Source organism: Dasypus novemcinctus, chromosome 3 (genome assembly GCF_030445035.2).
Source record: "Dasypus novemcinctus isolate mDasNov1 chromosome 3, mDasNov1.1.hap2, whole genome shotgun sequence".
Lineage (NCBI taxonomy): Eukaryota > Metazoa > Chordata > Mammalia > Cingulata > Dasypodidae > Dasypus > Dasypus novemcinctus.
This window is the reverse complement of record NC_080675.1, coordinates 59,747,414-60,035,771: the sequence shown is the minus strand read 5'-3', so window position 1 is coordinate 60,035,771 and position 288,358 is coordinate 59,747,414. Positions and strand designations below refer to the sequence as shown.

General features: G+C 40.6%; 2 protein-coding genes and 3 pseudogenes across 4 annotated transcripts; 3 read left to right on the top strand and 2 right to left on the bottom strand.

The window, feature by feature from the left end:
- Positions 1-107,700: 107,700 nt before the first annotated feature.
- On the bottom strand, positions 107,701-111,142 carry LOC101430018 (cholinephosphotransferase 1 pseudogene; annotated as a pseudogene).
- Positions 111,143-129,273: 18,131 nt separating this feature from the next.
- RTRAF (RNA transcription, translation and transport factor) lies at positions 129,274-148,946 on the top strand. Its single transcript, XM_004454081.4, has 8 exons — positions 129,274-129,472; positions 130,905-131,029; positions 132,145-132,244; positions 135,089-135,175; positions 136,069-136,157; positions 145,321-145,389; positions 148,463-148,511; positions 148,617-148,946. Exons 1-8 carry the CDS (start codon positions 129,412-129,414, stop codon positions 148,769-148,771), a joined length of 735 nt encoding a protein of 244 aa, XP_004454138.1. The 5' UTR covers positions 129,274-129,411; the 3' UTR covers positions 148,772-148,946.
- On the top strand, positions 138,162-139,115 carry LOC139438153 (BTB/POZ domain-containing protein 1 pseudogene; annotated as a pseudogene).
- Positions 148,947-149,055: 109 nt separating the features above from the next.
- On the bottom strand, positions 149,056-246,597 carry NID2 (nidogen 2). Of its 3 annotated transcripts, none has more exons than XM_004454082.5 (21): positions 246,280-246,597; positions 245,309-245,617; positions 236,117-236,349; positions 231,093-231,829; positions 219,849-219,998; positions 219,245-219,490; positions 217,415-217,615; positions 215,821-216,051; positions 192,386-192,529; positions 191,532-191,660; positions 189,664-189,807; positions 179,952-180,071; positions 178,943-179,170; positions 159,403-159,624; positions 158,475-158,644; positions 156,108-156,237; positions 155,466-155,637; positions 152,649-152,806; positions 150,959-151,082; positions 150,079-150,191; positions 149,056-149,777 (listed from the first exon to the last, which is right to left on the bottom strand). In XM_004454082.5, exons 1-21 carry the CDS (start codon positions 246,502-246,504, stop codon positions 149,767-149,769), a joined length of 4,197 nt encoding a protein of 1,398 aa, XP_004454139.2. In that variant the 5' UTR covers positions 246,505-246,597; the 3' UTR covers positions 149,056-149,766. The 3 variants fall into 3 exon arrangements, with proteins under 3 accessions (XP_004454139.2, XP_004454140.2, XP_012378990.2); XM_004454083.4 differs by having other exon boundaries at positions 178,943-179,167; positions 246,280-246,582; XM_012523536.4 differs by lacking the exon at positions 149,056-149,777 and having other exon boundaries at positions 150,071-150,191; positions 246,280-246,577.
- Positions 184,514-184,610, top strand: LOC111763133 (U6 spliceosomal RNA; annotated as a pseudogene).
- Positions 246,598-288,358: the final 41,761 nt, after the last annotated feature.

Below are 288,358 nucleotides of genomic sequence, written 5' to 3'. Positions count from 1 at the left end.
TTTGCTTTTTAAGGTTAACAATTAAAACCCTGGACTTTCTTCATCTATCAGGGGATTGAAATTGTATCAGCTTGGTTGGGAAGTTTTTTAATAGCCTATAGTAGGGGGCTGCAATTGGAAATGATAAAGTAGGAAGTGTCCTGATGTGATAACTTTGATGAAATGTGAGCAGATTAATGTATTTCATACATAAATGTCTTTTCTTAAAATATTTCCTTACATATCCCCAAGGGCTATCACCTGATCAAAGTCTGATGAAGACTTGTCAAGGGATGACTGCCTATGGGTTAGCATAATCCCTGGTTTACTTATGAAAGTTTAGGGCTTTAAATTCCTTCTATGGAATTTTAGAGACAACCATTCTGACCTTTCTACAGAGATGTAACTAGGCAACCAGTATTGCACTTAGCTGGCATAGCATCCAATTTTCATTGCTATTGCATCATATTTTTTTTGGGTACTGTTTGTTAGATTTGGCATAAGCTGCCATAAAACCTTTAATTTCTTAGAAAATATCATGTAAACCCCCAGCTGTAAAGTGGAATGGTTCCTAGAAGCCTAGCATCCTCTGATGTCAATAAGGAGAAATGCTTATAAGAGGAGCAATAATAATAGCGTTGAGAGGCATCTGCATGAACTGTGTTTTATAATTGGGAATTAAGAAGGTAGGTTTCATTTTTGATGTGTGAAGGTGTAAGAGTTTAAACCAATATCCTTAGCTGGTGGTAAAGAGCATTCCTTCCATATAATTAATAGAAAACAAGTACATTGACAGAGAGGAAAGTTAGCTTTTATTCTACAGAAGCTGATTTTCCTTTGCTGACCAGGTAATAACAAGAAATTCTTACTTTAACAAATGAGCAAGAACTTATCAGGGAAGCGGACTTGGCCCAGTGGTTAGGGCGTTCGTCTACCCCATGGGAGTTCCGTGGTTCAAACCCCAGGCCTCCTTGACCAGTGTGCAGCTGGCCCATGTGCAGTGCTGAAGCTTGCAAGGAGTGCCATGCCACACAGCGGTGTCCCCAGCGTAGGGGAGCCCCATGCGCAAGGAGTGTGCCCCGTAAGGAGAGCTGCCCAGCACGAAAGAAAGTGCAGCCTGCCCAAGAATGGCACCACCCACACGGAGAGCTGACACAAGATGACACAACAAAGAGACACAGATTCCCGTGCTGCTGACAACAACAGAAGCAGACAAAGAAACAAGATGCAACAAATAGACACAGAGAACAGACACCAGGCTGGGGGAGGGAGGGAGGGAGAGGAAGAAAGAAAGAAAGGAAGGGAGGGAGGAAGGGAGGGAGGGAGGGAAAAAAAAAGAACTTATCAAAAACTTTGTGTCAGACACCATGCTAGGCATATACTATATTCCTTTTTATGTGATATTGTTTCTTTTAATTTAAAAAAGTAAGTTATGAAAGGAACATAGGTGAAAGGTTTTACAAATACAAGTATTAAAGACAGGTGTACATGAAAAAGAAAATGTTCTTTTCTAGCAACTTCTAGCCCTACTCCTTGGAGGTAACCTCTGTCAATAGTACCTTATGTGTCTTCCCAAAATTGTCCATCTCCTGGTTTATCCATATTGCAAAGGTGAGTGTGATAAGTTCCATTAAACCATCTGTTCATAAGCTTCTCTTCTGAATTTCTAAGTCTTTGAATTTTGAGGCACCATTTGGTGCTGCTTTTAGAAATGTGCCTTTTAAAACTGAAAGAGTGAAAATGCCAGAACCAAAGGGATGTTAATAGAGAAAGTAGGTGGTTGGGAGAACTACAACCAAAGACTGTTAGTATGTAATTTTAGCCTTAGTAAAACTTAAGTATAGAACTTGAGCGATAAACCTTAGTCATTCATTTGTAATTTTCAAAGTCATTTGGAGTGGAGTATGTTATCTCCCTTCATCCTTTTGATGACCCTGGGAAGTAGGATTTGTTTACTTTCTTTTACAGAGGAGGAAGCTGTGGTTTACAGAGGTTAAGTAATTTGCCCATGGGCACACAGCTGGTGAGTGACAGGATCAGGACTAAAACTCAAGTGTTTTTCAAATTTTAGTCTTGAACCAGACCCAATTGGTAACTGAGGAAGAGAGAACCGCAGTAACATCTTTGTGGCTTCCGCCGTGAAAGGTTGTGAAATGAAGCAGGATGGATACATACTAGTTAAGACACAGATCTGATTCTGCCCCTTGTAGTAGTACAAATTAGGGTGGCTGGCTCTCTTCTCCCAGTTTCCTCAGTGGCTTTGTCTTTTCCCATTTTGTTTGTTTGTTTTAGTAATATTGGCCTTGGGAGAGATCTTGACCCAAGCAGTATGAGCCCTGGTATTTCATCCCCAGACAACAGGGCTTGGTTCAAAGGGTGGGCATACCCAGCCTGGGCCAATAGGTTCTTCCTCTGAAATTTTCCAACTCAAGCTGAAGGAGGAGAGGTCTCATCCTTTCTGGTCTCATTGTGGTAAGAATCATGAAGGATCACATTTTAGTCTGCTGAGAGAATGAAGTCCAGTGTACAGAGGGGAAAGGAAGCAGAGAAAGAGAGAGAGAGAGAGAGAGAGAGAGAGAGAGACAGGGAGAGAGAGAGAGAGAGAGAGACTGGGAGAGAGAGAGAGACAGGGAGAGAGAGAGAGAGAGACAGGCAAAAGAAAAGAAAAACAAAAAAGAAGAAGAAAGAGCTCCCAATAACAACTTGAGTCCATGGATAGAGTTGACGAATCAAGATTTTTCTATTTTTTTGTTGTTGGTTTTGTGAGACAGTACATTTCTATTTTTTGACCTAAGCTAATTCAAGTTGCAAATTTCAAAATCTGCCCATTGTTTTAACCAGTTTTTGCATTTTCATTAATTTTGCTTAATTAAGGTCATGGCCCATGTTCAAATGGGGGCAAATACAACAGTAGCATTTAGACAGAGTTCAGCTGTTCGAGTGGTGAAAGATTATCTGAAGGAGATAAGAGTGAGGAAACTACCCTCTTGTGCTATTCAGATATGGAATGGCACCCCAGCTGAAAGTTCAAGATTCGTGGAAGGAGCTGTAAGAAATAGCCGGATCCCTCAAAGCAACTTTGACTATTAAACATTCTCAGATCTCCCACAGTCAAAGGAGTGACTGTTATCCTAAAGAAGCGTGATGCTCAGCTAGTGGGCTGAATGGGCAATTTTTGTTTTTGTCCAGCTTGCTTTATTTATATATATTTGATTGTGGTAAAATTTATATAACATAAACTCTTCCATTTTAACCATTTTTAAGTGTATAATTCACTGGCCTTAATTATATTCCAAAACTTTTTCAGATCCAGCTTGCTTTCAGTCTCATATGGAGTATTTTCACCCCTTTGATTCAGGGACCAGGATTATTTGCTTTGACTGAATTCAGGTTAACCACTCTGAATCAGTGAAAATCAAAATATCAACTGAATCAGATAAACCCTTGTAATTGGAGAGGTATTTGTGACAGCTTGAAGTGATAGGCAAAAGCAAACAAGACAGGAAAACCACCTTAAAGCATTTTCTGTGAACCAGACTTAGGAAATGATGGGACCTAGGGATTCCAGAAAGAAAAAGAGTTGGGTCTATGATAGGAACAGTGAAAGACCATGTGGTGTACAGACTTTGGGGTTAGGAAGAAGATCTCAGCTTAATGCTGACTGGGACCACCTTGGCAAATTACTGTGCTCTCTCATTCTCAAATTTCCTCATGTGTACAATGAATAATTTTCATTTCTCTGGCTTGTTATAAAAATTAATAAAACCATATATGCAAACTGAAGGCAGTGTTTCCACATAGTCTTTCAAATATATTTTTCTTGTATGTTCACTTTAAAACAGCTTTATTGAGGTAAAATTGACTTCCAATAAATAAAACATTTAAAGTGTGCAATTTGATGAGTTTTGACTATATACACCCATGAAACCATCATCACAATCAAGATAATGAACATAACCATCTAAGAGTTTCCTCTTGCCTCTTGGTAGCCCCTTCCCCATTCATGTCCCCAGGCAACCACTGATCTGCTTTCTGTCAGTCTAGAAGTATTCGCATTTTTTAGAATTCTCTATAAATGTAATCATACAATATATACATTTTTGTCTGCCTTTTTTTGCTCAGCATAATTACATTGTGATATATCCATGTTATTGTACGTATCAATAGTTCCTTTTATTGTTGAGTAGTATTCTACTGTATTGATATTCCACAATTTGCTTATCTGATCACCTGTTGGTGGACATAACTATATTGTAATTCTATTCTTCTTTTGTTTTTAATAGTATAAGAAAAAAATTCATATATTCCATCATTTTTAATAATATAAGGAAAAAATTCGTATATTCCATGTTACTGTAGTTGACATCTCCATTAACATCCTCCAGGAGTTGTGTGATTTACAAGAATTGGGTATAAATGCAGATATAACAGTGATTATGTGTCTTTTTTAAATTAAATTAAATTTACTTCTTTGTCTGCTTCTGTTGTCGTCAGCGGCACGGGAATCTGTGTTTTTTTTCCTTGCATCATCTTGTTGTTTCAGCTCTCCGTGTGCGGCTCCATTCCTGGCAGGCTGCACTTTCTTTCGCGCTGGGCGGCTCTCCTTACGGGGCACACTCCTTGTGCGTGGGGCTCCCCTACGCAGGGGACACCCCTGCGTGGCAGGGCACTCCTTGCGCACATCAACACTGTGCATGGGCCAGCTGCACACAGGTCAAGGAGGCCCGGGTTTTTTTTTTTGTTTTTTTTTTTTAATTTTTTTATTTTTTATTGACTTTGTAATAATATTACATTAAAAATATATATGTGAGGTCCCATTCAACCCCACCCCCCCACCCCCCCTCTCCCCCCCCCCCAACAACACTCGTTCCCATCATCATGACACATCCATTGGATTTGGTAAGTACATCTTTGGGCACCTCTGCACCTCATATACATTGGTTCACATCATGGCCCATACTCTCCTCTATTCCATCAAGTGGGCCCTGTGAGGATTTACAATGTCCGGTGATTACCTCTGAAGCACCATCCAGGGCAGCTCCATGTCCCGAAGACGCCTCCACCTCTCATCTCTTCCTGCCTTTCCCCATACCCTTTGTCCATTATGTCCACTTTTCCCAATCCAATGCCACCTCTTCTATGTGGACATTGGATTGGTTGTGTCCATTGCACCTCTATGTCAAGAGGAGGGTCAGATTCCACCTGGATGCTGGATGCAATCCTCCCATTTTCAGTTGTAATCACTCTAGGCTCCATGGTGTGGTGGTTGTCCTTCTTCACCTCCATCTTAGCTGAGTGTGGTAAGTCCAATAAATCAGATTGTAGGTGCTGGAGTCTGTTGAGGCTCAGGATCTGAGGCCCGGGGTTTGAACCGCAGACCTCCCATGTGGTAGACGGACACCCTAACCACTGGGCCAAGTCCGCCACCCATGATTATGTTTCTTAATCCCAGGTTTAAGTTGTTTTCTGAACTGCATTGTGGTCCCTTCTGCATCCTAGGCTTCCTTTTTTTTTAATAAATTTTTTAAAGATACATGGATCATATAAAATGTTACATTAAAAAGTATAAGAGGTTCCCATGTACCCCACTCTCCACATGCTCACATCGACAATTTCTTTCCTTAGTGTGGTACATTCATTGCATTTGATGAGTACATTTTGGAGCATTGCTACACAGTATGGATTATAGTCTATGCTGTAGTTTACCCTCTCTCCCAGTCCATTTAGTGGGATATGGCAGGATATATAGTGTCTTGTTTCTGTCCCTACAATATCATTGAGGACAACTCCAAGTCCCGAAAATGCCCGAATATCACACGTCTTTTTCCTTCTCCCTGCTAGGCTTCCTTTTGTTCTTTACCATAGATCAGCAACTTGGAGGAAAGAATCAAAATGCCCAACAACTGATGAATGGATAAACAAAATGTCATGTATCTATTCAGAGGAATATTGTCTGGCCATAAAAATGGCCAAAAGAAAAGTACTGACTCCTACTACAGCATGGATGAATCTTAATACACTATGCCAAGTGAAAGACGTCAGACACATTAGGCCACATCACATACTCTATAATTCAATTTATATGAAATGTCCAGAAAAGGCAAATCTATAGAGACAGAAAGTAGATTAATAGAATGGGGAGTGACTGCCATTGGGTATGGGGTTTATTTTTGGATGATGAAAGTATTTCGGAAATTGATAGTGGTGATGCACGTTCTTGTGAACAGACAAAAACCCAATGAATTGTATGCTTTTAAAAGGATAAACTTTATGGTATGTGAATTATGTCTCAATAAAGGTGTTATTTTAAAAAAATGTAATCTGGAAAAATTTTGCTTTGGGAAAACATTCAAGAGCAGCAATTGATTTAATTTCTCTTTTTGCATTTGCTAAAGGGAAAACTGTTTACCTCTTTGGCTGTGCTGCATCTGTTCCAGGTCTTGAGCACAAAGTGGAAACTTTCTAGCTATAGGAAGTAGACATATCACATCTTCAAATAAATTGTATTTGGGGAGGTAGTGCAGCATCACCTTGTTTTAGTTTATTTGAGATGATAAAAGGCTATAGGTACTTTGACATTTTGGTCTTTTCCTTTTCTTTAAAAAAATAACATAGATTGTTTCATTACCTTTCCTCTAGCATTAGTTAACTAGATACAGGATATCCTGTCAGTAAAGCGTTTTAGCTAAATCAGATTGTTTGCCAAACTTCTAAGAGGAGTACGTCTAGGTGGAACAGAGAATCCAAATACTCAAAGTAATCCTTGGAGAGAAAAAGTAGATAAGAATTAATAGCTATTCAGTCGGGTGGGGTGGGGTGCAACTTTGGTTTCAAACAGCTGGGGATTGAAGCCGGACCTCATACATGGGAAGCAGGCGCTCAACCAGTGAGCTACATCCTCTCTCTCTCCCTTTCTAATTGTCTTCTTTCACATGGTGAAACACTGCGTTATTTAGAATCCTTACAGCTGCTCAGCTGCTGTGAAGCAGGACCAGCATTTTTGTTGTTGTTTTAAAAAAAATTTTTTTTGTCTTTTTTTTTTTTTTAAAGATCCATCGATCACACAAAATGTTACATTAAAAAATATAAGAAGTTCCCACATACCCCACTCCCCCACCCACCTAGGACATTTTAATATCTGGAAATTGTGCTCTACCTGGCCTACACCTAATAAACTAGTGCTTCCTATGTACTCACAATTTCTGGTAAAAACAAACAAAAAAACAGCATCTTTTCCTACTCTTAAAACTCTTACTAGCTAGGGACTGAATTTGGGTGTCATTTAGTTTAAATCTTGAAATGGGTGAAACATATTAACCCGAGGTGAAAGTAAAACAAATGCACCTCTATTCAGAAATGTTGCCTTTGATTTTTAAAAAATGTATTGTGGTAACATATATACAACACAAAATTTCCCATTTTTTTTTTTTTTAATTTTTTAATTTTTTATTGACTTTGTAATAATATTACATTAAAAATATATATGTGAGGTCCCATTCAACCCCACCCCCCCACCCCCCCCTCTCCCCCCCCCCCAACAACACTCGTTCCCATCATCATGACACATCCATTGGATTTGGTAAGTACATCTTTGGGCACCTCTGCACCTCATATACATTGGTTCACATCATGGCCCATACTCTCCTCTATTCCATCATGTAGGCCCTGTGAGGATTTACAATGTCCGGTGATTACCTCTGAAGCACCATCCAGGGCAGCTCCATGTCCCGAAGACGCCTCCACCTCTCATCTCTTCCTGCCTTTCCCCATGCCCTTTGTCCATTATGTCCACTTTTCCCAATCCAATGCCACCTCTTCTATGTGGACACTGGATTGGTTGTGTCCATTGCACCTTTATGTCAAGAGGAGGCTCAGATTCCACCTGGATGCTGGATGCAATCCTCCCATTTTCAGTTGTAATCACTCTAGGCTCCATGGTGTGGTGGTTGTCCTTCTTCACCTCCATCTTAGCTGAGTGTGGTAAGTCCAATAAATCAGATTGTAGGTGCTGGAGTCTGTTGAGGCTCAGGATCTGGCTATCACATTGTCAGTCCAGAGATTCAAATCCCCTAAATATATCTTAAACCCCAACATTAACTGCACCTCCAGCACATTAGCATGAAAGTCTTATGAAGGGAGATCCCATCTGAGTCCAGATTCATCACACATAAACACCATTTCCAAAGAGGGGCCATCTGCCCTGGTAGTTAACCCCATCGGCCATGACCATAACTCCCATGGGTCTCTTTAGCCCTCAAAGGAACCAATATCTGGGGGTTGTATCTGCTTTATCTGTCTCTCTGACTCTGCTCAGTTGTGCATGAGGGCAAACCTTCTGCCAGCCTCCAGACTCTTTTTTAGAAACTCGTAGCCATATAAACTCATTTCTCCTTTCCATTTCCCCCTTACTTTAGGTCAAACAGCATTTTAAAGTCATGGTATTTTATGTAGACATGGATATTCTGCTGATCCGCATTGAACCTTCCGTATAAGGTCATTTTCCAGTTGCATCATCAGTTGGTAGTTGATAGTGGTCCCTCGTTGCCAGGGAGGCTCATCCCCGGGTGTCATGTCCCACGCTGGGGGGAAGGCATTGCATTTACATGCTGAGTTTGGCTTCGAGACTGGCCACATTTGAGTAACATGAAGGCTGACAGAAGGAAATTCCCAGGCACAAAGTTGCTCTAGGCCTTGTTATTATTTTGGGTTTATCAGCTCACAAGCATAGTCATTAGTATCAGGGGCTCACTGTTGAACCCTCACTCCCTCCCGGTCCCCACCACTGTATCTGGGAGACTGTCGCTGCTCCCCTAGGGACCACGACAGAGCACCACTGGCCAGGAACCCAGTACCCCCCCTACTGTGGTTTTTAATTGTTGCCACTATGAGTATATCCAAACATTGCCATGCACCCTGGACATATGTTCTGTACCGCTCCCTGTCAGTCATATATCACCTGTCATTGGTATCCCATACCAGTATCCCTCCATTGCCATTGTTGAAACACTCTGTGATCCAGAACTACCCGAAAAATTTCCCATTTTAACCACTTATATATGTACAAGTCAGTGATATCAGTTATATTCACAATATTGTTCTATTGTCACTACCATCCATTACCGAAATTTTTCATTAGCCCAAAGAGAAACTGTATCCAGTAAACAGAAACTCCCCATTCCCTGTCTACCAACCTCTGGTGGTAGTTTATTTTCTGCCTTTATGAATTTGCTTATTTTAGGCATTAAGTATTAGTGAAATCACAGGATATTTGTCCTTTTGTATCTGGCTTATTTCATTCAACATGAAACCTTCAGGATTTATCCAGGTTATAGCATATATCAGATTTTCATTCCTTTTTATGGCAGAATAATATCCCATTGGGTGTTGCTTTTTTTTATGCTACTTGGTAAATAAAGTTTTCTCAAAGTGACTTGAAAACTTTTATGCCATTGTGTGCATTTATCTTGGGTGTATGGTTATATTCTTTCCTGCTTTCAGTGCACTACGAAAAAAATGCATAAGATGGGAAATGGATATGGCTCAAGTGATTGGGCTCCCATCTACCATATGGGAGGCCCCAGGTTCAATTCTGGGGGCCTCCTAGTGAAAGTGAGCTGGCCCGCATAGTGAGCTGACACAACAAAATGATGTAACAAAAAAGAGACACAACAAACCAGGGCGCTGAGGTGGCCCAAGTGATTAAGTGCATCTCTCCCATGTTGGAAGGTCCCAGGATAAATCCCTGGTGCCTCCTAAAGAGAAGATGAGAAGAGAAAACAAGCAGACACAGAAAACCATGCAGTAAATGGGCATAGCAGACATTGATTGCAAGCTGCATGGGGATAGTGGGGGGGGGGGGAAGTAAATAAATAAAATGAATATGGCCCCAGGGATGTTCCTTTGAATATTATTTTAGAAAGATATTCATTCACTTATACACTAAATATCTATGATACACAAAACATGTCTGAAAGGTGGTTAAGTGGCTTTACCAGTAAGAGGATGGGTTTTGAAGGTGTGACAAACATAAACATAAACAAATTCCTTCTTTCTATGTATACGTATGTATGTGTGCATGGAACATATTGTATCTTTAAAGATTATTTGAATGTTCATGCACATATATTCAAGACCTTTAATAAAACAAATGTGAATATATTCCCCATCTTTAAATAATACCTTAAAGACCCCTGTGTGCCTCTCTCTGATACCTTCCCCTTCCTAGAAAGCCATAATCCAGAGTTTATTATTTCCCTGCCCTTTCTTACATTGTTTAGTTGTGCCTTTTTTGAGTTTTGAACAAATGGAATCATTCTTTTTCTCTAGCTTGGCTTTTTACCCACATTATGTTTAGAGATTCTTTCAGGTGAATGTATATAGCTGGGGTTCACTCGTCTTCACTGCTATCTAGTATTAATTAGTATATCAGTATTTTTTTTCCAGTATGTGGAATATAATACACTGTATTTATCATTGCTACCCTTTCGGGACATTTGGGTTACTTCTAACTTTTCCCTGAACAATGTTGCACAGTATTTTCTGTATATGTCTCCTAGTTCACATCTAGTAGTGTTTCTAGGACATAGTTCAGTTGCTGGGTCATATGTAATTTTAATATTCAATTTTATTAGGGAATGCCAAATTGTTTTAAAATGGTTACACCAATGTACTCTCCCATTAACAATGTAAAGCGTTCCTAATGCTCCACTTTTCAGCACTTTCTTCTCTAAATTTTAGTTCTGGTGCAGATCTACTGTGTAATATTTTTTTTTAGTCACAAAGTTGGTTGGGTTTTGTTTGTTTTTGAACTATCTTGGTGAAAGACACAAGGAAATAAATCAGTTTTTGTTTATTGTATTTGATAAAGTCAAATGGACAATTGCTGTGGATTTTGCCCCTACATGTATGTTTTCAAGTAATAGCCTGAGAGTCTTGTTTCTTTACTTTTTTTCTTCAGTTTTTCCATTTTGGATACTTTTAATTTATAAAAGTAATATGTACTTGTTTTAATAGTGCAAAGATGTATGAAAGTTCATTTACCTTTTTCTTTATCTCCCCCTCCCCTGGGTAGCCAAGATTATTAATGTGCTGGATTTGTATCATTCCACATTTTTCTTAATGCACTTGAATAGGTAATAAACATATATTAGGTTGAAACCTAAGAGATTGCCATTTTATTAACTCAAAAGGAGTTGGATATCAGTGATTTCGTATAGTTCAGTCACACACATGCTTATCATATGTTTCTCTCAGGATGAAAAAAATACAAACATTACCGCACAACTACATTTTTTTTTTAAATGTAAAGTGTCCTGGACATTCATAGGCTTGGATCTAGCACATTCATGTAATTGATTGTTGTTGTTTTTTTAAAGATTTATTTATTTATTATTTTTATTTCTCTCTCTCCCCTTCCCCACCCTCCCTACCCCCCAGTTGTCTGCTCTCTGTGTCCATTTGTTGTGTGTTCTTCTGTGTCCGCTTGTATTCTTGTCAGCGGCACAGGGAATCTGTGTTTCTTTTTGTTGCATCATCTTTCTGCATCAGCTCTCCATGTGTGCAGTGTCACTCCCGGGCAGGCTTTTTTTCACACTGGGCGGCTCTCCTTACGGGGTACACTCCTTGCGTGTGGGGCTTCCTTACGCAGGGGACACCCCTACATCAGCACTACGCAAGGGCCAGCTTATCACACAGGTTAAGGAGGCCCTGGGTTTGAACCCTGGACCTCCCGGGTAGTAGGAGGATGCTCTATCTGTTGAGCCAAATCTGCTTCCCTGTAATTAATTGTTTGATATTCACTCCGCTGTCTCCAGTGGAGAGATATTAACATTTCCCTGTTGGCTGTTCTTGTTTGTCCCTACCTACAGTTCTTCTGTGAACATTCTTATTCACCTTATTTATATGCTGGTGCATATAAAGACACTTTGATTGAATCCCAAAAGAGATATTGCTGAGGATATTTTACATTTTAAATTATATTGCCAGTGTTCTTTCCAGGAAAGTAGCAATTCAGGCTCCCATTAACAAGTGTGAGACTGTTTTCTATATCATAGTGATCAAGTATTATCACTCAGCTGGGTGAAGAATGGTGTTCTATTTTAATTTGCATTCCCCTGAATTCTGGTGATGTTGAGCATGTTTTCAAATGTTTTAATAGATCGTTTGCTTGTCTCTCTCTGAATTGTCATTTCATATTATTTGCCTGTGTTTCTACAAGGTTAGGGAGCTCTTAGTTTATTAGTGATAGCTGTACTTTTCTCTACTGATACACTTTTTCCCTAGTCTATCAGTTGTCTAGGCTTTTGTTTATGGTATCTTTGCCATACAATTTTTTTTTTGGTGCTTAGTCACATATATCTATCTTTTTCTTAATGGTTTTTTGGTTTCTTTATTTTGTTTAGGAAGGGCCTGTCTATCCAAGGTAATATAAAGCTCCTCCTAACTCTTCTTCAGATATTTTTAAATTTTTTCTCTTCCCCTCCCCAACCACTCCTCCCCCACCCCTTCCCCACTCTGCTGTTTTTGCTGTCTGTGTCCATTCACTGTGTGATCTTCTGTGTCTCTTTCTCTTTTTGTCTTCTCTTCTCCTCTTTCTCCACTAGGATTCACTGGGATTTGATCCTGGGGACCTCTGATGTGCAGAGAGATTCCCTGTCAATTGCACCACCTCAGTTCCTGGTCTCTGCTCCACTTCACCTTGATTCTCTCCTTTGTCTCTCTGGTTGCGTCATCATCTTGCTGCGTGACTCACTTGTGTGGACACTGGCTTACCACGTGGGCACTCGGCTTGCTGCATGGGCACTTGGCTCGCTATGTGGGCACTCACCTCACTGCACGGGCAGTTGCCATGTGGACACCCACATGGGCACTTGCCTCGCCACATGGGCACTCAGCTTACCACGTGAGCACTGGCTTGCCGTGCAGGCATGCTTTCTCTTCTTCTTTTTCACCAGGAGGCCCCAGGGATCAAACCTGGGTCCTTCCATATGGTAGGTGGAGACCTTATCACTTGAGCCACATCTGCTTCCCCTGATATTTTTATCACTTTATTTTTTACATATATATGCTAACTACCTATGGAATGTATTTTACATATGGTTAGATGTAGGAATATAACTTTTTCTTTCAGATGTGTAGCCAGTTCTGATGACACCATTCACTTTAAAAACCATCCTTTATCTACTGAATAGAGGGGCCACTTTGTCATGTATTGTTTCCACATACAAATTTCTGTACTTTGTATTCTGTTTATTGGATTTATTCTCTATTCAAAATACCATCTTGAGTATTTTAGGTTTTACTGTCTAGAAAAGCAAATAAGTCCTATTTCACTCTTCTTTTTAAATATTCCTCGATATTATTTGTCATTTATTTTTCTATTTAACTTTATTTATTTATTTTTATCCGCCCCCCCCCCCCCCGTTGTCTGCTCTCTGTGTTCATTCGCCGTGTGTTCTTCTGTGACTGCTTCTATCCTTAACAGCGGCACCAGGAATTTGGGTTTCTTTTTGTTGCATCATCTTGTTGTGTCAGCTCTCTGTGTGTGCGGTGCCATTCCTGTGCAAGCTGCACTTTCTTTCGTGCTGGGCAGCTCCCCTTACGGTGTGCACTCCCTGTATGTGGGGCTCCCCTACGTGGGGGACACCCCTGCATGGCACGGCACTCCTTGCGCGCATCAGCACTGCGCATGGGCCAGCTCCACACAGGTCAAGGAGGCCTGGGGTTTGAACCACGGACCTCCAATGTGGTAGGTGGACGCCCCATCCATTGGGCCAAGTCTGCTTCCCAATTTTTCTATATAACTTTAAACTCATTTTGTTCCAGAAGGGAGACATAAGCCTTGGCGATTCATTTAAAATTTCATTGAAATTATTATACATGTTAATTTGGAAAAGAACAATTTTTTTTATTTTCAGTTTTTTCCATTTGGGAAACATACCTTTTTGTTGTTTTATATCCTTTAGTAATAATTTATAATGGTTTTCAAATAGGTAGTGTAGTTTGCCTTTTAAATATATTCCTCAGTATTTACGAGTCTTGTTTCTTTTGGAATTGGAGGTGTGGTAAAATAGCTGGAGGTAAGATAAATATAAAAAGAAACCGCTTTTCTTCCCTTAGTGCTAAAACTTGTTCTCGGACTAAAATACAGAGGAGTCCCTAGTTCAGGTCACTAGGCACAGAGAGATAAGCTGGATTTAAAGAACATTAAAGAAGAGCTTTGTGCTACTTGACCTCATTCCAACTTTAATACTATGGGTCACTGATTCTAGATGAAGGCGGCACACTGAGCTCTATGTGAACTTGCATGTCATTTCTTCTTTCAGTTCTAGATCAACCAATACTACTAAAACTGGGATTCTAATAGAGTAAACTAATTATATTTAAATCTCAATTTTCTTTGAAGTATAATTTTATTTGTTGGACAGAGGCTCATTTGAAGATAAAACCTCAAGATAAAAGCTATTAGCAGATCAGGAATATCATTTGCTGGAGGAATTTTATCCTCAGTTTTAAAAAAATGTCCTACAGTACTTCTGTACTTCTAAAGACAAGACTTTTCAAGTAGAAATATTTTTACCTCTGAGGAAGGTAAAGGCCTGAATAGCTGTATAGACATCCTTCTTCATATTAAAACCTTTAAAATGGCAATGAAAATGTATCAAACAAAATTTGTCAGTAGTATAACCTCAATATCCACAAAGTAAGTCAAGGCAGAATTTTTTAAAATAACCCAACTAATTTTGAAATATTGTAATTCCAAACACAAAAACTATAAAGGAATAGAAAAAAATAAAAATAAACTTTAAAATGATCTCATATGAAACATCCAAGAAGTCTCAAGCAGAATTGAAAAGAAAATAACTCAAATATATTCTAAATGAGAGGAAAGAAGATACAAAGCTGTGAAACAAAGACCGTGTAGTGAAAATTGCAGTAGCACAATGAGAAGGGCATTTCTAGAAGTAGTAAAGAGAAGAATTTACATTAAGAAGCATGTTTATTAACTACAGAGTAAATTTAAAATTAGATGGCTTAAATGAAAATGTGTAAATAAATAATGCTGGAACAAAATGATCTGCTTCTAGAATTAAGCACAGTATTTTAACTTAAAAATAATAGAAGTAAATACTTGAGCCAATAGAAGAAATTAAATTTAAAGAACCAACATCTTAAGGTATAAAACATTTGCAGAATTGATTGAAGCCTTGGCCTGTAAATGTAAATTAGCAACCAAAAAAGATACCAAGATATTTACTTATCAATGTTTTCAAGCTTCAGTGAAGAAGAAATCTGAAAACATCTGAAAAAAAAAAAAAAGATCAGATAACATTCAGAATACTAATTTCAGATGCAGCCACACTGAGCCCATAAACTCCCCAAAGAAATGAAACATCTGTAGCTCTCTTTATGGAAAAATTATCCAGATGTCATTCATTTGGGAAAATGAAAGATTTTCACATATCCCCCCCAACCCTAAATAGTCACTCTCCTTACACTTAGGGTCCATAACAGAAATTCTTTAACATTATGACTGTCTTACCAAGTTCTACTCTCAAGATGGGAGACTAAAGACACTAAGTAGGAGGGAGCAGTGCTTTTGATTGCATTCTCATTGCAGAAGAAAATCGTGACCTAAAATGTAAAAGAAAGGAAGAGAGGAAAAGAACTAATATTTGGGAACATGTACTATGTTCTAAGCTCTTTACAATACATTATTTCATTTAGTCTTCAAAAACTCTGGTACTATTATCCTTTTTTTCAGATAAGAAATGTCTCAGAGATTAAGTAACTTGCTGTTAAGTAGTAGAATCAGAATTTGAATACATGTCTTTTTTACCACCAATAAAAATAGGAGTTCCAGAATAAAAGTCCAAAGAATTGAGAATAAGGTAAGATAGGGAAAGGCTGAAGCCAATAATACAAACATTCTTTTTCACTCATAGAAGAAAGTCTAGTCTAGAAATCAACAGAAAAATGAATTTGGTGACTGTCATAGTTTGTGTGTGTGTGTGCAGATTTGGTTTGAGTAGAAATAGTTTTAATCAATGCTTTCTTCCTAACATATTTCAAAAAAAGGAGAAGAAAGTATATGTTTTAGTTTGCTAAAGGCTGCCAAAGCAATATACCAGAAATGGATTGACTTTTACAGTGGTTTGTTAAGTTGTAAGCTTACATTTCTGAGGCGGTGAAAGTGTCTGAATCACAGCATCATCAGGAGATGTTTTCTTCTCAAGCTGCAGCTCTCTCTCCTCTCTCCTCAGGCCACCTAGCTCTTAGCTTCTGGCTTCAGTGGCCCCCTCTCAGCTTCTGTGTTCCATTGATTGCAGCTTCTGGGGGTTTCTCTCTGTTTCTTCAGCTATGCTGATTCCAGTTCATAAAGGAGTCCATTTCAAGGATTAAACACACCTTGGGCTACACCTTACTGAAGTAATTAATCACATGCTTTTAACTGAATCTAATGTAATCAAAGGTTCACAATAGGTTCATACTCACAAGAATGGACCAATTTAAGAACGTAATTTTCTGGGTCCACAAAAGACTCAAACTACCAGAGTACATGTATGTAGTGTTTAGTTAGTACGAAAATGGCATGTATAAAGTTAAGGAAAAAAGAATGATAGGTAATGGTCCAAATATAACAATCATAATAGATATAAACATGCCACATAAAACAGATGAATTTAAAAAGGTCATAAATTAATGAGAATGTAAAATGCTGCAGTCACTGTGGAAAGCAGTATATAGGTTCCTTAAAATGGCAAATACAGAATTTCCATATGAGCAGCAGTTTCACTCCTAGGTAAATATGTAAAGAAATTGAAAACAAGGTCTCAAACAGATATTTATACACCAATGTTCATGCAACATAATTCACAATAGCCAAAAGGTGGAAACAGCCCAAGTGTTCATTAAAAGTTGAATGGATAAATAAAACCTAGTACATTCACACAATGGAATATTATTTGACTGTAAAGAAGGTGTGACGTTTTGAGACATGCTGTGACATGGATGAACATTAAAAACATGCTGAGTGAAATAAGCAAGACACATAAGGAAAAATATGTATGATTTCACTTATGTAAGATATCTAGAAATAGGAAATTTGAAGAGTCAGAAAGTAGGTGAGAGGTTACCTTAGGATGTGGGGAAGAAAAATGGGGAGTTGTTGCTTGCTGAGTAGAGAGTACTTATAAATTTTGGGGAAAAATTTTTTAACTCATTAAAATACAAGACCAGGGCAAAGATAATTAAACAAATAATAAAGAAATTGAGAATAAAAATATGAAAAAAAAAAGATGAATCTATGAATTATATAATGATTAAGGCCATCACAAATAATAAAATGGGTAAAGGGGGAAATGGTTAGAATAAAAATAACAAGCAAATAATTTATAAATGCACAGGAGTTAAGATTAGAGAAGGGTCTTTTTTGGGTGGCATCCATTTTGTCACATTCAAAGAAAGAAATTTGACTTATCATCAGGTATATTCAAAGAGCTCTTTGGACCACATAAGAACTTCAGCCTTTTAAGGTTTAAGAATATATGATGTAGGGGAAGCAGATTTGGCTCAACTAATAGAGTATCTGCCTACCATATGTGGTGAGCTGGCCCATATGCAGTGCTGATGCATGCAAGGAGTGCCGTGCCATGCAGGGGTGTCCCCCGCATAGGGAAGCCCCACGTGCAAGGAGTGTGCTTCCTCAAGGAGAGCCGCCCCATGTGAGAAAAAGCGTAGCCTGCCCAGGAGGGGCATTGCACACACACAGAGCTGACGCAACAAGATGCCGTGACAAAAAGAGACACAGATTCCTGGGGCCACTGACAAGAATGCAAGAGGGCACAGAAGAGCACACAGCAAATGGACACAGAGAGCAGATAACTGGGGGGATGGGGCAGAAGAGGAGAGAAATAAATAAAAAATAAAAATCTTAAAAAAAGAGGAAAGAAAAGATTGTATTTTAGTAACCTATATACAAAAAAAAAAATGTGGAATGCAGATGTGGCTCAACCAGTTGGGCACCCACCACCACATGGGAGGTCCTGGGTTTGGGTCCTGGTGCCTCCTAAAGAAGACAAACAGACTCTGCACCCACCACCATGAGCTAGATGCTGCACCTGCTGCAACGAGTAGATGCCTAAACGAGCAGTACATGCCACAGCCCCTAGGAAGTAGATGTGGCTCAGGCCATTGGGCACTCGCCTCCCATGTGGGAGATCCTGTGTTCACTTCCTAGTGCCTTGTGGAGAAGGCAAGCAAACAATGAGCAGACAGACAAGAGAACCATCTGGGGGAGGTGGGGGAGAGGGATAAAAAAAAGGTAAATCTTTAAAATATATATATATATATGTTGTATACCTTCTGATTTACTAAAAGTGACCAGGGTTGAACAGTCCAGTTTCATCTGGACAAGGACAGAGTAGAGTTAAGCTATTCACTTATAGTTAGGAAATGTATGAGTTTCCTTGGCTTGATCACCTGGAGAAGAAAGAGTCAGGCAGCTGTAAAAGTATGGCTTCTAGAGCTAACAAGAGTAGAAATAGATGCAGGGAGGCAATGTTTTCTCACTGTACAACTCCAGGGAAAGTTGTGGTAATAACCATAATATGTATGGAAGATAAATGTTAGAATTAAGAGGTGTCAGTTGGACAGGTTATAAAGATGGAACCAAATTTCCATTTATGCTAGCACTCTATTGGTGATTTCACAAAGGGAAGATGGATTGAGAAGTTTAATAGGATGATGAAAAAGATGGTGAGTGAGTGAATTAGTGCTAAGGCTTAAAGACAGACCAAATTTCCTTTCCAAGAACATATGCCTATCTTTAATATCACCTATATTTCCCTGTAGATTACCAAATAGTTTGGGGGTCCTGTTTCACCTGATTCTGGGAGGGCAGGTAATTCTGCTGGTGTAAAGCTAGATGGAGCTGAATGTGGTTAGGTAGAGAAGATTTTTGGCCTTGTCTTGTTTGAAGCCAGGGTCTGAACATGATTATAACAACCCTATGGCCCTCAACTCTCTGAATATGGAATAATGTTTTTAAGGAAGGCAGCTGGAGACATCTGCATTGTGGCATTCTTTTCAAGACCACCTTGAAATGAGGTGGTTGAGAGGCAAGCTGGTATGAAAGGGACTCTTATCAGCAGAAGACCCTTTGACAGCTGTTCTCTAGAATGAGTGAAGACGCTCTATAGAAGAGCTCTCTCTTGGTATTGTTTTCCATTTATTTTATTTTATGTCTTGGTGTGTGGGCTTTTCAAGCAAATTATCAATATTTCTGTGTTCCATGGTTATGTATGAGAGACCACAGATTCTAGTTTACAGATTTTGTAGTCTGAAAATTTTTTTGTGGTGTTATTTAATCCACTTCCCCAAGCTGCCTTTGAGACTAATGTGATTCCTGAAAAATTATTATGAAATATTTAAAAGACAGAGAATGCATGTTTTCCTTGGTGGGAAAGATGGAGCATGTGGTTCTTCTAAATAATTTGCAATGAGCAATTTTTAAGGTAGAAAGAGACCTTGCACTTAGGTTTCACTGTGTCTGAAATAGAAGTTAAGTAGACATGGAACAACACAGACCTGGCCACCAGAAAAGACTGCTCTCCTAGCTCATCCCTGACTTTCCAGTGTCCACTTAATTAAAAAGTAAAAGACAGAAATAAGTAGTGTGTGGGGAGGGGGGGGAGCTAAAAGGATTACTTATTGAAGAAAGAAAGAGAAAATTGTCAAAATAACAGCTCCAACAAAATCCAATGGAACAAATAAAACTGCCACAAAGGACAAGGGAAAGTTCTTTGTCTGAGTTAAAAATAACTAAAAATGGCAGGCTGTCCACTGAATACAAATGGGTATTTCGTTGACAAGCTCTCATGTTCTGCAGCACTGCATCCTCTAAGATGGCGGCTGCCTTTACCACCTGCAAACAGGAGTTTCCCAGCCAACCATTCCTAGGGCCCAGTCACTCTCCCTTCAGTATTCCTACTGAAATATCATGTGGATTTGGTGGAGGTGAAATAGGTACGATGATTCAAGCAGACTACTAATTAATTAAACCTTGAAAAAAGGGGGAAAGACAGGCAGCTGTGCTAAAATTTGTTTATGTGATAGTGCCTTGACTGGTTTTCTGGAAAGCCCATCTCTATTCTGGAATTGACCTTTAAGGACTTGTGCCCCAGGTTATGTGTGGACCTTTCCTTTTGAATACTACCACATCTCTACAATATCTCTATACGTCTAACCCTGACCTCTTTCTGCAAATAGTTTGTTTTTGGTCTTATTTGGGTAACTCCATTCTTTTACCATTTCCTGGCCTATTTCCCACAATCAGCTCTTGTTTGACCTTATCTCAGTCAAATTCCAGCCGTTCTCTGACTGAGACACAGATATGAACGAATCTCTTCCTTGGGCTTCTACCATCCCCAGCTTAGCCTTAGCTGGAACTGAAGCAAGGATGATATAGATAGTAAGGCACAGATTGATTATTTATGTTAAAATTAAGGGTAAAGAAAAGAAACACAAAGGAAGTGTTTATAAAAATGTATCTTCTACTTGAACACCTGGAAACTTTCAATAAGAACTAAGAAATCAGAAATTGTCATATGTTACATTTCCTGACCATAATACAACTCACCCTAAAATAGTGGTAATAAAAATACTACATTTAAAATAATTAGGTCATAGGCAAAGTAGTACAAAGAGAGGAATGCATTGCTTTAAAAATTGTTTCATTTTTCATTTCTTCCCTAGAATAAAGAACAATGTTAATGGGATAGAGAAGAGTTTAGCAATGTTTGAGAATTAGAAGGAAATGGGCAGTAACTTTTTGAGTACCTGCAATCTGTCAGGTGATTTCATATGTTACTTTATTAATAAGTTTTTACTTCAGGCCTGCAAAGGAGGCATTGCTGTGCAGCAGAACTGGATTGGGAACCATAGCCTGTTGTGTTTTTTTTCCTAATCCATTATCAATAGTTCATTAATATTAACAAGAGTTAACAATTTTAACTGAAATGTTGCCAGGAGATTTTATGGAACTTATCAAAATTGTTCTAAAACTAATTGAGGGAAACAGATGTGGCTCAAGCAACTGGGCTCCTTCCTGTCTATCACAAAGGAGGTCCAGGATTCGATGCCCAGGGCCTCCTGGTGAAGGCAAGCTGACCCGTGTGGTGAGCTGGCCCATGTGGAGTAATGCCCTGCATGGGGTGCTGTCCCATGCAGAGAGCTGGCCCACACAAAGAGCTGGCACAGCAAGATGACGCAATAAAAAGAGACACAGAGGAGAGATAATAAGAGATGCCGCAGATGAGGGAGCTGATGTGATGCAAGAGAATGATCGCCTCTCTCCCTCTCCAGAAGGTCCCAGGATCGGTTCCCAGAGCCACCAAATGAGAATATAAGCAGACACAGAAGAACACATAACAAATGGACACAGTAGACAATGGAGAGAGGGGGGATGGATGGATGGATGGATGGATAGATAAACAAACAAACAAATAAATAAATAAATAAATAAATCTTTTTAAAAAACTAATTGAAAAGAATTAGTTTTCAATCTATCAAAGAAAAAGAAATAATCAAGGAGAATAAGCACTACTAGATATTAAAAATATTATAATGTCTCACAATTCAGAATGGTGTGATATAGAATGAAAAAGAGAAACATTATTGTGAGAGAGTAAAGAGGTCAGGAATAGACATGGATACTTTCAAGTCTGAGATTCCAATACTCAGTATTAGAAAAAGTAATAACCAAGCAAAAAAAAAGTTTTGTTGGGCCAGCAGGGTGTATATGTATGTGTGTATCCAGCTTTGAATGCCTCTTGATGGGACACCCAGGCTACATTTTGCCAAGGATTCTACCATCTTCCATTATCCTCATCTTGTCAAAGTCACTTCTCTGTATTTGCCTGGTCCCTTCGGCATTTATGATTGTGAGTCCTGATTTAAAATCCCTCTAGGTCAATGCTGTGGATTGAATTATGTCCTTCAAAAGACATGTTCAAGTCCAACTCCCAGTCCTGTGAATGTGACCTTGCATGTAAATAGGGTCTTTGAATATGCTATTTAGTTAAGATGAGGTCAAACCGGAATAGGGTAGGTCTTATAAGAACAGGTAAATTGGACACAGACACACTGGGAAACACGATGTTACAACTGAGGGAGAGATTAAAGCCGAAAGATTGCCAGCAAACCATCAGAAGCTACAAAGAGACAAGGAAGAAGTTTGCCCTGTAGATTTCAGACTTCCATCCCTAGAACAGTGAGACAATAAATTTCTACTATTTTAAGCCATCTGGTTTGTGATACTTAGGAAGCTAAGACAGTAGGTGATTCTCCAAATGGAGCAGGCATCAGAAGGAGGGCTTGTTAAAACACAGAGCAACAGGCCCCACCCAGAGTTTCTGGTTCAGTAGGTCTGAGATAGGGCCTGAGAATTTGCATTTCCAACAATTTCCCAGATAAAGTGTAGTTCCCTGGACCTGAGATAGATGTATAAATTGAGAATAATCATTTATGTACTTTCATACTTTTAAAAGAAGCATCTTTATTACACAAGTTGGGGTCTGTTAAATCTAATAATAATAAAAATTGCGCTTACATTTTCTACATCTTTTCATTATTCCAGTAATATATACTTATTGGATTTTACAAAAGTATTGGTCCACAAGGGATTGGAAATGAAAAACTAACAAAAGGAAAAAAAAAAAAAAACCTTGTCCACAACAAGCAGTGTTACTAAGGTTCTGACCAGCTCCTATTTCCTTTGGTGTATTCACATGATCTGGCATAGGCCAGAGCCTGCAGGCCCAGAAACTTGATCTAGTAGAAGAACCAGGGTTGATTTAAATCACAACACAGACACACACTGTCAGGGCCCACAAAGAACTGGAATGTAAAATCGGCTGCCAATGCCAATTTATTTATTTACAGTGGAAAATGAGACTACCAACTGGATGGGTTAGGCCTGACCAGTGAATCATTTCCCTACCTGAGAAACCAGTTTATGACCTAAAGGTTACTTCATGAGCTTGGAATTGGAAAAAAAGAGGGCTAGTTATATGGTTTGGCTGTATAGTGACATCAGGCTGGTTATATACTAAAGACATAGAGTATACCTGCCAATTCTCCACATCAAGACTTAGATGAGGGGATATTTGCCTATGCAGCTTCCATTGGAGATCTACCAACCTCCACTTCCTGACACATGATGAAATTAATTCAGTCCAGTTACTGCCATCTACCAAGTCATCCCTGTCTGGAAGTAATTCCGTCTTTTTGACAATGTCTTTGTAAACCTCCTCCTCGGCCCATTGGGTTGTGACTTGTTAAAGTCAGTTTTTAAAAAGTTAACACTAATAAAAATATATAGTGAGCATGTGCCAAAGATTTAATAAACTCATTAAAGGAAACTACAAGCGAAAAACCTTGTTTAAATGAGAATATGAGAGACTGAAATATATATAAGTAATGAAAGAAAGCTGAAATAAGGCTAAATTTCACACCAAACCAGTTAATGTCCTACAAGGCAATAAAGCCATATAACCTTTGGTGTTACTTTTATCTATTGAATAATTTTCATTTCTTTCAGACAAAAATAATTTTTAAATTTTCAGTCTTCTACAGAGCTAAATCTAACTTGACAAAGTCTGAGTCCTAATCAGTAGTAAATCAAGCAAAACTTTCTCCTCCAGTGAAGAAGTTGATGAACATAGGCAAGCTTGTTAGACAGTGTGCTAGTGTGACACTGAAAAGACACACAGTAACCTTTCTGCCTTAATTTCTGACTTTTGGAAATTTTTTCTTAGCAGACTTAATAGTTTACTCTGAAAGCAGCCCTGTTTCCTTTTTTTTCCCAAGTTCTCTGGAAGAAGGGAGAGATGGGTCTGGGAGCCAAGTAGAGAGAATCTTGTCACAGTCACTTAACGTTCACTTAAATTCTTCCCAGCTAAGAGTGCCTTGGCCGTAAAGGGATTGTGGATCTATTGGTTGTCCACTTGCCAGAAGGAGTAGCTCAGTATGAGAGAATGGCATAAAAGTCATTGTCTAAATGTACCCACCAGCATTTAAATGCTCTCACCAGCTATCTTTGGATTTTGTTTAAGTTAGATGCTCAGCCAGTACATGCACAGTTTAAATGTGGAGTGTTTAAGGGTGATTCCAGTGTATTCCCACAACCTACCAATTTGATCTAAAATATTTGTAAATGCCAAGGACCTCCTGTCTAAGCAGGTGTCAGATTTGCAGGATTTAGTTTTCTGAATAATCATTTTATGTAAAGCATTTATTATGGGCTAGCCAGGGCTAATAGTCAGTTGCTATGCTCCAGTAGAGCTGCACTGGGTATTAAAATACTGAAATGCTTTTATATCAGTTGGTAAAGAGAAATTATCTCTTCATTGAGATCATATGGTATCTAATGATGTCACCCACCACTGGTCATGGAGGCGGTCACGGGCCTGGAAGTAGTGCCAGCACAAGATGCTGACAGTCCCCAGCAGCCCCTGCAAGGCCTAGGAGGAAGGGCGAAGGCGTGTGGGGTGACTTCTCTGTCTAGGAGTGGCCCAGTGTTGGCAGGGGCAGCAGAGCAAGTAATGGGGCAAGCAGCGTTGGTGGCAGCAATTTCACAGTTAAGGGCATGGAGGTGAGGGGGAAGTCACTGAGAGACAGGAATTCAGCTATATACCTGTTGTGAAGAACCTGCAGGATGCTCAGCAGTCCTCTACCTGCAACTAAGATACTGGAGATTTAATGACCATCATTATGATGGTGAAGTCCCTGATGTGGTTCTTATATGGTAAACAGGGGCATCACTTAGCTAGGTGAGAGCTGCATCACATAAGATCATAACAATTTCTAAAAATCAACAAATGGTATGGAACTTTCTAGAATATTTCTATGAACCATTTTATCCATAAGGTATCCACTTAGTAAACAGTTTAACAACATAGATAATTCAGCAAATAAAAGAAATGTTAAATATTTTTGGCTTATGTATTGCGTTACCTATTAATATTTTTCTCATGACAATGTTCGATACATTTCATTTTGAATATGACTCTTATTTGCAGCTGTATCAACATTAAAATAAAATAATTTAGCCAAACCATCAAAACTAAAAAAAAAAAAAAAGAACTGGGAAGTTATCGGTAATATAATAGGTAATGATTTATTGTCTAAATTTAAATAAAGTGCTTCATCAAAGCTTTGATAGATAACACAAGTCTCAGTAGGCAGACAGTTGAATTTTTTTTTTAAGATTTATTTATTTATTTCCCCCCCTTCTCCTCCTCCCGCCCTGCTGTTTTTGCTGTCTGTGTTGTCTTTTCTTCTCATTTTCTCTCCTCTAGGATTCACCAGGATTCGATCCTGGAGACCCCTGATGTGAAGAGAAGTTCCCTGTCAACTGTGCCACCTCAGTTCCTGGTTTCTGCTGTGCTTCACCTTGACTCTCCCCTTGTTTCTCTCTTTGATGTGTTGTCACCTTGCTGCATGACTCACTTGCACAGGCACTGGCTCACCACGTGGATGCTCGCCCATCACATGGGCACTTGCACTCACCACAGGGGTACTTGTTTACCACGTGGGTACTCATGGGCACTGGCTCACCATGCAGGCACGCTTTCTCTTCTTCTTTTTCACCAGGAGGCCTCAGGGATTGAACCTGGGTCCTCCCATATGGATGGCAGAAGCTCTAGCACTTGAGCCACATCCACTTCCCCAGACAGTTGAATTTTAATAGAAAGTTTATATAAAAGAGAGATAAGTGGTTCCCCGAAGGCAAGGGCATCATCTGCTGTAGGACCTGGCCTACCTAGTAGGCTCAGTAAATGTTAACTGAACAAACGAATGACTGAATCATTATGTGAAAACCTCTTTATCCTCACTATAACTATACCTCATTATTTCACACCTATTTAGCAAAAATAAAGCCATAAAACCCAATGCTGGAGAGCCATGTGGAAACAGGAAAACATTTGCAGTTTTTGAAAGGATTCCTAGTTCATTTATTGCTAACGATAAGGGATGCTCATTTTTTTTCAACTCATTTTTGGGATTAATCCTCAGGAAACAATGTTAAAGAAAATGAAAACTTGCTTAAAAGTTGTTTATAGTAGAGCTATTTATAATAACAAAAGTTGGAAACAATCTAAATATCCAACAGCTCGGTAGAATGTTATGTACTCATTTGAAATGATAAAATGTGAAGGTTATATGAAGAAAAACATACTAAGTTTACAACCATGCTGAAAACAACACAACATCTATCTATTGAATGAAATGAAAGGGGGAATGGAGAGATATAGATCAAGTATCTAGGTGAAAATTACTGTTGGGGTGTAATTTTCATTAAGGTGCTTTGCTAATAAGTGAAAATTATCTCCCCTACAGATTGCTTTGGGAAGTCACTACAGCATACTAGCACTTTAAAATTGAACCCCAGATTTATTTTCCCCAAACTGAAGATTGTTTCCTCCTGGCAATTCACATTGCTTCTCATAGATTTTTGATACATAAATTCAAAGTGATGGTATGTAATAACCATAACCAAAATTCAAAAGTAGTTCATAGTTTCCCATAGGATTTCTGTGAACAAAATGTGTGGTTTTGTGGAAGCACAATCTTATGTGTTCACATCTGGTCCTATATAATTGATGACATTTACAACCTTGGACAGGGCAGAAAAAGACATCTGTTTTTAGGTTATTGTATTTTTTTTTTTTTTTTACTCCTCCATGGCAGTGAGCACACATGACTAGATAATTCCAAACCTCCATGATATTCAATCCTATTCTCTTTTTTCCTGAGATCAACAGGAATATTGTTATTAGAATGATGTATACTTGCACAGTAAGCTCGTAGAAGATGGCAGGAACCTTAGTAGAATTATTCAATATTTTTCTTTCTTTCCTTATGAGCACAGTAAATAACAACTACTACCAATTCTGTGAGCTGGGAGGAACCCAGACATTCACAGGGATGACTGTGATCCAAATCGTAACTAGGTAGCCTATGTTGGATATAATAAAGAATCGAACCTCAAAGAACAACTATGTTCTGTTCCTTAGCTCTGTGTCCTTTGGGTATTCTTCGTTACAAGCAGTAGTAACCAACTTTGGCAATTTTACCATAGAAGAAATTTATCAGAAGCATGTGGGATACTCACAAAATATCTGGGAGGGTTGGAAACCTTCAAACTTCTAGGCTAGTCAGAAATAACACCCAAATCACACTGAAGAGCTGGTCCAAAGAAGATACCATTACTGCTCCTGTTGGACACAGACACCATAGCTTGCACAGCCACACCTGATGCTGAGCACTTGAAAGCTGCCATTGGAACTGCTGCCACAGCTGTCTCTGAAAACCCAAATTGGCTGCCATCACCCCACATTCACTGTCCTTAATTCTCCACATCACTAGCTTCCAATTCTCAGTCTGGGCAAGAGCCTACCTGAATGATGTGCTGCACCTTAGCTGCAAGGGAGCTAGGGAAATGAATTTTTAGCCTCTACCTCAGGATGTAGGAAGAAGGTCAGAAACCTGGGAGGAAGAAAATGCCTTACCATCTTAGGCAGGCTATGTGAGGCCTTTACTGAGAGGGGTTCATTTGTGATGACTCAGGCCACCATAGGGATGTGTTGTTGGGATGATTAAGTGCCATGATTCACCCTTCCAGAAGGGAGGCTTACCATGCTTGGAGAGGACAAACTCCCACCTAAAGCAGCTGGAGCTGGACCTACATGGGTGCCTGGGCTTCCTAGGCTTTTGTAACTGCTCTGCATACTAATAGCCACCCTCCCCTTCCCCCCCTCCCCCTTTTTTAAATGCCAGTATTAGGAGAAAGAAAAATATATATATTCAGAGATTAAAAAAACAATTTTAGTGAAGTACCACACTTCAAGTCTTTTGGCTCACTGGTGTTCCAAAATCACGCATCTATTGTGGAATTCAAACAGGATTTTCAGTGTCATATTTGCGTCCTGGCAAGTGTCTGATCACCCTCATTTCCTAAAAACCATCTTGCTGAAAGCACTTTGTGTTCATAGGTTAGTAAGACATCTTCAAACAGTTCCTATGTCTGCCTGCCTGTCCAGTGAACTGGGGACTCACAAACCATTACGATTTATATCTGATGGGGTTTGACAGACCTGACAGCTAGTACATCTATATTTTAAAAAGCCTGCCTTTTGCTATTTTATTTAGTATTTTTCATGGTAAATTCCTTATTACGTGAGTATTTCTATGAGGGTAGGGTGTGCTAGGGGAGGCTGTGCTTACCCCACAACTTCTGGCACTACTAACTCACTGCATCCAGACTGCTGAATCTCCCCATAAATGACTGGAAATAGTTGGTCCAAAATAATTATTTACCTCTTACTGTATTCTCAATCTTTTAGAAAACTCTGGTCCTGTCCCCAGAGACTCGGGTTAAACTAATTGTTATTGTTATAATTAATTATTATTAAACTAATATTTAATTTGAGAGAGTTTTGTGTGCCAAACTTTTTAACTACTTAAAATTTTTATTGTGAAACAGCTGTGCTTTTCAATCTTTGGGGTTTTTTGTAATTTCTGATTATTTACCACACAATTTGATATGCTTATTGTAGGTAGGGAGATTAAAAATAAAAATGATAGTCAGCTGGGTTAAAATTGCAATAAAATTTTCATCCTAAATGCCTGGCCTACATGGTTTAACTGAACTTTTCTGAACACACCTTTCGACTAATAGTGAAAAAATGAAATAAAATACATTTAGGGAGATTGGATTGATTTTAATTAACTTTATATTCTCACTTTGAACTATAGACAAGGCCCCCAAAATGGAACCAAAATATGCCATAGATGTGGGTCACTCAAAGTGACAGAAGGGGGTTTTCTTTGGCAGGGAGAAATGAAATATGACAGAGGCCAAAGACAGCATTTTCCTTCTAAGCTGGTAACCTGAGAAGGGACCATTTCACTTTATTTCACTAAAGTTACTAGTATCTGGACTTCCCACATGAGGCAGGAGTTTCTGCTCCCGGACTTTGTACCGTCTGGCCTCAAAGCTCCCCTCCTTTATTCCTCCTTTCTTCTTTATTTTATATTAAAATTTTGATCTACTAGGAATTAAGACTTAATGGAATTTTTATATACCATATTTAATAATGTATAATGAGGCTGCTCTTCCTTTTTTGTTTAAAATGAGTATACTGTATGTCAAAAATATGCATGAACTTTGGTCTGGTTTAATCAATGTACTGAATTTTCATGTTTAGGGAGTGGGGGACACTAGGTTAGAATGCAGTCACATTTTAGTGAAAAATGTGCTTTTTAAAATATACCTATAGCATCTCTAGAACGATGATTCCCAACATTTCAAATAGGAAGAGTATTTTTTAAAATAACTTCACAGTCTCTGTTTATTACATGATGGGAACTATACTTTTAATAAGAACACTTTAAATGAATTTGCATTTTATTTATCACATTGTCATCTATCTATATTTGGGGAACTGGTAGAACACGTGTTTAGAAAATAATTCACATCCAGCTTATAGAAAATACTTTGTGAGCCTGTGTGTTTGAAAGGCCTGTGCAGTGACTCTATAACTTTTTTACTAAGCCATGCTGGAGGCACAGGCTTGTTAGCTTTTTTTCAGGCTGGTGGCCACTGCCAAGTCTCCTTGGACCAAGCCGGCAGCAAATCAATGGTGCCTTGGGATGGCTTGGTCTCCCATTGAACATGCTGGGTATGCTTCCCTGACCTCTCATTGAAATCTTAGGTACTGATTCATGCACACATTTTTTTCAGTTATACAAAAATGTACAATACATGTGCAAACCATTTTAAAATGGGAAATAAAAGCCTTGAACAGATGTTTATGGCTGGGTTCACCATTGAAAACAGAGGCCTTGAGTGGAAATACACCAACAATAATAGCAGAAAAGACTTACACAATGATAAATGCTCATTTCCCTCTCTGCACTTGGTGTTAAGCAAAATTAAGCCTCCATGTGAAAGGAATCCATTTCTTCTTTCATCAGTGATTCCGTTTAGCAAGGATGTAATGGACAGCTTTTCAGCTGTCCTGTCCTTTTCTCTTTGTTAAAGGTGTTCTTGTACGACATTTAATTTGCACCACTGCCTTTTTCAATAATGTAACAGTTTGATTGGGTCAGATAGAACGTCAGAAGTCTTTTAAAAAGCACAGGATTTTAATTTGAAGGTTTGATACCAAACCAGCTCCTCATCATTAGTGGTGTCCTTCCAGGGGACAGAAAAAAATATCCTGTACCAACTTTAGTTGTTGGTCTTTACCAATTTGAAGTTGGTGTAAAGTGGGAACTTCTGTGAGACTAAGTTCAAAGTATAAAGATGGTAACTTTAAAAGGCTAAATATGCAAGTAGGAAATGGGCACTAAAATTTGAATATTTCTTTGGGTCCTGTATTCGTTATCTATGCCTATAAAACAAATAACCCCACATTTAGTGGCTTAAAATACAAACATGTTATTTTACAGTTTCTATGAGTCAGGAATCCAGGAGTGGTTTAGCTGATTGGCTCTGGTCCAGTATCTCATGAAGCTGTAGTTAAGGTGTTGGCCTCTTGTCATGACTTCCCCATTAGCAGATGATCAGAGAGAGAGAGCCCAAGTTGGAAGCCAAGTCCCTTATAACCTGATCTCAGAAGTAACGTACCATCGTATCTGCCACATTCTGTGATCATGCAAACATGGGAATATCAGGAGGTGGGAGTTTTGGGGGGTACTCTTGGAGACTGGCTATCCCAGATCCAAATGACAGGCTTTTCTAGAAACCACGATAGCTGCCTTCCTTGTCAGTCTGGTGCTGAGTCTACGGACGGTCTCTTGATCAAGTTATTTACAGTGTTCTATCATATTTTGAAAGCAATTTTTATACTTTTGCTTAAAAAATGTAACCTTTATGAATGTTATATTTAAGTAAAATATGCTTATAAAGCCTATAAATAATAAATATTAGTGTACAAGTTAGAAACAAAGTTCTAGTAAACCCCTTATAATATAACCACAGTTAATCTTTTAGAAGGTAGACTCAGAGACGTTTCCTAGCCATTTAAGAGCATGCATTTGTATATCATTCTAAAAATATATTCATATATTTATATGCTTATTAATGTTATGTTTATTCTGTTTCTTTTTTCACTTTTCAGTATATTGTGTATTTATACTATATATACTTCCAATATCAGTATATAAAATTGATTTCTTTTTACTAACTGTGTAGTGTTCTGTTACGATTGTAGTAAAATAGAATGACCATACAAGAATTATTTTGCCAGTCCCTATTGATGGACAGTTGGGTTTTTCACCCTATTTTAAAAATAAAATAGATGTTTTTGTACATATATCTTGACAGGCTGTACGGGTAAATTTTCAGAAGGTGAATTATTGAAAGAGTATATACAATAAGATTTTAATAGATAATTGCTGAATTGTCTGCTAAAATATAAGTAATGACAACCTTGTCAATGATGAACAAAAGTGCCAAAACACCCTCCTTCAAAGTCAGCATTACTTCACTTTTTTATATATCTTGATGTGATTTTGAGGTGCTGTACTTGGCAGAGGTACTCAAGACAAAGGAGGGGAAACAAGGCCTGTGGTAAGAGCAGAGCAACTAATTCCTAGGTCCCAGCTCCTCCTCCAGAGTTCTTCATGGAGCTCCAGGGCCTGAGTTCGGCTTTTCCACCTCAAGTGTGTTCATGTGGCTGTCTTTTCTGGGCATTGGTGAAGGCAGTAATAGACTAGAAGTGAAGATAAATGGGCCATGAAAAGCCAGCCTCCCTTGGTTCTTTCCAACAACCTGCCACCATTCCTTCCTGAAAATCTCACTGTGGTTTTGGCTCTAATTTGGACTGAAGATCCTTTAAACAGCACACAAATTGCTTAAGAAAAGTAATGCACTCATATCAGTCACTAAGGAGGGAAATTAGGTTGTCCGGGAAGCTCTGCCACCTAATTCCATGTAGACAGGTGACCCATATTATGTCAATTAAGGGCTGCTTTAGAGGCATGCTGCCGGGCTTTTTAAAACATTGAACATTTTAGGGTAATGTGGAGATGGATTAAGGTTTGCCGAATGCACCAGGGCCTTTTCTCTATAATTCAATTAATAGAACTGGGCATGGACTTTTGTTGATATCCTCCCAGGTGGCTGAAAGGCAAAGTGGGGCACAGACTTTAAAGTCTGGGAGGGGAGAAAGGCCCTGGAGTGTATGCCATGTGCAATCAAGGGTCCCAGCCCCACAGCACATTGCTCATGAAGCCCAACAGTGAACGGGGTTAATATTTTACATTAGTTCACGAGACCAGGACTCTGAAGTAATGGAATTCATTCATTGAACAAATAATAAATATTGACTGCCTATGGTAGGTAAAAAGTCATAATGGGCTCTAGGGGTATAATCATGAGCCCAAACAGGCACCAACATGCAACTTTAGTGGGAGAGATGGACAGTAATGAAATAATCATAAATATGTAGTTACAAACTGTAACAATGTTTAGGAACAAGTAGTAGTTTAGGAAGGTGGAATCTAAAGGATGAGTATGAGGTCAGTAGGTGAGATGCAGGGAAGAACACACCAGGTGGAACATAAACTAACAGCATGTGTGCAAAGACTCTGAAGTGGGAAGAATTTGGGGTCTTTAAGAAACTGAAAGAGGGCAAGGTATGCAGAGGGGGTCACAGCAAGAGAGATGAGGCTGGAGAATGAGCCAGGAGCCCAGAGCATGCAGGGCCTACTAATTTTTCTGGAAGGAACAGTTTAAAAGAAGCATAGTTAGTAGTCATATTTTGATGATGCTATTTCATAGTTTGTAACCAAAGTCCCCCAACACTGCAAAGTGGTGTTGGTGGAATGATGTATGGGACCCCTGTATGATGTTATGCTTGTTTGTTTTGTCAGTTCACAACTTTTACTATGTGCTTATTGTTTAGGTATGTTCATGTATGAAAGATGTATTTCAATTTTATTTAAAAATACATTTTATTTTAAAACATTCAACCAATGTCAGTGTGTTTCACTAAAAATTCTTTGTGAACTTTTTTTTTTGCTCCACAATCTCCTTAAAAATTTTTTATCATGTATTTTTATGTTGGCTTACCATGATAGTTGATAAATTATGAGTAATGAAGACTTGAATCACTTCTGTTAATAATTATGGTTCTAATAAATATATGGCATATTTTTAAAATGGATATGGAAATGTTCAAAAAAGGGCATATGGGGAGAGGCAGGAAAGTGATGGGCATCAGTCAGGCAGGAAGGGCGGGATCTCAGCTGGGTAAGATGCCCCGGGACTCTAGGAGCTGTATACCTCCTGCCCCCGTTCACTGTTGGGCTTCATGAGCAATGTGCTGTGGGGCTGGGACCCTTGATTGCACATGGCATACACTCCAGGGCCTTTCTCCCCTCCCAGACTTTAAAGTCTGTGCCTCACTTTGCCTTTCAGCCACCTGGGAGGATATCAACAAAAGTCCATGCCCAGTTCTATTAATTGAATTATAGAGAAAAGGCCCTGGTGCATTCGGCAAACCTTAATCCATCTCCACATTACCCTAAAATGTTCAATGTTTTAAAAAGCCCGGCAGCATGCCTCTAAAGCAGCCCTTAATTGACATAATATGGGTCACCTGTCTACATGGAATTAGGTGGCAGAGCTTCCCGGACAACCTAATTTCCCTCCTTTTTGCCTTTAGTTTTTGAACTTCTGAAATGCATCACCACTGCTCAAGCAGTTTTTGAGCCATTATTTAACAAAGAGGGGTTCAGTGGAGAGCTGTGCTCCCAGATTCAGAATTTGTTTAGCAGAGCAATTGGGGGGTGAGAAGAGAATGTGGTCAGAGCCCTGGGACCTGGGTCGGAGGCTTGTCAGTGCTGCTTACCAAGCTGGTCAGCTTCACTGCTAAAATAAAAAGTATGACATCACTTGTGCTGTGCTTTAATGGGATAGGCTTTATACAATGCTGTGCATTCATGCATCTGCATGTGTGTTTGTGGGGGGAGGGGATAAGGAAAATCAATGAATACATGAATAAATTTTGTTCTGGGGCAGGGAAGGGAATGACTTATGTACAGGCCGTTCCTTATGTACAGGCCTGAGTATGAAATAGACCCTGAGTGTTGACTTGTGCTCTTGTGTCCTGAGTTAGAAAGAACAGGATAGAATGGCCATGTATGTGGCCTCGGAGTTCTATTGCCCATGGTCAAGTCCAGGCACTGCCACTTAAGCAAGCTGGGAAATCGTTGGAAGTTTAACTTACCTGAGCTTCATTTTTGTCATCTATAAAATGGGGATGAGAATAGCCTTCTTTAATGGGGTTTTTGGTAGGATTTAGTCATGGAAAGGCCTTTGTATAAAGCAATTGCTTGGTAAATTAAAACTATAGCCAACAGTGTCTGCCACTGCTCTAAATGCTCTGCAAAGCAAAGATCCCAGGAGGCGTAAACTGTTGTTATCATCGTCCACACTGATCAGGTGAGCAGTGGAGGCATTGAGGCTAAGTAACTTGAAAAGATCATATAGCTAGTAGATGAGATGTGTCAAACTCAGGCAGTTGGGCTCTGAGTCTGAGCTTTTTAACTGCTTTGCAGCACTGCCTCTCAACACATTTATAAATGTTAGCTTTTATTATTATTGAGAGAGGGGGAAGAAAGAATGGGGGAAATATGCTACGAATGGCCAGAAAGAAAACGACAAAGTGCTAGGACTATCCCTATCTTAGGCGGGACCGTGAGCCCCTCTGCCCCCCAACTACACAATCCCTGAATTTCAGGTCCCCAGACTGTTGAGTGTATCCTGAAAATGTTACACCTCCCCAAAACCCCCTGATCCCAGCAAGGTGAGGGAGAGATTGTCACTTCTGCCTGTTGCTCTGGCTGCCTGAGGTTAGTGAAAAGCTGGCCAGGGGTCTTTCAAGGGAAACCTGCCAACACCCCCAAGGTAAACCCTCATGGGTCCACTTTCATTACTCCTGGGCTTCTTCACCCAAACCAGAAGTGCCCAGGGGTGAGATTTCCCAAATACCATTGATGATTGACCAATTCTGACATTCTAGAGAGAGTTATTCCCTGCAGGGTAACCAGCCTGGATTCTTCCTTGTACTAAGTCAGTGATTCTAACGTGAGGCCAAAGTCAGCACCCTGGAACAGCAGCCAATGGGCAGTCCTTAACAAAAACCTCAGATCAGATGCTATGCTAGAACCCGTATTTCACGTGCCTGGCTTGGTTTTGTTTTGTGTGTGTGTATATTGTTTCCTAGAAGTGGGAGACTGACCAGGAAAAGTTAGGATAAATATTTAGGTAAAATTCCTGGAGTTCATTTACTTTGCTGGGAGTTTACCTTAATCTTGTGGTTCTGCTTTAAAAGTGATGCTGCTGCTGAAATATTGAGGGATGAAGTGTAGTGATTCTGCTATCTCGATTCAAATGGTGGGGAGAGAGAGAACAGAAGTGAAAATTGTTAAATCTAGATTGGGGGAAGTGTACATGGGCATCAGTGTTTTATCCCTTCAGCTTTTTGTATGTGAAATTTTTAAAAATAGTAAGTTGGGGAAAAATAAAGGCATTTAAAAAATAAAGTTTATGGAGAGAAAGTTAAAAAAAACTAAGCAGTTGTCACTGCTGATGTTCTGTACAAGGGGAAGGCAGTACAGGATTAGAGGTCCTCTTGCATAGAATTAGGTGGACCAGCAGAGGCCTAGAGAAGGTGGGTGCTAGAGAAGGAATGGATGGATGGTATATTAGTCAGCCAAAGGGGTGCTGAAGCAAAATACCAGAAATCTGTTGGCTTTTATGAAGGGTATTTATTTGGGCTAGGAGCTTACAGATACCAGGCCATAAAGCATAAGTTACATCCCTTACCAAAGTCTATTGCCATGTGTTGGAGCAAGATGGCTGCTGATGTCTGCCAAGAGTTCAGGCTTCTTGGGTTCCTTTCTTCCTGGGCCTCTATTTCTCTCTGCGCTCAGTTGCTATGCTCTCTCTCAAGGCCAGCTGTCGACTATCAGGTGAATGGTTCTGTCTCTCTCCTTGGGGCTTCTGCTATGTCTAAGGAGCCATCTCTGTTCCTCTGTGTTCTTCTCCTGTGCATTCACTTCCAGGGCTCCAGCTCAAAACTCCACATCAAAATTCCCACGTCAAAACTCCAACTGACTCCTCTGCTCTGTTGTGTAGTTTTATCTGTGAGTACCCACCCACAAAGGGGGTGGGGACTCAACATCCTACTGAAGTGACCCAATCAAAGCCCTGATCACTATTTAATCATGCCCAGGTACACACCAGTTTACAAACATAATCCAATACCTATTTTTGGAATTCATAGACCATATCAAACTTCTATAGATGGAGAAGGTGTGCTCCAGATAAAGAGTCGGCGTTGTGGCTGTTAGTATTGCTGCAGAACTGGAAGTTCTAGTCTAGGAAAGTACACCTTCAAATTACATATATAAGTCTAATATCAGTACTGAGATACTTTGGGTTATCCTATTTACTTTTTACTTCATATTTGCCCTTGAAACTGATCCAACAGTAATAAAAAAGGAATGTGTATATATGTGTGTATTTATATATATATATATTTATGAAAATTAATAGAAAGATATCACTAAAATGTCTCTAGGTCGTGCGATTACCAGTGATTTTTATATTTTTCGTTTTACTTTTCTGAATTTTCCAAATGTTTCTTTTTTTTAAGATGTATTTTTTACTTATTTCTCTCCCCTTTCCCCCTCCCTCCCAGTTGTTTGCTCTCTGTGTCCACTTGCTGCGTGCTCCTCTGTGACCGCTTCTATTCTTATCAGCGGCACTGGGAATCTGTGTTTCTTTTTGTTGTGTCATCTTATTGTGTCAGCTCTCCATGTGTGCGGTGCCATTCTTGGGCAGGCTGCACTTTCTTTCGCTCTGGGTGGCTCTCCTTACGGGGCACACTCCTTGTGTGTGGGGCTCCCCTATACAGGGGACACCCCTGCATGGCACAGCACTCCTTGCGTGCATCAGCATTGAGTATAGGCCAGCTCCACACGGGTCGAGGAGGTCTGGGGTTTGAACCGCAGACCTCCTATGTGGTAGGCGGACACCCTATCTATTGGGCCAAGACCGCTTCCCTCAAATGTTTCTTAAGTGATAAGTATTTGATAAATGGGAAAAATCAGTGTTGAAAAATAATGTTATACATGTAGTCTGTAGGTAACTTATTTTACATATTTAATACTGTAGCAAATGGAATATACTCCTTTTATCCAGAAATCCAAATTGGAAATTTCCAGAGAGTATGCCCTATATCTTAACAGGAGTGATGAATAAATCTTTGATGGCTTTATTTATACTTTTAATTTTGTAAATGTTGATCACAATAGTCTGCCTAATATGGGAAGTTTCGTACATTTATTGATTTTAATGATGCTTTGGCCAGCAGTTCTATAATTTCACCATTAACTTCTTTAAAACTCTTGAATAGATACCATCATGGACTGGTAACTTAACTAGATGCAGTTGAATCCAGAATGTTATGTGCATTTACTGCTGTTTGAGTTAATTCCTCAGATAGTTCTCTTTCCCAAGACTACTTTCAGATGGGAATCTTCTTGACAGTTTCCTCAGCAAAGATCAGTATCAATAATTCATTCAGGGCGGCGGACTTGGTTAGGCGGTCAGTCTACCACATGGGAGGTCCACGGTTCAAACCCCGGGCCTCCTCCACCTGTGTGGAGCTGGCCCATGTGCGGTGCTGATGCACGCAAGGAGTGCCCTGCCATGCAGGGGTGTCCCCGCGTAGGGGAGCCCCACGTGCAAGGAGTGAACCCCTAAGGAGAGCTGCCCAGCGCGAGGGAGGGTGCAGCCTGCCCAGGAATGGTGCCGCACACACGGAGAGTTGACTCAGCAAGATTGTGCAACAGAAGGAAGCACAGATTCCCGTGCAGCTGGCCGCAACAGGGGTGGACAAAGAGGACGCAGCGAGTGGACACAGAGAACAGACAACCGGGGTGGGGGTGGGGAAGGGGAGAGAAATAAATAGATAAATAAATCTTTAAAAAAAAATAATTCATTTAACTTCTTAGCTAATGTGTTTTTATCCCTAGGCCCATATTATGAACATAAATAGCCAAATGATTTCTTTTTCATTTGCATGGATGAGTCTTATAAAGGGCACACAAAATTCTTTCTGGCCTAATTTGTTATTTTTAACCAATTTACCATACTTAGCAGGCCTTTCTAGGCTTTGTTTGGGTGGGAATTTCCATATGTATGCTTAAGCTTAATACTGGGAATCAATATTGGTCTCTTTCTCTCTCTCTCTTTCTCTCCCTTCCTCCCTCCCTCTCTCTCTCTTTCCTTGCTTTCCTTTTTCTCCTGTCCTTCCCTCGTTCTTTTTTTCTTTCTTTTTCCTTTCTTTCTTATCTATACACTTCTCGCAGAAGGTGCCTAGATTTCATCATTTTAAAGAATGTAGTAGTTCCACTTTGGCTCTTGCGTATATTTGCCACCACTTTTATTCTGGCTGGAGACTGCTAGACCTGGGAATGCCATTGCTTATGGGTCATTAGGCAACATAAAATGGACAAGTCAGACCAAGGCAAGATGGAAGAGGACTGCCATCATGGGCAGCTTCATTAGGTCCAAAAGAAATATTGATGAACCACTGACCACAGTAACCACAGCTCCTGCTTTAATGCTTTCTCCCCGAATCCTGTTGAAGAATCTTCCCTGCTAAGGATGCCCAGGGTGGAAAAGGGATTAGAATAAGTGCTAACTGTTCTGGCAAGAGGTTTGGTAAATCATCTGGGGTGTTAAGCCCCATCTAACATTATCTGATGGTAATGAGGTATCAGCAGTTTTTAATATATTTAAAGCTTTAAATAGACAACATGAATAAGGTGCTTCAGGTGCTTATCACTAATTAATTCATTCATTTGTAAGTGAAATACCTAATTAATGCATTCCAAGGGAGTTCCTTTGTGGCCCTGATCTGGTATGTTCTGTAACAGAGAAAGATATTTGCTGATGGAACTTGCTGAACTGAGTTCCATGGGCTGGTCAGTTCTCTCAGATTTTGCTTGAAGAGTGTTCTTTTGTATTTTTATTTTTCTTAAAGCGCCAATACAAGTTTGAACTAGTCTTTACTATTGATTAAGGTCGCTCACTTATAGCTTTGGGAGAAACCTGAAGATGACAGGGTTGGGATCTCTCTTGATAAAGTGGAGAAGATGGACAAAGGCACACATGACCTCCCATCACACATTCTGCATTAGGAAGACATGAAGAGCTTGTCACAATGAGTTCTTGCTTAAGTAAAATATCAGGAGAGTTTGTTTCTATTTATGAGTTTGCTTTGCCTTTCCTTTGTCAGGAAACTATACAATCCTAAGTCTTTACCATTTGACTTAGCTATTGAACATTGGTCATGTTTAGAGCGCAAATGCACTAATCAGCTCCAATTATCTGTTCCTCTGCTTTCTTTCATTTTCCTCTCTCTCTTCTTCAAATAAGGGCATCATCCTTAAAGGAAAAGAGACATGCCTTATAAAAGCACTTAAACGAGCTTGTGGGTTAGAAAGACAAATTTTGGTCAAGAAATTTATACTTCATCATATTAAGCCTCTGATAACCTTATGAGAGAATAGATTTGAATGTAAAAATTATGACTGGCATCATAATGTGTTTTATTTTTTGCAAACTGTCACTGCTCCAAATAAAATGAATAGAACAAAGAGCACAAATGAATTCACAATAGACAACTAAGCTGGTCTCAGGATATGAGAGATTTAGAGAAGCTGCAGGAAAACAAATTGAATGTAGGTGAATAGGAAATTAGGAGGAAATGAGTAAATAAGGCACATTTAGAGGCCACCCTGTTCTTTTCTGTAGTTACAGAGACAAATTTTCTGTAGTTACAATGATTTTTTTAAATTACAAAGAATATCCTCTGTGAGTTTTAGACCCTTAAAGTATTCTTCTTAACAGAAAATTGAATTTTTTCCAAAATGCTTTGTGATAAAATGCTACTTGGAAAAAAGTGACATTGTTCTAAATTAGTTCCTTGAAAGGAACTAATTTCATACCTTAGTATGAAATAACCATTTTTGCCTCCATATGTGAATTAAGGGTCATGCATTTTAGAACTTACAGAGGCTGTACTTATTTCTCAGGCAGATACACACTACAGAATATATAGAACACACGTGTGGGCATTTTAGTTCTCCTGGGAGTGTGGCAGTAGGTGACAGTGGGTGACGGGTGACGCCAATAGCTCTTGTAAGAAAAAGCTATAATTGTTGTCATTTTGAAAGAAGGCATTAGAAATCTGAAGAGTATAGTAGGACTGTAAAAAAATATAAACATCAATCTGAAAGATAAATTCTTGGACAAAAGGAGCCTCTTCCTATTTACTGCTTTATCCCCTGCCATATAACATATATTTAGTAGGCACCAAATGAAAAAGAACGAATGATTCAATGAATGAAATTGTGTATCTTTCTATCTATATAATCATTTTATTTCTGTATGAAATTTCCTGCTTTGAGTGGTAACTGATTGTGTCTAACCAAGGGATAATTTTAGATAGAAATCCATGTTTTAGATCTATTATTATTTTAGCAAGAAGAAAACACAGAAATTGAGTGGGTGCTGGAATACATCCATCATTTGCCCCGTGGAGATAACTGGAATAGTTGAGAATAGTGCACCGTTGGCAGAACCTGGTGGGAAATTTTGACATTGGCTTCCCACATGGACCTATTTTGTGCTGAGTTATTTTATATTTCAGTCTGTAGGATGCCAATATTAAAACGTCTTAAAGGTGCTAAAATTTCACCACCAAAATAATTCTGAAAAAATGACAAATGGAAATTAAACAAATTCACACACACACTCCACTGGGAGAACAGGATTTGTAGCTGGTGCAGCTTCAGCAGTGGCCATGAGGGGAAGAAGCCAGGAAGAGGGAGAGGTGGGCCAGAGGGATGTGGCTTTGTCTGTAATGTGTGTGGGGGTTGGGTGGGTAGGGAGTGCAGGACAAACTTGGAATCTCTCCAGGTTGATGTAGGTATTCCAGTGGTGTGGGATTATGGACAGGGGATGGTAGGCAGTGAGCTATGTCAGGATTCAGGGCAATATGCCAGCTTTGGAGCTGTCTCCTATCTGTCTAATAGCAATTAAAGTTCAGGAATGAAGATCTAGCAATTGGGGAGGGTGAGGCCTGGCAAATGAGAACATTATCTGTGTACCTAGGCATTCCCCAGGAACCCTGCTTTAAGCCTAAGGAGGCAAAATTTGCTTCAGACTCCACCCATTGATGGAGATCTGATCTCGTATACTCAACCAGGCTTGCTCAGGCCTGGCTTGGGTAACAGCTGGATGGAGCCTGCTGAAAAAGCAAGGCTGGCTAGAGGGAAGGAGGTGGTCGCTAGGAAATACTGTCTGTCCTAATGGATTTTCCCTAAATCTTTGGTAGCTCTTAGCCCAATGAGCACATCTTTAACTGATCCTCACCTTTTCAAAATGCTATCTCATTTCTGAAATTTTTCACATCAGTGTGAAAACAGCCCCCAAATGCTCTGGAGTCAAAATACCCAGCAGTCATGGCACTGCCCTGTGAATCCAGTCATTGCTGGGAAAGCGGTGGTAGAGGATGAACCGTTTTCTATACCTGTACTTGCTGAGCTGCAAAAGGAAAGCACAAGAAAACTGCATCCCGTTTGTCAGGCAGCAATGACATGAGCAGTTTCCTTCTTACTGCAGTCTCCACTGTAATCTTCCCATAAGATGCAGCATCCTCTGGGGAATTAGAGGGGAACCTTAGACCATTGCCGAGTTTATTAAAACTATGTCTATTTTCTTACCTAACATCCAGCAAAATGTTATAAATCCTGCACTTGCCAAATTTCCACTGATTAAAGGTGTTTAGGCTCTATCAAAGGAGATTTATTGTTCCCTGAAAGGAAAAACCAGGAGTTTTCTTTTTTTAACCATAAGATCATTGAGTTATTTGGCCATGGTTCTTTCCATCACAAGCAAATCTGAACTTATGTCCATTTCCTTATTAACCATCAGATGTAGTGTGTTAAAAATTAACAAACAAACAAGTCTCACCCCAATGTCCCCCACAAAGGGGAAGAAGACTAAAGCTGTAGGCTAATAAGTCCGAAGTGATGGGGGGAGGGGGGGAACAGTGAGGTAGATGTACTTCCCAAAGGGTTTTTATTTAATAATATCAAACATACCTGCTGAGGCTCTGACCTAATAAGCTTTGGTCATGTTGCCAAGATGCTGCCAGTGCACATTGGTAACTAGCTGCACCATCTCTGCACTTCAAAGAGCAGCTTCGGGCTAATTTTGCTTCTTGGTTGTTCTTATGCAGATACAAGTCCCAAAAGACAACACCTAAAAATATTTATAAAGTCTACTTTTACTTCCATTTATAAAGGGGAGCAGTTTTTACAATCGCATCTTGATGAGATGAGGCTTAGAACTGAATCCAAATTTTAAAAATATCTCTCCATCCCAACTTATGCAAAGGTATTTTCTAAAAATAAAAAAGCAGTGGCACTTACCTTGTGAAGTATGCCTTTTCCAATAACTTACGATTCTCAAAATAAGTAAGTAAATAAATACACTAACACATATAGCACAAAAGTCAGAATTTTTAACCTTGGATCTAGCCGTAGAATAGAAACTAATACCAATTGATTACTTAGGCACAAAATTAACTCTACTGACTGAGATCTGTTTCCTACTGCCTTCATTATAAAAGAGTTAAAGAACAAAGTGTTACCGTTTTGGGAGAAATTCTTATTTATTATTGAGGAAAGAGAATTTAGAAAACATTTTCTAATTCAGCTAGGATAAAAAGGCTTGTTAATTTTAAGTCTATTAATTCATAATTTGCTTTATTCCAGATAGTGGTTGGATTGATGTTAATTTTACTCAAAAAAACATTTTCATTGTGAATAATAATGCAATTGAGAGTGTAAATAAGATTGTAAGAGTAATGTTTAGAATACTAAAAGAACAATTTGCTTTTGAACTTTCTTAAGATCTTTAGAAATACCTCTTTATATATAAATAGTGAGCATGCCAAACACAAATTATTTTGTCTAGGTTTTAAAGCAGGTTCCTGAAAGAAGTCTACTACAGCAAACTCTGCTAATATTACTTATAACCTAAGCACTTAGAAGTAATGCATTTTTTTCATTGACATATTCTGTAATTTAAATGTTTTAGGCTAGTTTATCCTGCTTACTTGCATGATTGAAGTTTATAACTAGCCCCACCTAGTGGGTTCCTAGACCCTGAACAAAAAGGTAGATTTGTAAATTGACTGAGCTTGGGTTGATGGAGACTCTGAATATGTTCTGCCTCAGTAATGGTCCAGTGACTGGGTAAAGGTAATGAGCATTGAAGAATAGAGCTGGCTTGGGTAAATTGTGGAGTGGCCTCAGATCATCTTTCAGGACTACGCTTCTGAGTCTTCAGGGTAAGTTCATTTACAATTATTTATTGGGTGCCCATTATATGCCAGGCCCTAGATGTTATAGACAAACACAGCATACATGGCACTGCCCTTGTGGAGCTTCCAGTCTGGCTGGGGAGACAGGAGCTAGGCACACACACAACTAGATATATAATCACAAATTGGGATGCAGTAGAACCCTGAAAGATAGGAGTGGGATGCTATGAGCAATACAACAGGGAAGCTGTACTTTGGATAGAACTTCTAAATGGAAAGGTTTGGCTGTGCATCCAGATTTTAAGCTCTTTGAATAGTGTCCTTCGAATGGTTGTTAGTTCCTCCTTGCCTTTCACCTCTTGTAGACAGTGGAAGATGACACAAATGCCCCAACTATAAGTTTTACTTCTGTTACTGCCAATGTCTATCTTAACTAAGGCATCATGAATTTACATTGATGTGACATCCGTTGGGGCATGGAAACATGGGAAGCAATGTGGAATAATGTAAAGAGTACTGGGCTGCTTAGGAAGACCTGAGTTACTTTCATAGAGAAAGGGGAGGGAAGGAAAAATAGTTCTGTATTTCATGAGGATTAGAGTGATCTCAGTCCTGCCCCGAGCCTTGCCAAGATCTAGCTGTGTACCCCTGCACAAATTACCTAACTTTCTTGAATCTCATGCTTTCTCCTTTAAGATGAAAAAATTAAGATGGTGATCTGTAAGGTCCTTTAAGATCCAAATTCCTGACAGGCCAAGTGGTAACAGTGATAAAAAGTACAGACTCCAGGTTATAAGGACTCAAATCCCAGCTCATCACCTATTAACTGTGTGATCTTGGGCAAGTTTCTCTACCTCTCTGTGCTTCCATTTCCAAAACTGTAAAATGAAAGATATCAGTAGTACCCACAACATAGTGTTGTGAGAATTCAATGAAGTAATCTAAAAAAGGTACTTAGACCAGCTCCTGCCTCATAGTAAGACTTAACTATTATTATTATTATCCCACAAAAGGAGGTCTTTTCTTTTAAGGATGGGGCTCCAATAAAGGCAGAATGCCCAGGGCACTTGTGTGAACATATAAATGGAATGTTCACTCCATTTGTGAATTTATATTCTCACAAATCCTTCCAAACCTCCTTTGTTTTAGGCATGTTTAAAGATACAACTTTTTATTGCTGGAAGGGGGGCCATGATAGTGGAATGCAATATTTGATACCCGCAGAGACTGTCTCCTCCTTAGGACACAAGCAGGTAATTAAGCCCCTGGATATGGGGTGTGTACAGGATATTAAACTAGTGCTGATTTCATAATGCTTTCCTACCTGAGGTCAGGAAAACAAAGCTGCAGAAATAAATGCCATTACTAGAGGTATTGAGAAATGAATTCTTTTACGGCAATGCATTTTTGTTCTTTTAAGAAAAATAATGAGACTTCATAAGTTTAAACTTGGGCAGGACTTTTCTAATCATGAAAAAACATCAGTAAAAAATTATAAGCATTGACTTGAACTGACCTCTCTTTGGTAGATTCTGTTTTAATGATGCTAGTACAGATTTGCAATAAGCAGTGTCACTTTCTCTTCATTTTTTAATGTACCCAAATCTGTAAAACCCTATCATTTTTTTTCTTTGCTCTACTTTCATTAACATGTATGTCATATGTGGTACCACCTGGATTCAGTTATGTTATGAAAAATTATTAAATGTTTAATAAAAATAAATTAATGAGACACTACTGTCACTTTGTTTTTCTCATTAACATCTCTGTGTGTATGTGTGTGCATTTTTAATTGAGAGAACCAAATAAGTCAAATTGTAAAAACTCTAGACTTTTCCTTCGTCCTACTCAGACGTCTGAGGATGTTGGAAATAGTTTAGGAGATCGTCCTTCTTTATTAAAAGAGAGATAGGAACTACTTTATCTGTGACAAACCAGGATAGTACAATGAGAAGGAAACTGCTTGTGAATGTTGTAAAATATAAAATGTAGTTTTTTAGATAAAAGGAAAAGAGACAATCAAGGCAAGAAATAAGTCTACTTAGAGAAGACCTAGTTGCCTGAAATTCTTCTAGAAACTAAAGCCCTAGAAACTCTCTCAGTTGTTCCCTGCTGTGGATGAATCTCTTTCTGAGGAGAGAAGGCCACAAGGGTTGAGGCCAGGCAACGCTTCCCGGCCCTCCCAATGCACCCTGACCCACTCCCTATCAGCCACCTAACACTGGTGGTGTTACCTTAGAAAAGTCTTTGGATTTCAACCTCTGAAAATTCCTTTCTCTCTCATCTTGTAGCATCCTCCCCTGACCCTCCTCCCTGTCTTCAGGCTCTCCTCCCTCTTCCAAAGGCTTTTCAGAAGAAGCTCAGTTTTTCCGAAAGAGTTAGAAACAAAAAGTCTTTATGTGGGAGTCTGTTTAAGAAATAACCTACTCCTGTTTACAAAGGCCCCTTTCATTCTGTTTGCTGGTATGTGCTTCCTGAGCAGCCGCGGGTGGGAAGTCTCAATAGAGTCCAGTCAAAGACTGCAACTACTAATTTCCAAGGCTGAGGGGGTGAGGGAGGAGGAGAAGGGGAAGTGTTGTACGTGCTGCCATGTGGACACTTTCCATTCAGTTACTTGTGGCCACCCCAGTATCTCTGTCTTTAAACATGCCAACATGCCTTTTGTTAGCAGGACAGTTCTTTCTAGCAAAGAAGTTTCTTCATAGTTTCCTATGTATTGGGTGATGTTATTTTTCACAATATACCCTCATTTTTAAAATGGCAACTGAGTAAACAATATAATAGGTATTGCATGGGAAATGGTTGGAACCCGTCTAAGGTTTCTTTCTGTCATAGAGCAGCAAGATTCTGCCATGGTAAGCCAACAGATCACATTTCCTGTTGGAACCAGCAAGACTGTGTCCAGCGTGAAATGGAGCTATCCAGAGTTCCCTCTTGATCTTGGGTCTTAAATTAGAATTACGTAGGGGCAGTCGTACTTCCAGAAAATGTGATTCTGAACCCATGGAGATAAAGAAAGGGTTTGAGTAGTGATTCCCAACCTTTCTCTGAAGCTGTGAAATCGAATGGTTAGTTCACTTTTGCCATACATACACTAATATATGTATACACTCATTTATGCTTTTACATTCTGTATTGGTGTATATATATATATCATATAGTATGAAAAGCCATTTGCATTGGGGACTCTAAGAGGATTTTACAGCACCTTCTTAAATTGGGAAAATGCAACCATGTGCCAGGAATAATATGGTAAACGTTTCACTCTTTTATTTTATTTAAAAGGGGGTTTCTTTATTAAAGAAGCATGAAATAGAATGTAAAATGTATATGAATTTAAGATTAAAATAGGACATAATCCCCTGCTTGTGATAGGAAAGGCCCACAGATTCCCCAGTGGTATTTTTGTTACCTTTTACCAATTGTTATAAAAAATCTTTTTTAAAGTCTCCTCTTTCAGCCTTAGCAGATACCCTGTGACACCTCAACCTAGGACTGGCCATTCAGGTCAGCAGAATTGGGCAATAAAAATCAGAAGGATAGTCTCCTCAAAGATATCTAAATTCCCCAACCCCACCCACCACCTTCATTCTACAATTATAAATTCATTACACTTTCCAGGACTCTCTTTTTAAATGCATTTGTCTTTTAGTAGGTTTAAGCTGTTGCTCATTCACATTTTAGTATGAATTACTTTAAAAAAAAAAACAACTATAATTTTCTGTTCAGATTGGCTTTAGAGCAGACCAGATCAGAAGCTTTGGGTTCCTAACCTGGGTTCCTAACACTTAACAATGTGCGGACTATAGCAAGACAGTTCATTCCATAGAGTCCCAGTTTTCTAACCTGAAAATAGGAATGATAACACCTGGCTTTGCCATCATGGAATGGTTTTTGGGAGCTGAAATGATGTAATATACATAGAAGTCCTCTGTTAGGTTATGAAGCATTATTTAAATATCCTTACTAATAATTTTAGTTGAGGTTAGTGGTACATCATCATCCTTCTTAATTCATTTTAATTGAGATTCATTAATAGATGGGGAAGAAGGGCATAAGGAAAGGGTAATTCTGAAATATAAGATATTCAGGAAGATCAAGCCAAGATGCATTACCTCAGTGAAGGACTTCTGCATTTGAAAGTGTTAGAGGTCAGAGGAGAGAGGAAAGAGGAAAGAGAGGTGAGTGAATGCCAGAACAAACTTCTCTACAGTTCAGCAGAGGGGCCTGGAAGTAGAAACAGCTACTGACTGCCCAAGTTGCTAAACTGAGAAAAGTCCATGGAAGAGATTGATTTTCAGTTTTCAGAAAACCTCCAAGACCCACACTATGGAGTTCTGAACATATAGTATTTCTCAAAGCAAGAGGCTACCCCAAAAAGTAAAATAATCAGAGGTAAACACTGGTCACATGTGGCTTTCAAATATGTACTGTCCTTGTCTTCCCTGGCAATGCTGCCTGTCATCTCTGCTGTGGTGTTCATCATCCTAATAATAGTCGGCGGTTGTTAAGCATGCACAGTGTATGGGGCACTATTCTAAGCACTGTGCATGAGTCATCTTATTTTATCCTCATGGCAACCCTAGGAAGTAGGTACTTTCATACTCCCATTTTACAGTTGACAAAACTGAGACAGAGAGTATCTAAGGAATTTTCCCAGTTAGCACATGGCACAGGATCCATTTGAAACCAGATAGTGTGACTACAGAAGATAGATTCTGTACCTGAATCCTTGTACTTCCTCCCAACCCATGGCAGTCATTGTAGGTCAGGGTAATTAAAATGCTCGGAAGATGGAGTACTTGGAGTCTGGTCCTGTGAAAATCAGAGGATGCTCCCTTCTTTGGGACCCACTGCTCAAACTATCTTGTGCAAGACTTCACTTTGAGGCCTTCCGTATATGTGGGGGGGTGGGGACGAAATAGAGCCAAAAAGGGAAAGGCTCCAAGAAGAAACAATCAGTTGTGTTGTTGTTTTGTTTTGTTTTGTTTTTAAGCTGAATGAAGTTTTGGGAAGAATGTCTATGGACATTGAGAAGGTAAAGTGTCCTTTTATTTTTTTAAGTGACCATGGCATTTAGTGAGCTCTGGGATCTGCCGTTGGCCATGACAGATTGCACTGAGTCATTTTACTGACTTCCCAAATCTCCTGAAATCATCAGTTTGACATTTTGTTTGCTTCTAACACCAGGCCTCACAAAGGCGTATTTCAGTTTATTTAAAGAAAAGTCATAAAGAGCAAAACAAAATAGTGGAGTTTAGGTCTTCACTTTTAAAACTCATCCCTTCTAAAAGAAGTCGTAAAAATGATAAGTAATAGTAGATTTGTGTGTAAGAAAAATATTCTCTTTTCTTAAATGAGCTTTGGACTAATTTTTCAGGGCAGTAGGGTAGTGGGCAGAAATATAGGCTACACATTTGGTGTTCCAGCATGCTGTGTCAGACCCAAAATGGCCCTGGTGGCCACTGACACGCGAGAAAGGTAGGACTAACACCATTCCCCATCTGAGAATTCTAACTTTTTGAGTGATTTTTGTTACACTTTATCAAATATTATTACAAAAAATCTTAATACAGATGGACTAAAATTTATAATCTAGATATTAAAATCACCAAGAGGTTCAGTAATCTTTTTGAGAAAATACTTGGATATATGTGCCAGATGTTTGTATTTCTCTATTTTCAGACTCATTCACCTAAAATAATTTGCCCCTATGGCCTCGTCAGTAATAACTCAGGGTGGACACCTTTTGGGAGCTCATCACTAATCAGAAAGTGATAGCTTTTGAAGGCAGATGTGACTGAATCGAGGCAAGTTGCCAAAAATACTTCAATAGGTTCCTTTTCTTGGGTTGTTAATTAGTAGAAGCTAATATTCTTTCCTTTTTCCTGGGCTGTCCTCACCTTCCATTATTTTTTTGTCTCCCTTGACCTTCAGCAGTTCCATTTGTTCAGATAATTCCATTTAAGTGGTGGGTCAGTCCAGCCACAGGATAAGTTATTTTATCTGGGATCAAATTCCCTTTGCTTATCTGGAGCTGATAGCATTTTGAGTCAGAATTACAATACTGCTTAACTGTGATCCCTTTTCCAAATTTAATAGTATTAAAATTCTTGAAATTTAAATTTCCTTCTGTCAATCAGGGCCAATAGTCTCTAGTTTAATTATGACCCACCTCCCATTCATAGATTAAAGGTAAATGATATTACACCTCTCAATTCAGATCTGATTCTTTCTGCCATTGACTTATATTGAGAGTCCTACATTATAGTTTGTCTCAATGATGTGGACAAGGATAATATCAACTGATGTCCAAAGCTGGAGAAAATTGTTGGTATCTTTCTGCTTTAGTTGTCAGGGCTTGTCATGTATGTAAATTAAACCCATGCCTTTCTTACTGTCACTTGAAACATTTTGTTTGCCTTAGATGTATGTTTGGACAAGTCTTCAAACTCAGTGCTTTGCATTTATTAACTAGATAGAAATTGTATTTAATCTAACAGATCACTATCTTTCACATTAACACTGTAAACTGAGCATGAAACATTTTTCTCTCAGGAAAAAAAAAAGTTGGGTTAGGTACCTATTAGGGATTGAATCATGTTGAAATCTTAACCCCCAGTCCTGTGAATGTGGACTCATTTGTGAATAGGATCATCAAAGATCCTATTTATTAAAACACGATGCTGAATTGAATCATGATGGGCCTTTATCCATATAGGACATTAATCCTTTTAAACAGACGAAATTCAGATATAGTCAGTGGACACCAGAGAAGGAGACAGTTACTGCCATGTGACAGAGGCAGAGGTGCATTTACAGGTCAAGGAATTCTCAGGTTGCTGACAAACTACCACTAGAATGCTACAGATTTTGGAGGAGACAAAGTCTGTCATACCTTGATGTTGGACTTCTAGCCTCCAAAACTGTGCAACAGTACATCCTCGTTCTTTAAGGCAATTGGTTTGGGATATTTGTCATATAGCAGCCCTGGCAGACCAAGATGGTGTGCCTCCTAGATGCTCCCATTTTACTGTGGGCTTTTTCCTATCTTGGTGCCTTCCACACTCTGTTGAAATTGCCTGTTTGTGGGTCTGTCTCTACCTCTAGAGTGTAAGTGCCTTGAAAATGCAGATGGTGTCTGGTTCCCTGTTTTATCCCTGGCACTCAGCACTGACTCATGAAGTATGTGAGCCCTCAATCTCTTATTTACAATGTGATTTGAAAGGAAAATAATCCCCAGAGGGCTGGCAGGATTTCTGTTTGGTTGCTGGGTTAGTCTAACTTTTAAAAGACTTTTGTTGAAGATTCTGTTTCTGTCATTCGTCTTTGTGAAACTCCTAGGAATAAGAAGCATTTTACAAACAAGTAGAATTACTGACCTTAGGGTTTTAAGGACCAAATTCCAGGAATTTCAAATGACTTTGAAATGTCGAAGTATTAATTAGGCTGCTGTAAAATGAAATTGGACTTATTTTCTTAATCAGGCGTCACCCCAGCGACAGACCCAGCAAGTAACCTGGCGCAGACACCAGACTGTTGTTTCTTTTCTAGCTGTATTAAACAGCCGCTTTAATGTGGCCACCGACAGTTCCCCTTCATCCAGTTGCCATCCACCCCCAGTGGTGGATGCAGTTCATGTCTGCATGACTCATCTAATGTTGCCAGTTAACATTTGCTGAAGGAGTGATGAGAATGTGAGAATCCAGAGTCCCTAAAGAGCCTTTCAAGACACACAGGGTTTCTGAAAATGAGTATCCATAAACCAGACAATCCACTAGCAGTGCTGGCAGAATTTGTTCTTCCAAACACAGGAAAAGGTAAGGAAAAAGTACCAGGCATGAGTCATAAATATAAGCCCTGTGTGCCTAGGGCCAAAAAGTAATTGGGATGGGTGGGGCTAATGAACATCCAAGTGAGGAAGTTAAAAGAAATATCTATCTCTCCTTCCTATTCAGTTTTGGTTTGATTTTCTTGGAAATATTCTTTAAGATGAGCAAAAACCGAATCTGCTTGCTATAGGGAAATTCTTGATGCTTCTGTGGTTTGGAGGGAGGAAAACACAAGGAGCATGTTAAGGTAGGTAGTTTTGAGAGAATAGACTGGCAGTAGTAATTGACAGAGGTGACTCTGATGCCAGTTGGACAGATAATGAAAATTTTTACAGGAACCCCAGTGCCTCTGAAAAACTGTTAGGATGATATTTTCTATTCTAGATAGCCAGAAGAAAATTTATTGTCCTAATTTTAAATTCAGCAGTCATGAAAGTATCTATCTCTAGAAATCCCACAAAATGTTTCTATAGCAGACTACCAGTTCAAGAAGCGGCCCACTCGTATTAATATTAGCCTCAACCTATATGACACTGTACATAACCCTCAGCCTAGGGAATTATGCTCTATCCAGACATGAATCAGTCTTGAGATTCTTTTGTGTGCACTTTCTTTGGTATATTGGTCAATGCATTGTACTAATATGACCTGGGTGCATTCATTCCTTTTTAGCGGAGTCAGCTTTGCTTTATTTCAGGACCACAGAATGCCCTTTCATCCTCTACCCTGCCATTTTCCTTGGTCGTGGGGGACACAGTAGCCATGAACCTGAGTAATCCATCACCACCATAAGCAAAGTGATTCTGGATATGAGCTCTGTCCTTAGCCCCCATTTTTGCAGGAAACTAGTCATTTTCACAGGACAGTCCTAGGTAAGAAAGGTGATTCTGTTTTCTGGGGTTTTCTATTGAACAGTAAGTACTAGTTTTCAGAGACATAAGAATTGAGTGCTAATCACCATCTGTGACTTTGGTCACGTCACTTGATCTTTCTTTTTTCTTTTTTAAATTTATTTCTCTCCCTTCCCTCCCCCCCTCCCCAGTTGTCTACTCTCTTTGTTCATTCGCTGTGTGCTCTTCTGTGTCTGCTTGTATTCTAGTCAGGAGCACTGGAAATCTGTGTCTCTTTTTTGTTGCATCATCTTCCTATGTCAGCTCTCCATGTGTGTGGCCCCACTTCTGGGCAGGCTGCACTTTTTTTGTGTGGGGCTGCTCTCCTTACGGGGCACACTCCTTACGCATGGGGCTCCCCTACACAGGGGACACCCCTGCATGGCACAGCACTCCTTGTGCACATCAGTACTGCACATGGGCCAGCTCCATACGGGTTAAGGAGGCCCCAGGTTTGAACCGTGGACCTCCTTGGGAGGTTTTTGATGACTGATTCAATTTCTTTTTTTAATTTTTAAATTTTTATTTAATTGTCTTTTTTTTTTTTTAAAGAAGCATAGATCACAAAAACTATTACATGAAAAAATAGTGATTGAATTTCTTTACTTGCTATTGGTCTGTTGAGAGCCTTCATTTCCTCTTGGGTCAGTGTAGGTAGTTTGTGTGTTTCTAGGAATTTTTTATCCATTTCTTCTAGATTATCTAACTTGTTCCCATACCACTGGGAACCATATATTCTCTTATAATCCTTTTTCTTTCTGTGGGGTTGGTAGTAATGCTTCTTCTCTCATCTTTTATTTTTTTTAAGATGAAAGATATTTTAGCATGTTTTTATGCTGATGAGAAGGGAGGAAAATTGATGGTGCAAGACAGAAAAAGAACAAAGTGCAAAGATTGAGTCCTTCATTGGGCAAGAGGAGATGAGTGCCAGTGCTTATGCAAAGGCGCTGCCCTAAGTTAGGGGCATGAGCAGTTCATTCATTACAAGAGAAGAGAACGCAAAGTTTATAGGTATAGAGATGCGGGTGCTAGTAAGTTGATATTGTTGGTTGGTCGTGGGAAAATATAGATGTTCTCTTCTGGTTGCCGCTATTTTTTAGTGAAATAAGAAGCAAGTTCACCTGCTGAGAATGAGGATGGGGAGAGAGGAGCTATTAGAGGTTTGAGGGAAAGGAAGAAGGTATAAAAAGAAAGTCATTAGAAATTGACTAAGGAAATGTGGAAAGGAAGCTAGATAGCACAAAGGATCCATTTGAGGTTAATGTTTGTGAATTTTGAATGAGAATAACCACCATGGTTGTATTTTTATTCAGCACTCTTTAGAGGCTCAAGAACAAGTTGAGATTCAGCTAGGGTTGGGGATTTTATCAGTTCATTACGATGGAGGGAGAGGGGGGGCGGGGTTATGAGTTTAAGGGGAAGCTCATGTGATCGACCCTGGGGTCTAGTCTGTTAAGGGGGCAAGTGAGGACATAATGAAGGTTTTGAGGGACAGTGAAAAGGCAGCAAACTCGATAGATGGGAATTCAGGTAGAATTAAAGAATTATTAGAGTCAGGATACACAGGGAATGACCTGAAAAGACAAAAAATGGACATCTGAGATTGAAAAGCTTGAAATCCACTTTTAGTGAATTGGGGTCCTCTTGGCTTAGGGCTTTTCTGCATATTTATCTGCTGTCTTTCTTTGAACATTTAATTTTGGTGTTTGGACTGAAGCTGTGTTCACCAGAGTTGTTGGACTCTGTAATATATCGACAGGAAACTGTACTAGTGTTTCTTGAACAACTTGCATAAAGAACTAGAAAGGAATCAAGAAATCATCTACCTCAATCTTTTCATTTTACAGAGGGGGGAACTGAGGCCTTGAGGGGTGAAGTAACTCATCCATGATCACTCAGCAAAGTTGAAACTGGAATCTGGACCTGCAGCCTCAGAATCCAGCCCTCTCTGTATTACCCCACACTGATTCTCACATTCTCTTTATGCACATCAGTTCAATAACCCAGGTATCAAGATTGCCAGCTCTTTAAGCATCCTCATAGCTCTCTACTCCCATGTTTGTCTGTCTTTCCTTTCATGTATCTGTTGCTGGATTTATTCTAGGTTCTTGGCTAAACTGCAAGAAATGAATTTCAAGAGCAAGCACATTGATTAGGCCAGTAATTTATTAAGGTAGGGAGGGAAGAGAAGTGGGAGAAAATAACAGATCATGGGTTCCAGGTAGGGAGGAAGGGGCTGAAGAGTGATAAAGAGGGCTGATATACACACTACAATTCTCCTTTATAGGTTATAAATACCCAGGTTTTAATTGTGAGGCCATCATGGCAGGGGAAAAACGGCAAGAGCGGGCGCAGAGGGCAGGAACAGGCACAGGGACAGGGCTGGTTCACTTTCCCACTTACCTTTTAAAGCATTAATTCTTCTGCCCCTTTGCTAATGACAGGGAGGAGTCCCAGCTGTTGGCTGCTTTGATTGATTCCCCACCCATCAGTCCCCCAGGAGGGCCCAATGATAAGGCCCCTAGAAAATATCCAGGGCTTCTCCCAGCTCCAGAGGAAATCTCATTCGAAATGGGAGTTCTCAGGAGTGTCTTCCAGCAGCGATCTTGGGGGACTGATGGTCACATGGGGTTTTTTTTTTGGCCAGATTCCAGATCTGTCTATGGATTCCCTATCTAGCCTGCTTCATAGCTATCATTCTTTTATGAAAAAGAAATGTCCTCTAAAATATTCCTTGGAGATGGATAAAATTTTCTATTTCCCTCTCCACTTGTTAAACTTACATTATTAAAGTCTGGAGACTTGCTTAGCAAATACTATTCACACAGTAATCAGGGAACCTTTGTAGCTAAATTTGCTATCGTTTTACATTCTTTGAAAAATAGGTTGTTGTTGTTGTTTTTTAAATGATAAAGGGAAAATCAAGCATAGTTCCTCCAATCTGAATAAATCAGGAGGTCTCACTGTTGGACAGTGATCACCTTAGGGAGGTGAGGGGTAAGCAGAGAGAATAGGATATTATTTTTATTACACTGTTACTCCCTCCCCCAAATCCATTCTCCTAGTAGGGATTAGGGTTTCTCTAGTAGTGACCACATTCAGAAGGGGAAGGAAAGACAATTTGAGCAAGAAACCTGAACCTTCACATTGCTTTGTTTGAAGGTAGGACTGTGTTAGAAACATTCACGCAAGAAACAGAGTAAAAAGTGCATCTTACCAACCAGGTGTCTGTTCACCTAAATTTAAGTCTTGCTCGACACTGGGTGATATAATAACTATGTTTTCTAAAACAATCCTTTTAAACACACTTGGCTTAAGTTTCTTATATCTGTGAAATAAGAGTCTTATTTCAGTGAGTTTCAAATGTCTCATATTTAGCCTCTCTTTAAGTGGCAGTAGCATAAATTTTCAGAGGACGACCCATTTTCTACCTTGTTTATTACTTTTTAAAACAAAAAACAAAATACCTCAATCTCCATCCTGGGGAAGCTCCTTTCAAGAGCCCCCAGGCACTGCCCAAACTGGACCAAACTTGTTGAATGAAACTCATCACCCCTCTGGGCTCTATACATTGAGGGCATTTTCTAAGCCTATGTCACAAGTGATTAAATTGTATTAAATCAGTGGAGGTTTTAAAAAGATTTCTTTATTGGATAAACGGTTATGTAAGATACTTTCTGGGTCCTGCTAAACTAAGATAAGAACTCCATGAACGCCATGATATATTAATTATAAGACCAGTCAAGTTCAGAGCCTTTACTTTCTGGGAGCAATGGGAGTTGCTCTGGGTTCTATGGGACCTGTCTCAAAAGTGTTCATTCTTTGAGGACAGGTAGAAACAGAAGAAAGTGAGTAAAGAGAGTGATTAAATAGCTCTTAGAATAGTATCATCAATTGTGGTAGTTACAGGTCTATAATCATTTGTCATTGGTAGTCTTAAAAAGGGTGGTTTTACTGTATGTCAATTATACCTTGATAAACCTGACTTTAAAAAAATATTCTCAGTTTGCCAGGTTGCTAAGAAATACCGCCCAAAGGGCTGGCTTAACAGTAGGGAATTACTGGCTCAGAGTTTCAGAGGCTAGAAGGCTTGCCTCCTCTCAGGGTTCGTAGCCTTCTGGCTGGCCGGCAATCCTTGGGGTTCCTCAGCTTTCCCATCACATGGCAAAGACCTCTCCTTTCTCTTCTGGGTTTTGTTGACTTCTGGATTTTGGCTCCTCCCTGTGGCTTTCTCTCTGTGCTTTCTGAATTTCTTCTGCTTATAAAAGCCTCCAGTAATCCACATTAAGGCCTAACCTCTTTTAGTTGGGCCACACCTTAACTAAAATACCATCTTTAAGAGACCCCATTAACAATGGGATCACAACACAGGAATGCAGATCAAGACCAAGACCATGTCTAAATCAGGGTACATAATTCAATCCACCACAAATAATGTCTGTAAGATGAGATCCTGGTCCCCAGGTCAACATTTCAGACAAGTTCCTTTCACCCTTTGCACATGGCACATAAACCCCTGTCCTGTGGTGAAGGATCCCTCTCTCTATTCTTCTCTCCTCCACCACAGAGATTTTCTGAAACAGCATGGGTAGTAGTTAGTCTATGTCCTTGTATAGTGATAAAGAGAACATTATTTGTTCCTTTATCTTAAGTTTCTTATATTTCTCCTGTACTTACTCCTTATAATCAAAGAGCTGTTGGCAGGGCCCTTCGTTTTATGTACCTAGAGAGGTAATTTTTAAAACAATATTAATTAAAAATTTTTTAAATGGTTCTGTACTACGTATCAGACATGTGTCATAGCCTTAAAAGATGAGATATAAAGATTGACATTTGAGTAATTGGGGAAAGTTAAAATAACTTCATTCCCTGAAGGAAGTAGAATTTGGAGGAGGGGGCATAAATCTTGCCATGTGGATAATGAGAAATTATCCCAGAAGGTCAGTGTTTGCACAGGGCCCAGCAAATGATTTTGTATATTAATTAATATTATCTGCCCAGAATTATATTACACACAAAAAATAAGCACTCCAAGTTGGGGAATGGCACTTAAAAAATATTATGATGGTAAACTTGACCTGCCTGTAGTAGTGAAATTTTAGGATATTTTTTAATCTCTCTGCTTTTCACTTCCCCAATAATGCATATTCATTGCTTTTATAAGACAAAAAAGGATTTTAAAATGTGAATTGGAAAAAAATGTGCTAAGGCTATCCCTGGTACTAAGGGGGAAACTAATAAAAAGGAGAAAATATCTTCTATGCTGCATTTTTAGGGATCTTGACCCCACTCTGGGATTCGCTGATTGATTGTCAATGCAAATTGGATGTAAAGATTTCAACCCCCTAAAGTTTTTTTTTTTCTTTCGAATTGGTAACATCTAGCTTATTATTAAGTTCTTACTTAATAGAGTCACAGTGGGTCTTGTCCCATAGAGTTTTCTCTTTTCCTTTCTTACTCCACTGTCCTTTTTCCATTTTCCTTGTGTGTTCATTCGCAATTATGTATGTAAAGTTTCTAACTCAACAGCTCTTAGTAGTTGCTCAGTAAAAGCTGGTAGTGGTTCTTTATCATTCATGCCTGCCTGTTCCTTGTATAGCACTCTGTAACTTAAAATTTGCCACCACAAACCTTAGGCACTCTTGTTATCCCCACTTTATAGCTGAACAACTGAGGCTCAGGAAGATTTAATGATTTTCCCACTGTAAAACAGCTTAGAGTGTCAGAGAGGAATAGAATCTAAGTCTTTGGTCTTCTCATGTATGTTGCCTCTTGTACCATATGTCGGTTTCATCAATAGGAATATCCCCAGGCAACACAGTAATGAAAAACAAACCTGGATGGACGAGGTCCAATTCTTATTTGGGAGTTTAGTTTTTCTCCAAAGGACGTCTTATATTATTTTCTAATTATAAAGGACCATGTTTAGCAGTGGCAAGGAAACTCAGGCAGGAAATTCTCCCTGAATTCCAGAGTTGCCTAAGGCTTAAGATCCAGTGAGGATTTAGAAGTGGTGGTTCTTTAAATAAATTAATTAACCAAAAGATAATTTCCTACAAGGAGGCAGAAGGCCACTGCCTGTCAGATCCCACTTGCCTACTGTTGCAGAGTATCAGGAGGCTAACAGTGCCATTTCTATGGAAACTAGCTCATTGTTTCTCTTTTGTTGGAACCCTACATAGGCTTCCATATTAAAACAACAACAACAACAAAACAACAACAGCAACAACCTATGCCCTACAGAATACTACTAATCTTTCTTCCTCAGAGTGAATAAAGCCCACCTAGCATCTTACAGTGCCAGCTCCTATTTACGGATACAAGCTGTTTGCTTAGCCAAGGCGCAGATAGAAACTAAAAGCTTACATGTCATTTTTCAGTTGCAACATGGCCTATTCATTTCTATTTCATTTTACAAAATCTGTGAAATCCACAACATTGAAGTAAACATCTTTCAAAAGCCGGATTTGGGTTAAGGTCATTAAAAGTGGCTAATCAATGATCCTCTTTCCAAGAGGAAGGCTGTAGCTTCTAGAGGTTAATATTTTCAAAGCAGCAGTTTACTGGAAAGTGGAGAGCTGTCACTTTAAGTAATGGTTTTGGCACCCCCATGAGGCAGGGGAAGCTTTGCTGTGTCTTACTCCCCACCGACAGGACGACAGGACGTAGAAGGCTCCCATGCTGATGTGAGGGCAGTCAGGCACAACCTTGCCTTTCTTCCATTTGATAAGGGACAGTGTCCCCGCAAAACCAGATGGAAACAGAACAGTGGGGATTTTAAGTGGCGATGTATCCTTTTTGGTTCATTTTCTCCCCTATTGGCCCTGAAGTGTGTTTGGTTGTTATGGCTTCCACACTGATCCTCATTCACATTAGCTCTCCCTGTAACTACATGGACCACAAAAATTGCTATTATGTTTCTGAAAATGGCCAGACATATATCACACACTCCACATTAGGATCAGTCTGTTGCCTTTGAAAATGTGACTTGAGAAGGGCTGGATGAGAAGGGCTTTCCCTGGGAAGATTGCTTCACAAACACCCGTATCGGTAATGTTCTGACTTAATCTAAGCCTTGGTTTCCTCAACTGAGGTGCCAGTACTCATTTCCATAGAGTTTTTGTGAGGATTGAATAGGGTAGTGGTTAAAGCACTTGGCCCACTTCCTGGCACATGGCAAGCCCTTGGTCTAGAAACTTATATTCGTGTTAGTCTGGGTACCTGGTCCTCTGGTGAAGGAGCAGAGCTCTTGGCCTACAAAATGTAATTCCAGGAAATGAGATTGGGGTGGGAGAGGGGAGGGAGGAGGTGCCTGGAAGCCTCCTGTTTTGTTTACAAGTCCTTCCTTCACCTTAGCCAACACTGTGTTGTGCAGCTGTTTGCATTCCCATGCCCTGCCGGTGAACCCCTGAGGCTCCGCAGATCCGCAGGGATGGATGTCTTCCTGGGCCTCCCCTTCCCTCCCTTCCCCTACCTCCCATCGTCCTTTCAAATACAAACCAGTGGACCATGGAGTACAAGATCATTCCACTCCTCTTATCTCCAAGCTTTCCCATGTCTATGTCTGTGTGGATACATAATCTACAGTCCTCTCCCACCCCCCTACTCCACTCCATTCTCATCTCCTTTTTATTCTCCATCTCTGACTTCCACACTGCTGCTCAAAACTGAGCACTGGCAAGTGACAAAACCCCAGAACATTGTGACACCTGAAAGATATCTTTGATGCACCCATTTGTTGAAATACAGGATTGGGAAAGAGTGGCCACATAAGGTGGATTTCACCCTTAATACCTACTGTTTGAAACCATTGAGGGAGAAGCTGCAAGTTTCACAGGTATTAAATCCCTTATCAGTTACTTTTTTTTTTTTTTTACTTCTCCCCCTCTCTCCATTATCTGCTCTCCGTGTCCATTCACTGTGTATTCTTCTGTGTCTGCTTGTATTTTCATTAGGCAGCTCTGAGAACTGATCCTGGAGTGGGAGAAAGGTGATCATTCTCTTGTGCCTCCTCAGCTCCCTGGTCTGCTGCATCTCTTATTATCTCTCCTCTGTGTCTCTTTTTGTAGCATCATCTTGCTGCAACAGCACTCCACGTGGGCCAGCTTGCCTTCACCAGGAGGCCCTGGGTATCAAACCCTGGACCTCCTATATGGTAGTCGGGATCCCAATTGTATGAGCTACGTTATCAATTTTAAAATGGCTGGGGATCCAAAAGAAATTAATGTTTCCTGATGAGTAGAGACTCAAGTGTACTATTCTGGTATTTTCAGTTCCAAGTGGCCAATAGGCAAGAGAGAGAAATGCCTAATTAAAAGCTACCCTGAACTATAGCAGGCTGATTGCTACAGTTATTATTTGATTCACATTGCAGTCACTCGTCGTAAGTTCACCAGTGCTGTGATTATGAAACCCCTTCACAGAAATGAACATAAATTCTACTCTTAGTATATATAATCTAGTAAATAATGGTGGTAAATTTAGTGCAGAATAAATTAGGGTAGGGAATCAGAGAAAAATGAGTGGCAAAAATGACCAAGATAAACTGGGGTTGTGGTATGAACAGTTAACAAACACCTTTATCCAGATGACTAATTTCAGAAGCTCTGAAAAGTTCTAAAGTGGGAACCTTTTTGAAATTAGCCCTCTAATTCAAAAGCAGCTAACAACCAACCACCAATGATGTGGCTAACTGATAAATGAGAATAACAAAGATATCATCAAATGACTGGGAAACTGTAAACCTCTAATTTGTTTTGGAGACCTAGAAATTATTTGTTTTATTGCCATTGTAATCCTAACCTGTGAATACACAAAACAAATAAACCAAAGCTCTTCAGCACCTACTGCAAATTCCAAAACACAGTCCTGAGAAACACACAGTTGTAATTAAAATTAAAGGCGGTAGGGAAGACTGCCTGGATGTTGGGCTTAAAAAACACCGTTAGAGTATGAAAAGATGAGTATCCTCCTCAATTAACCTACAATCTCTAAGGCAAAAATTCCATTATCAAAACATTTATTTATCTGTGTCACCCAAATAAGGGGTTGTGTGTTTCTTCCCAAGCCTAAATGACAAGAAAATGTTATGGTTTCTTAACAGAAAAGTTCCTCCTGAAAGAACTTAAAATGCTGAATGTATTTTTAGGAAAAATGATGCTCATGTAAAAGGTTATTATTCCATAACAGGCCTGTTTCTCCTGCTGCTTGGGATTGGGGGCAGGGGAGGGAGGGAGTCTTCTCATCACTTGAAAAGAATAAAATGACTTCTTTATTATTCTTTGGGTTTGGAATTCAGGTGGGATAATTAGGACATTCTTTTAGAGCCCTTCCAGCCTCTCACACACAAGCTTTACAATTGTTCTAGGGATTTTTGTTGTTCATACTGGCATAGTCTCATTCCATAGTACACTGTAAGAAAGAGACAGTCCTCTATTTTAAACGGCCAGGACCAAATAGCCATAAAGCATAAAAATGCTAATAGTAATTATGAGTCCTTAACACTTATTCATCACAGGTAATAGGAATTATAAAACATAAGAATATAAAAACCCAGTTAGTTGACCCTTTCCCCTCACAGAGTACTTTGAGCAGACCTTTTCATGCATGGGTCTGTGACTATTTTTGAGTATCCTTCCATATTCATCAGTGGGGGCACCATGGGCCTTTTGAGTGACTCAGTTCATTGCTCTCTGGCACTCTGCAAGGCATTGGAATCCCTGCCTCTGCCCACAAAATGCCAGCAGCACCCCAATCATTGTCCTAATCCAAATCACCCACATGCATTTCTACATGCCTCCTAAGGGATGGAACTTCTCATGGTTGAGAACTACTGCCAGTGAACCCGGCACAAGACTTGGAGAAAAGCTCGAATCCCATTTGAAATGTCCCGAAGAGTGGATGATTAGAATTTTTAAAAGAAAATTTGGCTCCAGAATTCTGAAAGGATAAAACTTGAGTATCATAATTCTCTGATTCAAAAATCCATCCTATAGCTTGGTCATCCAATGATCTGGTACTTGGTAGGTACTACCAATTGCTGGACCAAAAATTGCTGCTCTATCATGACCTAACTTTAATCGTCACTCCAGCTGACTCTTAGAGATGATCTGAGATCTCAGAATTCTTTTCAATAATCCAGAGTTTCCCACAAGAGAACCAAACTCTGACTCTAATTCCCTCTGTCACACCCCTCCCACCACCACCTCTATTCCTGGAAGAAATGGAATCAACTGCTGGGCACATCTCTGGAGTGGCAGCTGATGGCTCCAGGGATAGGGTGGGTCCCCGTGAAGGTAAATTCTGGTATATCACAAGGAGTTCAAAGACTGGGTTGAAGGGGTGGAGTGCGAGGTTTATAGAAACGAATGCCTCTGTCTCTTTAAAAAAAATTTTTTTTATTGTGGTAACATACATACAACATGAAATTACCCCCTCTAAACCACTTTCATGTATACAAGTCACAAATGTTAATTATATTCACAATATTGTACTACCATCAATACTATTGCACTCTTTTTTTTTTTTTTTTGGACTAACCGGGGATTGAACCTGGGACCTCATATGTGGGCAGCAGATGCTATACTGCTTAGGCTATATATGCTCCCCTATGGCCCTCTTTTTAATTAAAAAGTTTTTTCTTGTTTTTAAGAGGTGTGTGTTTTAAAGCTTTTTCTAGATGATCTTTTCAGCAGAATTTTACTTTTTCTTTTCAGAAATTAGGGTATTCAAACCATTTCCTTCCCTCTTAAAAAAAAAATCTGCCCAATTTAGGTTACATGTAAAATGAAACAGGAACATTAGCAAAGAATATCTGATATGTTTGTGCTTCTCTTCCTTAGCATCTAATGGGACTCCCATCAACCTTTTTCTTGACTTTATGATGTTCACAGGGTACAGTAAATACCCTTTCCTTACCTTTCTCATTGGCTTGTGATTACTCTCAATTCAGATGAAGGTGTAAGGCAAAAGTTTCCTTTTTCCCATTAAGAATCAGTGGCAAAGAAGTTTCTGTTTTAATGTAGGTGAAGATAGATGTGTGTGTGCACAAGAGAGAGGGAGAGAGAGAGAAGGAGGGGATTCATTGTTCAAATACTTCAAGCTTGGAAGATAGACTAATTGTTTTTCACCTCTTCTAATGTTGCTTTTTGCAATAGTTGGCTTTATATGCTTGGACAAATTCAAATGAACATCACTTAGTGTTTCAGAAGTTGCTATAAAGCATGGCTGTGTAGATGTTGTATTCATTTATAAAGCTGCTTGCCTATCAAACACCATGAGTTTAACATTTTGGGGTGTAAAGCTTTCTTTGCTTGACCTACAAATTCTGCGTAACTCACAGTGAAGTCAAATGGTCTCCAAGGAAATGAGCCTCAGAAAATTATGACCTGGTTTTTAAAGGTCTAACAACATGGTATACAATGACATTTGGAAGTTTGTGATTCACAGTCCTGGGGTGGGCCAGGGGGAAGGTTTTCCATTGAGGATCATGCTCATGGACAGGAAAAACAGATGCCTGCAAGTCTAAAGCAGCTAACTAATTTTCAGATGTTGTTTGATGTAGGGAAAGGTAGTAGGAAAAAGAAAGCTTTAAGAATAAGTAATCCAATGAATTCAATGTTTAGATGTCCATTCTATATTATGGTCAGTTTAAAAGAAAAATGAAGAGAGACTGGTCCAAAAAGAAAGCAAAACTATTGGGGAAAGGGAGTGAGGTCCCCCCAAATTGTATGACATTAGAGAAGGGAGCACATTCTTTAATTCACAACCCCCCCACTCTTCTCCAGCCCCACCGCTGGCACTTCCAGCTGCAATCACCATCATCTCTCCTCCTGACTGACTACTCCTCATCTGTTAATTATACCCTCCACTTCCAGCCTTTTGCACCTCTTTTTATCTAACATTTGGAGATCGCCCACCAAGTAGTTCTAAACTTAATGTGGCTCCTTCAGTTTTACTTAATTATTGCTCCTTGCCCAAATCCCATAGTCCCTTTTTAGGAAAATAAGTTCTTCTTTGGAACACTGGCCTAGGACTATCTAGTTCTCTTCCAGTCCCCAGGAGGTGAATTTCTGCATGCTTTTATGGAAAAGCAGTTGGATATGAAAAGGGGAAAATGCATTAAGTGATTCTAAAATTGGTGCTGAACTTTGCCTAAGTCATATGGTAAAACAAGAGCATTCAGGATGTAGCTGCCCGAAACCGTTAGCACAAACCAAAGCCTATGTGTACCTTTTCTTTCTTTTTTTAAAGATTTATTTATTTCTCTCCCTTCCATCTCCACCCCGATTGTCTGTTCTCTGTGTCTATTTGCTGCGTCGTCTTTGTCCGCTTCTGTTGTTGTCAGCGGCATGGGAATCTGTGTTTCTTTTTGTTGCATCATCTTCTTGTGTCAGCCCTCCGTGTGTGTGGCACCATTCCTGGGCAGGCTGCACTTTCTTTCGCACTGGGCGGTTCTCCTTACGGGGCGCACTCCTTGCGTGTGGGGCTCCCCTTGGATATGTGAATGAAAATAAGGAACATGCCTGCGTGGCACGGCACTCCTTATGCACATCAGCACTGTGCACGGGCCAGCTGCGCATGGGTCAAGGAGGCCCAGGGTTTGAACCGCGGACCTCCCATGTGGTAGACGGATGCCCTAATCATTGGGCCAAGTTCGCTGCCTGTACCTTTTCTTAAGATCCACTAATTTTTATGTCAGTGTACTCTCCCCAGCATTTCTAGACCAGGGTGCTGCCCCATCCTTCTTTTGCCATCTCAACTGCCAACATCCCCAGTCCCCTTCTCTGCCTGCCCAGAGTTCTCCTTCTGTGGTGGACAGAATAATGGCCCCCCAAAGATGCCCACATACTAATCCCCAGAACCCGCAAATATGTTATGTTATATGACAAGGAGAAATTGAGGTTGCAGATGAAATAAAGGTTGCTCATCAGCTGACCTAAAGATAGGGTTATTATCCTAGATTATCTGGATAGGCCCAATGTACTCACATTAACAGTGGAAGAGGGGGAAGAAGAGGAATCAGAGTCAGAGGGATGTGACCGTGGGTGAAGTCAGAGTGATGCAGTATGAGAAGGACTCAACTTGCCTTTGCTAGCTTTGAAGATGGAGGATGGGGCCGCAAGCCATGGAATGCAGGCAGCCTCTAGAATCTAGAATAGAAAAGAAAACAGAATCTCCCTTAGAGCCTCCAGAAGGAACATGATCCTGCCAACACTTTGATTTTAGCCCAGTGTAACCCATGTTGGGCTTCATACCTCCAGAAAGTAAAATAAATCTGTTTAAGTCACTACGTTTGTGGAATTTGTTACAGAAGCAGTAGGAAACTAATATACTATCTATCTTAATTTCCTCAGGACAGCTACAACTTTTCCCAGAAAACACAAAAAGGCATTAGGACACGGACTATTCTTGGATATGTGAATGAAAATAATAGGTCATTTAATCAGTGAATGTCAGTTCTGTTGGCCAATGACAGAGAAACCCGTAATAACCATGGTGGAAACAAGAGAGGCATTTATTTCTCTCTCATCTGAAAGAAGTCTAAAAGTTCAGCAAAATATGTCCAGCTAAAACTTAGGGTTCTTGTGATCACTTAGAAAAACAAAACATGTTCTACTAATGAAGAAGAGAAGAAGTGGTATTGGGAGGCAAGTCAAGCTGTCTGCCACAGGGTACTATTTGATTTGGTTTGGGTTCAAGGGCAGAATAGATACCAGAATCCCAGAGCTCTTGCAGGGCCATGAGGATTTAGTAGTTGTGTGTAATCTGCTTTCTAGTGTGATAAACTATAGTTTGGTAGAAACATTAACTTCACAGAACAGTTTTTAGAGGCTCATAATGTATTGCTGCTTCCAACTTTGGATGAATGGAAAATGTAGGCTGCCCCACAGGCAGACACCCACTGGCTAAGTCAATACTCCACCTTGGCCTTATGGAATATTACACAGCTGTGAGATATTTGTTTAATTGTGGGACATATAATTTCCCACTGGGGTTGAGCTGATTAGGTCCCTAATCATGCTGATGAAATCATAATTGTTAAAGCCTCCTATTATTTTTCAGGGTTTTGTTTTCCTTTGTTTTTCCGTGTAGTTCTCCCTCCTTTGACCTTCAAGCATAGGTTCAGAGATCTTTTTGGCTTCAAAATCACTGCAGTTTTCTCTCGCATTATATTCTCTCCAAACCCTTTGAAAAATAAGTTGAATAAACAGTTAATTATCTTCCAATTTACACCCTAATCACTGTGGGGGGTGACTAATTTTGAAATAGTCTTTATAAAATAATGCTCTCTTCTAAGGGACTGGTATGTTTACTGAAGCCTTATACATAATTTCTTCTTTTGTCTTGAAGGATTAGATATCAAGAAATAAGTACTAAAGGGGATCATTTGTAGACTTTTGTGTTTTTGGTAATTAAAAAAAAAGTTTCTTGATTTTAATGCATTGGTAAAATTCGATATGTAGAATTTATCAGGGGTTATTCTTGCTTCCTCAGGTGTTCTATATGTCCTCTTTATTTTTTGAGATGAGTAGCCTGATCCTACTTCATCCTTAGATGAAAAGATTCCTAAAGCTATCATAAGTCATGATTTTTAATATAATGTCTTCAATTCAAGATACTACTAGTGTTGACTGAGGCAGTGTTTTACTCTTTCCCATTTCTTGGGTCATATATCCTGCTGGATTGCAACTCTCAGGCATCACTGCACTACTGAGTGTCAGTAACCCTAAAGACACTTTTATATAGGAGGTCCTGAATTAGTATTTGGTACCTGGATGTGGAGCAAGACATGACCAGAGTGTGGAAGAAAATAAAATGGATACTTTCTAGATGAACTTCAAGGATTAAGTGAGATGGCAAGTTGAGAAAGCATTGGAAGAGAAATGAAAACGGGATAGGAATTAGAGGAGTTGGGGGAACAGGGAAGGGGAGGGGGTCTGACAGGACCAGAGCAAAAAATCTACCTCACTATCTACATACCTGCAGAACTCCACTCTCTAAAAATTCCTGCTCCATTTCCATATTTATAATTATAAATAATTATAAGTCTGCTGTACTTAATTTAGAATAGTGCTGATGAACTAATTGATGTATTTAGCAGCATAGATATAGCAATCCCTTCCTCCCTTATCATAGATGTGTTCCTGAAAAATTGTGAGTAAAGTGGATATTGTGAATCAAGCCATGTTTCATACAGAGTAGGAGAAATGGCTTTTGAAAACAATGCTGGATTAAGCTGAAAAGCCAAGCCTCCTATTGCAGTCTTTCTGTCAGTGTAATAGGCTAAGGTGGTCATGGTTAACCAGAAGTATTTGAGCCCATCAGAAGTATTTGAGTCCATCAGGAGGGCATTGTATACTTCTCGTTGTATATTTGTTGTCTTTAGTCCTGAATGAGTATATAGTTTACCATTCCTCCCTCTGCTTACCTTTTGCCCTTCCTGTAAAGGTGCTTGAAACAGTCTCTGACAATAGTAGCACTCAGTGAATCATAATGGTAATAATATATACTGTCATCTTACCATTTTGAACTTATTTCATAAACTAAGATCACTTTAATATCTTGCTTTTTTTAATGGGGGGACATATTTTATTCAACCTGATTAGTAAACCTTAATTTTTTTACCCTAAAAATGGAATGGTGGGAGGTTGGAAAATCAAGCCTCATCTCCTGATCTTCTTGCTGATTGCTGTTGTAGAGGGTTGGAGAAGCCAGGCCAGCTACCACCACTGTTCTGCGACCCCCAGTTGTGATGAACCTACAGAGTTGGCGGCTCAGGAATTCTCTGATCCTTCTTCCTCTGTTTCCTCCTCCAGTGTGTCTGAAAATACAGCCAGCACTCCGATGGCCAGCAACAACACCGCCAGCATAGCACAAGCCAGGAAGCTGGTAGAACAGCTGAAGATGGAAGCCAACATTGATAGGATAAAGGTGAGGACAACACAACTGCCCCTGCTCACCCAGCCTTGACTCCAAGGAGTACAGTTTGCAGGGATCTGTCATTGACTACTCTTCATAGAGAATGAGAAAGCCAGTGATGACAGGAAAGAAACTTAAAAATTAGGCAAAAGTTCATTTTTCTAATGTGTCCTTGCCTTCTCTTAAGTTCTCCAGCATAAAGAAATATTAAAATTGGTTCTCTGGGTAGGATATAAGCAAACAACAAAACAAAACACAGGCTTATAGCTGAATTGCACCCAAGGAAATTGGAGAATGCATGAAGCATATCAGTCAGCTAACCCTCCCTGACCTTGTAGAGACCCTCTTCTTATTTGGCTCTTGACTTTTTCTGTCCTGGATCAGGCTCTAATTTTAAATGTCCATCTTTCATGTCTAACCATCATTCACCAGTGCAAGTTATTATTTTTTTCTTTACGCTTTATGGGATTTTTTTCATCAAACATAAAAGTCATACAAGGTCCTCCTAAGATTGAACAATATAAAGGTTTAAAATTTAAAAGTTGATAGTCTACTTATTTCTTTCTCTTGCTCCCCAGAGCTAATGCAGCAGCTTTGTGGTAAATTGGGGCTAATTCAAATGGAACCAAGACTTTTAATCCAAACCCTTTGTTGGCAAATTGAGAATGTAAAATTGGCCTGCACAGTGTCATTATTAACAGATAAGTTATTTCAGGATGGTAAAGTAAATTTTTGTCAGCTGTCAAACTTTACTTCTCCAGAAGACCCAAGAAATTTATGAAATGGAACTCAGAAACATCCTATTTTACTAAAATAAAATTAGAGCATTCTTCCTAATGTCCCTTTTTAAACTAGAATTTTTTTCTATTTTCTCCTCACCTGATTCATCAACTTGATCAATCCAAGAATCCTTGGGGAGCATGCTTCTAGAACAAGGGGCAATAAACTATGGCCCTTTAATTTGTAAATGAAATTTTATTGGAACACAGGCACACTCATTTATTTACGTATTGTCTGTGACTGCTTTCACAGTATAACAGCCAGGTGAAGTAGTTGCAGTAGGATAATCTCACTACCTGTAGATCAGCTGATCAGCAGCCTTAATAACCTTTTGCCATGTAACATAAAATATTCACAGGTTCTGAGGATAAAGATGTGGACATCTTTGGGGTGGGAGGCATTATTCTGGCTACCACAGAAGAAGACCTTTTTGTAGGTAGAGAAGGAGAGTTGGGAGGTGAGGATTGAGATGGGGAAAGAAGAGGGGCGGAATAGGATGCAAATGTAGAAATGTTGGGGAGAGTACCCATAGTACACCTAGTGGAACTTAAGAGAAAAAATAAACATAGGCTTTGGTATATGCTCATGGTTTCAGGCAGATATATCCTGAATATTATCTCACCATATGGCTCAGGTAGAGTCCAGCACCACTTTTAGAATTTCTTGGTGCATTTTACCTTTTTCACATCCACCTAACTTCATTATGACCCACAGAGCTTAAGATAGTTACTTTCTGACCCTTTACAGAGAATGTTTGTCCACCTCCAGTCTGAAACAGTAGTTCTCAGTCTATCTGTGCATTAAAATCACCCAGGGAGTTCTAGAAAATGATCACTTCTCAGACCACACCCCAGACCAATTAAATTAGAATCTTTTGAGGTACAATTCAGGCATCCGAATTTTTTATATTTCCAGTTGATTCCAGTATGTACCCATGGTTGAGAACCACTGTCCTAAGGGTCAGGGGTTTACTTCTTCTATCTCCTACCAAGTGTGTGCTAGAGAGTACAGACAAGAGCTGGTCTTCCTCCATAAATAGGCTAAGCAAATATCCATGAACATTTTTCCAGCTATCCTAAACCTCCTTCGTAAAATTTGACTCCTGATAATAGGTGACAAGTTCTAAACATCTCCTGCATCTCTTTGACCAGCTTTAATTCTTCAGTATTCTTAAATGAGATCAATAAAGAGTCCCTACCATCTGCCTTAGTCCCTTGCCGCTGTCCTCTTCTCTCCTTGCCTCTTCCTTTTGACTTCTTTACTGGAAAAGAACCAAGTGCTGAGAAAAGTGAGGTGGCCCATGGATTTTAGTATCAGAAGGACTCATACAGATTTTTCTGGGGGTGGTGGGGAGTGGGGTTTTGCCCAGAAATCTTCTGGAAAATACCATTTTGCCCTTTGGGTTGGCATTTTCTGTTGCTATCCAGCATCTCCAGGTAACTGCTGAAGGAAGGTGTGATGGTCCTGGTGGGAGGTAGAAGCTGACAGTGAGAGGACAAGGATAGAAATAAACCTTTTCAGCCATAGCTCAGGCCTTCATTATTCCTCACCTGAATTACTGACTACAATGAGCTCCTAGCTGATCCCTGCTATCCCATCTGTGATGTTCAGTCTTAAGTGTCAACTTGCCTAGGCTCTAGAACCCAGCTATTTAAGAAAACACTAGCCTAGAAATTACTGTGAAGATATTTTGTAGATATGGCTAACATCTACAATCAGTCAACCAGAGGAGATTACTCTCAAAAATGTGGTGGGAAGGTGTTAATAATAGGATGGTAAATGGGAAGTCTGTATTTTATGCAAGATTTTTCTGTAAATATATAACTTCCCTAATAAAAAAAAATCATTTTTAAAAATGTGGGTGGGCCTCATCCAATCAGTTAAGTTAAAGACCTTAACAGCAAAAATTGAGGTTTCTCAGAGAAGAAAGTCTACCTCCAGACTGCAACATCAATTCCTGCCTTAGTTTCCAGACTGCCAGCCTGCCCTACAAATTTTAGACTTGCCAGTCCTCACAGTCATGTGTGCCAAATCTGTAAAAATAAATCTAATTTAAAACAACACATACACACGTGCACACACACCTTATTGGTTCTATTTTTCTAAGGAATCCTGACTCATATTCCATCTCAACCCCATGCCCATCCCTGCCATCATAACCACCTTCCACATTACTGCCAAAGAAAATTTTCAAAAGAAAAGTCTCATTATATTCCTGTTCCACTGAATACTCATCCTCCTTCACCTCTCTAACTTTTTGCTTTACTGATTCCATTGAGTCCTTGAAGGCTCAAACCATATATGTCCTTGAAGAAGTTTTCCTGCATCCTAGTCATCAGGCTGGATTTTGCCTTTTGTTCAGTCTGTCCATAATTCTATTTTGACCATTTTATCCAATAAGTATTTTTTGAGAGCTTTCTAAGTTGCCAGGCCTTATTAGATTCTAGAGATATAGAAATGGGTAAAGACATGATTCTACTTCTCAAGAACCTCCAGGTCTAATAAGGGGTTATAAAAAATGAGAACAAAACCTATCATTGATGTAAATAAGATATCCAAGGACCATAATCTTCAAATGTCATCAGAGAGAAGCCAACAGCACACTGTTTGTAAGTGCTTCTGAAGCTGAGCATCAAGTGGTTGCCTTCCCAGGTGATCTTTAGAGTCAAATCCCTGAATCCCTCTTGACGTCATTAGACCTTAAATCATTGAAAATTCAGCAGCAGCCTGAATTTCAGCATTTGTTCTGCATTTTCAGAGCCAGGCAGGAACATTGTGGTTAAGTGGCAGGGTATTTTGTTTAGCTTTTGGATAAAACTGAGGCTATGTTGACACCGTAGTTAGCTAGCTGGTTTAGGGCTTGGTTATCTGCCTTTAGGAATATCTTCGTAGCTTCTGAGCCTCAGGCTTCTCCACCTACTTTTCGTGCTTGATCTTGTCAAAAGGAAGGGGCTTCTCCCTGAAGATCCTGGAGTTTGTGATTTTCAAGTCAGGGTAGCAACCTTTTCAAACTGTACAAGGTAACAAAGACTTTATGTAGATCTGGCAGAGTCTACTGTGGCTGAGGGCGAAATGAACAGGACTCTTAATGGGGGAAAGATACACAGCAAGCACTGGACCAGTCGAGGGTCCCTTAAACAAGGGGTGGCTTTATCCCTCATGAAGCCTCCAGAGCAACTTGAGCTGCTTTAAAGCTTAAAAGAGGACCCAAATAGTATATTATTTATACTTTTATGTTATTTTATTTTATTGTGGTAAAATATATACAATTTTGTCGTTTTAACCATTTTTAACTGTAGCATATTCGTTTCCTCTCCCTTTGCATCACAGATCCTGAGAGAATTGGACTAATGAACCCATTATCTGTTCATAAGCCTCAGGCATATATAAATTATACTCCTAGCCTTTCTATGTTCTCTGTTAGCATTCATTCAAAGGCAGGGAATAAAAAGAAATAAAAGGAAAAATGAGAAGAGGGACAGAAAGGTTGTGGCGATTGTGATACTTTGATATATGAAACAGCAATATACTTACACTAATGTTGAGCAAAGGCACAATGAAAGGCTTGTCCCTAGAGCACAGCAGAGAGAACATGTACAAAAATTAAGAACGGCAGGGCTGCAGTAAATCTATTTATTCATCACTATATTTGGACTCTGGGTTTCTAATGGCAGGAATCTAACCTTAACTAGCGTGAGCAAAAAGAAAGGATTGATATATAAAAGAAATGGTGTCTCAGAATCCAAGAACTGTTCTCACTTCCACTGCTTGCTTACTCAGGACATTGGCAACTGTGAGCATCCTGTCACATGTCTCTGCTTTTCTCCATGTCCGCCTCTTTCTTTGCCTGGAAAGAAAGGATGTTTCTCAGCTGTCTGGTGTATATGGCAGACCCAAGATGGCCGCCCATGGCTCCCGGATCACATGTCACAGTTCCAACTTCAAGAAGATAGACTGATTTAATCCCTTTCCATCTCAATTCTATATTCCTAGAGTAGCATTTCTGTGAAGGACTTCCAGCTACAGTCTATTGGCTTTAGAATTGAACAACATTATACAAACATTGTAGCTGAGCGTGAGGGTCTCGTCCTCGCTCAGGCCCAAGAGTCGGGGGGGCTTGCTCCTGCCAAACCACTGCCGGGGGGTGCCCCAAGAGGGAGCACCGGTTCTCCAGGCATGGGGGACGCGCAGTTGGGGAAAAACCACGGAGACCGCTTGAGCGCAAGAACAGGTCTGCTTTATTACGGAAGTACACTTGGTTATATAGGGTTGGGTAGAGGGAGGAGTAAGATATAGGGAGGGCTAGCTACGGGGCAGTAGTGGACAGGCTGAGGCTGATGGACAGCCCCGAGGTAAGCAGTCACCGGGGAAGAGGGCAGACTGTACGCCGGCAACATGGGCGGGACTGGCGGAAAAGATAGCGAGGGCTGGCTGAGAGGTTTGGAATAGGGGAGGGGAAAGGGGGAGTGAGAGCTGGCCGGATGTTGGGCTAGGCGGGAGATAGAAAGGGGGAGGGCAGCGCCGGCCAGCCGTTAGCAGCAAAGGCCTAGTCAGGCGTGGTCACCTTATCTAGGCCCAGTGGGCAGAGGCGGTATCACTTCTTGCCGCACCGTTTGCTACTGTGGCAAGCCGGGCGCCCTTCCTCCCACAAAACATGACTCCTAGGAAGGGGGCAGATAGTTAAGGAGGAGGTGTAAATCACTGTAAGCTGAAAAAACAAACAAATAAGCAAACAAAAGTGCTCTTTTACAGAGATCACTGTTACATCAGGAAGAATAATGTAGATATAAAGGCCAAAAAAGCCAAGCCAGAAGCATGGATGAAATGATCACTTGTTAACTAATAAGGAGCTCCGCAAATTGACCCCACACAAAAATTTCTAGCTCATTTCTCATTTATTCCCAGTATTCTCAATAGACCTTTCCAAGTGTTTCTTCACTGTCCCAAGAATGCCCTTTGTGAATTTCCATCCCTCTGGTAAATCTGGGTCCCTTGCTGGGAATGTCCTTCCTCATATCCTTTTTTTTTTTTTTTTTAAGATTTATTTTATTTATTTCTCTCCCCTTCCCCCCATGGTTTGCACTGGCTGTTCTTTGTGTCTGCTTCTCTTCTTTTTCAGGAGTCACCAGGAACTGTACCTGGGACCTCACATGTGGGAGGGAGATGCCCAATCACTTGTACCAAATCTGTTCCCTACTTGTTGTGTCTCTCATTGTGTTTCCCCACTGGGTCATCTCGTTGCATCAGCTTGTCATGCCAGCTTGCTCTCTTGCTTGTCTTCCTTAGGAGGCACCAGAACTGAACCGGGACCTCCCATGTCATAGGGGGGTGCCCCACTGCTTGAGCCACATCCACTTCCCACCTTGTATCCTTTGCCTACCAAAATTATATCCAATCTTTAGGGGGTAGCTCAAATCCCCAATTGTTCATCAGTCTTTTTATCCATTTTATCCATATTCTATCAATTTACTATTAAGAATTAATTTCACCTTCATTAGGTAAATTTTTCCAAATGGACTTCACAGTCTTTACAGGCAAAGACCATGTCTTCTACTTCTGGGCTTGCTTCCTGGCTCCCAGTGAACACTTTTTAGTAGATAACTAAATTCATGTGTTCACGTATAATAAGTCATCAGGAATTAGATTAATTACATTTACAGTTTTGGAGATTCCAAGTAAGAATGTAATTGGACAAATAAAATTGTGGTACTTGAGAATTCAAATGAAATAGAAGAAGAGGGGATTTTATCATTTTAAGGATAGGCAAATTGTTTTTATGGCATGTATAATTGTAAATAGATAGCATTTATAGTGTACCTTCTTTTTAAAACAGTTCAACAGAAAAGGAAGAGACTAATTTTCCTAACTGATATGTAAACTTCTGAACCAAATATGAATGTTTCTAGTGATTGTCATCTTTCTGATGATTGTCTTATAATAGATTTGAATTGACCTTTAGGAAGAAGCTGAACTGAGAAATAGGCTAGTTAGGTATCATGCTAGGTACTAGAGAGGAGACATACAGGCTTGGTGTGGGACTTCTTCAAATACTTTTCTAGCATTTGCATTGAAAGTTTCAGCACGCCTTCCCTAAAATACTAGCATTTGATTTTATTAGGAAAAATGAGACTCAGTCCTCCTTACAGGCCAATTGGGAGTATTTCCAAGATAATAAAAATCAGTAAAGTTTATCAAGCACCGTTCAAAGGTAGCCAGTCTTTATTCATTTGAGTTGCTGAAAATGAAGCGAAAAATGAAAAACTGAATCCAGGACTATATTACTAATTGAGCATAGAATTTCATTTTTACGAAAGTTGACATAATTCTTTAAAATTTGGTAGGTATTTGTTAAGCACCAGGTACATGCTTAGCTTATGCACTGCACCTAGGAGATACAGAAGTAGTCCTGTAATATTTTGGTAATTTGAAATCCCTGGGATACGAATTTTTCTGAATATTCTAGTTTTCAGACCTGATGATGTCTCCTTTCTCCCAATTTTGAATGTCTTTCTCTTCTTATTAAATAAAGTTCAATATAATATACTTTTCTCGATGATGAAAATTAATTCTATTTTCTTTTGTAAATATCTTTTGTAATATCACCTTGGCAGAGGGGGAACAGAAAGCTACCTGGAATATTCACGTAATTTTATAAATTAAAAAATAGTAGATATTTATTCATACAATTATAATTTCTCTAGTATCACAATCAAACTTTGACTTAAGTGCTCTTCATGATCTGAGTGGAAAGCTCCTTTAGATCCACCTTTGGCCACCGGCAGTGATGCAGGACATCCTGGAGAGTGTGGTCGTGACTTGCTGGTTCCAGAGAACTCTCGCATTTTCAGAAAATTCCAAGGCATATCAAAGAATTCTGAGGTCCCCTGTGCACTTACTACTGCTTAAGCTAAACATTTTCATTTTTCCTTGCTCTATTTACATATTAATGATTCAAAGAAAAATAAAGCCTTTCTATAAAGTCAGCTAGCAGCGTTTTCACCTCAGTAAAAGACCTTTCTGGATAAATGTCAGACCAGCAACTCTCCGAGTATGAAAATCCTATGATCTCTCCCCAGAGACGTGGCAGTTTCTTTTGCCCTCAACTGTATTGCCAGGCCTATGACAGGCAATCCTCAACATATACGATTACTTCCCGTTTCAAGCCTCCATCCCAGCGTAATCTTCAAAGTCTTTTTAAGCAACAAATTAAAGTTACATCAACCCTGGATGGTTCCATTAAAGCTAGCAACTCAAGTGAGAGGGACAGTTACCCTTAATGCACAGCCAGCTTCTCACGTACACAGGTAGTGACAACCTGTCCGTGCTTACTTCTTTGCCTGATGGCTTGCAAGCATTTGTAGCATCACTGTTAAGAGGTCTCTCAGTTCAGGATGTAATGAAGATTGAGCTACATCCTTATTTACTATTTAAATTATTGGATCTAGTTTTTATCCTTATTGACAACTGCTCCTCCTCAAACCCAGGAAGCCTGCCTAGAATAGGTCCCTATATTTAAAAAGAATTTTTTTTTTATTTTAAAGAAGCTTTAGATTACATAAATTTTACATAAAAAATATAGGGAGTTACTATATACCCCACCCATCCACCTCCCTCACTTTTCCCCATTAACAACATCTTTTATTAGAGTGGTACATTTGTTACAATTGATGAACACATATTGAAACATTGCTACTAACCATGGACTATATAGTTTACATTATAGTTTATACTTTGCACCACACAATTTTATAGGTTTTGAGAAAATGTGTAATGACCTGTATATGTCACTGCAGTGTCATGCAGGACAATTCCAGTGTCCCAAATATGCCCCATGTTGCACAGATTCTTCCTTCTCCCTCCACTCAGAACCTCTGGTGAGCACTGTCTTTGTATCAGTGTTATAAGTTCTTCCTTTACAAGATAAGTCTACTTTGGTCCAGAGTTGCAATTCCTCACATATGTTTGTTCATTCCTCACTCTTGAGGATTTTGGTCCCTATATTTTTAAAAGCATAAAATCACAGCCCAGTGACCTTCATTGGGACTGCTTAAAGTCCTCCTCCCCTTAAACCCTTCTCAGCCCCAGTCTAGTTTGGTAAAGTTGCTGAATGGCTGGGTTTTGGCATTTGTTGATCTGGGAAGATCGAATAAAAATAAAGACATTCTTTGCTCTCATCAAAAGCAAATTCCTTCATTTGTGAACCAGGTCCTATCTTCCTAATCAAGGACACTGCTCCAGCCTTTCATTCCCTTCCCCCTGTCCCCACCCATCCTACATCATCAGTTTTTGTTTCTCTATTTCATCAGTTCCATCACCATGCAAACATGCTGTTAAGTCTCCTTTCAATAAAATAAAAAATGTTTTCTTGATTTTCCCATCACTTCCTCTTTCAGGAACTACCTCATTTGTTTGCTCCCCTTTGCAGCAAAACTTGAAGAAGTTGTCTACATTCATTGTCTCTAGTTTCTTTTTAAAACTTCATTTTTATTTTGTAAATAATCTCAAATCTACTTAGGTATTGTAAGTATAGTACACAGAATTTTGTTTTCTCTGAACCGTTAGAGAATAAGTTGTCAACATGATACCCTAGCACCTCTGAATACTTTAATGTGTGTTTCCTACAAATAAAGACATTCTTCTATGTAGTTGTAATGCAGTCATCAGAATCAGGACATTAACATTGATCCATTACTACCATCAAATTGTCAGACCTCATTTAAATATCACAAATCATTTCAATAATATCCTTTTTAGCGAAAAGATCCAATTCAGAATCATGTGTTGCATTTAGTTGTCCTGTCATGCACATTTCCTTAAATTTTCGCTGACTATTGTGACCTTAATGCTTTTGAGGACTGTCACTCACTTTTGGTTTGTATAATATTTCTTTGTGATTAATTTAGGAACAGAACTTTAGCAGTAATGTAGAGTGACGCAGTGTTCATCTCACTGTATACTGGTATAGGATTTCAATTTGTAACTTATTGGTGATGTTACCTTTGATTACTTTTTTAACCCACAGTCTGCCAGATTTCTCCCTGTAAAGTTATTTTTTCCCTTCATAGTTAATAAGTATTTGGGGTTTGGGAGGAAGTATCCTGGAGACTATATAACTATCCCACTCCTCATCAAACATTCTTTTTTTCCATTTTTAAAATTTTATCAGTATGGACTTATGGTTTCCTCTTTTGTTCAGATGGTTTATAATCTGCTAGTATCATTATTTATTTTAATGCTTAAATTGGCACAGACTCGACAAGTAGGAATCCCTGAAAGCTAATTTCTGTACCTTTTGACATGCTCCCATCATCTCTTGAGAATCTTTGTACTTTTTTTTGACACAAAAAAGATGTTCCAGGACCCTTTTGTTAGTTTTCTACCCCAGCCCTGGAATCACCCTTGTCTCCAAAAAGCACTAGTACATTGTGAATGGTATTAAGACAACAAGATCTGGACATTAGGTGTTCTTGTTGCTAAAGGATTGCTGCTCCCTGGTCCTCTCAGTGGACATAGCTAGAGAAACACATGCATGCACACATTTACATCTGTATTTATTTCTATATCCGTATGTATGTATATATTATCATGAATTTACACTGATATCACCAATTTCTATCCTATCCAACACTTCAAGGTTCATTCCAGTTTGATCACTTTCCATATTTATAATTCCCTTTGCTGACAATGAGAGCTTGGTTTCTGTTACGCTTGTGTTGGTTCCTCTTAGGCTCCCCAGCATCATAAGTTGAAGTGGCCTAGGGCTCAGTCCCAACTCTTCTCTTTTCTATCTAAGTTTACTTCCTTGGTGGTGTTGTTCATTCCCTAAACTTTATATACTATCTATAGCCCTCAATTCCCAAATGTATAGTTCTCGTCCAGCTCCCTCTCTCTCAACCCAAAGTCCAGCATCATGTATCTCAGTTGTTTGTCTAATAGACATTTCAATTTCAACACATCTAAAAGTGAACTCCTGGTCTTCCCCCCAAAAAACATCTTTTTTCATTCATACCCCACACCTAATCCATCAGAAAATCCTGGTGATCCTACTTTCAAAATGCTGATTACTCAGAATTAGATCACTTCTCACTACCTTTGCTGCTATTACCGTATTGAATCATTATGACTTCTTGGATTTCAGCAACAGACTCAGAGTAGTCTCTCCTTCTACCCTGGTTCCCATAGAGTCCTGTTCTCAACACAGCATTCAGTGTTTTCCTTTAAAATATGAGTCAGCAGTTCCCTATTTCTCTGACCATAACCTTCATTCTCTGTTTTTACCCAAAGATTGGTAATTAGACTTAACTATTTCAACCTGTCCTTCCACACAAAACACACACTTGCTCAATCTCCTTTACCTTGCTCTACTTTTTCATTTTCCCATATAATTTGCTTTCTAACATTCTCTAATTCTTTATTAGGTTTCACTGTCTAGTTTCTCTGCCTTCACACTTATATACTATATAAGCAATTTGATTATGGTGTTCCTTGGTATTGTTTTCTTCATCTTTCTTCCATTTGGGTTTGTTAGTTCATTGAAATTATGGATTTACAGTTTCATCAAATCTGGAAATTTTCAGCCATTATGTCTTAAATATTTTTTCTTCCTTTCCCCAACCCCCATTTCTCTCCTGTATTAAGCCACTTAACATCCCACACTGCTATATACACTTCCTAAGAATGAAAATATTCACTGTGTAACCACCTTAAGTGCAGTTACCAAATTCAAGAAATTTAACATCGATATAAAGCATCCAATTTATATTCTCATTTTTTCACATGTCCCAGTTATGTTCTTTTTTTTTTTAAGATTCCTTTTTATTTATTTCTCTCCCCCGCCCCCCTCCCCAGTTGTCTGCTCACTATGTCCATTCGCTGTGTGTTCTTCTGTGTCTGCTTGCATTGTCAGGCAGCACTGGGAAACTGCGTCTTTTTTGTTGCATCATCTTGCTGTGTCAGCTCTCCATGTGTGCGGTGCCACTCCTGGGTGGGCTGTGCTTTTTTCATGTGAGTGGCTCTCCTTGCAGGGCACACACCTTGCCCATGGGGCACCCCCATGCAGGGGCGCCCCTTCATGGCACAGTACTCCTTGCATACAGCAGCACTGCACATGGGCCAGCTTACCACACGGGTCAGGAGGCCCTGGGGATCGAACCCTGGACTCTCCATATGGTAGAAGGACGTTCTGTCAGTTGAGCCATGTCTGCTTCCCCCCAGTAATGTCTTTTGAGTCTTGTTAAATCCCATCCAGGATCACATATTGCATTTAATTTTCATTGTTTCTCTAATTGCTCTTTCTTTTTTTTCAATTGTGGGAACATATTTACAATATAAACTTTCCATCTCAACTACTCCCAAGCATAGCATTCAGTGGAGTTAATCACATTCACAGCCCTGGCAACTGTACTCTAATTTTTGTCTCTATGAGCTTGCATATTCTCTGCTATTTTCTTTGTAGTTACCATGGAGCTAAATTTAACATCTAAATCTGTAATACTCTCTTTTGTTTAGATACCAACTTAAATTCAATAGTATTTACAAACTATGTTTCTATATCTTTGCATCCCCCCAGCTTTAAGTAGTTCTTGTCAGAAATTACTTGTTTATATGTTATAAGTCTAGAACAACAGATTTATTATTACATGCATATGCCTTTTAGATCCTGCAGGAAGTAAAGTGGAGTTACAAACCAAAAATATAATAGTGTTGGCATTTTTATTTACCCATGTCATTCCCCTTACTAGATGTTTAATTCTTTAGGAGGCTTCAGTCAGCTAGCTACTGTCCTTTCCTCTCAACCTGCGAGGCTCCCCTTAGCATCTCTTACAGAGCCAATCTAGTCGTGACGAACTCCCCCAGCTTTGGTTTATCTGGAAATGTCTTAATCTCTCCATTTTTGAAAGATAATTTTTCCAGATATAGAATTCTTGATTGGCAATTGTTTGCCTTCAGCACTTTACATAAGTCATCCCATGGCCTTCTTGCCTCCATGATTTCCAATGAGAAATTAGCACTTAATTTTATTGAGGCTCCTTTGTAGTAACACGTTGCTTCTCTTTTCCTGGTAATTTTTAATTAGATCCCAGACATTATGTCTTTTATCTTTTGGAGTACTGGAATATTTTGTATTCTTTGAAAGATTTTTGAGTTTTGTTCTAGGGTACAGTTAAGTAACTTTGGAAACAATTGATCCTTTCAAGGCTCACTTTTCAACTTTGATAGGTGAGTTGTAACATCCTCTAAGCTAGGGCTGTTTAGCCCCACTACTAAAGCAATACCTTATCAGAGCTCTAGTCAATGTCCTGGGTGTTAGGAGGCTTTTCTACTCTGGTAGAAACACAAACTGTTCCAGGCCAGCATGATCTCCAGGGTTTGTTTCACCTGATCCTTTCTGATATTCTTTTCCCAGCCTCACAGAGTTTCCTCTCGCACATGTGCTGATCAGTACTCAGCTAAAGTTTCAAAAAGAAGCCCCTGAAGGCATCTGGAGATCTCTGTCTCTCTCTAGATCTTTCTCCTCTGTTATTCTGTCTCCTCAATTCAGGGAGATTGCCAGACTCTATTTTGATGCTTCCTCCCTACTCTGTGACCTGGAAATTCTCACCAAGCAATGAGCTGAGACAATTGTAGGGCTTAACTTACTTATCTTCCTTCTCTCAGTGTTCTGTACTGCCTCTTGGCCAACATTTGAAAGCCATTTTTTCATAAATTTTATCCAGTCTTTAAGTTAAATCAGGATGGTTTAACTGTTTCCTAAAACTCCATCATAGTCAGAATCAGAAGTCTAGGATACTACCTAAGTACCACAAGGACAAGCATCTTTTGACTGTTTGCTTCCCTGATTATTCCATGCATCTAGAAGCTACTCATTAAATATTCTTTGAATGCAATATTTGTTGAATAAGATTTTGTTTACTTGTTATACAGTGATGAAACAGATATGGTTCCTGCCCTCATGGAGCAGAATGCTTAAAGGGAAAGACAAATACCAAACAGCAGATAAATAGACAATGGTGGTCACTATAAATTGTGATGAGAGTTTTTCTGAGATGGGAAAGATCAAGGTATTCTGAGAGAGAATAATAAGGAAAGTTACTTCAGATGAGGTGGTCAGGGAAGGCTGTGTAAGCAGGCAATATTTTAGCTGACTCCTGAAGAAAGAAAAGGAGCACACACTTGTTGAAGGACTGAGGAGGTGAATGTTCCAGGGAACTGTGTATGTGAAGCTCTGAGGCAGGAAAGAACTTGGAGCTTAATCAAAATGAAAGGAGACCTGTGTGAGAGGGAAGAGTGACATGGCATGAAAATAGCGAGACAGGCAGGCTCAAATCATGCAGGACTCACAGGCTATTTTATGACATTTTCATTTTCTACAAAGTAAAATGTAAAGCTATTGAATGTTGTAAGCAGAGGAATGATATGAGATGATTTATATTTTTCAGATAACTTTCTAGCTGCAGTATGGAAAATTCTGGTACAGTTGTGAAAGCAGGAGCCATTTAGGACAGAGATTCTTAAACTTGTTTCAGCCCTGGACTGATGAAGTCTTTGACTATCTGATGAAGTCTATAGACCCCTTCTGAGAATGGTTTTAAAATAAAAAGGAAAGTAAATATATTGAAGTATGGTTGATTAAAATAATTTTTAAAACCATGTACTCCTTTATATAGTGAGATCTAATAGTGGGTTCAATGACCTCTATAATTATAAAATAGATAAGCATAAAGTATATGTTGAGATTCTGCAGTAACTGTCACATAATTGAAAACATCTGATTTCTGTTGGTGACTAAGTCACAGGTACTACTAATGCTACTGTAGTATGTTGCCTACATTTATAATTGACAGAAATCCTAAATTTCAATTTGAGGTTAGTGAAAATAAGGATGTAATTTTTTTTTTAAGATTTTTAAAAAAATTTCTCTCCCCTTCCCCCACCACTCCCCGTTGTCTGCTCTCTGTGTCCATTTGCTGTGTGTTCTTCTCTGACTGCTTCTATCCTTATCAGCAGCACCAGGAATCTGGGTTTCTTTTTGTTGCATCATCTTGTTGTGTCAGCTCTCTGTGTGTGCGGTGCCATTCCTGGGCAGGCTGCACTTTCTTTCACGCTGGGCAGCTCTCCTTATGGGGCGCACTCCTTGTGCATGGGGCTCCCCTACGCGGGGGACATCCCTGTGTGGCACGGCACTCCTTGCACACACATCAGCACTGCGCATGGGCCAGCTCCACATGGGTCAAGGAGGCCTGGGGTTTGAACCGCGGACCTCCCATGTGGTAGGCGGATGCCCTATCCATTGGGCCAAGTCTGCTTCCCAAAATGTAATTTTTTAATCATTGTAGTTCACAGGCCACCCTCTGAATTCTATCCATGGATTCCCCTGGGAACCTGTATGAATAACTTTTTATTTAAGAGGTTACTATTTCAGTAATCATGGAAAGAGAAGAAGGAAGCTCAAACTAGGGTCGTTGCTATAGAGATCATAGTAAGGGGGCAAATTTGTGATATTTTTGGAGGAAAAATCAACAGGACAGGAAAGAGAGTGATTGTCTGGAGTTATGAGGGAACGCTTCATGGAAGAACCAGTCCTAAAGATGTAAAATGTAAAAGAAGCTGTGTGCAGAATTTTAGCAGAGATAGTCTGTAAGCAAGGAAACCTTCTAGGAAGGCTGTGGCTCGTTGTAGGTAGAGGACAAGGTTGACAGTCATTGGTTAGAAAGGAAGAGCATTCCTATGAATTTAGTCAGGAACTTGGCTGCTCATCAGCTATGGAAACCCTTACCTCAACTTCCCATATTTAAGATGAGGATAATCTTAATTGCTCCCAACCCGTAATGTTGTTGTAAGGATTAAATAAAATAGAATATGTATCTTCAAATGGGTAGCATGTTTCTGACATGCGGTAACTAATAAATATCAGCAATTAGTCTAGTTACTACTATGATTCTGACATTGTGTGGGACTCTCGCCCACAGGAGATTGCAATCTAGTTGTGGAAACAAGATAAAGCACATAATATATTTTGAGAAGGAAACTCTTCAGAATCAAGTGATATGGGTAGGTCCAACTGTTTCTTTTGCAGACTATAGCAAATTCTATATCATAAGATTTTAAAATCTCTGTCACATATTTGTGTGTGGACATTGCAAATGACTAGGGATGGTGCTGGACCTTCTTTAAACAAGCGAGTATTAGATATTACTTTTGTCGAGGTACTGCTGCATAATAGCTTATTTCCTGTGTGGTATAATATTGATTATTGCTGAAACAAGTGAAAGGCACCAAAAAGTGATGAAGATTCAGCCTGAAATTCTATTATTCTTTGCCTTCATGTGGAAGAGATAAGACAAAAACAGGCTGTTTCCTTTGATTCTGTTATAGTAGCATTTCATAAAGTCACCATAAATAATTCCAGCCTTTGGAATTAGTCCCACATTTGAGAGTTTGCATGTAGATGGCTGTGACTAAATGATACAACATCAGGATTCAAGTTAATTTTCTACCACCTGTGTAGCTTTATGACCCTGAACAAATGATAATTTGCCTGAACCTCAATTTTTCATCCATAAGGGAAGCTAATGATTCCCTCCTCAGGATTATTGTGGAGGACAAAAAAGAAGACTTAACACAATGTTTGGAAAAATAAAAGTACAATAAAGGTATTTATATAAGTAATGCAGTGCCTACTAAAAAGTGAGGCTGATTTTTATGCAAATATATCATCAATGCCTATACCCCATTCCATCAGTCAGGGTAGACTAGGTCTTGCTGCAGTAACAAAAAATACACATACTCAGGGACTTACAACAATAAAGATAATAATTCTCACTTCCAGTACATATCATCTGTCCATCACGGGTCTGCTGTCATTCCACACCATGTCACCTTTACTCAGGGTCTCTGGCAGCTTGAGCAGCCTTTATCTGCAATATTACCTCTATCTGGTCTGTGACTGAAAGATCAGAGAGAACCCTCAGGTTCAAGGATTTATAGGATTAGAAGGTGAAACTGATTCTCATTTCTAACCACTAAAATGTAAAATCGAAAAGTCTTTAAGTGGCAAAGATATAATCAACTCAGCCCTGGGGCAGGGAACAAATCAAGAGTGTGACCACTATGTGATTTGTTAAAATCTCCCATCAATTAAGGTGGTTCCCAGTAAATTATTTCAGTTGGATAGAGTGGCTGTGGAAAAAGAACTTGGCAAGGTTTTTCATTGGCTCTTAAAGGTTCCTCCCAAAAATGCCCCATATCACTTTTGCTCACATTTCATTTGTCAGAGCAAATCATGTCATGCAGTCAAGCCTGATATAATTGTGCAGGTTTGTATAATTTCACCTGCAGTGAGTATTGTAACAGTAATGTCATCTACCTCACTCTTAGGGAAGATTATCCTTTGAGTTGTCATTTTGAGAGGCTATCATAGTGCTCCTACGTCAAGAGTGTGTTATGTTACTGGAGAAACTGACTCATGAGTTTATAGTTTACAACCCCAAATGGCTTTTTCCCGTTGATCATCTTCCTATTCCCCAGGTGTGGTTACAAATGATTTTTAGTTTATTTCCCTGAATTAAATCCACCCTCAATGAGTGAAAAGGTGCTCAAAGGAATGTGCCATGGGCCACTCCTAGCAAGGAACTACAGAAATGTGATAAGAAATGACAGCGTCTCTGAAATTGGTTACCATACTTGCAGTGAGATGCCCCAAAATGGGATGGTGCTTGGATGAAATACTATATATCTACCTTATATATTCTGATATGTTTGGTTAAAAAAGGGAATCGTCATGGCTTCCTGAAGCAGAGAAGCATGACTGCAGGATGATGATAATGACTAGCCTGCATGAAAGCTTACTTGTCCTTTACCTGGATTGTCTCATTTAACAACCTTGCAGCCAGGGTGAGACAAATGAGGTACTCAGGCACAAAATTGAATTGGCCCTCACTTTCAGGGTTGAACAACTATGGAGTTAGCACTTGCATGGCCCTGGCAGTGAGTGCCTACTTGAATTGTGTGCCCCACTCTAGCTCCAGAACTGCTTGCAACAATCCTGTGAGGTAAATACTGTCAACTGCCTTCTTTGCAGATGAGGAAATGGAGGTTGAGGATCTCGTTTTGACACAAGCTAGTAAGGTGAAGCAAGGATTCAAATGCAGGCAGTTGTAACCCCAAACCGACTGGTCAGCACTAGACTATACCTTAGGCATGCCTGGTCTAAAGTTTCCATTGTTTTTGTCATCTTTTCCAGGTATCCAAGGCAGCTGCAGATTTGATGGCGTACTGTGAAGCGCATGCCAAGGAAGATCCCCTCCTGACTCCAGTTCCGGCTTCAGAAAACCCCTTTAGGGAGAAGAAGTTCTTCTGTGCCATCCTTTAAGTCTTTAAGAGGCACCTGAAGAGCCTCAGGGCTCCTGGAACACTGATGTAGAGCTTTTAGCAAAGTGGACGTCTTTCTAGTCCACAGCATTTAAGAGAGGGAGGAGAACCATCCTGGAAACTCCAGGCCATGCATGTTTAAAGAACTGGTCCCTTTGCGAGATTGAAAGTCGATCCACTTCATGAGTTAAGAGATCTCTTATCTGCAGTAAGGCCTGGACGAAGGGAATATGTAAAGATAAAATTGGTGTCACTTTTCTGCTATCCCCCAAGACCTTATGTTTCTGCTTCATATTTAAAAAATAAAAATTAAAACAGACAGCTGTATTGAATTAAGATATGTATGACCTTCTTGGAATGAATATTGTCTTTAGAATACCCTGTGATAAACTAAGATGTCCAGTGTAGCTACAGTTTGGTTAAATGGCACTGGTGTTTAGTCTTTGTGCTTTTCTTTTCTTTTCTTTTTTCCTTTCCCCCAACCCTAACCCCTCCTCCCCATTAGAGTAGTACAGAAATAAGGCTGGACTTGTCTATAAGACCAAACTCCAAGGATGAGCACCCAAAATGTTTAGGGCAATGTCTTATGGTGTCTCCTCATAGTAGTATAAAAAAGAAAGTTACCAGTTGTCTGTGTTCTCTTATCACTATTCCTAACATTTGTACATGGTAGCTTTGATTCTGCAAGTAAAAGTAAATAATGTGTTGTGATTGGTGCTTTCATATATTTGTGACAATTTTTGAGTAATACTGCATGAAAATGTTCCTATGTTACATCCATTCAGAAGTTTTGTTGTTTTACTGTAATGCTGGGAAAGAAACTAGAGAGAAAAGAAGCTGGAGAGAAAAAAACTTAATATTTTGAAAATTGAGATAACTTCAGAGCCTTAGCCATGCCTAAAATACCTCCTGGTTAACTATTGCATAAATGCCTCTTGCAAATGTTTTCCAGAATCCAAATCATTTTGATTGCATCCAGGATTCAGGGCAGCACAGATAACCACCCAGCAGTAGAGGTGAAGCTTCACCATCAATTGGGAAATGCTTTTGCCCTAGGGTGTAAACAAGTGGCCTCTTCTTTCCCTGAATCACAGAAATCCTAGATTGAAAGAACGTTTTCTGTTCTTCTTAACCAAACAACTGGGGCCCTCCTTTGTTGATGTGTCAGGAGAAATAATCCCATGGCTCCAGGGAAGGCAACCGATTCTCAGAACTTCAGCAGTTGGCCCACCACATCCATTACCCACTGTTGGGGTGGCAGGTGCAGCCCCCACAGCCACTCTACCAGGAAAGGTTTCCGGCTTTTTTTCCACTGAGTGAGATGGTTTTTGTTCTTCACTCACCAGATTTTTCAGTGGGGTCTTTTTTTGTTTGTTTTGTTCTCCACCTTGTTTGTTAGTGTCTCTCAGTCTTTATTTACAACTTCCTTGCAGCTAGGTCTCTCTCTTCCCAAGTTATGATATTGAGAGTGATTTTTTTTTCATTTAGCTCTAGCTCCATCAGTGATAGGAGGCCCGCCCGGGAAGCCTTTATCTCTTTTTTTTTTTTTTTTTAGTGTTGTTCCCAGGCAAAAGGAAGTCTCTTGTATATCTTCTTGTTTACCTTGAAATCCCAAAAGACCAACTTCCCATTGATTTTATTCTCTTCTCTTCCCTCTCCATTCTCTTACTCCTGTTTTCTTTTGTTGTGGTTGTTATAAGTATGGAAAGGGAGAGAGAGCAGATACAAAGACAGATTTTAAAACAGACTTGGTAATGTTTCCTTACCTCCTTTTATGGGCATGCTGGTGAAAGCATAAGTACATCCAATTAAATTTCACATCTGGGATAGAAAGAAGGGGATATTGAAATAATTGTGAAGTGTGTGAATGTACTGTAACAAGATGCTTTTGTTCAAACCTTGGGAATTTGTTTCAGTCAGTGAGATGCTGATGAAGATTTAGTGGGGGATAGGGGGAGACAAAGTATTTATTAAGCCACAATATTGTACAATTAGCTTAGTGATATTGTGGAATCAGCCAAAACCTTATCACTTTTTAAAAATGAGCCAAAAATTGAATATGTGGTCACATAAAAACAACTGTGAATAAAACGCTCTTCAGTGGTGATTAAGGTGCCATTATAAGACCCAGATGATTTTCATAATCCACACCATTTCTTTTTCTCAGAAGGACTCGTTATATTTCCATGTAAATCTAGATCTTTGGAGCAATTAAAATGGAATTTAAAAGTTCAGGAATTACTATAATATGAATCTGGTACTTAAAAGTTAAGAAAGTTCCAATTTACATATAACAGTGTTTATAGAGAAGGCAGAAATTACATAGCCCATTAAGTTTAAGGAAAATGGTTTGGCTTTTTCGTAATTTCACATCCTACATTATGGCGTTATACTACCAGAGACTTTATATGAGTTTGGCTACTTATATTTTTACTTATTAAGAGGAAAAGTCTTCTTTTGATTAATTATGTCTCTAAAGAGCTTTAATTCTTTTAGAAATTCAACAGTCATTTTCACTAGCATAATTTTATCTTAAGGGGTAACTAATAGGAAAACTCAAGGCCCTATTCCTGTATATAATATATGACTAATAATGAAAATCTGCCTTGGACTTAGTTGATAGTAACAATAACCTGCATAGTTAGAATGCATCATCCTCATATTAACTCCAATTTCAAATTTTCTTGTCTAACTTGAAGCCAAGTACTATTTAAATCAAAGGATGCAAATAAGTACTTTGATCTGTCTGACTTTGCTAATAAATTTTGAAAGAGATTGCCTACCAAGGAAAAATGAAACAATAAAAACCATTTCTTTCTACAATATATTCACATAAGGAAATTTGAGAAAATCAAGCATTCTGTCTTATAGAAATTTTATACTTCTTTTCTTTCAATTTTTACTATTTGCTTCTAGCTGCTCCTGGTAGTAGTGAATTGTTACCTACGCAATGTTTTACAGCCCAAGAATTTTTCACAGTTTTTCTATATAAAATACGTAGTGTGGCTTTCAAAGAGGGAAATATAGAAATGTTAAAACAGGAAAACCTGAATGTGATGTGCACATTTTCATCCCACATGGACAATGTATTTGTTTTAATAAATGGAATTTCAGATTCATTTCATATGCAGTCAATTTCATTGTAAAGACCTTTGGACCACCTCACCCATTGATTTCATGTTTCATTTGAGAAGAATCTGAACACACATAACAGGATAGAGGGGAAATAGCAGTTCATTGGTTTTCTTTCGGGTTTTGTTGATAGAGGTGACCTAAGGGAGAAAGAATTCACATGAGACTCTTTAAAAGCCCTCTCTGGGTCTCTACGTGTCATCCCTTGGGTACAGAGGAAGATGATGGGAAGAGTCCAGGACTCCCAACAGGCTGGACCATGGAGACGGGTGATGTGCATTTACACCTTGGCATGCTGTGGACATGCCACATGGATTTTTCCCTTTACCAAAAAAAAAAAAAAAAAAATGCAGAAAATTATTTTTTTGGTGAGCTGTCCATGATTTACAAGTACTAGAGAAGATAATCCTTAAACTCTTATGGATTTTAGATTTAGCAACTCCTGGAAAATATTTTTAGACAAGAAAGCCTTTCATATATCCCTCAAATTATGCTAGTGAGTAATAGATGTTGTTAGGAAAGAAGGAAATTCTGGCACTCACAGGAATTGGGCTAGTGACAGCGCCTTTAAATCACGGATGAAGGAAGGGCCTGCTTGGTGCGATTTGTGCATTGGTGCTCCATTTATATCACTGTTTCTAAGTGTGGTACATGGACTACCTGCTTCAGAATCACCTGGGATGCCCACTAAAAAGGCAGATCCTGGACCATCTATTAATTCAGAATTTCTGGCATTGGACCCTGAGTACATGCATTCTATTGCATGTATAGTTTGAGATCCACTCATTTAAGTACTTATTACAACTAGCTTCTCATCTGTCTAAGGAGATACACGAATGAATCATAAATATGCTCATTTTGTTTCTATAGCTGCAGAAAGTGGCTGCCTAGGGGTAAGCATGTAACCTGTGGGTGAGAATCTAGCCAGCTCCTGAACATGAGACACTGTGAGGGGAGGGCTGGTGGGTTTTAACTTGCCGCCTCTTCTGTTGCGCTGCTGTGGGAAGACCGCCTCCAGCTCTTGTTCTTTAATAAGCTGGTCACGTTTTAGACAGCGCTCACAATGACAGAGGGAATTGGAGCTGGGTCAGCTCCAATCCACAAATTGCAAATAATTTGCCAAGGGAAATCCCTTTCCCTTCGGTTCTGCCCCAAATCTAAATTTTCTTCTATTTAGAACCAGGAGACTCAGGCGGAATTTATTTTTAATGAAGGCGGTCATGGGCTGCCGGGCTTTTCCTCAGTGAGAACTACGGTTTCTCTGTGGCAATAGTAAGAGAGTTCCAGGGTGGGCAGAAGAATGTCCAGCTTACGGTGCCTGGTGACTTCAGTCCAGATTTCCTAGCGTGAGCCGGAGAATCAGAACTAGGCTCCAGAGTTCCCAAGTGACCTCGGGCAAGGCCTTTAACTTCCCCATGCTATAAAATGGGGACAAGAATACCTGATTCACTTTATCTTACAAAGTTGCCCAAATCAAATGAAAAAGAGAAGGTAAAGGGACATCATGAAGGAAGAGGTGAAAAAGAATCATTAGACAGTGCTTGATAACAACCTTAGATGAGAGAAAGACTAGTAGTAACTTTGCCCCTCTTCGCAGGCCTGCTTTCCCCTCCACCCACCAGCCCATTGGCTCAGGTCCTCAGTGCCTCCTGTCTGAATTCCTGCCACACCCTTTGGGGTGGCCAGTCTGGCTGTCATCGCCTCCCACTCTAAGCATCCCACTTACTCCTGAGTATGTATTAATCAAGGATCCTTTGATTGCAAGTGTCAGGAACCTAACTGGAACTGGCTAATAACTGAAAAGCCCAGAAAATTGCCCCTCTTCTGGCCCAACTGGATCCAAAAGCTCAGATGATGTCATCAGATGACTCATCCCTTGGCTCTGCTTTCCTCTGTGTTGGTTTAATTTTCAAACAAATGCTTCCCCTACAGTATCAGGATAGTGTCGGCAGCTCCAGGCTTGCATCTCACTCACTCAGCAAACAGAGAAGAATGATAACAGCAGCTACAGGCCATATCCGTGTCTGATAGGACTCTTAATGGCCAGACCTGGTGAACTTGTCCACCCGTCTTGGGACCTGGGCATGGAGGGAGGGTCACTACAGCCACATGTGTGGAACAGTGGTTCAATAAGGAAAAAGAAGTGCTTAACTAGAAAAAGAACTGAACGTGAGAGGCAAAAACAATGGGTCCCCAGCACATCTTGCCAAACTCACTGATGTCACCTCAGCTTTCACTGCAGTCAGAATGCAGAATGTTCTGGTTCATGGCCCTCTCCTTTGTCAACCATGTGGGGTACACACTCAAATGTTGGCTGTCAAGGCCCTGGGTAGTCAGGCCCCCCTACTCATCCCATTTTGTTTCCTAAACCCCCTCATTAACATTTTCAATCCTATCTCCACGCCTTTGCTCATGAAGTTACCTGCTCTGGGCCCAAATGTCCTGACAGCTCCTTGAGTAAATACACCTTGCTCATTTTTCAAGACCCAGTTTGAGTCCTATGGTGTGTGTGAATGACCTCAGTGTACCAGGATCTTCTTCCTTTCCCAAGTCCTGTGGCCTTGTCATCAGCTCCAAATAGTTGAGTATTTTACTATGTGAGAGATGAGGCACCAGGAGAGATATCAAGGTCCCAGTCTTTATGGGTCTTGGGGTTTAATTGAGGAAGTAGACAAAGAGCTAATCACCAGTCAAAGTGACAAACTGGACAGAAGATGCACGAGGGAAGTCTGGGGGCAGATGACTGGCCAGTGGAGGTAAGGGAGTTAGTGGTTCAAGTGGGAATCTTGTCTCCCAGATTAATCTGTAAACCCCAAGGGAGTAGGGAGCACCAGCTGGGTAGGGTTCCCTTTTCTCTTCCTTGGTGCCTAGAACAGTGCTGAGAACATAGCAAGTACTCAGTAAGCTGTTCATGGACTGAGCACAGGACAAATGTTTGCAAGGCAGTGGGACAAGGCAGAGGCATAACTAGCGAAAGCAGGTCCTGCGAGCTCGCCAAAGGCAGCTGCAGAAGGAAGCTCTCCTGGGCACAGTAGTCCGCTTCCCACTCTGTGCACAGAATAACGGACCACAGCTGAGCACAGGCTGAAGCCTGACTTCCCCCAACCTCCGTCAGCGCAGCGTCCCCACAGACTTCTTCTCTTCAACCAGTGGCCCTTCGCCCCAGAGATATCACCACTTTCCAACCTGCAAGTGAAACCTGTCAGGCCCCTGAGGGCCCAGGGGTCAGAGGAGATACATAGCTGTATCACCTTAATTTTAGCCCCAGGGGATGGGCTCCTTCCACAGTCCACTGGCAACACTAACATTAATCGCCCTGGGTTGTGTCGACCTGTGGCTATTTAAATTTAGATATAAATGAACTAGGATGAAATAAACAGTTAAGTTTCTCAGGTGCACTAGCCGCCTTTCACGTGTTCAGTAGCCACCTGCAGCCTGTGGCTTCTCTGCTAGAGAGCACAGGTAAAGACATGTCCATCATAGCAGAAAGTTCTATTTGGACACTGCTGTTCTATAGCAATGGGTAGCACAAAACTGACAAAACATCCCTTTTTCTTGTTCCCAAAATTTGACAAAACAAAAAAAAAATTGGATGAAAGTAAAAGTATAATAACTACAACAAATTGCCTTATGTCATGGTAAATGATACAGGATGTGGCCTCGAGAGATAGCCTGTGGATTATGTGTCATTCCTGGAGTCCCCAAGCTGTGAATGTACCGTCTCTCTAGATAAAGTACAATGATAGTAATGAGGAGGAGGATAGTAATAATAACAGTAGCAGCAGCAATAAAGCAAACACCTATTACACATTGACGATGTGCCCGGCAAAGTGCTAAAAAATTTATAGGCCTCATTTCATTTCATTCTCACCATAACTCTATGGGATAGATGTTATTTATTGCCCTGTGGAAGCGGTGTTCGTGCCTTGACCCATCTGTAGCTTCAGCCGCAGCTGCAGTCCGAGAGGGGAGGTGACGTCCCCTGGGGCAATCTTCAACCTGCCAGAGATGAGAGCCTAGATAAAGGTCTTGCATCCTTCAGAGGGGTCAAGGAAAAAAACTGCACCAGACAATGCCAAACTGGCAAGGATGACTTTATTCAAGCGGATGCTAAGGCAGGGGAGAGAGAGTAAAACTCAATTCCATGGAAACAAAGGACAGCCAACTTTTTAAGGGCTGGGAGTGGTGGGAGGAACAGCCCTGGTTGGTCGTAAGAGGGGCTCAACGCTGGGGTGGCTGGGGTCGGGGAGGGATTTACTGAGGTTGCCTTTAGGGCAGCTTGGTTGGCTTGCTTTCCCTTCTGGTACTTAGGCTCCCTGCACCCCCTAAGGAGGGAAATTAGGAGCCACCACTTCTGGCCTCTCAGGCTGGGCAGCTGGGCCAAGAGCTGCAGTCCCACAGCTGCGAGCTGGGTGTCAAGGTGGTCAGGACAGGGAAGGGAGAGGGTAGGGGCAAGTGAGGGGCAGGGCTGGCTGCTTGGTCAGGAGAAAGAAAAGCAGTGTTTGTCAGAGGGCTTATTCTGGGGTGCATTTAAATGGTTTCTCAGAGGACTGCTGGCAGGATTGAACCTTGGTTGCCCAAATAGTAAGTAACCAGCTCAACAATACCCCTTACACTGGTTTTCCCTCCCTGTCTGCCTCACTTTCTCCCTACATTTTTGCCTTCGGGAATTACACTCCCTCCCCACCCCCCACAATAAATTATCTGTATCCAAGTCTACTTTGGGGGAAACTCAAACTAATTCACCTCCATTTTACAGAGGGAAGACTGGAGATTTAGGGAGGTGGACATTTTCCTCAAGTTTCCACTAATCAAAGATGAGAAGCCTCATTCCAGAGATTTAACTTATAACTCTCTTGTACTGTAGATCGGAATGCAAGTGTGTAAGAGAGATTTTATAAGAAAGGTTGTGGATCTCTTCTTGGTTATAGAACAAGCGGACTGTAAACCTCGAACTCTGAATGACTTCTCTGGAACGAAGAGATCCGTGCACTCCTTCTTGCCAATACTTATCTTTTCCTCACCGTGGTCATTTGGTCTATGAAGCAGGTCCTAGCTTCATTTTGGACTAAAAGTATTTCCTGATACCAAGAAGACTGTGCAAGGAAAACCAAAAAGGGTGATTATACCAGACAAGGTTCAGAGTCTTTCTTTTTCTTCAGGACTTTGAGGAGGGAGAAATCCCTCCCTTTTCAACTACTGTTCTAACAACTTCTCTGTAACCTTCAGGGATCAGAAGCAGGTGTGAGTGGCAGTAGAGGTTTCCGGAGGCTTCATTCACCCTCAAAGCCATGATCTGAGAAAAGGATCAAGAAAGAATCTTGGGACAAGGGCCCTTGTAGAGGCAGTTTCAAATTAGTCCCACCCAGAATTTCTTTGGGAAAAAAAAGCATGGTACGCATTTCCTTACAGCCCCCACCCCATTTCCTGTCCAACATCCCTGTGCAATATCCCACTGAACCTTGTAACTGGGAATTTCGGCACAGATAACAGCTGTTGCTGCGGACACACAAGGAAAGTTTATCGCTCCAGAATGCCTGTGAGAGCAAACTGTCACTTTAAGGAAACGATCAGCATGACCTACTGGCACATCCCCTCTAGGAAAACAAAATAAAACAAAAAACACTACTCCTATCTGAGGGTATCTTGGTTTACTTAATGACAGCAGTTCTCAAAGAATGTTCCAGAAACTTCTGAGGAACTGAGACCCTTTCAGAGGAAATGCAGGGTCAAAAATTATTTTCATAATAATACTGTGATATTACTTTTTCACTCTCATTCTCTCACTACTGTACAATGGAGTTTTTTAGGGCCTGCATGATACTGATATCACAATATTGAATGCTGAAGCAGATGTGAGAATCCAGCAGTCTTCTATTAAGCCAGACATTTAAAGATTTGCAAAATGTAAAACAATGACAATCTTCTTGCTATGCCTTTTTGTTTTGGAAAATATAAGTACAGCTATTTTTCATAAAAATACATTATTCTTACTAACATGTAATGGATTTGTTACTGTTATTTTTAATGAATTTAAAATGCCTATTTGAAAAATCAGTTTTAATTTCTAAGAAAGTAAGTATCAACTAACAATTATTTTGGAGGGGTCCTCGATAATTTTTAAGTGTTTAAAGGCGTCATTATAAAGTTTGAGAACTGCTGCCTTATAGAAGCTTTTCTAGTCTGTGGCAGTTTGATATTATTTATGAATTTAAAAAACAGATATTGGATTCTGTTCGTAAACTGGTCTGTTCCTCTAGGCATGATTACATTATGATTAGGGCTTTAATAGGGCCAAGACAGTAGGACATTGTCACAGGGAAAACCACCTGGCAGAACCGAGAGTAAGGTTTGATCCTGGAGCCCGGGAAGTAAACACAGGGAGGAGCAGGTATGTGAGGCAGGGGAGAAGTCTCCATTACACACAGGCAGAGGCCTCGGGAACGAGATGAGCCATTGCCTGAGAGTCTACAAGTGGCCTTGTGGAGAAAGCAGAGCAGCTGTGCCCGAAGAGAAATGAGCCCTGGGAAGAGAGGACCCCTGGAAGCCTGGGCCCTGGCAGATGTCGGCAGCCATCTTGCTTCAAAGTGTGCCAACAGGCTTTGGTGAGGGAAGTGACTTATGCTTCATGGCCTGGTAACTGTATGCTTCTACCCCAAATAAATACCCTTTATAAAAGCCAACAGATTTTGCATCAGCACCCCTTTGGCCGACTAATACATAGTCCGACCCACTATTTGGCAGATGAAAAAATTTAAGTGTTATTCATCATCATGTATTTAGTGTCAGTCATGACTAGAAATAAGTGAGGAGAGAATATGATTTAAAAGGACAAGACAAGTGTTTTAGGTTGTCCCCTAGGATGCCATTCAAATGTTTTATAGGAAAACATTCCTCAATTTGATGAAACAATTATATTGTGTTAAAAGATAATTTTTTTAAAAGGTAAAGTCATGACTCTCATACAGGTATAAAAATGAACACATGTCAGAGACTTATTATTAATTATTAATAAGGAGCCAGGCAGATGTTACAACTTGTTCAAAGCAGAAGTTAAAAAAGCAGACATTTATAGATCAAGAATACCGAAATATATATGCAAAACTGGCTTCCTCCAAAAAGGGGGGAGAAAAGTCAGTTGAAACTCTGCTAGATAGAATTAAGTGCATGACTATAGATAAGAACAAATTTGCATTGCTATCAGTTATCCACACCTTACAGAGTTATAAAATATCAATAGCTCAAAAGCAAGGCAATGCTCAGGGACCCCACCAAATCTGAATTGGGTAACCCAGAAGATTGTGCTTTAAACAATGTGTAGTTTGCCACTGAATCACGTTTTTCCCTACAATTGAGTCTTGATCGGATACCAGGCACTGGGCTAAGCTAAGGAGGTTAGAAAAAGGAATTTGGTGAACAGGCTGCTCTCCAGGATATTATCATCCATTCCCATTACTATATAACCCATTTGTAGAGTTAGAGTTAGACTATCCCCTGTTACTAGTCAATAGATGAGTTATTTCTTAGGGTAAGTCTCCATTTCCTGAGTAATAAAGATTATCATCTGTTTAGTGCCTATTATGTTTCAGGTTCTTATAATCCTCTCTCTAAAGCCCAATCTGAGAGAGAATATTATCCTCTCATTTTTTTAAGAAGACAAAACAGAAGCAAGAGAAGCTGTCACATGTTCAAAATCTCAACAAGTGAAGTCATGTTTGGACTCAAACTCCTGAGTATCTGGCTCTCCTTGTACCTTCTCCCTTGCTCAGTGTGCATTCAACACGGGCCTCCCTGGCAAGACATGCCATTTTGCCAGCACTGTTCACACCAGAAAGAGTAGTTAACTTTGTTGACCCTGGAGGATCATGTGTTTTTATTAACCCCTGAAATCAGCCATAATTTTCAACAGCTCAATGATAAACAGAGAAGGACGCCAAAGAGATGTTCTGGTTTTTACATCTTTCTTGAAGGATGTCTGCTTCTAGATACTCCCAGGGAAAAGAATATACAAATATATTCTCTCAGAGAGATGTAGAAATTATAGATTGGGTTTACAGGTTGGGCTGAGGTATGGCTTTGAGCAGGGATTGGCACACTACCTCCCACAGGTCAAACCTGGCCTGTTTTTGCACGGTTGGGAACTAAGGATGTTTTTGCAGTTTTACATGCTTGAAAAGAATCGAAAGAAGGATAATATTTCGTGACACATGAAAATTATTTGAAAAATCAAATTTAAGCATCCATAAATTAAGTTTTCACTTGAACACACTCATGCCCATTTATTTCATATTTCTGTGCCTGCTTGAGCCACATTTGAAAAGTTGTGAAAGAAACTCTATGGCCTGCAAAAATGAAAATATTTACAGAAAGAGTTTGCCAACCCCTGGCTCAGAGTGACTTTTGTTTGATACTGCCTGAACGGATATTTTCAATAGAAGGGCCCGCGCTATCCGGCGCTGCAAAGGACAAACACATCTTTTAGTGAGGTGATTTATTGAGCGTGCACAATCAAGGAATTGGGGAAATCCTTCCCAAACCAGTTCAAAGTGAGAATGGGAGCTAGGGCTTTTATAGGCAAAGACAAGGGGTTAGGGGTTGAGGACTACGTGATGATCGCATGATGCATTCTTGACATGGTGATGATCCAAGATTATTCCTGTAAGTAGAAACTGGGAAGATCTAGTTATTGTCCTTCTAGAAACTAAGAACAAAGAGTATTAGATTAACAGAAAACCAGTTAACTAGATCTGGGGAAGGTATTAGAATTTCCAGAACTGCGTAAATTAGAGAGATTTTTAAAGTCAACACATTTTCCAGCTATCACTTTCTGAATGGACCTTTGAGAATAATTTTTCAAGAACCCCAGAGTGCATAGTTCTGGAGAACTTTAACATGTGTGCCCTTAAATGCCCAAGGTTTCAGAATTACTTGGCAGAAAATTCTATGATATCAGGAGTCTTGGTAAGAAGGCAAAAGCCCACAAGAGGCTTTAAATCCTAGCTGGAACAGCTCATTGGGCTTCCCTGCAGTTGGCACACTCTGCAACTGTGCTAGTTTGTGTCCTATGGAAGCTCCACTTGCATTTACAATTAATTACAATAATTAAAATTAAGCAGTGCCTCCTGTGTGGGAATTTTCCAGTCCCTGGTAGAAGCTTCCAAATATTTCTTCTTTCTCAAGAGCACCCTCTGCTGGCCAGTTCTCAGAAGGCACCACATCACCACGTTTACCTTTGCTGTTGGGCTTTGCTGCCAGAAAGAAGCCTAAGATGATTTTGATCCAGAGCCGAAGGTATTTTGGGTATTGTGCCCATGTCTGGTCAAGTTCATGAGCGTTAACATCTGAGGATACAGACTTTTTCCATTGTAGGACTTAATGGGAAGATAAAACTCCCTTTGAATATAAATATCACCAGGAAAACCTGCTAATAAGGTAAAATTGAGTACATTGATTACCACTGTAAGGAAGCCTGATAGTTTATCAGTAGGGGAAGGGCACAGTCTGATATATTATATCTTTGAGGCCTGGTTTCAGGTGGAGATTTTAAAGAAGGGGAGGTATACTTAATTAGGATTGACATTCTTAGGATTGATGGACCCAGCAAGGTGAGGCCGAGTCTAGGAATGTTGATGATTTGTCAGGACTTTCTGGAAACTCCTGCAATGAACCATAAAGATTTGCAACTTTTTTTTCCCTAGGGTAAGAGTCTCTGGAATGGTAAAGTTATGCTAATGAAGGCAATGACATAGTAAAGATATGTTAATAAACGGGAGGGGGGTGGGTTGGTTTTTCCTAGATCAGAGGTTCTTAACAAGGGGTTTGAGCTTGAATTGAAATTTTTAAAAAAATTAATTCAAAAATTGAATTGAATTGAAATTCAAAAAACATTATTCTTGCGGGGACGTGTTGGTGTGGGTGTGATATATTTATTAAATAATACATAGTATAGTGCGGACTTAGTAAGAGGTCTGCATTTTTCACCTGAATGGCAAAGGGGTCCATGGAAAAAAATGGTTAAGAACCTCTATCCTAGATGAACAAGGCTTCCTAATGTTACCAGATTTTATCTAGGTTTTTGGCTGTGCTGAAGAAATGAATTTCAAGAGCACGCTGGGTCAGTTCGGCCAGTAATTGATTCAGGTAGGGAGGGAAGAGAAATGGGAGAAAATAACAGAGCAGGGCTCCCAGGTAGAGAGGAAGGGGATGAACGGTATGAAGATGGCTGATTTACAAGCTACAAATCCCCATGATCGATTATAAAACCCCAGGTTTACCTGTGTGGCCACATGGCAGAGGAAAAATGGCAAGGGCACAGAGGGCAGGATGGGTCCGCAGGCAAGAGAGCAGGGCAAGGGAAAAGGACTTGGCCCAGTGGGTAGGGTGTCTGTCTACCACATGGGAGGTCCGCGGTTCAAACCCCGGGCCTCCTTGACCCGTGTAGAGCTGGCCCATGCGCAGTGCTGATGCGCGCAAGGAGTGCCCTGCCACGCAGGGGTGTCCCCCGCGTAGGGGAGCCCCACGCACAAGGAGTGCGCCCTCCAGGGCCGCCCAGCGGGAAAGAAAGTGCAGCCTGCTGAGGAATGGCGCCGCCCACAGTTCCCCGTGCTGACGACAACAGAAGCGGACAAAGAAACAAGACGCAGCAAATAGACACAGAGAACAGACAACGGGGGGTGGGGGGGAGGGAGGCAGGGGGAATTAAATAAATAAATAAATTCCTTAAAAAAAGAGAGAGAGAGAGCAGGGCAAGAGCCCGCACTCAGGCCTATGCCTGGCTTTTAAACTCTTAATTATTCCAACCTTTGCTAATGGCAGGGGAGGGGGTTCCAGCTGTTTGCTGTTTTGATTGATTACCCCACCCATCAAGCCCTTAGTGAGGATCCAATGATAAAGTTCTTAGGGAACATTTAGGACTTTTCCTTGCTCCCAGAAAAAGTCTTTGTTCTGGATAGCAGGATCTTGGGGGTGGGGGGTCTTCCAGCAGCCCTCTTGGGGGTTACTATGTCCACATGGACTCTTTGCCAGGTTCCAGATCCGTCTATTAATTCCCTATCTTACTATCTGCTTCACTAAGATGGTCAGGTTTGTCTGAGAGACCCAGTGTGGATGGGGCGTTGGCCTAGCCGGACCCTGCACCCTGGTGACTTGGGGCAAAATGTTGGGCTGGCTCCAGGCTTCCAGCTTTGTTAGCAGTGGTGGAACTGTGTTTTGGATGTGGGAAGTCTGCAGCTATAAAGTCAGAATAAAGGTTGATGTCTGTAGGCCTTTGTGGAGCTGGTTTAACACCCAGTGTCTGCGCTAGTTCCTGACTGTGGCAAAGCAAATGAGTTACCCCCTGCCCCTACTCGGGGGGAGCTCGGCAGAGGCCTTGTTAAAAAGCTATGGAAGGGACCTTGAGGACAGCCCTGGGTGTAGGGAAAGGTCAGGGAAACCTCCACAGAGTGTGACATTAGAACTGGGACCCAAGGGGAGATGGTGGGAATTCATTGGGCTGGGATGGGAGGGCCTGAGACTCTGCTCCCAGTCATGGGTGCAGGTATGCGGCTGGAGTCCAGTGTGCTTTCGGAACAATAGCCGGAAAGATAATTAGAGGCCAGGTTGTCAAGGGCCTTGTTTGCAAAGGTACTGAACTTCATGTGGAAGGTGGTAGCAAGTCCCTGAAAAAATCCGAGCAAAGTGCCATATTTGATTTGTTATTTAGAAATTCCATTCATACTGCAGGTTGGTCGGTAGGTACACAACCAAAAAAGGACTAACTAACTGTAATAGTCAGCCAAAGAGGTACTGATGCAAAATATCAGAAATTGGTTGGTTTTTATAAAGGGTATTTATTTGGGGTAAGAGCTTACAGATACCAGGCCATAAAGCATAAGTTACTTCCCTCACCAAAGTCTATTTTCACTTGTTGGAGCAAGATGGCTGCTGATGGCTGTGAGGGTTCAAGCTTCCTGGGTTCCTCCCTTCCAGGGTCTGGCTTCTCTCTGGCTTCAAAGTACCTTTCTTCCTGGGGCTGGCTTCTCTTTCCTCTGTGAGCTTACTTCCTGGGGCTCCAACTTAAGTCTTCAGCATCAAACTCCAACATCAAAACACCAACATCAGAAAACCCTCAACTCTATTCTTTGGCATGCCTTTTATCTGTGAGTCCCCACCCACCAGAGGGTGAGGACTCAGTGCCCTACTGGCAGAAGAGGTTTACATGACTGCTTAATAAAGCAAACTTCTAAATCCAATATAATCTAATATGCCCAGAGGAAAAGATCAGTTTACAAACATAATCCAATATTTCTTTTTGGAATTCATCAATAATATCAAACTGCTACACTCCACCCTCTGAATTCCAAAAAGACATTACAATATTTTTAAAAAACCTTAAATCAGTTACAATGAAAGTACTAAATCATATTACAATCAATTTAAAGAAATACAGTTTGTGCTGGGGCAAAGTCCTGTCTGTTATAGACCTCCTAAACTTAGAAAACATTCATCAACTTCCAATACACAAATGAACAGATAAAGGATAAACATTTTCATTACAATAAGGAGAAATTGGAAGGGAAACATGAGTAATGGGTCCTCTACATTTCAGTAAACCTGCAGGGCATCCTCCATTCTATTTCAGTCTGAGAGTCATTCTTAAGATGATGGTTTCTCCTCCTTGGGGCTATATGGGGACCCACACTTTCCACCGGCTTGCCCAATGGCCATTTTCTTTGTTCCACCCTCATCAAGCATTTGGGTGTCAACCAAACTCCAAACCTCTCCCTCTAAGAGTATTGGGGTGATTGCCACACCTTACCCAAACTTTGGGTTAGAGTCTTAATCCTCCTAGTACAGTGATGTGAAGACAACATTCTTCCTAACCTTTGGCATACAAGCTCAACCCTCTCATAGCAATGAGTTGACCACCTGGCCTTCCCTAACTTTGGAGGACAGGTTCACCCCTCTCAGATCTGTGGGGTGCTGACCTTAACCACCCTAATCCCTGGGGAATGTGCTCCACCCTTTCTGCACCCAGGGGCAGCCAAACTCTCCCAGAACATTGGGCAGGAGCATCTACCCACTTCAACTGCTTGGGCAAACTCACCCTCTCTGTACACATGGGTGGGGTCCCTCTCTTGGTCCAAGGTGATGTCCTAATTCCAGATCTCAGTTTCCATGGTTTTCCTCTTGAAGTCATTTCCCCTTCAATCTCTTCTTTCCATGTCCCTTTTATTCCAGGCTGATAGTGGTTTTGTTCATACAGCTCTCTCAAAAAGTTTGTTGGTTTAGCATGCAGGAAGCAGGGGTCCACGCCATCAGACAGTAAGACTTTCCACAAGTCTTTCCAACATAAGTGCATCTTCAATACTGATTTACAAGTTCCAAGTTTAGTTAAGTCCTCCAGTGGGGTACTTTCATCTGGGAGCCTGATTTCCAGGGGCTTGAAATTTCCAGAATCAGTTTCTGTTGTTTTTTTTTTTGTGCCTGACTGTTCAGTCCTCAGCATCTCTCTCTCATCTAGCATTTTGCCATAAGCTACAAGCAGAAGCCAAGTCACAATCTCCAGGTTTATTTTGGAAATTTCTTCAGCTAAATACCCAGGCTTGCCATTTTCAAATTTTGCCTTCCATAAAACACCAGGAGTTAATCTTGCTAAGCTCTCTGCAACATTAAAACATGGATCACCTTTCCTCCAAATAACAGTTTCATCATTTACTTCAAAGGCATCATAAAAATTCTCTTTAGTATCCATATTGCTATCAACAGTCTCTTCAAAGCAATTTAGGCCATTTCCACCTAGCATTTCACGATTTCTTAAAAAAAATACCCATTACCTATTCATAAAACCATTCCAGCATTTCAGTAATTGCAAAAGCACTTCCCACTCCTCAGTACCAAATTCTGTATTAGTCAGCCAAAGAGGTGCTGATGCAAAATACCAGAAATTGGTTGGTTTTTATAAAGGGTATTTATTTGTGATAGGAGCTTACAGATACCAGGCCATAAAGCATAAGTTACTTCCCTCACCAAAGTCTATTTTCATGTGTTGGAGCAAGATGGCTGCCGATGTCTGTGAGGGTTCAGGCTCCCGGGGTTCCTCTGGTCTCAGGGCCTCTGTTTTCTCCACAAGGTCAGCTGCAGGCTATGAGGCTCTCTAGGCTTTGCCTCTCTCCACAGGGTCAGCTGTAGACTATCAGGCAAATGGCTCTGTCTCTCTCCCTGGGGCTCCAGCTTCAGCATCAAATTCCAACATCAAAACTCCAACAGTAAAAGCCCTCACCTCTGTCCTTTGCCATGTCTTTTATCTGTGAGTCCCCACCCTTTGGGGGGTGCCCTACTGGCACAATGGGTTTACATGATTACTTAATCAAGCAAACCTCTGAATCCAATATAATCTAATATGCCCAGAGGAAAAGATCAGTTTATAAACATAATTCAATATTTCTTCTTGGAATTCATGAATAATATCAAACTGCTACACTAACCTAGAAGCTGTTGTCACAATAATAGAGTGAGGACCTTCACTAGGAAAGTGATATTGAAAATGGAGGGGGTTGGGGAAGAGATGCACGAGGAAAAGGCAGAATCATTGTGCCTTGGTGATCTACTGAATGTGAGAATGAAAAAGAGTGTTTTCTAGCTTGGAGTTTCTCAGAGAGGTGATATTTTAGCAGATAGGTTTGGGCTTTGTTGCAGGTAGGAAGCTGAAACTATGAAATCACTAAAGGAAAACAGTATAAGTTGAGGATAGAGATTGTCAGGCATGAACCTACAGAATAGATTCTGCCAAAGTTTTATGAGCACTTAAGACCAAAAATCAAAACAGGTCAGTCCATATAGCAAAACAGTAACAGTTTCTTAGTGAACTTACAACCCAGGGAAGCTGGTCCTGGGCGGCTGTAGGATGTTCAGAGTAGTACTCCATGCTGCCCCATAGGCTAAAGGGAATTATATTGGGGTAATAACAAGGAAAGCACAGAGCCAAGTCAGGATTTGCAAGATTGTAAGCATGTCTCTTTGAAGTTACTGACATGTAGTAGGTGTGATTCTAGTTCAGATAACTAACATGCATAGGAATTGCATGTGCGCTTTAAGATGCACCTACATGAGTGGGTGTGTGTATTGCTTTATCAAAGAATTTATGGCTTCTCTGGTTTATGGCCTCACATTCCAACTCTCAAAAAACTCACTCCTACATTCTATAAGCCCCTCTTCCACAAATATCCCTGAGCAGTAATTGATGGGCACATCTGGAGGTAGAATCCACAAGAACAATATAAGATACAAATACTAATACCTTTGCCAGCTAATGTCAAGAGGAAAATTAGTAAAGCAGATCCCCAAATTCCACCCTGTTAGGTTAAAAGGCAATACTATCCAAGACATTCCACTCTGGCAGAAGTTGGCAATTGTCCATACAACCAGGAGTCAGTTTGGTTATGAGTTGCAGCCACTTTAGTTGCCCACTTCAGAAAATCATTTTCTTCTGCCCAAAAGATTAGAAATACTGCATAGGGACAAAATACAAGATGTTTAGTAGGAATTAACATGGAGAGGTCATGATCATTAAGTAACATACAAGTTATAGGACCATCGCCTGACAAGATATTTCCTAACATTGGTTTCTTCCCTGGGGAGGTGTACCAATCTTTAGCCCCCAAGGGTTCTATGGCATCAGGTAGGTCATTATATAAAGGTGTTTGTGTATTAAGACATAATAGGAGTGTGACTTCAGCTCCATCTTCTATAGAGGAAGCTGCTGTAAACTAGGGCAATGAGGATCTTCTAAATACAAAATAGGAGTTATTGCTAATTCCTCTTCCTGTCCCCAAAGATTAAGAATACCTATCTACTTGGCTGGCATTTTCCAGTAAAAGCGCCACCAAATTTGGTGGGTGACTTTGGGTATGGCCTGTGACAATATCAATACCAGTCCCTGTTCTAACTGGCAGAATACCTTGTTCTGATATTACTGTTCTTATTGCTGATGGAGTGCTCTTTGGGATCCTGAAACGTTCATATGCTGAGTTTTGTCCAGCTGACAATGTGCTATGTGTTAGCCTAATTGCTTCCTGTAAATGAGGTGCCCACCCGTACAATGAGTGGTTTGGAGATAACTGCTGTAGCTGTTGTTTTTGTTTTTGTTTTGTTTTTTGCGTTTTTTAAAAAAGACTTATTTATTTCTCCCCACACCCTTATTTGCATTCACTGTGTCTGCTTGTTGTGTGCTGGTCTTCTTTTCAGAAGGAACCAGGAACCAAACTTGGGACCTTCGATGTGGGAAGGAGGCACCTAATCATCTGAGCCACCTCCACTCCCTGCTTTGCTGTGTCTCTCATTGTGTTTTCCTCATGTCTCTTTTTGCATCAGCTTGCTGCACCTGCTCATCACATCAGCCCATTGTCTTGCTCATCTTTTTTAGGAGGCACCAGGCACCAGGCACCAAACCTGGGAACTCCCATGTGATAGGCCACTTCCCTGTTGTTTTAAAATACTATTCTTCCTCTCTATCAGGCCAGTGGCCTAGGGGTTGTATGGCAGATGAAAACGCCAGGCAAATTTCTCTTTCGTGTGCCCAGTCCCAGACTTGGTGATCTGTAAAATGGATGCCTTGGCTGTTGTCAATGTGTTGTGGGTACAGGAAAGTTTCTTGAGTCATTGTATTGTTGAAGCTTGATTTGCTCATCAACACCAGAAAGCCTGCAGAACTCCTGAAGCAGTATCTACACAGGTTAATGCATACTTTTGTCCATTTAACAGAGGAAGGGGTCCTATTAGTCTATTTGCCAGCATTGTCTGGTCTGTATTACCAGGGACACCTGCCTGTATTATAGGGTTAGAGATCCTTCTTTTAAATGCATGTTAACAGGACTCACAGGCCATAAGCACATCATTATATTTTTCTTTTTTGTTTTTTAAATAAACTTCAAAAAACAAATAGATAAAAGGTAGCGTAACAAAATACAGAAGCAATACTTAAAAAAATTCCATCCAGGCACATTTATCTCATTTAACTCTAAAACCAAACTCAATTGTTCATCTAGTGGTCAGAAAGATACATAAATGAGCACAGATTGGTTAAATGATATTTCAAAAGTCTCCTTGTAATGAAAATGAAGAAAAAATGCTTTATCGTGTTCGTATGTCATAGAACTAAATCCCATATTTTACCTTTAGGTTTGATATAGTACCTTCTTTGCTTTTGCTACAAAAATATTACACTATTACTGTTAACTATAGCCTAAAAGTTACATTAGTTGTATATTTTCCATGTGTCACCGTATTCTTAAACCTTGTAATAGACATTTTTGTACTTATATTTTTATTTACCACAATCCTCATCTACTACCAAAATCATTATGTTATACAGTCCTTATATTATCCTCTAGTTGTCTTTCAATTAACAGTAACTTCCCTCTTCTACTCCTTTTAGCCACAATCACATGTATAAATCAGCAGTTATACTCACTGTAATGCACTACCATCTACTCTAATTCCATATATTTATAATCAACCTTATTAAACATTCTACATACATTCAGTTATCAGTTCTCCCTTCTCAACCCACAGTCTGTCTCCTATTAACTGATATTCTCTATAGTTTAACTCCATATTTAGTTCATATCAGTGAGACCATACTGTGTCTGGCTTATTTCACTCAACATAATATCCTCAAGATTCATCCATGTTGTCATGTACTTCGCCAGTTCATTTCTTCTTACAGCTGTATAATATTCCACTTTTTGTGTACGCATTCATTGGTTGACAGGTGCTCAGGTTGTTTCCATCTTCTAGCAATTGTGAATCATGCTGCTATGAATATCAGTATGCAAGTATCTGCTCACATCCTTGCTTTTAGTTCTTCTGAATATATTCCTAGTAGCGGGATTGCCAGGTCATACAGCAGTTCAATATTTAGCTTCCTGAGGAGAGGGTGCACCGTTTTACCAACAGTAAATGAGTGTTCCTGTTTTTTCACATCTTTTCCAGCACTTGTAGTTTTCTGGTTTTTATTTATTTTGATGCTGCAGTTGTTGTTTTTAATAATGGCCTTCTGTAAGGTATCAAATGATATCTCATTGTAGTTTTGATTTATATTTCCTTAATAGCTAGTGATGTTGAGCAACTTTTCATATGCTTTTTGGCCATTTGGATATCTTTGCTGGAAAAATATCTATTCAAGATATTTCTTTTGCCCATCTTTTTTTTTAAGCATTGAAATATTTTATTTGCTGAAATATGTATAACACTTACCTAAATATTAAACAAATGTTTCATATCTCCTTTCATGTAACAGCAGCAACAAGAGATGGCAAGAGTTTGAAAGTCTCTTCAATCCATGTTATTCTAATGATTCTTTGAAGCAAGAACTTGAACTGTGCAGATGTTTGATGACATGAAATCTTGAAGATATTTATATGAAGGTGTCTTGAAATTTGCAGGCACAAAGCAATAAAGTATGCTGTCATATCAAATGAAGCAATAACCATTGCTATCCAGAGAACAATATATTCATCTACAAAATTATTAAAGTATTGATCTAAAAATAAAAAAGCTGGCCCAATAAACACAGTATCTTGAAGGTAGAGTTCAATTTTGGTCATGTGAGCTACCACCCGTTTTTGTGCAACTTTAGCAAAGACACATCTAAACATTAAGGTATAAAGACAAGGATGTTTTTCAAACACATTAGTTGCTGACTTTTTATAGATCACTATTGCCAGTATGATAATTAGTCCAATGTGGAATCCAGGTGACAAGACACTGGTGCCTGCTACAGTAGATCCATTCTTGCCAACACCACCATGAAGGATAACATGGAAATAACTTGAACAGGAAAAAATTGCTCCACCTACTACTCCAAGAACTGGAACCATCTTCCATTTTATTTCTAGAATGGGTATCCGATAGTCCCACATGTTGCTCCTCCAAATGTAGACAACACAAGGACGATTATTAAGGCTACCTGGATTTCAGTTACATCCACTTTTCCAAACCTCAATACGCCTGAAACGTAAGTCTGCCAGTGAGCACAAGAAAACATGAACATCCCAGTAAAAGAGCAGGAAAACAACCAGTCAGGATGGAAAGAGAGTCACAACCATGGTCAAAAAGTTCTCCTAAAGAACAAGAATTTGTTCTTCTGGCTTTTTTCCCATCAATCGCATCCAGTGACTAGTAGAAAAGAAGAGTCCCAGGGCACATAAAAGGAATGTCCAGTATGGTGCCTCCTCGGTGGCGGTGGGGCAGTAGGAGATGAGCACGAGCGTGGAGAGCTGGGTGACAGCGAGGCCGAGGAGGGTGACGGTGTTGGGGGCCATCCACAGCGGGACCCATCGGAGCAGTCAGGTCCAGTGGAGCTGCAGCGGTGGCTGGAGAAAGGAGACGCTGGGGCCGGCGTAGAGGTGCTGCTCCGGCCACCGCAGCTGTGCCTCCCTCGGTGGCTCCACCAGGGCCTTGGCCGCTGTGGGGGCCCTGCCGCTGCGAGGTCCGCGGCCCCGGGGCGCCAGGGTGGTTTATGCCCACCTTTTAATTGGGTTGCTTGTCTTTTTGTTGTTGAGCTGTGTGATCTCTTTATATAACATAGAAATCCAACCCTTATCAGATATGTGGTTTCCGAAGATTTTCTCCCATTGAATGGGCCACTTGCTGTATTTCAAAGGAAGACGTAACCTTTTACCTAATTCCCATACAGTCTTAGGACCCTTATGCCCAATTTAGGATATAGCCAATCTGCTTGGTCACTGTTTTTAATCAACCCATCTAATTTTAGCTCAGGTATCACTTCCAAACTTCCTGGAGGCATGCATGGATTGTAATGTGCCAGATGGTTATTTTGGCATTGGGGCTTTGGGCTTGAACCCAGACATTTTCCCACAGGTATTTACCCCATATGTCTTTACTAACTACGGTCCATTTCTCCTGTTGCCACTGCCCCAACCAAAGTGTCAGACCACAATACATGACCCAGCTATTGGTACATATGGAGAGCAATATAGGCTCATGGACTATACCCATCCAGATGGCTTGTAACTCAGCCCATTGACTGCTGTAAAGTTCTCCTTCATTCATCCAGATGGTGTCAGTGGTTACTTGAACGGCTATCATGTGCCATCAGTGGTGGAGGGTATGGTTGTCCTCCACAAAAACTGTCAGAATACCAGGCATCCTACAATGGGCCCCTACACCCTGTATTATTGATGCTACTTTATCAATGGCAGGGATTGGTGTAGGGGAGTTTGGATTCTCTACATACATAATTGGCCCTTTTAATTTATGTAACTCACCAGATAGTGGGCTAGAAAAGAGAGACCTCCTTTGTTGTAAATAAGCATGCCGTTTTTGTAGTGTGCTAACCTGTGCACAAGCACTTCTGGACTGAATACAAGTGTCTTTGACCATCCACTTATTGCCAAAAATGTTTGCACATTCATTGGCAAAGTCACTCTTATAGGCCTAAGAGCAAGATAGACTGCTAACGATTGTTTTTCAGTAGGACCATACCATTGTTCTGTTCCTTTCCATAGGTGGGACAAGAACCTGAGTAATACTTGTTTCCCAGTTTGTTTTTGCCACATGATCCACCCAAACCCTTCTGGGTAGCTGGCAACATCCAATTTACAAGCTCGCCCGGCTCTAGATGTGTTTTACAGCTATTTTTGTTTGTTGGCATTCTTGCTTGGCCTCAGTGTCCCAATGCCACTGAGCCCCCTTTTAAAACAATCTTTATAATGGTCAATGTTTTCGAGCTAGGTGGGGTATAAAGGATCTCCAGTAATTTAATAAGGCTATAAAAGCTCGCAGTTTCTTTACAGTGCAGAAGTTGGACACATTTGTAATTTGTCTGTGTCCACGGCTGGAAAGACCTTTTTCTTATCTGATCAAACCACCCTTAGGAATTTTACAGACTGTCTGAGTCCCTGGAATTTGGCATTGTTGATGGCCCTTTCTTGGCTGCAGCAGTTTGATATGGTTATGAATTCCAAAAATAAATATTGAATTATGTTTGTAATCTGGTCTGTACCTGGGCATGATTAAATTATGATTAGGACTTTGACTGGACCATGTCATTAGGGTTTTGCGTCCCCACCCCTTGGTCGGTGGAGACTCACAGATAGTAGGCATGGCAAAGGACAGAGTAGGAAGGGTGTTTTGATGTTGGAGTTTTGATGCTGGAGTTTGATGCTGAACCCTTAAGCTGGAGCCCCAGAAAGTAAGCACACAGAGGAAAGAGAAGCCAGCCCCAGGAAGAAAGGAACCCTGAGCCCAGGAAGAAGCAAGCCTTGGGAAGGAAGGAAACTTGAAACCAGAGAGGAGCAAAACCCTAGAAGGGAGGAACCAAGGAAGCCTGAACCCTGGCAGATGTTGGCAGCCATCTTGCTCCAACACGTGAAAATGGACTTTGGTGAGGGAAGTAACTTATGCTTTATGGCCTGGTATCTGTAAGCTCCTACCCCAAATAAATACCCTTTATAAAAACCAACCAATTTCTAGTATTTTGCATCAGCACCCCTTTGGCTGATTAATACATTGGCCAATTAAACAGCACTGTAATTGCGGGGCTGCCCTTTCTAGAGATGTAATACTAATAGAAGTAAGCATAATACAGGCAATATAGTGAAACATTGCAATATCTGGTAGCATTTTCCATTTTGATAGATCAGCTGCCACCATTCTTTGACAGGAATGTCTATCTATGTAGGTACCCTTGTGGCAAAACCTGGAAAGTCAGCTGCTGTCCTCCCCCAGGAAAATGCAAATTGATCTTGGCCATCTTCAGCTAGTGGGATTCCAAAAGAGGCATTTGCTAAGTCTAATGCATAATGGAACTCTCCCAAGTTATCGAGAAGCATTGCAGTATTAGGCATGGCTATGTGAACAGCAGGAACAGCCTTAATTAATTTTCAGTAATCAACCATCATCCTTCAGCTACCATCAGGTTTTTTTTACCACCAACTCTGACCAGGTTTTGTAACACCTTACTGATTTCAGCATGTCCACTAAGAGGTGATATTGTTTGGTATGGGTGACTTTTCTGGGTGGGGGCAGGTACACTGGGGACCAATAAGCTGCACCCCATATAATTGATTTCACTATGCAGATGCAAGGGCAAAATTCACCGGTGGTGGTAAGGTCTAGGTCTTGTAATATATCCACCCCTGATCTATATTTGGGAATGGGAGAATTTCCAGGGGTGAGGCACCTGATTTGCAGTGTTAGGGTAGTTTGCACTATTCATATGGCTTTTCCTCCATTCCCATCTTTCACCTTTAGGGGTCTGGGATTTCTATAGATGAGTGTGCACTCTCTTCCAGTATCAATAAGGGCTACCATGTGCAAATGGTTTTTTGGAGACCAGCGAATAACTGAAGCCTCTGATCAACTGCAGTTGCCTGTATTGGCAGGCAACTATGGCCCCACCCTTGTCTTCAGGGGTAGAGGGGATACACCCTCTTACACTAGACCTACTTTCTCAATGGAGTGCTGTAGGAATGATAACTGGTGGCACAGATTTACACATAGGAAGAGGCTGATATTTGTTCTCCTTAGGCAGCTTTTGCCAGAGTCCTGTGAATACGGCATTAGGTTTTTAATCTATTTTTTCTATTGGGGTGCCTGCAGCAATTAAATCAGCACATAATTATTTAAGGGTTATATGTACAGCTCCCCTCTGCCCCTTCACTTGTGAGGTCTCTTTGGTTACTTTCTTTATTCCTTTCAACATATTTTTTCCATCTCATCCAATTCTGCTATTGCCTGTGTCACTGGGTGAAAACCCTGGCCAATTAGTGGGCTTAAAATAACTACTCATCCCATCTCAGGCTGGAGACACAATTTGGAAGATTTTATCCTTCACACCAGTTATGAATAACTCATCATCAGGTCCGCAAAAGTGTTCTGCATATGTTGCATGCTTCACTCCCAATTCTCTGACTGTATCCTATAATTCTTCCAATGACCATTTGCCTATTGTGGATGGCATGTTCTGCTCATTAGGCCAGGCCAATTTTGCAGCTAAAATGCACCATATTAATAAATTTTGAATACTGTCTGATCTTTGCCATGCCTGGTAAAGGTGCTGATGGAGAAAGGGATGTGTAGTTATGCTAGTCATTTTTGTCATTTCCACTCCTAAAATCATAATACTGTCTCCCCCTACATCCCATAATTTTAGTAACCAAGCAGCTATGCTCTCTTGACCCTTTGTTTAAATTTTCTGTTAATTCTATTAATGCTGCAGGGGTAGACTCCCTCATTACATTTTGCTTCTGAGCCAGGATCTCTTCCCGAGGGATATTGGAATCCTTGGTTGCTTTCAATTTTGTAGTTATTAATGGCTTTGCTTGTTTAGCTTCATCTTAAATTTCAATTTCTTTCTCCCATTCTCTCTCTTCTGCACTCTCCCAGGGATCCTGTACCTTGAGATCCCAGCCTTCCCTCTGGATAACTTTTTGGACCTGCCACCACAGCATCTTTCATCCATGCATTTTCACCACTTTACATTTACCATTAATTCTTCTAATTGTCCCTTTTGTGTTTATACCTTTTTTTTTGCTAATCATCAGCGTTGTTGGAACATGCTAACCTAATATCCTTTTCTAGAGTTAAAGTTTCTTCTAATCTCCTTACTTCATTTTCTGCTTTTATTTGGGCTTTCGGTAGCATATCTAATTACCCATAACAATGGCCATGTGATGGCAGCAATTGCTTCTTTTCCTTGCAATTTCTATTTGCCCCCAAGGTTCTTCACATGACAAACGCCACCAATGGGCTCCCTCCCCACACATACTGGAAATTGGTCACCCCAGAATTTCCCCCATGGATTCCCATTTCCCTCAGTTTCTTTCATTTTTAGTCTCCTGGCTGACTTACCAATTGTCTGACTGTGAACCTACAAAATATGTTCTGCCAAAATTTGATGCGCGTAAGACTGAGAAACAGAGCAGGCCACTTATATAGCAAAGAGTAATAGTTTATTAGGGAACTTACAAACCAAGAAGCTGGTCCTGGGCAGCTGTGGGATGTTCAGAGCAGTGCTCTGTGCCACCCAGAGGATTACAGGGGGTTAAATCGGGGTAATACCCAGGAAAGCACAGAGCTCAGTCGGGAATTGCAAGATCGTAAACTTGTTTCTTTGATGTTACTGATATGGAGCAGGAGTGGTTTTAACACAGACAGCTATACTTAGGAAGGCGCACAGGTGCTTTGAGATGCACCTACAGGGTTCTTCCTTCCTTCCCTTCCTACCTTCCTTTCTTTCTTTTTCCCTATATAGGAATTTATGGCTTCTCTGGTTTATGGCCTCACAGAGATGAGGAACTCCCTTGACGTAAACTGCTCTACTTATGCTGTAGTAGCAATGGTTGAGCAAAGCTGGCCAGTCTAGATGTTCCCATGTTCTCCCTCCAGGGACAAAGACTCTTGTAGAGGAGCAGAAGCATCTTAGAACCTGTACCAGCATCTGAGGGCTTCGAGCCACAGCCCAGGGAAGAGACAACATCAAAGAGCGTGTTTGGTAAAAGAAGGAAAAGAATTCCCTCATTTGACAAGCCAGATTGGAGGACAGAGAAGGTGATTAGTTTTTGTGTAACAGAGGATTTGGCCGATTCCTTCCTTTGAATTTAATCAACTCAGTGCCTGAAAGGTTGGGACACAATGGAAGTAGGAAGGAAATCACTCCAAATGAAGGCTGCCTCTCTGGGGATCCAACTGTGCACGCAGCAGGGAAAGCAGGTGTGTGCCTGGGCTGTTGCCCGGGTCTCTGTGGTTGAAAAAGAACAGATGAAGGGTGCTGAACAGAGGCAGGGCCGAGAGGAGGCCTCTTAGACAACCCTGGCGGTCTTAGGAAGCTGAGAACCCAAATCAGTATCCCACCCAGCTTAATAACATATATTTACTCTACATTACCTTCATTAGCATAACTTCTCTATTCCAGAGACTTGTCCTAGAAGAGAAAAGTTGTACGTCTTTATTTTTCATTGTAGGAATTTCTGGAAAGACCTACCAACTAAAGTCTAGAGACAGGAGTGATATTCAAAATGTTTGGGGGCAGTATCAGTAAGGAGGGTACACCAGTCAAACAGCACTCAATCTGCTGCTCCCCTCCCTGCCCCCCCGTCCTCTGTTTATCTCAGCTGAATCCCAGGCCTTTAACTGTATTTCCATGTGAGGCCATGCATGCATTCTTATTTGTGTGTGTGTTTAAAGTGTTAATTTGGTACATACATAATTTGGTACATCTTTGGTACAAAGAATGCTTACTATATAACACAATTTTTACAAGGTTGGGCATTCCTTGATTTTCAAAACAAATCTAAAATGAAGAAGTAGAAATAGTCTGATCTCCTTCCACTTCAGGGAGGCCCTGATGGTAGCAGGCAAGGTTTTATATGTGTTCTCAGCTTCCTTCCAAGTGGGCTGCTTCCTTCATTGTTCCAGCCCTCAAGGGCATTCTTTTCCAAGGACAATAACTCAGCCAGAAGTACTCTGTCAGGAAGTCCCACTAATAACATATCTTTCAGGTCTCTCTAGTATCTGGAGATACTCTTCTTCCTTATTTTTTTTTGCCAGGAGTAGATTCAAGAATTACCATGTCTTGGATAGAAATATACCCAAACTTTTTGGAAAGGCTCAAAGAACATGCAGATTCTAATTCCAGGGCCTTTTCATGTGCTTCTCCAAGATGTCTGAGACATTCACTTAGATTCAGGTAAGACATTCAGACTTGGACCACCGTAAACTTAAAGCTATGTTTTGTTCCATTAGTCAGATTTTTCTGCGGCTTTCTAAAATATAGAGCTCATGTTTCAAAGCTAAATTCCTGAGAATTCATAAGGATGAAAGTAGGAGCCCAAAAAGGTTTTGTTTCTACCTCTACCACCCACACTCTGTGACCAACTGAATGGCATCTTTAATTTTTATTGAAGAAATTCAACTCAACAATGTTGAAAGCTTCCAATATAAGATTTTGTACTGCTACCATGTGGGAAAGAAAGTCCTTGGGCTCCTGAAGTTTAATATCAGCCAGGATATGATGACATGGTAGTCATAATACAATGCCAAGGGGGGTTACAGTCAATCTGCGTTCCAAAGGGGCTCAAAGGGGAGAGGCCATCGTTCGTAAGAAGGGTCAAGAAAGTGTCTCCTGGCAGAGGTGGCATTTGAAAGGGCCTTGAAGGATCGGGAAGTCTTTCGAAGGTGGGTATGGTGGCGAGGAATGGAGAAGGAAAGGAAGGTAGCAGTGACAAGCACAGCATTCCAGGTGGAGGGACCTGTACAAACAAAGGCACAAAAGTAGAGATGTCTGGGACTTGTTTAGGGCAGTACTTAGGTTTGTCACTGATCCATGATGAGATACATACAGAAGCTGAGGAAGCATTTAAAAGCATATCTATAGGGAAGCAGATGTGGCTCAACTGATAAAGCGTCCACCTGCCATATGGGAAGTCCAGGGTTCAAAACCAGGGCCTCCTGGCCCATGCGGTGAGCTGACCCACATACAGTGCTACTGCATGCAAGGAATGCTGTGCCATGCAGGGTGTCCCCTGCATAGGGAAGCCCCACATGCAAGGAGTGCGCCCTGCATTGAGCTGCCCCCCCCCCCACGAGAAAAGCACAGCCCACCCAGGAGTGGCACCACACACACGGAGAGCTGATACAGCAAGATGATGCAACCAGAAAGAGACACAGATTCCTGGTGCCGCCGAGAATACAAATGGGCACAGAAGAACACACAACAAATGAACACAGAGAGTAGACAACAAGTTGGGGGTGGGGGGAAGAAGGGGAGAGAAATAAATAAAATAAATCTTTAAAATAAAAGAAAAGAAAAGCATATCTATAGCAATTTGATGGAGTAAGTTTATTGCTGTTGAAACTAACAACAAAAAAAATGTGAGCCTCTATTTTGTGCATCTTTTAATTTCATATTTCTAGTGTTTCATTTTTATTATATTTTACAAAAGTGTTGGTTTGTGACAGAATGGAAATTTTCAAACTGGTCCTTCATCTTCATCACAGTTTGAGAAGCACCGTGGTTCAGGGAATGTGAAGTCTCTAGCTCCATGTGGATAAAGTAAGCTTGAAATGGTGGAGTGAGGTGTATTGTGGGTTCATTTTTTTTTAAGGATAGGGGTGATATAAGTCTATTTGTGGACTCAGAGAGAACAGAGAGGAGATGGGAAAGGATGGGAGAAGAGAATGGAATATGTGAAATCTGACTTAGAAGTGTTGGCTCAAACTTTTTTGTTTTACCAATTATCACAGATCAAAGGAAATACATCTGCGGGCCACACATGGGCCACCAATTTGCAATCACTGATGTAACCACATAGGGCTGGTCACTCAGGTCACATGCCACACTGTGGCAGAGCAGCAGTGCCGTGTCCCCAGGGGACCCAGAGACTGAGGAAATGGAGCTTGTGACACTTGGTATGGGAGCAGTAGGAAGTTTCCATATGACTGAGCACTGCAGGCATGACACAGAGAACACGTCGGCCTGGCCTCAGCTATGAGGTGGGCATAGCTGTGACCTGTGGTCCAACATCCAAAGACTGAACAGAAACGAGAATGTCCCAGGGGAGGCCAGTGTGGCCCGATGAGGGTCTGCACCTGCTACCCACTCTTTGGCATTTCGGTGTAAGTCCTGGAGAAAGAAAGACAGTCCTGATTTGACAGTGATTGTGTTTCCACCGTGATGGAAGGGAGGCTCAAAGCAGAAATGAAGTTCACATTTGTGGACAGCTTTTATATCACTTTCTCCAGCAATGCTTTCTTTTCTTTCTTTTTTTTTTTTTTTAAAGATTTATTTATTTATTTAATTCCTCCCCCCGTCCCCTGGTTGTCTGTTCTCTGTGTCTATTTGCTGCGTCTTGTTTCTTTGTCCGCTTCTGTTGTCATCAGCGGCACGGGAAGTGTGGGCGGCGCCATTCCTGGGCAGGCTGCTCTTTCTTTTCACGCTGGGCAGCTTTCCTCACAGGCGCACTCCTTGCGCGTGGGGCTCCCCCACGCGGGGGACACCCTTGCGTGGCACAGCACTCCTTGCGCGCATCAGCGCTGCGCATGGCCAGCTCCACACGGGTCAAGGAGGCCCGGGGTTTGAACCGCGGACCTCCCATGTGGTAGACGGACGCCCTAACCACTGGGCCAAAGTCCGTTTCCCCAGCAATGCTTTCAATGCACAGGCTGGGGCCTACTTTATTTCCAGGGATGCTATCAAAGACTGCCTGTTATCAGAAGAAAATTGATACTTTTTTTGAAAATCCAATCCCAAATCTTTCCTGACTGTTGAAAGAGTGTAAAAATGGCAGCAACTGTAGAGACGACCACATATGCCACTGAGCTCTGAAGTCCAAGGTTACCATAAAATTGGGTCCATTGGAGAAATAACTCATACCCTCATTAACAATCTAAATTATTTATTCCTACATATTCATTAGTGGGACCAATGAGATCAGGTCTCATGTTCCACAAATGCAATCAGGGAGATTCTGTGTGATTATGGCTGGAAAGCAAAGGATGACAGAGGTAGATTTTCCTCAGCCTTTGCTAATACTCATGCCGGCATTGAATATTAGCTAGTGAACACGAAATTCCCAGGAGGCTGCTGCTCTTATTCTCAAAGCTAAAGTAGGTATGACCCTGCAAACATGAAAAATAAAGAAAAGCAAATTGTACAATTGGTAATGGGTATAAAGAGCAAAAATTTTACTCTTTATTATCAAATCCCAATATAGTAGGACATTTACAATATTTTCCAAGGAGCTTTTCAAAATAAAAAGTACATAAGGAAAATACTGTAATTCCTTTGGGCCAGCAAGAGGAATTGGAGCCAGTAGCTCACTGGAAAGTAGCAAAATCTGGTTGAGTTTTAAAAATCACAGTAGTGGAGGTGGGAAATATGTGTCTTGGCTGATAGCAGCTATATTTCTCCCTACCTTTCTAATGTGCTCCTTCTTTCAGCCTTAGAACTTACTTTACTATAATTGAAAAATGAACCAAATGGCTATCTAGCTCTTCCAGCCACTCTGAGTGATAAATAGGAAGTTTGAAGGTGAATGGTTCATACGGATGACTCTCAATTACATACAATGATGGCTGAAAAGAGAGTAAGGAGTAGTTTGCAGCATTTAACTCCCCATGTACATTAAACTACACTAGGCAATGTGGAATGTTTCTGACATTCTCCATTACCACCTACCTAGGCCACTGCAATAGTCTCCTAATGGGTTACCCACACTTTACCAGTTACATTCTACCTTCCACACAGCAGTAAGCGGGATCTTGAAACACAAGTCACATCTTGTGCCCCCTCCCCGCCCGACCTCCAAGGCCCTGCTGACCTGCCCTCCCTCCACCATCCCTCCCTCCTTTCTGACCCACCCCTAACCACTCTGGTCTTCCTTCAATTCCTGAGTGTCAAGCCCCTTCTTGCCAAAAGGCTTTTTTTCATGTGCTGTTTTCTCTGCACTTTCCCTCATTTGACCATCCGGTAATAACTCATATTTTATGACTCAGTTTAAATGTCATCTCCTCCAAGAAGCCTTCCCTGACCACCATATCTAAAGTAGGTTCCTTCTTGGGAAGTGGATGTGGCTCAATTGATACAGCATCAGCCTACCAAACAGGAGGTCCATGGTTCAAACCCAGGGCCTCCTGGCCCGTGTGGTGAGCTGGCCCACACGCACTGCTGCCGCACGCAAGGAGTGCCATGCCACGCAGGGGTGTCCCCCGCGTAAGGGAGCCCCACACACAAGGAGTGCGCCCTGCAAGGAGACTCACCCTGTGCAAAAAAAGTGCAGCCCACCCAGGAGTGGTGCCACACACGGAGAGCTGGCGCAACAAGATGACGCAACAAAAAGAGACACACATTCCCAGTGCTGCCGAGAATGCAAGCGGACACAGAAGAACACACAGCGAATGGACACAGAGCAGACAATGGGGGTGGGGGGGGGAGAGGAAGGGCATAAGGGGAGAGAAGTAAATAAAATAAAAGAACTTCTGTAAAAAAAAAATAAAGTAGGTTTCTTCTTGTTCATCATTATCTCCCTTGCCTTGTCTCATTGTTTTCTACCTCCCTGTAGCAGTTTGGTATTGTTTATGAATTCCAAAAATAGATATTGGATTATGTTGGTAAACTAGTCTGTTCCTATGGGCATATTAGATTGGATTGGATTCAAAGGATTTACTTTTACTTGATTAAATAATGATTAAGGCTTTGACTGGGCCACATTAGTAGGACGTTGAGTCCCTGCCCCCTTGGTGGGTGGGGACTCACAGAGAAAAAGACATGGCAGAGGAGTTTTTTAGTTTTTTGATGCTGGAGCCCTAGGAAGTAAACACATAGGAGAAGAACATAGAGGAATAGAGATGACTCCATAGACGTGGCAGAGGCCCCAGGAATAGAGAGAGTCTGATGTCTACAGCTGACCTTGTAGAGCGAGCAGAGCAGCTGAGCCAGGAGAGAAAGGAGACTTATCCCAGCCTATAGCTGATATTGGAGGAAGCTGGGACCATGGAGCCTTGCAGACATCAGCAACCATCTTGCTCCAACAGATGGCAACAGACTTTGGTGAGGGAAGTAACTTATTCTTTATGGCCTGGTAACTGTAAGCTTCTACCCCAAATAAATACTCTCTATAAAAGCTAACAGATTTCTGGTATTTTACATTAGCACCTCTTTGGCTGACTAATACATTCCTTTGGGCTGTAAATTCCATGAAGGTGAGGATCATGTCTGCCTTCTTCTTCATTTTATCTCAAGTGTTCAATGTGGTACATAGTAGGTGTTTAATAAATATTTGCTGAATGATTGATTGGATGGATGAGTCATCTCCAACCTCTGGCTATACCCAGGTCTGACTTCCTAAATTAGCCCTTTTCTACCCAAGGCTTTACATGTCATCTGAGCACAGAATAGTCCCTGAGATTTTGGACCATAAAGTGGAGTATCTTGAGTTCCTCCATCAAAATAGACTTTTACTTAAAATGGCCATATTTTTGAGAGCCAGTAGGGGATCACAGGAAAATCTAGAGAAAATCTACCTTTTTCTGACTTCTCTATAGCTTTCAGGCTGAACTCCATGGCTGTGGTTTTGTGGGGAAGAGCCCTGGAAAATCTGGCCCCAAAGTGAGGCCTGCATTTGGAGCTCATCCAGAGGTGGGATGATTCCTTTTACAAGATGATCAAAGGTCCTTTGAGAGACTAGGCTTCCCAGTGCTACTAGGATCCTTGCAATAGCAGCTCCTGCCTAACTCCCAGAACCCTTAGAAAAGACCCCTTTGCAGGAGTTTGAAACAAAAGGAAATTGCCAAGCCTTTGTGGGAGCCTAAAAGAGTTGGCAAATGTGACTGAGAGCCCACTGGGGGGATGGGGAGAGGAGATCGAGAATAGGAGCGTTCACAGGAGATCTAGGAAGAATATAATCTCAGTCTGGCTGTATGGTCAATGCTGCATGAAATCATAATTTCTGTCTCATTCATTCCCTTCTTTCCAGCTTTCATAGATGACTTTTCTACAAATTTTAGAGGAAGTCTCTGAAGAATCCCATCATCCAAATATTGGTCTCCCTTGCCCTACCCTGAGCACTGCCTCTCCATACTCTCTCCTTTCTGCCTCTGGGATGCATCATGTTCCTGTTTTCCATATCCTTCCATACACTTTTCTCATGACACATGTCTCTTCCTTCTATTGCCACTTAAATATGAATACTGGGTATTCCTAAAGTGAAGTTTTCAGCCCTTTTTTCTTGTTTTCTCAGGAGACTTGCATTTATCAGGGTTCTCCAGAGAAATAGGACCAACAGGATATATATGTGCAAGCGTATGTAAATATTAAGTGATATATTGTAGAAATTGGTTCTCATGACTGCGGATTGGCAAGTTCAAATTCTGTAGGGCAAGGTGCAAGTTGGAAATACCGATGAAGGTGATACTGAATTAGCCAGAAGAAACTGCAGTTTGGAAACTCTGACAAAGATGTCGTTGAATTCCCCAGGAGAAGCTGGTTGGCTGAAGTAGAGATAGAAATTCTATCTAACTTCTGAAATCATCCTTTCTGGAATTAAGACCTCAAACTGATTGGATGAAGAGCCACCTCTCATTGCTGAAGACATACTCCTTTGTTGGTTGTAGATGCAATCAACTGTAGAGGCAGTCAATTGTAGATGCAAATCCAGCTATAAAATACTCTTAAGGCAAGGGTTCTTAATAAGGGGTTCATGAACTTGAATTCAAATGAAAATAAACATTATTCTTATGGGACATGCTGCTGAGGGTATGATATATTTATTAAATAATACACAGTATAGTGTGGACTTAGTAAAGGGTCCGTGGCTTTCCCCTGACTAGCAAAGGGGTCTGTGGAAGAAGAAAGGTTAAGAACCCCTGCCTTTAGGTAACAATCAGGCCATTGCTTGCTTGACCAAAAAACTGGTCAGCATAATCCCGCCAACCTGACACATGAATGTAACCATCAAAGAGCTCATTCTTTTTAATGGTTTCAACTCTGACTTTTCGCTGAATACTTCTCAATTGATATCTCTATTCCCATCCAATCACTCAAATGCATTCCTAAATCTTAGGAGTGTTTATGGGATATATCTACTATGACCTCAAAATCAACAGGTCCCAAACTTGATGCTTCAGTTTCCCCAAACGGGTTCACTTTATCAACGCTTCTGTTTCTGTGAGTGGATTCACTGTTCACGTCTCTGATGTGTGACATTCCAGAGGTCACCAGTAAGCCTTCCATTTCCTTCTCATCCCACATTAAGTCGACTATGAATTCTGTGGTTTGTTTCCTTTAAATCTTTCCAGAATCTCTCCTTATGTTAGTTAGGTGTATTTCAGTTGTATGTAACAAAATTCCAAACCAGCCTGGCTTAAGGAGTATTTATTGACTCAAATATCTGAAAAGCTACATTCAACTCATCACAAGTTGTTTTCAGGACAGCATTTCTTCACCCCTTGACTCTGTTTATTTTATCTTGGTCTTGTTGTCAGGCAAGCTTTCCTCCTGCAGTCTCAAGTATGGAAGATTGTTTTACGTTCCTTGTGTGCTTAAGAAAATTCCTACTCATTCTTATTATATTTCTACCAATAAAATTGAGCTGTCCAGTCTGTTTTTTACTTTTAATGTGAAATCATGAAATTCCAGAGCCCGACTTTAAAAACAAAAACCAAGCCTTCATAATTAACCAAAAAAAAAAAGTCTCAGAAATAGATGTAGGAGTAGTTCTTTCTCCCAGAGGCTCCTGAGGGGGAGAGACCTTTCTTTATCATAAAATTAAAAAAAAAAAAATCTAATTTGATAATACCGTTTAGAATATTAACATTGTTTTTCTGTGTAATATAGAGACTTTTGTGGATATTCTTAAATGTTAAAAACTTGTCCTGGCCCCTGTCTTTGATGAATAATTTGAACAAAGGGATTTAGTAAAACCCCTAAGACTATAAAAATTGTTGCAAATTATGAAAACGATCTTCAGGGCAATGTGTTCTTTGATTAGCTGTCTTACTCAATAATGTATTGCCTTGGTGATAATGTCGAAATTGACACCTCTGTATTTCTGAAGCCAAAATACTGCAAATATTTTAGACTTTGTGGGCCTTCCAGTCTCTGTTGCAATTACTAACCCTTTCCTTACAGCACAAAACAGCCAGTAAGCAAATGAGCAGCACTATGTTCCAATATAACTGTGTTTATAGACACTGAAATTTGCATTTCATATAAATTTCACATTTCATTCATTATACTCTTCTTTTGATTTTTTTTCAGCCATTTAAAACTATGAAAACCATTCTTCTCTTGCATTTGCACTAAAAGATCTGTCTAGAAATCTCTTTCCCCACATACTCAGGTGGCTAACTCCTGTCCTTCCTTCAAGTCCTTGTTCATATTTCACTTTCACAGAAAGGGTATTTTTGCTACCCTGACCAACCTCTCTTAAAATGCAACCCACATTATATTCCACTGCTCCTACCATTCCCATCCCCACTCCTTATCTCCCTTACCTTGTTATGATTTTTCCAACAGCACGTTTCACCTTCTAAAATTCTAAATAATTTACCTAGTCTTTATTTTATAGTCTGCCTTTCCCTGCCAGATGGTAAGCTCCTGAGGGCAGAGATTTTGGTGTATAAGTTCACAGACATCTCCAAAGTGCCTACAAGACTGCCCGGCACATGATGGCACGTAAACCCTTTGCTGAATAATTAAACAGATGGATTGATATCAATCCCGTGATAAACCATTAGATTTTTTGGAGCACAGGTCTTTTATAAATAAAAGTTGGTTTCTCCTTCTTCAAGGGTATAGAGGGCTTGGCCTTCCGAAATGGAATTGTCTAACACTCACTTCCTGCTAGACACTTCATTCAGAGTAGGCCAGAGGACACCTTGAATTGCAGGAAAAAAGACATCCTCCCCACCCCCCAAAAAAAAGTTTAAAAATAAAAATCAGGTTGAATGTTTGAAATCTGCTGTCTTAGTTTGCCAGGACTGCTATGGCGAATACCACACATTGGTTGGCTTAGGCAACAGAAATGTATTGTCTCAGTTTTGGAGGCTAGAAATTCGAAATCAGGGTTGTGACAAGCCACACCATTTTCTGGAGTCTGTAGTATTCTGGTGCTGGTTTGAGCAATGCCTGGGGTTCTTTGGCTTGCATCTCTGCTTTTGTCCCATGGTAATCTGCTTCATTCTCTGGCTTCTTGTGATTTCTGACTTCTACCTCTGTGTCCAATTTCTTTCAGGTATAAGGACTCCAGCAATATTAATTAAAGCCTACCCTGATCCAATTTCACCTCATATAAATAGGATCTCTGAAGATCCTGTTCACAAATAAATCCATACCTCGGTTCACCTTTTTAAAAAGAAAACAAAGATTTATTTATTTATTTATCCTCACCTCCTCATTCGCGCTTTAGTGTCTATTCATTGTATGCTCATCTTCTTTTTTTTTTTTTTTTAGGAGGTACCAGGAATCAAACTGGGGATTTCCCATGTGGGAGGGAGGTGCCTAATTGCTTAAGCCACCTGCATTCCCTGCTTTGTTCTGTCTCTCATTATGTTTTCCTCCCTGTATCTCTTGCCAAGTCATCTTGCTGGAACAGCCCGTCATGTCCTGTTGCTTGTCTTCTCTTGTTGCATCAACTCACCTTGCCAGCCCATCTGGTAACCTTATCTTCTCTTGTTGCATTAGCTTACCTCGCCAGTGCATTGGGTCAAGCTTGCTGTCTTGCTTGTCTTCTTTAGGTAGCACGGGGAACTGAACCCAGGACCTCCCACGTGGTAGGTGGGAGCTCATTCGCATGAACCACATCCGCTTCCCCTTGGTTTACCTTAACATGTTCAAAGATACTATTTACAAATGGGTTCACATCCACAGGAATGTAGGTTAAAGACTTGAGCATGTCTTTTGTGGGGTTCATGCTTCGATCCCTACTACCTGTGTTTTAGTTTGCCAACAGGTTGCCAATGCACAGAACCAGAAATGTGTTGGCTTTTATGAGGGTATTTATTTGGGGTAAAGGCCATGAAAAGTCCAAATCAAAGCATCAGCAAAGATGCTTTCTCCCCAAAATCAGTTATTGTTAATCCTGGCATTGTTGCCACGTGAAACAAGGTGGCCACTGATCTCTGCCTGGTCTCTACCTTTCCCTCCAGAATCTACTGTTTCTTGGAGCTCAGCTGTGAGCAACCAGAAATAGGAGAAAAACAACTTAGTTTTTTTTTTTTTTTGGTTAAAGGATCAATTCCAGAACAAATTTTATGGGTTGTTTTTTCCCTTTTAATAATATTCATTATCTGTAATTCCTGTATTATTTCCCTTCCTAGATAGGTTCATTTAGGCAAAAATTCCATTAATTATACAACTAGTATGCACTACAGTATTTGATTACAGCTACTACTTTGACCACATTTTGTTTGAAGCAAGACAGTCTTGAAGCTGGTTTCCTTGACTGACTCTGAAAGCATCTTAATTGGAAAACACAGATGGTCTCACAGTGCCCCCTTAAAACTGTTTTCTGACTTGGCAGTACATTTTGTACTTCTCATAATTTATCACTTTCTCAGTAGGTTATAAGTATTTATTTACACATTGTTATTTTGCTACTATACTTAACCTTCCTGAAAATAGGAACTATAACTTACCTTTTATATGAATGCTCCACACATGCTAACACAGTGTTTAATTAAAATCTGTTGAAATGAAATGAAGCATGGATAGTTGGCTTACCCTCAAGTATAATATGGCAGGTAAGGCCCTTCTTGAGCTGGTACCTGCCTTTGTCTATAGTCTCATCTTTGTCATTCTCTCCCCCCCCTGCCTGCCTTCCCCTGCCCCGGCTCTAGCCGCTCTTTTTTTTTTTTTATTAATTTATTTTTAATGTTACATTAAAAAAAATGAGGTCCCCATATTACCCCCCCACCCCCCTCACCCCACTTCTCCCATAACAACAACCTCCTCCAACATCATGGGACATTCATTGCACTTGGTGAATACTTCTCTGAGCACTGCTGCACCACATGGTCAATGGTCCACATTACAGTTTACACTCTCCCCCAGTCCACCCAGTGGGCCATGGGAGAACATACAATGTCCAGAAACTGTCCCTGCCGTACCTCCCAGGACACCTCCAAGTCCTGAAAATGTCCCCACATCACATCTCTTCTTCCCATTCCCACTCTCAGCAGCTACCATGGCCACTTTCTCCATCTCAGTGCTACATTTACTTCCATTACTAATCACATTAGTTCCAGAATAGAGTATCAGTAAGGCCACTCTAATCTATACTCTATTCCTCCATTCTGTGGACCCTGGGATGGTTTTGTCTGCTCCACCTCTGTTTGAGAGGGTGCTTTGATTCCACTTGGATGATGGATGCAGTTGTAGGCACTCTTGGCTCCCTGGTGTGATGGTTGACCTTCTTCACCTCCCTGTTAGCTGGCTGGTGTAAGTCCAATAAACCAGAGGGTAGGAGTTCCAAGTCTTTTGAGGCTCAGGGCCTGGCTATCACAAGGACAGTCCAGAGATTCAGGTCCCCTAAGTATACACTAAACCCCAGCACCAACCACAGGTCCAGTAAAAGTGACAGGAGAGGCCTGTGAACAAAGATCACACCTGAGTCCAACTCCATCACACTCAGCACCACAAACTCCAAAGTAGGGCCAAATGACATGGCACTGAAGTCCATCTGCCAAGACCATAGAACCTGTGGGTCTCTGTAGCCCTCAGAAGAACCAATACCTGGGGTTGTATCTACTTTAGCTGTCTCTGGAACTCTGCTGAGGTGTGCTTAAGGGTGATCCCTCTGATGACCTTCCGGCTCTTTTTTGGAGATTCATAGCCATATAAACTCATTTGTCCTTTCCATTTCCCCCTTTTATTCAAGGTGAAAAAGCATTTTTAACTCCTGATATTACATGTAGGCTGAAATATTCTGCTAGTCTGAGTTGACCCTTTCATTCAAGGTCATTCTCCAGCCACATCATCAGCTGGTATTTGGTAGTAATTCCTTGATGCCAGGGAAGCTCATCCCTGGGAGTCATGTCCCACGCTGGGGGGAAGGCAATGCATTTACATGCTGAGTTTGGCTTTGAGACTCTAGCCGCTCTTCTTCACTCAAGATAAGTCATTCGTTTGACTGTGTGGTAAACTCATCACCGTCTTCAAACCATAGTTCATGCTTGTTTACCTGTTTATCATTTCTCTCCCCATTATCCATTTAAAGTCCATGAAAATAGAGACCTGGTCTAGCTTGCTCACTGCTATCTCTCCAATACCTGGAACAGTGCTTAGCACATAGTTGCACTTGATAAATACTTGCTTGGTGAATGAAAAAATTTATTAATAAATTAGAAAAGCCACAGCTCAGCCTTTACCTCCTCTGCGAAATGTTCTCTCACTCTCTAAGCAGGGCTTCTTAACGTTTTTTGTTCCAAGGACCCCTTTGCCAGTCAGGTGAAAACCACAGACCCCTGACAAAGTTCACACTATACTGTGTATTATTTAATAAATATTATCATACCTGCACCAACACATCTCCACAAGACTAATGTTACTTTGAATTTCAATTCAAGCTTACAGACCCCTTGTTAAGAACCCCTGCTTTAGGCATGCATAAGCCCTCCCTCCTCTATGAGCCAATCAACTCTTATTCATTCACCAAACATTTACTAAGCTTTTACTGAGTGCCAGGCAGTGCTAGGCACTCAGGAAGTGGTTGGAAAGACAGAGCCCATGTCCTTAAGGAACTTACAGTCTAGTTGGTAAGGCACCGTGAGCAAAGGAAATCGTAATTCAGAGTGATATGTGCTATGACAGAAGTCAGCACAGGCTGATATGGAGGCACGAGTGAAAGGCACTAGGCCTGCATTAGGACTGGGAGACTGTCAGGTTTCCTGGAGTAGGTAACAATTTAACTGAATCTCAAAAGGTGAGGAGTTGATGAGCTGAAGATGATGGAGAAAGATATTCCAGGTTGACAGAACAGCAGCAGCAAAGGTAAAGGGGAAAGACTTTAAGAAATGTCAAGTAGTTGGTAATAGAGCCATGGACCATGGAGGCATGAGAAATGAGTCCTCTAAAGTAGGTAGGGACTGGATCAGGAAGGGTTTTAAATAAAATAAAGTTTTGATTATTTCCAGAAAGCAACAGGGAATCACTAAGCAGACAAGTTATGGGCAGGGGGAGTGGATGTAAATAGGTGGTTAAGGGCCTCCTTCCCATGTATGAGGTCCTGGGTTTAATCCCAGGTACCTCCTAATAAAAAAAAGTTATGGGCAGATTTTTGTTTTATTTATTTTAAATAAAGTTTAAAAAAAAGATTTATTTTTCCCCACACGCTGGTTGTTTGCATTTGCTATGTCTGGTTTTTTTTTTTTTGGTTTCTTAAAGAGGCACAGTAAACCAAACCCAGGACTCAGATGAGGGAGGGAGGTGTCTAATCACTTGAGCCACCTCTGTTCCCTGTCTTGTTGTATCTGTCATTTATGTTTTTCTTCTTGTGTCTCTAGTTGCATCATCTTATTGAATCAGTTTGCCACACCTGCCTGTTGTGCCAGCTTGCTGTCTTTTTTAGAAGGCACCAGAACTGAACCAGGGACCTCCCATATGGGCAGAAGCCCAATTGCTTAAGCCACGTTTGCTTCCCCAGATTTTTGTTTTAAAACAGGAGTTCTTAACCAGGGATCCATGAGCTTGAACTGAAATACAAAGAAGGGTTAAGAACCCCAGTTTTAGAAAATCATTCTGGTTTCTGTGTGGAGAATGGACTGGAGAAGGCAAGACTGGTCCTAGGAAATTAGACAATTAGAGTAAGCAAAAATGATGAGGGCCTGATTTGAAGTAGTATCAGTGGGGTTAGGCAGGAGGTGAGGGATTTAAGAGATAGTTAAGAGAATGGCAGGAGTTGGTGACTTACTGGACGCCTTGAGTGACGGTGAGGGGAAGTAAAAGATGACTCCCAGTTTCTGGTTTTAGGGAATTGGCTGTCGGTGATGCCTGGAAGTTATCAAAGGGTATTACAGTTGTATATGCATTTGTGGGTCACTCTCAGGTAGTCTGAAAGCATTATAATACAAGGACCTAGCTTTTACCTATGATGTCGATGGCAATGAATGAATGAATTCAAAATACTATATAGTAAATCAATGATCTAATGAGAGGTATGGCCAAAACCAGATGCCCTACATAGTACTAGTCTCTGCAGGCTGTATCAAGTAGGCGAGGAAAACAAGAAGAAACTTGCTTCTCGGTTGCCGCCTGCCTATTGAACAATTAGAGGGCTGACAATAAAGTTTATTTGAGCGTCGACGTACCCCGACGCTGGCCCCGCCTCCTCAGTCGGGGCCGCGATTGGTGAACTTTCGCCGGGGTCCGCCATTCCTAGGCCACGATTGGCGAAGGCCGCTGCCATTCCGGAACGTCCCCGCGCCGGCCCGGCCTCTCGCCGCGTCGCGGGTGCCGGATCCGCCAGCGCTTCCTCGCTTCTCCTCTCCCGGCCGAGGCCCGGGGGACCAGAGCGAGAAGCTGAGACCATGTTTCGACGCAAGCTGACGGCCCTCGACTACCACAATCCTTCCGGCTTTAACTGCAAAGGTGAGACGGCGGCGCCGGACCGGCCGCGAGTCTCTGGCCCCGGGGATGGTCTCATTCTCAGCCCGCACCCTCGGCTTTCTCACCCGGGACCCTCAGCGGCCTGGTGTTCCCCGTGGGCCTCCGGGCCCCTTCTCTCCAGGCCGCCACGCACCACTGCTTTGCGTCGCTCCTCTTCGCGCCGCGCTCCCCGGCTCCGGAGCTCCCTCACCCACTTGTCTCTTGGCCTCGCCACTTTCTCTGGTTGGTTAACTCTTGCCACGCTCGCCCTCCTCTCTCTTCCTCCGCACACAAAAGGGAAAGCATTCGTCTTCCTAATTTAGCTCAACTCCACGCCGCCGGGGTAATAGGGCGGAAGGTACCTGAGCACCTGCTGTGAGCAGCCCTGCTGAGGAAGGTGCTGAGTAACTTGAAGACAAGTTCACTGTCTGCCAGGAGCTAAGAGGTGGGAGTGGGAGACACAACACAGGAAGCAGAGATTGAGAAAGTAAGCGTGTATAAGTAACGTGCTTATTACGTTGTGTGGACATCGTGCAGAAAAGTTAATAGCAGGTGAATGGGGCGATTGAATTGTAAATAAAAAGGTATTTAGGGTTTTATAGCATTAAAAGTTTGAAAAGTAATAACACTACTACCCACGATTACTGAACTACTAACCACTACTACACATCTCCCCTAGTTCTTGGTCCCTATAAAAGTTTAAAAGTGATCATTAAGTACAATCTGTGACGCTCACGTAGTGTACAGTTCTCTTCAAGACTTCATAATGGAACCTGGACTCCGATTTAGATTGAAAATAATTACCAAGCGGAAAAAATGTTTCAGTGATCTATAGAAAGTGCACATACCAGTAGTTACATTGTTTCGTTCTATCTTTCTTGAGTTTTGTTGTTTAACTTTAATATTACTTTGCTATAAAATTAACCCCAGAAAGGAACTGTGATATCAGTAACAATTAGCAAAACTGTATGTGCTGGGCACTGTTTTTTGTTTTGCTTTTTTTCTTTTAATTTTGTTCTAGTAACATATATACAGCCTAAATTTCCTCCTTTTAATATATAATTCAGTGCTGCTAATTACATTCACATTGTTGGCCAGGCACTGTTTTTATTTTTATTTCATTTCTGAACCTTTGAGGTAAGTTCTATTATTACCCCCATTTTGTAGCTGAAGAATCTGAGCCACCGAAAATTTAGGTGATTCTCCCAAATTCACATAGCCATTAAGTTGTTCTGGATTCAGAATTTGAACTCAAGCCAGGATTTGAACAGAACAGATAATCTGTTGCTTCTGTGGCTGTACTTTCAACTCTGTTGTCTCAATTAATTTAACTACCTTAGGGTAAAAAAAAAAAAACCCACAAGACCGTTTATCTGTGGAGAAGTAGCTATTCTATCTAGTGATTCCAGTGATTTACGTGGTATTTTTGTTGCAGATGAAACAGAATTTAGAAACTTTATTGTTTGGCTTGAAGATCAGAAAATTAGACACTACAAGATTGAAGATAGAGGTAATTTAAGAAACATCCACAGCAGTGACTGGCCCACGTTCTTTGAAAAGGTAATGAATTAGAAAGTAAAATAAAAGTATAGATACCTTCTCTAAAAATTTAGGAGATAAACAAACTTAAAAGTATTTTGTTCTTTTAAAATACTAATGATCAGTGTTACAAAAGCTGGATTTCAGGGATTTTACTTTCATTTATTTATTTTACCTTATTTCCTTATAGATTTTAGATCAAATTATATTTTCTCTTTCGACCAAGTTTTCAGTGTTAGAAACTGTTTTTTTTTTTTTGAAAACATTGTGAGGTCTCTTACATAAATGGTGGTAAATATTCTGTAAATGGTAAATACTTCTCTTTAATTTCATGGCCAGAGGCAGAATTTTTACATTAGACTACAAATGTAGTCATGATATACTTTTGGGGAATTCTCATTTTTTAAAAGAAGAAACTTTTGACATGCTTGAAAATTAAGATGATGCTTATATTTAACATACACATATGTCCCCATTGTACAAAAGAAGTAATCTAAAAAGTTCTATGTATATATGATATTTTTGTGGCATGAATAATTTTCCCATTGATAATCTAATTTTTGATAATCTAATTTTAGTAACATTTTTACAGGGAAAAACGGTTTTCAAATTATAGCAGAAATCACATTTTAAAATGTTGCCACTTAAATATTTTCATCAGCTGTATTACTTTGATTAATAAGATATTTTTCTTTAAACATGTCATGAGAAATAACTAAACTTTTTTTTTCTTGAGCAAAGTGATTTAGATACCTAATATTTTCTTCTTTGGATCAATGATTTTATAAAATTAGGGATTATATCTGGAACTGTGTAACCATTGGTAAATGTTAATCTTGCTAGGTCTCCATTTTCCCATAGAATAACTAGAAGATTGTTCTGGATTAGTGCTATTCTACCTAGGATCTGTGCAAGATGTAAATTTTTTTCAAAAAGTTTGATGGGAGTATTTCATTTTCCTTAAGATGATGCACTTAGAAGTTTCTTTCCTTTGGGTTACGTAATTGCATCAAAACCTTGGTAATATAAACGTTATAAGAAATTCTAAGGGTTTCAAACCAAGGTGTCTTTCAACTCTTAACGTGTTTTGGTTCTTGGACTTTATGGTGCTAATGAGCTGGATTTTTTTCTCACAGTATCTCAAAGATGTTAACTGTCCTTTCAAGATTCAAGATCGACAAGAAGCAATTGACTGGCTTCTTGGGTTAGCTGTTAGACTTGAATATGGAGATAATGGTATGTTTTGTGGGGAATATCCGTTTGTAAAGAGAGGAAGAGGAAGGATGGGAAAGAAGGAGTATAAAGATTTAGGGAATTTACCAATTTGTGTGTTTTATTTCTTGTATTGTTTTACCTTTCATTTAAGTTTCATACTTCATCATTTCCCTTTTTAGCATCTACTTAGAAGTTCACTTTTTGTTTTTAACCTTTTTTCTGGGTCTCGCAAATCCCCGCGTCCATCTCTTGATTGTCTTAGGAAAGAATTTTCTTTATTATCACAAGAAGTTAAAAGCAATTTCTCCTGTCTCTTATTGTTAGATTTTTCTTCTCAAATTTGGAAAGGTAGCTCCTGGAGAATGCAATTGACTGTCTCCCACACAGTAACATTACTTTGATAAATATGCCAACTTGCACAGGTCTTCCTGTTTAGAAATTGTTAGCTTTTCATGTTTAGAAATTGTTGTTAATGTCCCATAATTTATGGGATTTGGGGATGCTGGTTGCAGTAGGTAGTTTTTACAAGAAACGGAAAAATAACTAATACTAATATACGCTTTATACGCTAGAGGCCAGAATATATTTATTACTCTATTTAATGTTTTATCACAGATATGTATATATTTGGAAGCTTTTGATTATTAATGGCTATGTAGAAAAATCTTTCCAGTAAACTCATGTTTCTTGTCATTATACCATTTCCTGCTAGTATCTAAATGCATGATCTGATCATCCTGTTTTACCTTTGTTCTCCTTTTTTTTTTAAGATTTCTTTCTTTCTCTCCTCTTCCCCCCTCCAACCCCTCCCAACCCGCCCCCCCCCCCACCAGTTGTCTGCTCTCTCTGTCCATTTGCTGCATGTTCTTCTTTGTCTGCTTCTGTAGTTGTCAGCGGTACGGGAATCTGTGTTTCTTTTGGTTGCGTCATCTTGTGTGTCAGCTCTTTGTGTGTGCGGCGCCATTCTTGGGCAGGCTGCACTTTCTTTTGCGCTGGGCAGCTCTCCTTATGGGGCGCACTCCTTGAGCGTGGGGCTCCCCTACGCGGGGACACCCCTGTGTGGCACGGCACTCCTTGCGCACATCAGCACTGTGCATGGACCAGCTCCACACAGGTCAAGGAGGCCCGGGGTTTGAATTGCTGACCTCCCATGTGGTAGACGGACACCCTATCCACTGGGCCAAGTCCACTTCCTGTTCTCCTTGTTTTATGTTGTTCTTTTTTATTGTAAGGTCAGTTCCAGTCCTCTTCATCATTGAATTTGAAGCCTTTTTAATATTTTTTTACTTCTTTTCCCTCCCATCTGTCCTATCCATCTTTTCCCACATCCCTTGTATCTTTTCTTTTTCATTACCATTCACCCTGATTCAGACTCCTGCCGCTTTCTGTTGAAATTATTGTAGGATCTTCCAAATGAGTCTCCCATTAGCTTTACCTTCTAATTTGTCATACATATGGCCTGAGCTAACTTTCTGAAATGTGAATCTGTTTTAGAATGCTATTTGTAGTTCCCAAAGAATGCCCCAAGTTATAGATTTAAAAAATGTCATTGCCTGTACATTTTCTACAAAAGGAACTCTAACTTCTTCCTTAGCCTGGTATTTAAAGCCTTTGATAACTGGTGTCCACTCAGTGTTCATGTATAGTATTCCGGCGAAATTAGAATAACACTGCTGCTTATTTACATGCCTTTTTTCCCTCCTATCGATTTCTTTTCTCACCCTTTCCCTTGGCTAATAAGGCATTTCAGTCTATCTCTATGCATGATTAGATTTGGGGTTTGTACTTTAATTGGAATAACATGGAGGTGGTATTGTGTTCTTTTAGGTGCATCATTTTAGAAGGCACATCATAGTGCTGTGATCCATTATGGATCAGGTTAACTTTTGGTCACTTGGTTAAGGGTTCTCCCTTTTGTAATAAATAAATATATTCTGGGGAGGTTTAGACTATGTCAGTATGCTCTTGCTTCTCAATCTCTGCTACCCCCCAACCCCCCATTTTAGCATCCATTTGATGGTTCTTGCCAGAATAATTTATAATAATGATTGTCAAAAGGCATTTTTCTAATTCCATCATTTCTTCATTTAATTGTTGGCTTTCTACTATGAGGAGAAACCTCCCATTCTCTCCAGTTTATTCGTTTGTTTAAATCAGTGTGGATACATGGATTCTTGTTATTCAAAGGATCATAATCCCTTTTGTCATCATGTATTTTGATATTTAGTTTTCCTAGATTGACCAGTGGGAACCCCTTTAATAAGCGGACCCTTACCTGACAAAATTTTAAATTTTCCTTCTTTATCCTTAGTGGATTATATAAGCACTGTAGCCTAAGATGCTACTTAGGGCATTATTCAGTGAATTGTTACTAAGTATTTTTATTGACAGAGTCTTTTAAATGTTAAGTATTTTTCACATGAAAGTAATAAAATCTATCCATGGAATTCTGAAACTTCATGTCTCCTTGAAATAGGTTTTAGCTTTATGATGATGTATTTGAAGTGTTGAGGTTTCAGAAAGCAGTCATAATGTAATTTATACTTGCCTTCCTTATCCTTTTACCCTTTCTACCAAGTTTCAGGGGAGGTTTTAAAAGCATACTTTTAGTATTATCTAAATGCTTGGCATGTATTACCTTTAAATATGTTATGAAAAGATATTTATATCAGATATTCCAGAAATCACTTTAGCTTAATCAAAAAGCTAGTTGCATTGTCTTCTTATATTCTGTAGCAAAAATAATTTTGATTGGATGAGTCTCATGCTTATAGTCAGTTTGGCTCATTAAAATCCAATAAATTAGCAGTGTTTATTTTCCCTTAACATGGAATTCTAAATTTTTTTTTTTGTCTATTTTTACAGCTGAAAAATACAAAGACTTGGTCCCTGATAATACAAAAAATGCCGACAGTGCAACTAAAAATGCAGAGCCATTGATAAATTTGGATGGTAAGTGTATAACTAAATGCATGAAATGGATCATCAATATTTTTTGTTTACTTAAATGTTCTTTACTTCACTGTTACATATAGATAGCATTTGAGTTGAAGTTTTATTCTCTATAATATTTTTTCATTGTGAGTTACATTGTGCTTTCTCTGTATCTGCAACTGAATATCTGACTGTTAAAACCCTATTCCTTTGATTTGGTCATGGTAATTTGGAGGTTTTGATTTGTATTTAATCTTGATGGTGAATGTTTGCCTTCCCAAATGTATAAAATAATTTTTAAAAATCTAATGACACTACGAGACAACTGGTAAAATTTTTCATTATTATAAGTCCCAGTTGTCTTTTAGTAATTCCTTCCCTTTTAAAAAGTATGATGATCCTACTTACTTAGATTATGACAATAATGTGTTAAATATTCTTCCATTAGCTTATTCACTGTGACCTATAATTTATGAGTTATCTTTATGAATTAATAAGCTTCTTGGACACTTCAGAGCAGCTGCTTATAGAAAAGATTTAGGGAAAACTGTCCATTGACGAGACTTATGATTAAAATTAATAGCCTTGGGAAGACATGTTAATTAAAATTGCTGCATAAATGGGCCTTGCAGAAGTTACAGAACAAACCTAATGTGAGTTAGTCATTTACTGAATTGTTCAATTTGAAATGTATTAATAGGAATACCATTGATCTCACCATTTTACCTAATCATTGATGCTCTACACTGCTTTTTCTGCTGTCAGCAGAAGTTTTAAAAGTTAGAGACTTGTTTAGGAGAAATGAAAAATGGTTTTTGTACATTAATATGCATAAAAATTTATATATCTTTAATTATGTAAGTTCGCAAAGCTAGAACTTTTTTGTTTGTTCATTTTTTAATCTTTTATAGTAAATAATCCTGATTTTAAAGCTGGTGTAATGGCTTTGGCTAACCTTCTTCAGATTCAACGTCATGATGATTACCTGGTGATGCTTAAGGTCAGTTTCATGTTTTGATTATTGACAGTAGTTCTCTGTATTCCATATACTCATTTTATAAGAATTCTATTTGATATTTAAATTTATGGTTGGTTAACAAAAATACAGTAGAGGAATATGGGACAGAAAACATTTCATTATTTTATGTCTTTATTATTAGTTCTTTCATTAGAGAACTTGCAGGTTTACAGAAAAATCATGCAGAAAACACAGAGTTCTCATATACTCCAACCCTCTATCCCCATAATTTTCTTCTTACAAACACTTTGCGTTAGTGTGGTACCTATGTACTGCTGATGAAAGAATTAGTCCATAGTTAACATTAGAGTTCACTTTGTTGTGCCGTCATATGGTTGTTTCAAAATTTAAAAAAATTTTTTGCATTTTAGAAATTTTATTTAAATTTAGTAACATGTGCAACCTAAAATTTCTGCTTTTAACCACATTCAAATATATAATTCAGTGTTAATTATATTCACATTGTTATGCTACTGTCGCCACCTTCCATTACTAAAACTTTCCTGTCATCCCAAACAAACTGTAAGCATTAACCTGCCATTCCCTATACCCACCATGGCTCCTAGTAGCCTGTATTCTAGTTTCTGACTCTTTGAATTTCCTTATTCCTTTTATTTCATATCATTGAGATTGTACAGTATTTATTGTTTTGTGTCTGGCTTATTTCATGCAATGTGATGTCTTCAAGGTTGATCCATGTTGTTGCATTTTTACAGAATGTCATTCCTTTTTAGGATTGAATAATACCATTGTAGGTTTATACCATATTTTGTTTATCCATTTATCAGTTGATGGACACTGGGATTACTTCCATCTTTTGGCAATTGTGAATAATCCCTCTGTGTACATTGGTGTGCAAATTCCTGTTTGTGTCCCTGATTTCAATTACCTTGGGTAGATACCTGGAAGTGGGATTTCTGGGTCATAAGGTAATTCTATATTAGACTTTCCGAGAGACTGCAAAACTGTCTTCCACAGTTCTACCAACAATGCATGAGGGTCCCTATTTCTCCATATCCTTGCCAACACTTATTTTCTGTTTTTTAATAGTAGCCATTCTAGTGGCTGTAAAGTGGTATCCATTTGGTTTTGATGTGTTTCTGTCTGTCTTTCTATCTTTCCTATCCCCTTTCCCCACCTCCTCCCCTTCCCCTTCCCCTCAGTTGTCTGCTCTTTGTATCCATTCGCTGTGCGTTTTTCCGTGTCCATCTCTATTCTTGTTAGCAGCACCCAGAATCTGTGTCTTATTTTTTTTGTTGCGTCATCTTGCTGCATCAGCTCTCCATGTGCGCGGCACCGTTCCTGGGCAGGCTGCACATTTTCGCTCTGGGCAGCTCTCCTTACAGGGCGCACTCCTTGCAGGTGGGGCTCCCCTACACTGGGGACACCCCTGTGTGGCACGGCACTCCTTGCGCACATCAGCACTGCGTGTGGGCCCTGGGTTTGAACCTTGGACCTCCCATGTGGTAGGTGGACGCCCTATCCATTGGGCCAAATCTGCTTCCCTGACGTGTATTTTTCTAATGGCTAATGATATTGAGCACCTTTCCATGTGCTTTGTGGCCATGTCTCTTCAAATGTTTTACCCACTTTTTAATTGGGTTGTTTGTCTTTTCATTGTTGTCAGATTTCTTTATATAGTATAGATAATAAATCCTCGCAGATATGTAGTTTGCAAATATTTTCTCCCATTCTGTAGGTTGTCTTTTTTATTTTCATGATGAAGCCCTTTGACACAAAAAAGTTTTAAAATTTTTATGAAGTCTTATTTATCTAGTTTCTCTTACGTTAATGCTTTTGGTGTAAAGTCTAAGAAACCATTGCTGGAGGCAGCACTGGCCATTGAGGGCAGCTTGGGTGATGGTGGGTGTGACGCCAGAGCGCTCTCCTTCGTTGGGGAGACTTGCCATTAGAGAACAGCCTCGGTTGGGCTGGCTGCACTGGCTGCATCAGAGGAGCAGAACCCGGGGGCTGAGACAGAACTGAAACCTCCTGTCCTCTCTGGGGCCTCTGCCTCTCCTGCTGAGGGAGCTGCTTTACATCTGGCAGGCGACCAAAACATCTCCAAAGGACCGTTTTGTCTTCCTTTACAATTTAGAGGCTGAGCTATGTGCTCTTTGTACTGGGCAAAGGCCGCAACGCATCCCCACCCACTGCTTAATGCTGACAGCTGGCCGTGTGGTCTTTGATGCCATGTTCAGTAGCATCATGGCTACCACATTGACTGAGATCGAGCTGCCAGATGTGTGGCCTGCTGCCTTCCTGGTGCTGCTAGATTTCTGTATTCAGGTGAAGTTAAAATTGGCCCAGTATAGTTATTACTACTCCTTATACTGTTACGAAATACTCAGCCATAGCCTTGGAAGCACATTGTGTGGAATTCCTTATCAAACATGAGAGCAGATAATGCCTTTATGTTTCTTACCCAGGCTTGACTGTTTGATGAACTTCAGCTTGTTCGTCTTTGTCTAGACACAATAAGACAAAAGCACAATGGGTGCAATAAGGACAGAAGGGTTTACTGATAGTGATATAGATAGACTTTGTACAGTCTGATACACTTATTTGAGGTATTTGAGGAAGTCAACTTTTTGGAGCTGTTGTATGCTGGGCAGAAGCAGAATGTCAGAGAAAACAATTGCCTGTGACTTTTGGGAACAGAAAGTTCTAGGGAAAGCGCTTTCCTTAATTTGCTTCCCACTGATGACAATTGAGTTTGCAGCAGGTCCTGCTCAATCTGAAATTTTGTCAGATCTTGAGGTGTTAAGTCTCTTTTTTCATTTTACTGTCAGTCCTACACCCTGAGTTGATGACATTGACCAACCAAAGTGCTCCCTCAGAAGAAAGGAATGCAGCTTCAATAGATTCCAGCAAGTAGAGAGCTGTTGGGGTTACAGTGGAAAAAGAGGTCAAATCAGGTAGATAGAAGAATGTCTACAGTCAGTTTGGTTTATATGGATCTACTTACGGTCCTATGGATTATCAAATTAATATACATGTCATTGAATAAGGAAAAACAAACTTTGGAACAAAATGATACCAGATTTAATTACAATGGGACCTCTAACGCATTCAGGGTCATGTTCAAAGAAACTATATGTGCCCAATGTGTGCTACATAGCCTGTGCAGTCCTTAAAACCCCCTATGGCACAAAAAATTTGAAGAAAGTAGTGTATGAAAAGCCTACTGCTAGCAAGACTTTTTTTCTTCTTTAGTGCCCCCGGCAATAATTATGGCACATCAGTAGAAAGTGGTCAAATATAAGAAATAATATTTTATATATAATTTAGCATTATAATACATCTTGGCTAAATAAAACCATACATTCTAATATCAAAGACATGAATAACTGGCCACAAAGAATAGTTTGAATGTTATGAATATTTATCATTTTAAGAAACATTTGAGTTTCTTAGAGGAGATAGAAAAATGTTTGTTGACTTAGTCTGTGTGACTTAAAGGCAGATTTTCTGTTTTCCTATAACCTGAGGTGAAAAGAGAACTGGGTTTAATTTTTAAAAACAAAAAGCAGCTAGTTCAGTTTCCTTTTCTATAATTTTATAGATCAGCTGACTCATGATCTTTTGATAGTTTTATAATTGAAAGATTCACATCATATATAGCTGGTTTGTTTTGATTTTAATTATTTTTACAGTTATATGGGTCAGTATTCCTACAGAATTCCTATGAACTCAAGTCACTAATTTCACAGAATTAAGAAAACTGGCTTTATATTTGGAATTTGGAAATATTGAAACAACTGTGAAGAAATACTGGGTTGTTAGCATTTGAAATAGTGCTAAAAATAGGCCTAATAAATGCCCAAGAAAAATTTACATAAAAGGATATTTTGTAATAGTATAGTAATGTATAATACAGTACAGTCTTAAACTACCAGTGGAGTTTGTATAAATTCACAATAATGTGGTATAAAAAAAGGTTCTAAAGGTAAAATAACAAAAAGAAAAATGTTGCCTAACATAAGGTCCTGATGATGCTCAATAGTTTTGGTTCTTTTCTTTAGTTCTTTCACCCATTTTGAGATAAAATTTTGTATATAGAGTGAGATATGGGTCCAGCTTCATTCTTTTGCATGTGGATAGCTAGTTTTCCCAGCACCTTTTGTTGGAGTATTCTTTTCCCATTGAGTAGACTTGACACCCTTATCAAAAACCAATTGGCAGTAGATGTGAGGGTTTGTTTCTGAACTCTGTTTGATTCCATTAGTCTATATGTCTGTCTTTACCAGTACCATGTTGTTCTACATACTATACTTTGTAGTAAGTTTTAAAATCAGGAAGAATGGCTCCTCCAGTTTCATTCTTTTTCAAGATGGTTTTGGCTCTTTGAAGCCCCTTACCTTTCCATGCAAATCTTGAATTTTTATTGCAATTGAGTTGAATCTGTAAATTGCTTGGGGTAGAATTGACATCTTTTTTTTTTTTTTTAAGACTTATTTATTTCTCTCCCCTTCCCCCCCATTGTCTGCTTTCTCTGTCCATTCGCTGTTTTCTCTGTCCATTCGCTGTGTGTTCATCTGCGTCCGCATCAGGTGGTACCGAGAAACTGTCTCTCTTTTTTGTTGCATCATCTTGCTGCTTCAGCTTGCCTTGTGTGTGGTGCCACTCCTAGGTGGGCTGTGCTTTTTTCACACAGGGCGGCTCTCCTTTCGGAGCACACTCTTTGTGTGGGGGGCTCCCCTACGTGGGGCACCCCTGCATGGCACGGCACTCCTTGTGCACAGAAGCACTGTGCATGGGCCAGCCTACCATGTGGGTCAGGAGGCCCTGGGTATCGAACCCTTGGACTGGTAGGTGGCCACTCTATCAGTTGAGCAATGTCCACTTCCCAGAATTGACATCTTAACAGTATTTAGTCTTCCAATCCATGAGCATGGACTGTCCTTCCATTTATTTAGGTTGTCTTTGATTTCTTTCAGCAATGTTTTATAGATTTCCAGGTACAAGTCCTTTTCTTCCTTGGTTAATTTTATTCCTAGATATTTGTTTTAATTGCTATTGTAAATGTGCTATTTTACTTGATTTCCTCTTCTGATTGTTCATTACTAGTGTATGGAAACACTATTGATTTTTGCATGTTGATCTTATACCCTGCCTCTTGTCTGAATACTCTAGTAGCTTTGTTGTGGATTTTTTTTTTGCTCTGCCTAGACCTTTTAGTACAATGTTGAACAACAGTGGTACAGTGGGCAGGCATCCTTGTCTAATTTCTGATCTTAGAGGGTAAGTTTTAGTCTTTTCATCATTGACTATGATGTTAGCTATGGGTTTTTCATATATGCTCTTTATTATGTTGAGGTTTTCCTTGTTTACTGAGTTTTTTTTCTTCTTTCAAGAACGGGTGCTAGATTTTGTCAAGTGTCCTTGCCTTCCTCTATCATTTGAGATGATCATGTGGTTTTTCTTTGTTCTATTAATGTTGGATATTGCATTAATTGATTTTCTTATGTTGAACCACCCTTTCATACCTGGGATAACTCCCCACTTTGTTATGGTGTCTGATTCTTATTAATATGTTATTGGATTTGGTTTGCTAGTATTTTGAGGATTTTTTTGCATCTATTTTCATAAAAGATCCTGGTCTGTAACTTTCTTTTCTTGTGGTATCTTTATCTTGCTTCAGTATTAGGGTGATGTTGGTCTCATAAAATGAGCTAGAAAGTGTTTGATTATTTGGAAGGGCTTGAACAGGATTGGCATTATTTCTTATTGGAATGTTGGGTAAAACTCACCAGTGATGCCCTCTGGTCCTGGCTTTTCTTTGTTGGGAAGTGTTTCATTACTGATTCAATCTTTTTACTGATTATTGGCTTGTTGAGAACTTCTCTTTCTTTTTAAGTCATTGTAGGTAGTTTGTGTTTCTAGCTGTTTGTCCATTTTATCTAGGTTATCTCCTTTGTTGGCATATAGTTGCTTATAACACCCCCTTATAATCCTTTTTACTTCTATAGATTTGGTAGTTATTTTCCCCTTTCAGTTCTGGTTTTAGTTGTTTGCATTCTTTCTCGTTTTTTTTTTTTCTTTCAGTCTAACTAAAGTTTTGTTTATTTTATTGTTTTTTTTAAAAGAACCGACTTCTGGTTCCATTGCTTCTCTCTGTTGTTATTTTTTTAGTTCTCTATTTTCTTTTATCCCTGCTCTAATCTTTATTTCCTTCTGCTCACTTTGGGTTTAGTTTACTCTTTTTTTCCCCTAGATCCTGCAATTGTGAGGTTAGGTCTCTGACATGAAATCATAACTTTTTTTTAATGTAAGCATTTATAACTGTAAATTTCCCTCTCAGCACTATTATTGCATTCCATCTTTAGATATTTTGTGTTTTTGTTTTCATTTGCCTGAAAGTATTTTCTAATTTCCCTTGTGATTTCTTCTTTGGCTTATAAGATATTTAATAGTATGTTGTTTAATTTTCACATATGTGTGAATTTTCCAATTCTCCCTCATATGCTATTGATTTCTAGATACATTCCATTGTGTTCAGAGAAGATACATTTATGATTTCAATATTTTTTAATTTATTGAGTTTTTGTGACCTAAGAAATGGTTTATCCTGCTGAGTGATTGATGTATACTCGAGAATAATGGGTAACCTGTTGCTGTTGGGTACAGTGTTCTATAATATGTCTGTTAGGTCTAGTTAGTTTATAGTATTTTTCAAGTCTTCTATTTCCTTGCTCATTTTCTGTCTTGATGTTCTGTTCTTTACTGAAAGTGGTGTATTAAAGTCTCCTAGTGTTAAAGTAGAGCCATCTATTTCTCACTTCAAATCTGTCCACATTTGCTTCACAAATTTTATTGCTCAGCTGTTAAGTGCATATATATTTGATATTTTCTTGTTGTTTTATCAGTACATAATGACTACCTTTGTCCTTCATAACTGCTTTTAACTTTAAGGGCTGTTTCATCTGGTTAGTATAACTAAACAAGCTTCTTTTGGTTGCTTATTTGCATGGTATACTTTTTCCATCCTTTCACATTCAGCCTACCTGTGTCTGAATTTAAGGTGAGCCTCTTGTAAACAGCATAAATTGGGTCATGCACATTCTGCTAGTCTCTGTCCTTTGACTAGAAAGCTTAATCTTTTTTCATTAAAGTAACTGACAAATGTAGGATTTTTGCCATTTTGCTATTTTGTTTTAGTAAATCTCACACTTTTGTCCCTCAGGTCTTCTGTTAATGCCTACTTTCATATTTATTTGATGTTTTGTATTGTACCAATTAGAGTCCCTTCACATTTTTCTCTATTTTTCTTTGTGGTTACCATGGGGCTTAAATATAACACCCTAAATCTGTAATAGTCACTCTTGATTTGATATCAAGTTAACATCAGTAGCTTACACTGAGATTGTTCCTGTACTCCTCCATCCCCCCCACCTTTTGACTGTTATTATTACAAGTTATATCTTCATATGTTTATGTCCAAAACCATAAATTGGTCATTAGTTTTTTTTTGCTTTGCATTTTAGAAGTAATGTAAGATGTAAAAAGTTGAATTACCACCAAAAAATACAATACAATAGTACTGGCATTTATATCTACCCAGATGGCTATTTTTTATTTATTTTTAAAGATTTATTTCTTTAATTTCTCTCCCCTTCCTCCCCCACCCCCACCCCAGTTGTCTGTTCTCTGTGTCTATTTGCTGCGTGTTCTTCTTTGTCCGCTTTTGTTGTTGTCAGCAGCACAGGAATCTATGTTTCTTTTTGTTGCGTCATCTTGTGGCAGCTCTCTGTGTGTGTGGTGCCATTCCTGGGCAGGCTGAACTTTTTTTCACGCTGGGCGGCTCTCCATACAGGGCGCACTCCTAGCGCGTGGGGTTCCCCTGCGCAGGGGACACCCTGGTGTGGCACGGCACTCCTTGCGTGCATCAGCACTGCGTGTGGGCCAGCTCCACATGGGTCAAGGAGTCCCGGGTTTTGAACTGCGGACATCCCATGTGGTAGATGGATGCCCTATTCACTGGGCCAAGTCCGCTTCCCCAGATGGCTACCTTTACTAGAGGCTTTATTTCTTCATGCTGCTTTGATTGTGTCTAGTGTCCTTTTGTTTCAGTCAGAAAAATTCTCTTCTTCCCGGCTGATCCATTAAATGACTTAAAGCAAGCAACCCTTTTCCCCATTGCGCTTGTACTTGTTTCTTACCCTACTATACCTGCAAGCTGCTTCTGCCTGCAGGGCAGGTTCTGGGAGGGTGATCCCAAGAAAGACACTCCTAGTTCAGGTCTTCAGGCTTCTACCTGAGAGATTGGCACTGACATACATGTACCCCGGTTTGCACATAGGGGTTACTCTGCTCTCTCTGGAACATGGCCAGGGGACCCACAGTGGTAGTGCAGGCTGACTCCACATTATGCCATGGAGGGTGTGGGGAAAGGGCCAGGAAGGTCACTGTGAGCTACTAATTTTAAAGCTCCATTTTCTTGATTTGGCCCTGACCCCATTACTGCAACCCTTTTCACTTGTTTTCTGGAGTTTTGATGAGTATGGCTTTGCTGGGTTTTGCTAATTGTTCAAAGATTCTGTGGGGAAACAGCACCCTGGAGCATCTAATACTACCATCTTAGTCAACCAGAACCTATTTCATCTTTTTGATTTTCTAATAATAATTCATATTAAAGAGTATTTACTATGTTCCCACTAGCCACTGTGCTAAATACTTTGCAAGAAATTCTCATTCAGTCTTCCTAACGATCCCAGAGGTAGGTGCTAATATCCTTTTATATATACACATGTACATATATATGTACACACATGTATCTATATATACACACATGTATCTATATATACACAAGACAGTGGCATTCTGGAGAGAGGAACTGGATGGCTGAAGCTCGGGAGTGGGTTGAGATCTATTTTACCAAGTGCCCTTTTGTATTAAAATTCTTTTATCCTGCATGTGTATTACCAATTCAAAAATGTTTTTTAATTATCATGAGCATCTTGCATTTTTCCACATTCAGTGTGAAAACTATAGTAGTTTTTTATTTTTAATATAATGGAGAATTTGTTAATGAATTGGTTAATTCTAACTTCATCAAACTGGAAAACTTTATTCTTTTAGGCTCAGGGAAGAGAGGATGATAAACAGCCTTTGAAAAGTAAAACAATATTTTTGGGTTTCTTAGGCAATTCGCATTTTGGTTCAGGAGCGCCTGACGCAGGATGCAGTTGCTAAAGCAAATCAAACAAAAGAGGTATGTATGTTTAAATATTCTAAATTGATTATTAATGAAAATTTTTTCTGGTATTGGCATGGGTTTAAGTTTTACATGCATCTGGTTAAGATTTTTATTCTGTATTAGAGAATAGATAGCTTATTTCAATGGGATTTAATTTGATTCTTAAGCAGGCATTCCAGGAGGGAAAAATAAACATGAAGTTCATCTTATATCATGTCTTAGAGAAAGTACCAATAGCTAGTCCACAGTCTACCACTATAATCTATGCCCAGTTGGAATTTATTTAAAGACATTTACTCACTGGAACTTAATTGGATTATTTTTAGTCACTGCTGGAAAACAAAGGATACACTCTTCTCTTTGTTATTTTAATATTCTCCTTTTCAGCCTAAATTGTATCCTTGCTTTTTTGTTTCTGAGAGAAATCTGTCCTTTTCTCCCGTTTTGTTCTACTTCCAGACATAAAAGATCATGAGAAAAACTAACTTGCCTTTGGTCACCCAGTTGATAAATGGTTGTGCTCAGGTAGCCTGATTTGAGAGGCTGTTCTTAGCGATGGTGGGTGGAGACAACGATCATGTCTGGATTAGCTGATAGATCAGCCTAGGTGAAAGGAATGGGGCTATATTGTAATGGTCTCTCTAAGGTTCAGGGTACAGGTGACTGAAACATTATCACCTTATGATCCTGCTTTTAGGTTGTGAATGTGTTACACACAATGACTACTGTTCCCTTAAAGATAAAAAAGATTTCAGGGAAGTTAGATTAACAGTACCAGATGTCCAGATATCCCCCAAATCTCACTTACTATGGGGTAGAATGGAGAATGTCTTCAGGCCTTTAAAAGAAATAGCTGTAGGTGTCTGATAATGCAACCCCCACTTCCCATCTTTCAGTGTCACTGCCGGACTTCAGACACAGCTGGCCACCCTGGACTCTGGATGCCCCTTCCCCCCATGTCTTTCATCCTCTGACCCATTAGCTGGGCCCTAACAGTGTTAAAAGGTTACCAGTGCCTCTGAAAGGCATTCGGTTTTCTTCTAAAGGGGCTCTTATTGGCTTATCATGTATGAATGAAGCCACTGGCAATTGGATTAAAGATCAGCTTATTTCACCCATACTATAGAACAGATAGTAAATTGTTTTGGCATAATAAAATCATTCTTTCATTCATTCCGCAAAATGGTGCCTTTGGTTTAGAAGGCAGGGCAAATAAGGGCATAGCTGAATCTTTTTATTCTTGTTTGCAAAGTAAAATTTAGTTTTATTTTCAGTGCTCCAAGTTTTAATTTTAGTGCCATCTCAATAACCAACCTATAATAATGCAGTGGAGGAGTTCTTAGTTTGGTGTTCTCATTTGTAAACATTCATAATATTTGAGGCATGTGTTCATTTTCATTGGTATCTGTTTCTTAATGGTATGTTGGCAGACAAAAGGAAACATTGGATCCTCTAATACCAGACTGACATATAAAGCCACTCAGTAAAATTGTACTCTTTAATTTGCTCACCATATTTTCATACCCATTTGTTCCTTATGTAACTTATTTATTACTGTTTTAAATCAGATGAAGCCTGGGTAGATTTAATATATTAGGCAAGAATTCTAAAGCACCGTAGCATGTGCTTAGTAGTGGCAGCTTAGCCTTTGTAACATTGAAAGTACAGGTAGTGGGTTTTCTAATAGTGATTTCATACAATATAATCAGCACAGTGTCTATACTGCCTGTACTCAATATTTATTGTGAAATCTGTAGTCTTTGGTATGTTTATATATAGGTGCTCACTTGATTTCTATGCACTTCTTGGACTGTTTCAAAGTAACTTCCAAATGAACTATTCAAAGTTAAATTATTCACAGCTAAACATCATTCTGCATGGAAAAAGTACACAACTGAAATAGGGTACTGCTTACTGTAGCTAAAATGAGACAACAGCAGCCCTGCTCAACTTCCTTCTATAATAGTAGTGACAAAGTACTGCTGCAAAAAGGATTTATTAATTTATATGCCTGGTTTAAAGGAGTAAATTGGTTTTGGTGCATCTCTGTACATTTTGTGTGTGTGTTTTAAAGATTCATTTTATCTTTCCCCACCCACCCCCTTGTTGTTCCCACTTGCTGTGTCTGTTCCTCGTCTTTGTTTCTTTAGGAGGCCCTGGGAACTGAACCTGCGATCTGCGATGTGGGAGGGAGGCACATAATGGCTTCAGCCACCTTTGTTCCCTGCTTTGTTGTGTCTTTCATTATGTCTTATTGTGTCTCTTGTTGCATCATCTTGTCAAGCTTGCCACGACTGCCCATTGCACCAGCTTGCTGTCTTGCTCGTCCTCTTTAGGAGGCACTGGGAACTTCTGCTTCCTGCTTTGTTGTGTGTCTCATTATGTTTTTCTTCTTGTCTCTTGTTGTGTCAGCTTGCTGTACCTGCCTGTCATGCCAGCTCGCTGTTATCTTTAGGAGGCATTGGGAGCTGAATCATGGACCTTCCATGTGGTAGGCGGGCACCCAGTTGCTTGAGCCACATCTCCTTCCCTCTATACATTTTTAAAGGCCATTCTTTCTTAATTGGTTATAGGAGGAAATACAGAAAATTCCTCGTATCCTACAAGTCTCAGATGAAAAAAGAATACTTTTTTTTTTTCTTTTTTATTTATTTCACTCCCCTTCCCCCCACCGCGCCCCCCTGGTTGTCTGCTCTGTGTGTCCATTCACTGTGTATTCTGTGTCCGCTTGCGCTATCCGGCGGCACTGGGAAATTGCGTCTCTTTTTTGTTGTGTCATCCTGCTGCGTCAACTCTCCATGTGTGTGGCATCATTCCTGGGCAGGCTGTGCTTTTTTCACGTGGGGTGGCTCTCCTTGTGGGGCATACTCCTTGGTGTGGGGCTCCCCTTTGCGGGGGTGCCCTTGCGTGGCATGGCACTCCTTGCGTGCCGCAGCACTGTGCGTGGGCCAGCTCACCACAGTGGGTCAGGAGGCCCTGGGGATCAAACCCTAGGCCCTCCATATGGTAGACGGATGCTCTATCAGTTGTGCAATGTTCGCATCCCAAGAATACCATTCTTAACTCTAATCTTTTTTTTTTCTCAAAGGGCTTGCCTGTTGCTTTAGACAAGCATATTCTTGGTTTTGACACAGGAGGTAAGTGATTTTTTTCTATTTTTAGAGATTTGGTGAATATTTGGGGGGAATGAGTGAATAAATGGTCTTAAATACAAAAATTAATACAGTGTTTTTATAAAACAGATGCAGTTCTTAATGAAGCTGCTCAAATTCTGCGTTTGCTGCATATAGAAGAGCTCAGAGAGCTACAGACAAAAATTAATGAAGCCATAGTAGCTGTTCAGGCAATTATTGCTGATCCAAAGACAGACCACAGACTGGGAAAAGTTGGAAGATGAACATTTTAGGATTTCAGCTTCTCACCTGCTTTGTGCAGTTGGGAACCATGTACACTTCTGGCATGTGTTTTGAAATTAAATGTCAGGTTTTCAAGGGAGAAATCTCAGGAGAATGACTGTTCTAGAGATTTACCGTCACTGCTTTTTTTCTTTAATAAAGTTGGGGAAAAGTGGATTTTTTTTTATTGTGTCTTGTCACATGTCTGTATAATATGTTTCCTTCTCTGTGGTTAAAGTGCATAACAACCCCCAACTTTGTCAGAGAGGACATATAGATCCAGAAGTAATAGGAAAACTTAAAAATACTTTATTGGAGGAGTAATCTAGAAAATTTGAGAACTCTTACATCTTTGGTACTTATAAATGTAGTACTTTCTGTTGGTAATTCTATAGAGGCACTTACAGGATCAGAAGATACAAAATGAATTATTCTAGCACCTTTTAATATAAATAGAAATGCACTGATGCAGAGGTAAAAACACACCTTAGAACTCTTTGTTGGGAAACTGTAAATTAGTTGGTTCTTTCCCATCAGTTCTTCATAGCCTTCTCTAACTACATCAAGGTTTATGATCTTTAGGATTGTATGTTTACACTGATCATACGTGCTTTAATCACTTGGCTAGGAAGAAGCCATAGTAAAAATCAGATTCAGGGTCTAAACATACTCTAACTGGTTCTTGGTTTAATGAACTTGACCTTTTAAATATAATGTTTATAAGAAGTTGCCCTAAAAGCAACAATTAAAATTTTTTCTTTACTTTTTTTTTTTTTAACTTGCAATAGCAACTTTTAAAAAATACAGTAGTAAAGATTGAGGTATAAACTTTTCACAAAATACACTTAGTCTTTTTGCACTGAAATGTTCATCTTGTATGTTCAGGAACTTCTAATGGCCAATTCCTTTTTCACTTTCTTTGCCTTTATTTGCAGTAAATGTTCTTTAGGGTCAAGATTCTGATTGTAAATTCCAAGTCCTCCTTTAGAATGTACATTTACTTTCTTCCTGTAAGGGGAGAGTAAAGGTATAAAGGGAGTAGTTGAATATTTTGTAACCCAGAGTTGAAATATCGCACTAGCCCGGCCAGTATCATTTTGTGTACAGTCAAGCTAGGTAGACTTAAGGTGGCAGACAGACCTCCCATGTATTGGCCATAAACTTTTCCATTTCAGAGTGGCTCTGACTGGTGGTACATACTGGCAGTGGTGGCCATGGTAGTGGCAGCAACCAGTCTCTGGACCAAAACGAATCATCTCTATACTTTACAGCCCTACACCACAGGAGCACCTGAAGAATGTTCATTTACCTGCTGGGCAGTAGGGGTAGACTGCCGTTATCCCATAGAGATGTGATCGCTGCTCAGGGAGATACTCCTCAGTAAGCTGGCCACTGTCTTTATTTACTGAAATAACACCATCTCTGGCAACAGAAAAGTGAATTGATGGTCAGTCATTCAATTAAAAAAACAAACAAAAACTTGAGTGGTTGGATAGAAAAAAATCTGTTTCATAAAGACAATGTCAGCCCTTTAGAATGCACTTTTAAAGTTCATTTTGATTCATTTAGACACTGAAGGTTTGTCTAAATCAGTGGTTTTCAAAGTGGCCCCCAAATCAGCACCACTTGGGAACTCGTTAGAAATGCAAATTCTCAGGTTCCACCCCAGACCTACCGAGTCAGAAATTCTGGGCTAGGGTCCAGCAATCTTTTAACATATTTGCTAAAGTTTGAGAACCATTGGTATAAATTAGTGGTTCCGAACCCCTTGGAAGTACACATTAGAATTACTTGAGAATCTTTTAAAACTACTGATACCTGGGCTTCATGCCAGACCAATTAAGTGCTCCCCACTTTGTTAAACTCAATACCTAATAATACACCTCATGGTACCACTTCAGAATAGTATTCTCTGAAGATCAGATTTAGATTATTGTGGTTCCTTTTTGGATAGTTATTACTAAGCAGCTTTGCTGCATTAAGCTATGTGTGAGCAGTGTCATTAAATTTCTGAAGTAAAATCATGACTTTAAAAGCCATAATATTTGAATGATGCTATCTACTACTGAAGAGGTAACGAAATAAAAACTTCAGTAGAGTTGAATTACTAGTCACATATAAACTTTTGGTAAAACAACTGGTGTGTCATCCAGAACTGTTTGCCTTTTCAGAGTGAGTGTTGGGCTCACCTCCTCCAGTCTGTGTGATAGAAGTGATCTGCATAGCTAATAATGCTGAAGGGGTAGTTGAGGTTATTTTGAATGACACGCCGTCCAGTTCCATCAGGTAGTGTACACTCCAGTTTTTTGGTTCCTTTTAAAAATATCAAAGAGGGAAAATGAGATCCTTTCATACCATGGAGAAAAACTCCTTTGCCAAAAACAGTAGGGACAGGTAGATTCCTTCTAAAAGGAAATAAAAGTAGAATAGGAAGTAGAGTATTTCATTCTAATTGCAATCATAAGAATTAGCAACTGTAAAATTTCCTATTTTGTTACAAGTCTCCAGTTCAGTTGCATTCTAGTTTTTAATAGAATTTAAATTATTAACTTTTTTGGACAACAGAGTTGCATTTACTGAAATCTGGCTAAGTTTTCCCCAAAGTAGGGCATTAGAACTAAACATTTTTATAATTCACATAAATCTTAGCTCATAAATTATTGTAAACATGACATCTGGGTAACTATTTTACCTTTGTAAGCAAAGTATGATAGCCAAGGAGCTTCTAAGAGCCTTTTTTTTTTTTTTTTTGAGGTACTGGGGATTAAACCTGGGCCCTCATATGTATCAAGCTGATGCCCAATCACTGAGTCACGTCAGCTTCCTTGTGGTGTTTTTTTTTTTTCTTCTCCCCATTTGTTTTGCTTGTTAGTTTTTTTTGTTTTTTGTTTTCCAAGAGGCACTGGGAACCCAACCAGGACCTCCCATGTGGGAAGCAGGTGCTCAACTGCTTAAGCCACATCCGCTTCCCCAAGGCAACAAAATTCTTGAATATTTTTTAAAGGGTATATTATTTTCCAGGTAGGAAAAAAAAAACAACTAATTTTGATAACATGGCTCATATTTTTCAGTGTAGTTTTGGCCAATGTAAAGAAAGTCTTAAAAATTTTGCAATACCTAAACAATTGGAGAATTTCTGAGTTTCATATTTTTCATCGATCCCAGATTTAAATTTCAGATATTTTTGAAAATTGTAACTATTGTGGATAACAGTTGAAACATTTGCATCATAACTTTTATTAGATTATAAATTCTTCAAGAACATTCTTTTCATGTTCTTCAGTATAGAATTAGACATGAAGTATCCCTTTAGTTGTGCTAATAATGAAAAGTACAAATAGATAACCTGCGTAGAAGCAACCCAGATTTATTACTTGAAGGAAGCTATTCTGCCATATCACTTTTCAAAGAATATCTCAGCATAATGGCATACTATAATAATAGTAAAGTAATGGATATTTAAAAATAAATTACATGGGCAAAGGAAAAAAAAAAAACAGAAAAAGATAACCTCTTGTTCATTTATCTAAGTTAGTTAATTCAACAGTGGCTAGTATTTCTTGTTAGCTCTTAAAAAGTATGCCAGGTACTCATGTAGGGGAAGGACAAAGCACTACAAAAATGAGTTGGGCATAGTACTAGCTCTTAAACTTACCAGCTAATTCTACACTGAGCATCCATATCCCACAAAATTCATTATAAGGAATCATTGCAAAATGTTCTTTAATAAAAGTTTACAAACCAAAGCTGTGGTGTTATAGATTTATTTAAGCCAAAAGATTTAAATGTTGGGCTTTGTTTTTGCAGGAAAATCTGCCCTAGTGCTCATACCCACTGTATGAAGGAGTTAACCTATTAGCCTTCTTCCAGAAATATTACCTGCATCTGCCCAGCAAAGCAGTTTGGAGAAGGGGTCAAAGGTTAGACCATTGGGTAGTCCAATGTCTTTATTCACCAGAATTCTTCTGTTTTCTCCATCCAAAGATGACATTTCAATTTTAGGAGCTTCTCGATTCCAGTCTGTCCAGTACAAGTTGCTGTGGATAAATAAATAAATCAAGATTGTATAGCTTATTTGTCCTGTACAGCCTGTAGTAGGCATTATCTAGAATGGCCCTTAATTATCTGCATCTTCTGGTATTTACACCCTTTAGCGGCCCCCATAAGTGTGGGCTGGATTTAGTGATTTGATTCTAGCAAATAGAATGGCAGAGGTGATAAGATGTGCCTTCTAGTTTTAGGTTTCAAAAAGACTGTGGCTTCTTTCTTGGCTGCTTGCTCTCTCCCTTACTCACTCTGAAGGAGGCTAGCTGCCATGTTGCAAGCTATCCTACAAAGAGGCCCACGTGCTAAGGAACTGGTTTTTCTAGCCAACAGTCAGCAAGGACATGAGACCCTTGAGTGTGCTTGGAAGTGGATCCTCCCCAAGTCAAGACTTGAGGTGACTGCAGCCTCAGCTAATACCTTAATTGCAGCTTTGTGAGACTCGGAGCCAGAGGTACCCAGCTAATCTGTGCCTACATTCCTGATCCACAGAAACTGAAAGATGATGTTTGTTAAGTTGCTAAAGTTTGGGGCAGTTTGTGACACAGCAGTAGATAAATTGACACAGCCATATTCCACTTTTACCTGCATCACATGGTTTTCTAACATGGTTGTGACTTTGTGGAAGGAGTCATTTTGTCTAAGTCCCTATCAAATTCTTGCTTCTGAGACACCCCTGACTCAAGGTGCCCACAAACCCCTTGATTTGTTGACTTCTTAAATTGGATCTTGGGCCTGGAGTCCAAAGAAATAGTTCCTAAGAATGATTTAGCTATAGGAGCCATGGAAGTTGTTGAGACCTGGGCCAGGGATTTGAGAGGGAAGTTGTTTTCTTGTATTTTTTTCTTTCAAGGAAATTGCTGTTTGACACTTATGGAAGGGGAATCTCAGTGGTCCTGTACCTAGTACCCAGGGGTAGAGGCACTCAAGTGAGGCGTTTTACCTTTTAAATACCTTATTAAAAATGTTAAAAACTAATTTAAAAAACATATCTAGAAAACAGTATGCTCCCTTTAATTGAAAATGGGTTTAAAGCAATTTTTATAAAGCACCATTTTTAGCAGAATGAAGATGCTTTAGATGAATCACCTTAGCTACAGAGAAGCCCAGTGAGAGGAAAGAGGAAGAGATCATGGTTTCCCCTGCCATGAACTTCATGTCTTATACCCAACAAATGAAACAGGAAAGCTAAGAAGAGCAGGAAGCCAGAAAGCAGTTTCCACTTCATGCTAAAGGAGAGGCAGCCAGAGGGTTGAGCTTGATTTATCACTTGTGCCTCATCTCCTTCCTCAAGATGACTTAAGATTGTTGAAAACAATGAGAAAATTAAGGAAAAGGTTCACACAGATACACATTTGGTGTAAATTAACTGAGTTGCGAATTGCTTAAAGAATGCAGTAAGGATAAAATCTATGGAACGTGAATGAGAAACGCCCAGGAAGGCATAATGGCTATTCAGCTAAGCAGCTAAGGAATATTTTAGTCATATGTTGCCTTCAAACCTGGGTTAAGGAGAGTTGCTGACATCCAGGTCGCAGAATAGGAAGGGAATGACACTTAGCCCAGGAGTTTGTTTTCATTAAAAATCTTTTAAAAGTTCTTTAGCATTTATTTTTATCTGTTTTGGTAAGAAACCACGTTCTACTTTCATATTTAAGTTCAAGGCTATGATCTGCTCAGAAGTGTGCCTTTTCCTCAGACTCTGAAGCACATGACCAAGGTATCACTGCTCTGAACTGGCAGTTTCCCTGGTTTCAGCTAAAATGCCATGAGGAAATAAGGATCCTCCTACATGTCAGAAAGGCAAACCTATCAAAGGAGATGCATTTTATTTAAGAGTTATTAATTCTTATGGCTAAGTCCGCTGGACTCAAGGAAAATACACTCCTCAATGTATAGAACCCAATGTTCAAAATCACCTTTGAGTTTTTCCATTAAAATATTTGAGGCAAAACCAGTTTGTTGAAAATTAAAACTGATGGTTTTATTTACTCTTTTGTAGGGCTTCTCTGGAATTTCCTTTGATAGGAACTAAAGTTTCTCAAGGTATAAAAATTCTCTCTGGTTCTAACAAGTATGAGAACACTGACCAAGTCTATAAGTCCCAGTTGATGACCTTAGCAGTTATCACAGACAGGAAAAAAATTTCACTTGACTTTTGCTACAGTAGAAATCAGTCCGGAGAAGACAGACCTCAGATGTCCGAGTTTTGGTTATTCTCTCCGTTCAGTAGAGATAAACCCTATGAGGTTTCCAAATGCATAGAAGGAGATCCACCTCAAGAGAGACCTTGCCTGATCATCTGATTTAAAGTAGCCCCCAGTCACTCAGTATTCTTTCTGGATTCTCTGCATAGCATATCACAGCCTAATACTTTTCTTGTTTATTTGCTAATTTACTGTCTTACTGCCTAACAGGGTATAAGTCCCGTGAACGAAGAGACCCTGTCTTTGCCTGGAATAGTGCCTGACACCCATTAAATACTCAATTATTTGTAGTAGATAATACATATTTAAATTAATAAATTTCATCTTTTACTCTCTTGTTCTGATCTCTCCCCTCACCGCCCCCCCCAAACACACACTGCCTTTAAAATCTGAGCTTCAAATCAGGATATATGGGTAACAGGAGAAGTAGGAAAGCGCAGCTGACCCTCTGACTGGATCCACAGCGATGGCGCGAGGATTCACTAGATCTGTGTGGAAGAGAACCTTGCGCTCAGAGCCATCCAGCCTGGCACGCTCTATCTTATCCAGGCCACTGTCCGTCCAGTACATTGTTCTACGGAAGTAGTCGATGACCAGTCCTTCAGGGCTTATCAGGCCTGGAAATAAAGCAGAGGCAGGGCTGGAGCATTTGCAGGGTGTGAAAGGTGACCTGGAAGCAGAGAGGTCTACTATGTTTGAACAGTGTATTTTAAAAAAAAAAAGTCCTGAGATCTCTTAAGTGCCAAGAGTCAGATTAATTAGAGGACTTAATTATATTTTTCAGCCATCTCTAATTTCCTCTAGACTAGGGAGCAATTGTACCAGTGTTGGGCAGCATAAAGTATCTCCAAACTGAATTCTTACTTTGAGCCCTTACTTATGAAAGGCTCATAGATCTTCTACCACCACCTCTTTCTTTACATTTGAACATGTTTGTTTACAGAGTGCCTGGTCTTGTACAGCTCAATAAAATAACCTTTCCCAGTTAAATGAAAATAGAGGGGAGACTTTGGCATAAAATAGGCAAGAACTTGAATTCAGAAGAATCAAATAAAATGTGAAGCGTTTGTTGTATGAATCTGCTGACCTGAGTTAATGATTGTCTCCGGCTCTGCTCCTGGCTCCAGACTGGCACGGCTGATTGTTCGTCCAGCAACATCTGTCCAGTATACCATCCTTTCCCGGCAGTCATAGTCAATTCCCACGACTATGGAGCCCTTCATGGACCAAAACAGAGAATTGCAACAGGAATCCTTGAATTTCACCTGAGTTCATGTTCAAGAGCCTCACTCATGCATGGCTGCAGTGAGCACCTGGGCTGCGGTCTTCTGGGCAGCCAAGCAGAGTGCGCAGACACGGGGGCTATGGAGACCGACTTCTGAGGGTCAAAGCCAGGGTCACTGTGTGACTTCAGGTACTTAATCTCTCTGTGCCTTGGTTTCCTCGTTTGCAAAATGAGGATAATAATTACCTATTTCATATGGTTGCTATAAAAATTAGCATCAATGCCTGTAAAATACCCTAATCAGGAATTAAAACCAGGAAGCTCTCAGTAAGTGCTATTACTATTGGCAGTCAAAAGTAATTTCATGAGAAAAAATTTAGTACCTTCAGTTACCAGAGGACACAATTTAGTAAAAAGTCCTTAATATTTTACTGAGCAAAACTGTGATCCCTTTCAAATGCTAAAATTTGCCAATATGTGCCAACCCAAGATACCCTCCCTTCTTTGAATATGATGAGAGAGCTTTCTCCCCCACCTGAGGTGTGGTCACCCATACCCTCACTCTTGCTTCCAACTACAAAGCAAAGCAATTCTTAGGTTGTACTTGTGTAAAAAAGAAAAAGTCTGTAATCCAATGGGTTAAGGAGCTGGGGAATAGTGATTGCCCAACCTCTGATTAGGGAGGACAATTCTCCTTTATTGGAGAGGAGTTCTAAACAAATGACAAAGTCTTTTTAAAAGTGCTGAGTCTGGGTTCTTTGTTTCCACAACTGCTTCATTCAGTTTCCAACCCATACATCTGAGCTGAGTGCCCTGAGAGGCCCAGCAGATGTGCAGAGCCATCATCAAGAGGCAGTCTGAGGTTCACGCTGTCACAAGAGCCTCCTGGCATTTGGCTCCACATAGTCTTCAGGGACAGTAGTCGGCACAGGAAATACTATGTGAAGCAGGATTGGGCTCCTTTGGAAGACAGAGCAGTTTATATGGGGGGACCTGAAGGCTGATTACAATTTTGGTTGAATATTAAAACAGTCTGCTATCCCAGGCAGGAGTGCACATCCATCCGTGTGGGCTTCCATCAACCCAGGGAATTATGGGTTTCATTAACCCATTAATTTCTAGAATTCAAAATTTAATGGAGGCAAGAGTCCCAGTTTAAGTAAATTTCCCAAAGACGTGTTTATAATCCAAGTCCCATTTCATTCAGTTTCACCACCACCACTCCACCCCCATCAAGGGCACTTTCAGAAATATAATTAAGCCATGTGACATCAAGCTTGAATAAATAGATGGTTAGCTTGAGCTGATGGCTATTTTTAAATTTCTAACTTCTACAGAAACATTTACAACACAGCATGCTAGTGTTTGCTGGGGGGTGGGGGGCAACTTGACTCTTAAAAAAGAAAAAAAACTTTCTGGACACTGGCTGCTTTTAAATATTTAAACATTTCTGGAGCCTGATATGGAGTTAGCTCATTAGCAGAAATAAATATAAACATGAACACAGTTCATGTGCTGTTCTTATGGCTTAGCAAGTATCTGGGTCATGAAGTTTAGAAATGGAATCAACTTTCCATTGTAAATGTCAATGGGATACCTTTCTGGTATCTTGGCAATAGGGGCCTGCTGGTTCAGGAAGCAGCAAGCAAAACCCCCTGGGAAAGCTCAGCCCACTCCTTCCTCTCCCAGCATCATCCTCTCTTCAAATCTTTATCTATAAAGGAGTCAGGGTAGATAAGGAAAGAGGTTGGTCCAACTGACAACCAAATGTGAAGGGAGGGAACTGCCACCGTGAGGCAATCCACTGAATCTGATAAACGGATTTCCACAACTGATCATCGAAACCACGCCTTCTGGCTGGTCATCCTGTAGTTTTGCTTTCCATAGTCTCTGGAGATGTCTCTGACATGGAGAGAACTCTGGGGACTTTGGTTAAGAGTCTATCAATTCTCCTTTGGGTCACCCTACTGCTTCTGTATCCTGACCACTCAAATTCCTTTGCCACACATTTGAAGCCGCATAAACCAATTGAAAAGGAGCAGCCTTGGTCAGTCAGACTTGGCTCCTAACAGTCCCACTTTCTGCAGGGGGGAGACCCATAAATATAGACTGCAGCTTAGAGGCCTCCTAGGCCTCCCCTCCACCGCATTACCTTGCCCCGTGAGCGGTTCTCACGGAGCCTTCGCTTCCCCCGCCCCCACATGCAGCCCACCCCAGAATCCACTTTACATGCAGTGACAGCAGGGTCTTGGCCGCATCCTTCTGAAGCCTCGTGCCATTAAGAGGCAGGTAGCCAATCTGCTGGCCCTGGGCATAGAGCAGGAAGGTGCCCACAGACGGAGGGGTCACATCGGGACGGGGAGTCGGCCTGACTGTGGGTGGAGCAACTGTGGGTATACCTGCAGAGGGAAAAAGTGGGGTGTAAGGACAAGAGAGGAAAGGAAACGGGGGAGGGTGTGGGGGAGGGAGGGAAGGTACTTTCCCACGCATGGGGCCTCCAAAGACATCAAAAGTTCTTCACGCTAGACAGATGTGTTCCAGATGTTCTCTAAAAAATTCTCATTTTTAGGTTTTAAAAAAGGATCAATTATGTAAATGTTGCCAATTGCTAGGGAGGAAGACAACAAAATAGTTCTCTCAGAACAAATCAGGTGTTTTTTTTGTTGTGTTTTAAAGGGAAAAATCAGAGCCAGTATTGTGTCAGCTTCTCTTTGGTCCCCAGAATGCTATGTGTCCCCTTTCACTCCAGTCTGGGGAAGGGGAGTAATTGTACATTGAACTGAATTCCAGATGTTCTAAGAACAGAAACTGCTAATAACAAACCCAAACATTAAAGCCAAATTGGGATCTTGGGTGCACTAAATTATTAGTCAACAGAGCAAATGAGAACAAAGCTGGAAACGGTACATTTGGCTTCAGCACCTACATTTCCTCTGAGAAAGCAGGAAGGTGCTGAATTTAATCCTTAGAGCTCAGTGCCACCTGGCTGAACTCTAGGACTCACCTGATTTGGGGGAGCTGCCATATCTCATTACTGCTCCCGTTAGAGCTGCTGACCCCTTACTTCCCCACCTTCTTGCACAGCTGGCAGCTTCCCTACAGAGAAACCCCTCGGGATGCAGTGAGGTGGGTGGGTTCTGACTCCAGGGATGCTTACATGCAGGGGTGGTTCCTGGCTGGGAGCGAGTGCCTGGCACCTCTCTGCCATCTTTATCCACACACCAGCAGAAGTCACTCTTCCCATGGCACTGCAGGGGGTTGAACTGGCCGAGGTCGTCACAATGGGGCACGTACTGGTCATCCCGGGGTGACCCGCCATAGTGCTCCAGCAGGCTCTTCCTCCAGTGCTCGCAGACGGTCTGGGGCCTCTGGGTGGGCTCTGAGAAGAGGGAGAGGAAAGCCTTCGACTCGCAGCCTAGGTCAGAATGCATGATGCTCAAGAACCCCGTGCCTGCCCCTGGCCTCTTTCACAGAAGGCTTAGACAAGCCCAAGGAAAGGTGCCCTAAGTTCCTCAGTTCTCTACGGAAATCAGGAGAAAGGGCCAGGGAGATTTGTTACCCAGGCCCAGAAAACAAAGAGCAGAGCTGAGATGAGAGGTGTCGGGTTCCCTCGGCCTGCGAAGGGCATGGCCTCCCTGAGGGCAGGAGAGGCCCACGCCACCATCCTGCTGGGGCCGGGCATTCTTCAGGAACTCAGTGGCCTACGTGATGCTTAAAGCCAATTTTAATTTTTTCCCACTTGCTTCAAGCCCAGGACCTGCTTCTAAAGAGGGCTATCTTGGGACTTCTGAGAGACCAATATGCATCTTAGAAAGTATTTACTGAGTGCCGTACTTATCTCAGTATCTGCACGTTGGAAAACTACACTGAGTACAAATAAAACTTACTGATAATTAGTGTGTGCGTGAGCATAGTGGAGGTGGTGGTTAGCAACTTCAAGCTGACTCTGAGGGAAGTACATGTGGCTCAAGCCCTTGGTGGCCGCCTACCACATGGGAGGTCTGGGGTTCGGGTTCCGGTGCCTCCTAAAGAAGACTAGCAAGACAAAGCTGATGCAACATGATGACGCAACAAGATGACGACAACGAGAGACACAACAAGCAGGGAGCCGAGGTGGCTCTAATAATTGGGCACCTCCTTCCCACATGCGTGGTCCCAGGTTTGGTACCTGATGCTGCCTAAAAAGATGACGAACAGACACAGAGAGCAGACAGTGAGCACAAATCAATGGGGGCGGCGGGGAAGAGGGAGAGAAATCAAAATTTAAAAACCCCACCACAGCTGGCTTTGACACCCTCATTCCTAGAATTCCTTTGGCCACCCTGCTTCTGGGATTATCTCAGAACTGAAGGCTTTTCTGCTGGCTCCAGCTTCCTGCCACTTTGCTCTGCGCTGCCCCGTTCTCCAGCGTCCTCCTTCCCCTCCCTCACAGCTCAGCACCGCAGTGAAACTGCCTGTGAGTTTCTCAGGCGGAGCAGTCTGGCTCCCTGCAGTTTTCTCCCAGACCGCTTTCACAGGGCTCGTGAGGTTCTGTGTCCAACATAGATGATTCTGCCTGAAAGGATCTGGCCACAGAATTCTCTGTGGAAATGACTTTTTCACTGACTTATGACACTAATACCTGAAGAAGCGTAAGTGAAAAAACAGGGCTTCTCCTTCCTGTATAATTCCTGCAATTCAAAGCCGGTGGTCTCCAGACTCATATATCCAAGCACTCACTTGACGTCATCATTTGGATGTCTAATAGGAATCTCCAAATAAAACTAACAAGAACTCGGCTCCTGCTTTCCTCAAACCTGCTCCTCCCCAATCTTTTTCGTAACAGTAGATAGCACCTCCATTTTCCCACTGCTCAGGCCCAAAACCTTGAAGTCACCCTTGACTCTTTCTCCTCTCACCACAACTATGTCAAGAAATCCTGTCAGCTCCATCTGAGGGTCACTGAGGCCAGTGGACCCAGGGGTCCTCCTTCCATGGAGTTCCTCCACCTTCACCTCCTGGACGCAGAAGTGAGCTCCTCCATGGTCAGTTCCGCTGGAACTTCAGGGATTTTTTTGACTTCCAGGGACACACCCAAAATATGGGATGGACTTTCTCAAAAAAAGTTCAAATTTGCTCTCAGCATAAAAGAAAGTGCTGCTACTTAAGAGACTATACTTATACTCAAAAGTTGAAATGATCATATGACATTTCTCAAGCCAATTTGTTTATATATTAAGCTTAATGTCATTTCCTGGTATTGTTCTTTCTAAATTATGTATTACTGTGATTTAATAATACAGAGTTTAGTAATGAGACTTTTAAAAGTCAACAGCAGGGGAAGCAGATGTGGGTCAAGTGATTGGGCTCCTGTCTACCACATGGGAGGTCCCTGGTTTGGTTCCTGGTGCCTCCTAAAGAAGACAGTGAACTGGGTGACAGGCAGGTGTGGTGAGCTGATGCCACAAGATGCCACAACAAGAGACACGGGGAGGAAAACATAATTAGAGACACAACAAAGCAGGGAGTGGGGGTGGCTCACCGATTCCCTCCGTATTGGAGGTCCTGGGGTTGGCTCCCAGTGCCTCCTAAAGAAACAAGGAAGACAAACAGACACAGCAAGTGCAAAACAATGAGGGCAGGGGGAGAAATAAATAAAATAAATTTTAAAAAAAGTCAACAGCAAGGATTGTGGGAAAATGGTAGAAAAAGAACCTTCAGGCATCAGTCCCTCCTTCAAAATAGCTATTGACAGGCAGGAACTATCCTAGTCAACCACTTTGGAACTCCAGAGTGTAGGGGAACATTGTGCAGCATCCAGGGAGGAACGGGAGGAGGAGGCTGGTAAACCGATAAAGTGAGTTTCATCCTCCCTGAAGCAGCCCCAGCCTGGAGGCTGGCAGCAGTAGGAACTGGATACTGCTTCTGGCTCAGCTTGCTGGTGCCAGGTTGGGACAGAAAGATCTAGTCCTCCACCAAACTGTCTTCCACAAGGGCTGCAGTTATGCTTATGCATGTCTCAGCAGGATCTCCTTAACTGCCACTGTGAACAGTGCCTCAAACAGCAGGGCTCCTGGGCTCTAGAGATACCTAGATACTATGGGCAGGGCAGGCAAGCACAGGAATTTGGCACCCTGTCAGTGGGCTTTACTTTGGAATTTATGCTCCCCAGTGTAACAGAGTTAAATTCATTTATAATTTTCCTACACATAACTCTTCTGCCCCTTTTATTTGAACCTATAATTAGCACTCTACTTGTTAAATGTGTGTCCCAGAGAGGTAAATCCTTGGACTGTTCGTATGCCTGTTGAGCCCTGAATCTCAGCAGAGTTGCAACACCTCTCCCAGGACAACCAACAAAAGGATGATGATGGACTACACCCATCCCCCAAAAAACAAAAGTATCTAAAACTGCAAGCAAGAGCAGTTCCATCTACCCGCCCCATGGGATCTAAATGCCCCCTCTCAATTAGAAACAGAGTGGGTACCACCATCCCCAAATCCTCAAGATTGAGGAATGAACAAACATAAGGGGAGAATGCAACTATGGACTAAATTAAACTTATATGAGTATTCTGGCTATGGAAGCAGTTGTATCACTGATATGAAGGTAGTGGCCATCAGAGGTTCTGAGGGGAGGGAAAGGGAAAGATAGGTGTAACATGGGGCATTTTGGGAACATTGGAATTGTCTTGCATGGCACTGCAGTAATGGATACAGGCCATTATACATTTTCCCAAAACCTATAAAATTGTGCAGTGCAAAATGTAAGCTATAATGTGAACCATAGATCATGATTAGTAGAAATGCATCGATATGTATTCATCAATTGTAACAATGTACCACATTAATGAAAGATGTTAATGGAGGAAAGCGTGGGAGGGGGAGGGAGTGGGGTATATGGGGATCCCCTATATTTTTGATGCAACATTTATGTAATCTAAAGCTTCTTTTAAAAAAAACAAAACAAAGAAAAAAACAAAAAAACAAACAAACAAAAAAAACAAACTAGCACTCCAAACTCTGCAGATGGCCTGGTCTGATCCCAGATCTCTGAGGATGGCCATGTTCCACTCCCCTGCCACAAAGGTGACAAAGGAATCTTAAAGACAGTAGCCTTCCTCCAAACTATGGAAAACAGTTAAAGGGGCAACATTAACTGGACAAGTGCTGAATTAAGAAAAAGCAGCTTCAAAAGCCATGAAGAACACCTGGCAGGACCTTGCTGGCCCCTCTTCCACCCCTCCACAAAGCCTGCCCTCCCCTTGTGGCTCGCTGCCCTTGTTCCAGAGGGCACCTGTGTGCATTCCGGGGTGTGGGTATGTCAGCGCCAGTCTATCAGGTGAAAGTCTGAGAATGTAAGGGAGAACCTGTCTCAGTTCCCCTCCCAGTGTTTGTCCTGAGAGCAGAGAAGCCACTTACAGAAAGCTGGGACAATGTGAGAAACAAGTTGAAATGGCCTAGGGCAAAGTACTACCTGCATTAAGTCATTGGAAAGAGCACCCAGGAGGGGGTGGAGGCCTGTTTCAAAGGGAGCAGAGGGGGCATAAACTGAAACTCCCGTGGACTGTAAATAGGAAAATCCTGGGTCCTCCAGCAAGCACAGGTCCAGGAGAAGCAGCAGGCTCCCCAGCTCCGATTCCACACAGACCCAGGTGAGAGAGGACCCTACACTTCCCACTTGCCTTGGATTGGTCTGCTTGGTAGGAGGGCTAAGTTCTGAAGGAGACCACCAGCCAAAAAGAGCCAATTTGCTACAAGATTGAAAACTGCTTTCTGCCTTGGTTTGTTCATTTTGATTAGCTCCTTGCATTTAAGACAATCTCTGTCATAGCACTAGTTGAACACAAACTTAAAAGAGCCCAGAAACTAAATTCCAGAGTTAACCCTTTAAATAGTACAATGTACAGTGTGCAGCAAAAGACTACAAATCAAACAAAGAAACAGGAAATTATGGCCCATCCAAATGAACAAGAGAATAAAGAAAGATCTGGAAGTCATCAATGAAGAGGATCAAACTTTGGACTTCCCAGGGACTTTAAAATAATGATCTTTGGGAAGGGAGTGTGGATCAAGCAATTGGGCTCCTGCCTACGACATGGGAGTTCCATGGTTTAGTTCCCGGTGTCCCCTGGAGAGGACAGGAGCTGGTGGATGGGCAGGCACAGCGAGCTGACACGACAAGATGATGCAAGAGGGGGCAAGAGGAAAAACATAACAAAAGACACAACAAAGCAGGGAGCAGAGGTGGCTTAAGTGATTAGGCACCTCCCTTCCACAGCGGAGGTCCTGGGTTCAGTTCCCTGTGCCTCCTAAAGAAACAAAAGAAGATGAACAGACACAACAAGTGCAAAACAACCAAAGGGCGGGGAGAGATAAATAAGTAAAATAAATCTTTAAAAAAAAAAAAATTCTTAATATGTTCAAGGAGAAAAAGGAAAACACAGAGAAGTATCTAAATGATAAGAGGAAAACAATGAATGAATACAGGAATCTCTCTAGAGAAAATACTGAAGTTGAGGAACACAATAACTGAAATGAAAATTTTTCTAGATGGTTTCAACAACAGTTTGGAATTGGCAGAAGAAAAAATCAGTGAACTCAAAGACAAGACAACTGAAAGAATTCAGGCTGAGGAGCAGAAAGATAAAAGAATAAAAAAGAATGAACAGGGGAAACGGACTTTGGCCCAGTGGTTAGGGCATCCGTCTACCATATGGGAGGTCCGCGGTTCAAACCCCGGGCCTCCTTGACCCGTGTGGAGCTGGCCATGCGCAGCGCTGATGCGCGCAAGGAGTGCTGTGCCACGCAAGGGTGTCCCCCGCGTGGGGGAGCCCCACGCGCAAGGAGTGCGCCCGTGAGGAAAGCCGCCCAGTGTGAAAAGAAAGAGCAGCCTGCCCAGGAATGGCGCCGCCCACACTTCCCGTGCCGCTGACGACAACAGAAGCGGACAAAGAAACAAGACGCAGCAAACAGACACCAAGAACAGACAACCAGGGGAGGGGGGGAAATTAAATAAATAAATAAATCTTTAAAAAAAAAGAATGAACGGAAGGACACGGATGAGGCTCAAGCAATTGGGCTCCCATCTACCATATAGGAAGTCCAGGGTTTGTTTCTGGGGTCCTCCCAGGCAAGGCAAGCTGGCCTGTGCAGCGAGCTGGCCTGAGTGGAGAGCTGGCCCACACGGGGTGCTGGCCCACACAGGAGTGCTAGTGCAGCAAGATGACACAACAAAAAGAGACACACAGGAGAGACACAGCAGACCAGGGAGCTGAGGGGGCGCAAGAGACTGAGCACCTGTCTTTCACTCCAGAAGGTCCCAGGGTCAACTCCTGGTGCTGCCTAAAGAAAAGACAAGCAGACACAGAAGAATGCACAGTGAATGGACACAGAGAGTAGACAACAGGGGGCAGGTGGGAATAAATAAAATAAATAAATCTTAAAAAAAAAAAAAGAATGAACAAGCCAAAGAGACACGTCAAGTATACCAATATACACAGAAGGAGAAAAGAGAGAGACAGAAGGAATATTTAAAGAAATGGCAAAAATACTTCCCATAATGAAAGGCATGAATATACACATTCAAGAATCCCCAAGAACACCAAACAGGGTAAATTCAAAGAGAACCATGCAATCAAATTATCTAATGCCAAAGACAAGGAAAGAGTTCTGAAAATTGCAAGAGAAAAGTAACAAGTTATATACAAGGAAATTCCAAGAAAATTAAGTATCGATTTCTCATCAGAAGCCATGGAGGCAAGAAGGCAGTGGTATAAAATATTTAAAGTGCTGAAAGAATATAATTGTTAACCAAGAATTTTATATCCAGCAAGATTTTCTTTAAAAAACAAGTGTGGGGAGTGAATGTGGCCCAAACAGTTGAGTGCGCACCTCCTACATGGGAGGTCCTGGGTTTGGTTCCCGGTGCCTCCTAAAAAAAAAAAAAAAAAAAAAAAATGAGCATAAAAAAAAAACCCAAGCAGATGAGCAAAAACAAAGAGGAAAAAAATGACAACAAGCAGAAAGAACAAAGACGAGCAAAACCGATGATGAGCAAACAGACGAGGGAGACATCCGGTGGTGGGGAATAAGTGTGAGATTAAGACATTTCCATATAAACATTTCCAGATGGGCCCTACAAGCAATGCTAAAGGAAGATCTTTATACTGAAAGGAAAAGACATGAGATAGTGAATCAAAGCAGCAAAAAGAAATAAAGACCTCTGAGATAAATGAAACCATATGGGAAATTATAAATGCCAGTACTATTGTATTATATTGTTTGTGGTGTAAGTCCACTTCTTGATTCACACAGGTGCTAAAATGAAAATGAATAAAAAGTATGATAAATTGATGTTTTGGGACACACAATATACAAAAAATATAGTTTGTAACAAGTTGGAATAAAAAGGGGGGGGGACAGGGGTATAGGAACAGTGTATGGATATATTGCTGAAGATAGTTGATATCAAATCAAATATGATAATTATAGGTTTAGGATGTTAAATCTCAACGCCATGGTACAAATGGTCTCAAAATGGTACAATACAAAAAGCCATATAAATATGGAGTAGACATCAACAGAAGAGTTGAGGATCAAAAAAGGTATAAGACTTACAAACAGGGAAGCAGATCTGGCTCAACTGATAGAGTGTCCATCTACCATATGGGAGGTCCAGGGTTCAAACCCAGGGCCTCCTGACCCGTGTGGTGAGCTGGCTCATGTGCAGTGCTGATGCGCACAAGGAGTGCCGTGCCATAGGGGAGCCCCGTGTGCAAGGAGTGCGCCCCGTAAGGAGAGCCACCCTGTGCAAAAAAAGCACAGCCTACCCAGAAGTGGCGCTGCACACATGGAGAGCTGATGCAGCAAGAACGCAACAAAAAGAGACACAGATTCCTGGGGTCATTGACAAGAATACAAGTGGACACGGAAAAGCACACAGTGAATGGACACAGAGAGCAAACAATGAGTGGGGGGGGAGGGAAGGGAGAGAAATAAAATAACAAATAAATCTTTTTTTTAAAAAAGACTTACAAACACAAAATACAAAATGGCAAAAGAAAGTGTTACATTATCAGTAGTTGCTTTCAGTGTAAATGGACTACACATCCCAGTCAAAAAGCAGAGAATGGAAGAATGGATAAAAACGTTTGACAACTCTATATTGTCTAGAAGAGACTCATGTTAAATTTAAAGACATAAGTAGGTTGAAGTGAATGGATGGCAAAAAAATATGCCAGGCAAGTAGTATCCAAAAGTGAGCTGGGGTAGCTATACAATATCAGATAAAATAGACTTTAAGTCAAAAACAAGAAGGGGGACAGAGGGAGTCATTATGTAATGGTAAAGGGGTCAATACAACAGAAAAACATAACAACCATAAATATAAATGCATCTAACAGCAGAGCCCCAAAATATATGAAACAAATGCTGAAGATTTGAAGGGAGAAAGAGACAATTTACATTAATAATACAAGACTTCAAAATGCCACTTTCAATAATAGAGTTTCTAGACAGAAGATCAGTAAGGAAATAGAAGAGATGAATGATACTATAAACCAGATAGAGCATATATATATATACACACACACACACACTCTGTATATATAACACAAATGACTACCTAAATAACATATATATATAAATAACATATATATAAATAAAACACTTCACCCAAAAGCAGCAGAATATGCATCATTCTTTAAGGCACATGGATCATTCTTCAGGACGGACCATATGTAACGTCAAAACACAATTCTCAAGAAAATAAAAAAATATTCAATTCATATAATGCAGGGGTGTTTAACAAGGTGTCTGTGAGCTTGAATTGAAATTCAAAAAACATTATTCTTGTGGAGATGTGTTGGTGTGACTGTGATATATTTATTATAATATACACAGTATAGTGTGGACTTAGTAGGGGTTCATGGTTTTCCCCTGCTGGCAAAGGGGTCCATGGAACAAAAAAGGTTAAGAACCCCTGATATAATGTTTTTTCTCTGACCATAATGGAATGAAGCTAGAAATCAATAATAGAGGGAGAAATGGAAAACTCACAAATATATGGAAATTAAACAATGTACTCTTAAGCAACCTAAGGGTCAAAGAAGAAATCATAAGGGAAATTAGGAAATATCTTGAAGCAAGTGAAAACAAAAATACAACATACTAAAACTTATGGAATGTAGCAAAGGCAGTGGTGAGAGGGAAATATATAGCCCTAAATGTTACATTAAAAAGGAAAAGGGAGCAGATGAAGCTCAAGTGATTGGGCACCTGCTTCCCAAGTATGGGGTCCTGGGTTCAACCCCTGTTACATCCTGGAAAAAAAAAAATTAAATCAAAGACTTTACCTCAAAACTAGAGGATCTAAAATAAGAACAAACTAAACCCAAAGCAAGCAGAAGGAAATAAATAAAGATTAGAATGGAGATAAATGAAATAGAGAATTTTAAAAATAGAAACAACAAAGTTAAAAACTGCTTCTATGAATTGATCAATAAAATTGACAAAGATGGTGGCAGAGTAAGGTGCTTCTAGAGTCAGTTCATGCTACAGGGCATTCCTAATCACCCAGTGTTGTCTAAAGCACCTATTTGGGGGCTCTAGGAGACCAGAATAGCATCCTGTACCATCTATGAAAAAAAGAAAGGAGGGAACTGCCCATGTGCAGAGAACATTCATTAGTAGAGCACTCCATGCCATGGAGGCCAGTGCCCATACTCCACTGGCGGCACAAGCTACCTCAGGATCTATTCCATGGCTGGAACTGGAAGCTCCACTCTCCAAAAATGGGGGAGAAAGAGAAGTTGGGCACCAACTTCAGCTACTGATTAGTAAATTGGATGGGCTAAAGTATAATCCTAAGAACAGCTAAAGTTTGATCCTGTCCAAGTCAGAAAGAGGCTGGTAGCTGCCATTTAACTCTGCCCCTAGCATGAGGGGAAGTTGGGCCAACTGAAAATCACAATGCTGGTAAAGACTGGCTTCTTTTCATCCAAGTCAGATTGCAGCTCTAGCCTAAGCCCCAACACTACCTCTGGCAGGGAGGAAGCTGGGGGACCTGAGCCAGCCTCTCCAGGTAACTGCAGGTACATTTGGCTGGCACTGGCTGAATAGTCAGAAGTCTACTGGGGCAACTGCAGACATTTTGGACCCACACTGCATAGATTGCTGCCCACGCCTGCAGTTCCATCCCCACCCCAGGTAGGGGAAGAAGGGATGTGAAGTTTCATCAGTCTCTGGACAACTACAGTCTAGGTCTGCACAAATTGGATTATTATACGTGGCTATGGCTCTGTCCCTACCCTTGGCAAAGGAGAAAGTTGGGAGAAGCTTCATTGGTCCCTGGGGCAATGTGAGCAGCTTGAGCCTCCACAGCTTACAGCAACTATGACATCCTAGGCTCCTACTACACAACCAACAAGGGACAAAGAGCAGTAAGTCCTAAACTAAAGAAAAAAACTTGCACCCAGAATACTCTAGTAAGCCAGATGCCAAGACACCAACAAAAAATTAAAATCCACACCAAGAAACAGGAAGATATGGCCCAGTTAAAGGAACAAGATAAGCATCCAGATAACATAAAGGAGTCGAGATACCTATCATAAATGTTCAAACAAATTTCATTAATAAATTCAGTGAGATGGCTAAAGAGATTAAGGATATTAAGAAGACATTGGGGGAAGAGGATTTGGCTTAACTGATAGAGTGTCCACCCACCATATAGGAGGTCCAGGGTTCAAACCCAGGACCTCCTGACCCATGTGGTGAGCTGGTCCACACACAGTGCTGATACGTGCAAGGAGTGCCATGCTATGCAGGGGTGTCCCCTGCATAGGGGAGCCCCACATGCAAGGAGTGCACCCCGCAAGGAGAGCTGCCCTGGCAAAAAAAGCACAGCCTGCCCAGGAGTGGCACCGTGCACATGGAGAGCTGACGCAGCAAGATGACTCAACAAAGAGAGACACAGATTCCCAGTGCCACTGACAAGAATGTAAGTAGACACCGAAGAACACACAATGATTGGACACAGAGAGCAGACAATGAGAGTCAGGGGGAAGGGGAGAGAAATAAATTTTTTAAAAAATCTTAAAAAAAAAAAAAGACATTGGATGAGTACAAGGAAGAATTTGAAAGCATACATAGAAAAATAGCAGATCTTATGGGAATGAAAGACCCAATAAATGTAATTAAAAATACACTGGAATCATATACCAGCAGATTTGAGAAGGCAGAAGAAAGGATTGCTGAGCTTGAAGAAATGTCTTCTGAAAGCAAACATTCAAAAGAATAGATGAAGAAAAGAATGAAAAAAAAATGAACAGGGTCCCAGGGAACTAAATAATAGCAAGAGGCATGAAAACATATGTGCCATGGATGTCCCAGAAGGAAAAGGGAAGGAAAAAGGGGCAGAAGTAATATTTGAAGAAATAATGGTAGAAAATTTCCCAACCCTATTGAAGAGCATGGATATCCATGTCCAAGAAGCGCAATGTACTCCTATCTGAATAAATCTGAATAGACCAACTCCTAGATATATATTAATCAGAATGTAAAATGTCAAAGACAAAGAGAATTCTGAGAGCAGCAAGAGAAAAGTAATGCAAGATTGCTTGTAAGAGATACCCAATAAGATTAAGTGCCAATTTCTCATCAGAAACCATGGAGGCAAGAAGACAGTGGTATGATATATTTAAGATACTGCAAGAGAAAAACTTCCAGCCAAGAATTTTATATCTGGCAAGACTGTCTTTCAAAAATGAGGTTGAGTTTAGAATATTCACATGTAAACAAATTGAGAGTTTGTAACCAAGAGACCAGCTTTGCAGGAAATGCTAAAGGGTGTGCTACAGTTTGAAAAGAAAAGACAGGATAGAGCGGCTTGGAAGAGAGTCTAGAAATGAAGATTATATCAGTAAAAGTAACTAAAGGTATCAAAAGGGTGGTGGAAATAAAATAAGAGAGATAAAAACCAAATATTTAGGAATAAACTTAACCAACAATGTAAAGCACTTGTATTCAGAAAACTACAACTCCTTGTTAAAAGAAATTTTAAAAAGACCTAAATAATTAGAAGAACATTCCATGCTCACAGATTGGAAGACTAAATATCATTAAAATGTCAATTCTGGGAAGCAGATGTGGCTCAAGTGATAGCACTTCTGCTTACCATATGGGAGGACTTGGGTTCGATCCCTGGGGCCTCCTGGAGAAAAAGAAGAGGAGAAAGCATGCCTGTATGGCAAGCCAATGCCCATTCAAGTGCCCACATGGTGAGTCAGTGTCCGCACGAGTGCCCGTGTGGTGAGCCAGTGCAAGTGAGTCACACAGCAAAATGATGATGCATCAAAAGAGAGACAAGGATAGAGTCAAGGTAAAGCACAGCAGAAACCAGGAACTGAGGTGGCACAATTGACAGGGGATGTCTCTCCCCATCAGAGGGCTCCAGGATCAAATCCCAGTGAATCCTAGAGGAGAAAAAATGAGAAGAGAAGACAACACAGACAGCACAACAGGAGGGTGGAGGAGGGGAAGGGGGAAAAATAAATAAATCTTTAAAAATAAAAAAGATGTCAATTCTACTCAAATTGATATACAGATTAAATGAAATCCTGATAAAAGTTCCACCAGCATTTTTTAAATAAATGGAAAACATGATTATCAAATTTATTTGGAAAGGTAAGGGGTCCTGAATAGCCAGAAACATTTCAAAAAGGAAAAGTGAAGTCAGAGGATTAACACTTCTGGACTTTAAATCATATCCCAGCTATAGTAGTAAAAACAGCATGGTATTGGCATAAAGATAGACACATAGACCAATGGAACTGAACTGATGGTTCAGAAACAGACCATCACATCTAGGGTCAAGTCATTTTTGACAAGGCTGTCAAACCTACCCAGCTCGGGCAGAACAGTCCATTCAATGAATGGTGCTGAGAGAACTGGATATCCATAGCCAAAAGAAGGAAAGAAGACCCTTACCTCATACCTTATACAAAAATTAACTCAAAATGGATCAAAAACCTAAATATAAAAGCAAGAACCATAAAGCTTCTAGAAGAAAATGTAGGAAAATATCTTGAAGACCTGGTGGTAGGTGGAGGATTCTTTTTTTTTTTTAAGATTTATTTTATTTGTTTCTCTCCCCTTCCCCCCCACCCCCCAGCCCCAGCTGTCTGTTCTCTGTGTCTATTTGCTGCATATTTTTCTTTGCCCGCTTCTGTTGTTGTTAGCCACATAGGAATCTGTGTTTCTTTTTGTTGCGGCATCTTATGGTGTTAGCTCTCCATGTATGTGTGGTGCCATTCCTGGGCAGACTGCACTTTCTTTTGCGCTGGGCAGCTCTCCTTTCAGGACGTATTCCTTGTGCGTGGGGCTCCCCTGTGCAGGGGACACCCCTGCATGGCAGGGCACTCCTTGTGTGCATCAGCACTGCACATGGGCCAGCTCCACACGGGTCAAGGAGGCCCGGGGTTTGAACCGTGGCTCCCATGTGGTAGATGGATGCCCTAACCACTGGGCCACGTCCGCTTCCCAGGTGGAGGATTATTAAAGGAGATAAGAGGAGGACTGAGATGGACTACTGATGTTTAATGTGTGTAGATGTTTTAATTAATTTTCTTGTAAAAGTATGGAAATGTAGAGAGTTGATAGTGACACATTATAGTGAGTAATAGCTGGTTTATAAATGGGAATGTGGCTGAAAATGGATGTAACTGCCCATTAAAAGAAAGCTAGAGAATAATGCAGGGACTGAATAACACAGTAAATCCAGAGGTGGATGAGAATTGTGGTTGACAGTACAGATGCAAGAGTGTCCTTTGTGAGTTAGAGCAGAAATACATAACTATTACAGCATGGTGGGAATGCGGAGAAGCATGGGAAAAATACAAGCAGAGTGACCTATAGACTGTCGTTAACAGTAATAATGTAAAATCCATGCATCTATGCCAAAGGTGTTCTGTGTTGATAATGGGGGAGTATGGAAAAAGTGTGCCAAATGTTCGCTATGGACCTGGTAATAGTCTGATAACATTATCTCATAATCTCTAACTAATGTTCCACCACGGTGTGGTGTTGATAGAAGGGTGCTGTATGGAATTCTGCACATGTGCATGTTTGTTTTGTAAATTTACAACTTCTGTCATAAAAATATATTGAAAAAATAATAAAAGGGTGGGTTGGGGGAAAATACACTAAATGTAAGGTAAGGGCTATAGTTAGTAGTAAGATTTTGACAATATTCTTTCATAATTTGTAAAAAATGTCTTATAGCAATGCAAGGTGTTGGTGGTAGGCTGATGTCTGAGACCCCTGTATGATGTTATGCTTGTTTGCTTTGTAAGTTCACAACTTTTAATACACACTTATTGTTTATGTATGTTCATGTATAAATGCTACACTACTACTACTACTACTACTACTAATAGGGTGGATTGCGGGAAAATACACCAAAATGAAAGATAAAACAATTGACAAACCTTTTGCCAGAATGACAAAGGCAAAAAAGATAGAGAACACATATAATTAAAATCAGAAATGAAAGGGGAGTGGGTCATTACTACTGACTCCCTGGAAATAAAAAGGACTATAAGATGATACATGAACAACTGTACACCAACAAACTGAATAACCTAGGTGAAATCAACAAATTCCTGGAAACACACAAAATACCTACACTGTCTCAAAAAGAAATAGAAGATCTCAACAAACCAATATGTAGTAAAGAGATTGAATTGATCATCAAAAACGTCCTAACAAAGTAAAGCCCAGGACCAGATGGCTTCACAAGTGAATTTTACCAAACATTCCAAGAAGTAATACCTATCCTGCTCAAAGTCTTCAAAAAAATTAAAGAGTAAGGAACACTCCTTAACTTATTCTATGAGGCCAACTTACCAAATTCAGATAAAGATACATCAAGAAAAGAAAAATACATGGGAAGCCGACTTGGCTCAACAGATAGAGCATCTGCCTACCACATGGGAGGTCCAGGGTTCAAACCCCGGGCCTCCTTGACCTGTGTGGAGCTGGCCCTCGCGCAGTGCTGATGCGCACAAGGAGTGCTGTGCCACGCAGAGGTGTCCCCCGTGTAGGGGAGCCCCATGCGCAAGAAGTGCGTCCCATAAGGAGAGCCGCCCAGCGCAAAAAAGAGGAAAAGAAAAATACAGACCAATATCCCTTATGAATATAGATGCAAAAATCCTCAACAAAATACTCACATACCTAATTTAACAGCACATCAAAAGAATGTACGTCATGATCAAGTGGGATTCATCCCAGGTATGCAAGAGTGATTCAAAATAAAAAAATCAAATAATAGAACAAAGGAAGGAAAAGCACATGAACATCCCTATTGAAATGAAAAGGTGTTTGACAAAATCTAGGACCTCTTCTTGATAAAAACACTTAGAACACTAGGAATAGAAGGAAACTTCTTCAACATGATAAAGGACATATAGGACAAACCCACAGCTACCGTCGTACTAAATGGTGGAAAAACTGACAGCTTTCCCTGTAAAATCAACATTGCACTGGACGTTCTAGTTATAGCAATTAGGCAAGAGAAAGAAATAAAAGCATCCAAATTGGAAAGGAAGAAGTAAAACTTACCCTAATTAGAGATGACATGATCCTACATACAGAAAATCCTGAAATATGTACAACAAAGCTACTGGAACTAATGAATTAATTCAGCAAATGGTGGTGTTCACGATCAACACCCAAAAAACAGTGGTGTTTCTATATACTAGTAATGAACAATAAGAAAATCAATTAAAAAAATCCATTAAAAAAATAGCAACTACAATAATGAAATATCCAGGAATAAACCTAACCAAGGAGGTACAGGACTTGTGACTTGTACTCAGAAAACTATAAGACATTCCTAAAAGTAACCAAAGAATACCTAAACAAATGAAGGATATTCCATGTTCATGAATTGCAAGCCTATATTGTTAAGATGTCAATGCTACCCCAAGCAATTTACAGATTCAGCCCAATCCCAGTCAAAATTCTAGCAACGTCCTTTGCAGAAATGGAAAAGCCAATCATCAAATTTATATGGAAAGCTAAGGGGCCCCAAAAAGCCAAAAACATCCTGTAAACCCAAATACACACACACACACAAGTTGGAGAACTTGCACTTCTTATTCTTAAAACTTACTACAATGTCCCAATAATCAAAATAACCCAGTACTGGCACAAAGACTGACATATAAGATAGATCAGTGGCCTTGAACTCAGAGTTAGAAATCAATCTTCACATTTATAACTAACTGGTTTTTTGACAAGGATGCCAAGCCTCCTCAATGCAGAAAGAGTCTCTTCAACAAATGGTGCTGGGAAAACTGGATGTCCGTGTGCAAAAGAATGAAGGTGTGGTTCCCTACCTCACACCTTATTCAAAAATCAAGTCAGAATGGATCATAGACCTAAATATAAGAATCAGACCTATAAAACTCCTAAAAGAAAACATAGGGAAGCATTTTTCAGGACCTCGTGTTAGGCACTGGTTTTTCAGATTTTCTACTCAAAGCACAAACAACAAAAGAGAAAACAGATAATCAGGACCTTATGAAAATTTAAAAATTTTGGACTTTGAAGGACTTCAACATCAAAGTAAAAAGACAACATACACAATGGGAGAAAGTATTTTATAAACACATATCCAATAAAGCTTTAATATCCCAGATATATACAGAAATCCTATAACTCAACAATAAAAAGAAAAACAACCCATTTCAAAGTGGGCCAAAAAGCACATGAAAAGGTGCTCAACATCCCTCACTATTAGGAAAATTCAAATCAAAACTACAACGAGATACCTCGCACCCACTAGAATGGCTATTATTAAAAAAAAAAAAAAGGAAAATTACAAGTAGGGGAGGATAGAAACAGTCTTTGATTGCTGATAGGAACATACAATGATGCTGCTACTGTGGAAGACAGTTTGCTGATTCCACAGAAAGCTAATATAGAATTACCATACAACCTGGCAATTCCACTTCTAGATATATACCCAAAAGATTTGAAACAGGGACTCAGACAGGTATTTGCACACTGATGTTCATAGCAGCATTAGTCACAACTGCCAAAAAAGTAGAAGCAACTAAAATGTCCATCAACTGAGGAATGGATAAATAGAATGTGATATTTACATACAACGGAATATTATTTTGTTGTAAAAATGAAGTTCTGATACATGTGACAGCATGGATGAACCTTAAAGACATGATGATTGAAATAAGCCAGACTCAAAAGGACAAATATTGTATGACCTCATTGATATGAAATAATAAGCAAACTTTGAGTCAGAATCTAGAATATAGATGACCAGGGGGATAGGATGAGGGCAGGAAATCAGTTGTTAATACTTAAGTTGTGCAGAGTTTCTATTTGAGTTGATCATAAAGTTTTGGTAATGGATGGTGGTGATGGCAGCACAATACTATGAATGTAGTAAGTGGCACTGAATTATAGGCTTGAATTGGTTAAAAGGGGAAAGTTTTGGTTGTATATGTTACTAGAACAAAAACTTTTTAAAAACATGGGACTATGCAACACAAACGATGAACACTGCAATAGCCTCCTCACTGGTTTTCCTGCTTCCACCCTCCTCCCTGCCACTGCCCAGTATGAGGTCAACCAAAAGCCCAGAAGAGTCCTTTTAAAACACGTACTCATTTCATGTTGCTTTTTGCTCACAACCTTCCACTTCAACTAACAAAGTTGGAAACATTACTATTGGGCTCCAGCACCTATAATTCCTATGGGAAACTAGGAAGATGGTAAATAAATTCCTCAGAGGTCAAAGCCACCTAGCTCAACTCTAAGACTCATCTGGTTTGGAGAAAGCCACCATCCCTCACGACCCATGGAAAGCAAAGTTCTTTTTAAGATCATATGGTGAGTAGGATCCTGACTTTCTCAGCCAGGTGTATCACAGGGAACTCAGAGAAGATGTCATTTCCTCAAATGCTGATCATCTACTGTAAGGTGGGATTCCCAACACTGTCCTGACCTCACACTCCAAATTGAGAGCTTCAAGGGATCACCCCACTAGGCAGATGTCTTTATTTGGAATGCAGACACACAACAAAGTCAACTCCTGGGAAACGGGTGTTTCAAATCTTACATGTGTGCATCCCTCTCATTTGCACTATTGGGAACTACTTCGTTCCTAATCCACCACAGATTTATTCCTCTTCTGTTTTCAGTTGGTAGGGGTTTAAATATTTTAAATATCTTGGGCACAATGTGTTCCCACACCCTTCAAACTCACCCAGTTATGCAGATGAGCCTAATCAGAAATGGCAGCCAAAGCCAATCCAGTGCCAAGAGAGAAGTGTGGGTCCATGGGGAAAAGTTTGCAGAGAGGAATGTGTCCTTATTTTAGTCATTAACTTACAAGTCTATTGGCTCCCTCCTGAACCACTGTCCTTAACATACACTTGCCTTGAAAATTTTTTAGAATTCTGAACTCTTCCCTTAAGGCACTCTCCAACCATCTGATTTCTTCAAATCCCAGCTGGAGTTAAAACCAAAACTTTTCAGAAGAGAAGGCATAAGCAAAAAAGGATTTTTCTATACTTTTTTCTACCTGCAGGAAAGTTTCCCAAAAAAATGGATAGAGAGAAGAACTAGGAGTGTCATTGTGGAAACAAGAACAAATATATCTACATCAAGCATTACCAATTTGTACCTATAAGGATGTTAGAGTTACTAAAGTCCTGCCCACAAGGATTAACATTATTGAAAGGACTATAATTTTTGATACTTCAGCAGCCCCTTTAATTTTTATATGTTAAAACAAAGACCAATGCTTATGGGACAATTCTCAAGAGTAAAAGTGGATCTTTGAGTAGCAACCTAATGGATATAGGAATCATTTTGGGTAAAACGGTATCAAACCAACCCTACATTCTTCATAATAAACTTCTGTATTTAATGAAAGTTCTTCCCACCTCTGAACAATTCAAATACAGACAGTAAGGAGCAAAAACTGACTTGGCAACCTGTTGTTGGCATATACGGCAAACATTTGATAACCAGGCACTAGTACTCAGATAATAACAGTGACCATCATCATCTCAGATCATGTGGGCTAACAAAACAGATCCCTGTGCCTCTTCTGAAAGTGGCTGGGGCCAAAGTTGTGCTGAGCTGGGCCAGAGAGGATTGGGGTTATAAGGCTAGAACAATAAACTGTATCCAACCACAAGTGGCAAACATATTTTTCCTGTGATAGAAACACAGCCTTCAGATTGTTCTTCAATTCAGAATGCAGAGCAAGTGCGATAAAGTTACAGAAGAAGGTAGTTTTCCTTCTGGGCAAAAGTCTGGTCTGGCAAGATCCTCTGGCTCTCTCTAAGCTACTATAACAGTTGCAGGGCAGGCACCTCAGCTGGCCCTACACGTTCCATCTCAACTTCCAGTCCTGTACTAGACAAGGGTCTAAGAAGCTGGAGTTCAAAGTGTAACAAGATCAGATGTGTGTGTGTGTGTGTATACATCTCCATAATATGAATGTAACATAGAGTATGCACATGTCATGAAAATGCTCCCAGGAGGAAACAGACCATGAAAGGATGGTCAATGGCTCTGAGTCCACATGGTCTGGGTAGGGGCATAATCTTCACATCATCAGTGCCATTCTGCTTCTTGAACCCACAGCCTAAGCCGGTACAAGATTTCTCTCCTAGTTGGCTCACCTGGTGGTCCACAGTGAGGCGGGGTGGAGCCGGGAGGAGTCCGGGTGCCAGGAACTTCATGACCATCAGGGTCCACGCACCAGCAGAAGCCTGTGCTCCCATGACACTGCAGTGGCAGGAAGTTGCCCTGCTCATCACACTGGGGGATTTGGGGATGGGACCCAGGATAGGCAGCTTGTGCCTGGGCATAACGCTGCTGGTGTACACAGGGCTTCAGTCCTGAGTCTTCTGGGACCAGGGCAGAGGTAGACACAAAGAAGAAATAAAAGGCATTGCAACCCATCCACTTTCACCATCCAACCTCAAAGTCTCCTGGGCTGAGACATTTTCTCCCCTATAACTGGAAAACACCATAGCATGGGAAAAATTGCAATGCACTGGGATTTTAGAGCCTGGATTCTTATTTTAGCTCTGTTACTATCCAGTTTCTCTCCAATTCTCACAGTTTACCCTGTAAGTCCCTAGCAGTCTATAAATAGTAAGGTAGTTTGTCCATCAGCCCAAAGGGTTCTACTACTGTCTGGGTAAAATCAGCAGCAACCCATAGCTTCCATCCAAACTTCTCAAAAGATTTTGGAGAAAATAATTAAAACCCCATTCATCCCCTGCAGTCCAGGGTTTAAGTCTGAGAAGCTCCAGGTCAGTGGTAGTCACTAGACTACAGTGGTCTGGCTAAGCTCCCCTACAGCGGTCACCATGGGACTTACTCCCAGCTCACTATTGATATGGCTTCTGTTTCATAAGCTTCACATCAAGGCTTCATCTAACTTGTATTCATCAGGGCAAAGCAGATGCCTAGGGCAGTTAAATAGTGCTGCTACTTGGTAGGATGATGGACAGGTCCTACCCTGGGTCTCCAGTGAACTATCAGTACATGAGGCAGCAGGAGGTACCTGGGAAAAAAATTCCAGAGCCTGGATAATCTGCCAAATAAGGCCTCAGACCTGTATAAATTGAGAGTGGACTTAAGTGCTGTAACAAAGAATCACTGAAGGAGCTGGGACCTTACCAGGTATGCACTGAAGTCCATCCCCGTGAAATCCAGGTTGGCAGCGGCAGGAGAAGGAACCAAGGGTATTGTAGCAGGTAGCAGCAGGATGACATCTGTTTTCTGAGCATTCATCAACATCTGCAGAGACCAGGAACAGAGACAGAGATAGAAGAGAGAGGGAAAGAAGGAAGGAAGGAACTGGATGACTCCTGACCATCATTTGTGCTACTACATGGTATTACAACACTTGGAACAACGATGAGTTATCAACTGCAGAGGTCCTGCCTGAAATGGGCTTAGAAAATCTTTAGGCATTAACAAAAAATGTTGACACTTAAAGGCCAGTGTAGCAGAACAAAGCTGAGGAACATGTGAGTTACCCCAAAAGATTAAGAAGTCAGTGTAGAAATCAAACGTGTTGGTCACTAGCAGAAAAATAAAACAAACATCCTGCAGTATGTTTTTAAGGCATCTTTTATCTACAGTGAATTCCAGGAAGTTATAGCCTCTGAACTAACCTTTAGACTATAAATCATTAATTTCCTTTCAGTTACACTAAAGATAAATATATGTAACAATAGTTTTTTTCCTTTCATTGTTGGCACCATCTCCCTACAGCACTCATTTACAGATGCAAAGGACCCAGATAAGACTCCCAAGCACTTTATCAACTAATTTAGAAGCACATTCAGTCTTGTGTAATCAGACTCCTATTATCTAGAACCCCCAATTAACCAGAAATTTTCTTTACCTTCCACTTTCAGAAGAAAAAAGTAAAAGAAAAATATGGTCCAGGTTTTAAAACCACACATAAAAAAGAAAATCTAAATTTGTCAGGCGTATCAGTATAAACAACTCAGGTCTCTACATTCTGCACATGGAACTATGAAGATTCACTTTCATAATATCCCTGAAACAGAAAATTCCTGAATCTTCAAATAAAAGCCAAAGTAATACTCCTTTTATTTACTGAAATTAGCACATGCCAGTAATAGAAAGGCATTGCCCAAAATTCTGAGAGTTGAACTGTTAAAATCAATGCCCAGTCATGTAATAAGCTACCTTAAGAGAAAGTCATACAGAGTAAAAGGAGGAAAAACAAGGGGTGTAGGTCTGATCTAGGCTTGAGTGGAAATGAAAAAAGCAGTTGTCACATTTGCAATAATGTCCAAAAATTTTAAAAAATGCATCAACAGAAAAATTGATGGCCTGGGATGAGCAATGTGAAATAGAAAAAATGAGAGCCCTAAAACAAGTGAATTATATCAGTTTGGTATAGTCCATGCAGAGGTACACAGGATCCAGGAAGCAAGAGTCTCACAGCACTGAATTTGGTGTGACCTGCTGGGAACAGGGGTGGCTCCTCACCAGCCTCCCATATCAGATGAAATCTTCTCTATGGTTATCCCCACACCCTCTCTGACCACACTTTCACTGAGCCACCTTCTCATGACGAAGGTGATTTCCCAGATACCGGTAAACAGATTCTCTGAACGTTCAATGCAGACTGGAGAAGAATCTATACATTGTAATGAATAAATCAGCATCTTGCTTATCCTCGGAGTCTCTGGGGAGATTATTTAGCATAAATCAATTCCTCTGAGCTGAGAAAATTCCTGAATGCTCGACATAATCAAGTTTAATACCAATCAGAGACACTCTGCCTAGGTAATCAATTGGCCTCCTTGGTTACCTTCTTTTTCACCTACAAAAGTAAGAAAGTAGAATGATGAATTTTGTCTGCAAGGTTAGAAACAAAGATTTCCCGGTAAGATCTGCAGATACAATATAAACCAAAGAAAACCAATAACAACAAAACCCCATATTTCTATGCTTGTCAATGTGGATTTTACGTTATCACACTTAACGTATCACACTTACGTTATCACAACCTTGAGGTTGGCCGTCTCTTCAAAAGACAATTCAAATGTGTGATTTGGCAAAGCTGGTGACTGTACAGTTCCTTGGGCTTGGAAAAGTCTGTAAAACTGGCTACGAAACCAAAGCTGACATCCAGCCAAATGCAGGAAATTAAAACTATTCGTAACACATATGCAGAATACTTCTAATAGTAACAGGAACCCCAGGCAATGACAGGAAGCAGGAATTCCTGAGGCACTGAGCCAATCTTTGGAAACTCATAAAGCACTTCTTCTGGTTATTTTTGAGCTAAGGGAAGAGGGGACTTCCCAGAGCTAGCAGATCACTCCTGCTCCTAAAGCCTGTGGCACAGGCTGCAGCCCTGCCTTCCTCCCCACAGGTGCTGCTGCCGTCGGTGTGACGTCCTGGTGAGACGGTGACTGTGACAAGGGTCGAGTGAGGGGACAGACCTCAGGGGGCTGAAGGCAGCACAAGGCAGAACTCCTTGCCTACCAGAAGCTGGGGAAGGTTAAGGTTCCCTGCCTCGAAGTCCTGAACACGGCCCCCGGGGGTGGGGCTCACACCTTTACAGAAAAGCTAGAGCCCAGTCAGCCTCTGCAGGGCCTGCACTCAGCGCCGGCTGTGGCCTCTCCCCAGGAAGGCAAACACGGAAGGGTTTGCCGGAGTCAGGGGTTTATATAAAGAAGGAGAACTCTTCTCTATTTCACGGGATATCAGGTGTCAGGAGAGAAAATATGTAAAGACTTCCATGCCCTAGGCAAGGCAGAAGCGTTCTTTACTAGTGGGGGAAGGAAGCAGCCACTTAGGCTTAACAACCCGTTAGTGGTCTTTAGGGACTGTTAGAGCACTGAAGTCAAGAGAGCAACGTTCAAGGCACAGTAGAGCCTGCTTACCATTCAGACACTGAAAGCTCAGTCCCACCCAATCATCTACTAAACTGTGTTGGAAAGCCTGAGAGGCAGTAATTTAAGCACCTCCCTTATTCTCCTCCTGAGCAATGACGGTTCTGGATAATGGGCCACCTGTAGCCCAGTTTCCTCAGTTCACTGACTGGCTCCTCCTTAGGAATATCCCTCTTCAAGACAATCTGATTATGCCCCCAACAAAACCACCAAGCTCTATAAAGCAAAGAAAACTGTTACTAACATAACTGAGAAATTATCCAGATTGAGAGAAGCTGGACAAGATTTAACTCTAGTTGGATAGAAGCCTCTGGCTAGTGACCCCGACAAGGCTGAGAACTCAAAGGGCAGCCTCTTCAGGGAGCCTTGTTTTTAACAAACCTTGGCTGGAGGAAAACCCACACACCCTCATTTCATTAGTTTGATGGAGTAAAAAAAAAAAAAGGATGGTTCAAGAATGTACACTTTCCTTAAAGTGGAGCCTCCATCAAATATCCTTTGGTCACTGGACACATGCATACTGGGCAGATCATAGATATATTTATATCCATATCTATATTTACATACTGTGAAGATCATGTATTTATATTTATATATTTATTTATTCGGGAGGTCACCTTCATGGTTAGACCAGCTGGATGAACACATGGGACTTTAGAAAAACTATTCATTCTCTCCTAGCCCACAGTCTGGAAGCTTGGACAGCAAACCCACTGGAACTAGATGTGGCAGGATGCCCTCAATGATCCCCACCTCCCAGTATTCAAATCTTATGAAATCCCTTTCCCTCAAGAAACTTGCTTTTAATCAATAGAATAAATCAACATTGATGGGATGATATTTCTGTAATTATGGCTCCCATCTTGCTAGCAGACTCTCTTCTTGCCAGCTTTGACGAAGTAAGCTGCCATGTTGGAGAAGCTTACATGGCAAGAAACTGTAGCTAGCCTCCAGGCAACAGCCAGCAAGGATCTGAGGCCCTCAGTCCAAAAGTCCTCAAAGACCGGAGTCCTGTCAACACCCATGTGATGAGCGTAGAACCACATCCACCCCCAGCAGAGCCTAGAGATGACAGCCCAGCCCTGGCTGCTCCCTTGCTTACAGCTTTCTAAGAGACCCTGAAGCAAAGGACCCAGTCGAGTCATGCCCAGATTCCTGACCCACAGAAACTGTGAAATAACAAATGTATACTGTTGGTTTTTAAAAATTTACTAATTTTTCAATTTTTATTTTTCTGTTTATTGTTTAAAGCCACAAAGTTTTGAGGTCATTTGTTAGGTAGTAAGAGATAATACAGACTTTAGTATTGAAAGTGGGGTGAATATGGGAGTAGTTTTGGAACTAGGCAAAGGCAATGGGCTGAGGCTGGAAAGATTTGAGGAGCACAAAAGTGAAAACTGCTTTGAACAGTTAGTAGAAATCTGAATGTTGATAATGCTGTCAGTGAAGGCTCAGAAATATGTGAGCAGGGAAGCGGCTGTGGCTCAATCAGTTGGGCTCCCACCTACCATATGGGAGGCCCTGGGTTCGCATCCCAGGGCCTCCTTGTGAAGGCAGGCTCGTCTGCACGCTGTGGAGAGCCGCTGGCCGCAACAAAAAAGGGAGACAAGTGAAAACATAGAAGAGTACGCAGTGAATGGACACAGAGAGCAGACAACAAGCAAGCTGCATGGGGGGGGGGGGGGCGCATAAATAAAAAATAAATACAGACACACAGAGCAACACACAGTAAATGGACACAAAGAGCAGACAGCAAGCAAGCCACAAGAGGGGATAAAAAAAAAAAATAAGTGAGCAGTGCTTGCTTTGACAGCACACATACTAAAATTGGAATGATACAGAGAAGATTAGCATGGTTCCTGACATGCAAATTTGTGAAGTGTTCCATTTTTTCAGCACTAATACATAGTGTTAATAATAGGATGGTTTGTGGGAAAAATAGACTAATTATAATCTATGGACTATAGGTAGCAGTAATATTATGATGATGTTCTTTCATCATTTGTAATAAATGTATCACGACAATGTAAGGTGCTGGTAGTAGGGTGATGTATGTGAATTCTATATGGTGTGCATGATTGTTTTTTAAACTCACAATTTCTCTAATAAAAAAAATAAGTGAGGAACATGATATTAGAAACTGGAAGGAGGATCTTTGTTATGCAGTAGCAGAAAGCTTAGAAACACGGGCTCCTGCAATTTGTGGAAAGCAGAAGATATACCTGATGAATTTATTTATCTAGCTAAGAAATCTCCAAGCAAAGTGTTGAAGATGCTGCCTAGTTTCTTCTTGCTGCTCATAGTAAAATTTGAGAGGGACGGAAATTGAGTGAAGGACTATAAAACAAAAGGGAAAGATGACTTGATGATTTTGAGAATTTTCAGTTTCTCCAAATAGAAATGATGCCAAAATTAAGACCTGGCTGCTGTGCATTGCCAAAAAAGCCAGGCCTATAATAATATCTGATTTAAAAATTTTTAAACATGGTATAAAGATAGCCAAGGTGTAGCTACAACATTTTCCCCCTCCCCCTCCCTGCCCTGCTGTTTTTGCTGTCTGTGTCCATTCTCTGTGTGATCTTCTTTTTTTTGTCTTCTCATTTTTCTCCTCCAGGATTCACTGGGATTTGATCCTGGTGAGCTCTGATGTGGGTTCCCTGTCCCCTGCGCCACCTCAGTTCCTGGTTTTTGCTGCACTTCACCTTGATACTCCCTTTCGCCTCTCTTTTGTTGCATTATCATCTTGCTGCATGACTCACATGCGTGGGCACTGGCTTGCTGCATGGGCACTTGGCTCGCCATGCGGGCACGCACGTGGGCACTTGGATCACCATGCAGGCACTGGCTCACCGTGTGGGCACTTGACTCACTGTGCGGGCACTCGGCTCACCGTGTGGGCACTCGGCTTGCCATGCCAGCACTGGGCTCACCCACAGGCATGCTTTCTCTTTTTCTTTTTTACCTGGAGGCCCTAGGAATTGAAGCTGGATCCTCCCATATGGTAAGTGGAAGCCCTATCATTTGAGCCCATCTGCTTCCCTACAGCATTTCGTTTAAACCTCAGAAAGTTCCAAGGATCAGAATATCCAGCCAAACAAAGGATCCTCTAAAGCAGGAGTTCTTAACCTTTTTTGTTCTATGACCCCTTTGCCAGTCAGATGAAAACCACAGACCCCTTACTAAGTCCACACTATATTGTGTATTATTTAATAAATATATCGCACCCGCACCAACACATCCCCACAGGAATAATGTTTTTAAAATTTCAATTCAAGCTCATGGACCCCTTATTAAGAACCCCTGCTTTGAAGAGATGAAGAGTGTACCTCACAGATCCTCTGAATCAAACAACAGGGTCTCAAGGAAGCTTAATGGTGTTTGTCTCTCAACTATCTCAGTAGGAGCCTGAGGTAGAGAAGGACTTATCGCAAAAAGATTAGTGGGTGTGACTTTTGTGCGGTGGTGTGAACACTAACAAAATTTACAGAAGACCCACATAGTTTTGTAAAACATTGCCAGCATGGACTGAGAGGGATGAGAAAGTAGAAAATAAAAGAGGTTATTGGACATCTAAACTACTGGCAGGAAGCAGGCTGAGAAAATATTCAGGGGCAAATGTGCCTTACCTTTCACAAAAAAGGAAGGAAGCCTTAGAAGATGGAACCAAGAACTTAGAGGGTGAGCCAAGAGCCACAGAGGATTAATTCAAGGCCTTGAAATCTACCTAAGAAATTTTCAACATTGCCCAGCTGGGTTTTAGAACTGCTATGGAGCCTTTGTATCTCCCATTCCTACCCTTTCTTGAGCAGGTATGTCTTTAGCTGTTATCCTGTGCCTGCCCCACTACTGAACATGGTGTAGATGAAAGAGATAACTTGCCTCTGTAGTTGCCCAACTCTGTAGATTATGATCTCATGAAGCTGTACTTAAAGAACTATATCTGAGGTGCTTTGTCCATACCTGGATCTGATTTAGATAAGAATCTAGACCAGGGGTTCTTAACAAGGGGTCTAGGAGCTTGAAATGAAATTCAAAACAGCATTATTCTTGTGGGGATGTGTTGCTGTGGGTGTGATATATTTATTAAATACATAATAGAGTGTGGACTTAGTAAGGGGTGCATGGTTTCACCTGACTGGCAAAGGGATCCATGGAACAAAAAAGTTAAGAACCCCTGCTCTAGACTTTGAGCTGATGCTACAATGAGATGAGACTCTTGCAGATCTTGTGAAGTGAATGCTTTTGCATATGGGAGAGACAGGAATCACTGGGGCCACAGGTAGGCAGCCTAGAAGAAGCACCCCAGTGATCCCTGTCTCCTGGTATTTATGGCCTTGTGGAATCCCTCCCCTGGAATGATCTGCTTCTAACCAATAGAATACAGCAACATTGAGGGGCTGTCACTTCCAGGACTCCGAAAGTTAAAAAAGATTGTGACATCCATCTTACTAGCAGACTCTCTCCTGCTGATTTTGAGGAAACAAATTGCCATTTTAGGAAAGCCTTCATAGTAAGGAAATAAGGCCAGCTTCTGCCAATAGCCAGCAAGGAACTGAAATCTCCAATCCAACAGTCCTCGAGGAACAGAATCCAGACAATAACCATGAAAGGATTTTCCCCTACTGAGCTTTATGATAAAACCCCAGACCTGCCAGACACCTTGACTGCAGCTTTGCAAGAGATCCTAAAGCAGAGGAAGCATAAGCCATTCCCAAAGCCCTGACACACAGACTCTGTTGTTTTAAGTTGTTATGGGGTAATCTGTTATGCAGGAAAAGCAATTGATGGGCTTGGCATATTTTTTAAGTATGTAGGTTCTATAGAGAATCCCAAAGTAGAGAACAAGAATTAAAATAGAAGCAATTCAAAATGACGGAAGTCAGCAAAAGGATCAAAATAAAAAAAGAATGGCAATGCTCTAGGATTCTAAACGTGGGAAAGTAGCCATTTTCAGGTTCTTAATATGACCCTAGAAGTTAACCATAGTCCTGCAAGACAAGACGAAATTAGAAGAAGAGAGAAAGAATGATTTTAGAAAGGATTAGGGCAAGAAGCATCTAACCAAAATTAACACTCTGATTATTAATATTCATCACATCTAGGCAGAAATTAATTTCAAATTCTTTGCTTTAATCCAAAGACCCAAGGAATTAAATATATGAAGAGTACCATCTCTGCTGACCTGAAAAGCCAGATGCTTAAGCATGTCATTCTGTAGACCAGATTTTTCTTTGTCTATGCATTATCATTTCTTAGAGCTTGTGCTGGTAGTGAGCAAATTAATTGAATGACAAGCACTACAAGGGTGAAAAAGAGCATTGGTCCTTCCATGGGCTAAACCGAGGAGTCTGTGCACCTGGCCCTGACTCCCATATCTGTAAAAGGGACTCCTCAGCTGTAAAGGGTATGTCTAGCACAGATGGCACTCCTTGGCAGCTCAAGTGGGACAAGAAAGACTTGACCTCTCTCTAGAGCTAGAGATGTTTATTAGAGAGATTCATGGTTTTGTTCCATGATTGGGCCAAATACCAGGAACACAGGAATCCAAACGAGGGTGACATCCTTCAAAAACATCACTAAAATATCTGTTTAGTGGAAAAAATCAGGGTGAACTGAGCCACAGCTTTGGGTTATTTCAACATTTGGGTTGTGTGTTTTGAGGAAAACTATACCAATGGTTTCTGTACCGCTCTTTCATAAGAGCAAGGTTCAGACAATACCAAATAGCCTGTTAACTCCGGAAAGGAGTGGAGGGCTGTGTTGCCATTATGCATTTGTTCCATCACTAACATATGGCTTCAGCCTGCTTGTCGACTTAGCCAGTCTCACTGAAACCAAAGGGAAAAAGGAATGGGGGAAGGGAAGGAGTCAAACATCTGGCGAGCAGGGCAGGGAGCCCATGCTTATAGAGCTACTATGTAGCTCCCAGGAGTTACAAGGCTGCTCTCAGCAGATGAGCTTAGTGGGCCCGTGTGCATGGTGGCAGATTGAAAGAGCAATTCAAAGAAGGGGGCGTGGGGAAAGCTGCCTTTTAGGTTTATATTCCCCAAAGAGATCCTTTTCCGTTCCAAACCCTTTTCCCACCATTCTCACATTCCCAGTGTCACATCTTACCATAACTTTGTGCATGTAGCTAACAGACAGCATGAAATTGAGTATCAACCAACTGCATGCCACCACCAAGTTTGGAAAACCTCTACTGGTTTACGTAGCTTTCCTGCATAATTCCAATACTAACGTTCCATTAATTATAGTTTTATGAGCATTTATATTTATACCCAGGGAATTGTGTGTAGATTAAATAACAATGCCACACATTCTATTAATTCTGACAAAGTTAAATTTGAATAGTTAATCCTGCATTCTGGTTTAGTGGTTTTTATAACATACTGTATGAAGTCTTAAAAATAGATTTCTGGGAGAAAATTTTTGAGTAATTAAGTTTGTATTAATATCCTTTTGTATGTGTGGAGTTCTCGCTCTTTTTTTCTAAAGAGGAGCGAGGTGGAAAAGAGAAAGAATTGTATCTGTGTTTAGAGCCTGCTTAAACTACCACTTCAACCAGCAGAACAAAAAAATTGGGCATGACCGAAAGGGTTGAATTAAGTCATAACCATAGAGAAGGAAAGACTGAGACTTCAAAACAGTAGAATATACGACTTTTCCTAAGTTCCTCCAATCTACGCTCAGCTCCAAAGAACAGACGCTTACAAGCAGGCAGTGGCTTCCCAGCCCTCAAGGAAATGTCTCCATAAAATGCTCGCCCACCCGTCCTTGGCCCTTCGTTCTGACTCGAGGGACAACCTTTTTGCTTTTCTCTTCTGGTGATGCCAAGACTGTTTGAATCAAGGGCAGGGAGCGGTCCTTTCTGGGGGAGTCCTGCTTCTGTGGGGATGGGCACCCAAAGCGACTTTCCCGAGTCTCGGGGGCTGACCTGCAGGACTCACCAGTGCACTGGTGCCCGTCCCCGGTGTAACCGGGCCGGCAGGCGCAGCTGAACGTGGCGCCTCCGTGGTGAAGGCACCAGGCCTGCCCAGCAGGAGCACAGTTGTGACTGCCATCCTCACAGGGGTTGGGAGGTGGGGCGGTCACTGCAAAGAAAAGAAGGCAAATATGTTTAAGAGTCCAGGCCTGCAATGGGGGAAGCCGTGTTCCTCACAGCATGGTCTGTGGACCTACAGCATCAGCCTTTTCTAAAGAAATATATTCCTATACATTTTGTGAATATTCGAGTCTGTGAACTACCAAAAAATAATAATGCAGTGAGGTATAATTATTAAATTAAAATGACCTCTAGAGAACCTTACTGAATACCAGGTAATAAGCAGACAGTGGCCAAGCGACAGATGCCAGTCCATCTCATACCCCCGTAGTTGGCCTTGCATACCAGCCCTTCTACTTCTGAGGGGCAAATTAGTGACTCGGAAGCACAGGATTTATTGTCTGTTATTTTTTCTTTTTAAATCCTCAGATGTCAGGGATCTACTACAGTATCACTAAGTATTTAGCAGAAACTAACTCTATAATGGATGGAATTTGATTCAATACATGGTTTGTGCAGGCACATGTAATAAGTGGCCTATTTTTAACATTTTAAAATGAAAATATTTGGAAGAAGTTTTTGTTTGTTTTGATATGATCATTTGCTATAGCAACCATAATTTCAGAACTGACCTTCTGAACAACTTTCTTTCATAATCTATAAAATGAACTCATGGGGGCTTGCAAAAAATGCAAGTTCTCAGGCCCCATCCCAGACCCAGGAAATCAGAATCCGCATTTTAACAAGTTTCCTGGATGGTTCTTATACATATTAAAGTTTGAAAAGTGCTGGTCTGGGTTTATGGTTAAAATAATATGCATGTATATCAGTCATCAAAATAGTCCTTGGTTAAGCTTATAACTTCCCTGAGGAATGCTGCCTAGTGCACACGTGCACACACACACACACAGTTACTATCACTACTATTTTTTCATCCCACTGCATTAAGAAGTATATTTTCTTTATCATCATCTAGTTCCATCAGTGGGGTGTACTTGGAATTATAGTTCTTCTGTATCCAAAGTATTTTCATCTGAAAAATGTGTCTCTTACAGATGAAGTTTCTTGCCTGGTCAAGTGGGGCAATCACCTTCGAATTAAAAATCCACTTCATTCTAATGTGAGAAAGATTTGGCCTTTATTTAGAGCTGGGAATGTTTACTAGAGAGGTTCATAATCTTGTTATGTGACTGGGCCAAATATTAGGACACACGAGAATCCCAACTGAGGGTGAACATCCTTCAAAAAGCAAAAGCATTTTCGGGACATTGGAATTGTCCTGAATGATGTTGCAATGACAGCTACAGGCCATTATATATTTTGTCATAACTTACAAAATTGTGTGGTATAGAGAGTAAACTATAATGTGAACTATAATGCATGCTTAGTGGAAACGCTCCAATATGTGGTCATCAATTGTAACAAATGCACCACGCTAACGAAGGATGTTGGTTATGTGGGAAAGTGTGGGAGGGATTGGGAGGGACTTATGGAAATCCCCTATATTTTGTATGTAACACTTATATAATCTAAAGTTTTTTATTTTTTATAACTATTTTTTTAAAAACCCACCAAAACACCTACTTAGGGGGAGAAAACAAAAACGAAACAAGGATGAACTGAGCCATAGCTTTGGGTTATTTCCATTTAAATTGTGTTTTCAAAAATACCATATAGCAGGGCTTCTGTACCGCAGAAACAGAAACATTAATGAATTAAAAGAACAAGGTTCAGCACTATTTTAGCAAAAAGAGAATTGGTTTTGGCACTCACAGATGCAAGTGTGCCTGTCGTCTGCAAACTCATAACCGCTCCGGCATTCACACCTATAGCTTCCCAGCAAGTTGATACATATGGAGTTGGGGCCGCAGCGATGGAAGCCAGTTGCACATTCGTTTACATCTAAGAAGAAATGAAAACAGAAACTTCTGCTTAAATCTAGGGTCGCAGAAGTGGAAGGTCTCAACACTCAGTGTTTTCTCACCAGCATGAGGTTTAGCGGGACTGATGGAAACAGCAGGTAAACAAAACAGGAGTAAAAATGTATTTCCCTGGACCAGATAGGGATGCATATTGCAAGATCATCATAAACAATAAAAACCTACTTCACACCATTCAAGTGTAAGCCACAGGAAAACACTTTTTAAGCTAACTTTCTAAGAATTCTTTAAACACTTAAGAAATATTGAACATTTAGGGAAAAAACACAATGTAAAATGTTTTCTTTTACGAAATAATTTCTACCACTGCTTTTTTGGCCTAAAACAGGCAAAAGAGACTCAATGTCTGAAGTTTAAAGATAATCAGAAAATTTACATTGTAGTAAATCTAAGAACTGTTTAATTCAGGCTCAAAATACAAAACTTAACATCTCAAAAAATTCCAGGAATTGCAATAGATGTTCTGTTTTCACCAGTCCCAGCCCAAAATGCAAATCTCCAAACTATCTTTTCAGACCTACCCAGAATATGCTTTAGTTTTTAAACAATTGTTTTCACACTAATAACTGCTGAACCCATTGATTAGAGGGAATAATTAGGAAGAAAGATAATGTTTTTTTAAAAACTAGAATCAGCAATGTAAAAACAAGGACCACATACAAGCAGCACAGAGAATACGGCTCTTACCCACACAACTCCGTCCATCTCCCTGGTAGCCAGGCGCGCACTCACAGGTGTAGTCCACACCTGTCCCCGGATGGCACTGGGCTGTTGTGTCACATGTGTGGCTCCCATCATAGCAGGGATTCACTGTGGTGGGGTCTGAATCCCCTACATGGGTGAAGAGGAAATAAGAAACAAAAGCAGAGTCTTCACAATCTGCTACTGTAAAGAGCAGACATCCATGACCCAGAAGGAAGGCGATTAGAGAGTCCTTAGAACCGATGTCTACTTGCCTGTATTTTGTGGCACACGTGGCGACCTTACAAAATTAACATACAAGGTTAGGGAGAACCATCTGAATATAGTGTTATATTCCAGAATGGCTTCGTCTTGCTTACCAGCCAGACAATTAACATTTCCTTGTTTTCAGCAGGGTCCGTGTCCAAGGAATAAAGATATCCCACACGTGGCATCGTTTCACTTTCTTTTTATTTTTTATTTATTTCTCTCCCCTTCCTACCTCCCACCCCTGCCAAGTTGTCTCCTCTCTCTGTCCATTCTCAGTGTGTTCTTCTGTGTTCGCTTCTATTTTTGTCAGTGGCACTGGGAAACTGTCTCTTTTTTTTGTTGCATCATCTTACTGCATCAGCTCTCCGTGTGTGTGGTGCCACGCCTGGACAGGCTACACTTTCTTCGTGCAGGGCCGCTCTCCTTATGGGGCGCACTCCTTGCGCGTGGGGCTCCCCTATGTGGGGGACACCCCTGCATGGCACGGTACTCCTTGCACACATCAGCACTGCATGTGGGCCAGCTCCACACGGGTCAGGAGGCCCTGGGTTTGAACCCTGCACCTCCCATGTGGTAGGAGTATGCTCTATCAGGTAAGCCGAGTCTGATTCCTGCTTCACTTTAAACTACTTTTACTCTATCATCTCTTGTGATTTTCAAGATAATTCTGTGCAGTGGGCTGTCTTCCCCATTACTGGGAGTTTTCACAGATAAGGAAAGGGAGTGAGAGACATTGGAAACCTTGCCTGACCTCACAAAGTTAGGAGGTGGTTGAGCCAAGGACTCCAACCCCAAATTTCTAAATTTGGCAATTGTCACTAAAATTCACTAATTTTATGGGTCAGAATTCAATTAATGAGAAAATGTTGCTTTTTTAGGATTTATAAGACCAAGTAAATAGGAATGACATTTGCATTATTTATTCTCCAGGATTAACCTTGTCACCAACCCACCCATGCACAGGCAGTGATGACTGTTAACTGTTAAATCTGAAATCTTGCCTGAAGAACTTCATTCCTAGATACAACATAATAGCTAATGTGTATTGTGCACTTAAAAGCCAGGCACTGTTCTAAGCTAGCCCATTAAATACTACTATACTATGAGGAAGTATCATCATCATCCTCATTTTTACTATAGCACAGCGAGTCCAGGGAACTACCCGAGGCCACACAGCAGAAGAGATGGAGCTGGGATAAAGTCTAGGCAGCCTGGCTCCAGAGCCTATGTTTGTTTTTAAAACTTTAAAACTTATTGTTAATTTTTTAAAAAATTCTTTACATTTTATTTTTAATAAAGGTAATTAATACAAATACATAGTTTTCAGAATCGAAGAATTTTAAAAGCCTTCTAAGGAAAAATAAATGATATTCCTGTTTTCTCTTAGAATATCTTTTTTAAAGATTTATTTTTTATCTCTCCCTTCCATTCCCCTCTTCCCCCCAGTTGTCTGCTCTCTGTGTCCATTCTCAGTGTGTTCTTCTGTGTTCACTTGTATTCTTGTCAGTGGCACCGGGAATCTGTGTCTCTTTTTTGTTGCGTCATCTTGCTGCATCAGCTCTCCATGTGTGCAGTGTCACTCCTGGGCAGGTTGCACTTTTTTTGTGCTGGGCGGCTCTCCTTGTGGGGCGCGCTCCTTGCGCGTGGGGCTCCCCTACATGGGGGACACCCCTCATGGCACGGCACTCCATGTGCATCAGCACTGCACATGGGCCAGCTCATCACATGGGTCAGGAGGCCCTGGGTTTGAACCCTGGACTTCCTATGTGGTAGGCGGATGCTTTATCTGTTGAGCCAAATCTACTTCCCAGAATATCATTTATTTTTGAGTGAATGTTTGAGACAAGAGCTGTGCCAAATAGTTCATATCCCTAACAGGAAACTGGCTCAGAGTTGCCCAAGTGATTTGTTTTTACACTTTTTTATATTAAAGTTAATAGATAACAAAGTACATTACATTAAAAAACATAAAAAAACATAAAAAACATAAGAGGTTCCCATATACCCCACTCCCCACCCCCCCGCCCCATCGTTTTTGCAAATTGTATTTTTTTTGAAGATATATACATCACAAAAAAATGTTACATTAAAAAATACAAGAGGTTCCCACATACCCCCAAGCCCCACTCCACTCCTCCCACACCAACAACCTCCCTCATCATTGTGGCACACCCACTGCACTTGGTGAACACATTTCGGAGCACGGCTGCACCACATAGATAATAGTTTACCCTGTAGTTCACACTCTTCCCCAGTACATTCAGTAGGTTAAGGTAGGATATATAAAGTCTATAATCTGACTCTGCAATATCATTTAGGACAACTCAAAGTCCCAAAAATGCCCCCACATCACATCTCTTCTTCCCTCTCCCTGCCCTCGGCAACTACTGTGGCCACTTTCTCCACCTCGATAATGAACCCATAGTTTTCACCACTTTGTTACAATAACCATCAGAGGAGCTTCATAAAATTATCTAGTTTAGGCCAGTGGCACAGAGATGAAGATGTTGGAAAGAACCCTGGGCATCAAAATGGGATGAATACATTAACTTTGGACATCCCCAAATTTATCTTCTTGATTCTACACGTTTAAAATAGGAATAAAAATAATACTCATATCCGTTTGACTGAACTGCCGAAAAGAATAAAGAAGACCCAATACAGTGTATTTGAAAAGCGATTTCCCCACTGACAGCCCAGCCCAGTCCTCAGTGACTGCACTCCTTCCACTTTAGCAGAGCTAAGTATTCGTCCTCCCTTGAAGTTTTAGCTTGGCCTCCGTCCCTAGAATTCTGATCTTAGATTTGCAAGATTTAAGGAGTCCCGTCCCAGGTCTCCCACGGCCTTACTGTAGCCATCTCTGCTACTGCTCGGGCTCTGTGTTATCACGGCTTGGGCTTCTGCCTTGCCCATCTATGCCTGAGCCCTGTCTTGACAGTCAGCCCAGCATGCTCCAAGTCCTCTCTTCCTCTCGCCAGTGCTGTCACTACCCCAGAAACCAGCACGTTGGTATCTGTAGGCAGACTTGGGAGGTACTGTCCACTTTACCTTCCTAGTAGCACCCTGTGGCAGTTTGATATTATTGAGGAATTCCAAAAAGAAATACTGATTATGTCTGCAAACTGGTGAGTTCCTCTGGGAGTGATTAAGTTATGATTAGGGCTTTGATTGGCAATGTCAGTAGGACATTGAGTCCCCACCCACCAAGGGGGCAGGGACTCACAGAGAAAATGACAGCTGGAGTCTTGAGCTGGAGCCCTGGGAAGTAAGCACACAGAGGAGCTTGGTCATTAGGAAAGAGGGAAGGCCCCAGGAAGAGAGATGAGTTATTCGCCTGACAGTTCACAGCTGGCCTTGTAGAGAGAGTAGAGCAGCCGAGCCCAGAGAGACGCCTCGGGAGAGAGATGAGACTTATCCCAGCCTACAGCTGATATTGGAAAGACCTGGGACCATGGAGTCTTAAGAAGAAGAGGAAGGCTGAACCCTTGCAGACATCAGCAGGCATCTTGCTCCAACACGATGGTAACAGACTTTGGTGGGGGAAGTAACTTATGCTTTATGACTTGGTAACTGTAGCTCCCACCCCAAATAAATACCTTTTATAAAAGCCAAGAGATTTCTGGTATTTTGCATCAGTACTTCATTGGTTGACTAATACACACCCCCTCTTGGATTCCCTATCATTCTACTCTAACCCATGTGTGTGAAACTTGCTGCAAGTAACGCCTTGCCTGGCCCCCAGTGCTTGCTGCTGTCCCCTTCCTCCAGTGCTTCAGGGTGTCTGGCCATCAACCTGTGCTTGCCTCTCTGCCCAAGTCAAGGCCCTTCCAAAATCCTCTATCAGTCTGCTGTGGACTGGGATGCCTTGGCTGCGTGCCAGATGGGATACATATGCTTTCTGATAAACTCCTACCATCCATGTTTTTTAAAAACAAGAAATCTGTTTTTATTTTATTTTACTTGACAAAGTGGTTGGTCATATCCTAGAAAAAGGTAGAAATAAGTAGGGGTGAGAAAACAAGCTTTATATCCAGATGCTCATGGGAGAGAAGGAAGAAATCTTTGGAAAAAGGCACCAGCGCTATCACTCCAAGAGGGCAGGTAACATCTATGATGAAAACTGTCTTATTCTCTAGATCCTTCTGTGGCCAATGTATCAGCTTGCTCATGGCCTTTGATGCCTCGATGACCAGGAACATACTTTCCCTGAATATCCGTTCCTTGGGAAGCTTGATTGATCTTCTCAAAACCTTTTCTGTTGGAATATTTCTTGCAGAGGTCATTTTCCATTCATTATCTTTCTAATTACCAATCCAGTCTGTCATGCTTTTGCTGACAAACTTGCTCTCTGTTCCAGTGATGCATTTATCTGTTTTGGCTTTATTGCTTATCCCGGTGCAGTGTGGACTGTCTGCAGTTCTGCTCTTTGGTTTGTCTGCTGTCCAGAAACCCTTTCATATTTTTGTTCTCCCAAATTCCTCTGGTAGCCCCCTGGAGTCTGGTCTAATGTACAGACTTAATCATTATAGCATTTAGTTGAATACACAGTACTGATCATTTCTATGGCGCCTCACAATAAACTCTCAGTCCTTGGCCTCTGTGAGAACACTCTCCACAATGGCTCCAGGACGTCATGTTGGCCTTTCCCCATAGGATCGCTCAGTGTTGTCCCAAGTGTCCTGGGGGTGGGCTGGGGAGTGGGGAGTGTCTATGGTCTCCCACCAACTACTTTTTAAGAAATACCACAGTGTGCAGCTTCAGTGGAATGTTCTCATGTTACTGCTCATATAATTCCATTATTGCCTAAAGGAGGCATATTCTCCTATTACTGCCCAAGGAGGAGGCAATAATAGGAGAATATGATTCACCTGTCTCTTTGGTTTACTTCAGTGACACTGTCTGGAATATGGGGTAACACAATCTTCATGAAAAAAAAGGTACAAACAGCTCCAGCATTTTTAAGCATTTTTAAATCTTCTGTAGGCTTATAGAAAAATGCAGAAAACAGAGTTCGCATATATATATCACATTATTAATAATTTGCATTACTGTGATACCTTCTATTACATTAGGATCGACTGGTTGTTTTTATCCCAGCAACATATATACAGCATAAATTCCCCCCTTTTAACCACATTCAAATATATAACTCAGTGATGATAATTAAATTCATAATGTGTTACCATCACCCCCACCCATGACCAAAATATTTCTATTATCTCAAAAAGAAATTGAATTAAGGACTAACTCTCCATTCCCTACCCCCACCCCAGCACCTGGTAACCTGTATTCTAGTTTCAATGAAATTGTTTGTTTCATATGTGACATCACCCACTATTTGTCCTTTTGTGTCTGGCTTATTTCAATCAACAAGATTTCTTCAAGGTTTAACCATGTTGCCACATGTGTCAGAACTTCATTCCTTTTCACAGCTGAATGACATTCCATTGAATGTATACAACATATTTTGTTTATCCATTCATCTACTGTCGGACACTTGTATTACTCCATCTTTTGGCTACTGTGAACAATATTGCTAGGACCACTGATGTGCAAACATCTGTCCCAGTCTCTGCTTTCAATTTTGGGGGTATATACCTAGAAGTGGGGTTCTGAGGAACCACCAAACTGATTTCCACAGCAGTTGCACTGTTTTATACTTCCACCAACAATGAAAGAGTGTTCCTATTTTTCTACATCCTCTACAACACTTGTAATTTTTTTTAAATAGTAGCAATTGTAGTGCATGTAAAATGATACCAGTGTTTTTTTTCCATTTTTCCATTTTTGTTTTATTTATTTAAATGAAGAAAATGAAGGGGAGAAAAAAATGCTTATATCATTCATAGCTCATAAAATTAAACTCCATATTCTTTTTTTGACCTTTAAGATTGATATAGCACCTTCTTTGCTTTTTCTATAAAAATATTACATTATTGTTTATAACTATAGTCTACTAGATTTCTTTATATATTCTGGACATAAAATTCTTATTGGAGATGTGGTTTCCAAAGACTTTCTTCCATTTTGTAGGTTGTTTTTTCACTTTCATTATAAAGTCCTTTGATATGCAAGTCTTAAATTTAGATGAATTCCTATTTTTTTTCTTTTGTTATTCATGCATTCGGTGCGAAATCTCAGAAACCATCACCTAACTCAAAGTCCTGAATGCTTCCCTATGTTTTTTTCTGGAGGTGCACAGTCCTGATCCTTACATTTAAGGTCTTTGACCCATTTTGAGTTTACTTTTGTATTTAATGTGAGGTAGGGGTCCTCCATTGCTTTGCAAATGGAGTTCGTTTTCCCAGCATCATTTGTTGAAGAAATTATTCTTTCCCCTTTGAGTGGACTTACCACCGTTGTCAAAAATCAATTTGCCAAAGATATGAAGGTTTATTTCTGAATTCTCAATTCGATTCCATTGTTCTACATGTCTGTGCTAGCACTAGTACCGTGCTGTCTTGTTTACTGTAACTTTGTAGTAAGTTTTAAAATCGGGAAGTGCAAGTTCTCAAACTTCATTCTCTTTCAAGATAGTTTTGGCAATTTGAGGCCCTTACCCTTCCATATAAATCTGATGACTGGCTTTTCCATTTCTGCAAAGAAAGCTGTTGGAATTTTTATGGGGATTGCATTGAATCTGTAGATCACTTTGGATAGAACTGACATCTTAACAATAGTCTTCTAAACCATGAACATGGAATGACCTTCCATTTATTTAGATCTTTAGTTTCTTTAAGTGATGTTTTGTAGGTTTCTGTATACAAGCCCTTTTCATCCTTGATTAAATTTATTACTAAATATTTTATTCCTTTATTTACTATTGCAAGTAGAATCTTTTTTCTTGATTTCCTCTGTAGATTGTTCCTTATGAGAAACACTACTGATTTTTGCACATTGATCTTGTACCCTACCACTGTGCTGAATTCACTTATCAGCTCTAATAGTAATAAATGGATGTTTCAGGGTTTTCTGTATATAGGATTGCATCATCTGAAAACAGGGCAAGTATTGTTTCTTCCTTACTAACTTGGCTGACTTTTATTTATTTTACCTAATTGTTCTGGCTAGAACTGCCAGGACATTTTGAATAACAGTGGTGACAGTGGGCATCTTTGTCTTGTTTCTGCTCTTATGGGGAAGCTTTCAGTCTCTCACCATTGACTAAGATGCTAGCTGTGAGATTTTCATATATGCCCTTTATCATATTGAGAAGTTTTCTTCTGGTCCTAGTTTTGAGTTTTTGTTTTTTTTTAAACAAGAGGAGGTGCTGGATTTTGTCAAATGCCTTTTCTGCGTCACTTGAGATGATGATCATGTGGATTTTCTCCTTTGTTCCGTTAATGTGGTATACCACATTTACTGATTTTCTTATTCATACCTAGATAAATCCCACCTGATTTCAGTATATAATTATTTTAATGTGTGTTGGATTCAGTTTGTATTTTCTTGAGGAATTTTGCATCTATACTCACAAGGGATTTTGGTCTGTCATTTTCTTTTCCTGTGGTATCTGGCTTTGGCATGAGGGTGAAGTTTGCCTCATAGCATGAATTAGGGAGTGCTCCCTCCTCTTCAATGTTTTGGAAGTATTTGAGCATGATTGGTGTTAATTCTTGGAATATTTTGTAAAACCCACCAGTGATGCCATGGGGTCCTGAGCTTTTCTTTTGGGGGAGGTATATGATTACTGATTCATCTCTCTTTACTAGCTATTGGTTTGTTGAGAACTATTTCTTCTTGAATCAGTAGAGGCAGTTTGTGTGTTTCTAGAAATTTGTCCATTTCATCTAGATTATCTGCTTTGTTGGGATACATTGTTCATAGTATCCCCTTAAAATCTTTTTTTTATTTCTGTGGAGTTTGTAGTAATGTCTCTCCTTGCATTTCTGATTTTAGTTATCAGCATCACTCTTTGTCAGTTTAGCCAAAGGTTTGTCAATGTTATTGATCTTTTCAAAACAAGTGTGTTTCTGTTGATTCCATTTTTTTTTTAAAGTATTTCATTTATTCCCACTCCAATCTTTGTTTCCTTCCTTCTGCTCACTTTGGGTTTAGTTTGCTTTTCTCTTTCTAGATTTTCCAGTTGTGAGGTTAGGTCTCTGATTTGATAGCTTTCTTTTTAATACAAGCATTTAGGCTATAAATTTCCTTCTCAGCACTGCCTCTGCTACACCCCATAAGTTTTAATTTCTTGTGTTTTCATTTTTTGCCTCAAAATATTTTCTAATTTCCTTTGTGATTTCTTCTTTGACCCATTATTTTCTTAGGAATTCTTTGTTTAATTTCCACATATTTAAGAATTTTCCAGTTCTCCCTCTGTTAATGCATTATATGATTTCAATATTTTTAAATTTGAAACTCGTTTTGTGACCTAATAGATTGTCTATCTTTGAGAGTGATTCACGTACACTTAAGAAGAATGTATTCTGCTGCTGTTGGGTGAAGTGTGCTGTATGTGTTAGGTCTAGTTGGTTCATAATTTGTTCAAGTCTTCTATTTTCTTATTGATTATTTTCTTATTGATCTTCTGTCTAGATGTTCAATCCATTAGCAAAGTGGTATATTAAAGTCTTCTATTAATGTAGAACCATTCTTTCTCCCTTGAAATATGTTAATATTTACTTCATATATTTTGAGGCTCTACCATTAGGTGCATGTATTTATGTCTTTTCATACAATTGATTCCTTTATTAGTATATAGTGACCTTCTTTGTCCCTCACAGCGACTTTTGACTTAGTCTATTTTATTGAATGTTAGTATAGCTACTCCAGCTCTGTGTGGTTACTATTTGCATGGTATATTTTTCCCATCCCTTTACTTTTGACCTATTTATGTCTTTGAATTTAAGGAGTGTCTGTTGTAAACAGCGTATAGTTGAGTCATGTGGGTTTGTTTGTTTGTTTGTTTTTAATCCATTATGCCAAACTCTGTCTTTTGACTGGGGAGTTTAATCCACTTAAATTTAAAGTTTGTACTAGTAATGCATGATTTTCTTAGACCATTTTCCTATTTGGTCTTTGTAAAGTCTTATGGATTTTTGTCCCTCAATTATTCCATTAATGCCTATTTTCATATTTATTTGATGCTTGTGTTTTACCATTTTGAGTGTCGTCTTCTTCTTCTGCATATATATATTTTTATTCTTTGTTTTTTTTAAAGATTTATTTTTATTTATTTCTCTCCCCTTCCCGCCCCCCCACCCCAGTTGTCTGTTCTCTGTGTCCATTTGCTGTGTGTTCTTCTGTGACCGCTTCTATTCTTATCAGTGGCACAGAGAATCTGTGTCTCTTTTTGTTGCATCATCTTGTTGCGTCAGCTCTCCATGTGTGTCGCTGCCACTCCTGGGCAGGCTGCACTTTCTTTCATGGTGGGCAGCTCTCCTTACGGGGCACACTCCTTGCATGTGGGAATCCCCTATGCAGGGGACACCCCTGCATGGCAGGGCACTCCTGTGTGCATCAGCACTGCACATGGGCCAGCTCCACACAGGTCAAGGAGGCCCTGGGTTTGAACTGTGGGCCTCCCCTGTAGTAGGCAAATGCCCTATCCATTGGGCCAAGTTCACCTCCCAAGAATATATATATTTAAATTTCATAAGTACCATTATTAAATAATGAATAAAATACATGGTCACACATTTAAAACATGGGAAGACTACCAATATCTTGATGTACATACAAACAAACTTCAGGAGACATACATTAAAAATATCCAACATTAACAAAAAAGGATCTGGATTTTACTTACAAATTAATTCCAGAAAGTAATTCGTATTTAAGAAATGTTTTGCTGATGGAAAAATAAACCTAACAAAATCAGTATGTAATAACTTTGATTTACAGTGTCAAATACAGCCCTAAATGAGGTTCATATCAAATGAAAATGTTAAGCAACCATCAATGTGTAAAAAAGGAATTCAACTGTTCAAGTGCTAAACACAACTTATATTCTCAAATCTACTCCTAGAATTGTGAATTGACTTTTTAAAAAATTTATCAACTACTATATAATGTTATTAATAAGTATTATCACTGGATGTAGTATTCCATTTGTGTCTGCTATTGCTTTTATCACTGAAGTACAACATAGAACTGCAAATCCAATATATTATGGCCCTGTTTTAAATCTAATCAATATCATAAAGAAGTGTTCCAGATACAAAATTGGTGGTTTAAGGCTCAGTGAACAGTAACCAAACAAATGTCATATAAAAGATCTTTACTCATAAAGAGAACATGATAGTCAAAGGGTTTCCTTTTATAAAAACCAGCCCATTTCTGGCATTTTGCATCAGCATCCCCTTTGACTGACTAACACAAGGGGTGACCTTTCAGACTAGCAGATGTTTTTGAGGAGCCAGTGACACAGTTTCCCTGGGACAAACATTTGTCTTCATTATACATGTCTTGGAGCCCTCAGAGGTGTGTGAGTGGAGGCAGATTCCTTCATTATTTGATTCAGCCTTCTCAGAAAAACTGCTTTAGCAACAGCCTTGGATTCAGAGTTAGCATTATTATATATTATTTTGGAGGTTTTTGCCGTTGTGGCCTCCAAAAACAAAGAGATTGGGTGCTTTATGTAAGACTGCCTCAGGACACCCCTCACAGAGGGTCTTCCTTCATGACTTTTGCTCAGCGTTGCTCTTATGAATCCTGCCAGATCTGACTGTAATCTTTTGGCATGGCTGGCAGCTTTCCTTCAATAATCCAGTAAACTAAAGAATTCATGTCTTTTGCATTGAAAGCATGCTTCTGGGGGGCCATTTAATAAACACAGCATCCCAAAGCCCAAACATCAGACTTATTAAGTGTAGAGTTTGTTTGAAAACAATTCAGGGCTCGTGCCAATGAAGTGCTAGCTGTGTCATAGTGTTGTTCTAACACTCGGCAGTTCCCAGGTTGCCCACATTGATGATGTTTGTTCTTGTTAGGAAGGCATTTTGAGTTTTCAGATCTCGGTGACGGGGCTGTTTTTCATGTAAATACTGCAGAGCCATGCCGTTCTGAACAAACCACTCTACCGCTGACTCTCAGCAGACGCCGGCCCTTCTGCTCCTTGAGCTTTTGTGCAGATCCCCTCCTTCGCAGAAGCCCACGGCAACGCTGAGCAGACCGTCCCCTCCCTCCCATGACTCCTTGCAGGTGACAATGTTGGGGTGCTTCAGCCAAGATAGAGATGCACTTCCTGTTCCGCAGTTCGCTGGTCTCAGCTGGAGGCGTTTCGGAGGTTTGGTTTTTTGAGGACATACGGCTGGCTGCCCCGCCACTGCCTCACGAGGGTCACCTCCCCATGGCTGTCCCTGCCCACGGCCTGCACGTAACAGTAGGCAGCCAGGGGCATGCTCCCGGAGCGGGCCCGCCGTCGGGAAGCTGGGGGCAGCGGGCAGCCAGCAGAAGGCCCCGCTCAGGCTCGAGAGACTGCAGGGGCGGCGTTCAGCCAGGGCGAAGCCCGGACGCTGTGCCCTCGGCACTGCCTGGGCAAGCCTGGCTGGCGCCTGTATATTTTCCTTATATTTCCTTTGTGGTTACCATGCGTTTAATTTAAACATCCCAAATCTATAGTAGTCACGTTTGATTTGATACCAACTTAACTTCAATAGAATCTATTTACATTGTTCTCTATACCCTTCTGCCCCCCGCCCCCACCAACCAGGCTTTTGTTTTTACAGATTTTTATATATTGTATTTCTAAAACCATATTTATCATTTTTTTTGCATTTGCATTTTAGAAGTAATGAAAGGTATAGAAAAAGTAAAGTTATATGCCAAAAAAAATGATACAATACTGGCATTTATAATTACCCATATGGTTACCTTTATTGGAATTCTTTTTCTTTATTCTGCTTTTATGCCCTGTCTCATGTCCCTTTCTTTTATTCTGAAGAACTCCCCTTAGCAGGGCAGGTCTAGTGGTAACTAATACCATCAGCTTTTATTTATCTGGGATGTCTTTATCTCTCCCTCATTTATGAAATACAGGCTTGCCAGATACAAAATTCTCTGTTGGCTATTGTTTTCTTTAAGCATTTTAAATATTTTGGGGAAGCGGATGTGGCTCAGGCAACTGTGCCCCTGCCTACCACATGGGAGGTTGCTGGTTTGAATCCCAGTGCCTCCTAAAGAAGACGACGAGCTGGCATGATGGGCAGGCATGGCAAGCTGACACAACAAGAGACACAAGAAGAATGAACATAATGAGAGACACAATAAAGCAGGAAGCAGAGGTTCCTGGTGCCTCCTAAAGAATACAGTTAGCTGATGCAACAGGCAGGCATGGTGACCTGATGTGACAAGATGATGTGACAAGAGATGCAGGGAGGAAAAACAATGAGACATACAACAAATCAGCGTTGTATAACAACCTGATACAACAAATCAGATTAGGCACCTCCCTCCCACATTGGAGGTTCTGGTTTGGCTCCCAGTGCCTCCTAAAAAGGAACAAGGAAGACAAACAGATACAACAAGTGCAAACAACAAGGAGGGGGGGTAGGGAGAAATAAATAGACCTTTAAAAATATATATTTTTGTCTGCTTTCTTAGACACCTCCATTATTTCTGATGAGAAATTGGAACCTAATCTTATTGGGACTGCCTTATATATAACATTCGGCTTTTTCTCTCAGCTGTTAGAACTCTCTCCTTGTCCTTTGTATTTGACAGTCTGTCTTGGTGTCCCTGAGATTATTCTGTTTGCAGTTTGTTGGACTTCTTCAATGTGCATATTCACATCTTCAGTTAAATTTGGGGAGTTTCTGCCAATATTTCTTTGAATATTCCTTTTACCCCTTTCTCTCTTTCTCTCTCCTTCAGGAACTCCCATAATGCCTATATATTGATACACTTAAGGGTGTGCCACAGGTGTCTTAGGCTCTGTTTGCTTTTTTCCCCTGTTGTGCAGCCTGAATAATTTCAATCGTCTTGTCTTTGAGTTTACTGATTTTTCTTCTGCCAGTTCCAATCAGCTATCGAAAGCCTCTGGGGAAATTTTCACTTTGGTTACTGTGGTCTTCAAATGCCAGAATTTGTAGAAAATTTAAATTTCTATCTCTTTAGACTCTTATAATCATTCTTTGTTTTCCTGATATCCTTAGAGTTCTGTGTTTTCCTTTATTTACTTGAGCATATTGAGGAGTTTTTAAAGTTTTTATCTAGTATGTCCAAGCCTGGTCATCTTCACTGATGTGTCTGGATTTTTATCCTGTTCCTTTGGATGGCCATCATTTCTTGTTTCTTTGTATTATCTTATCTTGCACACTGTACATTTTAATATTTTAATGTATTAACTCTGGAATTTAGTCCCTGAGCTGTCCCTTAAACTTGTATCCAGTATGCCAGATGTCCTCAGTGCCATGAGCTAAGAAAAAAACAAACCAAAGCAAAAAACACCTCTTCCGGTCTTTTCAAATTGGCTATGTTGGCAGGTGCTCTTTCAGATTTAACCCTCTTAACCAGATCAACCGACAGTGAAATGTGAAGTGCAAGGCCCTGTCTGTCTTTTCTGAGCTTGTTTCTTATCCTGGGCTTGTGCTTGCTCTTGGCTGTAGACATTCCCCTATTTACAGCAACTGGCACGACTCCTCAACTCGCCTTTGCAAGACTCCACCTCTGGGTGTACTATTGCATGACTTAAAGATTATCCTTTGCTCCAGTCCATTTTGCCTTGATTTTTCTTATGCAGTTTTGGCTATCCGAAAGCCACTTTGGCCTGCACTTTGGGAGGTGATCCCAAGAGGAATTTCCTAGTTCAGTCTTTCTGGCTGTCACCTGATTGGCTGGCACTGACATACAGGCAGCCCCAGTATGTATAGAGGGATTACCCTGTTCCTGCAGGAATGAGGCCAACCACAAACCCTACTACCACTTTTAAAGTTGAGTTTTCTTGATTTGGCATTTGTCCAGTTACTACAACCCGTTAACCATTTTCCAGAGTTGAGGAAGATGGCTCTGCCAGTTTTTTCTAATCTTTCAAAGATTCTAAGGCAGAATGGCACCTGGAGCATCTTATGGTGACCTCTAGGTCAAAGAGAAGCTCCAGCACTTTTAAACCTGATGGACTTAAGCATGTCAGCATAAGCTTACTTCTCCAAATTGAGCAGACATCCTTGGAACTTCCAACTGTGCCTTTTTATTTCTACATCCTTTCCTCTGAATCTCTTGGCCTTGGGTAAAGAAACACAGCACTGAGGCAGTGGTTGCTAGATTAACTTGATAGTATAGGTCAAGTTTCTGAGTCAGTCCAGCATGTTACAGTGAAAACAGGGTCATGCCCTCTCTGAAGATCTAATATAAGACAAGAACCTGATTCTCCATTAGTATTTTGCCATCTTAGGACAAGATTCTATACAAAAGGCATGGCCGACCCAGTTGAGGTAGAAATCAATATGTATTAGTTTGTTGATACTAATGCTTAGCCTTCTTATTCAGTACTTTCCAGCATCAAAACATCACTATGGAACATTCAGGCAGAGTTTAGTGAGTATACAAGGATATCAAGATGCTTATCCCCTTGTTAGGCACTCAAATGAAAAAAAAAGAAAGAAAAAAAAAAAGAGTGCAATAGAAAATAGTTAAATTAGGGAAGCAGACTTGGCTCAACTGATAGAGCATCTGCCTACCACATGGGAGGTCCACGGTTCAAACCCAGGGCCTCCTGACCCTTGTGATGAGCTGGCCTACGTGCAGTGCTGATGGGCGCAAGTTGCGCCATGCCATGCAGGGGTGTCCCCATGCAGGGGAGCCCCACACGCAAGGAGTGTGCCCTGTAAGGAGAACTGCCCAGCACGAAAGAAAGTTCAGCCTGCCCAGGAGTGGCAGCCGCACACATGGACAGCTGACACAGCAAAATAATGCAACAAAAGAGACACAGATTCCCGATGCTGCTGCTAAGAATAGAAGCAGACACAGAAGAACACACAGCGAATGGATAGAGAGAGCAGACAACTGGGGGGGGGGGGGGGGGGGAGCAGGGAGAGAAATAAATAAAAATAAATCTTAAAAAAAAAAGAAAATAGTTAAATTATAAACCTGGACAAGATGCACTAGCCTCCTGAAATTGAGGAGGAAATGTCCATATTTTCATGATACTGAGTTAAAATGTACTTCACTGACAAGACTAGCTATACAATTTGCAGAGTCCAATACAAAATGGTCCCTTGTTCAAAACTCATTAAGGATTTCGAGATAAAAAAACAGTAGGGCATTAAGTCAAGACGGTGGCTCTTCTGAATATGGGGCTCTGTGTCTGCACAGATCACACGCCCACCAAGCCAGCCCTGACCACTGCATTTGGCCTCCCAAACCCTTATTGTTTATACATTTCTAGAATTATCTGTCTATTCATTTTCTATAGTTTGTTAGCTCTTTCTCCGAGTACACTGAAAATGGAAGAATCTTTAAGACACTTTCTATTTTACCCTTATGCTCCTAAGTTGACTCTGTGACAGAGGAAGTAGGACTAATATACCATTTAATCAAGAGGGGAAAAGTGGTTTCCTTAAACCAACAGTCCTTGGCTGCAGCCATTCAGCTTCACTGCATGGCCCTCTGCCCAAAGTCTCTTCAATTCACCAAAGGGACCCCTGAAGCGGGAGTAGGGCAGGAAGCCTGACTAGATCCTGTTCTATGACTCCTGCCCCCCCACCCCCACCCCACACACTGGAAGCATAAACAATTAAAGGGAGGTTGTTAGTGCTTGGGAAGACAGTGGGGCTGCAGACTCTGATTACTCACTGGGAAAGACAAAATAACTGCGTTCTAAACCCTGGGAAACCGTGACACACCCACATCAGGTATGGGCAGCTGTGTTGTTCTACATGCATTCCAATCAAATAATAGCTCCCTCAGGAAAAAGCGAGATACAAGAAGACATTGCTACATATTGGAGAAGAAAAGAAAAAAAGAGGTTGTCTCTTGTCCATGTGGAGAAGCAGTACCACGAATAGTTCAGAGTGTGGGCTCTGGTCCCAGCACTCAGATTTCAGTTCTGATTCACCACTTAGAAGCTTTGACCAAGCAAATTATTTCACCTCTATACCTCAGTCTCATTATCTGTTAAATGGGGATAACAATATTCCTCATCGGTGTACAGGTTGTTGTAAGGATTAAACAGTTCATGTAAGACTCTTAGAACAGTGCTTGGCACAGTTTGGCAGACCTTTGCCATTATTAGTTATTGTTATTTGAACTGAAGACAAAATCATAAAATTCTAGACAAATTAACAACTTAGTACCTGTCACTATGATGGCTTTCTCTCACCCATGTTACTCTTATCTGGTGTATCTCTAGGGAAAATATACCCGGAGATATATCTTTTGCGTAGATACAGAATCTGGGATTCTATGGCTTAGAAGTAGAAGGCACTTTCACTAATAGCTATTTTGACAGATCAGACGCCTATACTCAACAAAGGGCTAAAGTGAAAATTTAAAGGTAAAGAATGTTTCCCTGTTGTTTTTAAGTCTCTCCTTGAGAAATCTGCAATATCAGTCTTTTCCCTCCCCATTTACACATTCTTCTAAAATCAATTGAAGTTTTCATGCTCTTAATTCACTGCCTTACAAACTTATCTTTGGGCACCCAATGCATGGGCTCCCAATCAAGTGTGATAAAACCAAAGCAACCAAACTCGGGATGTTCCCACGTGGTAAGCTGAGTGCCCGCACGAGTGCCTGCATGGCGAGCTGGTGCCTGTGCAAGTGAGTCACGCAGCAAGATGATGATGCAACAAAAGAGACACAAAGGGGACAGTCAAGGTGAAGCAGAGCAGAGACCAGAAACTGAGGTGGTGCAATTGACGGGGAACCTCTCCCCACATCAGAGGTCCCCAGGATTGAATCCCAGTGAATCTTAGAGGAGGAAGACGAGAAGATGAGACAAAAAAGAGAAATAGATACAGAAGACCACACAGCAAATGGACACAGACAGCAAAAACAGCAGGGTGGGGGAGGGGGAGGGGAAGAGAAGAAAATTAATGAATTCTTTTTTAAAAGAACACACAAACTTGAGGTTTTTATTCCAAGTCACCTCTGTATCCTAGAGAATGGTCTAGTCCTGTTACCTTAGTCTCTTGCTATTATATTGCTGAAATGACACTTCCATACTGATCACAGGGAGTCTTAAGGAATTCTCAACTCCAGAAATTAGGCACAAAATCATTTGTCCATTACAGAATCACCTTTCTAAGGGCTGATTCTGACCTGAACGGTATTGATATGCAGACAAGGAGACATTTTCTTCTCACATGCCTTTTGAATTCTGGGGGAAAATACAACCTATTTTCAAAATTAAAATGCCCCCTTGGGGAGCAGATGTGGCTTGAGTGGTTGAGTGCCTGCTTCCCACATGGGAGGTTCCAGGTTCGGTTCCCAGTGCTTCCTAAAAACAAAACAAAAGAAACAAACAACAAGCAAACAAATGAAAAAACTAACTCAGGGAAGCCAGTGTAGGCCAGTGGTTGAACACTGGCTTCCCATATATGAGGTCCTGGGTTCAATCGCTGGCCCCAGTACCTTAAAAAAAAAAACCTTCTTGATCTGACTTAGGATGAATGTCATCTATTTGTAGAGTTTCCTGGGTTCACAGGTTCATTCTCTGGCTTGCCTAGAACACCATTATCTGTAATTTTAATCAGGTTTTGCAGGTGATACTAAGAATCAATGAAGATTGAGGATATTTGCTTTAGAGTTTTCTCCCCCCCCCACAACTGTGTTAATTGAGATGTAATTCACAAACCAAACAATTCGCCCACTGAATCATTGTACAATTCAATGGTTTTTAGTATATTCACATAGTTACATAGCCATCATCACAACGGTAGAATAAGTATCACATCAAAACAACAAAAACAACAGAAAACCTGAATACCATAAAGCTATTATCCTCCTCCATTCTGCATCCCCCACCCTCTTCCCCACACCCAGCCCTATACAACCACTAATGTACTTTCTGTCTCTGTGGATTTACCTATTCTAGGTATTTCATATATACAGAATCATAATACATGGTCCTTTGTGACAGGTTTTCTTCACTTAGCATAATATTCAAGATTCAGGGGAAGCGGACTTGGCCCAGTGGTTAGGGCATCCCCCTACAACATGGGAGGTCTGCGGTTCAAACCCCAGGCCTCCTTGACCCGTGTGGCGCTGGCCCTTGCGCAGTGCTGATGTGCGCAAGGAGTGCCCTGCCACGCAGGGGTGCCCCCCACATAGGGGAGGCCCACGCACAAGGAGTGCGCCCCGTAAGGAGAGCCGCCCAGCGCGAAAGAAAGTGCAGCCTGCCTGAGAATGGCGCCACCTACATGGAGAGCTGACACAGCAAGATGACGCAACAAAAAGAAACACAGATTCCCGTGCCACTGACAACAACAGAAGCAGACAAAGAAGACGATGCAGCAAAGGAGACACAGAGAACAGACAACCAGGGTGGGGGGGAGGGGAGAGAAATAAATAAATAAATCTTTAAAAAAAAAGATTCAGCCATGCCGTAGCATATAATAGTACTCAATTCTTTTTAATGGCCAAATATTGTTCTGTTGTATGGATATACCATATTTCGTTTATCCATTCATCAGTAGATGGACATCAGGGTGGTTTTTATCTCTTGGCAATCACAAATGATACTGCCAAGAGTATTCATGTACATGTTTTTACATGAACATACATTTTCATTTCTCCTGGCTAATTATGTAGGAGTGGAACTGCAGGGTACAAATGGCAATTTTATGCTTAACTTTTACAGAAATGGCTAGACTGCTTTGCTAAGTGGTAGCACCATTTTATATTCTCGCCAGTAGTATATGAGGGTTCCATTGGTTCTAAATCTTTACCAACACTTGTTATTAGGTCTTTTATTTTTTTAAAATTTATTGAAGTATATCACTCATACATAAACATACATAAACAATAAGTGTATAGTAATAGTTGTGAACTTACAAAACAATCATACATAACACCATACAGGTCTCTCATACCTCACCCTAGCAATAATACCTGGCATTGCTGTGAAGCATTTTTAACTAATGACTAAAGAGACTCTCAAAATATTACCATGAACCAAAGTATCCTACATTTGGTGTATTTTCCATCAACCCACCCTATTATTATTATTGTTATTGTTATATCATTTATATATGAACATAAACAATAGGCATATAGTAAAAGTTGTGACCTTACTAAGCAAACATGCATAACATCATTCAGAGGTCCCATACATCAACCCACTACCAACACCTTGCATTGTTGTGAGCCATTTGTTACAAATAATTAAAGAATATCACCAAAATCTTACTACTAACTATAGTCCTTATCTTACATTTTGGTGTATTTTCCCCCCAACCTACCCTATTATTATCTTTTAAATATTTTTATGACAGAAGTTGTAAACTTACAAATCAATCCTGTACATGTGCAGAATTCCCATACAACATCCCTCTGTCAACACACCACACCATAGTAGAACATGTATGTTATAGATTATGAGATAATATCATCAGACTATTACCAGGTCCATAGCACACATTTGGCACACTTTTTCCATACTCCCTCATTATCAACACAGTACATCTTTGGCATAGATGCATGAATATTACATTATTATTGTTAACCACAGTCCATAGGTCACTCCAGTTGTATTTTTCCCATACTTCTCCACATTCCCACCACCCTACAATAGTGACGTACATCTGCTCTAGCTCACAAAGGACACTCTTGCATCTGTACCATCAACCACAATTCCCATCCACTTCTGGGTTTACTGTTATTCAGTCCCTAGATTATCCTCTAGCTTTCTTTCAATTTGCATTTATATCCCTAGACAACCCTTTTCAGCCACATTCCCATTTATAAACCAGCTATTACTCACTATAATATATTACCATCAACTCTATACATTTCCATACTTTTACAGTAAAGCTAATTAAAACTTCCATGTACATTAAACATCAGTAGTCCATCTCAGTCCTCCTCTTGTCTCCTTTAAGAATCCACCACCTACCACCAGGTCTTGAAGATATTTCCTACATGTTCTTCTAGCAGCTTTATGGTTCTTGCTTTTATATTTAGGTTTTTGACCCATTTTGAGTTAATTTTTATATAAGGTGTGAGAGAGGGGTCTTCTTTCCTTCTTTAGACTACGGACATCCAGTTCTCCCAGCTGAATGGAGCTGAATGGAGCTTCCAACTCCAGCCACAGAAAAGCTCCTGAGGTGGCTTGTACCACCAGAAGAGGATGACCACCAGCCTCTGTGGCATGACCTCTATTTTCCAGAGAGGTTGTTCCAGGGCCCCTAGCATCCTCCCTGCCAGAGGTAGAGCTGAGGCTTAGGCTAGAGCTGCAGTCTGATTGGATGGAAAGAAACCAGTCTCTATCAGTACTGTGATTTTCAATTCACCCTGCTTTCCCTCACGTGGGGGTGGAGTTAAAAGGGAGGCTAATGGCCTCTTTCTGACTTGGACAGGTTCAAACTTTCTTTTGCTAGTTGTAGGATTATACTTTAGCCCACTGAATTTACTAATCAACAGCTGAAGTTGGTGCCCAACTATCTTTTCCTCCCCTGTTTTTGGGAAGTGGGGCTTCCAATTCCAGCCACAGAATAGCTCCTGAGGTGGCTTGTGCCTCCAGTGGAGGATGGGCACCAGGCTCCAGGGCATGAAGCGCTCTACTCATGAATCTTCTCTGCAGATGGGCAGTTTCCTCCTCCCATTCTTTCAAGGACATTGCAGGATGCTTTTCTGGTCTCCTGGAAACCCCAAACAGGTGCTTTCGGTAGCTCTGGGTGATTACTAACCACCTTGTAGCACAAGGAGCTCCTTACTCTGCTGCCATCTTGCTGGCTGTCTATTATCAGTCTTTTTTATTACAGCCATCCAAGGGGGATATAGAGCATGTATCTCATCATGGTTTTGATTTGCATTTCCCTCAGGACTAATAATGTTGAACATCTTTTCATATGTTCATTAGATATATATATAAAATCTTCTTTGGAGAAATGTCTATCCAAATTCTTTGTTCATTTTTTAAATTGTCTTTTTAGTAATGAGTATAAACGTTCTCCACATATTCCAGATATAAGTCCCTCATGAAAAGGCTTACAAATATTTTCTCCAATTTTACAGTCTTTTTACTTATTTGCTATAGTCCTTTGAAACACAAAAGTTTTAAGCTGTAATGATGTCATTCATCTTTTTTGTTGTTGTTGTTTGTGCTTTTAGGGATATTTAAGAAATCATTGCCAAATTCAAGGCCACAAAAGTTTATTCCCATGTTTTCTTCTAGGAATTTTTATAGTGTTAGCTCTTACATTTTGGTCCTTGATCCACTGAGTTAATTTTTGTATATAGTATGTGTTAGAGGTTCAACTTCATTCTTTTGCCTGTTGATACCCAGTTTTCTCAGCAACATTTGTAAGAAAAACTATTCTTTCCCCCCACTGAACTGTTTTGATACTCTTGTTGAAAATCATTTGACTGGAAATGTGAGCATTTACTTGCGGATTCTCAGGTCTCTTCCATTGATTTGTATATCTATCCTTATGCCAACACCACATTGTCTTGATTACTGTTGCTTTGTAATAAGTTTTGAAATCAGGAAGTATGAGCCCTCTACTTTGCTCTCTTCTTCAAGATTGCTTTGGCTATTCTGGGTCCCTTGAGATTTCATGTAGATTTTAGGATCTGATTGTCAATTTCTGCAAAGAGGACAGCTGGAATCAGTAGTGACTGCATTGGATCTATAGATCAATTAAGAAGTACTCCCATCTTTTTTTTTTTTTAAAGATTTATTTTTTATTTATTTCTCTCTCCCCACCCCCCAGTTGTCTGCTCTCTGTGTCCATTCACTGTGTGTTCTTCTGTGACCACTTTTACCCTTATCAGTGGCACTGGGAATCTGTGTTTCTTTTCATTGCGTCATCTTGTTGTGCAGGTCTGTGTGTGTGTGGCGCCATTCTTGGGCAGGCTGCACTTTCTTTCACGCTGCGTGGCTCTCCTTATGGGGTGAACTCCTTGCACGTGGGGCTCCCCTACACAGGACAAACCCCTGCATGGCAGGGCACTCCTTGCGTGCATCAGCGCTGCACATGGGCCAGCTCCACATGGGTCAAGGAGGCCCTGGGCTTGAACCACAGACCTCCCATGTAGTAGGTGGACACCCTAACCATTGGGCCAAGTCTGCCTCCCATACTCCCATCTTAATAGTAGCTCTTCCAATCCATGAACATGAAACACTTCCATTTATTTAGTTCTTTCTTTCAAAAACGTTTTGTAGCTTTCAATGTACAATCATTTCTATGAATTTTATTCTTTTTGAGATGGAATTTCCTTAATTTTTGGTTTGCACATTGCTATGGTATAGAAATATAATTTGTCTTGTATCCTGTAACCTTCTTGAACTCACTTCTTAGTTCTAATAATTCTTTAGTGGAGTCCTTAGGATTTTCTAAATAAGACTGTGTTAATTGAGAATAGAGATAATTATACTTTTCCAATCTGGAAGCCTTTTATTTCACTTTCTTGGCTATTTTCCCTGGCAAGAACCTTCAGTACAATGTTGAATAGAAGTGGCACGAACAGATATCTTTGTGCTATTCCCAGTTTTAGGGGAAAGCATTCATTCTTTCACCACTAATCTAATGTTAGCTGTGGGTTTCACATCAATTCACTATTGTTTTTCTAGACACTGACTCTTGGCCTCACCTTGGTTTGCAAAATATTTCTCATCATTTAAGTTTTGGTTAAAATTCATTTCTTTGAGGATGTCTTCCCAGAGCCTCCAAACCAGGTTCCCAGGTTCCCAGGTTCACAATTATAAAAATTTTTGTTACCATCCTTCTCCCTCCTAACTTGGCTCCACAAGGGAAGTGGCTGTGCAGTCTTGTTCACAGGGGTGTACCCAACACAGACTAGCACACACAAGTGTGCTGCTACAAGTTAGCTTCACATACCATGTTCAATTTCCTTACATTGTTTCTGAAAGGAGCATTTCTGCCACTGTCTCCACTGCAAGGACAAGGATAATGCTTGATTCATCTTTGTACCCCAGCACCAAACAGAGGCTGGCACTTAGTAACCCTTAGTCACATCTGGCATTGCTCTGAGGCTACTCAAAAAGGAATGAAGAAAGGTGGCTAGGTGTAATTTTTGCCCAACACAACAAATAAGAGAAACTTTACCTTCAACAGGGCCAACTTGGTTGGACACTGCAAATCTAAGCACTCTTTCTTCATCATTGTACAAGGCAAAGACCCGGTCCACGTTCAGCTGCTGGGTGGAGGGGATGACCTGGTGCCTGGGGGCATGACTGCAGGTCTGGTACGTGATGTTCTGGTGGATGCGGTAGGACCGTGTTTGATTGATAGCACCAAATAAGAGCGTGTAGTCTCTGGAACTTGTGGAGGTCATGGCTGCAAACAGACACGTTCAACATGAAAACCAGTAAGTAAAAAAAAAAAAAAAAGGAGAGTGGGAGGAGGGGGTGGGGTAAACGGGAATCCCTTATATTTTCGATGTAACATTTACATAATCTTCTTTAAAAATAATGGGAATAAAATGTAGAGATTTTCATGTGGGACGTATTTTTTGCCACAACTAGTTCTTCATCTAATTCTTTGAGTATGTATCCTTAGAAACTCCCCATTTATATGGGAAACTTGCAGGGCAATCTCAAGAACCTCAGTGGATGCAAAACCAAAGTGCTGAGAGGCAGGAGGTACTGCAACTGTGGGTGTCATATGCAAAGAATAAAGGTTACTATGTGTTAGCCACACCAACAGCTCTATGGGCACTATGCTCATAGGCAAAGGGTCAGAGGTGTTAAGTAACCAGCCTAAGGCCACAATGCCAGTATATGAAGGAACCAAAACTGGAATTTAAGTCTGCCTGACTCCATACCCCAAGTTTTTAAACCAGTACATCCTCTCATTGCACAGAGGTGTTCGCTTCCAGTGCCCTGCACTTTGGTGAGAAGAGTCCCAGGGAAAGGAAAGGGACATCTCTCTCCATCTGAGTCCATGAGTCCAGAGCTCAGTCCATGTATCTGGTCATCAGCTGTTCTGAGCACAGTCCAGGCCTGTTTCCCATTCTCTTTCCTAATCTGCCTGGTTTCCAGCACCTGCACCAAGGAGAAGCAGGGGCTGGAGGGAAAGGCACAAGAAACCAAACCACTGGGATGCAACTGGGATTGAGGCAGCACCCTGCACTGGGGGGAGTGCTTTATAGACTATATTGCACTTCACATGTTAACCATGTAAGGTAGAGAGCGAAGGTGTTACTATTCCCATTCTCAAAACGAGGAAATGACTTTTCCCAATGATTTAAAATGGCAAATCCAGGATATTGAATTTGGACTTCTATCCTATCTTCTGACTCCAAATCCAGCACTAGCTTTACAACACCTTTATGCATCTCTTGGTTTTAAAGCAGGCTGAAATCATCAGCTGAAACAAGGTTCTAAGACAAGAATAAATCTCAATAATCAATATTTTTCAATGCAAGACAGCAGGATAATTAAAAACCAAATATAATTATTCCATTCCTACCCACCCCTATAGACAACACTGTTATTGATGATAATTAGAAATTAGTAGGGACATTGATATCCTGTGTACAGCAGCCAGAACTCTACTTGCCTACATTGTGTATCTGATAATGATGTATTAAGTCACATTATGTCCATTCTAAGGACACTGCATTATTAACTCACTTAATCCTAACAATAGGTAGTATTACTATTCCCAGTTTACAGCTATGAAAACTGATTACACCTACCTGAGTCAGAGTAGTGGTAAAGTTCCTTGTAGGGAGCAATGTCGGCGGTGACGTTTGCTGGGATATAAGGCACCTGGCCTTGAATGTCAGTCTTAATGCTCAGATAATTCTCAGGGTCTAGGCCCTCAGCAGTTTGTGTGATATGAACCCTCTCCTGTCCTGGGTGGAAAATAACTTCCATGTCATGGATGAAGGAAGCACCTGGGAAGGGAGAAAACATCAGAACAAAGGGATGAAAAGAGCCCTTGCTTAGTCACCATACATTCTTTCTTCTCCCAATTTCTACCACTGTTGAAGATAATGCCAAAGCAGATTATCTAATAGCCATGACTAGGTTCTATCAGCTGTTTTGTTTTTTTTTAAAGATTTATTTATTTATTTCTCTCCCCTTCCCCTCCCCCCAATTGTCTGCTCTCTGTGTCTATTTTGCTGTGTGTTCTTCTTTGTCTGCTTCTGTTGTTGTCAGTGGCACAGGAATCTGTGTTTCTTTTCATTGCGTCATCTTGTTGTGTCAGCTCTCTGTGTGTGCAGCGCTGTTCCTGGGCAGGCTGCACTTTCTTTCGTGCTGGGCGGCTCTCCTTACAGGGTGCACCCCTGCGCGTGGGGCTCCCCTACGCGGGAGACACCCCTGCGTGGCACGGCACTCCTTGCGCGCATCAGCACTGCGCATGGGCCAGCTCCACATGGGTCAAGGAGGCCCGGGGTTTGAACTGCGGACCTCCCATGTGGTAGACAGGCACCCTAACCACTGGGCCAAGTTCGTTTCCCTATCAGCTATTGATCCATAAGTTCCCAAAAGCTTAGTGTGGTTTCATCCTGCCACACCTCTTCTCTTTGTGGGACCTTGTTTTCTGTGAGAAATAAACTGAGAAGACCCTTGACCTTTTGCTTTCTCAAATTGCCAGATTTAGTTAAACAAACAAACAAAAATAGAACAAAAAACAGGACACCAGTTAAGTTTGAATTTCAGAGAAACAGTTTTTTTTTAGTATAAATATGCCCCCATGAAAAATTTGGGCATACTTGTTTCTCTGAAGTTCGAATTTAACCAGGTGTACCATATTTTATCTACTTTTACCCCAAGATTTTAATCAAACCTCGATTGAACACTGCCGTGCAGATGGGGGAAGGAGTCTTCTCAGTACTTTATTTCACATGCAATAAAGATACATCCACTAGGAACAGCTTTTTTCAGGTGGAGTGGGTGAGAAGCCAGAGTATCCCCTTCACACTTGCTACCACAGGATGGATCTTTGAGCAAAAGCATATCCCAGGAGCTTATTAGAAATGCAGAATCATAGATGCCTCCCAAGGCCTACTGAATCAGCACCTGCATTTTGGCAAGACTCCCCAGTGAGTTAGTGCAAGTTAAAGTCTGAGAAGCCAGGTCTTCGGTATTATTAAAGGCCAGAGGTGGGAAGGCCATAGGGTTAGGGAGGAGGAAAGCTACCCCCTTCTCCAAGAAGTCGTCTCTAGGTGCCCTGAAATTGCCATTTTTGCATTCCTGTTTGACAGATCTGTGAATAAACAAATCTGACCAATCAATACATTTCACCAAACTGGGGTGGGAGGACTCAAACGCTCTAAATGGAGCCATCCCTTCTCAGAGCAGCTCAGAGAACATTCAGAAGGAATCCGTCTCAGTCAAAAGTCAGAAATGCAAACATCAAACCATCTCCAAAGACCCGGGACAGAAAGCAGCATATCTGTGGCTCCAGAACATCGAACAAGCAGACCCGCCCCTCACGGTGTGAAAACCCAAGGCACAGCCCCAAGGAGCAACGTCCCCAATGTCATGCTGAGCGTCAGCCCTTTCAGACACCTACTCACCAGTTAGGCTGAAGCCATTCTCTGAGCCCGGCTTCTCTAAAGCAAAGAGCCAGCCGAACAGGCCTCCGATTGGCGTGAGGGGGAGAAGCGCCTGGGCGGCGGGCTGCGGGATGTGGCTGATGGCCGTGTAGGCTCTGCCGTCATTGCCCACGATGTAAGCGTGCAGGTCCACGTCGGTGAAGTGCACCGGCGTGTTACCCACGCGGAGGTGGCCACTGACTTTCCCATTGACCCGAGGAGGAGCCCCTAAAGAGAGAAAACACCGTCAGCCTCGACCATCACCCAGGCTGGGATGGGAGCACAGACATACCGTAATCCCATCGGCAACCCCCAAAATGCACTCTTCAGCAAATCATTTTAACCAGTCCCCTAATGAACGGTTACTTTCTCCCATCCTCCCTCCTTTTTCCTCAACTTTGGCTCTAATGAGCTGGTGAAAAGGAGAAAAAAAATCCTAGATGACCCTCAAATTGGGAAGTCAACCCACACATGCATTGAGCACTACAAGTTGCTAGTGCTTTGATTCAAGGTCAGTTAAGAAGAGCTCAGCGGTAGCTGGAAACAAACGCGGAATAGACAAAGAGCAGACTCCATCCCCTGTCACCTTCTGGCAGACAGTGCCTCCCGTTTCCATAAAATCTGGACTGGCAGTGGCAGCAGAAACCAGTGGCGTAGTCAGTGCAGAATGCATGCCGGGAGCACTGTCCATGGTTTTGTTCACAGGTTTCCTTGCTGGCAGCATTATATGCGAAGACTGAAAAATAAAACAAACTTGCATTAAAAGGACTAAGTGGTTCCAGCATCTGTGTTGCCCAGCTTCATCATGGCCACAGCAACTGCTCTATAAATTCAGTTTAGATTTGTAATAAACAGATGTTTGAGAGACAGGAATAACATTCAACCCAGGGGAATTAAACTGTTTTGTCTTCTAGCAAGAAGTACTGATTAATGCTTCCATATGGGTCTCATTTCAAAGTTGGTGAACTAAGATGAGACTGGGCCACTGTGGTTTGAGTGCAGTAAAATGAAAGCAAACAAGTATGTTAAGTTAAACTGTACAAAGCTGCCATTTTTGTCTGTCAAAAATGGTCAAGTATCAGCAATTTTATAGTTTGTCCTAGTAGAGCAAGGCAAAAGAAGAGAAACAAATATGGGCTTCACGTTTAACCATGCTTGTCTTCTCTTAGGTAGCCCTGAGCTTAAGCACAATAGCCTTTACACCTTGTCTCACTATACAGAAAAACAGTTTTCAGGAGGGAAGGACCTTAAGGAACATATATCTTAAAGAAAGCATGTGGGGGAAGGGCATGGGTAAGGGGAAAGGAACAGGGAATCAAGCTGTTAAAATGACATATGCCCTTTGCAGGGTACGGTACAAACAGGATTTCCAAGGCCTAGGCCAGAGCCATAGGTTTTCTAGGAAGCCATTGTGAACCAGTGTGGACTAACTGCCCCAGGAGCTGTTTTCCTTTCGTCTCTCATGTATTCTGCCCATTGAGGGGGGGAGGGGGAAGGTGAAGAGAGAGAGGGGGAAAAAAAAGAGAAAAGGGGCCATTTTCACTGCAATGAAACAAGGGAATTTGAAGCAAATGCTCCATTGTCCAAAAAGGAAACAACACAGGGTCTCAGAGGAATAGAGATGGCTTTCACCCAGGACAAGGGGGAAGATGCCAATTCCAAGCTTGGCCACAAGGTGGCAAAGAGGCTGCACACACCTCTGCCTCCACACTGCCGGAACTGGAGCTGGCTGGAGTCTCTAGAAGCCTGCTGATGAACCAGGGGTGGCATGGAAGTCTAGAGTTAGACACTGATGTTGGTATCACTGATGCCAGCTTCCAAGTGAAAAAAAGACACCCTACTCTTAGGAAAAATTAAGAGGTACTTGTATTCTGAACAAAGGCTAGGTCTCAAAAGGAGGAGATGGGAGGGGAAGGAAGAAAATGAAAGATCATTGTTCACTGAGTATTCCAGGTGAGAAAAGAAAGCAAACAAACTACCAGGGAAGATGTAATACCATATATGTAACAATATAGCAAATATAGAACCTTTATTCAGCAGATAAGAAGTGAAAGTTAGCATTTAGTGCTTAATATATGCCAGATATTATTCTAAGAGTTTTACACATATTAACTGTTAATTTGCACAACAGCCCTCAGAAAGCAAGGACTATTTTTAATTCCTGCTTCTCAGATAAAGAAACTGAGGCTCTTTAAAGAGTGTTAAAGTGACTTGCCTGGAAAAAAAAAGTGAGTTGCCTGAAATCACAGGCAGTCCAAAAGAGTTGGGACTTAATCCCAGGAAGTCTGGCTCCAGAATCCATGCTCTTAACCCCTACATGCCACTACCTCTCCAGTGAGACCCAAGTACATTTATCATGAGAGCAAGGTTAAGTAACTGATCAGTATAGGTTTCAGCTAGTAAAATGAGTCATACTTTATACATCAGGCTTAATGGTAGAAGAGAGATTATGGAGATGGATATTACAGCACATTGAAACACACACAGGTAAGATGATGTGAGAGTAGTAGCAGCAGCAGTAGCTTTTGGACATGCTTTCCTGCTGTGTACAGATCCTTGGAAAAAGCAGCAAGCTGAGGGATTGGCAGGACAAATGGACAAACTTGACTCAGTGGAATATCTGATTAGGAACATAGTCAGAATAAACTTGGTAACTCCAGATTTGGTATAGAGGATGATGACTCAGTTGAGAAATTCCAGTTTGATAAAAATAGAAAAAAAATTAGACAGAACTCTGAACTTTTTGAAGAAAGTGGCATAAAACTCAAGGTAGAAAAAAAGAGTGGATAATGCTAAAAATATCACTGGAGAAAACTATTTATCACTATTAAAATCAGGCATAACTCTGAACACTTTTGAAGAAAGTGGCATAACACTCAAGGTAGAAAAAAACCAGAGTGGATAATGCTAAAAATATCACTGAGATTGCTGCGAGGAAAACTATACATCACTTGTCTTCCAATGTTTTTGGGGGAGAAGTCAACACTTCGAATAAATGAATGTAACTTAGGTACGTCAAAGTCTTGGTTTTCACCAGCTCAGAAAGCCACAAGTCTTGGTTGAGGAGCAGCCCCTTGACAGCTTCACATGCTTGTGTGTGTGCTTGGGTCATGGGTGGCTTGTCAGGCATCTCTCCAGAAGACAGGGGCACAAGGGGCTGAAGAGGGCTCGGAGCTCTAAGACTCAACTTTCGTAACTGCTCTGAGGCTCTGCAGAAACTACGGAAATGCACTATGTCTGCCTCTGCCGACTCATCTCCAAATCCCAGACAACAACCCCTGCCTTATATCTAAATGGCCAGGAACCACATTTTTAAAATGTACTTCTGAGCACTGAGATAAAAAAAGGCAAACTGATGCAGGTCTAAATGGTAGTCATTTTCAGGAAATTCAGGTAAAAATAAAACCAAAATTCTACACATTGTTCTATTCCCCCCCCCCCCCCAATTAAGAAAATGATGGGTTTGTATTGCAGTCCCTCTATTTCAGTTACAGTCGATCTCGTTATTCACAGCAGTTATGTTCTACAAGTTGCCTGGAGTACTGACTTGGTCAACACGGAACCACTGCTCCTAGGGGAAACACAGGTTTAGGTTCCCACAAGTCTCTTTTATCAACCAATCAATACGTAACTTTGTCTTATGTGTTTCTGTTTTATGATACCTTGTTTAATAATGCTATTGATTCATTCACATGGAATTCATGACCAGTAGCACTGTGACTCATGCCTGAAAGGAAACTTATCTAACATGCATTTTCTCCATAAGACTCATTACAGCCTTCTTATCCTTAGGAACACTAGATAGTACTCTCTATGCTTTCCGGGCTGTTTAAATAGCAAAGTCACCAAAAAAAGCACAAAAATGTGAAAAACATGTCATTAAAAAAGCCATGAAGAGGACACCCTTACAGTAGAGAGCTGAAACAAGAAGGCAGAGCATCATCTTGTCTGTCTCCCAGGGAATGCACACAAGTTGGCTCTGCACATGTCTGCAAATGAGTGCAAAAACACTGCAAAGTCACAAATAAATTTTAGTGGATAGGCAAACTTGCACATACAGAATCCATGAATAATGAGGGCTGACTGTGTGTTGTGAAAACCTGTTCTCCTCCCTGATTGCTACTCTATGAAGCAGGGAGAGATTGGGGTTGCGGAAGAGACTACAGATATGAAGAATTACATTAATTTAATTTTAAAAAATCTAGGTGTAGGCGGCTTTAGATATGGGTAAAAAGAGTGGGGAGCAGAGATGAAGCCAGAACTTACAAATGCAACTGTACAAAAGTTTACAAGTTGACTTGAATGCCGACAGCATTTTTCCACAAAAAAGTTGAATAGGGAAATGGACTTGGCCCAGTGGTTAGGGCGTCCATCTACCACATGGGAGGTCCGCGGTTCAAACCCCGGGCCTCCTTGACCTGTGTGGAGCTGGCCCACGCGCAGTGCTGATGCGCAAGGAATGCCGTCCCGCGTAGGGGTGTTCCCCGCGTAGGGGAGCCCCACGCGCGAGGAGTGCACCCGTAAGGAGAGCCGCCCAGCGCGAAAGAAAGTGCAGCCTGCCCAGGAATGGCGCCGCCCACCCTTCCCGTGCTGCTGACAACAGAAGCGGACAAAGAAACAAGACGCAGCAAATAGACACAGAGAACAGACAACCGGGGGAAGGGGGGGAATTAAATAAATAAATAAATCTTTAAAAAAAAAAAGTTGAATAAATGTGGTTAGACTCACATGAAAGGTTATTGTGAGGTAGAAACTGTAATTATGATGGATTAAACAGCTACTGGTAAACGGGCCTGGGGGTCTAGGTAACAATTTTAACAGCTTGTGTGGAAAATTGTATTCTCAGGGCGGAATTTCCTGATCCAAGGATAAATGCTCATTTTTCAAGTGCCATGCCAGGCACAAAAGGGAAAAGAAGGTGGGTTCTCAGCTCACTGGGGGTAACCGAGGCTCCCTCTTCCACCCCTACATCTCCACACACAGGTGCACACATTAATACGGACACGTAACACATCAGCAGCTGGTGGTGAAAGGGAAGTGCCCCTGACAAATTTTCTCTCATGTATTTAATAATTTAACAACTATTTACTGGTACTCACTATGGGCCTGGCACTGGTTGAGGAGTTGAGGATATAGCAGGGAACAAAAGAAACAAAAATCCCTGCCTGGAAGCTTACGTTCTCCTGGGCAGCAGTCTGTACACAAAGTGAATTTTGTAGTACAGTGGATGATGTTAAGAACTATGCAGAAAAATAAAGCAGGGGAGGAAGGGAAGAAGAGAGAAGACATCTGCACTTTGCTCTATTTTCAATAGAGCAGTCGGAGATGACCTCAGGGGAAGATGACCTTTGAGCAGAGGCCCGGAGGAAGCAGAGGTGTCCTGTCTGGCAGATGGACCAGGGAGAGAGAGAGAGAAGAGAAGTCCTGAGAAGCAGCCCAGTAGCTCAGGGAGGGCCTTGCAGGTCGTGGTAAGGATTTTGGCTTTAGCCTGAGTAAGATGGGAGGGCCCTGGAGGGTTCATTGGAGAAAAAAGCCATGATCTGACTTATGATAAATTGGGAAAGAAATGACTCCTTAGTGGTAAGAAGTGCTGGTTGACAGGACGAGAAAGGACCATATTGTGTGACACTTTGCAGGTGGGGCTGCCAGGGCTTGCAGTTTGGACGGGGGTGTAAGAGAGCAAGGGACCTGAGATGGCGTTCATGTTTTTGGCATGGGCAAGTGGCAGGGTGAAACTGTCCTTTATGGAGACAGAAAAAACGTGAAAGAGCAAGTTTGGGAGATCATGAATTCAGACAACAGTTGTTAAGCATCAAGGAAATTCCACCCCAGTTTTGACAGTTACTTACACCCCCAGCTGCCACTATTCAACCTTTCAGAAGGAGAGCTGCATTTCTGTCAGTGGGTTCCAGTGACCATTGCATCAGAAATCACCTGGGATGTCCATTAGAAATGCAAATTCCCAGGACCTGCTTTAGACCTATCCGTTTTGACTCTGAGGGGATGCCAGGAATCCTCGTTTTAGCAACCTCTCAGGTGATTCTTATTCCCACTGATGCTGATGTTGATACACAAGATGTTCACAAGCCTCCTATTCCTGTGCTAGGAATTGCTCATTGAGGTAGTTAATGAATTTAATCTGACCAATAAGGAGCTCCTGGGGTGGGAAAAATTTCAGAGAATGCTCTCACATTCATTGCTGCCCACTTGAGAGCTGGAGCTCAGTGTTAATGGCCTTAGATCTAGATCCACAAGAATGTGATTGAAGATCCTTCTGTGGAGCTCACCTGGAAGGCCACAAGCCTAGGTACTTTCCCTGATGACGGGGAAGGACTGGAGCTCGCAAACATTATCCCACACATGACTCTCTTTCCAAAGTAAGAAAAGCCAGAGTTCTGTCCCAATATGACTTCTTGAATTTCTGAAGGAACTGCAGCTAAGAGTCCAAGATGTTTGACTTAAAGGCTTGGATTCACTATCTGGATCCCAGCTGGGTGAGATGTGCAATGATCATTTGCAAAGTGGAATTTTTTTTTTCTTTTCAATGGCCATTTGTATACCCCTTCATATTAGTTTTCAAATATATTTTCACCCATTTTTTCCTATTCTGGTAAGGAAGTATCTCCATTTTACAGTTGAGAGAGCTGAGATTAAATGGTGTTCTGGCCCTAAATTTCATGCTCCTTTCACTATAGCAGCTGTTATCAAGTTTAGTAGGAAAAGAATCACACTAGGTGCCTGGTCTAAGATAGCATGGATTCTAGTTCAGGAGGTCAAGGTGGGCATGGAAGCAATGTTTTTGACAAGGGCCAGAGGTGAGTCATTTGCAGGTAGACTAGTTCCCACACTTTGAGAAATACAGCTTTCAGCCCAGAGCCTCCTCTCTCCTGACCTTACCCATGGGACAGGCTGTCTGCCAGGCCTTCTGGAAAACCTCACTCTGCCAGGGAGCTCCTGTCATGGAGAGTCCGAACATCAAAGAGATAAGTGTGCTGCCACACGCGGTAACACGGAGACTGGCCATGTTTGCATGAGGTCACTTTTTAACAGATTTGCTAACTGAGGTTTGACAGTTGCTAGAGGAATCTTAATATGGAGAGTTTTCAAAACTCATTCTTTTTTCCATTTAATGTCTTTTTATTCTTCTCATTGACTTAAGAAAAATGAGGTGGGGATATACATCTATAAAAGGCAAAATAGAAAAAGCAAAGGCACTGCCAAAGTACTTGAAAATTGTCCTAACTGGGAGTTTTTTAACAAAAATGGAAAACTTCTCTTCTGCACTTGTTCTGACCCATCCTTCAATCTTCATTTGTCCAGAAACACTTAAGCACTTGTTTTCAGCCCTTGGCCTGCCTGTCCTCCTTCACTGAGAGTGCTAGCCTAGCCAAGTGGGCAGTGAGCAGGCTCCACGTATGGACAGAGTTTATTATGCTAACCAAAGGGGTCAGAGGGCCTCGTGCATGGGGTGGGGAGTCATTTTCTCTAAATCCTTCCTTGGCAGCAGGAGTGGTTTTCACTTTTAACCATTTTTATTCCTAAGTCAAGAGAAAGAACCATCATTTTCACTGCAGGACAGATTTTTCTAACTCTTCCCACCTCCCACAAAATGTAAGAATGACAAACTAACAGAAAAAACAGAAACCACAATCAACTTTAAAATAAAAAAAAGGTAGTGTATTTTTCCTCCAGTCTTCATGTCTTCATATTTATTGGTTTTTGAAGTATGTGTTTGGTGCAGAGTGACCTGGCTTGGGGAGACAGTTATTAGAGCCCTGGCGGTGACTGTTTACGTTTGCAGTCAGGAACGAGGTCACCCACCACCAAGGACACCACCTCACGAGCCTGTCATCACAGGCATTGGGGAATCCTCCCTCCTTCACTCCCTCAGCAAACTGGAGGTGCACCCGGGAGAGGTGCTTTCCCACAGGGAGGGCTGCATTACACAGGGTGTGTGTAATTCATCCCAGGGTGGATGCCCTACGAGCAACACTCTTCTGCAGCTCTTCTCCAGGCCAAAGGTGGGGTTGGAGAGAGGCTACAGCAAGTCCCTGTTCACATCCTGGGCTTTCCCAGTATGACTGCCATCCAACTAGAAACAAGAGGATTCCAAAATGGAGTGTGAACACCTTAGGATTCCAGAAAGCCAGGCACCCTTCCCCCTTTCTAATTGATTGTGCTGACAGAGGCTAAATGAGACTTTGTACAGCACCACCTCAACAGACTTAAGAACATCTAAAACCCCTGTGAGTCAACCTCATTCCTTGCTACTCACAGCACGGGCAGTCCCTGGTCCTGGACAGCTGAAGCCCTTGCTGGCAACTCCCTCTTTGATGTGCTCAACATGCACACTTACCTTGACCCATTTCTACCTCTGTACTCATGTCATTCCCCTCCCCAGAGTGTTTTTCCACTTTCTCCCTTTCTTCACTAAGACTCTAAGTTCTGACTCAAGCCCCTTGTCCTCAAAGGCTTCTCTGATAGCAATAACACATGTAGATATTGCCATTTGCTCCATTACTTGACACCTTTCTCTAATTCTTCCATGAGTTCGTTGGAGTCTTGGTCTGCCTCTTACTAGCTCTGTAAACTCAGACACTAACACAATATTTTTGGGCTTCAGTTTCCTTTTACGGAGCTACTTTGAAGATTAAACATAATCAGGCAACCTAAAGCAAAGTACTGACTTAGAGAACCAGTGGACACTCAACACACGCTAGTGAAAACTTCACCTTAGAGAGTATGAGGCAGATGTGCAAGCAACATTTTGATTCTACACCAGAACTACCAGAGTTCCATGAAGAGTCAAGACACCTCAGAGAAAGGATGCTATTCTCTATTTTATTGCTGGTCCTGTGGTCCAGGAAAACAGAACAAAGCAAATAAATATATTTGAGTCCAAAACCAGAGTGTGAGCAGGAACTTCTAGTCTACTTGTAGACATGGTCTGAAAAGAATCTAGATTTCTTGAACCAAAAGAAAGGTCTGCAAAAGAGCCCATAGGGGAAACGGACTTGGCCCAGTGGTTAGGGTGTCCGTCTACCATATGGGAGGTCCGCAGTTCAAACCCCGGGCCTCCTTGACCCGTGTGGAGCTGGCCCACGCGCAGTGCTGATGCGCGCAAGGAGTGCCCTGCCACGCAGGGGTGTTCCCGTGCGCAAGGAGTGCGCCCCCCGTAAGGAGAGCCCGCCCAGTGTGAAAGAAAGTGCAGCCTGCCCAGGAATGGCGCCGCCCACATTTCCTGTGCCGCTGACGACAACAGAAGCAGACAAAGAAACAAGACGCAGCAAATAGACACAGAGAACAGACAACCGGGGAAGGGGGGGAATTAAATAAATAAATAAATCTTTAAAAAAAAAAAAAAAGAGTCCATAGTACAAGAAAATTAAAATAAAAAGAGGAGGGTGAGATTATTTTCTGGACCTTTAAGTAAATCTTAATTTCTTGTTTAGCAAGGTGACTACTATGAGGATTTATTGGGCATGGTGCTTTCCACACCATATCTTATTTTAATTCTTACAACAACTTAATGAGGTCTGTATTGTCTCCATTTTATAGCTGAGGAAACAAGGGTCAACAGAGGATATATGTCATTCTTGAAGCCACAGAGTAGAGCTGGGAATCAAGCCCAAGTCCATCTAATGCTAAAACCCCAGCTCTTTCTACTCCACCAGTATAAAAATCCAGGCAAGATGCCTCATTGCTTGGCAGTTAAGAGGCAATGCTGTGTATGTGTGTCTCTGCCACCCTCATCCCACCAACTTTCCAGCATGAACCTACTTTTACTGGAGGCACCTGCTGGGGCTCCATAGTTTTGCTTGAAAAAAAGGATTCACTGACCAAATAAAATAATTTAACATTTGCACTATTCTCTTCTACATGCAGTCTCCCTAAAACCTAAAGCGAAAATAAATAAGGGCTCACCTTTAAAGTTTACCTTCTCTACTCTCTAACATGGCAGCTGATGATTTTTTTTTTCTCCAAGGTGCAAAACCTTCTTGTTTCAGTGTATTAACCAGCCTTTTCATATGCATCTTGCCATTTCCTGTATGTCAGTGTTATACTCCATCCAACAACTGATAAATACCATTTGTGCCCAGAGGGTTATTTTGGCTGCTGCCTTCCATTCTTCTCTATGGACAAGTCCCTAAACTTCCTCCACTGTTACTCCAGTTAACTTAACCTCTCACAGCTCAGAGCAGGACATGCAGTCCTTTTTCTTAACTCATTAATAAATGACCCAAGAATGTGCTTTTTAATATTCTCAAGCTCTTTCTAGGGCAGGAAATCACAACCCACATATGAAAAGATCATTCAGGAATACATCATTACCTCGAAATCTCTTTGCTGAAAGTTTTTGATGCTTGGCTTTAAAATTCCTTTAGCTAGTAAGGGCTCATTGGAAAACTTCAGGAGATTGTCAGAAGTATCTGAAGGTTCTGACATCTTCGAAAAAATTCACATCTTCAACTTTATGGAAACATTGGTCATTTAGGTACAAATTAGTAGTCACCTTGCAAAACTATTTAGTAAGTACATTTTCATTCTCTACCCACCCCCCCAATATCCAATCCCATTGTTTAAAATCCTCTGAAAGTTAGTAACAGCAGCTGGTGTTAAGAAACAAGTAGTGCAAAAACGAATCTAAGCACTTCATATAGATTACCTCATTTAATCCTCCCCAAAAATGTATGAAAAACTAGAGGCTTGGGGTTGTAAATTGCCCCAGGTCACTCAACTAGTGTGGCCCCCAGGATTCAAACCTAAGTCTGACACCAAGGTTCTCCCTCTTAATCATTACATTAGTCACAAAATATTTTCTTTCCTCCTGAAATAAGCACTTCTCCAAGCAAAATTCTGCAGATCAATACCACAGCAAAAGTACTCAGAAGACCCCCTCCCCTCTTTTGCTAGGTCAACATGTTTTTGCCATGAAAGGGTTAGGAAACAAAAAGTTAAAAAAAAAAAAGGGGGGGGGGGGAGGTGGATCCTGAGGAATGCTTTCACCTCTGACCTCTTCCCTCTTATAAGAGGTCAGGCGACCAGTCCCTGGAGCAAATGGATTGAACCTATGGCCAATTTCCCATTGACTTTTTTTTTTAGTCCCTGACTGGGAAGAGAGAGCAAACTACAAGTCTCCACTAGGAAGAGAAGGTGCCAAGGGCTCCATGTCTGTATTAATCAACCACTTCTTCAAATGGCAACCTCTCGGCTTTTCACGCCTCGCCTCTCACTCCAGTCTGAGTCATGAAATGAGGACAAGTCTCCAGGGAGGTGAATACCACAGCTGCACAGCCACGAACTAGAAATGACAACACACACAGGTGTTTCAGTCTCTTCTTTCCCCTTGGGCTCTCCCACGCACTGAAAATGTGCTCTCTAACCAAGTGGCGCTCATGGATTCCCCCACAACAAAGACTCTGGCATGTCCCTCTGAGCCAGCCCGACTAGCTGCTTAAGACTACATACAGTATTAAGTCCTCCATCACTGTAATGTGTATGAAATTTCACTGTTGCTGAATTTTCAAACTGAAATACTTTATTACATTTGAGAGCTTAGCTGGCAGAGCAACCCATTTCTTCCCCCACTCACTTCATGAGACCCTTAAAAAAAAACATTATTAATGGTCAAGAGATTCAAAACAGAATCTGCCTGCCAAGATTTATTTGGCGAAGGAAATTTTCTATTATCTCCTGAAGTCCGGGGTTTAAAAATCAGTTCCAATTTTCTTTTTGCTAAACTTTTCACCTACTCAAGAGAAAATTCTTGACTCTCATAAAACCAGCATTTAAAAATGAAATCTCAGTATCCAGTTTTCATTCCACTCACCCTCAGTGTTGGAACTGATGTCATCTTCTACTCTTACCACAAACCTCCCGCCACTCAGCGGTGGAGTGTGATCTGGCACAGGGTAATGGGGAAAAACAACTTCTCCTTCAGGATGGGCTGGAGAAGCATCCATTTCTGAAGGAACAGCCCCTCCATCGGGGTAGGGCTGGATGGTTTTGTTTTTAGGGGCTTCCCGGGAGGGATCAGGTGAACCTCCGTCTTTCTCTGGTAGAGTTGGGCTTCTGGTTGCTGTCTGTTCAGAAGGCTCAACTTGGCCTTTTAAATCTGGAGTATCTGTCCCCTCCAGAGGCATCCCCTCTTTGGTTTGAGGACCCAAGATAGCAGATTTTGTTTCAGGATGAAATGGCCAATCACTGGATGTTGGATGTGGCAGAGAAGGAGTCAGATCGGGATTGGGTCGAGAGATCTCACCTCCTGAAGACTTCACATCAACTTCCGAGTGGAAGGAAACTTCAACCCTGCTGTGGCCATTCCCTGCCTCCTCTGGTTCACTTGGGGGGTATTCGACTTCCTCACTATTCTCATCATAATATTCCAAATTGTCTTCAGTATAGTCACCTTCCAGGGCTGCCGCGTGGCTGAAGGAATGCTCCAGAGGAGGTGAAGAGTGGGATTTGGGAAGCTGCCCTCCATCTGTTGCTGGCATGACATTGTCCAACGGGGAGGTACTGCCGATGTGAAAAGCCCACACTCCAGGAATACCCAGGTTGCTTAGTCTAAATAAAAAGGGAAGAGTTCATTGTAACAAGTGTCTGTTCATCTATCTTCCTACAAGGGTAATTTATTTTAAAACTGAAAAACTAATTATTAAGATCACATTCAGAGTTCTCACTGTTGAAAACAAATAATAATTTAAAATAAATAAAAGCAGATTTACATGATAACTAAAAGGATTACACTAGAATTTTGAAGTAAACTACCATTAATTTAACATTATGCCAAAGGCTGGCTATGTGTCCACAAAATGCTAGACCATCAAGTTATAAATTCACTCAGCAATCCAAATGTTTAAATCTAAAATCTGGCTGTGTCTAAACAAACAGGGAATGTGGGAATATTTTATCCTTCCTCTAATTGTTTGAAACTTTTCCACACGTATATAAGAAAATATATGACTAAAAGTCTTTTTCAAACATTTAATCAGTAATGACCACTATTTGCTTTAGAGAGTTAATTATATATTAGCCCGGTGCTAGGTGCTTGACATTCTTCAATACAATTGGCAAGGCAGAGGCAGTTATCATGCCCAATTTTACAGAGCTGGAAAAAGTGTAGAGAGGTTAACTATTCTTTTTAAATGCCAAAATTAATAAGTGGCATAGCCTGAATGTGAATTCAGCTCTGACACCAAAGTTTATGCTCTGAACTGGGTGTTCTTAACCTTTTTTTGTTTCACAGACCCCTTTGCCAGTCAGGTGAAAACCACAGACCTACTAAGTCCACACTATACTGTGTATTATTTAATAAATATATCACATCCATACCAACATGTCACAAGAGAATAATGTTTTCTTGAATTTCATAGACCCCCTGTTAAGATCCCCTGCTCTAAACATTTACACTGGAAAACCAATACACTACAGATGAACCAACACCTAAGTTATCATTATCTTATGGAATGTTAAAAATATTTCACTGTTTGTTGGCATGGGTTAGCAAGTTAACTAATTCACAGAGAATGATGAATTAATATAAACAAAAAATAAAATGTCCAAGTCTAAAAAGTTTTGAGCAATTGCAGACAAATTTAAAGGAAAAGTAAGAAAGTAGCTTAATCAGAATTCCAGGGTCATGGGCAAGAGGTCTTTCCAGAAACATGTGAGATCAGAAAGATCACTCATTTTTTCCACAGAGAAGAATATGGATTCCATTCAGTCTTCCAAAGGTCCCAATAATTTAGTCTTTTCAAGTCAATGATACATTTTCAATAGAACAACTACACATAGGACTTCTAAAGATAAGGAAAAACTTGAACAAACAAGAATCTGAGAAGCTTGAATATACCAGTTTGTTTACTGTTGTGGTTAAATGTCCAAAATATCATGCTTAAAATCTCCCATACTATGAAATTTCCTTAAAAGTCAGTGTGACAGCTTGATCTCAGAAGAGATCATGTTCTTTAAACAATCCAGTCCTGTGAGTGTGTCCCCTAGAACTGCATTAGATTCAGTTATGGAATGCTTTGATTATATCACTTTTTATTAGATCACTTTAGGGCCTTTGAGTGGACTACATCAGTGAGGCATGACTCAAGTTGGGTCTCCACCCTCTGGCTGAAGTCTTATATAAACTGAGACTGAAAGCAGAAATGCACAGAGAGGACAGCCACCATTTTGCTCTGCCATGTGAGAGAAGGCTCCAGAATCACCAACAGTTGCAGAAAGACAAAGAGGCCCTGAGAGGCTGAGAAAGATGTCCTGGAGGCGGGAGGCTGGAATCAGCAGAGCACAGAGGTATGGAAAGAGGCCCCCAGGAGGTTATACCCTCAGAGGAGCTTGAAGCTGACAGAGAAAGCAGCCAGAGGAGAGGCAGAGACCCAGAGAGAAAGCCCCCATTTTGCCATGCCACATTGCAATTTTCACAGCCTCAACACTGGAAGCTTTTACCCTAATAAATTCCTATTATAAAAGCCAATCCATTTCTGGTATTTTGCTCCCAGCAGCTTTGGCAAACTGAAACAGTCAGTCAATGAAGAACAAGAGTTAATACTAATAAGATAAATTCATTTAATTAAATATGAACAAGAGACCTTTGCTAATTTGGATAGGTACTCATTCTGTTCACATGGATGTCTATAGCGCTAATATTTTCCCAAGACAATCCAGAGCATCTCTTTTTCTCTCTTGTGTGTATGTTGTTGTTGCTGCTGCTTCTGTTGTAGCTAATTTAGTGAAAGAGGAGCATAGAAGGCAAAACTGTGATCCTTTGTGCAACAAGCTATGTGTACTTCGTAAGTTCATAAGAATTAATGTTGGTGTTTTTGGCAAGCCAATAAGGAAAACAAGCAGATAAGAGAAAAGCCTGGAGAACTGAGGATACTGAGTTTATTGTCACATTAGAGGTGTTGCAGCTGTGAAATTTCTTCTTGTAGTTAGAAACAGAAGGCTATAAAAAGCTTCATTGAGTAGAAAAATACAAATTATGGCAGATAAAAGCTAAGTAAAATAAACTTCTAATTAAATATAAATCACTCTCCTTGCTTTTGTCATTGTGTATATGGGAAATTAACCAATTTGAGATTAATCTAAAATCCAAGGTCATTTGGAAAGCAACTAGGCTTTCTTTGAGACTTGTCAGTCCAAATCCTTGGCTATTAAGCCTATGAAAAGATTTTCAGTGTTACTAGTAATCAAAGTGAAAAGGTGACTATTTTATGCTTATCAGATTGGCAAAGGTTAAAAAGAATGAAACTTGCAGGGAACAGACACTGTCAATCACAGCTTCACACTAGGTGAGGATATAAGTTGGTACATTTCTGAACGGTTATTTGTTAATATGCATCAGAATGTTAAACTGCATCTATCCCTTGTCTCAGCAGTTCCACTTTTAGGAACTCATTTTAAGAAGAAATGAGATGTGAATTACATGCCTTATGCTGTTTACTACAGGGTTATTTATAACAGAAAAAAATCCAAAACAAATTAAATGTCCATTGGTAAGTTATTACCTTAATACAGAACAGGATTTCCCCTACACTACATTATTATTAACACCTCACATTAGTACCGTTCATTTGCTACAACTGATGAAAATCATTTTTATAATCGATATTAACTAGTCCATGGTTTACCTTAGGATTCACTGTGTTGTAGTCCCATGGATTTTTTTTTTTTTTTAATTTTACCTCATAGGATTCTTGTGAGTTATATATAAGATAATATCTGGGAAATGTTCAGTACAATGCTTGGCAAATAGTAAGCTCTTAATAAATGTTAGCTCTGAGTAACCATATTTGGCTGCAGTTCCTGGCTCTCTGGTAGCAGAGCAGATGGCATGCAAAAATGTAAGGTATTCCAATACCCAGGAATGATTTCATGAAACTGAGAAGCAGTTATGAGAGGCTAGGAAGTAACCAATGGGCTCTGTCTGATTTCTGGACCAGCATTCAGGAAAAGAATAAAAGCAAAGACATAAAGAAAAAAAAAAAACACCTGAAATCAATACATATCATCTGGTACTAACCCAGACACTGGTACAAACTGGCCTGCCAAAAAGGGGAAGGGCTTATTACTGTAGCAAAGTAAGTCATTGATGGCAATAAGAAATTTGTTATTGTCTACCTCGTGGAAAACCATGGTATAATTCCAGGTAATGAAGCCATGGAGAAATCCTGAGTATACTAAAAATCTATCTATCTTTTACTCCCCAGAGAATAATACATTACTCTTAGTTTAATTTTGAACATATATCTATCCAAAAGATTAAATTGTCTTCCTGTGAAATGATTAACCTGGGAAACGTTTATCTGGGCTTACTGGATATTTTTTACATTTATATATTACATTTATATATTACATTACTGGATATTTTTATGTTGTTCCAAAAGCAATATTTTTTTCATAGTACACCTCAGTGGTTCTGCGAATACACATGTGTTTCCATTATCTACATCTAATAGGACATGAAAAATAAAGGATCATCTATATTTTTGTGAACTTGATCCTCTCAGGGTGTAATCTAGTTCCTAGATTTGACCTAATGCTTTGCTTGGAAGCCACCAAGATATTATTAGGGGTCTTGTGGTCACTTGAGTTTGGGCAGCTTCTAAAGGTCCAAGGATATTCAAACAGGAAAGGGGTTTTTAACCTTTTTTGTTTCATGGACCCCTTTGCCAGTCAGATGAAAACCAGAGACCCCTTACTAAGTCTACACTATATTGTATTATTTAATAAATATATCATACCCACACCAACACGTTCCCCACAAGAACATTTTTTTTGAAATTGAATTCGAGCTCATGGACCCCCTGTTAAGAACCCTGGTTTAAGCCCTATGTTACTTACTGATAGAGATTTTTCACTGACTGTTCAGTACTAGTCAAACTGAAATATAGTCCTTCTCTCTTCGGGTCATCAGTCTCCCCTCGGCAGAAGCCCACCCGGGCTGGAAGCTCAAGCTGGACATTGTAAGACTCTTTGGGGCGAGTTCCAAAGAACTGAAGGCCATTGGCAGGATAAAGAAAGAGGGCGTAGGTATCAGACTTATCAGATGCCAAAACAGCCTGGAAAGTGTTCAGCTGTGGGGAAAAAAAAAATATGAGAACACATGTTAGAAACATCTTTAAGAAAGGAAGAACCAAAAATTGAAATGCAAGCAAAGCATCAGGCAGTACAAAGGATTTTCCCCTTCCTTAGTCACTTACTCATTAGATTTTTCCAAATTGTTTTAATATAAATAATTATAATATTCTTTTAAATTTCCCCCTCAAATAACAGATATAATTTTATAAGTAATGTAATTTATTAACTTAGATTAAGATTTAAAATATACATAAAGCACAGGTTAAAAAATATTTTTAAATTTCAAACTTCTCATCTCTGTCTGGATAATTCATTCATTCATTCCGTGGTAGTTTGAGGCTGTATGTACCCAGAAAATCATGTTCTTAAAGCTGGCCCATTTCTGTGGGCGTGAAGCTATTGTGGGTGGGACCTTTTGGTTAGGTTACTTCAATTAAGGTGTGGCCTATGGTGGGTCTTAATCTTCTTACTGAAGTCCTTTATAAACATGATGAATAAGGGGAGAGAGAGAGGGAAAAAAAAAAGTCACAGAAGCAGAAAGCAAGCCATGAAAGCCAGAAGCTGAAAACAACAAAACTTGGAAGAGAAGGGAGAGACCAGCAGATGCTGCCATGCGGCTTGCCATGTGACAGAGGTATCCAGGATCATCAGCACCTGGTCTTTGGGGAGAAAGCATTGCATGATGATAGCCTGATATGGACGTTTTCACAGCCTCAAAACTTACGCTTGTAAGCTAACACATCCCCATTGGAAAAGCCAACCCATTTCTGGTATATTGCATTTCAGCAGACTAAAACACATTCATTCATTCATTCACCTATTTACTGAATGCCCATTATGGGCAGGCACAGTGTTAGGCATTGGCTAATCAAAAGGCCTCCTGACTGCTCTCACAGCCTCCCTCTCTTTTCTTTTTTATTTATCATTTCACCTCAGTACCAGAGTCATTATACCCTCAGTTCATAGTTGAAGAAACAGAGACACAGGGCTAAGGGATCAGAGTCATTATACCCTCGGTTCATAGTTGAAGAAACAGAGACACAGGGCTAAAGGATCTGCCTAAGCTCGGGTAGCTAGTGCTTATACAGGCAAGCTCCCAAGCCCACACCTTGAGCCATTTTTGCATGGTATTCAGGGTGACTTGTCATCTGGTCCCAAACTCTCCTTCCAGGCTCAGTTCCAGTGCAACTTCATCAGACTACTTAATATTTCTCATTTGTACCTCGTGCATTCATGCTTCTGTACACTTGCCTGGAAATCCCACTCAACCTTCAAATGCTGCCCCACAGATGTACTGTGTGAGTCCCTACAGAATTTTTTTTTTCCCTCAGACCCTCCATAACAACTTTATGGGTGTTTCTAGTAAGCATTCACCTCCTTTTGCCTTGGTTGCCATAGCTAACTATTTACATTTGTAAACGCCATTCATTTATTTATTTGCACTTTGATTCAAATAACCAGTACCTACTAAGCACTAGACATTATGCTTGGTGTTGAAAATGCAATGGAACAAAGGATAGGGAGATTCTGGCCACAAAGCTCAGAATTTAGAAGAAGGTGACAGCCAGGTTGGAATTATAAAAGCAGATTTAGACAAGGTGGTAGAGGCCATGGAGGAGGGTAGGCCCAAAACTCAGGGCTGGGGGCAGGGTAGCATCACAGAGGCAGCTTGTGAAGGTTAATAAACACTGCAGGAGAAAAGGCAGACCAGCAAAGAGAGGCCAAAAGTCTGGATTAGCCACAAACTCATACGCAGGTCCTTCTGGAATTCTTTATTTTCAACAAAAACCTTTCTGATTCGCCTATTATCTCATTATGCTATTTCCCCCCCCTAGAACACCCTGTTGATGATCTTATAAAGATGTTATATTTAGGAATCTGAGAATCTCTCTCTCTAAAACTTCCTCCTTTTATAACTTAATAAGGACCTGGGAAAGTATTTTTAAAATACTATGTACTTTGTAAATAATACAACTCTTGTTTGTTAGACAAACAAAATTGGGCACAGAGAAGAACATTATATTTTACAAAATAAAACACAGCAAAGAAAAGGAATGTGTCCTTCCTTTTCTTCTATACTAGGTCCTTTCCCACACATGCTGCTCAAGCCCTTTCCTCTGAGTAACTTTTAATTTTTTCTTTCAATGTTTAATTTCAAGCATAGTTTTGAGGGTTTGCTTATAGGACAAATAGAAACTCAGGTGTTAACATGATCTTCAAGTACAACAAAACATTATACAGTATACAACCTTTCTCTACTTATCTAGCTTGAAAAAGTAATTTTGCTTTGCTTTTTTCTTTAAGTCCACAAATAGACAGGGAGTCCAGTGTATGTGCTATTGTTGTATTTGTTGGTTGTTTTTTCAGCAAGCTTTCTTTTCCAAAAAACAAAAGACAAAGAATACATTCTAGAATTTCTAAGTTAGGAAGCCATAACTTGTGGCAAATGTAAACAAAGGCTGTTCTGGATCATGACTTTACATAGACATCACCAATTCATGTGGATTCAATAACTTCAGTTTTATTTCAGTAGAATAAATAAAAGTTCAACTAGGGAAAGAAAAGCATTTAAGGCAGGCAAAATATACCCATTTTAAAAGCTAAGCTTTCATAGCTCCTGGCACTGATCTCCCATTTTAAATGCAAGATAGGAGCAAATATCAGTTTTAAGTTGAGGGAAATTCTATAAGATAAGGTTGTATAGATTGTGAAGGAAATGAAGGGGATAGGGGAGGAGAAGGACAAGGTAAACATATTTGAAGGGGCGAGTCTGACTTTTTACTGCAGGATCTGGGTATTTAGAATTTATTCATTCTTTCAGTCAGTCAACAAGTTCATTTGAATTAAAATATATTCAACATCTTTTATATGCCATCTTTATTATACGTGACAAGTGTTTATTCATCACTGAAACAGGCAAATGGAGGAAGAAAACAACTCTATCTCAAACAGAATTTAGGATTCCAAAATACACTCGAAAGGAGTTTGCTGTTTAAAAACTTCCCAACGCACCAAAGAATCACTTTTAAAATTCTCTCTCTCTGCTCTACAAAATTCTACATTTAACTGCTAAAAAGCTGACTTCATTAAGTCCTGAAAGACTCCTCCTTCCAAAGCTCTCTTTGAGAGGCTTCCAGCCCAGAAAGGTCATTACATTCCTAGATACAAGCCTTAAGAGCCCCACATGTGGTCTCTGAAGGGAAACCCTCAGATAGGCTGCCAAACCCCACACAAGGGTCACTGGTTCCCAACTCCCCCAGGATCCCAGATTGGAGAGAGAGCCTCCATGGAGAGAGAAGCAGCTCAGGGCCAGCAGCCACTGAGCTTCCAGGTCTCCAACACCCTGTTATCAGAAAGAGAGAAAAGCCAGAGCCCTCAGCAAAAGCCAGGCAGCAGGATTCTGATTCTCCCTTCCAGGTATAGGACATCACCGGTCAACGCTGATTTGACATTCGGCAGGCTGATGGACACAAAACATGACCCCCTAATGGTTTCTAGTTTTTGCAATTCATTTGATTAATTTTAGCCACCTAGCAAAAAAAAAAAAAAAAAAAAAAAAAAAAAAAATCAGAACAATGCCATCCCTATCCCAAAGGACTTTGACTATAGAATCCTACAGAAATTAAACTGAAAAGTCAGGGGACTGCTGCAGCGGTCACAAAGTTTCCTCCGGGTCTTCCTTAGAGCTCTGTGCTCTCTATTGTTGAAGGATCATTGACTTCTGGCCTCCAGTGTTTGGTATGAGCACCAAACTCCATTCCTCCATCACAGGCATTGACTGTTGCCTGTAGGGCATTGTTACGTGCATGATTGTCCCTCATTCATTCTCTGCCCTAAATCCTACAGAACCTGCCAAAAATTCAAAGACCAATGCTCAGTACTATCAAGCCCCTAAAACTATATACTTCCTGACACTTCTAGCAACACTTCAGTATTTCTTTAACCAATTTCCATATGTCTCTTTTCTCTGTCTTCATAGCTGTATCTCAGACTCAAGTCAAACTCCCTAGATAGATTACTAGGCCTTCCATCTTCTGAACCTTAACTCTAGAAGTCCAAAAGCTACAATAAAGTTCTGCATTTACCTCTCACTTTCTCTGTGGCATCCATTTTACTCTCTTCAAGGCACCAGTCAGCATGCCTCAATCAGCTCGTAGAGGCCTCCATCAGGCTATCTTCTCATCTGTCTTAGGTGACTGCTGCACCACTCCCTTCATCCATTTCTCCAGCCCCAGTTCCCTCAGCCTTCTGTCATCATGCCCTAGCTCAGAACAGTCACTCCTGCTGCCTAATTCTCAGCGCCCAGTCATTCAGCCCTTTTAGCCAACTTAAATTCCAGGCCAAAAAACACATTCCCCATACTATGCAGATTTGTGTAACCCTGTTTTCTATAGCCTCATCCCCACAGCAAAACAAACAAAAAAAACCCTTCCCTGCCAAACAAATAAACAAAACAAAAATATTAAGTTCTTTGAAGGTCAACTGTGACTTTTTTGCTCTGTGAAATGCCTATGACAATTCAAGGACTCAGATTAACTGAATTGATAAACATTATTTGTTCATATTTTTCAGAGGCAAATACACCTTGACAGTCCTACAACATCCTGCCACACCTGCTATGAGCACCCGTGGAGAGAAAGGCCCACACTGAACAAAAAGTCTTTAAAATGATAAAGAAAACATGCCATTTCTCTGATATCTTTGCATTTCCAGTAACTTTGCAATATAAGGTTAGTATGCCAAGGTTCAAAAAAGGAATGTAGAATTTACACGGTTCCCTGAGCAAAGAACATTACTGTTTGCCAAAGTCTATCTCCAAAGAACTATTAAAATAAGAACGATTAAAGTAAGAACTCAAGTCCCAGCACTCTTTAAAATATTCAGAAGAATCTTCCATATGGGTAATTGAAAAATATCCTCTCTCCAAACAGAATTCTCTCTCCTTTCTAAATGAAACAAATTCTGAAGCCAATTCAGCATATGGCAATGTCTGAAAATGATTTTAATTAGAAAAGTAAAAAAGATATGAAATCTATGAATCTGCTCCCATCCCTCAAAAGAAGGAACACACAAAAGTCATAATGCAAAAAATCTTGTATTTACAGAGTCCTTACGCAATCTTGGATTTGACATAGGAGCATCCTCACAAGATAGAGAAATTTTTAAAAACCACCACCAGAATCTAGTTCTATCAAGCCAAGTAGGGGAATACAGATTGGGTGAGCACCTGCATTTGCTAGGTAGAAGGACTACAATGGCTATTAAAATGTCACCTCAGTTAATTCTCACAACCACGTAGGTACTGTAACTCCATTTTACAGGTTAGGAAACTAAGATAGAGGCTGGGTGATTGCTTCAAAAGTCACTGGATAACATTTCATAAACCACTCCTTTTTCAAATTTTAAAAATCTTTATTGTCATTGTCTTCACAGTCACTCTGTAAGATGGATAAGGGAAACAGTATTATCATGCTACAGATGAAGAAAAATAATAAAGTCATCTTGTCTATCTTGTAATTTTCAATTTCAAATAAGTCTGGATAAAATTTGCATCTTAAAGTTCTAGCATGATTTCACAACCCCAGAACCTCTCTGCAATTACTCATCTCTCCAACTCATCTTGCTTAACTCAACTTTATCTTTCTTTTCTCTGTTGAAAAAATAAGACAGATGCAGCTGAATTCTTTTCAGAGTATTGGGATAGTAATTTGGAAGTGATATTGGCATAAAAATGTCCTTCACAGCAGATTTCATTCCAAGTTCATTCTTCCTTTGAATGAAATACAGTTCCAAGGGCTCTTCTGGTACTACATGAAGACAATAACAATTACCAAGCCTAATTTATTGGAAATCTTAGGAAAAGACTACGTATATCACCTGGACCAAGAAAATGGACCTTGCATGAAAAGTCAGGGCAAAAGCAACAAAAGACTAACAATCAAGAAATCTTTTTTCTAACCCTGCCACTTGCCTCATCAACTCAGAATGCTGGACAATTGCCTTAACTTCGAATTGCCTTTATCTATAAAAATGCAAACAATAATTCCTGTCATACCTATCTTGTAGGATTGTTAAGGGAAGACAGCATAATAAAATAGTTATAAGAATTTAACAGGATAACTTGAATAAACAATGTATATAATGATTAAGTAATCAGTATTTCCTTCATACCTTTGCCCTTTCAATACTGTAAAAAAAGAGCTCACTTTACCTGCTTAAAATTGTTCAAAGGCTGCTTACTGCCAAAGAACCAAGTCCATTCTCCTAGCAGAGTGTAGTCTGCCTTCCCCATGGCCTTTCCAGCCTCATTTCTCACCAACCTCCCTTTTCAGTAATAATGTCCCAAATGTAATGCCCCAAACACATCATCCTGTATAACACATGGGTGACAGATGATATGCTATCCCTCCTGTCTGGAATGTTCCACCCTGTTCAATTCAGACTCAAAGCTATTTCTTCAATGCAACCTTCCCAGATCAAGTCACCTAACCAAAAAGTGGTCCTTAAGTCAGAGACTATTATACTTTTTACATTGAACAATTATCAATATCCCTACTGAACTATGAAGTCCTTGTGGGTAAAGAGCATGTCCTTTCACACTGTCTATCCTAGTTTTCACCTACAGTAAGTGAGCAAAAAAAAGTTTGCTGAATGAATAAACTTCAACTATTTTTAAATATAAAATGTTTATATATGCACATATGAATATGTGCGTAATTCCACAATATGCTGTGGTACTTCTGGTTAGTAGGATTGTCTATAGTGTTTATTTCCTTATATTCTGTGTTTTCCAAATTTTTATTACAGGCATGCTGTATTAGTCAGCCAAAGGGGCGCTGATGCAAAATACCAGAAACTGGTTGGTTTTTATAAAGGGTATTTATTTGGGGTAGGAGCTTACAGATACCAGGCCATAATGCATAAGTTACTTCCCTCACTAAAGTCTATTTTCATGTGTTGGAGTAAGATGGCTGCTGACATCTGCAAGGGTTCAGGCTTCCTGGGTTCCTCCCTTCCTGGGGCTGGTTTCTTTCCTCTGTGTGCTTACTTCCTGGGGCTCCAGCTTAAGACTTCAGCATCAAAATCCAACCTCAAAACATCAAAACTCCAACACCAAAAACAGTTAACTCTGTCTTTATCACCAAAGGATGGGGACTCAATGCCCTACTGGCACAAGAGGTTTAAATAATTACTTAATCAAGTAAACCTATGAATCCAATATAATCTAATATGCCCAGAAGAAAAGATCAGTTTACAAACATAATCCAATATTTCTTTTTGGAATTTATCAATAATATCAAACTGCTGCACACGCAATACTTAATTTTTCAAATAAGTTTTTTTTAAAAAAAACTTATAAATGAAAATGAATGCAACATAATGGTGGAAGCCTTGCCTTATATATCTTTGTATCCTCTCCAACCCAATCCTGTGCTCTGCACAAGATGTCCAGTATATCTGTTTGAATTTATTCTGTTGAACTCAACAATTGAGATGCCAAACTCATGCATTTGAAAAGTTATTCAATAAACAAAATGAGATGCTGCCTGACAAAAAAAAAAAAATAGCAAAAAATCATAAATCCAAATAGTTTTTATTTCTAGTATCTTATTTGCTTAGTACAGATTTTAGGAAATACTCATCTTACCCGCAACACAAATAAGAATAGCCACCATCTTGAACTACTCAGTGACAATGGGCAAGGTATTTAAACTCTTAGGGAAGGTATTGAAATCTTTATATAGCCAAGACACACCGTGATGAGTTAACACAGAAATAAATTTTTTTTTTCATCAGCTTTCTTTAGTTGGCTCCCTCATCTCTTTGCTCATAGTTTGCTTGTATTTTTTGCTTTTGTTTTTGCTCGTTGTTTTTGCTCATTGTCTGCTCATTGTTTGTTTTCTTTAGGAAGCACTGGGAACCAAACTGGGACCTCTAAACTTAACTGCTTGAGACATAGCCACTTCCAGAAATCAATTTTATGTGTTTTTTCAGATTCTTGTTCATTTTCAGAGGCAGAGCCACCCTGCCCCACCTGATGTCCATTTAGGGTACTTAAATGTTGCTGCCAAGCCTACATACTGAGAGTTTGAGCTGTTTTATATTCTCCAGGTAGAAATTATTAAAAAAAATTGAGGGCAGACTTCTGAAAACTAGGGAGCATGTAAATTGGTATCCAGGGAGTAATTTGGCAAGAGCTAGCAAGAATCTTATAAAAGGTGCATCCACTGTAGCCCACCAATTTCACTTCCTAAAATGTCAACTAAGGACAAGTGAAAAAATTCAGTTTAAGAAAAAGTACTTCACAGTATTATTTATAATAATGAAAACTGTAAACAACCTCAGTGACCACTGGGGACACCGGTTGAGTAACCTGTGGAAAATCTACTGTTTGAAATACTATGCAGTCATTATAAATGATGTAGAAATATATCTATTGACATTGAAACATGTACAATATGCTATTTAGTGAGAAAAAGGAAAAAAAGACCAGGTTAGAAACAGTACATGCACTAGGAACCCCTCATTGTTAGCAGGTTAGATAGATACAGACATGAATAGGGAGAAAATTCAGGAAGTCTACAGTCAAAAATTATTGTTGAGTAGGAAAACGAGTGTTTATTTTTCTTAAAATTGCCTGTATTTTCTGTTTTTTTCTTTCAATAAATATATAATCAGAAATGATACATACTTAGAGGTGACCCTGAAAATAACCCAACAGTAAACTGCCTTGGGTTCCCAGAGGCTTCGGCATCTGCTCTCTGGTCCTGGTATTCCCTAAGCAAAGTTTTCCTTGGTCGAATGGCTGCCTTCTCAGAGACTCAGAGGACGCCTGGAGACGACGGCCCTTCTAGCAGACTAGAGGGGGCTCTGAGCCAGGCCCGGGTTTCCAGGCCTGGCTTGAGCGCATCCCCCAGGTGGTGCCGCAGCAGCCGAGCCTCCCTGGTCCCTTACCTCCTCCGCGGGCTGCGCTCCACGGGTGACCTCTTGGTAGGCGCCCACCTGCTCCCAGGTCACCAGGAAGACGTGGGAGGGCGTGAAGCGCGCGGCGGAGCTCGCGAAGCCTGCGCGCACGTAACGCGAGGCCAGGTCCAGAACTGCTGGGGAGGTGTCCTCGCGGTACAGGACGCGGCCCCGGCCGTGGCTGGTGTCGATGTCAGCCAGGAAGGGCGCGATGGCCGGGAAGTCTGTGGGGAAATCATCGTCCACATACTGGGTCTCCCTGGGGAAGTCCTGGGTGGAGATGATACCGTTGGTGCCCACCTGGGGGGGAAGAGGACAAAGAGGTGACAGTCACTCACTTTGGAGAAAGCAGGAGGGCGGCCACCACAGGCTCAGACCTGCGCCAACCCCCGTCCCACAGGGACGGTAGGACAGCCAGGCTTCCATCTACCCTCGGCACGAAGCCTCTTCTTCCCCACAGGCTGGAAGCCCGATTCCCAGCTCAGGGTGACTGTCGCAACTTCAGCGGGGGGACCCGCCTCTACCCCAAAGCGCGACGAATAGGTCTGGGCGCCCTAGAATCTCGTTCACGCATCCTCTCGCTTCCCGCATAAGACAGCGGGGAGAAGAGCCTCGGGCCCGCGGAGGGGCTGCCCCAGCTCTGCAGCCGTGCACCGCCTTCTCGCGGTCCTAACTGTAAACTCCACGGGCCGTCTTAGCAACCCCACCTTTTTTTTCCCTCCTGGGACGCATAAATGGCTGCGGACAATTCTTGCCCTTCTTGAGATAAGGAACCGCAGCCGGTCAGACAGCTGCACGGCTGCAAAGCGGGAGCCCACCCCAGGGGCGCTCGGGGGCACCTGGACGTGACGACTCTCTTTTCCCCTCCCAAAGCAGGGTTCGGTGATCAACGCTACATTGAACCTTGGGAAGAAGGTGTGAGACATTTGCGGAGTCCCGCATCAGGAGCTGGCAGGACTTACGTAGAGGTCGCTGAATTGGGCTTCGTAGAAGCGCAGGGGAATGGCTAGCTTCACCGCGGCTGAGCTTTCGTCGTCCCCTTCCTGCAGAAGCTGGTCCCCCCGCGCCTCCCCGTAGGGGAAGAGCTCTTCTGGGTGCAGCGCTGCAGCCCGGGACAGCAGCAGCGGCAGCAGCAGCAGCACCGGCCCTGGCAGCGCGGGCCGCCCGGCCGCGCGTCCTCCGCTCATGCTCGCTCGGCCCGTGGGCTGCCCCGCCGCAGAGCGCACAGCCCCTACCCGCCCGCCAGCCCTGCCGCGGCGCCGCGCCAGCCTGGAACCCGGGTCCCCGCAGGCGCCCGCGGGGGGCGGGACTCCGGGCCCTCCCCGCGCACCGATTGGCTGCTGCCCTCGGCCGGGGCCCAATCACCCGGTCTGAGAAAGTTCGACAGCGGCTGCCACATCTGGTTCTTGTTAAAAGTTTGCTAAGGCAGCGGTGGCCCGCGCAGCGGGGCTGGCAAGGTAGAAACCTCGGCCCGGGCTACCCCGATCTGCCCCTTCCCCGCCTCCTTCCCGCGCGGGCGAACCCCGCGCCCGGGACCAAAGGGCCAGCAGGGTCGGACGGCAGCGGCGTGCAGACGACCTCAGCGCCAGGGCCCCCCGCGCCCGTGCGCCCTCGGCCGGCGCTGCGCGCCCCCCGGCTGGCAGGGCGAGGCCGTGGCGGTACGGCGTGAAGTCTGCGCCCCGCCCCGGGGTCTTGGCACCCCTCGCCCTCGAGGGCCGAGAAGCGTTGTCGCTCCTCCTGGAGACGCCCTGCCGAGAAGCGCGCCTTTGCACAAAGCCGCAGGCCGACCCCCAAGTTCCGTCCCCTTCCCCAAGGCCGCCTTGGAGGAGTGGGCCACCCGGCCGAACTGCCCGCCAGCCCGGACCCGGCAGCTCTGTTTACCTTCCTCAAGGGAAACCGCGCCCGGGAAAACCATGAAACGCGGCTGTGTGGTCGGGTCCATTCGGGGAATGGGGCGAGGCATCCCGTTTGGGCAGCAGACAGAAGGGAGGGGGAAGGTGAGGCGGGGCTCCTGGGAGGGGAACCCGGGTCCCTCGGAGCTGCCCACGCCGGCGGCCACCGAGGCGGTAACCCGAGCCGCTCCGCAGGGCAGGACACCGGGTGGAACCGCACAACCCCAAAACCAGCTGCGCCGTGTGGGGGAACCCCATCCACGATAAACATCCCCTCTGTGAAGCCTCAGGAGCCGGACGAGATTTTATTACCATTTTTATTATCAAGGGCTTGAAATTTCCCAGATAGCCTGTTTTCTCTTTTAGGGCCCCCATCTGTTCCTTGGAAGCAAAGATATTTTTAAAAGGAGAAAAAGCAAACCCTTGAAAAAGCCTTAAGGGAGTTTCAAAGCCAGATTTCTTTTTGTAAGTGTTTATACCAGTTATACAAATCCTTATAGGCCCACAGGGCCAAACATGAGAAACCTTGAAGGTACAAGACAGTGAGACTCATAGAGTCAACGATAAAATGGAAAGTTGGTCCAAAGCAGTTTGCTTCCACAGACTGTCAAAAGTTGTATATTTGCTGTTACGGAGACGTATTTATGCTTGTACATACATTTTCTCATTTTGGGGGGGAAAGATATTTCATTTTACTGAGGAGGGAATGAAGGCTTAAAGACATTAGGTGACTTGCTCAAGTCACCTAAAGTTATTCCTGGCTATAAAATCCTAGGCTCCCTGTAGCTTTTCTAAACCTCTCAATCCAGCATATTATCTAACATTTATTGAATGGAAATAAGCTATAAGCGAATGTAGCAGGCAAACTCTAAGATGGCCCGCAGTGATCCACATTCCCTATTCATGCCCTTGTAAACTCACCTTCCCTGAAATTGTGGGTGGCGGGCTGGCCTTGCTTCTAACAAGTAGAATATGGCAAAGGTGATGGGATGTCACTATTAGGCTTTATAAGATTGTGACTTCTGTCTTGTCAGCAGATTCTCTTTCTGTCTCTGATGAAGCAAGCTGCTATGTTGGAGAGGCCACATGACAAGGAACTGAGGGACAACCTCTGGCAACAGTTGCAGCTGAATTCCACCAACAATCCTGTAGGAAAGCGTGAAAGGGCTCCTTCCCCAGATGAGCCTTGAGAGGACATCCCAGCCCTAGCCAAGACTTTGCACCCTTGTGAGAAACCCTGAAGCTGAGGACCCAGTTAAGCAGGGTCCAGATTCAAGACCCATGGAAACTTTGAGTAAATGTGTGTTGTTTTAAACTGCTATGTTTTGAGGTAATTTGTTGTGCAGCAATTGATAACTGATACACCTAGACACTGTGCTAAGGAAACTAAGGCTTAGAGGGGTTAAATAAAATCAGTATTGTCACATGGCCGGTAAGTAGCAGAGATGGGATTTGAACCGAGTTCTCTCTGAATTCTAAACCTCTGCTCTTAATTGATAAATTATATTGCCACTGATGTGGGCTATGGGTGGGAGGCTCTTCGTCTCTTCAGAGATAACCTTAACCTAAGCTGTCTGTCCTGACTTGTGGGTGTGGGATGGTGAGAGGCTGCAGCCCTGCCCTTGGTAACCATGGCAACGACTCCAGTCCCAAGAAATAGTTTATCAATACAAACTCTATAAACTTTAAATATTCAGGGAAAATGCAAACCAAATGTGCTAAAAGCTTATCTAGAATGTATGAAGTCCATGTTAAAAGCTTACCTAGGATGTGGAAGATATATGCTAATTCAAGCCTATTGGGAACTGAAACAAAAGGACCATTTGGCCTTTCCTCTCTGTATAAAAGGAACTTGAAAGTCTTGTTCGGGTCTCAGGTTTGAAACAGAAAGCTCCTGAGCCCGGCCGGCCATCAATAAACCATTTTTCCTTCTCAAAATCATTTCTAAGTCTTGGCCTTTCTATACGCAAATAATTGAACCTCTCTCAAATTCGACACCACCACAAGATCCTTTGCAAGGTAGCTCTAGCCTACTTCTCTACCTTATCTGCTGCCCCAGCCATCCCTTCAGCTAAGATGTTAGTTCTCAAGTACAACATCATATTCTATGGTTTGGAACATCCTCACATGCTAGTCCCTTTACAATGCTTTTCTCAGTCAGTCTCATCTAGCCAACACCCACTCATCCTTCTCTTTCAGGAAGTTTTCCTGGAAACCACATCTCCTTTAAAAGCCCCTTCTTATAGTCACATGCTCTGTGCTTGCTGTTATCATCCCTCCTATTGTATACACCTGATCCATGTGTCCCCTCACCACCACAACACCTTGAGGGCAGGAACTTGTCTCATTCAGTGCCTGGGGCAATGCTGCTGGCTCAGAAGAAGTTTAAGAAATATTTGTTGAGTGAGAAAGGTGAGCAAACAGACCTGGGACTAGGACTCATGTCTGCTGACTTAAAAATGCCAACCTTCTTTCTTCTATACCACTTTTCCTCCTAAATTAACTTGAATCTTGTAGTCCTCTTTACCAAGCTGCTTAGCACTTCACCAATCACCATTCCTTCCCCAGTGTCTGTCATTTTTTCATTCATCCATTCAACAGCAATTTCCTGCAAGTTTACCATGACAAACCCAACTCTACAAGAAATAAAGGAGTACAATATGTGGCCCCTGACCTCAAGGAATTCATGATACAGTTGGGAAAACAAAGCCCAAGTATGAAAAAAGAAGCAGTGCTGCAATGTAGCATGCAATTAACAGCCAAACAAGCAAAAAGGGTCCTTGAATCAAGAGGATGTCATCAGTTTTGAATCTCATTCTATCTGAGTACAAACAAATAGATAGGATAGAGAAGAGACTGAAATAAGCAGTCCTGGCTCTTGTCTGCGTAAAGTCACTGAATTTTCCTTGAAATGCGAGGCTTTGGACAACTGTGCTTGAGCAGACATTCCTTTAAGCTCTTATTCTAATATTATTTTTAAAAGACTCCACGGCTCTGAAAGAGGGTTTTCCTTCTTAAAATGTCACTTTATGTCTTGGGGAAAAGAAAAAAAAAATCCATCATACTTATTTCATTGGTCAAAGTAAATACTGAAGAAATACTTCTCTTGTATCCACAGCTCCCTTTTCAAGAGTAGAATTTCCGTGACCTGCCAGACTGGCTAAAGAGGCAGAGACCCCTTTCAGTTTAGAGGTTATAGAGGACTTCTTCTGCAAAAGTGTTTAACCCTCTTGGATTGGATCTTCGGAGTAGATCTGAGCATTTCTTGGGAGGTAACATTACTTAGATGCAGAACTTTTTATCTCAAGCCATGGATGTTACCAGATCCCTTACCAATAAGACCTCAGCAAGATTCTTGATAGTTATATTTTTTTGTGGTTATATTTCTGTTATAAATACTAACACTTCAAGAATGATGATACTTCCTGTTATTTTAATCAAGAGAATGAAAACACATTTGCTTCACAGTGTGGCAAATAGATGTTGGTATTGAAGGGCAAGTTCTATCTATAGCCCTGAACAACATGCATACAGGTTGGTGTTGGGAGTAGGCTTGGTAGAAAATGTTTCTGTTCTTTTTGCACATAGTAGGGTTTTTTGCATAACTTTACTATCCATTAAATTCCAGGGTGGGTGTGTTAGCGTCTATCAAAAATAGAGTCTGGCAAATTAGCATGTCTCCACAGACTCAGGTTAAACTGAAATTACTTTAGGTCTAGGAAAAACCATGGTGGAAGAAAGTATTTAAAATGTATAATATGAAAAGACTCTGAGCCTTTCAATCCTTTGCTACTGATCACTGCAGATGCAACTTTGCCATGATGTTTCTAAGTATAGAGAGGTTTGCCGTGGCAGACACTATCGAGTGCTTTCCAAGTAGGCATCCCGTTTTATTCTTTTGTTTCAAAAACCCCATATCATAAAAGGGGCAATAGGCCCAGGAATGGTGGGCTCCTCCCTCAGTCCCATGACGTGGTCTAAGCCAATCATGATTATGTCTTTCCCCTTCACAGTAATTGGCCATGTGACTCAATTCTCACCAAGGGAAAGAAAGAATAGTTTGCTGAGGCCTACTGGGAAAGATGGTCATTTGTAACTAACAAACTTCTTTTCCTTCCTGCACGTTGGTAATGTCATGTAAGTTTGTGATGCATGAAATTTTAACAGCCACTCTGCAACCAAGAGGACCAAGCCTGGAGACAAAAGTCATCATTGTGAGGATGGTAGAAAGGACAGGTATAAAGAGCCTGAGTCATGCTTGATGTCATTGAGCCAGTGAATTAACCAATCCTGGAAATGCCTTACTCCAGTGTCTTGTTTTCTGAATAGTCTCACTATTCTAACCACTTTTAGTTAATTATTCTGTTACTTACAGCCCAAAGTCTTTTAACTGAACAAGAGGTAAACATTTTAATAAGCTAATAGAGGATTTTTTGTTGTTGGGTGCTGTAATCCAATAAAAAAATAAGAAAATAGGTGTTTGTGTTTTTGTATACAAAAGATTAGAATTATTTTCCAACTTGTCTAGGTCCTATTGAGTTTCTCAAGTAATTGCCCACCAAACTCTAGTTTCTCTAGTTGCACAGATGACATTACCTCTGTCTTCATTACCAGAGCTACTATCACAAATACCACAAACTGGTTTGGGCTCTACAACAGGAATTTACTGTCTCATAGTTTTGAGGCTAGAAGAAGTCCAAAATCAAGATATGGGCAAGGCTTGCTTTCTCCAGAGTCTGCAGCATTCTAGTGCTGGCTGCTGGCAATCCCTTGGGTTCCTTGGCTTGTATCTCTACCCCCTGTCAAATGGCAATGTCCTCTCCTTTCTGACTTCTGTGCTTTCAGGTTCTCTTTATAAAGCCTCCAATAATCTGGTTTAAGACCCATCTTTATTCAGTTGGCCACACTTTAATTAAAAATAATATCTTCCGAAGGTCCTATTTACAATGAGTTCACACTCATAATGACACAGATTAAGATTAAAATGTGTTTATTGGGGTACATAATTCAACCTACCACATCCATCAACAAACAAATTTATCTGCAGCTGATGTTTACTTTGGTCTTAGGAGGACAGGTGACCCTTCTATGACTGCTGAGCTGTAGACTTCTGGGGCATTCCATCAGAATTCCCATACCCTCTTGATCCTTGCTCTAGTCCTTGCTCTATCAGTTATCTCCCCCTCTCTTGTATCTTCAGCCCCTCCCTTTCTATTGGCTACTCTCAGCTCTAAACACATTCTGGTCATACCTATTTTTTTAAAAAACCCACAAAAATAAAATTCCTTGCTTCATTGTCTCCTTTGTTTGATTTCTCTTACCTTCAAAAACCTCCAAAGGAATTTATACTCCACTGCTCTGAATTCTTTCCACTGCCATCACTTCACTGAAACTTCTCAGGCAGAGGTCAGCAGTGAAATTCATGTCACCAAGTCCTATAGACACTTTTTAAGTCTTATCTTACTGGAGCTTTTTGGTCCTTCTGACCCTCCTAGCCTCTCATTTCTAGAAATTCTCCACTTCCTTGACTTCAGGATGATTTCTTTTGTAGGGTCCCCGTTATCTGAAAACACAGCATGACTGTGTCCCTCTGCTCTTTTCCCTCCCCAAGCTTTGTTGAGTATCTTGATGCCTCTAATGGCCTCACTTCCCAACTATATTATAATAACCTCCCTATGTCCCCAGCCTGAGCCTTCACTTGAGGTGTGAACTTATAGCCAACTCCCTCTTGCACATGCCACTGGCCTGGCCCATGAGTCCCTCAAACCCACATCTAGGAGGACTAGAGCCATTACTCAGAATTTCTCAGTTTTCAGCTCCACTTAGTGGCAACAATATCCATTTCATTATTACCGTTGTTCTGTTTTAGGTCCCCACCACATCTTACCTGTTAGCTTTTGTGGCAGAAGCTATAGGTTAGCTTACCCAACACTTATTCCCAACCTCTTTTTCCCTTGCCCACATTTATTCTAGTCATAAGAAGATTATTGCTTTCTCAGTTTCCTTGCCATTACAGGAGGCCATCTGGTATAGCACTGACCTAACTGCCAGAAGTCTACCAAAAGCCCTCTTGTTTCAGAGAGGGCTTTTTCTTGGGTGATTAAAGGGGGTAGTTGCACCTTTACCCATTCCTGCTGTCTTAAATAAGGATGTGATGATTTGAGCTCACTCATCCATCTTGTGACCATGAGGTGACAACCATGACAAAAGCCAACATGCTAAGCAAAGCAGAAAGACAGAAGGGAGAAGATTGTCTGAACCAGTTCACCATCTGAAGACTCTTGTTATATGACAAATAAACCCTCTTTGCTCAAGCTGCTGTTATGTACAGGGATACCCAATCCTAACTAATACAGTCCTTCCCTAAATCCTTCTCTATATGCACCAAAACCACAAATACGATTATCACATATCATCAAATAAAACCTTTTGGTGAATTTCCCTCACCTTTAAGATGAAGTTTAAGCTGTCCAACAAGACTGAAAAAATCCTCTCTGTCTGTCCTCTCCTGCCCTTTCCTGCCTCATACCTTTAGAAATACTAAACTGCTTATAGCTCCCCTTCCACATGAACAGCACGACCCTGGCATGCCTCTGTTTATACTGTTCTTTGCCTGGAACACCCTTCCCATCTTCTGATGAACTCTTTCCTTCTCTGCAGTGTGCAGTTTAGACATCACATCACATTGACAGCCTCCCTGATTTCCAGATTCTGCAGAGTCTCTTTTGTGTGGTGTTAACACCTGGCCACCCCTTGTCTTAGTTCTTCACCTAAAAATACTGAAATCCTATTTATATCTGTCCCTTCTTCACCTGTTTAAAATGACTCGAGGGTAGTTTTCATGTAATGGCTTACTATTGTATTCTTTTTTTCTTATGCTCCTTATCTATTCATTCTCTCTCTTTCTGGCTATTTTTACCACAAGCCAGAGCATACGGAAGAGAAGGGCCCTAGAAATGTATTCCTTGATTGTCACACCTGGTCATTAGAAGGCAAACAACCCTGGAAGGTAGGACCATATTTTCCTGATTATCTCACGGGTTTAGCATGGTACCTGGTATAGAAGGGCTATTCAATAAACACCTTGTTTTAGTCTCCTAGGCTGCTCAAGCAAAGGCCATGAAATGGGTAGGCTTAATCAATGGTAATTTATTAGCTTACAGTTTTGAGGCTAAAAGAAAGCCCAAATCAATGCATAATCAAGACAATGATTTTTCCCAGAAGACTGGCGTTCTTGGGTGATCCCCAGCATACGGTGGCATCTCCTGTCTTCTGGGTTCTGCTGATATAGTGTCTTGCTTCCTGTTGCTTTTTCTCTGTGTGTCTGAATTTCATTCTCTTATAAAGACTCCAGTAATAGGATTAAGACCCATATTGATTGAGTTGGGACACACCATAACTGAAGTAACTTCATCAAAAGGTCCTATTTAGGGAAGTGGACTTTGCCCAGTGGTTAAGGCATCTATCTACCACATGGGAGGTCCGCCGTGCTACTCAGGGGTGTCCCCGTGTAGGGGAGCCCCACACGCAAGGAGTGTGCCCTATAAGGAGAGCCGCCCAGCACGAAAGAAAAGTGCAGCCTGCCTAAGAATGGCGCCACCCACACGGAGAGATGACACAAGATGACACAACAAAAAGAAGCACAGATTCCCGTGCCACTGACAACAACAGAAGCGGACAAAGAAGAAGATGCAGCAAATAGACACAGAGAACAGACAACTGGGGTGGAGGGGAAGGGGAGAGAAATAAATAAATAAATAAATCTTTAAAAAAAAAAAGATCCTATTTACAATGGGTTCACACCCATAGGAATGGATTAATTTAAGAACATATTTTTCTGGGGTGCATACAGCTTCAAACCATCACACCCTTGTTGACTTGAATTGTTAAAAGATGCTATAAAAAATATTTTATAACTCATGAACTTTTCTTGAATAGTGCACTCCCTGATTCTTCACATATTTATTGCAGATGGATTGTTGCTGGAAATATAGGGGTTAAAAGGGGTGGTTTTTATGTTGGTAGACAAGATATCTCCACTGCTAATGATATTTGAAGACATTTTGCTAATGGCATTATTTTCCTCTAGAAAGATTTTGTTGCGGAAAGGCCAATATTGCTCTCGCCACCCTCATAACTCCTACTACAAGCATAGACTGACCCACATAATTAAGTACTTAATTACATAACATCTGTATCCATCTTCTTCACAAAGACTTCTCTCCCCACCCAGTCATAAGTTCCTGAAAGGTTCTAGTTTTCATTTCCTTTAAGACTCCCACAGCTATCCAACACAATGTTGAGTAAATAAGGACTGGTCAATTTCGAATGAGTTGAGTGATTGCCCAAGAATGATCTCAGTATGTACAGTCTCCACTGGGTTGTGACTGTGTTTCCAGAGCCTGTTGTCCTTGGCTTCAACTGTGCTTCTTTCCTAGACATGCTGTGCTTCTCACCAAATCGAATCACTTCATTTCTGTTGCACGTGACCTTCTGGACACTGTCACTTCCTTAGAAGTTGGTGCATGAGTCAGAACAACGCTAATGATGCCAATAATAATAATAGCAAGCCTTAATTGAGCTGCTATAATAAACCAGGCTCTGGCTAAGGACTGTATATGCATTATTGCATTAATCCAACCAATATGTCCCATTTACTGATAAACAAACTAAGCTGAGAGGGATTAAGTAACTTGACCATGATCCCAGGCCAGTGAGGGTTGAAACCAGAATTCAAATCGAGGCAGTCTGACCCTTGACCCAAGCTTTTAACCTTCTGAGACTGTGGGTCTGATCCTTTGGTAGACCAGTCACTTTGCTCAATAGCACAGTCTTTAGACATATCTCTATTTCTTCAGGCCTGATGAAAGTAATTATCTTTAATAGTCCCTATCATTTATAAAATCATAATTATATTGACTTTATTGACTATCATGTCACACATGCTTAGAGAACCATAAATAACTAAACTTTGTAGAGAAAACACATCCTTATCCTTATGGAGTTTGCAATCTAGATTTGTATATTGCAATAGTTATAATTTGTTAAGCACTTATTGTGTACTAGACTCTGCAATATATTATTTGCAATCCTTACAGCAACCATACATGATAAGGAAAATAAGATTCTGAGAATTTAAGCTGGCAGTAGCTGAGCTAGGATGTGAATGGTCCCAAGGGCTGCATCAAACATAAAAATAGTTATGCTTCATTTTTCATTATCATTCATTCATATAGTCAACATATATAAATTACTAAATATGTTATATATAAATAAGCCCTCTAAAATAGCTGTGTACTCCAAAATGATCCAGAAATCTTCTGAGCAAAGACCTTAGACACAACAAAACCAACAACAACAAACAAATGAAGAAAAGGCAGAAATGTGAAGTCTCCGAAATCGAGTTCTCTCCTCAGTCTTTGATTCCATTGGTATGGAAAGATCCCAAGCAGGAGAATGTCCACATCAAACGCTATTCATGTTTCTTCACACTGTAAGACTATTACGAAGATTAGCATGGATAAGAACATGTTCTCAGATTCTAAATGATGAAAAGTGGGCTATGTCCTCTGGCTGCCCTTCTTTTCACCATGGTCATGGAACCTGATAAAGATGCTCCATGAGTTGGGTGGGGCACGTTTCCCACTGCCAAAGTAAAGTGGAAAAGAAGCCCCCTCCTCTCTGCTGAGGGGGATGGATTTATTACCAAGAAGCTAGAGCAAACCTCAGAAGCAGCTACGTCAGTGTACTAACCATGAGAAAGGCAGGAGAAGCAAGTACACCAAAATGGAAATCACTGATTTTAGCATGCAGTCACAGTAAATAAATACTTCTAGTAGGTCAGCTTATTTGAAGAATTTTGTAGCTAGCTTATCCTGACAAAGTACATGAGGATGTGGACTTAACTCCCAATCAGACGTTCTATAGTTGTGGTTCTCAATAATTTATTGCTCATCAGAATCAGCTGGAGAAGTTTTTAAATTCTCAAAACCCAAATCAATTAAATCAGAATCTCTGGAGGAGGGGGACTTGGGTGTCAGTATATTTAAAGTTCCCTCAGGTGATTCAAAGTGTTGCCAAAATTGAGAACCACTGTTTTTACAGAAATCAATATAGGTTTTTCTTTGGTCAAAGTGACTGATTCATTGAACTTACTCTCAATCTATTTTCAAGATAAAAATCATCTCTTGTATAGAGATAAGAGCAATAAGGTTAAAACAAATCCTTAAAGGGTATAGTCAGAATCTATAAATGATTTTGGGGGGGAAAATGACCTTATCATCTCTGGTCAGTCCTGTGGGAGTAGAATGATCCCTGGCCTGGGAAAGAATTAAAAAAATGAAGCTCCTAGATTTTCCCAATAGTGTGTCAATTGTGTTAGTGTGCATCTGAGGTTTATGGAGCTTTCATTGATACACCAAACTGAGTATTGATATGTCAGGCACCAGATAGAGAATTTGGTCAGGAATTGAACAAAATCAAGTCCTTGGCAATAGTTTCCTGGATATACCTGATGTATTAGTCAGCCAAAAGGATGCTGATGCAAAATACCATAAATTGGTTGGTTTTTATAAAGGGCATTTATTTGGGGTAGGAGTTTACAGATACCAGGCCATAAAGCATAAGTTACTTCCCTCACCAAAGTCTATTTTCACGTGTTGGAGCAAGGTGGCTGCCGTTGTCTATGAGGGTTCAGGCTTCCTGGGTTCCTCCCTTCCTGGGGCTTGCTTCTCTTTCCTCTGTGTGCTTACTTCTTGGGGCTCCAGCTTAAGACTTGAGCATCAAACTCCAACATCAAAAACCCTTAACTCTGTCCTTTGCCATGCCTCTTATCTGAGAGTCCCCACCCACCAAGGGGTGGGTACTCAAGACTCTACTGACAATATAATCTCATATGCCCAGAGGAAAAGACCAGTTTACAAACATAAGCCAAAATTTCTTTTTGGAATTCATCAATAATATCAAACTGCTATACCTGATATTAAGTAGGTGTCTCCAGAATGGCTTTGGAATTGGCTAATGGGTAAAGGCTGAAAGAAATGTGAGGTATTTGGTAGAAAAGTCTTAGATTGCTTTGAAAAGACTGTGGTAGAAATATGGATGCTAAAGATATTTCTGATGAGGCCTTAGACAGAAATGATGAATGTGTCTTTGCAAACTGGAAGAAAGGTGACTTGTTTTAAAGTGGCAGAGAACTTAGCAAAATTGAGTCCTAATGTCAGAGGGAGGGCAGAATTTGAAAGTGATGAGCTTGGATATTTAACTGAGGATATTTCTAAACTAAAATGTAAAGTGCAGTCTGGCTTCTCTTTGCAGACTTTAGTAAAATGTGAGAGGAAAAGGATAAGCTGAGAACTGAATTCCTAGGCACAAAGAAAACAGGAATTGATGATTTGAAAAATTCTGAGTTTCCAGAAAGTGAATCCCTAGAACGTAGTGTTCCATACAAGGGTTTAAGTGAACATGGATCCAGTCAGCCATTTCAGCACAAGTCAGGATTGGAAATGCAGTTATCCAGAAAGGATTTGTGGAAAGTTCTTTTGTCTGATGATTTAGACCTCTGTGTGCTACATGCAAAACCGGTAAGTTTTTTTTGGTGTGTGTGAGATTTTTGTGAATAGAACCACTGCCAGCCTGGGCTAAAAGGGACATAAAAATGAACAAATTGAAGGAAAAATGAGTTCAAAGGCAGAGCCATGGAAGCTGAGGTCTGGACTTAGGCCAAGAGAGAAAGCCCCCTCACGTGTGTGGAAAGTGTGAGTATGCTACAGCACATGGAGAGGACGGGCCTTCAGCTCCATTGTTCAAGAAGAGTGTTACCATCCCAGTTTTCTCAGATGTCTGGGGAATTGCAGAGAATTTGGCCACCACCCCAGTGTTTGACAAGAGTAGAGCCTAGAGTCTGGTCACCATCTCTATGCTTGACAAGGGTTGAACCCTCACCACAGTATTTGGGGAGAGCAGCTCCCCAGTATTTTGGGAGAGAATGGCCCCTGTGCAAGCACTTGGAAATGGTGGGACTGTCATTCCACCAGGGTTGGAGGACAAAACATGGTTCTATAAATGACTCGCCGACCTTGAAATCTAAAGGACTATGCCCTGCAGGGTTTCAGAATTGTATGGGACCCATGACCCCCATTTTCCTTAAATTTTTCCCCATGGAATGGGAATGTTTATCCTATGCCTGTCCCTTCTTTGTATATTAGAAGCATATAACTTGTTATCTAAGTTTCACAGGTCCACAGATGGAGGGGAAATGTGCCCCAGGACAGACCACACTTAAAATCGATTTTGATGAGACTTCCTACTTAGGATTGTTATTGAAATGATTTAAGGTTTTTGGGATGTTGTGATGGAATGACTGTATTTTACATATGGAAGGAATTTTTTTTTTAAGATTTATTTATTTATTTCTCTCCCCTTCACCCCCACCCAGGTTGTCTGTTCTCTGTGTCTATTTGCTGCATCTTCTTTGTCAACTTCTGTTGTTGTCAGTGGCACGGGCATCTGTGTTTCTTTTTGTTGCGTCATCTTGTTGTGTCAGCTCTCTGTGTGTGTGGCACCATTCTTGGGCAGGCTGCACTTTCTTTCGCACTGGGCGGCTCTCCTTACGGGGCGCACTCCTTGTGTGTGGGGCTCCCCTACACGGGGGACACCCCTTCGTGGCACGGCACTCCTTGCATGCATCAGCATATGGAAAGAATTTGTCTTTTTGTGGTCCAAAGGGTGAAATGTAGTGTTTTGAAATTTTATATACCACAGAAAAGCATGTCCTGAAAGCTAATCCATTCCTGTGTGTATGAACCCTTTGTAAGTAGGATCTTTTGATAAGGCTACTTCAGTTAAGGGGTGACCCACCTCATTCATAATGTGTCCCAACTTTCTTACTGGAGTTCTTTATAAATGGGATAAAGAGAAAGAGAGAGAGAAAACCATGGAAGCAAGAGCTGAAATAAAATATACCTAGAAGAGAAGGGAGAGGACAGCAGATGCCAACATATGCCTTGCCACGTGACAGTCCAAGATCACTGGCAGATGGTCCTCAGGAAGAAAGCATCATCTTGATGGTGCCTTGATTTGGACATTTTCACAGCCTCAAAACTGTAAGCCTGTAAGCTAATAAATTCCCATTGTTAAAAGCCAACACATTTCATGGTTTCTGCTTTAAGCAGCCCAGGAAACTAAAACACCACTGATAGATTCTCATGTCCTAATGCAGTACCTGACACATGGTAGGTGTTCAATATATATTGATTGAATGAATAAAAATTTACTTCCTGCAAAGTCTCTTGCCTTCTTCCCATTCTCACTGCCATCATTCAGGAGCAGCCCCTTACCAGCTTTCCTGACGTTAAATAACACATACTGGTCCATCTCGTTCTAATCTGGCTCTACTTTAGAGCAAATGTTTTAATCTATCAGAGTTCAACTGCTGTTAATTAAGCTTTCTAAAATACCTAAATATGCCCTGTCTTAGTTTGCCAGGCTGCTATGACAAATACCACAAAATGTGGTGGCTTAACAACAGGGATTTATTGGCTCATGGTTTTGAGGCTAGTAGTAGTCCAAAATGAAGGTATCAGCAAGACTTTCTTTCTCATGGAGTCTGTAGCATGCTGGTGCTGGCTGCCAGCAATCCTTAGAGATGGCTTTTATCTCTGCCTCCTGTTACATGGCAATGCTCTCTCCTTTCTGGCTTCTGCAACTTCTAGGTTCTCTTTATAAGGCTCCCAGTGATCCTTATTCCACTCTTATTTGGTTGGCCCATCCTTTTTCAGTTGGGCCACACCTTAACAAAAAATAACATCTTTCAAAGTCCTCTTTATAAATATGTTCACACCCACAGGAATGCAGATTCATATATAGAATATGTCTTTTCTGGAGAACTTGGTTTAACCTACCTCAAGCCCCTTCCTTGCTCAAAGTCTCCCTTTGATGTATTAATAGCATTCAAGATGAGCGGTTAGTATTATTTTTATATCTATTTCCAATAATAACTGCATGGCATGCATGAAGAGACATGGGAGCAGATGCCAGGACATGGCAGCAGTGAAGGAAGACACCCATTAGAAGAAAGGACAGAGTCAGAGAGGGAACAAACAACTTTATGCACTTCTCAAGTTGTGGGAATGAAAGAAGGTTAAGTAGGTGACAACAGGTTAAAGCAGTGAAGCACCACAGAGAGGTATGTTGTAATCTCCAGTAATAGATATTTGTGAAGATGGCCCTTGAATCATTGCAAAAATGCAAAGTATTTCAGGAAGACAGAAAAACAGATTTCTCATTTTTGAAAGATTACTGTCATGGGGGACTTCGTAGTCTTACTAACCTGATGTGCATAACTATTCTTACATTGGTAGAGGAGTTTGCAGTTTATAAAGCAGGATTTTACAGACATTATTTTACATAAATCATTCCAACACTGAGAAATAAGCAAAGTATTCTCACGGGAAGACTAAGGCTCATGGAAGTCCGGTGACAGGCCCAAACTCACCCTGCTAATAAGTGGCAATGCCTAATGTCATTTGCACTTGAATTCTTTGCATGTGTGCCACATTCTTTACCTCTGTGTTATCTTGAACTAAATCCCTGGACTTAGGATGCCAAGCCTGCTGCCTTTACCATTCCACCACAGCTGTCCCTTTTATAGCCTACCATCCATTGTTATATGTAGCTCTGGAATGCATCATTATGTACACTATAAATAATAATAATAATAAAAACATATATCAAGTGTTCATAATTCAGGCATGCATGCATTATTTCATTTAATCCTCATGGCAACTCCTTGAGGAGAATAATATTATTATCCCCTTTTAAATCTGATGAGCTGAGGCTCAGAAAAAGGTTACACAGCAACTAAATAGTAGGGCTGAGATTTAAACCTGGGCAGGCTGACTCAAACACCTGAGTATTTCACATAATTATACCATATGCCCTAGAATTTTAGAAATGTCTCCATGTTTCTAAGCTATCCTTTCATCTTTATAATTTGTCTCCCCTTGCCTTTACATTTTACTCTGTATACATTTTACTCGGTATACTGGGAAACAGGCAAGTTAATGATGCAAGAAGAATGCTGACCTTATGTATCATTGAGGTTCATTATTGGTTTGATTTATTTGGGTTTTGTGTTAGTCAGTCAAAGGGGAGCTGATGCAAAATAACAGAAATGGGTTGGTTTCCATAGTGGATATTTATTTGGGGTAGGAGCTTACAGATACCAGCCCATAAAGCATAAATTAGTTCCCTCACCAAAGTCTATATCCATGTGTGGGAGCAAGATGGCTGCCGACATCTGCCAGGGTTCAGGCTTCCTGGGTTCCTCTCTTCCCAGGTCTTTCTCCTCTCTGGGCTCAGATCCTCTGTTTTCTCCACAAGGTCAGCTGTAGACTGTCAGGCAAACAGCTCTTTCTCCCTCCCCCAGGGTTTCTGCTATGTCTAAGGAGCCGTCTCTATTCCTTTGTGTTCTCCTCCCTCAGGTCCTCTCCTCTCAGAGCTTGCTTCTGTTTCCTCTGTGAGCTTACTTCCCAGGACTCCAGCTCAAGGCTTCAGCATCAAACGTCAACATCAAAACTCCAACATCAAAAACCCCCAACTCTGTCCTTTGCCATGCCTTTTATCTGTGAGTCCCCACCCCTTGGAGGGTGCCCTAATGACATGCCCTAATGACATGGCCCAATCAAAGCTGTAATCATAACTTAATCATGCCCAGGTACAGACCAGATTACAAACATAATCCAATATCTATTTTTGGAATGCAGAACCATATCAAACTGCTGCAGGTTTCATACATTTTCTCTGTATTTCATAGATGTACAGCATTTTACAACCGGCCAGAGCCTAAGAAATCCTGTGGTCTAACATCCTTATTTTAGTGTGACAAAACTCTGACTCAGACTCAGCCACTTGCATTATATTGTCAGTCAGAACAGAACCAGGTCTCCAAGTTGCCAGGCTAGCCATCACTGAGTCAAACCGCTGGCCCACACCATGCCTGGGATAAACAGATGAGATGTGCACAGGAACATCCCCTCTCACCATTCAAAGCACTGGTGTTGCACTCTTTCCTGAACTTTCTGGCTATTATCTCTTCAAAGACAAAGTATATAGGAAGGGCTTAATAGATCCTTGTTCACTGGACTTAGATGTGGGAGCATTAATTTGATCATTTGGGTTAAGAAAAGACCTCCTTTTAGTCCTTTTAGTCCCCCCTTGAAACATTTAGTGGCCACAGTAAAGAGAATGGCGGAAAGAATCAAATAAGCAGAAAGCTAGCTTCCTCATGTTATTTTCTGGAAGGAGGGGAAGGTGGTCTATTAACAGAAGGGAAATAAAATGAGAGAAACACATCTGGGGGAGGATGCTTCCTTCTGTTTATTCTCCTGTGTATGTATTACGTGAAGTGGTCACTTCATTAAAAACATCTGGAGCATCATAACCATTACTTATGGTTGCCACTTTAAAGACTTATTTACACAGAACAATCTGACTCAGCCTCTTCTATTTACAAACCTAAATTTGTCACATCTGAATCATTAATTAGCCATGTGAAGAGACTAGGACTCATTTCTAGGCAGAGTTGGCAAATGGACGTGACCAAAAAGAGCTCAGCTTCCCAGCCTTAGGTTTAGCAGATTTTGTTGTGGTGTTGTTTTGTTTTTCTCCTTCTCCTCCTTCTTTCCTTCTTAATTTATTGTTTATTTTCTTATTATTTATATTATTATTATCATTTGCATTGCCCCTCCATAAGACAAAGGAAACATTTAATTGAAAACAGTACTTTTATCTTGCCAAATACTATGCTAACTGCTAAAGATGTTGTTCTCAGGTTGCCCACTTTAAATGTTATATTTTTCATTTTGGAGCCTGAGCAGATGCCACAAAGCTGTCAGAGGAGAGAAAATCTTGCTCTGGCCCTCAAGTGCCTTTTAAATGTCACTGAATTAAGACCCAAAATCTTAAGGGTATGCAAGAGTATTTTACATATACTATCTCAGTGAATTTCAAGATGGAAAAATCATTAATTACTGTCTCACTCTCAGTCAGATTTATTCATGGTTTATAATAGAAGGGAAGAGTAGCAAAAATAATTTAAGACAAACATGAACAAACACTCTCTTGTATTTGACTACTTGATGGGAAGGGAAAGGCTACTGTCAAGTGTGGATGGGGAACCATCTGGAGTTAAAGCCTCGGTGTGCATCACCCATTGTCTATACAGCTCACTCATGATTAACTGAGTGTTGACCTGCACTTCAGGTAATTGAATTTCTATAGAGCATTTCCAAGCTAATGCTTTGAGATCCCAATCTTTCCTCAAGTAGCAATAGTATCACAGTTAAATTACCCTTGGCAACCACCTTTATCAATTTAAAAGCAGCTTCTCTTAACTTGACCCAGAATTTCCACAGCATGAATCAAGACTCATGGAGACTTACCAAAAAAAAACAACAACAACAACAACAACAAAAAAGCATTAATTAGAGTGTCCGCAAGTTTAAAGGGAAAACATTAATTAGATATTTTTAAAAGATTACATTTCTTTCTTTAAAGAGTTATCTTTAAAAATTTACATACAGTAAAATTAACTTTTTTTGGTGCATAGTTCTTTGAGTTTGAACAAATGTATAACCACTACCACAGTCAAGATACAGAAATGTTTCATTATGCCAAAAAATTATTCCCTAGTGCTTTTACTTTCCTCATCCCACCCCTAATCCCCGGCTGTTCTCCAACCCTATCATTTTGCCTTTTCTAGAATTTCATATAAGTGGAATCAGACAGTCTTTGGAGTTGAGTTTCTTTCACTTAGCATAATTTACTTGAGATTCATCCATATTTTGAAGTGTAGCAGTAATTTGTTCCTTTTTATTGCTGAATAGTATTTCATTTTATGGATGTACCATATTTATTTATCCATTCATCAGTTGGAAGGCATTGAGCTGTTTCCAGATTTTGGTGATTAAGCATAAAGCCGGGAGCTGATGTGGCTCAAGTGGTTGAGTGCCTGCTTCCCACATGGGACGTCCCAGAATTGGTCCTCAGTGCCTCCTAAAAACAAACACAAACACAAACAACAACAAGCAAACAAATAAACAAACAAAAACCAACTCAGGAGCTGATGTGGCTCAGCAGTTGAGTGCTGGCCATCCACGTACGAGGTCCTGAGTTCAATCCCCAGCCTGGTACTTAACCAAACAAACAAAGAAAAAAAGAGTAAAGCAGCTAGAAACGTTCAAATACAGATTTTAGAATTTTGTGTGAAAATAAGTTTTCCTTTCTCTTGGGTGAATACTTAGGAGTAGAATTCCTGGATCGTGTGGTAAGTATGTTTAACTTTATAAGAAATTTCCAAACTGTTCTCCAGAGTGGCTGAACCATTTTACATTCCCCGCATCAATGTGTGAGTGGGACAGTATCTCCACATCCTGTGTTTAGTAATGGCACTACTTTTTACTTTAGCCATGATGAGAGAGTGGTATCTCATTGTGGCCTTAATTTGCATTTCCCTAATTATTAATGATGTTGAGCATCTTTTCATGTACTTATTTGCCATCTGTGTATCAAGATTTTTAAAATAGTCTTTATAGTCTTTATCTGATTTCAAATGTGATAGATACATGCTTGTTAAATAACTAAAATATTACAGAAATATGTTACATAGAACACAAAAGTTTCCTGTAATAATTTTACTTTCTAGTATTGGCTACTGTTAACAACTTAAGGTTTATTCCTCCAGATTTTTTCCTATATATTAATAAAGCTATTATTTATATAAGTGTAACTGGATTTTGTCTAGGTTCTTGACTATGCTGCAAAAATGAATTTCAAGAGCACATTGGGTTAGTTAGGCCAGTAATTAATTAAGGAATGGTGAGAAGAGAAATGAGAGAAAATAACAGATCATGTTTAGTTGCATGGTATTCCTCATGGTCGGGTGGGGAAAGGTGAGAGGAGGGTGCAGAAGGCAGGAACAGACACATGGACAAGCACCAGGACAGTGCGAAGGCAAGAGAGCAAAAGGCCTTTGCGCTTGCTTTTTAAATGATTAATTATTCCACCCATTTGCTATTGGAATGGGAGGAGTCCCAACTGTTCGCTGTTTTGATTGATTACCCCCACCCATTAATCCCCTGGAAGGGCCCAATGATAAGGTCCCTGGAGAATACCCAGGGTCTCTCCTGGCTTCTGGAGGAAATCTCCTTCCGAATGGGATTTCTTGTGACGGTCTTCCAGCAGCCATCTTGGGGCTATTAATGTCCACGTGGACTTTTTGCCAGGTTCCAGATCCTCTATTGATTTCCTACCTAGCCTGCTTCACAAGTATATATATGTATTTTCGCAAAGAGAGTGGCATTTTATATATATTATTTGAGAACTTGCTTTTTTCACTTAACAGCGATTTGAGAGAGGCTTCCATATCAGTATTTATAGATCTACCCCCACTTTTTCTAATGACTTCATGATATTCAATTGTTTGGTGTATTTATTCTATTGTCTATTGTATTATATTTTCTTCTCTTTTTTTAGCATCTAATATGGGTTATATTTTTGCTCTCTTTATTTTTATTTTTTAATAATAGATTAAAAAAATTTTTAAGGATACATAGATCATACAAAATGTTACATTAAAAAATAAAAGAGGATCCCATATACCCACACTCCCTCCCCCCCCCACTCCTCCCACATCACCAATCTCTTTCACCAGTGTGCCACATTCATTGCATTTGATGAATAGATTTCGGAGCACTGCTACAGAGCATGGATTATAGTTTACACTGTAGTTTACACTCTCTCCCAGTCCATTTAGTGGGTTATGGCAGGATATATAATGTCCTGCACCTGTCCCTTAAATATCATTCAGGACAACTCCAAGTCCTGAAAATGCCACCATATCATACCCTCTTCTTCCCTCTCCCTGCCCTCAGCAACTACCCTGGCCACTGTCTCTACATCATGTGGGCCCTACTTTGGAATTTGTGCTCCTGAGTGTGATGGAGTTGGACTCAGATGTGACCTCTCTACACATGCCTCTTCTGCCACTTTTACTGAACCTGGGTTTGGTGTATGCTTGGAAGACTTGAATCTCTGGACTGACCGTGTGCCAGCTGGGCCCTGAGCCTCAGCGGAGTTGTAGCACCTACTCTCCGGTTCATTGAACTTACCCAGGTCAGCTAACAGGGAGGTGGGGATGGTCATCTACCATAGCAAGGAATCAAGAGAATCTATAACTGTAAGCAGGAGAATTCCATCCATCAGCCATGTGGAATCTAAGCTCCTTCTTGAGTTAGAGGTGGAGTGGGCATCGCCATCCCAGGGTCCTCAGGATGGAGGAATAAAATATGGATTAGAGTGGACTTACTGGTATTCTACTACAGAATTATTGTGACTCTAGCAATGGAAGAAACTGTATCATTGATGTGGAGACAGTGTATTGTATTTTCCATTAGAATAAATATTTGCTGCTTATAGGTCAAAAAGTTTGCATTTTGACAATTTCATGTTATGACATAGTAGCAATTGTATTTCTGGTATGTTCAAGCAAAGTCCTGAAATTGTACAACCTTCCTGATGAATTTATTCATTGCACATTACCCAGCTTTGAACTGAAAATTATGTTGTAACAATAAGGAATATTTGAGAAAGATGTGATCAGTTACATTACATTATGTGGAAATATGAAACAAGGTCCAGTTGATTTCATGTTTATATCTTAAGAAACTTGGCATTATGGGTACCTGCTGTATCATAAGAACTAACAAGAATTCCAAGACATTTATTATATGTTTTATTGTCCTCCCAGAGTTTCCATAGTAAGCCAACAAATTCTGGTATGTACTTTGAATTATTTCATTTAAAGGCAATTGCTTTATGCATCAATATTCCTATTAATTCTCATAATATTCACAATAATACTAAAGTACTATCAGTACTCTCTTTTTAATGATCTCATAGAGAAAAGACATGCTGGTGAGGGAATGTAAATGATTTCTTTCTAGTGACTTAAACTTAGACCCCTGTGGCTTAAATTTGGTGAGATAAAGGGGAATTGCTGATGATATGTTCATATTTTGGTCTTTTTAGCCATATCAGGCATGTTTAATCCTAGAAGGTAGGAAAGAAAAAGGACATATTCGGTCCTTTACTGAGTATTTCCTCTTTCTCTCTCCTCTCTTAAGGGTATTTAATCTTTTGGTTTTCTAAGCAAATCTCTTGCAGCTGCTTGTTCTCTGTTCTTGCCAAGCACCCTTTGTTTATACTAACTGCACCCAAAGAATTCTTACACAAGTTGTACTACTTAAGCTCTTTTGCAAGTCTCAGATTTTATCATGTCCCCAAGGAAGCAGAATCATACTTTTTCTTTCTCAGCATTCCTTCTGGTCAAAGGAGAACGTAGGGGATTTAATTCCCTAAACATCAAGTCTTAACCTAATACTTCTTGTGATTTTCATGTATCAATATGTAAGAAAACTTTCATAAATCTGACACTAGGTGTACCTACCATTTCTATACAAACCGAGTTTAGGGTGACAGACCTAAGAAGGGACCTAGACAATAGTTTAGTCCACACCTGGATTCATGTAGTTGTCTAACCTAACCTTAAAATCTGGAAGAACCCAAAAGTCTAAGAAAGAGAATAAGATAACTGACCCAAGTTCACAAGGAGAACACTGGGAATCCCTACATTTATCCATAAGTTTACAACTTCTCACATTCATGAAAAACATTTATTTTAGATGTATGTTGAAAGCAGTGAAGATTATGTATCATTATTTTCATCATCAAACACAAAATAACAGTGAATTGAGCTAATTCTCAATGCTTAACATTCTTTTTCCTTCTTTTTTGGAGAAGTTGTGGGTTTACAGAATACTCATACATAAAATACAGGATTCTCATACACCACTGTGGTAGTTTGAAATTATTTTATGGACCCCACATTCTCATCTTTCACATGGTGTTTTCTGGATTTTTATCCTTCCTTTGGATGGGCCATCAATTACTCTTTGTTTTTCTTGTACTCTTTTGTTGCAACTATACACTTTAATATTTTAAAATGTTAACTCTGGGATTTATTCCCTGGGATGTCTGTTTATTGATTTTGTAAACAACTGGTGATAAGACAGAGGTTTCCTGAGTCTCAGACCTCCTGTCAGGAGGATATTCCTAAGGTGAATGCAGTGTGCATTCCGCCCCCTGTCTTTTTTGGGGCCTGTGCTTGTTAGTTGTTTTAAAGTTACCCCATTTACAGGAGTTTGAATGCTCCATCTACTTCCCAGGAGACAGTTTTCTCTTTTCCTGGTAGGCAAGCCTTTGCCTCAGACTACCTTCGCAGTTTCTTATACTTTGTTGACTCAAGCTGCTTTTGACTGGAGGGCAATTTTTGGGAAGGCGAGCTTGTCAGAGAGGAGTTTCTCAAGTCAGTGTTTCCCAGCCAGAACAGGGCCAGAAACCTACAGACCAGCTCCAAAGTGCCTTGGGGAGAGGACAGGAAGGGTGCTAGGAGTTTCTTCTCCAACTCCTCAAAGCTGAGCTTTCTTCACCTGCCCAGGAAACAACCCTTCGACTAACCGTTCCCCACGGCCCTGACGAAGCATTGCACCTCTAAGTCTCCTCCACTGCCACCTCTGCCCAGCGTGGGCTGGAATAATGGCTGCCCGAAGTCGTGATCGGTGATCAGCCATGCCCACCCCTGGTCTTAGGGAAGACGATTTTCAAGTCCCTTTCAGAGTGAGGTTTGGGTGCTGATAACTAGCACACAGAGAGCAATTTACTTGTCTTTACCATAATTTATCAGCCTCTTCTTCCCACCCTTCCCTGGATGTTATATAATGTTCTTCTGGACTCTGGAGTTTCAAATTAGTTGTTTCTGATAGTTTCTGACTGTTTAATAGTTGTTCTGGTGGAAGGACTGAATCCTAGAGCTTCTTACTCTGTCACCTTACTTCCCACAAGCCTCCTCCATGAAATAACCTTAATATTTTCCTCAAAGCTCAACGACTATGACCAAAAGCAAGTTACTTTTGGTTATCCACGTCCATTCAACACCAAAACTTAAAATTCTATAAATAGATTGAATTGTAAGCATTATTCCCTGTGTCAGCAGCAGCAACATTCCATTCCTAAATAGCTGAAAGGCAAGCCTCAGGAACTGGCTGTGAACTGGTGATGACTGATCCATAAATCTTATAGCAATGCATACCTGCTGCCCCTCACGTGACTTCCTCGTCTGCTCATAGACGTGCATTATAAAAGATCCCTCTCATTTTGTGGCAAGTGCAGATAATTGAACTAGAAAAATGCTGTCTTTCCTCCTGCCACCGAAGATGAGGATACCACATAAACCTCCTAAATCAATGCTCATTACTTGCCAAGCTAGACTCGTCTTTCTGTGGTCTGACGTATTCATTCTCAGTTTTATGCAGCTCCTAGCCATACTTGGGACAATTGGTATAGTCAGCGGGATAAATCAGATCAGATTATGGGCTGGGGCCGAGCATCCTCAGGGGAAATCCTGGGTTGGCCTGGCCTCTGTGTGGGAGGGGTCGCCGGATTGCTTGCTGGTTGCAGACCACCACATGAATATGCGGATGGCCTGAAAACGCCGGAAGGAATAGAGTGTGTATTCCAAGAACAAAAGACTATGAAGTTTAGCAAAGATAGTAAGTGTATGTCACAGTCATCTGCTGGCTGTGGTTACCCGCAGTACAGTTAGCTGCTGCAGACTGTCTCAAGAAAGACAGAGAAATCTGCCAATGAGGGAGATACAAACGGAAAGGGTTACGTGGACTTCCACCTCTGCTTTAGTGACAGGTCTCTTGTAGCAGCTAGATAAAAAGGAGGAAAATGACTGGACTATCGTTCTGCTGAGAAAAATCCTGTATCTCAGATTGGTCAGGTTGGCTCTCTTAAATTAGCAGCAGAGCCCCCCAAATTTCTACTCTGGGAAATGCCTCCAGGAATAGACAAAGAGTTTGTATGCATCCTTACCCCATTCCCCAGGTCAGATTTATATAGCTGGAAAAATATAGCCCACTCAACAGAGGAGACCCAAAACTAGAAAAAAAGATTAATGACTCCAACCTGAAATTTACAGGAATAAGTGAAGTAGTGCAGGAACTGAGGAAAAGTTCTTCAGCTTTCCTCAAAGGCCACGTTGAGAAAAGCTGGTGCTTCAAAAGGCAAAGGGCACTGCTAAGGTCAATCACAGCAGGGTTAGAACAAAAAGGTAAGACCACTTTGCCCACCCCTCAAGGGATGGGAGACATTCTTAAGAAATTAGAAAGCCCCAGGAACAGTTGGGTGGAATTGACAGAAACCTGGAATGAAAGGGCTGAGGGGGAGAGCAGCCTTACTACTGAATTAAAACCAAAATATTTAAAGCATAACTTCCTGAATATATATCCCTTGATAAAAACCTGTGACCAAATAAAACCCAGATAACTTTTTCTCCAAATTTTTATATAAATGTATTTTCAAAAACAAGCTTGGATATTATGGGCAACACTGATCCCAGAGGTGATCTTAAAAGCTGTAAAAGGGAAGCGGACTTGGCCCAGTGGTTAGGGCGTCTGTCTACCACATGGGAGGTCCGTGGTTCAAACCCAGGGCCTCCTTGACCCGTGTGCAGCTGGCCCATGCGCAGTACTGATGTGCTCAAGGAGTGCTGTGCCACACAGGGGTGCCCCACATGCAAGGAGTGCACCCTGTAAGGAAAGCCGCCGAGCACGAAAGGAAGTGCAGCCTTCCCAGGAATGGCACTGCACACGGAGAGCTGACACAACAAGATGATGCAACAAAAAAGAAACACAGATTCCTGTGCTGCTGACAACAACAGAAGTGAACAAAGAAGAACACGCAGTAAATAGACACAGAGAATAGAAAACTGGGGTGGGGGAAGGGGAGAGAAATAAATAAAAATAAATAAATCTTTAAAAAAAAAAACTGTAAAAACCAGAGGTGTGGAATGACGGAAAACCCAGAGACAACCACACCAAAAGACTGAGAATTACGAGTCAAATTGGTGAATTTTATTTTTCTGTCTGTGTGTCTAACATTATGTATGTCTGTTTGTTCAATGTATGTATTTTCATATCTCTGGATGGTAATATCAAATTAACAAGTCAAAATTCTTAAGAGAATTCTATTCAAATTGTTGAGAAATTAAATAAGCACACACACATATACACATACACATATGTAAATGAGCACTTCTGGAGTCTCAACATAGAAAAGCTGATCAGGATGAAAATGTCATATAGAAATCTGGACATAGAAACTATTGAAAGAAGAAAAATAAGAATGATAGGGACAGAGGGAACGTTACAGAATAAACATTGGTTTGCATAGTTTGTCCTGTAATCTCCAATTAAAAAAAAGTTTTTTAACAACCTTGGGATGAGACTCATTAATAATCCAATTCCCAAATTTCAATAAGGAAAAAGTCCTTGAAAGCTATGAATACATTTTTCAAAGTTATGATTGAAACAAAACAATCAGAATATATTTTCCAGAGCCTAATAGTCAGTATGCTCTTGAACAATTTTAGAATATTACAGAAAAGAGGTTTTAGCCTGCTATGGAGGAAGAGAAAAAATAACATTTATTGCATAAACTATAATTGTTTCAATTTTAATCTCCCTAGGTTTTTATGGATACTAATAAAATAAATTAGCATTACATTTATTAGATCTTAAAGATGACACAAATTGTAAGTTTGTATTTAATGAAATTAAGAAAAGAATGTAGTTCTGCCCTAAAAATGAAGTGACTAGGTTTTTCACAGAACAGAATGAGGGATGTAAGACGAGACTTAAATGGATATGAAAAGAAGTAAAAGATTTGTGGAAGTTAATTCATAGCCAATGATCACTAAAATCTGATAAGCTTACTTAAGGGTATATGTTTTTGTCCTAAGATTAAATGGTTGGTTTTCATCAGGGCAGGAATATGCAGGACAGGACCTGAATGGATCCGAAAAGTTGTAGAGGGCTTGTGAAAGAAAATTTCATTTGTTGCTAACTGTAATTTCATCAGCCTATTTAAAGGTGATATTTGTCTTAAGGTGAAGTAACTAGTCTGTCTATATGGTTATAAATGGTTATAAGAGGCTATAGGAAGTTACAGGTTGTAGGAAGCTTGTAAAAGCATTTTCTAAACTGAAGGATTTTTATGTAAATAACTGATTCTGGGAAACCAGAGAAATTTAAGGGGAAATTTATTAGTTGTTATTGATAACAAAAAGTAGCTTCATCACAGAGAAACCTGTCAGATGCCACCTAAATTTGTGTATTAAGATGGTGGTAGGGGGAAGATAATCTTGATTCCATTGGCAATCTTAGGTATTCATAAAGTAATCGTGAAAAATGTTTTTTCCTGTACTGCTTAAGTTTATTTGTGAATACTGTGTGTCTTATACAGAATAGTATGGAAACTGTTCATTTTAATGTGAAGAAAAATACTTTCAAGAACTTTAAAAAATAATTTCATTTGATAGATTATGAGCTACATGAGAAATGTTTGGGAAGTGTTGTAAAATCGAAGGGATTTCCTAATCTTCTGTTGGTTAAATCTGTTAAGCAAAATATTACTTATATGCCATTTAAAAATTTAGGGATTTTATAAAAATTCTTAAAGGCTTAGGTTCTCACTGTCAATATTTTGTCCTAATATTGATATCCATGGTGATATTGTTGGTTATAGTTTTAGTTATTCTTAGAAGAACGTGATATGTTATGAAAACATCCAAATCCCTTATCACTTACACTGTTCTGCTCTGATACTTCTCTAAAAAACATGCAGTCGGCTTATCTGCAACAAAAAGGGACTTTAAAGGAAAATCAAGGCAGGTCTATAAGTTATGCTTTACCAGTTGATTAACATAACCTTGGTAAACATGTAAAAGTAAAATTAAACAAAACTACTATAGTCTACTATGATCTCTAGAAACAGCTTTATTTAAAATACTCACAGGGAAACGGACTTGGCCCAGTGGTTAGGGCGTCCGTCTACCACATGGGAGGTCTGCGGTTCAAACCCCAGGCCTCCTTACCCGTGTGGAGCTGGCCCATGCGCAGTGCTGATGCGCGCAAGGAGTGCCCTGCCACGCAGGGGTGTCCCCCCGCGTAGGGGAGCCCCACGCGCAACAAGTGCACCCATAAGGAGAGCCGCCCAGCGTGAAAGAAAGTGCAGCCTACCCAGGAATGGCGCCGCCCACACTTCCCGTGCCGCTGACAACAACAGAAGTGGACAAAGAAACAAGACGCAGCAAATAGACACAGAGAACAGACAACCGGGGGAAGGGGGGAATTAAATAAATAAATAAATAAATCTTTAAATAAATAAATAAATAAAATACCCACAAGGAAATCAGGACCTAGATTGCAAGTTCTTGCAGCAGTCCCATTTATTCCTGGGCTCTGATCACTAATTGTTATTTCTAACTCCTGAGACGCTTTACTCTATGTATAACCAAAACGCTTCCTAGAATTTTTAAGTGCCTATAGACACCTGAACGCAGAGTTGAAGTTAGCCAGTTCTAAAGGTGCTGAAGAAGCAGCCCTATAGCTACACAAGAGTGGCTATAGAGGAGCTGGTGGCGCCTGGCCAAGGCACTAGGCAACCCCACTAAATATTCATATTGTACAAGATTGTGAGGCCTTTTCATAGCTCCGACTGCGTTTGGTGCCTTACAGCAGTGGGCTTATGCATAAACTAACCTACCCTTAAGTGACACAAATAGATTTCATGCATTTAGGCCCAACAACTGCACATGGTGTCTCTCCATTTGAGTTACTGGCATGGCCAGTTAGTATGGCCCCAAAACAATAAAGGTATCCTTTACATCACCTGGCCATACTTCCATAGTGGATGGAAACACACTGCTGCTGAAGGCTCCTGTGGCTTTACCAGCTGGTGATGGCTTGGTTTCTTCAGCCCTACAGTGGAAATTACCTCCAGACTGGCTCTGTTTCATAGTGCTGGAAGGTGTCATACAGTAGGCTGGTGGAACCCTGGAGCCAACCTTCCTATTCCGACTCTATTACAGTATGTCAACTGCACAAAAGACTTATCAACGGGGGCAATAATTGCCAGAGTGATGTGTGAGTATAACCTAAAGATACACAATTGGCCTTATTGCCTGTTCCTATGTAGGGTTAACATGTGGTATTATAAGCCTGAATCTCACTCTCAGCAAATATCCTAGGGCCTATGGGAAAAAGCTCTACTGTTATTTTACTCATGGGGGAAGACTCCCACCTCTGGGTACCTACTAAACATTTGTGCTTACACCCTGAGGCCTCTCTTCTTGAGTCATACAGCTTTGTCTAACGTCTTCCTTGACTGAACCACCCCTGTGGCAACAGCCCAATCAGATTGTTGGGTGTGCAGATATATGCCAGCATCTGGAATCTCCAGTCTCCCCTGGAAGATCCTTCCCTTATCTTTGAGGATTCGAGTAATTGGTTAAAGACTGCAAAGAAGAGTCGCCCATCTAGGTGGCAACTCCCAGGGCCCACAAACTCCTATAATTACTAGTAGTCATGTGCTTGTCTTGTTCATATTGTGACTTTGGCCTTATACCATAGTACCACCATTTATAACCGCCCTGATCCATGTTCAGGGCTTCATGCTGAAGAGGTAGTGGGAAGATTGTAAGAGTTGTGGAATGGGGTGTATAGCAGTTTGATATGGTTATAAATTCCAAAAATAGATATTGGATTATGTTTGTAATCTGATCTGTACCTGGGCATGATTGAGTTATAATTAGGGCATTGGTGGGTGGGGACTCACAGATAAAAGGCATAGCAAAGAACAGAGTTGAGGGGTTTTGATGGAGTTTTGATGTTGGAGTTTGATGCTGAAGCCTTAAGCTGGAGCCCTGGGAAGTAAGCTCTGAGAAGAAAGAGAAGCCAGCCCCAGGAAGAAAGGAACCTTGGGTAGAGAAAAGCAAGCCCCAGGAATGTAGGAACCCAGGAGGCCTGAACCCTCACAGGTATCGGCAGCCATCTTGCTCAAATTAATTTTGGTGAGGGAAGTAACTTATGCTTTATGGCCTGGTATCTGTAAGCTCCTACCCCAAATAAATACCCTTTATAAAAACCAACCAATTTCTGGTATTTTGCATTAGCATTTGCATTTGCATTTGGTTGAGTAATACAGGGTAGATTGTGGCTTATATGACTTTGTATTTTCTCCCCAATTGTTCCAGTTCTTTCCTCTTCCAGTTGCAGCAATATTCCATTCCATTCCTAAATAGTAAAAAGGCAAGCCTCAGGAACTAGTAGCGAATTGATGACTGATCTGTAAATCTTGTAACAGTGCATTCCTTAGAAGTTCTGCTGGCCCTCACGTACCTTCCCCATCTGCTCATAGACTTGCATTATAAAAGACCCCACTTATTCTGTGGTGAGTGGGAACAATTGGAATAGAACAATGCTGTCTCTCCTCCCACTGCTGAGGAGGAGGACAGCACATAGGCCTCCTTATCAGTATTCATCACTTGCTGTGATAGTTAGGCTGATGTGTCAACTCAGCCAGGTAATTGTGCCCAGCTGTTTGGTCAAGCAAGCACTGGGCTAATTGTAATACGAGGACATTTATGGATATTAGTCATCAGTGAGTTTACTGCATAGATGGTTGATTACATCTACATCAACCAGGGAGATTGCCATCAGCAATGAGTGATGCTTTGTCCAATCAGTTGAGTGCCTTAAAAGGGGAAGTGATTTCAGCATTCAGAGAGACTTTCCCAGTTCATCTTTGGACAGCCAACATCTCCCAGAAACTCATCAAGGACCTTCATTGGACTTTCATCGGAGTCCCTTGTTTGCAGCCTACCTCAGAACCTGGACTTGTGCATCCCCACGGTCACGTGAGAGACTCATAAAATCTCATACTCCTGTTGATTCTGTTTTCCCTAGAGAACCCTGACTAATACACTTGCCAAGTTGGACTTGTCTGAGTCTTTCTTTGGTTTGATATATTAATTCTCAGTTCAGCAGGAAGCTGCCGTTTTATGCAGCCCAATGCCATGCTCAGGACACGCTGGCCCAACTATACCACCGCCATTCCATAACTGGAACCTGAAAAAGAAATAGCACCTTAGGGCACACTTTGCTCCACTGACAGGACACCAAGGGGTGAAATAATTTTTCTGAGGTCACACGGCTTGTTAATTGACCATGTGCCTAGAACGAAGATCTTTTGACTTCCTTTCAAGTGAAATTTCCTCAGTCCACACAGTGATTGAAACTATTCACCTCCAAAACTGTAAGCTTTAAATATCCTTCTTTGAATTGACTTTCTGAATTCTACTTCTTCAGACTAACCTTGAGCTAAATTTCTAGTCAACAATATCCCTTTCCTTTCAATTTCTAGAAACGCCAATCTCTTTCTGTATTCACATCTCCATATCCAGAGACTGGACCTGAGAGTCTGGCTCCATAGATTTCTTGATTTAATCTACCTTGTCTGAGCCTCTACAGTTCTCAACTTTTCCCGCTCCCAATCTCAGGATATTCAGTGTGCTTGGCTGTGTTCATACTACCTTAGGTGGGTTTTAATTGCTACTCACCAATCCTCTTGATCATCCTTTGTGCACCCTCTAACATTCACCACAGAGCCTGGGCTAGAGTTTTCCCACTCACCTAACCCTCTTCACAATTCCTCTCACTTCTCTGAGAAATGTGTAGAACTCCTGAATCACAGAACATTAAGAACTAGTAGAGTCATTAAAGAATAGTTCATTCAATGTTCTCCTGCAGAGCAGGAACAAAATTACCCATCCCCTCCAATTAATTAGTACCTGACCTACCACATTGCCTTCAAGTAGAAAAAAATATTCTATTTTACAGATGATGTGCTAGAGAGTCAGGATGTCACATGATTAGCTCAAGATCATGGAGTTGCCCAGGCAGAATTTAAGAGAGAATTGCCCTCCTCCTTTTATCTTCCCACCTTAAAATCACTCTCTAACCTTGCAGTCTCTTTGCCTCTGCAAAATGTCTCTGTCATGTTCTTATCTTCTTCCAGTCAACCACTACTGTCCTTTGAGCATCTGTTTTATCTTCATCACAAAGAAGGTAGTGAATGACTGAAACAAACCTCCCAAATCTATATCTCCTTCTTAGAAGAGTTTAGCTTATCTTATTTTATTTATTTATTTATTTCTGTCCTCCCCCTCATTGTTTACATTTGCTGTGTCTGCTTGTTGTGTGCTGTTCTTCTTTTTTCAGAAGGCACCAGGAACCAAACCCATGACCTCCAATGTGGAAGGGAGGTGCCTAATTGCCTGAGCCACCTACGCCCCCTGCTTTGTTGTGTCTCTCATTATGTTTCCCTTGTGTCTTTTGTTGCATCATCTTTTTGTGTCTGCTCACTGCACCTGCCCCTCGCATCAGCTTGCCATCTTGCTCATCTTCTTTAGGCAGCATTGGGCCCTGAATCTGGGGCCTCTCATGTGGTAGGTGGGAGCTCAGTCACTTGAGCCACATCCTCTTCCCTAGCCTATCTTATTTTAAACAAGGAAGTCTTCTCATCTCTCCAAATTATATTCATTTATTAAATATGTTTATAATATGTCTCCTCTAAATGCTGTGTCAGTTTTCCCTGATAGAGAAAATTATGGGCCTGGGCTTCTCAAACCTATATTTTAGACAAGGATTAGGTAGAATTTAGGTTTAGCTGCTCTACTCTCTTAATCTGAATTCCCCAGAAAGCAGAGTCTGAAGCTACTTTATATATTACTACTTAATTAGGAAGCACAATCCTGGGAAGCAGGAGTGAGGGTCGAGGAGATTGAGGCTGGGAAGGAAGGAGAGCCAATATAAGGATACATGATAGTGTTTTTATACCACTAAATTTAATTGATACCTTGATCTTATGTGATTGTCTTTAGAAAAGCCATGATATAAGTTGTGTCCTGGATGCAGACAAGGGCAAGGAATTTATCTACCAGTTTTCTTCTTCAGTTGGTCAAAAGTTTGCCTTCCATGCCTCCAGGTTGTGCATGTGTGAGTATATTGTATCAGTAGGTAAAATATTGGGCTGGAGACCAGAGGGTACATACAGCCTGGAGAAAAGGCGAACCCTGACAAGGTGCATTTGCATGAATTGCACCAGAGCCCACGCCAGTGCAGGTTCCCACAATAGGGCTTGGACAAGATGCAAGTAAGGCCTGATACAGATATATGATATACCAACTATTCACATCTACCCTGTTTTCTATTTCCTTATGTAGACAGGAACACCAAAACTTGTATGCAGTAGTTATTGTCCTTTCTTTGGCCTGTGAGTCTCTGGTAACAAGTCAGAAATGTTTAGGTTGGTTGAGTTCAATACTGACCCCCAATAAGATAGCTCCTTGAAGGTCAGCGTTGATAGGATTGGTCATTTAATCAATCAGATTAAATTTCCATCCCTGTGAAAGAGAGATATTTTAGTGTTCTTTCTTTTGAACTTGAATTTTAATGACTAAATGCCTGCTATTAAGAATCAAAACACATACACTTGGTACAAAGAATGTGTAATGTATTAGGAATGGTCTGATAGTCCTGCTAATTATTTATTGCAATGTATTAGGAATGGTCTGATAGTCCTGCTAATAAATTTTAAATTTCTAGTCTAGAAACATATACAACCTAAAATTTTCACTTTTAACCACATTCAAATATATAATTCAATGCGGTTAATTATGTTCACAATGTTGTGCTCCCATCACCACTGCCCATTACCAAAACTTTCTATCATCCTAAAGAGAAACTTTAAAAAATTTAAGCATCAACTCCCCATTTCTTATCTCTACCCTAATGCCTGGTAACTTATATTCTAGTATCTGACTTTATGAATTTTCTTATTCTGATTATATTTCCTATCAGCAAGATCAAACAATATTTGTCCTTGCGCGTATGACTTATTTCACTCAACATGATGTCTTCAAGGTTCATACAGGTTTTTGCCTGTATCAGAACTTCATTCCATTTTATGGCTGAATAAGATTTCATTGTATGTATGTACCACATTTTGTTTAGCCATTCATCAGTTGATAGACGATTAGGTTGGTTCTATTTTATGGCAATTGTGAATAATACCATTATGAACTTCAGGGTGCAAATATCTGTAGGCCCTGCTTTCAATTTTTTGGATATACACTCGCAAGTGGGATTGCTGGGTCTTATGGAGACTCTAAACTAGTTGAGGAACTGCCAAACTGTCTTCCACAGTGGCAGCACCATGTTACATTCCCATCAACGATGAACGAGTGTTCCTATTTCTCCACATCCTTTCCAACACTTGTAATTTCTGTTTGTTTGTTTTTTAAAGTAGTCATTCTAGTGGGTGTGAGATGGTATCTCATTGTGGTTTTGATTTGCATTTCTCTAATGGTTAATGATGTTGAGCACCTTTTCATGTGCTTTTTGGTCATTTGCATGTCTTTTTTGTAGAAATGTATATTCAGGTCTTTTTCCTATTTTTTAATTGGGTTGTTTGTCTTTTTGTTGTTGAAGTGTAGGGTTTTCTTATATATTCAGGACTTTGAATACTTATTGTATATGTGGTTTTCCCCAATGAGTAGGTTGTCATTTTATATGTATATGGTATGAGGAAGGGGGCCACCTTCATTCTTTCATGGACGCGGCATCCAGTTTTCCCAGCAACATTTGTTGAAGAGAACATTCTTTCCCATTTGAATGGACTTGGCATTCTTGTCAAAAACCAATTGGACATAGATATAAAAGTTTATTTCTGAACTCTCAATTTGAGTCCATCTTTCTATAGTCTGTCCTGTACAAATACCATGCTGTTTTGATTACTGTGGCTTTGTAATAAGTTTTAAGATCAAGAAGTGTGAGTCCTCCAACTTTATTCTTCTTTTTCAGGATAACTTCAGCTATTTGGGACTCTTTATTCTTCCATATAAATTTGGTGGTTGGCTTTTGATTGGGATTACATTGAATCTGTAAATCATTTTGGATAGAACAACATCTTAGCAATGCTTACTCTTCCAGTCCATGAACACAGAATGTTCTTCCATTTATTTCAGTCTTCTTTAATTTCATTTAGCAATGTTTTATAGTTTTGTGTGTACAAATCCTTTACTTCCTTGGTTAGATTTAATTCCAGATATTTGATTTTTCTAGTTGCTATTGGAAATGGAATCCTTTTCTTGATTTCCTCTTCATATTGTTCATTATAAGTTTATAGAAACACTACTGATTTTTGAGTGTTGTTCTTATACCCTACCACTCTGCTGAACTAATTTATTAGTACTTCTAGTTTTATCATGTTGGGTTTTTTCCTCCCAGGATTTTCTGTATATAGGATCATATCATCTGCAAACAGGAAAAGTTTTACTTCTCTCCCAATTTTAATGTCATTGATTGATTGTTGATTGATTGCCTAATTCCTCTGGCTAGGCCCTCCTCCAGTAAAATGATGAATAACAGTGGTAACAGTGGGCATCCTTGTTTTGTTCCTGATCTTAGAGGGAATGTTCTCGGTCTATCACCCTTGAATTTGATGTTAGCTGTATGTTTTTCATATGTGCCCTTTATCATTTTGAGGAAGTTTCCTTCTATTCCTAGTTTTCTGAGATTTTTTTGTCAAGAAGTCATATTGGATTTTGTCAAATGGCTTTCCTGCATCATGTGTTTTTTCCTCCTTCAGTCTATTAATGTGGTATATTATGTTAATTGATTTTATGTTGTACCATCCTGGATACCTGGAATAAATTCCACTTGGTCACAATGCATAATTCTTTTAATGTGCTGTTGGATTCAGTTTGCCAGTATTTTGTTGAGGATTTTTGTATCTAAATCCATATGGGATATTAGTCTGCTATTTTCTTATCTTGTGGTATTTTTATCTGGCTTTGGTATTAGGGTAAATTAGCCTCAATGAAGGAGTTTAAGAGTGCTCCCTCCTCTTCAATTTTTTTGAAGTGTTTAAGTAGGATCAGTGTCAATTCTTGAGATGTTTGGTAAAATTCACCTCTGAAGCTATATGATCCTGGGCTTTTCTTTGTTGAGAGATTTTTTGGTTACTGCTTGGTCTGTTGAGATCTTCTTTTCTTCTTGAGTCAGTGAGGTAGTTTGTGTATTTCTAGGAATTTGTTCATTTCAACTAGGTTTTCTAATTTGCTAGCATACATTTGTTTATAGTATCATCTTATAATCCTTTTTATTTCTGTGGGGTAGGTAGAATGTCCCCTCTTTCATTTCTGATTTTAGTTATTCGTGTCCTCTCATTTTTCTTTGTCATTCTAGCTAAAGATTTGTCAATATTCTTGATGTTTTCAAAGAGCCAAATTTCGGTTTTTGTTGATTCTCACTATTGTTTTCTTAAATTTTGGGGAGGCAGATATGGCACAAGCAATTGGGCTCCTGCCTACCACATGGGAGTTCCTGATTTGGTTCCCAGTGCCTCCTGGAGAAGACAAGCAAGACAGCGAGCCCACTCAACAGGCTGGTGCAGTGAGCTGATGCAACAAGATGACACAACAAGGTGACACAAAGAGGAAACATAAGGAGAGACACAACAGAGTAGGGAGTGGAGGTGGCTCAAGTAATTGAGTGTCTCTCTCCCACATGGAAGGTCCCAGGTTCAATTTCCAGTGCCTCCTAAAGAGAAGATGAACAGACAGCCAGTGCAAACAATGAGGTGGGAATAAATAAACAAAATAAATCTTGAAAAAAAAAAGCTTTTAAAAAATTCTATATGTTATTTATCTCCGCTCTGATCTTTGTTAATTTATTTCTTAACTCACTTTGGAGTTAGTTTGTTCTTCTTTTTCTAGATCTACCAGTTATGAGGCTAGGACTCTGATTTGAGAACTTTCTTCTTATTTATTGTAAAAACTTAGAACTATAAATTTACTTCTCAGCACTGCCTTTACTGAGAAGGCATCCCATAGTTTTGGTATGTTGCATTTTCTTTTATATTCCTCTCAAAATATTTCCTAATTTTTGTTGCAATTTCTTCTTTGATCCATTGGTTGTTTAAGATTATACTTTTTTTCTTTTGATTTTCTTTTAAAGATGCATTTTATTTTTTCTCTCCTGCCTACCCTGTTCCCCTCCATTTTCTGCACTCTGTGTCCATTCACTGTGTGTTCTTCTGTGTCTGCTTGTATTCTCATTAGGCGGCTTTGGGAACTGGTCCTGGGACCTTCTGGAGTGGGAGAGGCAATTACTCTCTTGTGCTACCTCAACTCCCTGTTCTGCTACGTCTTCTTATTTTCTCTCCTCCATGTCTCTTGTTGCGTCATCTTGCTGTGCCAGCTCTCAGCGTTGGTTGGCACTCCTGTATGGGGCGGCATTCCTGCGTGGGCTGTCACTCTGTGGGCCAGCTCACTGCGTGGGCCGGCTTGGCCTCACCAGAAGGCCCTGGGCATTGAATCCTGGACCTCCTATATGGTAAATGGGAGCCCAGTTGGGTAAGCCACATCCATTTCCTTTTGTTTAATTTTTAAAATGTATTATTATTATTATTTTTAAAGATACATTGGACCATACAAAATGTTACATTAAAAACATGAGGTTCCCATATACCCCATTCCCCACACCTCCTCGCACATCAATGACTTCTTTCGTTAGTGTGGTACATTCATTGCATTTGATGAGTACATTTTGGAGCATTGCTACATAGCAAGATTATATTGTTTAATTTCTATGTGTTTGTGAATTTTCCATTTCTCCCTCAGTTACTGATTTCTAGCTTCATTCCATTGTAGTTAGAAGACATAAATTGTATGATTTCAGTGTTTTGAATTTGTTGAGATTTGTTTTGTGATCTAACATACAGTCTATCCTAGAAAATGATCCATGTGCAATAGAAAAGAATGTGTATTTTGATGATGCTGGGTGATGATGCTGTAGATGTCTGTTAGGTCTAATTGGTTTACAGTATCATTCAAGTTTTTTATTTCCTTTTTGATCATCTGTAGATGTTCTAGCATTATTGAAAGTGGTCTATTGAAGTCTCGTACTATTAATGTAGAACTGTCTATTTCTCTCTTCAAATCTGTCAATTTTTGCTTCATATATTTTGGGACTCTGCTATTAGGTGCACATATATTTATAACTGTTACATCATTTTGTTTACTTGACCATTTTGTCAGTATGTAGTGACTGTCTTTGTCCCTCAAAACAGCTCTTTTAAAAAAATTTAGTCTGTTTTATCTGCTGTTAGTATAACCACCCCAGTTTTATCTTCCAGTTACTATTTGCGTGGTCTATTTTTTCCTTCCTTTTACGTACTATCAACCCACTTGTGTCTTTGAATTTAAAGTGAGTCTCTTGTAAATAGCATATAATTTGATCATGCTTTTTAATCCATTCTGCCAATATCTGCCTTTTCACTGGAGTGTTAATCCGTTTACATTAAAAATAACTACTGGTAATGCATGACTTTCTCTGCCATTTTTCTGTTTTGTCTTTGTAAATTTCATAACTTTTTTGACCCTCAATTCTTCCATTAATGCTTATGTTTATATTTATTTGATTTTTGTATTGTACCATTGTGAGGCACTTTCATTTTTTTCTGAATATATTTTTCATATATTTTCTTTGTGGTTACTGTGGCTAAAATTTAACACCCTTAATCTATAACAATCAGGTTTTATTTGGTATCAATTTAACTTCAATAGCATACACATAGACTGTTTCTATACCTCTTCATTCTCTTTGCCTTTCACCTTTTTTACTTGTAACGCATCATATCTTTATACATTGTATGTCCAGAACTATGGATTTATAATTACTTTTTCATGTCTTTTAGAACCTGTTAAGAAGTAAAAAGTGGAGTTATTATACAAACTGAATAATACAATACAATGACGCTATAATAGCATTTTATAATTATCCAGATGGTTACCTCTACTGGAGGTCTTTATTTCTTTATACTACTTTGATCCACTGTTTAGTATCCCTTCTTTTCAGTTTGAGGAATTCCCTTTAGCATTAACTGTTGGCAGTGTTATAACCTGATTGGTATAAATCTGGCAGTGGTGATGAACTCCCTCAGCTTTTATTTATTTGTGAATGTCTTTTGCTTTCACTCATTTTTGAAAGAAAGTATTACCAGAAATAAAATTCTTAGTTTGTAATTGTTTTATTTCAGCATTTTAAATTTTTAGCCCCATTGATTTCTTATCTCCATGGTTTCTGATGAAAAATTGGCATGTAATATTGGGATTCTCCTGTGCATAACTTGTTGCTTTTCCCATACAGCTCCAGAACTTCCTCCTTGTCCTTGCCATTGGACAGTTTTATTATTATGTGTCTGGGCATGGTTCTCTTTGAATTTTCCCTGTTTCAGTCTTGTTAGTCTTCTTGAATATGCATATTCTTGTCTTTCATTAAATCTGGAAAGATTTCTGCTATTATTTCTTTGAATATTCTTTGTGACCCTTTCTCTCTGTCTTCTTCTTCCGGGACTATATATATATATAGGTATGCTTAATGGTATCTCATGGGTTTCTTGGGCTCTGTTGGCTTTTAAAATTCTTTCTTCTTTCTGCTCCTCAACCTGAACCATTTCAATTGTCTTGTCTTCAAAAGCATTGATTTTTTTTTTTTTTTTTTTTTTGCCAGTTCCAATCTAATGTTGAAACCCTCTAGGGAATTTTTACCTTTAGTTATTGTGGTTTTCAACTTCAGTATTTCTGTTTGGTTCCTATAGAGAATCTTAAAAATATCCTAATAAAGTTTATTTGTATCTTTAGTTCTTTCTCTCTGTGTTCCTTTATCTTCTTGAGCTATTAAGGATAATTTTTTAAAAGTCTTTGTCTAGTATGTCCAAAATCTGGTCTTGTTTCTGGGTTTTTATCTTATTTCTCTGGATAGGCCATCATTTCCTATTTCTTTATTTGTCTTGTAATCTTTTGTTGCACACTGTACATTTTAATATTTTAAAGTGTTTTGACTCTGGGATTTAGTCCCTGAGCTGTCTGCCCTTAAGTTTGAATCCAGTTAGTGATATGACAAGAGATTTCCTTGAGGAGGTAACAAAGAAAAGCAAACCAAAGCAAAAGCACCTTTCACAGTCTTTGCAAATTGACTCTGTGTAGGCCAGTGGTTTCTTTCAGAGTTTAGTCCTCCTCTTACAAAGATCAGTCTGCAGTATATGTGAAGTATAGGGTCTTCTCTTTCTTATCTGAGGCTTCATGGAATTTTGGAGTCTGCTTCTTTTTCTGGACTGTGCTTGTTCGTGGCTTTAGGAATTTCCCATTTTGCAGTTTACATGAGTTTGAATGTTCGCTGCACTTCCTTTGACATAGAGTTTATCCCCTCCTGGGTGCTGTGGTGTCCTACATAATGTAGGTCGTGCCTTGCCCTAGTCCATTTCAATTTGTTTCTTACACTGCTTTGTCTGTTTTCAAACTGCTTCTCTGCTTTCAGGACAAATTCTGGGATGCCAACCCAAGACAAGTTTCCTGTTTCAGCCTGTCAGTCTTCCACCCTGATAAGCTGGCCCTGACAATCAGGTACCCCTCTTTGCACTTAGGGGTTACTCCCTCTGAACCAGGACCTGCAATGAGAGTGCAGACTGACTTCACACCATTTTGGGGAGGGAAGAGGAGAGGCTAGCAAGGGCACTAATAGCTTTACCTACTATTTTTCAGATTGCTTTTTCTTTATTTGGTACTTGCTGATAACTGTAATCCTTTAACTATTTTTCAGAGTTTTGAGGAAAATGGCTATGCCAAGTTTCCAAGTTGTTCAAAGACTCTACATGTAGATGGCAACTTGGAGCATCTTATGCTGCAATCTTTGTCAACTGGAAGTCCTGCTAATAAATTTTTGCTAGAAAGAATGGCTTAAGAATGAATCTTAATGAATACCATCATCTTTGGCATATGTTTCCATTATTCAATCAGATTATATCCACAATTCTGCATGACAGTAGTTGCTGCCACTTCTTCCTTGTTTGTAGAAGCCTGATTTTGATTCAGTAGCCATCTTTCCCCTAGGGGTTTAGTGTTATAACCTGATTGATATAAATCTGTCATGATGATCCCGTTTATCTTGTTGGTAATTTTTTTGGCACAGACAAGAAACATCATTCTGGCCAGAGAGATATGAAGAAGATTCAGTTACAAGTCTTTTTGGAAAGATTATGCCTGACCCTAAAAAGGGAAACCAGGATGATGAATGACTTTACTGCCACTGGATGTTTTTGGATGAGGATGAGATGCTTGGAGCTTCTGCAGCCATCCTGTAACAAGGAAGAGGAGAGCCAGACTGAAGATGAGTCTGATACTAAGGAGGAATGATGAGAAGATGGAAAGCCCCTGGATCTTTGATGATGTTTTATAGTCACTGAACTAACCACCCTGGAGATATCCAACCTGTGCATTTGTTATATAGGATAATAAATCTTTTTAAATTTGGGCCAGTTGAGTCAATGTTTCTGTTACTGGCATCCTGATATAGGAGGTCAAATTAAGTGGTTTACCTGGGGATGGAAGTTCTAATTAATTTATACTGGAGAGTTCACCAGAAAGATATACTGCTTAAAATAAAAGTTCTATGGGAATATTATTTGGATTTTTCTATGACTTTTGTGAGAAATTAATATTATCTTATTTATTTTTCCAACATAAAATTATCAAAGTCATGTTCTGTGCCACAGAACTTTGGAGTCTTAGAGTCTTGATTATTTACATATTTATAAGTTAAAGTGTATCCAGAAATATTTTTTGAGGATGATTTTGGTTCTGCCATGTAGAGGTAGAGTCCTCCATTAAGACAGCTGTGCTTGGTAGGCTCCCCAGCATTAATGAAGATCATAATCTTTCCATTGATTCTATTCATTACCAAAGCATTTGAATATATTTTAAACTATTAGTCCAGAATATCTCCACTCCATTTTTCTAAATATTATAATTTTCAACTCTTTGTGGTCTAAGACTTATCAAAAACTCAGTTGTAAGAATGCAGCTTGTCAAAAGGCATACAATCCAGCATTCTAATGGAGATTAGGAAATTCATCCTGGCTCAAACAGACTATCCAGCAACCATGGTGTAGCAGTTTGATATTATTGATGAATTCCAAAAGTAAATATTGGATTATGTTTGTAAAATGGTCTTTTCCTCTGAGCATATTAGAGTGTATTGGATTCAGAGGTTTTACTTTTACTTGA

Excerpts from the sequence above, each read along its gene's own strand:
- RTRAF (XM_004454081.4), top strand. The coding sequence starts at position 129,412 with ATGTTTCGACGCAAGCTGACGGCCCTCGACTACCACAATCCTTCCGGC. Across the intron at positions 132,245-135,088 it reads ACTTGAATATGGAGATAATG|CTGAAAAATACAAAGACTTG; the intron begins GTATGTTTTGTG and ends CTATTTTTACAG. Across the intron at positions 135,176-136,068 it reads GCCATTGATAAATTTGGATG|TAAATAATCCTGATTTTAAA; the intron begins GTAAGTGTATAA and ends AATCTTTTATAG.
- NID2 (XM_004454082.5), bottom strand. The coding sequence starts at position 246,504 with ATGAGCGGAGGACGCGCGGCCGGGCGGCCCGCGCTGCCAGGGCCGGTG. Across the intron at positions 231,830-236,116 it reads TCAGTGAAAAATCTCTATCA|ACTAAGCAACCTGGGTATTC; the intron begins GTAAGTAACATA and ends CTTTTTATTTAG. Across the intron at positions 216,052-217,414 it reads TTACCACTACTCTGACTCAG|CCATGACCTCCACAAGTTCC; the intron begins GTAGGTGTAATC and ends GTCTGTTTGCAG.